Source organism: Chiloscyllium plagiosum, unplaced genomic scaffold (genome assembly GCF_037043375.1).
Source record: "Chiloscyllium plagiosum isolate Xiang-an unplaced genomic scaffold, Cpla_swu_hap1 HiC_scaffold_6, whole genome shotgun sequence".
In the NCBI taxonomy this organism is placed as follows: Eukaryota; Metazoa; Chordata; class Chondrichthyes; order Orectolobiformes; family Hemiscylliidae; genus Chiloscyllium; species Chiloscyllium plagiosum.
In genome coordinates, this window is record NW_028270144.1 from 1,711,944 (window position 1) to 1,938,028 (window position 226,085).

General features: G+C 42.9%; 2 protein-coding genes across 5 annotated transcripts; one reads left to right on the forward strand and one right to left on the reverse strand.

Moving 5' to 3' along the window:
- Nucleotides 1-576: 576 nt before the first annotated feature.
- Nucleotides 577-133,356, reverse strand: LOC122551024 (phospholipid scramblase 1-like). Of its 4 annotated transcripts, none has more exons than XM_087987824.1 (11): nucleotides 133,105-133,356; nucleotides 120,055-120,200; nucleotides 72,109-72,162; nucleotides 70,183-70,302; nucleotides 48,733-48,890; nucleotides 42,760-42,802; nucleotides 39,813-40,033; nucleotides 36,581-36,742; nucleotides 22,449-22,610; nucleotides 8,445-8,545; nucleotides 577-2,094 (listed from the first exon to the last, which is right to left on the reverse strand). In XM_087987824.1, the coding sequence occupies exons 3-10, from the start codon at nucleotides 72,119-72,121 to the stop codon at nucleotides 8,480-8,482; spliced, it is 945 nt and encodes a 314-aa protein (XP_087843950.1). In that variant the 5' UTR covers nucleotides 72,122-72,162; nucleotides 120,055-120,200; nucleotides 133,105-133,356; the 3' UTR covers nucleotides 577-2,094; nucleotides 8,445-8,479. The 4 variants fall into 4 exon arrangements, with proteins under 4 accessions (XP_087843950.1, XP_087843953.1, XP_087843951.1 ...); XM_087987827.1 differs by having other exon boundaries at nucleotides 70,146-70,302; nucleotides 133,105-133,354; XM_087987825.1 differs by lacking the exon at nucleotides 133,105-133,356 and adding an exon at nucleotides 120,966-121,058.
- A 68,753-nt stretch (nucleotides 133,357-202,109) lies between these two features.
- LOC122550412 (neurite extension and migration factor-like) lies at nucleotides 202,110-220,957 on the forward strand. The gene is given in 3 exon segments (XM_043691105.2): nucleotides 202,110-203,118; nucleotides 208,814-212,407; nucleotides 212,409-220,957. Coding segments are annotated over 2 exon segments (3,504 nt in total). The 5' UTR covers nucleotides 202,110-203,118; nucleotides 208,814-208,978; the 3' UTR covers nucleotides 212,484-220,957.
- The last annotated feature ends 5,128 nt before the right edge of the window (nucleotides 220,958-226,085 follow it).

Genomic DNA, 226,085 nt, shown 5'->3' on the forward strand with positions numbered 1-226,085 from the left:
GGACATACCTGGGCAATTTTCCACATTGTCAGGCAGATTCCAAACTTGTAGCTGAACTAGAACAGCTTGGCCAGCTTTAGTTGTCCAGAAGACCGTTCAGAGTGAAGCGTGGGTCGGGAGTCAAACATAGGCCAGACCAGGTGAGGATGGCAGATATCCTTCCCTGAAGGGCATTAGGGAGCCAGCTGAGTTTTTTTACAACAGGTGACAATGGTTACATGGTTGCCAATAGGCCAGCTTTTTAAACTCCAGATTTTACTAAATTCAAATTTCACAATTTGCCTTGGTAGGATTAGAATCCATTTCTAAAGCATATTAACTTGGGTTTCTATAGTGGTCAGTAGTCCTCAGACACTTTAACCTTTCTAGTTTCCAGTGCATTCAGCTGTTTCTTGACATCTTGTGGAGTTAATCACCCTGGATGAAGTTAAAAATCACACAACACCAGGTTACAGTGCAATAGGTTTAATTGGAAGCACTAGCTTTCAGGGCACTGCTCCTGCACGGTCCCTGGGTCAAAACTTGGAATTCCCTCCCTAACAGCTTTGTGGATTTTTTTTTAACAACCCAAGGACTGCAGCAGTTTAAGAATACCAGTTACTATCACCCTCTCTGGTCAAATTAGAGATGGGTAATAAATGCTGGCCTAGCTAGTGACACCCACATCCTGTGAATGTAAGAAAATCATTCAAAAAGGAATTAGATAACCATTTGTCAAAAAACTTCATACCTTCTGTTAGTTTAATGCACAAGATATCAACAAATTCTGATAAAAGCCTTGTAGATAGATGTGTGCAAATCTTCCATCAGTGCAGAGATTGAAAACCTTCAGACAGAACATCACAATCACACTTTACTGGAGGGAAGAAGCTTTAATTATTGTAGTTTTAGTACTACAGACTGTGAATGACAATTGTAACTCACTAACTTTAAATTATATCCATTTCACAATCACTCTGAAACCTTTTTATATTTTCCCTATTTCTCTTTTCCTGATAGTATTAAAAATGGTTAAACATAAAGCATTTTCCTCATGCCATGACATTTTTCCCTGTGTCGGCCACGTGGATAAATATTGGACAATTAAATCATCTTCCTTCCTCAAAAATTATAACCCATCTCCTAAACAATAACTGAAATTGTAACAATTAGAAATTTCTTTGTTATCAAATAGATTTCTCCAGATGTAAGTATACTGTTCAAATGTATGGCATATATTGCAATCATTTTTTATTATGGGATTATGTGTTTCAAAAACAAAAATGTTTCTTATATAGTGTATTATTAAAATTTAAATCTTTGCTAAAAATTTGTAACAATGATAGTAACATCTGAAAACCATGGACACTATTTTCTAACATTGATTACACACTGAGGGCTACAATGCAGTACGAGTGTTGGGCAGAACAAATGGCAATTACCTTTGAAACAGTCCTATTCCATTGCCGTGACTTGAAAGTCATAAAATCAATGTGGCACACATGCAGGCCATCTACCCCATCAAATCCATCCAAACTTTCCAAAAGCACATCAGCTAGTGCCACTCCCCATTCTATCACTGTAATACTGAAAATTTATTTCATTCAAACACATACCCACTTTTCTTGTTCTTTTTAAGACCTCTCCCTCCACCACCCTGGTAGTAGGAGTTCCAAGTCATCAGCACTCTCAAAAAACATTCTTCCTCGTTAGCCCTGCCTTGTCTGTCAGAAATCCCACTGACGTGTACATGGATTCTCCTTAGCACTTCTGGTGAAGTTACAGTGGCAGCATCAGCACAGTTCCAAGGAAATTCCCAACTTATTATTCCAGTTTAATATGATAACAATATAGATATTCGATACTTCAACAGACAATACCAGATATACTGGTAAACCACCAACTTCAGTGATATTAAATAAATGTTAAAAATAAATGAAGTTTTTTGGATTTTCAAAATAATAAATGAAACCATTATGACAGTGTAAATAAACAGCTCAAAGAATTCCGATGAATTACTTCTGATTCTATTAATTCCAAGTTGAAATTAAGTTAGGCACATTATTGGATATCTGTCATGTCGTCCAGTTTATCTCTTTGCACTTCATGAAACATCTGAATGAAAAAAGAAAAATAACTTTAAAGACTTTACCTTTCAAAAAGACAAATAATTCAGATCTAATAAATGTCAATGACACATACTAAACTTTGTTTGCATTTAAATCCTAAATGTTATTAACTATGAAGAAATTCAAATGGTATATCTTCAGTACAATAACAAATTCAATTGCATAAAAACATGTGCTGAACTAGGTTTCCTCAATTAAAAATCACGCAACACCAGGTTGCTTCCAATTAAACCTGTTGGACTATAACCTGGTGTTGTGTGATTTTTAACTTTGTACACCCCAGTCCAACACCGGCATCTCCGAATCGTTTCCTCAATTGAACACAATTGTTAAGAGAAATAAGGGTATAGTTGAATGACTTGAGTTATGGTGTAGGTGGGAAGATTTCCAATACATGGGCATTAGAACCAATCCTAGGATAAAATACATCTTTCAAAATGAACAGTTGGCACCTCAGTAGGATGGGGATCTCATAGCAACGTTCTCTAGTTTGTTTGGGAGGTCCTAAACTAACATAAAATGGGTGTATCCTGTATGTCCTAACATACAGGACATACAAACAAACATACAGATTAGGAGCAGAATTAGGCCTTACAAGCACTGAGCTTGTTCCACCAATTAATAAGATCATGGCTGATCTGATAGTGGCATCAACCCCAAATTCCTACCTATCTCAAATAATTATCAACTCTCCTGTTAGTTATGAATCTCTCTACTTCTGCCTTAGAGAAATATTCAGTGACTGCCTCCACCACTCCCTGCAAAGACAGAGACTCCTAGCTTTCTAAGAGATAAAAATTTTTCTTGTTTCCATCCGAAATAGGAAACTCCTTGTTTTTAAACTGTATCCCCCAATTCTGGCTTCCTTTACAAAGCAAAACCACCTTTAAACATCCAGAGGTGTTTGTCATTAGGGCAGCATGGTAGCTCAGCGGTTAGCACTGCTGTTTCACAGCGTGATGGACCCCAATTCGATTCCAGCCTCGGGTGACTTTCTGTGTGAAGATTGCACATTCTCCCTGTGTCTGTGTGGGTATCCTCCGGGTGCTCTGGTTTCCTCCCACAATCCAAAGATGTGCAGGTTAGGTGAATTGGCTGTGCTAAACTGCCTGTAGTGTTCAGGTATGTATAACTTGGTGCATAGTCAGGGGTCAATATAGGGTAGAGGGAAAAGGTTTAGGTGGGTTATTCTTTGGAGGGTCGATGTGGACTTGTTGGGCCAAAGGGCCTGTTCCCACATTGTAGGGATTCTTTGATTCTACATATAAAGGTGAATACTTCAAATGAAAACTAGGCCAAATATAATTAGTTTTCGAATTCAATAAAATCTGGAAGAACTGACTTAATTCCAACCATGTAGCCACTGTCAATTATTGTAAAATCCTATCAGGTTCACTATTGTTCTTCAGGGAAGGTATTCTGCCACCCTGATGAAGGGCTTATGCCCGAAACATCTCTCCTGCTCCTCGAATGCTGCCTGAACTGTGCTTTTCCAGCGCCACACTTTTTGATCCTGCCATCCTTACACAGTCTGACCTACGTGTGACTCCAATGTGGGTAGCTCTCACCATCTGGGCAAATAGGGAAGACCGATTAATGCTGGCCTAGCTGAAAATGCCTACCTCATGAATGAATGATAAAAGGATTACAAACGGAGAACAAATGAGTATTCTGCATTGGTGATCACTAAGGAAGAGAATGTTGAATTCTAATGATAAAATATAGCAGAAGCAGACAGTGTGTAGCTAATGGATGGTTTGAACATTCTAGTGCAAAATAAATTGAAAAGGCTGGTAATGCTCAGAGTGGGCAAGTCTCCTGGTCCAGATTGCTGTATTCTAGAACGTTTAAGGGAGTGGGGATTGGGAAAACCAAAATCTTCTAACATTCACTCGATGTCAGGGAAGAGTGAGAGGATTGGAGAATGGCAAATGTGACATTCTTATTCTAGGAGGACTGCAAGGACACATTTAGAAATGACAGTGTAATATTACTGGCAATGTTTTAGAAACCATGATAGGATGAAAAAAAACGTGGAGACACTTGATTTCATTAAATGAGAACCAGCACAGCTTGGTAAAAGGCTTGAATAATCTAACTCTTGTATGTTGCCTATACAGATTTTAAAAATGTTTTGATAAGGTAACAATATCTGAAAGGCTGGTTAACAAAACTGAGGCTCTCAGAATAGGAGGGTCAGCCTCAGCCTGGAGTTTTAAAAAAAATGGCTCAAGAACAGAGACTAGCAAGTGGTAAATTGTTAATTTTTAGACTGAGGGATGATAGGATGTGGTCTTCCTGAATGCTCAGTGCTAAGATCATTGCTCTTCTGATTTATATAAATGATTTGGATATTGGAATTGCAACAGGATTCTTGGTTTGTAGAGCTTGATTTGAGAAATATGAAGGTGCCTGATTGTGGGGCTGACAAGAAAGCAGAGTCACCATGTATACACAGGGATTAAAACTGTTGTTAAAACCACAGGATGAAACCTCCTCATTTTTGGACAGCGAGGAAAGAAAATTTGGCTGGTGTTAGGCTTCATTGAGAGGAAGACTTTGACCCAGCCTCAGAAGATGCAAATGGGAAACTAATGATCTGTTGTGTGGCATGCAACAAGACTCAGGTGATCAGATTTTGAGATGAGAGGGGTTCAGATGCAATTGAGAAAAGTTGAGTACAAAGGCTGGATCTGGCAAAGGAGCTGGAGTTTTACTGAGGAAATTCAGAGTTTTGAGGGATGAAATTACTGCCATACCTGTTGAATGAGACACTTGAGAAAACTTGAAAAATCTTTCTTTGTTGCATCAACTATTTAAATGTTTAATTTATTATTTATATTGTACACAAAATACCTGTGATTTCATGTTTAATTAACATTAATTATGGTTTGATTGTTAAAGACTAGATGCTACAGAAGTGAAATATTGTTGCTTAGCTGTCAATCTGACATTTGATACTTTTCATTAGCTGTTCTCCATAAGGATCATAACAGAATATAATTTCAAAGTTTGTCAATGATGCCAAACTGAGAGGTGTGGTAAACAACAGCAACAGAATGGGGATACATTTGGCAGATGCAATTTAAGATAAAGTAATACATTTGGGAGAAAAATGAGGGAGAGACAATATAAATTTAAAGAGACATCGGACCCAAAACATTAACTCCGATTTCTCTTCACGGATGCTGCCAGACCTGCTGAGCTTTTCCAGCAACTTCTGTTTTTGTTTGTGATAGATTTAAAGGGACTATTCTAAAGACTCAGCAGGGATATAGGTATCTGGGTGCACATGCACTGACATTTGAAACTGGATGACATATTGAACTGAATGTTCTGGAGCTTGTGAAAGTGGGATATGAGGCAGAAGAGCCATTACATGTGGAGGATTGGCAGAGTGGTGGACTGTTTGTCACTTTCTCACCCCCACAGCACTCTGCCAGCAGCTGAGAAACTGAAAGGATGGACCTCCAGCCTAGAGGCTAATTGTAGTATTGGGGGGTCAATTAAGGGTCTCTTGCAGTATTTTACTAGCAGTATGTGAGCTCTTGTCACATGGGGAGATCACCTGGCAAATCCTGGCAGATTCCCTGCAGATTCACAGCCAACCTGACAGGATCTGCCCGATTGACCCCAGTGACCCTGACCTCAAATACCATGCAGCGAGGGCAGTGCCATTATACATCCTGTTTGCTGGATACCAACCCAGTTATAGGCACCACTTCCAATGCCACAGCTGGGGTCTGAAGTACTACTGGCACTTTCTGATTCCTTTTCATTCCAGAAAGGATAAAAAGGTCCTGGACTTGCCAACATATTAGCTATTTCAGAGCCTGAAATGTGGCTGAGTTGGACCATCATTTGGGCCAGCACTACCCTGTACTCCAAACAATCCACCTAAATGAGAGAGAAATTAACAAAGCCTATGAGAACTTGAGCATCATAAATAGAGATATTGTATGCAAGAACAGTTAAGTGATTCTACATGTGTTTTATTCACTCGTAGGCACAGCTAACTGGGACAGTATTTATCACCTATCCCTAATTGCCCTTGAGAAGATGGTGGTAACCTATCTTCTTGAATTGCTGCTGTCCATTTGATTTAGGTAGACTCGCAATGCCATTAGGGAGGGAATTCCAGAATTTTGACCCAGTTACATTGAAGGAACAGCGATATATTTCCAAGTCAGGATGGTGAGTGGCTTGGAAGAGAGCTTACAGGAGGTGGTACCCCCATTATCTGCTGCTCTTGTCCTTCTAGATGGAGGTGGTCATGGATTTGGAAGGTGTTGTCTGAGGATCTTTGGTGATTTTCTGCAGTACATCTTATACATAGCATGCACTGCTGCTAATGAGTGTCTTGATAGAGGGAGTGAATGTTTGTAGTTCTGGTGCCAATCTACCAGGTTGCTTTGTCCTGGATGGTGTCAAGCTTCTTGAGTGTTGTTGGAGCTGCACCCATCCAGACAGGTAGGGAGTATTCTATCAGACTCCTGACTTGTCCCTTTAGATGGTGAATAGGTTTTAGGCATTTAGGAATTGAGTTACTCACTGCGGTATTCTTAGCTTCTGACCTGTGTTCTGAAGAAAGGTCACTGGACCCAAAACTTTTACTCTGCTTTCTCTGCACAGATGGTGCCAGACCTGCTGTGTTTATGATTTGTTTTCAGATTTCCAGCATTTTTTATTTATTCCTACTGTTTTCTGGTCACTAACCAATTTTCTATCCATCTCAATATACTATACTCAATCCTATGCACTTTAATCTTACACATTAATCTTTTATGTGGAGACTTTATGAAAGCCTTCTGAAAATTCAAGTAAACCACGTCCACTGGCTCCCTTTCATCAACTCTACTAGTTCCAGCCTCACAGACTTCCAGTAGATTTCCCTTTCATAATCCATGCTGCCTCTGTCTGATCCTGGTCTTGCTATTTCTGCTCTATTATCTTTCATAATGGGCTTAAGTATTTTCCCCATTACTGACATTAGAATGATTGGTATATACTTTCTGGTATTCTCTCCAACTCCTTTTTTAAATAGCAGAGCTAGATTACAATCTGTAGGAAACATTCCAGAGCCTATAGAACCTTGGAAGTGACCATCACTATTACTAGGGCCAATGTCTTAGGTACTCTGGGATATAGATTATCAGGCCATGAAGATTTATGGCCTTTAATCCCATCAATTTCCGTAACATCATTTTCGATAAAAACTGATGTCCTTCAGTTCCTTTCTTTCTCTCAAACCTGTGTCCCCAGCATTTCTGGTATTGGCACTGGTACTTGTATTTAACAGCCATACAAAAAAAACCAACGGTAGATCATGGAAGATCAGCTTCCTACATGGTGTGGGCCTGCCTCACCATGAGTAATAAACTGGCTAAGGAGGATAAGGCCCTCAAGTTAAGAGTCCAAGGGAGTACCAACCATACCATTCCTGCCCCACCTCTTAGAATTTCAGAAATGTCAGGGGTGGGCAGGTATGCAACAGAGAAGCTACCTGGTGATTTTATGTGCCTGCTCTGCCCTCAAACCTGCTGACAGAAGAGCATATGGACCAGTTCCTGACTTCACATTGTGACAACATATTTAATGGACCAGTAAAGGTGGATCTCTAATCTAGGCTGAGCTGCCTGTTGTCAATAATTGCAAACAATAAGAGTTTTAATTATTCGTTTTTCTCTACAAAATGGAAAATAAATCAAATCATGATGGCTTCACCAACTCATATCAGCTGCAATATTCTTCAAAGTGATAATTAATTTTGGACTGGGATTATTTTCAAGATTTCCCATTTGTGCTATCAAGCTGACTAGCCATAGTCACTGGATTTATATCTTTTTTTTTGAACAACGGTGCAATATTTGTAATCCTCTAGTCTTCCAAACCACTTCATACCAAAAGGAGATTTGGAAGATTCTGGTTAGAAGATGCATTATTTGCACGTTTCTCCCCTCAACAATCTAGACTGGATAGTTTTCTAGTGTGAACATTGCCAAACAGTACAGTTCTTCCTCTTTATCTATTTTTACCAGACTCCGTTTCACTACTAATTCCTCCTTGACTGTAAAATTGGCAGAATCCTTTACTTTAGTGATGACAGATGCAAAGTACTGTTTATGTCCCTCAACCATGATCTCTTTCTCCATAAAATCTCTTTATTCTTAAATAAGGATCTCCTTAAGATCCTTAAATAGCCCAATTGGTTTCTCCAATTTCTTCTAAACTTAGAAGCTACCAGATTAGTTTGAAAAGACATCTGTAATGTTAGTAATTATTTTATCTTTAATAAACTGTAAAAAAAAAGTCAATACAGAGAGCCTGAAATCTTACCATAATGCTTCTGACAAAGTTGTGCAATTTTGTCACTAAAGCATCCGCCAAGCTCCACCATGTTGCACACCTCCAGAATTTTGCTCAAAGTACATGAAATCCTGTGGTAAAGAAATATCAGAAAAAAATGTTTGCAACATATTATAAAGATCTCAGTCACTAACATCAAAATTAAATCTCCCAGATGACTTGAAAGGAAAGATTTGTATGAATTCGGAAGATCTGGACTTGAGTATACACAACATAATTTCTAAAGGCAAATTGGAATGTTGGATTTAAAAACAAAGGAAATGGACACATGTGCAAGAAGGGCTGAAGAAGGGCTTATGCCCGAAACGTCGATTCTCCTGCTCCTTGGATGCTGCCTGACCTGCTGCGCTTTTCCAGCAACACATTTTTCAGCACATGTGCAAGGAAGCTGAACTTCATCTTTATGAAATAATTTATGTTAGGTTCTTGTTGGATTATTGTGACCGTTTCTGAGTATCATACATTTGAAATGTGACAATCCTGTAGACAGCATAGACAGAATATTAACCAGAAAGGAACCAAGGGCACAGAACTTCTTTGTGGAAAGAACAATGTATCTGGAATTGTTCTCTTTAGAGCAAAATAAACTTTAGGGAAAGACCTTTTAAATCATAAATGGTTGTGATAGTTTCACCCACTTCCTCACAATATTTTCACTGGCAGAATAGTTGGTAACCAGAGGGCTGTGGTAATTTGCTCTTTTCCCACAGGCGGCATGAGGAAAAACAATTTAAATAAAAGGTATTATGATGATCTCCAGAATACTGCCTGAGTGGATGGGAAATGCAGATTCAAACTTAACTTTCAAAAGGCAGGCAGAATATTTGAAGGAGAAAAGGTTTTAGGGCTATGGAAGAAAAGCAAGAGAGCAGGACTAACCAGATTACACTTTCAAGGACCGACCACTGACATGACGGGCCGAATGGCCTCCATTTTGTGTTGTTTAATTCTTTGATTCTACAAGGCTCTCTGCAGCTCCTGCTGAAATTGGCAGAAGGTGGGTCAGCAGTGGAATCCACTGGTATCAACGACTGAGAGCAAGTCAATTCATTCTAGACAAACTGACAATTATTGCATAAATAATGTACAACATTTGGAGATTTCAGTACAGCAGGCATTAAGTGTACTGACATTACAAACTAAAATGGAGCCATCTGCCATAACACTAGACAACCCCACTGGCATCAAAATCCTGCATTGCAATTTATATTTGTTGTTTAAATTCATGACTCCATGACTGCAAAAATGCTTCCAATGTTGCTACCTACCAGCGTCTGACTGGTCAGCCACTTTCTGGATTAGTGGTGCTGGAAGAGCACAGCAGTTCAGGCAGCATCTGAGGAGCAGTAAAATCAACATTTCGGGCAAAAGCTCTTAATCAGGAATAACTTTTATTCCTGATGAAGGGCTTTTGCCCGAAACGTCGATTTTACTGCTCCTCAGATGCTGCCTGAACTGCTGTGCTTTTCCAGCACCACTAATCCAGAATCTGGTTTCCAGCATCTGCAGTCATTGTTTTTACCTGGTCAGCCACTTTACTTACCTACCATGCGTAGAACAAATTCTCAGGAGAAACTAATTGTAATCATTTCAAGAGGCCTAGTCCAGTTGTCATTTCAGCATTCTAGTTACTTTTCAGGACTTGTTACTATCTATTTTTGAGGCTGTAACTGTAGTGATTGTAACAAGGTCAGCCAGGAAGACCTCTTAGAATAAGAGTTCCCCAATTGTGGCTGACAGATATAAACAGGAGTTTCAGGGGTTCTCTTCACTCAGAGCTGGTTCTGAGGGACCCAGACTAGTGTCAAGGAATCTCCATTTGGAAATATGAAAGGCATGGTGATGGGATACCAGCCTCCGTGGAGTTATTTCAGTGATGATGAGAGAAAGAAAATACACTCCTGAAGAAATTTGCTTGTGACAGTCATTTTGGAACTGGGGTAAGTATTTCTGGCATCATGCCATTAGTTGGGAAACTTGACTCGGTTGAACCTGCTGTTGAGGACTGGGCTCAGAATGTGGAAACTATGCATTTTTTTTCTGGGCAAATGACATTGGGGCAGATGAAAACCAATGAGTAATTCTCCTGATAGCTCGTGGACCTACAGCTTTTTCAGTTATTAGGATCCTGAAAAGTTTCCTGAGGCACCAGATACTAAAACCTTTCAAGAGTTAATGGATTTAGTTCAGGAACATTACAATTCCAAGCCTCCTCTAATTCTGAGATGCTATTGCATTTATTCGGTATTTGAGAACCAGAGGAACCATGTCAGGATTTTTTAAGGCAATAGAGGCATGTGACTGCTTTAATTCATGAGATGCCAAGAGACTGTTGGTGTGTAGGATTAATTATGTAACTATGCAGAAGCACCTACCAGCTGAAGCCCCAACTGGACTTCAAACAGGCACTACAATTGGCTTTGTCATTAGAAAATGCAGCAAGTGGAGCATAGGAGTTATAGAGTATGGAAGTAGACACCATTGGCAACCCAACTGAGCTTGAAGAACAACTCGAGTGAAGATAATTGCATTGCCTCAGTCAGGGCATATCCTGAACAGAGGGACTCTAGGTCAGCCACCAGCAAAACCCCAAAATAAAGTCAAGTCTCGGCCAAACAGTTAACATTTTCTTTAGGATCCAGGCCAGCAAATCATTGTAGTTGCTGCCGGTCTACTAAAGAAATCCTATGAGTCCTAAACTGAGTTAGAGAACTCGTAGGCTAGTATTCAGGAGATGCACACTAAATCTGGTTTGGAACAGTTAGATTGTTTTGCAACATCCAAATCAAAACCAATCAAAATAAATATCTAGTTAAATGGTCACCTGGTTCTAGTGGAGGTTGACACTGGCGTGGCTGTATCAGTGATCACAGAAACAGTCTTTAACAAAATTCACTCTGAACTCCATCCTTTTAAGTTTACCTAAGATCTTGGTTAGATTGAGAACCTGTAACAGGGAACTTTTACAGATTAAGGGTACAACCTTGGTTCCAGTCTCATGTGAAAAGCAGCAGGTTTGGTTACCATTGATTGTAGTAAAAGGCCCACACCCAAGTTTGATTAGATTAGATTCCCTACAGTGTGGAAACAGAACTTTCGGCCCAACCAGACCATACCGGCCCTCTGAAGAATAGCCCACCCAGACCCATTTCCCTTTGACTGATGCACGGGCAATTTAGCATGGCCAATTCACCTGATGTGCACATCTTTGGACTGTGGGAGGAAACCGGAGCACCCGGAGGAAACCCACGCAGACAAGGGGAGAATGTGCAAACTCCACACAGACAGTTGGCCCGAGGCTGGAATCGAAACTGGAACCCTGGTGCTGTGAGGCAGCAGTGCTAACCACTGAGCCACTGTGCTACCCTTGATGGGGTGAAATTGGTAGAGAAAGATTTATCTTGATTAGATCAAATTTTTTGATTAGAAAATAGCTACCTGAGTGACGTCCCAATTAAATACCCAGAAGCCTTTCAGGAAGGTCTAAGGACTATGAAAAGACCAAGGCCACCATGCATATTGCCCAGGACGCAATTCCATGCTTCTGCAAAGCTCGCCCAGTGCCATTTGCCTCATATACAAGAGCAGAGGCAGAAACCAGGAGGCTGGAAAGCAAAGGATTCATCAAACCAGTACAGTTTATAGAATGGTCACGAAATTCCCCAGGTTGGTTTGCCTTTGTGGGAATTTTAAACAAATGGTAAACTGCTTTATGCAGCTGGATAAATACACAATCCCTTGAATAGAGGATTGACATGCAAAGCAGGCTGGGGGTTTGTCCTTCATGGAGCTTATCTACAATTGCAGTTAGACAAAGATTCCCAGAAGTATGCTATAATCAATACCCATAAAGGCTTGTACCAATATATGAGACTGTCATTTCCGTACCATCAGCTGGTGTCATTTTCCAGCGGACAATGGTGACCATTTTACGAGGTCTACCCCAGGTCATCACTTATCTGGATGATGTTGTATTAATTGTGAAGATTAATTAAGAGCATTTGCAGAATTTGGATATGTTGCTTAAATATTTCTCCAAAGTGGGCATCTGCCTTAGATGGGAAAAATATGAATTCCAGGCACCCTATATGACCTACTTGGGCTGCAGAGTCAACAAGACCAAATTACACCCGTTGGAAGATAAAATGAGGGAATCAAAGATGCCACGGCTCCCTCGTCTATACCAGAGCTTAGATTTTTCCTTAGATTGATTAATTATTACGGAAGGTTCGTACGTAACCTGGCCTCCATTTGCTATTGGAAAAGGGTCAGTCTTGGAAGGGTCTCATAGCTAAGGCATAGCTTTTAGGGAAGTGAAGAAGTAGCTATCACCATCTAAGGTGTTGGCCCACTATGATTCCACGCGAGATCCGGTGCTGATGTGTGATGCCTCCCTGTATGGTATTGGCATACTGTAGGGTCACAGGTTGATCCCTTTGGAGAGGAACACTCGATAATGTATGCTGATTTTAGCTGATGCAGAGCACAAATACACCCAGATAAAGAAAGAAAGTTTGTTGTGAGAAAGTTCCATCAATACTTTGACAGATATAAATGTGTAATAGTAATGGACCATAAACCCCTGCTAGGGATACTCAAAGAGGACAAGGCTGCACCACCCATAGCTTCTGGTTGAAATTAGCAGTGTGCTCTCATTCTAAGTAAGTACAATTACAATTTGGAACACCATCTGGGATGCCAAGTAGCAAATATGGATGCCTTGAGCCACCTCCCCCCAGAGGTGCCGCCATTAGAACAGCTCATTCTGCTTTTAAATTTTCAGGATACTCTTCTAGTCAGTGCTGACAATATCGGATTGTGGACACAAAAAGATTCTATCCAGGAAAAACTGAAACATCTGGTGGTGATGAGGAAAACAAAAGGGCCATCACAACCAGAATTGAATTTTTTCTGGACCCAGTGAGACCAGATAACTGAAGAGGACGGCATTTTAGTTTGGGTAGCAAGAGTAATTTTCTCGAGCAAAGGTCACCACCAAGTACTGGCTGAACTCCACCAGGGTCCACGCCCCCCCCCCCCTACAACCCACCCTCCCGTCCTGGCACCTTCCCCTGTCACCACGGGAACTGCAAAACCTGCGCCCACACCTCTTCCCTCACCTCCATCCAAGGTCCCAAAGGAGCCTTCCACATCCATCAAAGTTTGACCTGCACATCCACCAATATTATTTATTGTATCCGTTGATCCCGATGTGGTCTCCTTTACATTGGGGAGACAGGACGCCTCTTAGCAGAGCGCTTTAGGGAACATCTCTGGGACACCTGCACCAATCAACCACACCGCCTTGTGGCCCAACATTTCAACTCCCCCTCCCACTCTGCCGAGGACATGGAGGCCCTGGGCCTCGTTCACCGCCGCTCTCTCACCACCAGACGCCTGGAGGAAGAACGCCTCATCTTCCGCCTCGGAATACTTCAACCCCAGGGCATTAATCTGGATTTCACCAGTTTCCTCATTTCCCTTTCCCCCACCTCACCCCAACTCCAAACTTCTAGCACAGCACTGTCCCCATGATCTGTCCTACCTGCCTATCTTCCTTCCCATCTATCCATTCCACCCTCCTCTCTGACCTATCACCTTCATCCCCATCCCCACTCACCTATTTGTACTCTACGCTACTTTCTCCCCACCCCCACCCTCCTCTCATTTATCTCTTCACCCTGCAGGCACTCTGCCTCTATTCCTGATACAGGGCTTTTGCCCGAAACGTCAATTTTCCTGTTCCTCGGATGCTGCCTGACCTGCTGTGCTTTTCCAGCACCACTCTAATCTAGACTCTGGTTTCCAGCATCAGCAGCCCTTGTTTTTACCTAGGGGTTTCCAAAATGAAGACGTTGGCAAGCAGTTATATCTGGTGTCCAGGATTGGATGCAAACATAGCCACATTGATGAGGCAGTGTCCAAAGTGCGTGCAACCCAAAAATTACCACCAGCAACTCCCTCACACTCGTGGGAATGGCTGAACAAACCCTGTACTCAGTTACCTGCCGACCCTGTGGACCCTTTTGTTGGCTCAACATTCTTAGTGATTGTGCACACAGAAATTATCTCCTCATCTCTGTCTTAAAAGGAAGACCTCTTATTTTTAAACTAAGTCCCTTCATTTTAGTTTCCCCACAATTACCTTCTGTTTTCAAGCTACTAAGTTCACTCAGGATCTTATATGTTTCAATAAAATCACCTCTCAACTTTTAAACACCAAAGGCCACATGCTTAACCTGTGAAGTTAAAAATCACACAACACCAGGCTATAGTCCAACAGGTTTAATTGGAAGCACACTAGCTTTCGGAGCGACGCTCCTTAATCAGGTGATTGTGGAGGGCTCGATCGTAACACAGAATTTATAGCAAAAAGTTACAGTGTGATGTAACTGAAATTATACATTGAAAAATTGATTATCTGTTAATCCTTTCATCTGTTAGAATACTATAATAGTTTCACTTCTTTCATGTGTAAACCACAAAACCTTTTTTTAAAAAGTTGCATTCTCGGGTTAGCTGTTAACAATGGTGATAGCTAGACAATATGTTGAAGGTGTTGGCCCCCTGTGTTCTCTGTCTATGACCTGATGTTTAGATTGATTATAATCTAAAAAGTGAGATAACGGAGTTTTACATGAAAGCATGCAGTTTTTGAGCAAAGTACGATGTAACCCTGCAAGAACAAATTCACCCCACTAAATATACATGTGCATGTGGGTCTTTGTGGGTTGGGGAGTGTGAGAAAGTGTATGTGTGTGTGTGTAGTGAGTGCAGAGTGTCTTAAGTCTGTGAGGGGGTGCATGTGTGAGTGTGGAAGTGTTGTGTCTGTAAGGGTGTGTGTGGGTGTCTGTATGCGCCCGTGTGTATGTATGTGTGTATAGAAGTGTGTGTGTGTGTGTGTGTGTGTAGGAGTATCTGTGTGGGTGTATAGTGCAATGGTGGTCACATGGCGTAGTTTTTCAGCTCCTGGAAAATACTGAACAACGAAGGGTACCCTGTCGGTTGCAGCACGTGTCTGTCTCCTGAGGAGGTCATTACGGTTCCTTGCTGTGGCACGTTTGAACTGCAGTCGATGAGTTGTGCATCGTATCCTGTTCTTGTGAGGGCATCCCTGAGTATTTCCAGGTGTCTGTCACGTTCCTCCTCATCTGAGCAGATCCGGTGTATGCGCAGGGCTTGTCCACAGGGGATGGCTGTTTTAATGTGTTTTGGGTGGAAGTTGGAGAAGTGTAGCATTGTGAGGTTGTCTGTGGGTTTGTGGTAGAGTGCGGTGCTGAGGTGTCCATCCTTGATGGAGGTGCATGTTCCAAGAATGAGACAAATAGTCGAGAGTATTCCATGGTGAGTTTGATGGCGGGATCAAACTGTACCTGTGGAAGGCAGTAGAAGTCGCCTACATGAGAATTACTTGTGATGAGGGCGCGTAGGGAACTCTGAAGGACTGGATCCAAAGTTCTGATCAGTGTGTTAATTCTCGGGTGTGTTCTTTGGTCAGATCAGCTGGTAGTTGCCTGTAGTGTTCCTCTTGTTCAGTTGTCGGTACACTTCCTTGCAGTAATTTGTTCTATTCTGAATGACAATGACTCCTCCTTTATCTGCTGGTTTGATGACAATGTTGTGATTGGTTTTGAGAGCCTGGATGGCATTGCGTTGGGAACGGGTGATGCTTTGCTCTACCTTGTGAGTATGGCTGATGAATCTGGCATTTATATATTTCCTGACGGTTTGAGCATACATGTCAAGCCCAGGGCAGCGGCCCTCCGGTGGGCTCCAAGTTGACACGTTCTTTGCTGGCTCCTCTAGAGATCCGTGATGACTGTTCCAGATCATCACAACCAGGAACACTACAGGCAACTACCAGCTGATCCAACCAAAGAACACACCCGTGAATTAAACACACTGATCAGAACTTTGGATCCAGTCCTTCAGAGTTCCCGACGCGCCCTCATCACAAGTAATTCTCGTGTAGGCGACTTCTACTGCCTTCCAAAGGTACACAAAGCCAACACACCGGGACGTCCCATCGTATCGGGCAATGGGACCCCACGTGAGAATCTCTCTGGCTATGTGGAAGGCATCTTGAAACCTATTGTACAGGGGATCCCCAGCTTCTGTCATGACACTACGGGTTTCTTACAGAAACTCAGCACCCACGGACCAGTCGAACCGGGAACATTCCTCGTCACAATGGATGGTTCCACACTCTACACCAGCATCCCCCACAATGATGGCATCACGGCAACAGCCTCAGTACTCAACACCAACAACTGCCAGTCTCCAAACACCATCCTACAACTCATCCGCTTTATCCTTGATCACAATGTCTTCACCTTTGACAACCAGTTCTTCATCCAGACACACAGAACAGCCATGGGGACCAAATTTGCACCCCAATATGCCAACATTTTTATGCACAGATTCGAACAAGACTTCTTCTCTATGCAGGATCTCCAACCAACATTATACACCAGGTACATTGACAACATTTTCTTCCTCTGAACCCATGGCGAGGAGTAACTGATAAAACTACACAGTGACATCAACAAGTTTCATCCCACCATCAAACTCACCTTGGACTACTCTCGACTATCCGTCACATTCTTGGACACGTGCGTCTCCATCAAGGATGGACACCTCAGCACCACACTCTACTACAAACCCACAGACAACCTCAGAATGCTACACTTCTCCAGCTTCCACCCAAAACATATTAAAACAGCCATTCCCTATGGACAAGCCCTGCGCATACACCGGATCTGCTCAGATGAGGAGGAACGTGACAGACACCTGGAAGTACTCAGGGATGCCCTCACAAGAATGGGGTACAATGCCTAACTCATCGATTGCCAGTTCCATCGTGCCACAGCAAGGAACCGTAATGACCTCCTCAGGAGACAGACACGTGCTGCAACCGACAGGGTACCCTTCGTTGTTCAGTATTTCCCAGGAGCTGAAACATTACGCCATGTTCTTTGTGACCTGCAACACATTATCAATGAGGATGAGCACCTCACCAAGACCTTCCCCACACCTCCATTACTTGCCTTTAAACAACCGCCAAATCTCAAACAGATCATTGTTCGTAGCAAGCTGCCTGGCTCTCAGGACAACTCCATACAACCCTGTCACGGTAGATGCTGCAAGATGTGTCAGAGTGTGGACATAGATACCACCATTATGTGTGGGCACACCTCCCACCTTGTATATGGCAGGTACTCATGTGACTCAGCCAACGTTGTCTACCTTATACGTTGCAGGCAAGGATGCCCGGAGGCATGGTACATTGGGGAAACCGAGCAAAGGCTAAGACAACGGATGAATGGACACCGCACAACAATCAACAGACAGGAGGGTTCCCTCCCAGTTGGGGAACACTTCAGTGGTCCAGGACACTCAGCCTCGGACCTTCGGGTGACCATCCTCCAATGCGGACTTCGGGACAGGCAGCAGAGAAATGTGGCCGAGCAGAGGCTGATAGCTAAGGTCGGTACCCATAGGGAGGGCCTCAACAGGGACCTTGGGTTCATGTCACATTACAGGTGACCACCATTGCACTATATACACACACAGATACTCCTACACACACAAGCACTCCTATACACACATACACATGAGCTCAAAAACTGCATGAATTTATGTAAAACTCCATTATCTCACTTTTTAAATTAGAATCAATCTAAACATCATGGCATAGACAGAGAACACAGGGGGCCAACACCTTCAACATATTGTCTAGCTATCACCACTGTTAACAGCTAACCCGAGAATGCAACTTTTTAAAAAAAAAAGGTTTTGTGATTTACACATGAAAGAAGTGAAACTATCACTGTATTCTAACAGATGAAAGATTTAACAGACAATCAATTTGTCAATGTATAATTTCAGTTACATCACACTGCAAATTTTTGCTAGAAATTCTGTGTGTCAGGATTGAGTCCTCCACTACCACCTGATGAAGGAGCGTCGCTCCGAAAGCTAGTGTGCTTCCAATTAAACCTGTTGGACTATAACCTGGTGTTGTGTGATTTGTGTGGGTTGGTACCTGGGATTTCGATGTTGTGGCTATTACGGAGACATGGGTAGAACAGGGACAGGATTGGCTGTTGCAGGTTCCAGGGTTTAAATGTTTCAGTTGGGTCAGAGGTGGGGATAAAAGAGAGGGAGGTGTGGCATTGCTTGTCAAAGATCGTATTACAGCTGTGGAAAGGACGATGGATGAAGACTCGCCATCTGAGGTAGTTTGGGCTAAGGTTAGGAATAGGAAAGATGAGGTCACCCTGTTAGGAGTTTTCTACAGGCCTCCTAATAGTCCTAGAGATGTAGAAGAAAGGATTGCGAGGATTATTCAGGAGAAGAGTGAAAGTAATAGGGTGGTTGTTATGGGGGACTTTAACTTTCCAGATATTGACTGGGAAAGCTATAGCTCTAGTTCGTTAGATGGGTCGGTGTTTGTCCAATGTGTGCAGGAGGGTTTCCTGACACAATATGCAGACAGGCCAACAAGAGGTGAGGCCATACTGGATTTGGTTCTGGGTAACGAACCAGGCCAGGTGTTAGAATTAGAGGTAGGTGAGCACTTTGGGGACAGTGACCACAATTCGGTGACTCTAGTGATGGAGAGGGATAAGTGTGCATTGCAGGGCAAGAGTTATAGCTGGGGGCAGGGAAATTATGATGCGGTGAGGCACGACCTAGGATGCGTGGCTTGGAAAAGTAGGCTTCAAGGCATGGGCACAATTGATATGTGGAGCTTGTTCAAGGAGCAACTATTGAGTGTCATTGATAAGTATGTACCTGTCAGGCAGGGAGGAAAGGGTCGTGTGAGGGAGCCGTGTTTTAATAAAGAATTGGAATCCCTTGTTAAATGGAAGAGGGTGGCCTATGTAAAGATGAGGTTCAATTGGGATGATTGAGAGTTATAAGGTAGCCATGAAGGATCTGAAGAGAGAGCTAAGAGCAGCAAGGAGGGGACATGAAAAGTCCTTAGTTGGTAGGATTAGGGAAAACCCTAAGGCTTTCTATAGGTATGTCAGGAATAAAAGAATGACTAGGGTAGGAATAGGTTCAGTCAAGGATAGTAGTGGGAAGTTGCGTGTGGAGGCTGAAGAGATTGGGGAGACACTGAATGAATACTTTTCATCAGTATTCACTCAGGAACAGGACATTGTTGCCAATGTGAATATTGAGTTACAATTAATTAGAATGGACGGATTTGAGGTATGTAGGGAAGAGGTGTTGGAAATTCTGGAAAGGGTGAAAATAGATAAGTCCCCTGGGCCTGATAGCATTTATCCTAGGATTCTCTGGGAAGCAAGGGAGGAGATTGCAGAGCCATTGGCCTTGATTTTTATGTTCTCGTTGTCTACAGGAATAGTGCCAGATGACTGGAGGATAGCAAATGTGGTTCCCTTGTTCAAGAAGGGGAGTAGGGATAACCCTAGTAACTATAGGCCGGTGAGTCTCACTTCTGTTGTGGGCAAAGTCTTAGAGAGAATTGTAAGGGATAGGATTTATGAACATCTGGATAGGAATAATGTGATCAAGGATAGTCAGCATGGTTTTGTGAAGGGCAGGTCATGCCTCACAAACCTTATTGAATTCTTTGAGAAGGTGACTAAGGAGGTAGACAAGGGTAAAGCGGTAGATGTGGTGTATATGGATTTTAGTAAGGCGTTTGATAAGGTTCCCCATGGTAGGCTACTGCAAAAAATACGGAGGTATGGCATTGAGGGTAAGTTGGAGGTTTGGATTAAGAATTGGCTGGCTGGAAGAAGACAGAGGGTAGTAGTTGATGGTAAAGGTTCATCTTGGAGTGCAGTTACTAGCGGTGTTCCGCAAGGATCTGTTTTGGGACCATTGTTGTTTGTCATTTTTATAAATGACCTGGAGGAGGGGCTAGAAGGTTGGGTGAGCAAGTTTGCAGATGATACGAAAGTCGGTGGAGTTGTTGACAGTGAGGAAGGATGTGTCAGGTTACAGCGGGATATAGATAAGTTGCAGAGCTGGGCAGAAAGGTGGCAAATGGAGTTCAATGTAGGTAAGTGTGAGGTGATTCACTTTGGTAAGAGTAACAAAAAGATGGGGTACTGGGCTAATGGTCGGATACTTGGTAGTGTGGATGAGCAGAGGGATCTTGGTGTCCATGTACACAGATCTCTGAAAGTTGCCACCCAGGTAAATAGTGCGGTAATGAAAGCATATGGCGTACTGGCTTTTATTGGTAGAGGAATTAAGTTCCGGAGCCCTGAGGTCATGTTGCAGTTGTATAAGACTCTGGTGCGGCCGCATCTGGAGTATTGTGTGCAGTTTTGGTCGCTATACTATAGGAAGGATGTGGAGACACTGGAACGGGTGCAGAGGAGGTTTACCAGGATGTTGCCTGGTATGGTAGGAAGATCGTATGAGGAAAGGCTGAGGCACTTGGGGCTGTTTTCATTGGAGAAAAGAAGGTTTAGGGGTGACTTGATAGTGGTGTACAAGATGATTAGGGGTTTAGATAGGGTTAACCATGAGAACCTTTTTCCACGTATGGAGTCAGCTATTACGAGGGGGCATAGCTTTAAATTAAGGGGTGGTAAGTATAGGACAGATGTTAGGGGTAGATTCTTTACTCAGCGAGTCGTGAGTTCATGGAATGCCCTGCCAGTAGCAGTGGTGGACTCTCCCTCTTTATGGGCATTTAAACGGGCATTGGATAGGCATATGGAGGATAGTGGGCTAGTGTAGGTTGAGTGGGCTTGGATCGGCGCAACATCGAGGGCCAGAGGGCCTGTACTGTGCTGTATTTTTCTATGTTCTATGTTAACTTTGTACACCCCAGTCCAACACCGGCATCTCCAAATCTTAATCTGTGAAGGAATTGATTTATTTCAAGTTTCTTAAAGGTCAATGAAAGGACATATTGCAACGTTTTATTAAACAAGGCATTTCTTGGAATCAACATGGTTTCAGCTAATTTTTATATTTGTTTGCTAGACTTGCCTGACTCAGCTTTATGATTATTTACAGACTATTAGAGGCTTTGTTTTTTTAAACTGAGGGAGAACTACACATGAATATACTGCTGAGCCTGTCTCCCCTGCTTCTGAAGTATCTTTGTTGTGAATCCAATTTGAAATTGAACTATTCCTTTGAAAAGTGACAAGAGGATTTCTCAATGTTGTGCTTCCTGAGTAAGTTGTATCTGTCAAGACCCCAGAAATAAGTGTCATGTCTAGTGACCTGTGTACATGTGCTAAAGTGCAAGATTGACAGCTCTTTCTCCACTTTCTTTTCTTTCATAACTAAACGTTTTTGGCCAATAGCACTTCCTCCTTCAAAGTGAGTCTATGCAGAAAGAAATCTTTTAATTTCCCCTTTACCTGGTATTTGTGCATATTTGATCATTTAAAGAGATAATCATTTATATTTTTATATTACAAACTGTGTGTGTTAACTAAATCAAAATCTTCATGGAATAAGTTTTGCCTTATAATAAATCAATACCTTTATGTTTATTAAATAAACCTGATTGATGGGGTTTTTTTTGGTTTATGTGTTGAATACAGAGAAAGCATACAATTGGTCATATCAAGAATTGGATGAAATAATACAATTTACATCATGACCTATAGAAAAACACATTGCACTATTCTCATTTTAGACATAATATCATAAATTTAGTCCTGGTGATATAATTGCATACTAAAACTGTGAACTATATAGGTCAGTGACCAAAGGCTGACCAATTGTCGCCCATCTTGAAACTTACTGCAATATATAATGTAACACCTTTAGGTTTGGTTCACCAACTGGATTTCATGCCTGACCAAACTCCTGTGGACACATTAATTTCGGCTATGTCCCATCCCAAGAATTTGCAAGTCTTAACTTTTGAACATTGGAGTTTTAAATTAAGCATCTGTTTGGAATGTGTTGATTACCATTTTTCCTTCCCAACAGTGCCAACTATAATGTCACTTCATTACTTACCACCAGTAAGCATGCTCCAAGAAGGACAGCTTTAATCTTAACATCTAAATCCATCGGAAACTGAATTCCAAAATTATCAGTATCTGTGAGGTATTCTCGAATAAGACCTGACCACTGCTTTGATATCCTTCCAACAACACTGGTTTCATCCAGACTTACAACCTATTAAAAAAATTCAAAACAGAAAATATCTTATTTTGATCCGAATTTTTTTTAAAATTACTCATATTATAGAAATCTCATGGCTAGTTTTCAACTTCCAATTTTTGTTTCAACCTCACCCCCCGCTCCCCCCCCCCCCCCCCCGACACGCAATCAACCTCACCCCCCGACACGCAATCAACCTCACCCCCCGACACGCAATCAACCTCACCCCCCCGACGTTCAATCAACCTCACCCCCCGACGTTCAATCAACCTCACCCCCCCGACGTTCAATCAACCTCACCCCCCCGACGTTCAATCAACCTCACCCCCCGACGTTCAATCAACCTCACCCCCTGACGTTCAATCAACCTCACCCCCCCGACGTTCAATCAACCTCACCCCCCGACGTTCAATCAACCTCACCCCCCGACGTTCAATCAAGCTCACCCCCCCGACGTTCAATCAACCTCACCCCCCCGACGTTCAATCAACCTCACCCCCCGACGTTCAATCAACCTCACCCCCCCGACGTTCAATCAACCTCACCCCCCCGACACGCAATCAACCTCACCCCCCGACACGCAATCAACCTCACCCCCCGACACGCAATCAACCTCACCCCCCCGACGTTCAATCAACCTCACCCCCCGACACGCAATCAACCTCACCCCCCGACACGCAATCAACCTCACCCCCCCGACGTTCAATCAACCTCACCCCCCGACGTTCAATCAACCTCACCCCCCCGACGTTCAATCAACCTCACCCCCCGACGTTCAATCAACCTCACCCCCCGACGTTCAATCAACCTCACCCCCCCGACGTTCAATCAACCTCACCCCCCGACGTTCAATCAACCTCACCCCCTGACGTTCAATCAACCTCACCCCCCCGACGTTCAATCAACCTCACCCCCCCGACGTTCAATCAACCTCACCCCCCCGACGTTCAATCAACCTCACCCCCCGACGTTCAATCAACCTCACCCCCCCGACGTTCAATCAACCTCACCCCCCCGACGTTCAATCAACCTCACCCCCCGACGTTCAATCAACCTCACCCCCCGACACGCAATCAACCCCACCCCCCGACACGCAATCAACCCCACCCACCGACGTTCAATCAACCTCACACCCCGTGACACACAATCAACCTCACCCCCCCGACACGCAATAAACCTCACCCCCCCGACACGCAATAAACCTCACCCCCCCGACACGCAATCAACCTCACCCCCCGACACGCAATCAACCCCACCCCCCGACACGCAATCAACCCCACCCCCCGACACGCGATCAGCCCCACCCCCCCGACACGCAATTAACCTCAGCCCCCGACACGCAATCAACCTCAGCCCCCGACACACAACCAACCCCACCCCCCCGACACGCAATCAACCCCACCCCCCCGACACGCAATTAACCTCACCCCCCCGTGACACGCAATTAACCTCACCCCCCCGACACGCAATCAGCCTCACCCCCCCGACACGCAATCAACCTCACTCCCCAGACACGCAATTAACCTCACCCCCCGTGACACGCAATTAACCTCACCCCCCCGACACGCAATCAACCTCACCCCCCCGACACGCAATTAACCTCACCCCCCCGACACGCAATCAACCTCACCCCCCCGACACGCAATTAACCTCACCCCCCGTGACACGCAATCAACCTCACCCCCCCGACACGCAATTAACCTCACTCCCCCGACACGCAATTAACCTCAGCCGCCCATGACATGCAATCAACCCAACGCCCGACACACAATCAACCTCACCCCCCCGACACGCAATCAACCCAACGCCCGACACGCAATCAACCTCACCCCCCCGACACGCAATCAACCTCACCCCCCCGACATGCAATCAACCTCACCCCCCCGACACGCAATCAACCTCACCCCCCCGACACGCAATCAACCCCACCCCCGACACGCAATCAACCTCACCCCCCCGACACGCAATCAACCCCACCCCCGACACGCAATCAACCCCACCCCCCGACATGCAATCAACCCAACGCCCGACACGCAATCAACCTCACCCCCCCGACACGCAATCAACCCAACGCCCGACACACAATCAACCTCACCCCCCCGACACGCAATCAACCCAACGCCCGACACGCAATCAACCTCACCCCCCCGACACGCAATCAACCTCACCCCCCCGACATGCAATCAACCTCACCCCCCCGACACGCAATCAACCTCACCCCCCCGACACGCAATCAACCCCACCCCCGACACGCAATCAACCTCACCCCCCCGACACGCAATCAACCCCACCCCCGACACGCAATCAACCCCACCCCCCGACATGCAATCAACCCAACGCCCGACACGCAATCAACCTCACCCCCCCGACACGCAATCAACCCAACGCCCGACACACAATCAACCTCACCCCCCCGACACGCAATCAACCCCACCCCCGACACGCAATCAACCTCACCCCCCCGACACGCAATCAACCCAACGCCCGACACGCAATCAACCCCACCCCCCCGACACGCAATCAACCCCACCCCCGACACGCAATCAACCTCACCCCCCCGACACGCAATCAACCCAACGCCCGACACGCATTCAACCCCACCCCCCCGACACGCAATCAACCCCACCCCCCGACACGCAATCAACCTCACCCCCCCGACACGCAATTAACCCCACCCCCCGACACGCAATCAACCCCACCCCCCGACACGCAATCAACCTCACCCCCGACACGCAATCAACCTCACCCCCCCGACACGCAATTAACCCCACCCCCCGACACGCAATCAACCTCACCCCCCCGACACGCAATTAACCCCATCTCCCGACACGCAATCAACCTCACCCCCCCGACACGCAATCAACCCAACGCCTGACACGCAATCAACCCCACCCCCCCCGACACGCAATCAACCTCACCCCCCCGACACGCAATCAACCCCACCCCCCCGACACGCAATCAACCCCACCCCCCCGTGACACGCAATCAACCTCACTTGCCCTGACACGCAATCAACCTCACCCCCCCGACACGCAATCAACCTCACCCCCCCGACACGCAATCAACCCCACCCCCCCGACACGCAATCAACCCCACCCCGACACGCAATCAACCTCACCCCCCCGACACGCAATCAACCTCACCCCCCGACACGCAATCAACCTCACCCCCCGACACGCAATCAACTCCACCCCCCCGACACGCAATCAACCCCACCCCCCGACACGCAATCAACCCCACCCCCCTGACACGCAATCAACCTCACCCCGTGACACGCAATCAACCCCACCCCGACACGCAATCAACCTCACCCCCCCGACACGCAATCAACCCCACCCCCCCGACACGCAATCAACCCCACCCCCCCGACACGCAATCAACCCCACCCCCCTGACACGCAATCAACCTCACCCCCCCGACACGCAATCAACCTCACCCCCCCGACACGCAATCAACTCCACCCCCCCGACACGCAATCAACCCCACCCCCCGACACGCAATCAACCTCACCCCCCCGACACGCAATCAACCCCACCCCCCGACACGCAATCAACCTCACCCCCCCGACACGCAATCAACCCCACCCCGACACGCAATCAACCTCACTCCCCCGACACGCAATCAACCTCACCCCCCCGACACGCAATCAACCCCACCCCGACACGCAATCAACCTCATCCCCCGACACGCAATCAACTCCACCCCCCCGACACGCAATCAACCCCACCCCCCGACACGCAATCAACCTCACCCCCCTGACACGCAATCAACCTCACCCCGTGACACGCAATCAACCCCACCCCGACACGCAATCAACCTCACCCCCCCGACACGCAATCAACCCCACCCCCTCGACACGCAATCAACCTCACCCCCCTGACACGCAATCAACCCCACCCCGACACGCAATCAACCTCACCCCCCCGACACGCAATCAACCCCACCCCCCCGACACGCAATCAACACCACCCCCCGACACGCAATCAACCTCACCCCCCCGACACGCAATCAACCCCACCCCCCCGACACGCAATCAACCCCACCCCCCCGACACGCAATCAACCCCACCCCCCGACACGCAATCAATCTCACCCCCCCGACACGCAATCAACCCCACCCCGACACGCAATCAACACCACCTCCCCGACACGCAATCAACCGCACCCCCCCGACACGCAATCAACCCCACCCCGACACGCAATCAACCCCACCCCGACACGCAATCAACCTCACTCCCCCGACACGCAATCAACCTCACCCCCCTGACACGCAATCAACCTCACCCCCCCGACACGCAATCAACCTCACCCCCCGACACGCAATCAACCTCACCCCCCGACACGCAATCAACTCCACCCCCCCAACACGCAATCAACCCCACCCCCCGACACGCAATCAACCTCACCCCCCTGACACGCAATCAACCTCACCCCGTGACACGCAATCAACCTCACCCCCCCGACACGCAATCAACCTCACCCCCCTGACACGCAATCAACCTCACCCCCCCGACACGCAATCAACCTCACCACCCCGACACGCAATCAACCTCATCCCCCGACACGCAATCAACCTCACCCCCCCGACACGCAATCAACCCCACCCCCCGACACGCAATCAACCCCACCCCCTGACACGCAATCAACCTCACCCCCCTGACACGCAATCAACCTCACCCCCCGACACGCAATCAACCCCACCCCCCCGACACGCAATCAACCCCACCCCCCTGACACGCAATCAACCTCACCCCCCTGACACGCAATCAACCTCACCCCCCGACACGCAATCAACCCCACCCCCCCGACACGCAATCAACCCCACCCCCCTGACACGCAATCAACCTCACCCCCCTGACACGCAATCAACCTCACCCCCCCGACACGCAATCAACCTCACCACCCCGACACGCAATCAACCTCATCCCCCGACACGCAATCAACTCCACCCCCCCGACACGCAATCAACCCCACCCCCCGACACGCAATCAACCTCACCCCCCTGACACGCAATCAACCTCACCCCGTGACACGCAATCAACCCCACCCCGACACGCAATCAACCTCACCTCCCTGACACGCAATCAACCTCACCCCCCCGACACGCAATCAACTCCACCCCCCCGACACGCAATCAACCCCACCCCCCGACACGCAATCAACCTCACCCCCCTGACATGCAATCAACCTCACCCCGTGACACGCAATCAACCCCACCCCGACACGCAATCAACCTCACCCCCCTAACACGCAATCAACCTCACCCCCCCGACACGCAATCAACCTCACCCCCCTGACATGCAATCAACCCCACCTCCCCGACACGCAATCAACCCCACACCCCCGACACGCAATCAACCTCACCCCCCCCGACACGCAATCAACCCCACCCCCCCGACACGCAATCAACCTCACTACCGTGACACACAATCAACCCCACCCCCCGACACGCAATCAACCTCACGCCCCCGACACGCAATCAATCTCACCCTCCGACACGCAATCAACCCCACCCCCCGACACGCAATCAACCTCACCCCCCCCGACACGCAATCAACCTCACCCCCCCGACACGCAATCAATCTTACCACCCGACACGGAATCAACCTCACCCCCCCGACACGCAATCAACCTCACCCCCCCGACACGCAATCAACCTCACCCCCCAACACGCAATCAATCTCACCCTCCGACACGCAATCAACCCCACCCCCCGACACGCAATCAACCTCACCCCCCCGACACGCAATCAACCTCACCCCCCCGACACGCAATCAATCTTACCACCCGACACGCAATCAACCCCACACCCCCGACACGCAATCAACCCTACCCCCGTGACACACAATCAACCTCACTCCCCCCGACACGCAATCAACCTCACCCCCCCGACACGCAATCAACCTCATCCCCGTGACATGCAATCAACCCCAACCCCGTGACACGCAATCAACCCCACACCCCCGACACGCAATCAACCTCACCCCCCGACATGCAATCAACCTCACCCCCCCGACACGCAATCAACCTCAGCCCCCGACACGCAATCAACCTCAGCCCCCGACACGCAATCAACCTCACCCCCCCGACACGCAATCAACCTCACCCCCCCGACACGCAATCAACCTCACTCCCCCGACACGCAATCAACCCCACCCCCCGACACGCAATCAACCCCACCCCCCGACACGCAATCAACCTCACCCCCCTGACACGCAATCAACCTCACCCCCCGACACGCAATCAACCCCACCCCCCGTCACGCAATCAACCTCACCCCCCGACACGCAATCAACCTCACCCCCCGACACGCAATCAACCCCACCCCCCGACACGCAATCAACCCCACCCCCCGACACGCAATCAACCTCAACCCCCTGACACGCAATCAACCTCACCCCCCGACACGCAATCAACCTCACTCCCCCCGACACGCAATCACCCTCACTCCCCCGACACGCAATCACCCTCACTCCCCCGACACGCAATCACCTCACCCCCCCGACACGCAATCAATCCCACCCCCCCGACATGCAATCAACCTCACCCCCCCCACACGCAATCAACCCCAGCCCGTGACACACAATCAATCCCACCTCCCCGTGACACGCAATCACCCTCACTCCCCCAACACGCAATCACCCTCACTCCCCCGACCCGCAATCACCCTCACCCCCCCGACACGCAATCAATCCCACCCCCCCGACACGCAATCAACCCCACCCCCCCGACACGCAATCAACCTCACCCCCCCGACACGCAATCAACCTCACCCCCCCGACACGCAATCAACCCCACCCCCGTGACACACAATCAACCCCACCCCCCGACACGCAATCAACCCCACACCCCCCCGACACGCAATCAACCTCAACCCCCCGACACGCAATCAACCTCAACCCCCCGACACGCAATCAACCTCACCCCCCGACACGCAATCAACCTCACCCCCCGACACGCAATCAACCTCACCCCTGTGACACGCAATCAACCTCACCCCCCGACACGCAATCAACCTCACCCCTGTGACACGCAATCAACCCCACACCCGTGACACGCAATCAACCCCACCCCCGTGACACGCAATCAACCCCACCCCGTGACACGCAATTAACCTCACCCCCCGACACGCAATCAACCTCACCCCCGTGACACACAATCAACCCCACCCCCGTGACACGCAATCAACCCCACCCCCCGACACGCAATCAACCCCACCCCCCCGACACGCAATCAACCTCACTCCCCCGACACGCAATCAACCTCACCCCCCCGACACGCAATCAACCTCACCCCCCCGACACGCAATCAACCTCACCCCCCCGACACGCAATCAATCTCACCCCCCCGACACGCAATCAACCTCACCCCCCCGACACGCAATCAACCTCACCCCCCCGACACGCAATCAACCTCACCCCCCGACACGCAATCAACCTCACTCCCCCCGACACGCAATCAACCTCACCCCCCCGACACGCAATCAACCCCACCCCCCGACACGCAATCAACCCCACCCCCGACACGCAATCAACCCCACCCCCCCGACACGCAATCAATCCCATCCCCCCGACACGCAATCAACCTCACTCCCCCGACACGCAATCAACCTCACCCCCCGACACGCAATCAACCTCACCCCCCCGACACGCAATCAACCTCACCCCACGACACGCAATCAACCTCACCCCCCCCCGACACGCAATCAACCTCACCCCACGCTGACACGCAATCAACCTCATCCCCGTGACACGCAATCAACCCCAACCCCGTGACACGCAATCAACCCCACCCCCCGACACGGAATCAACCTCACCCCCCCGACACGCAATCAACCCCACCCCCCGACACGCAATCAACCTCACCCCCCGACACGCAATCAACCTCAGCCCCCGACACGCAATCAACCTCACCCCCCGGACACGCAATCAACCTCACCCCCCCCGACACGCAATCAACCCCACCCCCCCGACACGCAATCAACCTCACCCCCCCGACACGCAATCAACCTCACCCCCCCGACACGCAATCACCCTCACTCCCCCCGACACGCAATCACCCTCACTCCCCCGACACGCAATCACCCTCACTCCCCCGACACGCAATCAATCCCACCCCCCCCACACGCAATCAACCCCAGCCCGTGACACACAATCAATCCCACCTCCCCGTGACACGCAATCACCCTCACTCCCCCAACACGCAATCACCCTCACTCCCCCGACATGCAATCAACCTCACCCCCCTCACACGCAATCAACCCCAGCCCGTGACACACAATCAATCCCACCTCCCCGTGACACGCAATCACCCTCACTCCCCCAACACGCAATCACCCTCACTCCCCCGACACGCAATCAGCCTCACCCCCCCGACACGCAATCAATCCCACCCCCCCGACAAGCAATCAACCTCACCCCCCCGACACGCAATCAACCTCACCCCACGCTGACACGCAATCAACCTCACCCCCCCCACACGCAATTAACCCCAGCCCCCCGACACGCAATCAACCTCACTCCCGCCGACACGCAATCAACCTCACCCCCCGTGACATGCAATCAACCTCACCCCCACACCCCGATGACACACAACCTCACCCCCCACCCCATGACACACAATCAATCCCACCCCCCGACACGCAATCAACCCCACCCCCCGACACGCAATCAACCCCACCCCCCGACACGCAATCAACCTCAGCCCCCGACACGCAATCAACCTCACCCCCCGACACGCAATCAACCCCACCTCCCAACACGCAATCAACCTCACCCCCCGACACGCAATCAACCTCACTCCCCCGACACGCAATCAACCTCACCCCCCGACACGCAATCAACCCCACCCCCCAACACGCAATCAACCCCACCCCCCGACACGCAATCAACCCCACCCCCCGACACGCAATCTACCCCACTACCCCGACACGCAATCACCCTCACTCCCCCCGACACGCAATCAACCTCACCCCCCGACACGCAATCAACCTCACCCCCCGACACGCAATCAACCCCACTCCCCCGACACGCAATCAACCTCACTCCCCCGACACGCAATCAACCTCACTCCCCCCACACGCCATCAACCTCACCCCCCCGACACGCAATCAACCTCACCCCCCCGACACGCAATCAACCTCACCCCCCCACACGCAATTAACCCCAGCCCCTGACACGCAATCAACCCCACCCCGACACGCAATCAACCTCAACCCCCCGACACGCAATCAACCCCACCCCCCCGACACGCAATCAACCCCACCCCCCCGACACGCAATCAACCCCACCCCCCCGACACGCAATCAACCTCACTCCCGCCGACACGCAATCAACCTCACCCCCCGTGACATGCAATCAACCTCACCCCCCCGATGACACACAATCAACCTCACCCCATCCCCACCCCGTGACACACAATCAATCCCACCCCCCGACACGCAATCAACCCCACCCCCCGACACGCAATCAACCCCACCCCCCGACACGCAATCAACCCCACCCCCCGACACGCAATCAACCCCACCCCCCCGACACGCAATCAACCCCACCCCCGACACGCAATCAACCTCACCCCCCGACACGCAATCAACCCCACCCCCCGACACGCAATCAACCCCACCCCCCCGACACGCAATCAACCCCACCCCCCTGACACGCAATCAACCCCACCCCCCCGACACGCAATCAACCTCACTCCCCCGACACGCAATCAACCTCACTCCCCCCGACACGCAATCAACCCCACCCCCCGTGACACGCAATCAACCCCACCCCCCCGACACGCAATCAACCTCACCCCCCTGACACGCAATCAGCCCCACCCCCCCGACACGCAATCAACCTCACTCCCCCGACACGCAATCAACCTAACCCCCCTGACACGCAATCAACCCCACCCCCCGACACGCAATCAACCTCACCCCCCCGACACGCAATCAACCCCACCCCCCCGACACGCAATCAACCTCACTCCCCCGACACGCAATCAACCTCACCCCCCTGACACGCAATCAACCCCACCCCCCGACACGCAATCAACCTCACCCCCCGACACGCAATCAACCCCACTCCCCCGACACGCAATCACCCTCACTCCCCCCGACACGCAATCAACCCCACTCCCCCAACACGCAATCAACCTCACTCCCCCAACACGCAATCAACCTCACTCCCCCCGACACGCAATCAACCTCACCCCCGTGACATGCAATCAACCTCGCCCCCTGACACGCAATCAACCCAACTCCCCGTGACACACAATCAACCTCACCCCCCCGACACGCAATCAATCCCACCCCCCCGACACGCAATCAACCTCACTCCCGACACGCAATCAACCTCACCCCCCCCGACACGCAATCAACCTCACCCCCCCGACACGCAATCAACCTCACCCCCTCCGACACGCAATCAACCTCACTCCCCATGACACACAATCAACCTCACCCCCCCCACCCCGTGACACACAATCAACCTCACCCCCCCGACACGCAATCAACCTCACTCCCGACACGCAATCAACCTCACTCCCGACACGCAATCAACCTCACCCCCCCCGACACGCAATCAAACTCACTCCCCCGACACACAATCAACCTCACCCCCCCGACACACAATCAATCCCACCCCCCCAACACGCAATCAATCCCACACCCCCAACACGCAATCAATCCCACCCCCCCGGCACGCAATCAACCTCACCCCCCCGACACGCAATCAACCTCACCCCCCCCACCCCATGACACACAATCAACCTCACCCCCAGGTGGAAATTGGATTGGATTCCCAAGATCTGCCACAATGACCATGAAAGGCAGAGCAGGCTCAGCAGCTTACCTGGTGCAAGCCTGCTCTTACTTTTTAGGACCAGGAATTTACAAGAACTCTTGACTGGGATTTTAAATCCCCCTCATCGATCAATCTTTCGTCAACCAGTAATACCTTCTTAACAGTTCAATGCTGATTTTTGATTCCACAATGATGAAGCAGTTTGGAATATTGGCACAGATTAAAAGTGCTACACAAATTCTGTTTCCCTACTTTGCATCAGCAATTACACTTCAAAAGCTCTTAATTAGCTATGCAATGCTGTAGCACATACTGAGTTTAAGATAGAAACTGCACAAACGTATGTTCTCTGTTACTTAACTCATTTAAAATATCTAAATACATATCCCAGATATTGGAGGTCATATTGCGACTATACAGGTCATTGGTGAGGCCACTTTTGGAATATTGAGTGCAATTCTGGTCTCTTTCCTAATGGAAGGATGTTGTGAAACTTGAAAGGGTTCAGAAAAGATTTACAAGGATGTTGACAGGGTTGGAGGATTTGAGCTACAGGGAGAGGCTAATAGGCTGGGACGTTTTGCCCTGGAGCTTCAGAGGTTGAGGGGTAATCTTAGAGAGATTTATACAATCATGAGAGGCATGAATCAGATGAATAGACAAGGTCTTTTTCCTGGGGTGGGAGGAGTCTAGAACGAGAGGGCATAGGTTTAGGGTGAGAGGGGAAAGATATAAAAGGGACCTAAGGGGCAACCTTTTCACAGAGGGTAGTGCGTGCATGGAATGAGCTGCCAGAGGAAGTGGTGAAGGCTGGTACAATTACAGTATTTAAAAGGCATCTATGAATAGGAAGCATTTGGAGGGATATGAGCCAAGTGTTAGCAAACGGGACTAGATTAGGTTAGGATATCTGTTGGGCATGACGAGTTGGACTGTAAGGTCTGTTTCCATGCTGTAAATCTCTATGACTATACTGCATTTTGGTACAACAAATAAGGAAGTGGCTCAGTGGTTAGCACTGCTGCTTCACAGCATGAGGGACTAGGATTCAATTCCTGCCTCAGGCGACTGTTTGTGTGGAGTTTGCACATTTTCCCAGTGTCTGCGTGGGTTTCCTCCAGATGCTCTGGTTTCTGCCAATAGACCAAAGATGTGCAGTTTAGGTGAATTGGCCATGCTAAATCACCCATAGTATTTATTAATGGACGCGTAAGTTAGGATCATTAGTCAGGGGTAAATATAGAGTAGTAGGGGGATGGGTTACTCTTCGGAGAGTCGTTGTGGACTTGTTGGGCCAAATGGCCTGTTTCCACACTGTAGGGATTTTATAAAGGGTAGGGCTTGTACAGTTAACGGTAGGGCCTTGAGTAGTGTTGCAGAACAGAGGGACCTACACGTGCAGGTACACAATTCTTTGAAGTTTGCATCACATACAGACAGAGAGGTTCAAAAGGCAGTTGGCACACTTGTCTTCATTTGCTTTAAGTATACGAGTTCAGAATGTCATGCTAAGGTTGTACAAAACATTGTGGAGGCCTCTTCTAGAATACTGTGCGCAGTTCTGGTCACCCAGTTAGAGGAGGGATATTATTAAGCTATAGAGGGTTCAGAAGAGATTCACCAGGATGTTGCCGGTTATGGAAGGTTGGAGTTATAAAGAAAGGCTGGATAGGCTGGGACTTTGATCATTGGAGTGTAGAAGGGTGAGAGGTGACCTGATAAAAGTTTATAAAATCATGAGGTATTAATAGAGTTAATGGTAGTTGTTGTTTTCCTAGGATGGGTTTTCAAAACTAGGGGGCATATTTTTAAGATAAGAGGAGAGAGATTAAAAAAAAACACACATGGGGGAAATATTTGGACTGAAATGGGCCAGGAGCAGGCAGGTGGAACTAGTTTAGTTTGGGAATATGTTTGACAGGTTAGACCGGAGGGTCTTTTTCCATGCTGCATGACTTAATGACAAATTTTCATCAGCTACTTATTCAGTTAGCTTTAAGATATATATCTACAAATCTCCGATAGTCACCTGAAGGTGGTACTAGCTGACATTTAAGTGTGTAATAATTTACCCAATTATATGAAGAACAACCTATTAATGGTAACAAGATTAATGAAAACTTTACAGATGATTCAATTTACTAAATGATACCTCCCATAACTATACAGCACAAAATCAGAAAGAAGTCTAGGGGTGGGAGAAAGGTGGAGGGTAGTGCATAAAAGTGTTGCGCTGGAAAAGTACATTAGGTCAGGCAGCATCCGGAGGAGCAGGAAAGTCAATGTTTTGAGCATAAGGTCTTCATCAGGAAGAAGTCTTCACATTCCTGATGAAGAGCATATGCTTGCAATGTCAATTCTCCTGCTCCTTGGATGCTGCCTGACCGGCTGTGCTTTTCCAGCGCAACACTTTTTGACTCTGCTCTCCAGCATCTGCAGTCCTCACTTCCTCCTGGAGGGTAATGCATGTTTACAGTCATAAAATCAAAAATGTCATGCAAGCTTTTTACCATAAATTAAGATGCTAACCAACTGCCGCGCAGGGAGGCCAGGGATAGAAAGTAGAGCGAGCAATTTTCAACAATGAACTCCACAGTAATCAAGAAATTTTGGAGCTAGTGGAACTAGAAATGTTTGGAGGGAAGCAACAACAAGGAGGGAGGCAATAAGAGATCCTGTCACAGGGTTTGCTTGAGAGATTGAATTGAGGAGAGCCCATCTGCTGCTCCTAGTCCTCAAACAGTGTTGCAAAATCATTTACTGCTGGCTATGGCAGCTCCTACCTTTAGCTGCTGAGTTTCTCTTGCCTCGGGTAACTTGGTGCAGTCTTTACATTTAAATGACTCCCAAAATCGGAGGAAATAAGTCCCAAAGCATAGGTATTATGGGCCTATTCAGACATTTCAAACCCACCATAGTTACACTGCAAGTAGATTCATCAGGAACAAATTTGTGCAGATTGCACATTTTTAAAAACAAAGCTAACTCTGCTCCCTCATCCCTGCCTCAACCTCTCCTGCCCATTGTGAAGGGTTAAAATTCCCCTCCCCTCCAAATCTTCAGTTACACCAGTAGAACTTCATTAGAGAAACAAAGAAGTGAATGTCAGAATGAAGCAATAGCTGTAGTTTATCTGCTTTTGTGTAAGTTGTTATTGAAGGTCACGGAAAGATCGGAGTTATCCTGTTGTACTTACATCAAAGTTTACATCTCCCAGACAACTGAATGCCAAACAGGGACCTTTCACTTTCAATACTGTGTCATGTTTTTCATTCTGGATGCTGAATTTAGGTATAAAGGGATGCCATTCCTGTACAACGTAACCAATAGCCTTTCCAGGTGGTGCCTGAACTTCCATCTGCAAAGCAAATGAAACAAATATACGAAACTGCTGACACATTCCTGAATGTTAAAATAAATTGAAAGAATAAACAGGGATAATATTTCAAAATTATAAAATGAGTTAGAAAACAAAACGGCAAAAAAAAGTGCTCAGGACCCATCTTTAGCTGTATTTATGTTCCCATCAATGAAACACCAACTAAACAAGGTTCCTTTTGCACACCCCTGGCTTCTATTTGTACTTTGCTCCAATTACAATCTGATTCATAAAATTAATTCAATTGATATCATAATTTATTATTGAACTTCTCCCTCTATTTATTTCTATGCTTCAAATGTGCTATCTTCTTCCAGGGTAATGCTATTGATGCAAGACATCATAATCTCCTACTCTAGCTCATTCTTTGCCAGCGACCACAAACTAAAGGAATCCTTAACTTCCCCTCAGCGCATTCTGTCATGAGCAAAATACAGCCAATATATTCTTGAATTATTCTATTTTTATACATATTTGGCTATCTTTCATAGCGTCCTGTGCTGGAGGGGTTATCCCTTCACACTGGATTTTCTAAAGAATTCAGAAACAAAATTCTATGCATTTTGTAAGAAGTGGGTGATAAGTTAAATATCAATTGAAAACCAGCAAAAGTGCACAGATTTACATTTTTACATTCAATGTTTGAGTAAGTTCTGTACTGATCAATGCTCTATACATTTATAACAAGCAAGGTTACAACTTCACTAATCTCAAGTGTTGTTTGAAAAACATTTTTAATTCAGTATTTCAAGAATGATATGGAAAGAATGAAGATCTGATCAATGTTATCAAGAGATCCTCAGGACAACAATTAATCTTTTCAGAAAATCCAGATTTTGAGCATTCACCAAGAACAAACTTTGAAACCTCTGGATGAAACATTGTTCAATACAACTTTATGAAAAACATTTGAAATAAGTGCAATTATTTCCATGTACAGTAATGTGTTAAGGCATTTTATTAAAACTACAGCAAGTTCCAGTGTTGAAAGCTGTGGCAAAACCTTGTGCTGAACACAAAGTTGAATACATCCTTCTGAATAAGTATGGTAAGTACACAATGCGCTTCATCATGTTAATTTCCTTAATATTTTTAGAATGTTTGCAGTTAATCTCAAAATAATTGCATAAAGGCACAAGTAGGCAGTTTGCTGGGATGCTCTGCACTTGCCTGAATGACTTCAGCTCATCAACACCAAAATTTCAGTTACCTCTAGGAGAAAGCAAGCTGCTTGATTAGCACTGCACCCACCATTTCAATCATTCACTTCTTCCACCACTGTTGCACAATGATCACAGAATGTGATATATATGAGATGCTTATATTCCCAGAGGAACTTGCATAGCCTCTTTCAACAGCACCTTCCAAACTCACATTGGGGCTCAGAAGATTAGAGGTATCTTATAGGATTCTGATTGGGTTTGAATGGGTACATCCTGAGAAGCTGTTTTCCCTCAAAGGAAACTAGAACTAGGAGACACATTTTTAAAATAAGAATTCTTCCATAGAAGACAAAGACAGAAAGAACATCATCTCTCATATAGACATGGGTTTTTGGAATTCTCTTTTGCAGAGGGTAGTTGAGGTCGGCTTATTGAAGGGTCATTGTCTAACTGGCCTTGTATATATTCAAAGGAAGTTATCAGTTATGAGGGGCAGGGCACAGTTAGGCTGAAACATTGAATGATGGTGCAGGTTTATCATGCTAAATGTTTTACAGCTGCTCCTTTTATTAAGATTTTATGATCTAATGATCTTTATCATCTAGAAGGCCATAAGCAGAATTGCATAGGAATACCACCATATTGAAGTGAATTGGATTTATTGTCGCATGTACTCACATGCTTACAGTGAAAAAGCTTACAAGTCACCACTTATGCACCATTTTAGGTACAAAGGTAACAAGATACAAAATCTACACATGGACGCTTCCCTCCAAGCCAAAACCCATTCTGACTTGGAACTATATCACTGTTCCTTCAATGATAAATGAGTTGAAGTCCTGGAATTTCTTCCTTGACATTACTAGGTGTGTACCTACATCATATGGATTGCGGCAGTTCAAAGGAGAGATTCACCTTCAATACTATGCCTTTGTAATAACGTTTTTCTGTGGTCCAGTATTCACTGAAGTCCTCTGCTGTGTAACTAATATGTCAGCTCTGTTGACTTCAACAAATAGAAAATGTTCCCCGTGATTCCATTGACTTAAATTTTGTTAGAGCTACTGCAATTTTGTGGGTTACCTTTCTTACATTATCTTTTGAATTCTGCTGCTTTTATTCATGTTTGTACTATGGCTGTAATGAGGTCAGAAGTCAAGTGATCCTGGTGGAATCCAAACTTAGCATCAGTAAGAAAGTTATTGCTAAGCAAGTGCTGCTTAATGGCACTGTCAGTGACACCTTCCATCACTTGGTTCATAATTGAGAGTGGACTGAGGGGACAATAATTGGCAAGACTGGATTTGTTCTGCTTTTCCTGGAAAGGAAATAGATGGACAATGTTCCAGTGTTTTAGGTAGAAGCTATTTAGACCAATAGCTTGGAAAATGTCTTATTTATAAATGGTCTGACCATTTACACTAGCTTGGCTAGTTTGTCACAATTCCAAAGACAATGTTAAACAAGTTAAACTATTTAGTGTCAGTTTCCCATTCATACAATGTAGAAGAAGCACTTTCTTTATGGGTCCAGTTAATAAATTGCATCAACATTAAAGCTGTTTCAGGCAACAATAATACAATTAGGGAGAAGTGACAAGGCAAAGGTGTTCTACATGATGGCATATTATCGCATAATGCTCTGGGTATTATTAAAAATGCACACTATAACATATGTACATTTTTTGGGACAATGGGGTTTGAAACCCAAATTTGATACAAACTCTCAAAATCTAGTAAACAGCTATGTTTAACATTTCATCATTTTCATGTAAATGTGGTGGATCACAAAAACTGCAAATAGCTTTCAAAAAGATTGTAATGTTAAGGGTGTACGAACAGAAACAGATTCAGATACAAAAAACAGTTCAATTGGTATTCACTCACCTGGTGGAGACAACAAGGACAGCAACATGAACCACATCCCAAAGGACGAACAAGGTGCATGATGGTGTGCCCAACATTATCCAAAATCTTTATAATAAATGCTCGATTAGACCCACAACATATTCGGTTACAGAATTCACTGTCTTCAACTGCATAGTAAACTCTCTGGCCCAAACTATTCTTTAGCTCATACTTGTTTTTGGTCTCAAATCCTGTTAAAGCTGAAAAATAAAACACTACCATACATTAATATCCAGCATTCTGAAAACAAAAGTACTTACTGCTATTTACCGACATTGGGAATAAACAACATACCAGGCCTGAAGTTAGATATCATGAAACATTTCTAATACATATCTGCAAATGAATTGGTAAACAGTTAATGTAGTTCAGGACTGAAAAAGAAACTCAGACCTCTGAAATCTGACACACTGTTACAGTTTAGACTAACTTCCAATCTTGGTTTTAAAACGTGCCAGCCTTCAAATGGTGTTGAATATACACATCTCAAATACCCCTGGTAGTTCATCCAATCACCCACTTGTAACAAAAGACGGTCACTGCAAAGTGGAAAAACGTCACCATTTCTTTGGATTGTTGTCAGAGGTTGGAGGAATCCCTGAAGAAATTCTACCCAGCGCTCAGAAAAAATGGGATTAAATTTGCAGGTGTAGTGTATAAATACATGTGTATTTATCTGTACTAAAATTAATGTTTTATACATTCAGTACACCCAACATGACTCCAACATCTCAGCAGAGTGAATTCAGGTACTAAAAAAGATAGATTTTACTAAATGATGCTTCAAAGCAAGGTACATTTTTAGCTACTATCTGCAGGAATCGCAACCCTGGCTTGGTGCTAGGTTATGCAGTGGTTGTTGATTATGGAAGAATTATTATTTTTTGGGAAGGCAGTCCACAATCAGAGTTTAGGACTAACAACACAGCAAGAGGTACACCTCATGTTTTAACTCCCATGGAGAAGACAGTGCTAGCCATTGGTAGAGCTGTAGTCATCACTACTTAATGTATGTGCATAACATTGAAATGCATTTTTTTTATTCATTCACAGCATGAGGATGCTGTTGGCGAGGCCAGTATTTATTGGCCATCCCTAATATCCCAGAGGGCAGTTAAGAGTCAACCACATTGCTGTGGGTCTGGAGTCACATATAGGCCTGATGAGAAAAGGATGGCAGTTTCCTTCCTCAAAGTGAAAAAAAATAATTTTTTGACAATCAACAACAGTTTATTAATTACAGATTCAGTACCCACCATCTGCCTAGAAGTGATTTGAACCCAGATCATCAGAACATTGCCTGGGTATCCGGATTAATAGTTTTGCTGGACATCTTAAAACACAAAGATGGATAAATTTCCAGGACCAGATCAGGTGTACCCTGGAATTCTGTGGGAAACTAGGGATCTTGGAGTGCAGTTCTTGAAAGTGGAGTCATAGGTAGATAGGTTAGTGAAGAAACCATTTGGTACGCTTGGCTTTATTGGTGAGTGCATTGAATAGAGGAGTTGTGGCGGCGGGGGGGGGTCATGTTGTGGCTGTACAGGATATTGGTTAGGTCACTTTTGGAATAGTGTGTTGAATTCTGGTCTCTCTCCTATAGAAAAGATGTTGTAAAACTTGAAAAGGGTTCAGAAAAGATTTACAAGGATGTTGCCAAAGTTAGAAAGTTTGAGCTATAAGAAAAACATTGAACAGGCTGGGGATATTTTCCCTGGAGCATCAGAGGCTGAAGGTTACCTTATGGATGTTTATAAAAGCAGATGGGCATGGATTGGGTAAATAGACAATGTCTTTTCCCTGTGGTGGGGGAGTCCAAAACTCAAGGGCATAGGTTTAAGGTGAGAGGGAAAAGATTAAAAAGGGACCTTAAGGGGCAACTGTTTCATGCAGAGGATGGTACATGTATGGAATGAGCTGCCAGAGGAAGTTGTGGATGCTGGTACAATTGCAACATGAAAAGGCATCTGAATAGGTATATGAATAGGAAGGGTTTAAAAGAATATGGGCCAAATGGGACTAGATTCATTTAGGATATCTGGTCGGCATGGATGAGTTGGACTGAAGGATCTGTTTCCATGCTGTACAGCTCTGTGACTGTATTTGGCAATAAAGCCATTAAGCCATCACCTCCTCATAAAGGGCTCCCGAATGCTGCTGTCAGGAACCTCGACTGACTTAAAATTGCAAGCTCTCCTTCTTCTTCTCCCACCAAATCAAAACATCCAAGACTCTTCTAGAATTTAAGGATTTTTAGAATATTACTACCAGTGCATCTCTTATCTCTGTAGCTACTTCCTTTGACATCCTAGGATGCAACCAATCAGATTCAGGGACTTATTAGTCTTTAGCAACATGAGTTTCTCTAGTACTTTATCTCTGGTGATAGTGATTGTATTAATTTCTCCTCCTTTTTCCTTTTGATTATTTTGTAGCTTTAGAATTCTATTAGTGTTTCCTAACATGAAGACTGATGCCTATTCCTGGTTCCCCATTATTATTTCCTAATTCTCTAAGGGGTCCATGTTCACAGTGGTCTCTCTCTCTCTCTTTATTTTAAAATATTTAAAGAAGACTTGCTATCCGTTTTGATGTTCCTTGCCATTCAGTTTGGCTAGCAGCACTCAAGGGTAATACCTCTTCATTCCTGAAGAAGGGCTTATGCCCGAAACGTCGATTCTCCTATTCCCTGGATGCTGCCTGACCTGCTGCGCTCTTCCAGCAACACATTTTCAGCTAATACCTCCTTTCCCCGAAGGATGGAAGTCCCACATTCAGCATGGTAAGTTTTCCACAAAACATCATCACATTCTGTTTTAAGGTCAGTCAGTTTGCAAATATCCTTTATTTCCTGGGGATGGAGAGGTAGGGAGCTCATAAAATGGAGCCTTTGTTTTAAGTTACCTGCTATCAAAATTACACTCACCTTCAACAAGTTCGACAACTTGATGAACAAGTATTTGGTCAATCTGTGAAAGAAAAAATGATTGCAATTCAGCAATAGACCCTTGACTTTATTTCAATTAAAGTCCAATTTTAATGTGTGCACAGAGAAATAACCAATTGTCCACATACAGTTACTATCTCCTTTCAGTAAAGTTTCCACTTAATTTTTAATGTCTATTGTCATGCAATGGAACATGATAATTTTGGCATAACATAATGCAACCATGAGTTTACATAATTTCTTGATCTATTGGCAATCACATAGCACATCCAGGAACAAAATTTCAATTATTAAATGCATTTAACTACATTATTAAGTGCTCTAAATAATTAATGTAAAAGAATAACTACAGTTTTGTTAGAATCTACTCGAGAAATGCATTATTTTGCCTCCAGCAAAAGCATACTGTACTTGGAACACTCTGCATGGATTGCCATTTCTGAGGCCTTCGTCAAAGGAAACTGGCTGAGGGGAAGCAAGTAGTGATTTGGTTCAGGAAATTATTAAACAAAAAGCAAAGAACTGCAGATGCTGGAAATCAGAAACAAAACCAGAAATTGCTGAGAAAACCAGCAATTAACGAAACCTGGGTGCAAAATACACACAGCCTGCATGCAGGTACAACAAGTAATTAGGAAAGCAAATGGAATGTTGGTCTTTTATTACAAGGGGATTGGAGTATAGGAATAAAGAAAATTTGTCACAATTGTACAGGATCTTAGTGAGTTCAAAATCTGTGCAGGTTTGATTTCCACATTTAAGAAAAGACAGAGACAGTACAGCAAAGTTACACTAAATTAGTCCTTGGGACGAAGGTAATTTCCTGTGATAAGATGCTGAGCAAATTGGATCTATTTGGTATTTTAAAGGATGAGAGCAGATCTAATTGAAGTATACAAGATGCTGAAAGGACCTGATAGAGTAGATGCTGACAGCTTGTTTCCAATAGTCAGGGAATTATTGGAGTCTGCGGGCACTGCTGTTCAGAAGGGTTGGAAAAATACTCAGTGCCACAGTCTTGGAGAATCTATTGTGAGGGGAGTAGATAGGCGTTTCTGTGGCTGAAAACGGGACTCTCCGATGGTATGTTGCCTCCCAAGTGCTCGGTCAGGAATGTCACCAATCGGCTGCAGAGCATTCTAAAAGGGGAGGGTGAACAGCCAGTTGTCTTGGTGCATATAGGCACCAATGATATAAGTAGGAAATGAGATGAGATCCTGAAAGAAGAATTCAGGGAGCTAGGAGAGAAGTTAAAGAGGAGGACTTCAAAGGTAGTGATCTCGGGATTACTACCAGTGTCACGTGCTAGCCAGCGTAGAAATGAAAAAATAGGCAGGATGAACACGTGGCTTGGGAGCTGGTGTAGGAGGGAGGGGTTCAGATTTGTTGGACATTGGGACCGGTTCTGGGGAAGGTGGGACTAGTACAAAATGGACGGTCTACATCTGAACCAGACTGAAATCAACGTCCTTGGAGCAGTTTTTGCTACTGCTGTTGGGGAGGTTGTAAACTAATGTGGCAGGGGACTGGGAACCAGAAGAGAAAACAAGTAGACAGCGAGGTGGAGACTGGAGACTGTAAGAATCATGAAGATACCATTAATAAAGGAAAGAGTAGGCAGAGAGCAAATGAGCACAAAAAACACTATGGCCTGAAATGCATCTACTTTAATACAAGGAGTATAGTGTGTAAGGCAGATAAACTTAGGGCTTAGATTGGTTGCTGGGAGTATGACGTTATTGCAATCACAAAGACTTGATTGAAGGAAGGGCATGATGATTGGCAATTAAATGTTCCAGAATATAAACACTTCAGACAGGACAGGGAGGGAAGTTAAAAGGGGGTGGAGTTGCATTGCTGGTCAAGGACGATATCACGGCTCTGCTAAAGGAGCACACTATGGAGGGCTTGAGTAGTGAGGCATTATGGGTGGAGCTAAGAAATAAGAAGGGTGCAGTTACATTGTTGGGGCTGTATTGCAGGCCTCTCAACAGTGAGTGTGAGGTAGAAGAACAAATAGGTAAACAGATTATGGAAAGATGTAGAAGCAATAGGGTTGTGGTGATGAGCGATTTTAATTTTCTCAACATTGACTGGGATACACTTAACGCCAGAGGTCTGGATGGAGTAGAATTTGTAAGAAGCGTCCAGGAGAGTTTTCTAAAGCAGTATGTCAATAGACTGACGAGGGAAGGGGCCATATTGGACCTGGTACTGGGGAAAGAGCCAGGTCAGGTGGTAGAGGTTGCTGTGGGGGATTTCTTTGGGAACAGTAACCACAATTCTGTAAGTTTTAGATACTTGTAGACAAAGAAGAGAGCAGTCCTAAGGGAAGAGTACTAAACTGGGCCAAGGCCAATTATATCAAAATTAGGCAGGAGCTGGGAAATTGGATTAGACACAGCTATTTGAAGGGAAGTCCACATTTGATATGTGGGAGGCTTTCAAAGATAGGTTAAAGATAGTGCAGGATAGGCATGTCCTGTTGAAGGCAATGGACAGGAAGGGCAAGATTCATTAGCCGGGAATGACAGGAGAAATTGTACGACTAGCCAAGAAGAAAAGGGAAGCATACATAAGGTCCAGGCAGCTAAGAACAGAACAGGCCCTGGAAGAATAATCGGAAGAGTAGGACGTCTTTAACGATGAATCAAGTGTGCTAAAAGAGGTTGTGAAATAGCTTTAGCGAGCAGAATTAAGGAGAATCCCAAAGCATTTTATTCTTATATAAGAATTAAGCAGGTAACTAGAGAAAGGATTGGTCCACTAAAGGATAACGAAGGAAGGCTGTGTGTTGAACCTGAGAGAATGGGTGAGATTCTGAATGATTACTTTGCATCAATGTTCACTGAGGAGAGGGACATGATGAATGCTGAGATTAGAGATAGAAGTTTGATTAGTTTGGATCATGGTGACATAAGTGGGGAAGATGTGTTGGATAGGCTAGAGGTTATTAAGGTGGACAAATCCCGGACCAGATGGGATCTATCCCAGGTGACTGAGGGAGGTGAGAGAGGAAATAGCTGGGGCCCTGACAGATATCTTTGTGGCATCCTTAAATACAGTGAGGTGCTGGAGGACTGGAGGGTTGCTCATGTCGTCCCCCTGTACAAGGGTAGTAGGATATTCCGGGTAACTACAGACCATTGAGCCTGACATCAGTGGTGGGAAAGTTGCTGGAGAAGGTACTGAGAGATAGGATCTATTTATATTTAGAAAAGAATGGGTTCATCAGTTATAGGCAACATGGCTTTGTGTGGGGGAGATCAACTTAATAGAGTTCTTCGAGGAAGTGACCAAGGTGAGAGATGAAGGAAGGGCTATTGATGTCATATACATAGACTTTAGTAAGGCGTTTGATAAGGTTCCCCATGGTAAACTATTCGAGAAAGTGAAGTCACATGGTGTGCAGGGTTTTCTAGCTAGGTGGATAAAGAATTGGTTGAGCAACAGGAGACAGAGAGTAGTAGTTAAAAGGAGTTTCTCAAAATGGAGAAAGGTGACCACAGTAGTCAGTATTGGGGCCACTGTTGTTTGTAATATACATAAATGATCTGGAAGAGGACACTGTTGTATGATAAGCAAGTTTGCAGATGACACGAAGACTGGTGGAGTAGCAGAAATCATAAGGGACTGTCAGAGAATACAGGAGGATATAGATAGACTGGAGAGTTGGGCGGAAAAGTGGCAGATGGCTTTCAATCCAGACAAATGTGAGGTGATGCATTTAGGCAAGACTAATTCTAGAGTGAATTATACAATGAACGGAAGAGCCTTGGGAAAAGTTGATGGGCAGAGAGATCTGGGAGTGCACGTCCATTGTACCCTGAAGGTTGCTGCACAGGTGGATAGAGTGGTCAAGAAGGCATATAGTATGCTTGCCTTCATTGGACGGGATATTGAGTACAAGAGCTGGCAAGTAATGTTAAAATTGTACAAGACATTGGTTCGGCTGCATTTAGAATACTGTGTACAGTTCTGGTCGCCACATTACCAAAAGGATGTGGACGCTTTGGAGAGGGTGCAGAGAAGGTTTACGAGGATGTTGCCTGGTGTGGAAGGTGCTAGCTATGGAGAAAAGTTGAGTAGGTTAGGTTTATTTTCATTAGAAAAAAGGAGATTGAGGGGGGGACCTGATTGAGGTTTACAAAATCATGAAGGGTATAGACAGGGTGGATAGAGACAAGCTTTTTCCCAGGGTGAAGGATTCAATAACGGGAGGTCACGCTTTCAAGGTGAGCGGTGGAAACTTTAAGGCGGATACACGCGACAAGTACTTTACACAGAGGGCGGTGGGCGTCTGGAACGCGTTGCCAGCAGAGGTGGTAGAGGCAGGCACGGTAGATTCATTTAAGATGCGTCTGGACAAATGCACGAGTAGGTGGGGAGCAGAGGGATACAGATGCTTAGGAATTGACCGGCAGGTTTAGACAGTACATTTGGATCGGCTCAGGCTAGGAGGGCCCATGGGCCTGTTCCTGGGCTGTAAACTTTCTTTGTTCTTTGGATCAATGTTGGGACCACAATTATTCACAATTTACATTGATGATTTAGAGTTGGGTCCACGTGTAGTATGTCAAAGTTTGCGGAAGACACGAAGATGAGTGGTAGAGCAAAGTGTGCAGAGGACTGTGAAACTTTGCAAACGGACATAGATAGTTTAAGTGAGTGGGCAAAGTCTGGCAGATGGAGTACAATGTTAATAATAGTAAAAAGGACTATTACTTGAATGGTAAAATGTTGCAGCATACTGCTGTGCAAAGTGACCTGGGCGTCCTAGTGCATGAATCACAGAGGGTTGGTCTGCAGGTGCAACAGGTAATTAAGAAGGCAAATGGAATTTTGCCCTTCATTGCAAAAGGGATTGAGTTTAAAATCAGAGAGTTTATGTTGTAGCTGTACAAGGTGCTGGTGAGGCCACACCTGGAGTACTGCGTACAATTTTGGTCTCCTTACTTGAGGAAGAATATACTGGCACTAGAGGGGGTGCACAGGAGGCTCACTAGGTTGATTCCGGAGTTGAGGGAATTTGCTTATGAAGAGAGACTGGGATTAAATTCATTGGAAGTTAGAAAAAATGAAGGGGGATCTTACAGAAACAAATAAAATTATGAAGGGAATAGATAAGACAGAAGTAGAGAAGATATTTCCACTGACAGATGAAACTAGGACAAGAGGGCAAAGCCTCAAAGTTATGGGGAGCAGATTTAGGATTGAATTGAAAAGGAACGTCTTCGCCCAGAGGGCTGTTAATCTATGGAATTTCCTGCGCAATGAAGTGGTTGAGACTTCCTCAGTAAATGTTTTTAAAAGTTAAGATAAATAATTTTTTGAACAGTAAATGAATTAAGGGTTATGTGAGAGGGCGCGTAAGTGGAGCTGAGGCCACGAAAACATCAGCCATGTTCTTACTGAATGGCGGAACAGGCTTGAAGGGCCAGATGACCTACTCATGCTCCTAGTTCTTACGTTCTTATGAGAAATCTTGGTCACCTTGCTTAATGAAAATCAATGAAATATTTAGAATGATAATTACCACCTGTGATGGCTCACCCAATTATTAACAATCACATTGTGTACATGGATATGGAAAAATAATTATTTGCAGAGGAAAAGAATCAGACAGGAAACAATCACCAACAGACTTGTATTTACCAGGATACACTACTGATCCATTTGGATCTGCTCAGGCCTGTTAGGATTAAAAAAAACACACTTTGCGTATCGTGCACAGACCTTAAAGCAAAGTTTTGTTTCTCTAGAAGACTTGAGCTCAGCATGTCTACGGGTTCACTTTTGAAAAGACCTTCAGTTTTTTGTTTAGGTCTCAGCTTTTTTAGGTTTTAGCTTTTTCAGAAACCCAACCTATATATCAATAAAAAGTGATGGCTGTAATGTAATATAATAGCCAGGGCTGCGCACGAATTGATACCATAAATATCACTTGCTTACCGTTGTAAGGTACTCTAATCCAGGTGGACAATTAGGAATAGGAGCTGGGGTTTGCATCCACTGCACTTGAGGCTGAGATGGTCCACCTGCTTGATGAGTTAGCATAGGCGCACTGGATGGAGGATAGACAGCATAACCTGGCTGAGGTACAAAAGGGCCTGCTCTCACACACACACACAAACAGAGAAACAAAGAAACAATCAGTGCAATTTGCAATTTTCTGCTGCAGTTTGTGTGCTGTTATGCACCAGACCAAACCTCCTCCAAATTTCTCAAGGAGATAGCCTAGACCTTAACTCTTTCTTATTTAAAGATAAGCATTAGTGTTGCATTCTAGACTGATTGCTCTACTTGGCTTTTGGCAAACACATTTTATTCTTACACAACAGTTAAAATGCAAACAAAAGAAAAAAAAATTGGTCTGACTTTAACACTATTGGAAAAGTTAACAGAATAATAGATTATGTAACTACTAAACAGCAACTGTTTCAATACAGTAACATCCCACAAACACACCCTTGGCAAAGGCAAGATCAGTAAAATAGATTGTCTCATATGCAATGTACTTCCAGTGCATGATTTGATTTGACTTATTTATTGTCACTTGTATTTTGTTACAAAGTACAGTGAAAACTGTTGTATAGTGTTGCCACTCTCCTGCGCCATCTTAAAACACAGAAAAATAAACCAAAACATAGAATATAAAAGGCAGAAAAATGAAATCAAGAAAGAATGTGCAATTTACAGTCCTTCTTGTTAAGTGCTCATCATGGACAATGGGACTGATGGCCAGGCACAGGTCTCCTTTGCTGTGCCACCGCCACTGGAACAAACATCGCCACGCTTCAATGCCATCTCACTTCCACCAAGACCCTCACCACTAGGAGTCCTTGATGGACCTTGCCAATGCATTGCAGCAGCCCAAACTCGCCGTAACAGCCTTGAATCTTAACTGGACGCAGCCACTACAGAAGCAGCCGTGAGTCGGCGCTTGGATCACCTCGATGATGCAGAAGCTGCTGGGAACCCAACAGCCGCATCGGGGATGGGGCTGTTACAAGTCCACGCTGCTGGACCTACTCACTGCTGCCAATGCTGTCACCAAAATGCAAGTAAAATAAAATAAGAGAGAAAACAATTAGATAAGAGAGAGGGGAAAAAAAGAACAGAACAAAAGAAAAGCAGATGAGCCCCAGGCTGAGAAGCTCTAGTCCACCACCATCTTACCGGACATAGCAGAGGAAAGAATATCCAGAGAAAATTCCAGCAGAGAGTAAACTCAGGCATTTTGTTGCAGAAGGGAGCGATGTATGGCAGCTTCAAAATCCCAACAATTTATGGAAATTAAACTGAAACCCTAGTTCTGTAAGAGCCTGACTCCACCAATTCAGGCTGCTTCTATTGTTTCAACTTTGAAAAAAAACCCAAAAGGCCTCACAAACTGTTAATTTTATTGGCTTAGAACAGACAGGTTTTCATCTCTGTCTCAACCTCTCGATTAATAAAATGGCAAAATGTACACCTTGAAAGCCATAATATCGTCATACCCACCCTGCCCTAAAAAAATGATTCATCAAATTCAAAAATGGATTTTTTTAAAAATCCCTTTTGTCTTATGCTTTAGCATATTACAATACATATACATTACTTTGAATCTAAGCATTTAAACATTCAATAAAGTCCATTTCAGTCTGTTTCTTCCACCACCGAACACCTTCATGCCTTCAAAGCCGTGACAAAGTGTGAGATTGGCAATTATGTTCCCCATCCTGCCATGTCTATAATTTTCAAATTAAATGACTGCGGCAAACTCCATTTAAACAGTCTGGTATTTTTATCTTTAAATTTTTCCAAAATGTTAACAGGTTATGATCAGTGCATACAAATGTCATAGTATGGAAACAGACCCTTCGTCCAACTTGTCCATGCCGACCAAATATCCCAACCCAATCTAATCCCACCTGCCAGCACCCGGCCCATATCCCTCAAAACCCTTCCTATCCATATGCCCATCCACATGCCTTTTAAATGTTGCAATTGTAACCAGCCTTCACCACTTCCTCTGGCAGCTCATTCCATACACGTACCAACCTCTGCGTGAAAACGTTGCCCCGTAGGTCTCTTATATCTTTCTGAAGAAAGATTCCTGAAGAAGGGCCTGTGCCCGAAACGTCGAATCTCCTGTTCCCTGGATGCTGCCTGACCTGCTGTGCTGTTCCAGCAATAAAGTTTCAACTTTGATCTCCAGCATCTGCAGACCTCACTTTCTCCTCTTATATCTTTCCCCTCTCACCCTAAACCTATGCCCTCTAGTTCTGGACTCCCCAACCCCAGGGAGTCCTAGCCATGCCCCTCAATGTTGTAAACCTCTATAAGGTCACCCCTCAGCCTCGAACGCTCCAGGGAAAACAGCCCCAGCCTGTTCAGCCTCTCCCTTAGCTCAAATCCTCCAACCCTGGCAACATCCTTGTAAATCTTTTCTGAACCCTTTCAAGTTTCACAACATTTTTCCGATAGGAAGGAGACCAGAATCGCGCGCAATATTCCAACAGTGGCCTAACCAATGTCCTGTACAGCCACAACTGTACTTCCCAACTCCTGTACTCAATACTCTGACCAATAAAGGAAAGCATACCACATGCCTTCTTCACTATCCTACCTATCGGTGACTCTACTTTCAAGATGCTATGAACCTGCAGTCCAAGGTCTCTTTGTTCAGCAACAGTCCCTAGGAACTTACCATTAAGTGTATAAGTCTTGCTAAGATTTGCTTTCCCAAAATGCAGCACCTCGCATTTATCTGAATTAAACTCCATCTGCCACTTCTCAGCCCATTGGCCCATCTGATCAAGATCCTGTTGTAATCTGAGGTAACCTTCTTCGCTGTCCACTACACCTGTAATTTTGGTGTCATCTGCAAACTTACTAACTGTACCTCTTATGCTCGCATTCAAATGACAAAAAGTATAGGACCCAGCACCGATCCTTATGACAGTCCACCGGTCACGGGCCTCCACAACCCTCTACCACCACCCCCTTTCTTCTACCTTTGAGCCAGTTCTGTATCCAAATGGCTAGTTCTCCCTGTATTCCGTGAGATCTAATCTTGCTAACCAGTCTCTCATGGGGAACCTTGTCGAACGCCTTACTGAAGTCCATATAGATCACATCTACCGCTCTGGCCTCATCAATCCTCTTTGTTACTTCTTCAAAAAACCTCAATCAAGTTTGTGAGACATGATTTCCCACGCACAAAGCCATGTTGACTATCCCTAATCAGTCCTTGCCTTTCCAAATGCATGTATATTCTGTCCCTCAGGATTCCCTCCAACAATTTGCCCACCACCGAGGTCAGGCTCACCGGTCTATAGTTCCCTGGCTTGTCCTTACCGCCCTTCTTAAACAGTGGCACCACGTTAGCCAACCTCCAGTCTTCCAGCACCTCACCTGTGACAATCAATGATACAAATATCTCAGCAAGAGGCCCGGCAATCACTTCTCTAGCTTCCCACAGAGTTCTAGGATACACCTGATCAGGTCCTGGGGATTTATCCATCTTTATGCATTTCAAGACATCCAGTACTTCCTCCTCTGTAATATGAACATTTTGCAGTAGAATATTTCTGTTGATGAACATTCAACTTTCTGGAAAAGTACCCAATAGACCTTTCTATCTTCTTGTTGTCATCTTATAACAGTACAGTACCGACATCCACTTCACTTGCATCGATAACCACCTTGAATTGCTTTGCATAATTCAGTGTAGCTAATACTGGAGCATTGGTTAACAAAGCTTTCAAGCTGTCAAATGTCTTGTTGGCCGTCCACTGAAAATGTCTGTACTACTTCAACAAGTCAGTCAGTGGAACAACAACACTGCTAAAACTTGGTATGAATTTTCAATAAAAACCACTCAATCCCAGGATTTGTCGTACTTCTCTCTTCATTGATGGCATGGGAAACTCCCCAATAATCTTTGTTTTCACATCCTGTGGGGCCATGTCCAATGATATGGCGTAGGAACATGACTTGAGTTTTTGTGAACTCATTCTTAGCCAGGTCACTAAGTTCACCTTCTGAAGTCAATCAAATAATTCTGATAGATGCTCCAAATGTCCCTGGCACATGTGACTAAAAATCACCAAATTGTCTATGTACACCACACAAATGAGTAATCCTATCATGACTTTCAGTTACTCTTTGAAATGTGGCTGGTGCATTTTTCATACCAAATGGCATAACCTTTAATTGGTAAAGTCAACTGGTGTCATGAAATCCAGAATATCCTTCATTGGGATAAAGGTACCTGCCAGTATCCTTTGAGTAAAGTCCAGCTTCAAAATGTAAATTTCTTGTCCTACCTTCTCAATATCATCTTCCCAGCACATGAATCAGATTTTGTAACTGCATCAACTCTGTGGTAATCAATTTGTAAACGTTGGATTCCATCTGGTTTTGACACCATCACAATGGGTGAGCTCCATCCGTTGCAAGTCATTTCAATTAAATCATCTTTGATCATGCTTTCAAACTCTTTTTAAACCTGTGCCAATTTTAGAGGGTTAAATCTATAAGGATGTTGCTTAATTAGAACAACATTTCCTAAATCTACATCATGCGTAATCATGTTAGTACTTCCCAGCTTACTCCCACATATCTCTCAATGTGATTGTAATAATTCTTTTAGGTCATTTCAATTTTCCTATGGATTTTTTGAGAACGTTCTCATTATTCAAATTAATTTGAGGAATATCAAATTCAAATTTATCTGCATTTGGTTCATCACTCCAATTTATAAACAGGACCATTTTCTCCTTCTGCTTTTCTTCCCTATCAAAATACCTTTTGAGCATATTCACATCACACACTTTGTGAATTTTCCTTCTGTCTGGTAAGCTTAGCAAATAATTCACCTCAATTTCCTTTTGATTTCATAATGCCCACTAAACCTTGCTTTTAAAGGGTGACCTACCACAGGTAGTAATACAAACACTTCATCTCCTCTAACAAGACTATGAATTTTTGATTTCTTATGTGTTTCCTGTTCCATCACATGCGTGCTCTTTTCAAATGCTGTCTAACTAACTCGCCCACTCTATTTAATCTTTCCTTAATATTTGACACATAATCCAAATATGAAGTCTCTGAACTCTTACTTACTGATTTCTCTTTAATTTCAGTGGGCCTCTCACCTTATGTCCGAAAACTAATTGAAATGGACAAATTTAGTTGATTCATTAGATACATCCCTAATTGCAAGAAGTCCTTTATCCCAATCCTCCAGATGGTCATGACAGTAAGGCCTAAACTTGGTCTTTAACATTTGATGCCACCATTCTAATGCTCCTTGCGATTCTGAATGGGACGCAGTTGATTTAAATTGTTTTATTCCCAAGCTATCCATAACCTCCTTGAATAACTTTGGCATAAAATTTGACCCTAGCTTTGTGAGAGGCCATAACTAGTAAACAATTTGAGTAACTCTTCGATAGTCCTTTTATACACTATATTGCATAATGGAATTGCCACCAAAAAACACATTATGGTCCACAAATATTGATTCCCTCTGTCTGTTATAGGAAGTTGTCATTAACTCTTGAAAAAGATTCCTCAAATGCTGGAATGGGTATTAACAGTTCTGGTTTTATCACTGCCTGCGTTTTTCCTATTACCTGGCATGTCCAGCAAAATTCAAACACATCTCTATGCATTCCAGGCAAATAAAAATGTTTTTGCATTTTGGCTCGAGTTTTCCTTACTCTCAAATGACCTCCTACTAACTCAGATACCACCTGCAACAGCTCCTTTCTATAACTCACTGGTAATATAACTTGATGAACTTCTGCCCATTTGTCATCGTCTGAATATGAAACAGTCTCCATTTCTTCATCAAGACATTTTTAAGATAGTAATATTCTGAAATGAATCTTCTTCAGTGTATGATTTTTGATACAACTGGATTATTTTTTCTTTTTTTTTGTTGTAATTCAACTAGCCTCTCTGAACTAAAAATATCCACATTGTCCTCCACCTGTTCTTGTTTTCCTTTTCCAAACATTTGGTCAAACATAGTTTCTGATCATTGAACTACAACTTCCTTATCTTTATTCTCTTCCTGCTTCAACCTGTGGTTTTGTGACCTGCTATCTTAGTCAGGAAAAATCCCAGGATATACTTCCTGTAACATCTCAGTTGTCTAATTTTCCACTGGCTTTTCATCCACACTAGGAATCACTCCAACCTGCAATCCAGTTATATCATTCCTGAAGATAAACTATATTCCTGGAATGGAGAATTTCTCCATTATTCCTAACACCACTTTCCACTAACTCTCCGACCTCACCTTATATGATGGAATGCTGCTCTTCTCACAATGAATGCCACATAATACCATCCTTTCTGGCAATATTCCTTCCACAGTACATACCTCCTCATTTCTCACTAAAGATTGACTTGCTCCTCTATCTCTTAAAGAAATTAAAAAATTTTACTTTTCCTGGATAGAAGGATATGGGTGAAGTACAAGGAAGTGGGGTTAGCGTGGATGGACATTTTAGTCAGTATGGACTTGTTTGGGCCAAATGGCCTGTCTCTGTGCTGTAGGACTCTATGAACTCCTGGTACATATGAGTAAACCTTACTCACATGTAAATTATTGATAGGGATCTAGTACAGTCTTATTAACCAACCCCTGACTAGGCTGTACATTCTTTTGCAGCTCTTTAGCTTCCTCGCTGATCTCCTTTACCACTAAGCTCTTATCTTGTTTTCCCACATCCATTTTCCCAGAGTTTTCTTCTACCACCAACACTGCGACTTCATGTGTCATACAGTAATACATAGAAACAGACCCTTCAGTCTAACCAGCCCATGCCAAACATCATCCCAAACTAATCTAGTCCAACTTGCCCATATCCCTCCAAACCTTCCCTATTCACAAACTTATCCAAATGTCGGAATTGTACCCGCTTCCTCCAGAAGTTCATTCCACACATGAATAACCCTCAGTGTCAAAAGTTTACCCCTCAACTCATTTTTAAATCTCTCTCCTCTCACCTAAAAAATATATCCCTGGTCTTGAAATCCCCCACTTTAGGGAAAACACAACTACCATTAATTCTATTTATACCGCTCATTATTTTATAAACTTCTATCAGTTCGCCTTGCAAACGCTTACACTCCAGTGGAAAAATTCCCAGCCTTTCTTTATAACTCCAATCTTCCATACTCAGCAATATCCTGCTAAATCTCTTCTGAACCCTCTCTGCCTTGATAATATCCTTCCTATAACCTGGCAACTTACTTTTTTACAGTGAAAACACCTGAATTTTTTTTTATTTCTGTTCCCCCCTCTTCAACTGAATGTACATTTGTATGTTCTTTGGCAAGTGACAAGCAAACTCCCGGAAGTAATATGTATGATCCAAGTTTATTAGTGCAACAAATTAGCTGATTGAACCAATTTGGAGACTATTGGCACACAGCATATAAACCATACCATTATTCATAAGCCCTTCTTCAGGATTTTCCTGTTCCCTGGATGCTGCCTGACCTGCTGCGCTTTTCCAGCAACACATTTCCAGCTCTGATCTCCAGCATCTGCAGACCTCACTTTCTCCTCATACCATTATTCATGTTTCATTAGGCATCCTGATGGGAGCGATGACACAAAAATTGGCCGGGTGATTGGCAGTGAGGAAGAAAATCTTAGATTACAGGAGAATAGAAATGGATTGGTCAAATGGGCAAATCAGTGGCAGATGGAATTTAACCCTAAAGAATGTCAGGTGAAGCACTTTGGAAGAAGTAATAAGACGAGGGAGTAAACAATGAATGGCAGAACACTAGGAAGTTCTAAGGAACACAGGGATCTGGGGAAGCTTTTCCACAGATCCCTAAAGGTGATAGGGCAAGTTAATAGCTGAATTAGCAAGGCATACAGGACACATGCCTTTATCAGTCATGCAGAGATTATAAAAACAGGGAGGAGCTGTACAAAACTTTGATTAGGCCACAGCTGGAATACTGTGTGCAGGTCTGGTCCCCACACTATAGGAAGGATGTGACTGCACCGGCCGGAGTGCAGAGGAGATTCACCAGGATGCTGCATGGGATGGAACATTTCAACGATGAAGGAAGCTGCAGGAGCTTGGGCTGTTTTCTTTGGAGCAGAGAAGGTTGAGGGGGAGACCTGATTATGAGGGGCATGGACTGGGTGAATAGAAAGCAGCTGTTCCGCTTCATTGAAGGGTAAACAACAAAAGGGCAAAAATTCCTAGTGTTCTGCCATTCATTTTAAAGTGAAAGACAGAGGTTTAGAAGAGATTTGAGGGAGAAAAAAAAAACCAAGAGGGTGATGGGAATCTGGAATGTACTGCCTGGGAAACCTCAAAACCACTTGAAGGGTCATAACATTCATGGACCAAATTCTGGAAGTGGAACTACATTGAGCAAAGTTTTTGTTGGTGCAGACCCGATGGGCTGAAGGGCCTCTCCTGTACTGTCTGATTCTATGATAAGCTAGCTAGGAATTGTACGGTAGTTAACGATTAATAAGTGGGTGATTTAACACCACCATAAAGCCAAAAAAAACAGAGTGAGCATGAATGTACCAAGAACTACCTGCAGGAGTGTTCTTCAGATGTTTTTCATGTTAAGAGTTGCAGTTTGTCACCAGTACAGCATCCAGTTTGTCCAGAATCTTATGTAAAGAATCAAGAAGGCTAAGATTGCTGATGATAAAACCAACAACAGAAACTCCTGACATTGAGATAAATAGTTTTTTGAACCTGAACACATATGACCTGTACATTCAGCAAGTGGAGAATTTTTCCAACCATTCTTCCGGCAGTCCACTGTAAATGTTCACAATAATTATGAATTCTGTTTGTCGCATCTTGAGAAGTTTAACAACATGTGAACACAGATATTACTCCTTGGAATTTTAAAATCCAGGGAATAGAATGTTATGAGCATATTCATTTTGTTTAATTGTATCCAGATGGTTGTCTTTAACTGGGAATTTGTTTATTCCCCCTAAACTAGGAACAAACTGCTTTTTTTAAAAAAAAGTTCAAAGTTCATGTTTATCACTTGTATTTGTATAAATAGATATCTTTAAAATGTCTCACAGTTGGCTTCATTTCAGTCCCTCACCGCCCAGGTTTCTGGAATATCATGAGAACCCTAATTATGTCATGCAATTCCTATCCCAGCAGGAATCCTGGGCATCTGACATACAGAATTGTAGGAGAGGCCCTGCATCAGTTTATCTGGTAGTGAGAGCATTCCCCACCCTCCTCTCCCCAATTAAGTCCAGAGGACAAAAGATGCTGATGTGGGATTCCTGGCCACTGAGTGTCAATTAGGCTCCTCACTGGGCCAATTGATACTCATTATCCCTCAGCCTACCACAATTTAGTGGCTCAGGGATTAAATGGAGATCAGTTTGATTTAATCCCTACCCTCCCCATCACTATTTTGATCACACAGCACTGCCCTTTGATGTGAAGGGCAGTGTTTGTCACTGGCCACCCGGGTGTTTCCTATCTTCCTGGCTGTGGAAACTGAATAAAAGATTGGTGCACTTTGTGTCTTTCACTGTGTCTCACACCTGCACACACACACCATGGGTGCTGGGGATAAAATAAGCACTACCGCACTTAGGCGGTAGTGTGGGGGTTTAAAAAAAAAAAAAAAAAAAAAAAAATAATAAATGGAGATCAGTTTGATTTAATCCCTACCCTCCCCATCACTATTTTGATCACACAGCACTGCCCTTTGATGTGAAGGGCAGTGTTTGTCACTGGCCACCCGGGTGTTTCCTATCTTCCTGGCTGTGGAAACTGAATAAGGATTCGTGCACCTTGTGTCTCTCACTGTGTCTCACACCTGCACACACACAACATGGGTGCTGGGGAAAAAATAAGCACTACCGCGGTTAGGCGGTAGCGTGGGGGTTTAAAAAAAAACAAAAAAAGGAAAAAAAAATTTTTTAAAAAGGAGTGTCAGATATCCTATTCACTCAGAGTTGGCTCTGAGGGAGCTGGATCAGCATCACCCTTTTCACGTGTGAATAAAGGGTGACTTGGTGACGGAATACCAGCCTCTGAGTTATTTCAGAAACAAACACCAAAATAAACTAAATCTTGAAGATACCTTAAAGAATAAAAAGCACACTGCACTGCATGTGCAACAAAATTTTTGACTTTTTAAAAATGTTTTCATTGTACATAAGATACAAAGCACTAGTCTGTTTCACAAAAAAAATTATTACAATAGACAATAGGTGCAGGAGTAGGCCATTCTGCCCTTTGAGCCTGCACCACCATTCATTATGATCATGGCTGATCATCCTCAATCAGTATCCTGTTCCTGCCTTATCCCCATAACCCTTGATTCCACTATCCTTGAGAGCTCTATCCAACTCTTTCTTAAACGAATCCAGAGACTGGGCCTCCACTGCCCTCTGGGGCAGAGCATTCCACACACCCACGACACTTTGGGTGAAGAAGTTTCTCCCCTTATTTTTAAGCTGTGTCCTCTGGTTCGGGTCTCACCCATCAGCAGAAACATGTTTCCTGCCTCCAGAGTGTCCAATCCTTTAATAATCTTATATGTCTCAATCAGATCCTCTCTCAGTCTTCTAAACTCAAGGGTATACAAGCCCAGTCACTCCAATCTTTCAACATAAGATAGTCCAGCCATTCCAGGAATTGACCTCGTGAACCTACGCTGCACTCCCTCAATAGCCAGAATGTCTTTCCTCAAATTTGGAGACCAGAACTGCACACAATATTCCAGGTGCAGTCTCACCAGGGCCCTGTACACCTGCAGAAGAACCTCTTTGCTTCTATACTCAATCCCTCTTGTTATGAAGGCCAGCATGCTATTAGCTTTCTTCACTACCTGCTCTACCTGCATGCTTGCCTTCATTGACTGGTGTACAAGAACACCCAGATCTCTTTGTACTGCCCCTTTACCTAACTTGACTCCATTTAGGTAGTAATCTGCCTTCCTATTCTTGTCACCAAAGTGGATAACCATACAGTTATCCACATTAAACTGCATCTGCCATGCATCTGTCCATTCACCTAACCTGTCCAGGTCACCCTGTAATCTCCTAACATCCTCCTCACATTTCACACTGCCACCCAGCTTAGTATCATCAGCAAATTTGCTATTGCTACTATTAATACCATCTTCTATATCATTAATATATATTGTAAAAAGCTGAGGTCCCAGCACTGATCCCTGCGGTACCCCACTGGTTACCATTCTGAAAGGGAGCTGTTTATCACTGCTCTTTGTTTCCTGTCAGCCAACCAATTTTCAATCCAAGTCAGTACTTTGTCCCCAATACCATGTGCCCTAATTTTGCTCACTAACCTCCTATGTGGGACTTTATCAAAGGCTTTCTGAAAGTCCAGGTACACTACATCCACTGGATCTCCCTTGTCCATCTTCAAAGTTACATCCTCTAAAAATTCCAGAAGGTTAGTCAAGCATGATTTCCCCTTCATAAATCCATGCTGACTCTGACCTATCCTGTTACTGCTATCCAGATGTGTCGTAATTTCATCCTTTATAATTGACTCCAGCATCTTTCCTACCAGAGGTCAGACTAACTGGTCTGTAATTTCCTGCTTTCTCTCTCGCTCCTTTCTTAAAAAGTGGTACAACATTAGCCACCCGCCAATCCGCAGGAACTGATCCTAAATCTATCGAACGCTGGAAAATAATCACCAACGCATCCACGATTTCTAGAGACACCTCTTTGAGTACTCTGGGATGTAGACCATCAGGCCCCGGGGACTTATCAACCTTCAGACCTAACAGTCTCTCCAACACCAATTCCTGCCAAAATGAATTCTCTTCAGTTCAGGTCCTTCAGCCACTGTTACCTCAGGGAGATTGCTTGTGTCTTCCCCAGTGAACACAGATCTGAAGTACCAATTCAACTCTTCTGCCATTTCTTAGTTCCCCGTAATATATTCTCCTGTTTCTGTCTTCAAGGGCCCAATTTTAGTCTTAACCAGTTTTTTCCCTTTCACATACCTAAAAAAGCTTTTACTATCCTCTTTTATATTTTTGGCCAGTTTACCATCATACCTCATTTTTTCTCTGCATATTTCCTTCTTAGTAATCCTCTGTTGAGGACTACAATTTGATTTGATACAAAAGTGGTTAGTTCTTTTTTTCTGAGTTTAGATTTAAGAGTTCAGAGTTTAAAAGACAGAAGGGCATTTGGTCGATCATTTCTTTGCGGGCTCTGTGAAACTTTTATCCAAGTTAATTCCACACTTTGCCTTTGATAGAAAAAAGATAAATGGAGATCAGTTTGATTTAGTCCCTGCCCTCCCTTCACTGTTTGATCACACAGCATTGCCCTTTGATGTGAAGGGCACTGTTTGTCACTGGCCACTCAGGTGTTTCTTTTCTTCCTGGTGGTGGAAATTGATTTAAGATTTGTGCACCTTGTGTCTTTCACTGTGTCTCACACCTGCACACCATGGGTGCTGGGGGAAAAAATAAGCACTACCGCAGTTAGGCAATAGTGTGGGGATAAAAAAAATTAAAAAGAGACAAAAAAATGAAGACAAAAAAATTAAAATCGAGATCAGGGCTCATTCGCACCTTTGAAGACCACCAAGCAAGTAGCAGTTAGCTGGGAGTGATCTCTCATTATCAAGCATCTGATGAGGAGGCTGACATTGGGAAAAGAACTGAAAGCCACCCCTGTGCTGTTGCCTAATACCTTTATGTTGCTCTCTCCTACATGTTTCTGGGCCTCTGGTTGGTGCAGTGCTGCAATGGTCCACAGCCACAGGAAAGGTGTGGCAAAGTTTACTTATGTGCTTGAATAGCTTAATTTCATCAGACTTCCTCCACATAAATAATGGGATTCCTACTGGCCCCCAGTAGCTGATCATCAAGATCCCCAACAGCCCCATAAACGCCCATTTATTTACAGCACACGAGTTCATGTCAGTGTCCTGTGGCCCAATCTAATCAGCTTCACTCCCTCATTGGATCCTTGCAATCCGAAAGTTTATTTTCACCAAGTCTCCAAACTATTTCCTTTTGAAATCATTCATTTTTTCCACTTTCACCACCTCATGTGCAGTGAGCTCCAGATATTTCCCACTCACATTAAACAAATTCTTCCTCATTCATTCCCCTGATAACTCTTGCCTAAAATATCAAACCTTTTTCCACTAGAGCTGTACCATCATCTCATGGGAAGAGTTTTTTTCCTTTTCTACCATTCTCAAGGATGTCACAATCTGGTTCCATGACAACGGAATCTCTCTTCAATCTGTTTTGCTCAGAGGACAGCCCTCGCCTTTTCAACCTCACCTTGTAGTGCAAACTCAATCTGTAGAACCACTCTGGTAAATCTTTTTTAACATCCTCTTATGGAACATCACACCTTCTCTGAAGTGAGGTGACCAGAATTGGGTATAAAACTCTAGTTGGACCCTAGCCAGAATTTCAAACTTCTCTGCTTTTGTACTCAATAGCTCTATGGATAAAAGTTAAGGTCTCATGTGGTTTACTAACCACTTTCTCAAGAGGTCCTGCCATCTTCAAAGATGGATGCAGATGTAATTCCCAGTCCCTTTGTTCCTGAACATTTTACAGTCATGCTATTATTTTATATAGCCTGTCTCTATTCTTTGTACCTAACTGCATTTCTTCACACTTCTCTGTACTCAATTCTAACCATATATTTGCTCATTCTGTCAGCCTTTCTATGTTTTTTGCAGATAATTCACATCATCCTCTCCATTTACCACTCCATCATTTCTGGCTTCATTAGCAAGTTTTGAAATTTTACCCCACATTCCATAATCCAAGTCATTTAAGTAGAGCAAACAAAAGAAAATGGTCCTTGCACTGATCTTTGGGTAACACCACTGAACAATATTCAATCTTGGGGTGATAAGTGGCAAGTAACATTCACACCACCTGAGTGCAGGGCAACAACCATTTTCTACAAAGGAGTAGCTAAAAGATGTGGCTGGTTAAGCCAGTATTTATTGCCCATCGTTAATCGCCAAGAGGGCAGTTAAAGCCAACCACATTGCTGTGGGGCTGGTATCACATATGTAGGTTAGACCAGGTAAGGATGACAATTTCCTTCCATAAAGACAGATAGGTTTTCTAACAAATAACAATGGTTAATGATTATCATTAGACCTATAATTCTAGATTCTTTATTGAATTCAAATTCCAGCATCTGCCATGATTTGAATTCAACTCTCCTGAACATTAGCTGAGTTTCTGGATTAATATTCCAGCGATAATATCACTAGGCTCTGTGCCATAGTCATTCCTGGTGCCTTGGTTGACGTTGGTCAGTCTGTCAGGCTTATCAGGCTTTGTCTTGGTTAGAAACAACTGAGTGGCTTCTAAGGCACTTCAGAGGGCATTTAAAAATCATTGCTATGGATCTGGAGTCACATGTCGGCCAGAGCAGGATAGCAACTTTTTCCTATCTCTGAAGGACACCAAAGAACCAGATGGTTTTTTTACATCAGCCAACAATCGTTTCCATGGGAGTACACTCTAATTCCAAATTTCTTTTCACTAAATGTACACAGGTTTCACCACCCTCCATTGCAGGATTCACAGTTATGCCCTTAAAGTATTTGCTGGATCCCTGGTTTAATAATCCAGTGACAGTACTACTACACCACCACCTTCCCTTCCGCTTGAAATCTGCAGAATTAACTTATCAGCCTGAACTGAATTTTCTTCAGAACAGCTCGAAGTATTAACTCTGTTTCATTCTCTACAGATGTTTCCACAATTGCCGGGTTTCTCTAACATTTTCTACTATTATTTCAGTTCCCCAGCAACCACAGCACTTTGCATTTACCTGGTGTCACTGGCCTGCAGTTGCATGCATGACCTTCAAAACTTCCCTAAATAAGGGTGTCACATTTGCTTTTCACTAATCCTTTGAAACTTTGCCTTTCTCTGGGAAGTGTAAGATTACAATACCTTTACTTTTTCCATTCTCATTTTCTTTAGCAAGCTGGTGTGAAATACATTTGGATGTGTGGTTTATCCAATCTAAGCACAGCCAGCCTTTTAGATACTTCCTAGTTTTCATTTTCTGCACAATTCATGACCTCCACATGTCAGATTTATTTGCCTTTAATGAACTCATTATTCGAGTCTTATCCTACACCTCCAAGTCTATATTGCACTCATAGTTCCTGATAGGACTCACCTCATTTCTTACTACCAGCTTACAATTTTCATGGTAATAGAAGACTTTTGGTTATCTTAATTTAAATGCTATTCTATTTTCAACTCTCGAGTTTCCAATCTTATTTTCTGCTTTAATTCCCCTCTCAACCTATTGCATTTAACCTAGTTGCCAATTCAATAATTCACCTGACTTGCATCATTCATCCAACTCTTTTGCTTCATCTCTAGCTCCCATGTCACTAAAGTTATAGCTTCCTTGCATTTTCATCCTTTGGGAATATAGCCAGCCTCTCTTTGAAACATCTCCTCCATAAAGATCACCCATGTCATGGTTGCCATCGGTTTTCAGTTCTGCTTTACCCCACATAGGTCCCTTCTCATAACAATGAACTTAGTCCTCTCCCAATTTAAAAGTTCTACAGTACATTATTCTGCAATGTTGTTCTTAACAACATGAAAAGCTTAAAAATATATTTGAATTAGAATGCTAGAATGGATGAGATTTGCTATGATGAAAGATGGGAAGTAAAACCAGCAGGAATAAAATGAATTTTTGGGTTGATAATTGGGAAACACAAACTGATATAAACTGACCTTGTAACCCTAACAGACCTATGAGTTTGGGGATAACAGTTGAGCCTTATAAAGCTGCCAGAAGAAAGCAAAATATGAGACAGAAGGAAACATTCCATGTACCTTGTGTTGATAAGGTATGCATAACATTATATTTCAATACTTTTTTAGGAAAATTACAACAGCAAGTCTTTTTCTCATTTTAGAGGAAGGTTTTACAAATGCAAATTGTTAAAAGAGAGTTATGTTATAAGCTACCTCGCTTCACCTTGAATTATGAGACAGTGAAGATATCATTCGATCTGTTCCAATTTTTTCCCAATGACATAACTATGTGACTTGTTTACCATGTAGATTGATACTCAGGATTAAGTATATTGAAATGCATAGGCTGTGTAACATTTAAACAGAAAGAAAGAGGCAGATGTTTTGTTATTGTGATGTATTGTATGAGAGACTTGGAATAGACAGAAAGGGAGCAGAAGCTCTTGCAAGTAGCAGGAGGACAAAATATATCTTTTGCAAGTCACTGGACTAGTGAAATATTAGTGAAATGCTATTCCTTTGGAAGAAGAGAAGGAATGTACAGGGATTGAAAGTGTCTGGAAGATCCACTATAGCAAGACTACAGCAGGAATCACAACAGTGAGCTGTGCTGTTGCAGCAAAAACAGAAATTGCTGGATAATCTCAGCAGGTCTGACAGTATCTGTGGAGAGAAATCAGACTTTACATTTCTGGTTCAGTGACCCTTCTTCAGAACAATGCTGTTGTAAAATGGTTTGTCAATTCTCAAGTCATTAAAGGGAAATTAATTTTGACAGTCACTGGACATACAACTCACCAAAATAGGGAGCAATTAAACCACTGGTAACAGATTTGGATTATTTCCAGTAAAGATTAAAAAAACTCTTCAGCACTGTCTGTATGCAGTGTGAGGTATTAGTCACTTAAGCCATAATAAGGGTTATCTTTTCTGCAGTTAGAGTATTAGTTATATTCATTTCCAAATTTGCTGACGACACCACTGCAGTGGGTCGGATCTCAAACAATGAAAATACAGAGTACAGGAAGGAGATAGACATAGTGGCATGGTGTAAAGACAAAAAGCTCTCCCTCAATGTCAGCAAAACAAAGGAGCTGGTCATCCATTTCAGGAAACAGAATGGAGGACATACCCCTGACTTTATCAATGGTGCTAATGTGGAGGTGATCGAGAGCTTCAAGTTCTATGCTGTATGTTCTAATATCACCAACATTTACATTGATGCTACAGTCAAGAAAGCCTCTACTTTCTCAGAAGGCTAAGGAAATTCAACATGTCCACAATAACTTTTACTATTTTTTTTACAGATGCATCATCAAAAGCATCCTATCTGAATGCATGACAGCTTGGTATGGTAACTGTACTGCCCAAGACCGCAAGGAATTACAGAGTTGTGAACACAGCCCAGTCCATTATGAAAACCTGCCTTCCTTCCATTGACTCAGTCGATACTTCCTGCTGCCTTGGGAAAGCAGTCATCGTAATCAAAGACCCTTCCTATCTTGAATACACTCTCTCCCACCTTCTTTCATTGGGCCGAAAATACAAAGGTTTGGAAACACGTACCAACAGATTTAAGAACAGCTTCTTCCCCATTGTTATTAGACTTTTGAATGAACCTCCCATACATTACATTCGATCTTTCCCTGCACCTTCTCTGTAGTTGTAATGCTATATAGAACATAGAACATTACAGCGCAGGACAGGCCCTTCGGCCCTCGATGTTGCGCCGACCTGTCATACCAATCTGAAGGCCATCTAACCTACACCATTCCATGTACGTGCATATGCTTGTCCAATGACAACTTAAATGTACTTAAAGTTGGTGAATCTACTCCCATTACAGGCAAAGCATTCCATGCCCTTACTACTCTGAGTAAAGAAACTACCTCTGACATATGTCCTATATCTATCACCCCTCAATTTAAAGCTATGCCCCCTTGTGCTTGCCATCACCATTCTTGGAAAAAGGCTCTCCCTGTCCATCCTATCTAACCCTCTGATTATCTTATATGTCTCTATTAAGTCACCTCTCAACCTTCTTCTTTCTAACGAAAACAGCCTCAAGTCCCTCAGCCTTTCCTTGTAAGACCTTCTCTCCATACCAGGCAACATCCTACTAAATCTCCTCTGCACCCTTTCCAAATCTTCCACGTCCTTCTCATAATGCAGTGATCAGAACTGTACACAATACTCCAAATGCGGCCGCACTAGAGTTTTGTACAGCTGCAGATTACCTCATGGTTCCGGAACTCGATCCCTCTATTAATAAAAGCTAAAACACTGTATGCCTTCTTAACAACCCTGTCAACCTGGATGGCAACTTTCAAGGATCTGTGTACCTGGACACCGAGATCTCTCTGCTCATCTACACTACCAAGAATATTACCATTAACCCAGTACTTTGCATTGTGGTTACTCCGACCAAAGTGAATCACCTCACACTTGTCCACATTAAACTCCATTTGCCACCTCTCAGCCCAGCTCTGCAGCTTAATTAGATTATTAGATTACTTACAGTGTGGAAACAGGCCCTTCGGCCCAACAAGTCCACACCGACTCACCGAAGTGTAACCCACCCAGACCCATTCCCCTACATTTACCCCTTCACCTAATGGGCAATTTAGCATGGCCAAATCACCTAACCTGCACATTTTTTTGGACTGTGGGAGGAAACCAGAGCACCCGGAGGAAACCCACGCAGACACGGCGAGAATGTGCAATCTCCACACAGAGTCACCTGAGGCGGGAATTAAACCCGGGTCTCTGGCGCAACAGTGAGGCAACAGTGCTAACCACTGTGCCACCGTGCTGTCCACCTTATCTAGGTCTCTCTGTAACCTACAACATCCTTCGTCACTATCCACAACTCCACCAACCTTAGTGTCGTCTGCAAATTTACTAACCCACCCTTCTACGCCCTCATCCAGGTCATTTATAAAAATGGCAAACAGCAGTGGACCCAACACCACCCCTTGCAGTACACCAATGGTAACTGGACTCCAGGATGAACATTTCCCATTAACCACCACCCTCAGTCTTCTTTCAGCAAGCCAATTACTGATCCAAACTGCTATAACTCCCACAATCCCATTCTTCCTCATTTTGTACAATAGTCTACTGTGGGGAACCTTATCAAACACCTTGCTGAAATCCATATACACCACATCAACCGGTTTACTCTCATCTACCTGTTTGGTCACCTTCTCAAAGAATTCAATAAGCTTTGTGCAGCACAACCTACCCTTTACAAACCGTGCTGACTATCCCTAATCAAATTATTCTTTTCGAGATGATTATAAATCCTATCTCTTATAACCTTTTCCAATACTTTACCAACAACTGAAGTAAGGCTATATTCTGCATTCTCTTCTATTACCCTAATGTGTTTATGTAGATATGATTTGTCTGGATAGCAGGCAAAACAATAATTTTCACTGTATTTCGGTACATGTAACAATAATAAAATCAAACCAAACTATGTAATGCTGGGGGGGGGATGGTGTTATTACAGAAAAAGTTGTAAAATTTGAAATCATCCCTTGAATTCCTTGAGCTTGGTCAATGGGAATTCAAATATATTTCTAACAGTTATCAATCTCTACAGGGATTGTTGTGGTTCTGTTCGCCGAGCTGAAAATTTTTGTTGCAAACGTTTCGTCCCCTGTCTAGGTGACATCCTCAGTGCTTGGGAGACTCCTGTGAAGCGCTTCTGTGGTGTTTCCTCCGGCATTTATAGTGGCCTGTCCCTGCTGCTTCCGGTTGTCAGTTTCAGCTGTCCGCTGTAGTGGCCGGTATATTGGGTCCAGGTCGATGTGTTTGTTGATGGAGTTTATGGATGAGTGCCATGCTTCTAGGAATTCCCTGGCTGTTCTTTGTTTGGCTTGCGCTATAATGGTAGTGTTGTCCCAGTCGAATTCATGCTGCTTGTCGTCTGCGTGTGTGGCTACTAAGGATAGCTGGTCGTGGCGTTTCGTGGCTAGTTGATGTTCATGGACGCGGATCGTTAGCTGTCTTCCTGTTTGTCCTATATAGTGTTTTGTGCAGTCCTTGCATGGGATTTTGTACACTACATTACTTTTGCTCATGCTGGGTATCGGGTCCTTCGTTCTGGTGAGTTGTTGTCTGAGGGTGGCTGTTGGTTTGTGTGCTGTTATAAGTCCTAGTGGTCGCAGTAGTCTGGCTGTCATTTCTGAAATGTTCCTGATGTATGGTAGTGTGGCTAGTCCTTTGGGTTGCGGCATGTCCTCGTTCTGTTGTCTTTCTCTTAGGCATCTGTTGATGAAATTGCGCTGGTATCCATTTTTGGCGAATACCTTGTATAGGTGTTCCTCTTTCTCTTTTTGCAGTTCTGGTGTGCTGCAGTGTGTTGTGGCTCTTTTGAATAGTGTCTTGATGCAACTTCGTTTGCGTGTGTTGGGGTGGTTGCTTTCATAGTTTATGACTTGGTCTGTGTGTGTGGCTTTCCTGTATACCTTTGTGGGAGATTCACGAGAGAAGAAGAAAAGAATAACCAACTCCCATTCCTAGACGTGATGGTACAGAGAACACCAAACGGAGAATTCACCACAAAGGTACACAGGAAAGCCACACACACAGACCAAGTCATAAACTATGAAAGCAACCACCCCAACACACACAAACGAAGTTGCATCAAGACACTATTCAAAAGGGCCACAACACACTGCAGCACACCAGAACTGCAAAAAGAGGAAGAGGAACACCTGTATAAGGTATTCGCCAAAAACAGATACCCACGCAATTTCATCAACAGATGCCTAAGAGAAAGACAACGGAACGAGGACATGCCGCAACCCAAAGGACTAGCCACACTACCATACATCAGGAGCATTTCAGAACTGACAGCCAGACTACTGCGGCCACTAGGACTTATAACAGCACACAAACCAACAGCCACCCTCAGACAACAACTCACCAGAACGAAGGACCCGATACCCAGCATGAGCAAAAGCAATGTAGTGTACAAAGTCGCATGCAAGGACTGCACAAAACACTATATAGGACAAACAGGAAGACAGCTAATGATCCGCATCCATGAACATCAACTAGCCACGAAACGCCACGACCAGCTATCCTTAGTAGCCACACACGCAGACGACAAGCAACATGAATTCGATTGGGACAACACCACCATTATAGGGCAAGCCAAACAAAGAACAGCCAGGGAATTCCTAGAAGCATGGCACTCATCCACAAACTCCATCAACAAACACATCGACCTGGACCCAATATACCGGCCACTACAGCGGACAGCTGAAACTGACAACCAGAAGCGGCAGGACAAGGCCACTATAAATGCCGGAGGAAACACCACAGAAGCGCTTCACAGGAGGCTCCCAAGCACTGAGGATGTCACCTAGACAGGGGACAAAACGTCTGCAACACAAATTCCCAGCTCGGCGAACAGAACCACAACAACGAGCACCCGAGCTACAAATCTTCACCCAAACCTTCTACAGGGATTGTAACAGCTTAGTTATTTTGAGATTATTAAAACATTTATCAAAATTAGACTGTATAATCAAATGAATAATGGCTAGGTTGAAAATTACTTAATTTCAATAAGACAAGTTCTGGAAAAGTTGTTACCAACAGAGCCAGCTGGAGGAACACCATACTGATTCAGAGGTGGTGGGTATGGGTCATGTGGACGATGGACTGGAAGATATGGAGGTGCTGTGGGTCCATATGCAGGGTAAGAATAAGGACCTGGAGGGGGGAAAAGTGCAAGAAATTTTCAAAACTAAAGTTACTGAATATGAATCTAATTTTAGATCTTTTCTCATAAAAGAGTTTACTATGATGCTTCTAAATTAAAAGTGTAAAATAACTTATTACCACACAGATGGTAAATGTATCATTTCAAATATGACAGAATACTTCTAGTTTGCATGAGCAGGAAAGGGCTGAAAATGTGTTGCTGGAACAGCGCAGCAGGTCAGACAGCATCCAGGGAACAGAAGAATCGACGTTTCGGGCATAAGCACTTATGCCCGAAACGTCGATTCTCCTGTTCCCTGGATGCTGTCTGACCTGCTGCGCTGTTCCAGCAACACATTTTCAGCTCTGATCTCCAGCATCTGCAGACTTCACTTTCTCCTGAGCAGGAAAGGGTCAATCTTTCTTCATCTTAGTTGGAAGAGAAACTTATGCCTTCTGGTTACACAAGGAAATCATTTTGGAAGCTAACCTGGACAGATCTCTGCCAGGAATTGATCTTCTTCCCATTATCTTCGCATGTTTGAAAGCTTAAAGCGGCTTCCTTGCCCAGCTAATGGGCTTGGATGTCTAGTTATAGCTACCATTATTTTCAATTCCATTTTTAACCTGAATCACTGTTACTGACTGTACTATTACATCACTATCACACTACTCAAATTATGATGTACCTTATGAACAAAAAGACTATAATATTAACAAACCCAACCCAAGAATGAAGGCCCAATGGATCTCCGGACCAGGTGAGTAAGAGGCATTGTGCAGGGAACAAAAGCAAATTACTGCTGGAATCTGAAACCAAAAGAGAAAATGCTGGAAAATCTCAGCAGGTCTGGCAGCTTTGACAAAGGGTCAGTTAGACTCGAAACGTCAGCTCTTTTCTCTCCTTACAGGTGCTGCCAGACCTGCTGAGATTTTCCAGCATTTTCTCTTTTGTGCAGGGAACATTTGGCGATCTTGGAGAGGTGAGGGGGTGAATGGTGGGTTTTAATGTCCATGCAGGACGGAATGAAGAATGCTACTATTTTCTGTGAGATGTCCCAGTGCAAAAAGGGCACCCCACAAGTCAGAACCCACTTGCTTCCTGCACTTCTGAAATATTTTTTAAAACATTGCGTGCCCACTCCCATCCACTTGCCTATTCTAACTACTTGCCCATGCTACTACAGTGGTTGTGGGTGGCACAGTGGCACAGTGGTTAGCACTGCTGCCTCACAGCGCCAGAGACCCGGGTTCAATTCCAGACTCAGGCGACTGACTGTGTGGAGTTTGCACATTCTCCCCGTGTCTGCGTGGGTTTCCTCCGGGTGCTCCGGTTTCCTCCCACAGTCCAAAGATGTGCAGGTCAGGTGAATTGGCCATTCTAAATTGTCAATAGTGTTAGGTAAGGGGTAAATGTAGGGGTATGGGTGGGTTGTGCTTCGGCGGGTCGGTGTGGACTTGTTGGGCCGAAGGGCCTGTTTCCACACTGTAAGTAATCTAATCTACTACATACCACTCCCAGAGCAGGTGGGATTGAACCTACATCTCCTGGCTCACAGGTAGGGACACTAGCACTGTGCCACAAGAACCCTCCAGGCAGGGTGGCATTAGAGTTGATTGAACTTTTAACAAACTCTACTGATGTATAATGAGTTATTTGCATTTTACCGAAAATATACTTGTGGTGGCATATAACATCCAGTCCTTTGTGTTTTTTAACTAATGACTTTTCTCTCCTAACACCCCCCCCCCCCCCCCCCACCCCCATAAACATATTTCAGCCCCTCTCCTTATGAATATACAAGTTGAACTGACCTTGAGCAGCCATTAATCGAGCTCCTTTTGCCACTTAGTATGTATGAAAGGTAACTAAAGAAAAGGAAAGAATACAAATTAGACTGGCAAGTTATAATTTGATGAACAAAACTAATCATTATGAATTTCCAAGTGCCGTTGGGAGCAGTGATGAAAGGAAAGACGGTATTGGGCAGAAAACAATGGAATGGTTCGCTAAGTTACCATCTGTACAAAGCAAGTGTAGTCATTATCCCTAAGAAGATAAGAAAAGAGACGATGAATGTATCCATGCAAGCAATCTTGGGACTGAATCTAGTCTGAGGATGTCTAAGAAATTAAGGAACACATCAGCCAATGCAGTGCTTGTGATAAATACCTAACTGAGCAACTAAGGAAGCTGTTTATGACACATGAAATCTCTTGATTACCTGCAAAGACTTGTCATTCAGCCTGTCAAGACTCTACTCACACTATTTGTACACTCTTAATTACCCAAAATTATCTTGTCATTATCTCTCCACCTATACATGCTATGCCTATGCTACATTCTCCACTTCACCCAATGAAGGAGGAGCACTCTGAAATCTTGTGATTTTAAATTAATCTGTTGGACTATAATCTGGTGTCATATAACTTCTGATTTTGACCACCCCAAACACTGGCACCTTCACATCATGATATCCCAGACAGATCATGGTTGAAGATGGAATAGATCTTCTACTTCTTGAGTTAACTGATTATCTTGCCATCATTAACTACCTTGAACCAGAAAGAGACCAGTTTACGTCGACAGCTACCAATGAAATGATAGAATGCTTGAAAGAACATTTTAAATCGCTTCAAGTGACAACTGTTCTCAACTCACAAATTAAGGATTAGAATTAGGCTTTATTGTCATGTGTGGGGGCTCAAGTACAAAGTTATATGAGCCCAGTGAAAAGTTCACATCATCGCCATTCACACAGTGTCATCTTAAGTACAAAGTAGAAAAGTAAAGAAATCAAGTTAGAAAGTTCAGCATTACGGTCCTTCTTTAGCAATGGGCCAGCAGGTGCTCTGCGCTGGGCTTTCCTCATGAGGGCTCAATCTCTCCCTCACACTGCACATGTTTTCCACCATGTTGCTGTTTTGCTACCAGCTATCAAAGTCCTATCCAGGCTCACCAGCCGCCTTGCTGCTTACTGCACCAGATCTCAACAATGCCACAGAGCCACCAACCGCTAGAGTTCAACCTGGCTCACCAGCCGTCTTATAGCCAACAGCCAAAATCCCCCAGGTGCTGCCATGCTCCAGACCCTGATGCCAGCTACTTCATAAAAGATTTGGAAATCCAACACCATACATCATCTGCACTCTATCCCCATTAAATGGCAATTCTGAGGTAAGAGTGAAAATTGCAAAAAGGGTTAATAAAAATATCCTGCAAGATTTGTACAAAGCAATTCCAGACTGGAGATACAGTATTCACTAATTGAAGCCTTTGAAAATAGTTCAGACCAAAGATTAATCTCACCCCAAGCCGAAACTGCTCTTCCAACTGCATAAAAGCTCCTGAAGCCAGAATCAGTAAAAGATGACTGACAAAATCAGGGTAAAAGGACCCCAAAGTTGCTAAAGCTGAGCACTGGAGAACCAGTCAGTGGGCAAATGGTCAATGCTCTCAGCAAGAATCAGCCCACATGGCAGTTTCAGACCAATTTTTGAGCAGTTATCACCTCAATTGTATGCAGCGAATGACCAGATATATACAATAAACTACAGAAGCTGTGTGATTCAGAATAAAGTGATCTCATTATGGTTGTGAAGAATGCCTGAGCAGCCATAAAACGAGTGAGCAGATACCAGAGGAACAGCCAACAATAATGTACATGCATACCATTAGGAGACAAACACTATTTAAAAATTGGTAGTTATTTGGTGCAGACAACTTGAGTATTACTGAAAAATTGACTCATTTTGGTGAAATGTTTTATCTTGTTTACATCAGGGCAGTTCACAAAACCACCAATTTTAGGGAAAAACCAATAGTTTTTCTGGTTGAGGAGAGTGTAAATTGGTTGGCAATTGGATTGATAAGAGACATTTCCATTGAGAATGCACCATTAAATGATGATTTCAAGATGGAAACATATGTCCCCAGTTTTTCAGCAATTTTAAAGATTGTGTTGTGATGAAAGTAAAACCACCTGGAGTTTAACAAAATGTGTAATGAATGATAATTTACTCTGCCAACTATGAAAATTTGGTAATTTCCATACATATAATTGCAAAGCATTTTTTTGTATTATTTTGAATGAAACATTCTGGAGATACACAATCAGACTTAGTGTGCTAGCTTACTTGTAATGATCATGTGACCTCTACCTCTGCTGCATATGCCTTTTACTGTGCAGTCTGTAGTAGACATGGAACACACATCACTTGTAGCAGCACATCTCAGAGAACAACGTTCAAAATATCACAACATCAGTCCTTTTCAGATCTTTGGTTTCCCAATAGTCAATGTTTTGACAATTAGTATCCACTTTATGGCAATTAGTAAACAACAATAGTTGTTTGAAGATATTCTGAAATTATTTTCTGCATTTAGGCAACTAGGTGTGGGATTTCTTTTTGTTTATTCACATGTGGGACATGGACATTGCTTGCTAGCCAGCATTTTTATTGTCCATCCCGAGTTGCCCTTGAGAAGGTGATGGTGAAGTGATGCTTTCTTAAACTGCAGAAGTCATCATGTTGTAGGTTGACCCACTCTGCTCTTAGGAAAGGAATTCCAGGATTTTGACCCAGGGACAGTGAAGGAACAGTGATATATTTCTAAGTCAGGTTGGTGAATGGCTTGGAGGGGAACTTGCAGTTGATGGTGTTCCCAGGTAACTGCTGCCTTTGTCCTTCTAAATGGAAGTGGTTATGGGATCTAAGGATCTTTGGTGGATTTCTGCTGTGTCTTTTGTAGATAGTACACATGGCTGCAATGAGCATCAGTGGTGGAGAGATTAGATACTCGAGGATGTGGTGCCAATCAAGGCTGCTTTGTCCTGGATGGTGTCAAGCTTCTTTACTGTTGTTGGAGCTGCACCCAACCCAAATGGGGTGCATTCCATCACACTCCTGATTTATGCCTTATAGCCAATGGACAGGCTTTGGGGAGACAGGAGGTGAGTTATTCATCAATGTATTCCTAGCCTCCAACCTACTCTAGTTTGAGAGACAAATTCAATTCTGGTCAATGGTAACCCCAAGACTGTTGATTATGGCAGATTCAGTGATGGTAACACCATTAAATCTCAAGGGGCAGTGATTAAATTGTCTCCAGTGAAAAGGAACGACTGTAAGAAATGGGTGACTAAGAAAATAGGGGAGGTTATCAAATTGAAAGAGAAGGCAAACAAATGGCCAAAAACAGCAGGAAACTAAAAGATTGGGAAAACTTTAAAGGTCAACAGAAAGGCCACAAAAAGAGCTATTAAAAAATTAAGATAGAACATGCGAAAAAGTTCACACAGAATATAAAGACAGATAGCAAACGTTTCTATAAATAAAACAAAAAAAAAGAGTAGATAAAGGATTTAGAGGATGAGAAGAGGCATTTAGTTATTGGATTTAATGAAATGGCAAAGACTTTGAACAGGCATTTTGTGTCAGTCTTCTCAGTGCAGGACATTAATAACATGCCAGTAATTGTCAAAGGAATGAAGGTAGGTGAGGACCTGGAAACAATCATTATTACGAAAGAGATAGTGTTGGGCAAGCTAATGGAGCCAAATACAGACAAGTCTCATGGCCCTGATGGAATGCATCCTAGGGTATAGAGTCATAGAGATGTACAGCATGGAAACAGATCCTTCGGTCCAACTTGTCCATACCGACTAGATATCCCAACCCAATCTAGTCCCACCTGCCAGCACCCGGCCCATATCCCTCCAAACCCTTCCTATTCATATATCCATCCAAATGCCTCTTAAATGTTGCAATTGTACCAGCTAAAAGAGATGACAGGAGAAATAGCAAGTGCACTTATGATAATTTTCCAAAACTCGCTGGACTCTGGGGCAGTTCCAGCCGACTGGAAAACAGCAAATGTGACTGCCACTGTCACTGTTTAAAAAGGGAGGTAGACAAAAGTATAGACTGGTTAGCTTAACCTCTGTAGTGGGGAGATGCTTGAGTTTATTATCAAGGATGGAATAGCAAGGCATCTCGATATAAATTGTCCCATTGGGCAGATGCAGCATGGGTTCATGAAGGCAGGTCATGCTTAACAAATCTTTTTGAAATCTACGAAGACATTACGAACAAGGTGGAAAATGGGCACCCTATGGATGTGATGTACCTAGATTTCCGAAAGGCCTTCGATAAGGTGCCGCGCAAGAGGCTGCTGCATAAGATAAGGGTGCATGGTGTTAAGGGAAAAATATTAGCATGGACAGAGAATTGGGTTGACTAACAGGAAGCAAAGAGTGGGAATAAATGAGTGCTATTCTGGTTGGCAATCAGTAACTAGTGGTGTGCCTCAGGAATCAGTGTTGGGACCACAATTATTCACAATCTACATAGACAATTTTGAGTTGTGGACCACATGTCAAAGTTGCAGATGACACGAAGATGAGTGACAGAGCAAAGTGTGTAGAGGACTGTGAAACTTTGCAGAAGGACATCAATACATTAAGAGAGTGGGCAAAGGTCTGGTAAATGGAATACAATGTTTTTAAACGTGAAGGCATCCATTTTGGTAGGAGTAACAGTAAAAAGTATTATTACTTGAATGGTAAAAAGTTGCAGTATGCTACTGTGCAGAGGGACCTGGGTGTCCTTGTGCATGAATCACTGAGGGTTGGTCTGCAGGCACAACAAGTAATTAGGAAGGCAAATGAAATTTTGTCCTTCATTGCTAAAGGGGTTGAGTTTATGTTGCAACTGTACATGGTGCTGGTGAGGCCACACCTGGAATACTGCGTGCATTTATAGTTTTCTTACTTGAGAAAGGAGGTACTGGCACTAGAGAGGGTGCAGAAGAGGTTCACTAGGTTGATTACGGAGTTGAGGGGATTGGCTTATGAGGAGAGACTGAGTAGACTGGGATTATATTCACTGGAATTCAGAAGAATGAGGGGGGGGATTTTATAGAAACATTTAAACTTATGAAGGGGATAGATAAGATAGAAGTAGAGAGGATGGTTTCACTAGCAGGTGAAACTAGGACAAGAGGGCACAGCCTCAAGATGAGAGGGAGCAGACTTAGGACTAAATTGAGAAGGAACTTCTTCACCCAGAGGGTTGTGAATCTATGGAATTCCTTATCCAGTGAGTAGTTGATACTACTTCAGTAAACGTTTTTAAAGCTAAGGTAATTTTTTTTTAAACAACAAAGGAATTAAGGGATACAATGAGTGGGTGGGTAAGTGGACTTGAGTCCACAAAAAGATCAGCCATGATCTTATTGAATGACGGAGCAGGCTCGAAGGGCCAGATGGTCTACTCCAGCTCCTCGTTCTTACGTTCTATGTATGTTCTTATTGGAGATTATCATTGCCTGGCACTTTTGTGGCCTGAATGTTACTTGAAACTGGTCACTCCAAGCCTGGGTATTGTCCAGATCTTGTTGCAGTTGAACATGAACTGCTTCAGTATCTGAGGCTCCATCCTCCATACCAAGTCTAGGTAGATTTCAGTCATCAGGGAGCAATATCTGCCAATGCTCAAGTCCTCTTTTATTATTTCCAAGTTAAATAACTTTTGACTTTCATGGGCAGGTCACAGTACAGTGGAGAACAGAACAAAAATTGTCATGCTTTAAAATGTCCTGTTGGGCATGTTGTGGGAGCCTAATAAATCAATACAAATAAATTTAGCAATTTTAAAGTTCATACCTCTTGAAGAAATTCTTGTACTAAGTCTTTTTTCCACAAATACAATGATGAATGTTTCCCATGCAGAATGTTAAACCCTCAACTCAATGTTATTGCATTGCAAGAACTAATTTTTCAATTCTGTATATTTCAACATTTGAAAACAGGATTTATATCTGACTGGTCACAAGATTTTAAACAAAATCTTAAACTTTTAGTATTTTCTTAACCAAAAAGGGATTCTGAGTTGCAGAGAAAACATTAAAAGTTAGTTAAGTAAGATTAGAATTGGGCTTATTCAGTCTCAGTGAAACACTGGATTTAATTACAGACCAACATTTAAGCTGAGTTGAGTAGCCTGTTTTTAAATTACAATCTTTTCTTAAACCTACATCAATTTTGAAGTTGGGTTCTACATTTAAATCACCATTGATCTTTCATCCATGAACATCTGCAGCAGATTTAAGGTAGTAATTCAACTTCAGAATTCTGTTTGTGTATTTATAATAAGAATATAAACCTGAATTACACAAAACTGCTTCTCTGTAATTGTATCTGTGTTGCCAATTTAATTTTCTGAAATAAGACCCTCTGCACCATTTCTGTGTTTTCCTACTTTAGCAACTTAAAGTGACTTTTTACAAATTCCATCCACTTAGCAGAGTTCATTTTTCTCCATTTTCAAATATGAGAGAAACAATTTACATGAGTATAAAGCAGGGATTTTTCACATGCATCAGCAGAGGCAAAGGTATCCCAATGTTACAGTGGATATTTTAGTTCCAGAGTACCTTTAGGATTTTCTTCTTGGTAAAATTCTAATTGTGACGTACACTTGGCAAACCACAAGAGCTTACAGGAGAAAATAAAGATTATCCTTTTAAACAGAAAATAGAAAAAACTGAAATCTCAATATTCTTTGATAACTATCAGACAACATCTGTTTCTATTAAACAGCAATACAGGGTAAAACCATCACAATAAGTAAAGTCACACAAACTATACTTTGGCGTCTGACCAATATTTGTTTAATTGTTAATTTTGATATTTTCAAATTTTAGATTGTAAAATAAGTTACCATTATACCAAAGTATGATTCAGTGACTTTAATTTACTGACTCATCCATTAGGAGAAAGTGAGGACTGCAGATGCTGGAGATCAGACCTGAAAAATGTGTTGCTGGAAAAGTGCAGCAGGTCAGGCAGCATCCAAGGAGCAGGAGAATCGACATTTCGGGCATAGAATTTCTGAAGAAGGGCTCATGCCCAAAACGTTGATTCTCCTGCTCCTTGGATGCTGCCTGACCTGCTATGCTTTTCCAGCAACACATTTTTCAGTTTTGACTCATCCATTGCATTGTGATGTAAAGATTATACAGAGTTTTAACATATTAGACTGAAATCATACAGTATACAAATATTAAACAAAGCAACAAAAATGTGTAAATTACTCTGATTTATCTCAATGAATAGGTTGGTGGAGTTGAACTGAGGAAAGGAAGAGAAAGTAGCATCTGCTGGAACATAGTACTGGCAAAAAACTGTCTTCTATTTTCTTTCCTCTCAAAGCAGTGTATTGCTTTCTAAATTAAACCAACAACTTGCTCATGAGGTGTAATAGCCTTTGCATTTTATTATTTTTCTACTCACATTCAACATATGTAATGTCAGGAATAATAATTGGTCTTATTTGACGCAATGGTATTAGAAATAAAATGATAAAAGGGGGAAATTATCTTCTGGAATGAAGGCTAAAATGACAACAAAATGTTGAATAAATTTGATAAAAATATAAGAACATTAGAATAATACAATGTGTAATTATATATAGGAGCATCCATATCATAATTAATTTGAAGTTTGAGCTCCAGTTTAAAAATAGTAACATGCAAAACATGATACAATTGCTGACACTGACTGTTTGTCTGCAAAAGTGCCATTAATAGAATTTGGAAAAACAGGAAATCTGACCATCCCATTAAAAAGGTGAAACAAAATGTAGAAGTTTTCATTGTTTCAAATTCCCAAAAAAGAAGCTGTAAATATAAAAACAATATACTCTTGTCTGTTCATAATTATCTGCAGTTAAAAACCAGGACCTCGGTGGTTATCTCCAGATTACTTTCACTGCCACGTGCTAGCGAGGGTAAAATCAGGAGGATATGGCAGATGAATGTCTGGCTAAAGAATTGTGCAGGGGGCAGGGAATCAGATGTTTCGATCATTGGGATCTTTTCTGGGGCAGAAGTGACCTGTTCAAGAGGAACACGTTGCATCTGAACTGCAGGGGGACCAATATTTTGGCAGCCAGGCTTGCTAGTGGTACAACGAAGGGTTTAAACTAGATTGGCAGAGGGTGGGATCCTCAACAGCAGGGAGGCAAGTGGAAGGATATACAGTAATCAGAAATAGTAAAGTGAAGAAACAGGTCAGGCTGGAACACAACAGGAAGCAAAGAATGCTGTTGGATTAAATTGCACCTACTTCACTGCAAGAAGACTGACATATAAGGCCAATGAACCCATGGCCATTGGATAGGTACATGGGACTGGGATATTATAGTCATTACAGAAACATGGCTAGGGAGGGATAGGATTGGTAGCTTAATGTGCCAAGGTACAGCTGTTTGAGGCAGACAAAGGTAGTGGAAAGAGGGGAGAGCAAGTTGCATTTTTGATTAAGGCAATTATCACAAAAGTAGTCAGAAATGAAATAACTGAAGGATAATCCAGTCAGTCCTTGTGGGTGGAGCTAAGAAATAAGAAGGGAATTGTGATGTTATTGGGGTTGTATAATAGGCCCCAAAATAGTCAACGGGAATTAGAGGAATAAACATGCATAAAGACTGGGGAGACTTGCAGGAGAAATAGGCTGGTCATAGTAGAGGATTTTAATCTTCCTAACACAAACTGGGACTGCCATAGCAATAAGGGCTTAGATGAGGTGGAATTTGTGAAGTGAGTTCAGGAAAGCTTCCTCAAGCAGTATATAGAGGGTTCTACTTAGGAAGGGACAAAACTCAATACTCTTGGTAAATAGGACAGTACAGGTGACAGTGGGGGAGCACTTTGGGACCAGTGACCATAGTTCTATTAATTTTAAACTAGTTACGGAGGTGGACAAAACTGGTCCATAGGTTCAAGTTCTAAATTGGGGCAAGGCAACTTTTGATGGAATTAGAAAAAAGCTTGCAAGGGTTGATTGGAGTAGATTCTTTGCAGGCAAAGGGACCTCTGGCAAGTGGGAGGTCTTTAAAAGTGAGGTGGCTAGTGCTCAAGGTCAATGTGTTCCTGTGAGAGTGCGAGTCAAGGTTGACACGAATAGGGAACCCTAGATGACAAGAGATATTGAGGCTTTCACAGAAAACAAAAAGGAGATATGGCTCAGGTGCAGGCAGCTGGGATCAAGGGAATCCCTAGAGGTATATAAAACATACAGGAGTTTACTGAAGAAGGAAACCAGGAGGGTGAAAAGGGAGCACGAGATAGCCTTGGCTGAGAAGATTAAGGTGAATCCAAAGACAATCTCTAAGTATTTTAAAGAAAAACAATAAATAGAGACAGAATAGGACCCCTCGAGGACCAAGTAAACATGAATCTGTAGCACCACAGGAGAAAGGCAATGTCCTCAATAAATATTTCTCCTCTGTGTTTACCATAGAGAAAGACAAAATGACTTGGGAACTTGGGGAAGTTAATGGTTGAATCTTGGGGGCAGCCCATATCACAGTAGAGGAGGTATTGGATACATTAGAATGTATGAAGGTGGATAAATCTCCTGGACCTGACCACATATACCGAGAACACTGCAAAAGGTTAGAGACGAAATTGCACATATTCTTGGCTGATATTCTTGCATCATCATTAGCTATAGGTGAGATCCCGGAAAACTGGAGCGTAGCAAATGCTTGGCCCTTACTCAAGCAGGACTGCAAAGAAAAGCCTGGGAACTATGGGCCAGTAAGCCAGACATATGTGGTAGGTCAGTTACTTGAGAAGATTCTGAGAGATAAGATATATATGCATTTGGAAAGACAGGGTTTAATTAGGAATAGACAGCATAACTTTGTGCGTGGGAGGTCGTGCCTCACAAATTTGTTAGACTTCTTTGATGAAGTGACCAGAAATGATGGCAGGGCAGTAGACATAGTCTGTATGGATTTCAGGAAGGCCTTTGATAAGGTTCCACATGGTAGGCTGCTTTGAAAGTTTAGATCCCATGGAATCCAGGGGGAGCTGGCAAATTGGATGCACAATTGGCTTGATGGTAAGAAGCAGACGGTAATAGTGGAAGGATGATTGTCGGAATGGAGGCTAGTAGGGTGTCTTAGGGGTCGGTGCTGGGCCCAGTGCTGTTTGTTGTCTATATCAATGACTTGGATGAGCATGTATAAGATATGATTAGTAAGTTTGCAGATGACACTAAAATAGGTGGTATCATGGACAGCAGGGAAGGTTCTCAGAAATTGCAGCAGGACCTCGATAGGGTGAAGAAGTGGGCCGAGAAATAACAAATAGAGTTTAATATAGATAAATGCAAGGTTTTACATTTTAGAAAGTCAAATCAAGGTAGGAGTTTCATGGTGAATGGGAAGGCCTTAAAGGAGTGTAGTGGAACAGAGGGACCAGTACCACTCTAATGTAGACTCTGATTTCCAGCATCTGCAGTCCTCACTTTTGCCTATGTTCAGTTTTGGTCACTTTGTTAAGTGCAGAATAAATTTACAAGGATGTTTCCAAGACTGTGCATTATAGAGAGGGGTTGGACAAACTAGGACGTTTTTTCTTTACAGCATATGAGACTGAGTGGGGATCTTATAGACATGGATAGGGTGAATGCACTCAGTCTTTATCTCAGGGTTGTGAATCGAGGACTAGAAGGTATCAATTTAAGGTGAGAGGGGAAAAAATAAAAAGGGAACCTGAAGGGCAACTTTTTTTTACACAGAGACTGGTATGCATATGGAATACCAGTAGAAGTATTTGAGGCAGGTACACTAACATTTAAAAGGCATTTGGACAAATACAAGGATAGGGAAGGTTTAGAAGGATATGGGCTAAGTGCAGGAAAATGGGGTTAGCGTGGATAGATATTTTAGTTGGCATAGATCAGGTTGGACCAAACAGCCTGTCTCCGTACTGTAGGCCTCTATGACTCTGTTAAGTTTTATTTCTACAATGCAAACTTATTTTAAATATGCCCAGTAAAAGGTCTTCATTAGCAACTTGCTTCTGAAGCAGAAAATTCAGCATGGGCCAAGATTCCAAACATCCCAAACTGTAGACAGCAGTTTTGTCCCTGAATTTTGGCACTGACTTTAAAGGGAGATACTGACACCTACTGAGTGTGGTGAGCCCATCCGAATCATTCTTGATGGAGGTCAGTCATAAATGGCTCCATCAGCTACAGCTAGCCACCTCATTAGCTGGCATAAAGGTAGTTACAAACAGAAAAGGAGTATTGACATCCGTTAGGTTTTGAGAAAACATAGAGACTGTATCATATTAAATTATGGGGTGATTTTCCTGGATCACTTTGAGCACCCAACTAACGGATTGCATCGGTCTTCTATAATAGAATGCTGGGTTAGAGGAACGGGCAAATACTTCAATTCACTTTCATTTCCAGCAACTAGGAGAAAGTGAGGACTGCAGATGCTGGAGAGTCAGAGTTGAAGATTGTGGTGCTGAGAAAAGCACGGCAGATCAGGCAGCATCCAAAGAGCAAGAGAGACGAAGTTTCGGGTATAAGCCCTTCATCACGCATGTGGAGGGGGAAGAGGTCTGAGAGATAGAGAGGGTTGGGAGAAGGTAGGTGAGAAGGCTATAAGTGGATGCAAGTGGGGGTAATTGCTACAGGTCAGTGGTGTATGGAGTGGACAGCTGGGAAGGAAATTGCAGGATAGGTCAGGTCAAGAGGGCAGTGCTCAGTCACAGGGTTGGATTTGGGATAATGTGGAAGGAGGGGGGATTTGGAAAGTAGCGAAGTCGATGTTGATGTCATGTGGTTGAAGGGTCCCAAGGCAGAAGACGAGGCGTTCTTCCCTCAGTAGCCAAATGGCTTTGATTTGGAGGAGATCATATAAAGAACAATGGGTGCAGTCGATGGGGTGGGAGGATGTGCAGAAAAATCCCTGCCGGATGTGAAATGATCCTTTGGGACCGTGGACGGAGGTGAGGGGGGAGGGGTGGGTGCAGATCGTACACCTCTTGCGGCAGGAAGGGAAGGTGCCGGGACTGGATTGGTGGGAGGCATGGACCTAACGAGGGAATTGTGGAGGAAATGGTCTCTGTGGAACACCATTAAAGGTGGGGAGGGAAATACATCTTTGGTAGTGGGTCTGACTGTAAGTTGCGGAAATGGTAGAGGATAATGCTCTGTGTCTGGAGTTTCATGGAGTGGAAGATGAGGACAGAGGGATTCAATCCTTTTTGTAGTTGGGGGGTGGGGTTCAAGGGCGGAGGAGGTGGGATGGAGGGCATTGTTGATCACATGACAGGGGAAACTGTGGGCCTTGAAATAAGAAGATATCTGGAATGTCCTGCAGTGGAATTGTTCCTCCTGAGAGCAGGTCAACCATATTTGCAAAGGCTGTGTATACATAATACATGTAATATGCAGCCAGGAGGTGTGCGTCTATAAATTAAAGAAGTAGCAGCACTACCATTAGCAGTAAGGCCCAAAGCTGTGCAAAAAGATACTTAAATATACTTGGTCTTGTGCCCTGTATATGACCACAAACTGTTCCCTGATCAATTACAGAGCTATATGAACGCTTTCTTTTTAAAAATGTGAACAGCACTAGAACGGAAAGTTTATAAATATTCCCCATCAATGTCTGAATCAGACAACGAAACACAGATTTCCTCTGATGAATTCCGTGTATTTTTACAGATAGACCCAATCCTGACCTGCAACCCTTGCACCCAATCAGAGAGATGACAGCTAGAATGACTGACATCATTTGATTGCAGTATAAGAGAGTATAAAAAGTGGCTTGAATACGAACACCAGCTTCAAACATGAATATGCCCAATGAAATAACGTCAAGCTAAAAAGGAAGAAACTATAGCGACAGGCTCAAAAGATATAGAACCAGGATTCCAAATTAGCATTCTTATCATCCTTTGCAAGTTGAAAGAAATACGCCAAACGTTCAGCCTATAACCCAAGAAAATTGTTCCTTATTCCTATCATACTATCTATTAGAATATAACATATCGGGGATCCAAGATGGCGGTGACCCAGCAAGTCTGAGTCTATAGTGCTCCTCCCAAGACTTGGGCAAAGTGGGCCACCCGCCTCCACCATACTCACCAAATCATTCAAAATAGTTTTTACTTAATGTAATTAGTTGCTCAGTACTGAATTTAAACAATTTAATCTCCAGTAAAAATGACTAAAGGAAAGGGAGCCTACAGTTCTCAGCAAGCAGGAACCCTTCCCCCACCCTCTCCAGCTTCAGCAGAGGCGTCCGCAGCCGCCCCGAGGGACTTACCAATGGTGGCGAGCCTCGTGGAAATAATCTCTAAAGTCGATGCGAAAATCGACGCCTTCATCGAAGAGTCCCAGAGCCGATGGGACTCAATCTTGGCCATGCTACAAAAGAACGACCGAGACATCAAGGATATTGAGTGCCGAGTCGGAGGGGCGGAGCTAAAAGCCACGACCTCCGAGACTACAGCAGAATCGGCCGTGGATCAGGTCCGGACTCTCGAACAGCGAGTCCGGACCTTAGAGAATCACATTAACTACCTCGAGAATCGAGGTCGATGAAAAAAATATTTGTTTGCTGGGCCTTCCCGAACGGGAAGAGGCAGGCCAGCTTACAGCGTTTCTCGAACAGTGGCTTCCACAGCTTTTAAATCTGGAGGCTGGATCAGGCCAGGTAAGGGTGGAATGGGCCTACCGGGTTGCAATATGCGGCCTGGCTCAAACCAGCGCCCCCACCCGGTCCTGTTCCGGCTGCAGAGCTATAAGGAGGCAGATGCTCTTAGAAGCTTCCAGAAATCTTGGGAAAGATCCCCAAACCATGATTTATAAAGGATCCAAGATTATGCTATTCCAGGACTTTTCTCCAGCTCTGTTCCAAAAGAGGAAGGCATTTGATGAAGCGAAGAAGTGTTTAAGGGACTTAAAATATTCAGTACTCCTTGCGCTACCCAGCAATGCTACGTTTTAACCATGAAGGGTCCGTGTATAACTTCGGATCGCCGGAAAAGGCCAAGGAATTTTTGGACTCTCTTAGATAAATTGTAAGAGTTAATTGATGATGTTTTGCTCTCCCTCCAATCCGGTTTACATCCCCTTTTTTTAACCTTACTGTTTAATATTATCTTCGGGGGGGGAGAAACAGGGATTTATTTATTTGTTCTCTACTTAGCAATTTTCTCCCCCCCCCCACTCCCTTTTTTTAATATATATAGGCCGGGGGGGTCTAGTTAATGTTGATGGGGGGAGGTAGTTACCTTATCCTATTTTATTTCTGTCTTTAGGAGCAGGGTTGTTTTCCCCTGTTATTTTGTATTATTATATTTAATTATTACTTGTGAGGATGTAATTTTATAGTTATATATGTTTATACATGGTATTAACATTACCAAATATATCCAGGTGTTAGTGTGGGAGGGGGGGTAGGGTGTGCGCTGTTAACTCTAGCTCTGTAGTATATTTGAATTATCTTCATCCTATCGAGGGGCGCCTGGATCAAGGGTGGGGCAGTGGTTGGGAGAGGATACAATGGACTGTTGGAAAGGAAGTGATACTCCCTGGGAACAAGGGGGAAAATCTCCATTTAAATATGTTTCTTTTTTTATTTATAAATTTTTTTATTATATTGATGTGAGTGTATTAAAGAGCCTTTATTTTTGTGAATTTTATATGCTCTATGCTCGGGATGTTCTGGATAGGGTTTCCCTTCCCGAGGGGTCTCGGACTTGTCCGGACGATTATGGTTGATCAGTCGGTTAAATGGTGCACCTGGAATGTCAAGGGGAGTAATTCACCAATCAGAAGGAAGAAAATATTAACAAACCTCAAGAAAGAAAGGGTTGATATAGCGCTCCTACAAGAGATACACTTATTGCAAGAACACTTGAAATTACGGCAGGGTGGATTTGATCAGGCCTTTTTTTCTTCTTTCAGCTAAAAAAGCAGGGGAGCTGTTATTCTTATTCGGAAGAATTTCCCTTTTAAAATTCTAAATCAGATAAAATATGAATCTAGACGATATATTAGGATTAAAGCCCTTAAAAATGGAGAGGAATATGGGATCTTAAATTTGTATTGCCCCCCCCGGCACATCCTTTTAAATTTATAACGGAGCCTTCTCAAAATTGATGGCTCTCGGTGCTCGTCATACAATTATAGGGGCAGATTTTAATTGTATTATGGATCCGGAAATAGATAGGATTCCCAAGAATACTGCAATTGGTGGATTTGAACAAAGAATTAGGATTAGTAGATGTATGGAGATGCCTTCACCCACAGGGCAGAGATTTTTCTTTTTACTCCAATCCACATAAATGTCATACCAGAATTGATATGTTTTTTGCCCCCTCGATTTTTTAAAATTCCATATTATCCTGTAAAATAGGCAGTATAGCAATTTCCGATCACGCTGCTGTATATATGGAAATCAAGGCGACGAACAATGAGACATCCCCCTGGCACTGGCGTATGGACCTCTTCCTGATGATAGAGAGTAAATTTGTAAAGTACTTCTCTCAAGAATTTAAAACTTTTTTAGAAATTCAGGTACGGCTAGCAACCCATCAATGATGTGGGAGACCAAAGTTTACGCGCGGGGTTTGATCATCTCATACTCAGCGACCCAGAAGAAATTAAAGGGAGAACAACAGCGTCTGCTCGAAGTTCGCTTAAAAGCAGCTGAAACAGCATACGCTGACAGACCTTCTATTATCAAATTACAAAGGATTACAGCCCTTAGGACAGCTCTAAACACCACGTTTACCCAAACGGCTAAGAGAGAAATATTATTTGCAAAACAAGGGTTATATGAATTTGGTGATAAACCTGGTAGATACTTAGCATTTCTTGCAAAGAGAAAAAAGGCCCCTCAAACTAACACGTCTATCAAGGAAAGTGCGGGTATTCTGACTCATCATAAAAGGATTAACGCAATCTTTAGAAAATTTTATTCTGATTTATATAAATCGCAGGATTGCAAAGACAGGACTAGGAGGATGCAGTCATTTTTTAAAAACCTGACCTTTCCGGATCTAACTCCGGAACAGGTATCGGTCCTGAATGTTCCCCTAACAAGCCAAGAAATACTTGACATAATCAGGCAACTTCAGAGCGGTAAGGCACCTGGCCCAGATGGCTTTCAAGCTGAATTCCATAAAGAATTTACAGGAATACTGGCTGGCCCACTTATGGACATGTATAACTACTCATACAGTCAGGGCTGTCTCCCGCCTTCACTGAAAGAGGCAAATATCTCTCTTATTCTCAAAAAAGGAAAGGACCCAGAAGACTGTGCATCATACAGACCAATATCCTTGTTAAATGTAGATTTTAAAATGCTCTCTAAAATGTTAACATTGAGGCTAGAAAGGGTATTGCCACATATCATAAAGGAGGATCAGGCGGGGTTTATTAAGGGCCGTAGATCATCCAATAATGTCAGAAGGGTTTTGAATGTGATTCAAGCCTGCCATCAGGGAAAGATACCAGCCTGCATTCTGGGGAAGGTGGGACCTGTACAAACAGGACGGGTTGCACCTGAACCAGAAGGGCACCAATATCCTGGGGGGTAGGTTTGCTAGCACTCTTCGGGGGGGTTTAAACTAATTTGGCAGGGGGATGGGATCCGGACTTGTAGTCCAGCAAGTAAGCTAGCTGTGTGTCAGGATGCCCAAGACTGTAGGGAGGCTGTGGAGAAGGTAGCACTGACAGGGACTACTTGCGGACACAGAGATGGGCTCAAGTGCGTATACTTCAACGCAAGGAGTATCAGAAATAAGGTGGGTGAACTTAAGGCGTGGATCGGTACCTGGGACTACGATGTTGTGGCCATCACGGAAACGTGGATAGATGAGGGACAGGAATGGCTGTTGGAGGTTCCTGGTTACAGGTGTTTCAGTAAGATTAGGGAGGGTGGGAAAAAAGGAGGGGGGGTGGCATTGCTAATTAGAAATGGTATAACGGCTGCAGAAAGGAAATTTGAGGGGGATCTGCCTCTGGAGGTAGTATGGGCTGAAGTCAGAAATAGGAAAGGTGCAGTCACCTTGTTGGGTGTTTACTATAGGCCCCCCAATAGCAACAGAGATGTGGAGAAACAGATTGGGAAATAGATTTTGGAAAGGTGCAGAAGCCACAGGGTCGTAGTCATGGGCGACTTCAACTTCCCAAATATTGATTGGAAGCTCTTTAGATCAAGTAGATTGGATGGGGCGGTGTTTGTGCAGTGTGTCCAGGAAGCTTTTCTAACGCAGTATGTAGATTGTCCAACCAGAGGGGAGGCCATATTGGATTTGGTACTCGGTAATGAACCGGGACAAGTGGTGGGCTTGTTAGTGGGTGAACATTTTGGTGATGGTGACCACAATTCTGTGACTTTCACCTTGGTCATGGAGAGAGATAGGTGCGCACAACAAGGTAGATTTTATAACTGGGGGAAGGGAAATTACGATGCTGTAAGGCAGGATTTGAGGAGCATACGTTGGGAGCATAGGCTGTCAGGGAAGGATGTGGTGGAAAGGTGGAACTTTTTCAAAGAGCAGATACGACGTGTCCATGATATGTATGTACCTATCAGGCAGGAAAGAAATGGTCGTGTGAGGGAGCCTTGGTTGACGAGAGAGGTTGAATGTCTGGTAAAGAGGAAGAAGGAGGCTTACATAAGGTTGAGGAAACAGGATTCAGACAGAGCAGTGGAGGGATACAGGATAGCCAGAAGGGACCTGAAGAAAGGGATTAGGAGAGCTAAGAGAGGGCATGAAAAATCGTTGGCGGATAGGATCAAGGATAACCCCAAGGCATTTTATGCGTATGTGAGAAACCTGAGAATGACGAGAACGAGGGTAGGTCCGATCAAGGACAGTAGTGGGAGACTGTGTATTGAGTCGGAAGAGATAGGAGAGGTCTTGAACAAGTACTTCTCTTCAGTATTTACGAACGAGAGGGACCGTATTGTAGAAGAGGAGAGTGTGAAATGGACTGGTAAGCTAGAAGAGATACCTGTTAGGAAGGAAGATGTGTTGGACATTTTGAACAACTTGAGGATAGACAAGTCCCCCGGGCCTGACGGGATATATCCTAGGATTATGTGGGAAGCAAGAGAGGAAATTGCAGTACCGTTGGCAATGATCTTCTCGTCTTCACTGGCAACAGTGGTGGTACCAGGGGACTGGAGAGTAGCGAATGTTGTGCCCCTGTTCAAAAAAGGGAATAGGGATAACCCCGGGAATTACAGGCCTGTTAGTCTTACTTCTGTGGTAGGCAAAGTAATGGAAAGGGTACTGAGGGATAGGATTTATGAGTATCTGGAAAGACACTGCTTGATTAGGGACAGCCAGCACGGATTTGTGAAGGGTAGGTCTTGCCTTACAAGTCTAATTGAATTCTTCGAGGAGGTGACCAAGCATGTGGATGAGGGTAGAGCAGTGGATGTAGTGTACATGGATTTTAGTAAGGCATTTGATAAGGTTCCCCATGGTAGGCTTATGCGGAAAGTCAGGAGGCATGGGATAGAGGGAAATTTGGCCAATTGGATAGAAAACTGGCTAACCGGTCGAAGGCAGAGAGTGGTGGTAGATGGTAAATATTCAGCCTGGAGCCCAGTTACAAGTGGAGTTCCGCAGGGATCAGTTCTGGGTCCTCTGCTGTTTGTAATTTTTATTAATGACTTAGATGAGGGAGTCGAAGGGTGGGTCAGTAAATTTGCAGATGATACGAAGATAGGTGGAGTTGTGGACAGTGAGGAGGGCTGTTGTCTGCTGCAGAGGGACTTAGATATGATGCAGAGCTGGGCTGAGGAGTGGCAGATGGAGTTCAACCCTGCCAAGTGTGAGGTTGTCCATTTTGGAAGAACAAATAAGAATGCGGAATACAGGGTTAATGGTAGGGTTCTTAGTCAGGTGGAGGAACAGAGGGATCTTGGGGTCTATGTACATAGATCTTTGAAGGTTGCCACTCAGGTGGATAGAGTTTGTAAGAAGGCCTATGGAGTATTATCGTTCATTAGCAGAGGGATTGAATTCAAGAGTCGTGAAGTGATGTTGCAGCTGTACAGGACTTTGGTTAGGCCACAGTTGGAGTACTGTGTGCAGTTCTGGTCGCCTCACTTTAGGAAAGATGTGGAAGCTTTGGAGAGGGTGCAGAGAAGATTTACCAGGATGTTGCCTGGAATGGAGAGGAAGTCGTACGAGGATAGGTTGAGAGTTCTCGGCCTTTTCTCGTTGGAACGGCGAAGGATGAGGGGTGACTTGATAGAAGTTTATAAGATGATCAGAGGAATAGATAGAGTAGACAGTCAGAAACTTTTTCTCCGGGTACAACAGAGTGTTACAAGGGGACATAAATTTAAGGTGAAGGGTGGAAGGTATAGGGGAGATGTCAGGGGTGGGTTCTTTACCCAGAGAGTGGTGGGGGCATGGAATGCGCTGCCCGTGGGAGTGGTAGAGTCGGAATCATTGGCGACCTTTAAGCGGCATTTGGATAGGTACATGGATGGGTACTTAATCTAGGTTAGAAGTTCGGCACAACATCGTGAGCCGAAGGGCCTGTTCTGTGCTGTATTGTTCTATGTTCTATGTTCTAGTAGTAGTCTCATTAGATGTGGAAATGGCATTCGACAAGGTTGAATGGTCATATTTGTTTTACACATTGGAAAGGTTTGGCGTTGGAAAGGTGTTTACCAAATGGGTCTCAACACTGTATAATGATCCCAAAGCAGTTGTGATTACCAATGGATTAGGCTTCAGTGTGGGTAGGGGCTGCCGAGAGGGATGTACTCTCTCACCATTGCTATTCACGCTAATAATCGAGCCACTAGCAGAAGCTATACGGGCTGACCCTAATATAACGGCCCCAAGGATTGGTACAGGTAAACATAAAATTACCCTTTATGCAGATGATGTTCTTCTATTTCTCAGTCATCCCCTGATGTCCGTGCTTTGCTTAATCCAAGTTATTAATATATTTAGTGTATTTTTAGGCTACAAAATTAATTTCTCAAAATCGGAGGCTATGCCAATGGGCAGCCTTGCTAGTATATGCCACCTATTAGACGGATCCCACTTTCCCTTTCGGTGGTCCCTGGAGGGTCTCTTACATTTAGGCATTTTTATTACCTCAGTATTTTGGTCAGTTATACAAGGCTAACTTTGTGCCCTTTACTAGAGAGAATGGGGAGACCTTCCAATTTCCTGGTTAGGTGGAATAGCACTAATTAAAATGAATGTTCTGCACCGTCTCCTATACCCTATGAGAATGCTTCCAGTGATGCTGCCGAGGCTGGCACTACGTAAATTGTATGGCTGGCTGGATTCCTTTATCTGGAATCATAGACGGCCCCTCATTAAGCTGAAGGAGCTACAGCTTCCACAGGCAAGTGGAGGATTGGATTTTCCAGATTTTAGGAAATATCAGTTAAGTTCCCTATTGTTGATTGGGTCTTGTCTGACCCGCAATCAATCTGGCTGGACAGCGAGGCTTCTCAAGTAAAATGCCCACTTATTAACCTCTTATTTTCAGACAAGAGGAAAATCATCACGGATCACTGTAAAAACCCTATAATACTAAACACAATTAAAGCTTGGAATATAATGCGGCAAAATGAGGGCAATTCACATAAAACATCCCCCTATGCTCAGATAGTGGGAGCATGGGGATTTCAATCTGGGTTTACAGATGCCACTTTCAAACTCTGGAGATCCAGGGGTATCTTCTGTTTAGGGGATCTGTTTAAAGAAGGGGTCCTGATGTCTTGAACAGCTGCGTCAGAAATTTGGATTACCTAATGGAGACCTCTTTCGATACTTCCAAATTCGAGATTACATACAGAAGAAGACTACGTTATTAGATAGTCTTTATAAATCAGATAGAGAACGTAGAGTACGGTGGCCATTGGGGGTATCTTCCGTCAGCACTATTTACCATTTATTACATGATGAAGTATCAGGAGATATGGATAATCTGCTGAAAACATGGGATTAGGATTTGGGACTGGAAATCTCTATAGAAATATGGAATGACATTTGGGAAAACGCCAGAAGAATCACCATCTGCAACAGAACTCAGGCCATTCAGTTGAAGATACTTCATAGGACCCATATAGCACCGGACTGATTGGAGATGCTCCTGCCTTAAATTTTGCCAGTGTCCCAAATGTAAAATAGAGGTGGGCACTCTTGTACATTAGATTAGATTTTTTTAGATTATTAGATTACATTACAGTGTGGAAACAGGCCCTTCGGCCCAACAAGTCCACACCGACCTGCCGAAGCGTAACCCACCCATACCCCTACATTTACCCCTTACCTAACACTACGGACAATTTAGCATGACCAATTCACCTTACCTGCACATCTTTGGACTGTGGGAGGAAACCGGAGCACCCGGAGGAAACCCACGCAGACACGGGGAGAATGTTCAAACTCCACACAGTCAGTCGCCTGAGGCGGGAATTGAACCCGGATCTCAGGCACTGTGAGGCAGCAGTGCTAACCACTGTGCACCGTGCCGCCCACTTGCTTATGGACCTGTCATAAGATCCGTAGATATTGGACGAAAGTAGCAAGTGCTCTGACAGAAATCTTAGGAACGGAAATTAGAGTGGATCCTGTATCTCTCTTTTTGGGCTTTTCGAACTTACCCTCCCTGGATGTGCACGGGAAGAGATTATTTTCTATTCTCTCTTTCTGTGCAAGGAAAAATATTTTGGTAAATTGAGTGGCTGACGGCCCCTCCGGACTTTCAAATCGGTACAGATTAATCATGGAATATATTCTCATTGACTTCCTTACAAATATGATGCACCAAAAGACCGAATTATTCCATAAAATAAGGCAGTCCTTCTTGAATTACATAAATACAAATATTTCGGCCATCCTAACAAGGGCTTTTATTTAATTGAGATGGTGGACCTGGTTGGCCTGGGGCCCCTTGGGAGAGGAATCCTACACGAATATGGGTTTTGTTACGATTTGATGTTAATACGTTCCGAGCATATATCTCGCTACTCAATTTCTGTGTTATCCGTCGTTTTTTTTCTCTTCTTTGAATAATGTAAGAGATTTAGTTATACACTCTGGTTAGTTGTAGGTTAGATTAGTAGTTAGAGATGGAAATGTGTTGCTGGAAAAGCGCAGCAGGTCAGGCAGCATCTAGGGAACAGGAGAATCGACGTTTCAGGCATTAGCCCTTAGATTAGTAGTTAGTTGAGTTTTGTTTTTTTTCTCTTTTTTTTGTTTGATAAAATTTTGGTTATTATTTATTTAAATTTAATTGTATATCAATGTTTATACTTGGGGTTTTTTTTTATTTGTAAACTTGTAAAAATGTTAAATTTTCAATAAAAATATCTATAAAAAAATATAACTAATCTAGTACAAACTTGCAGTTCCCTCCTATCTCTTCACCCACATTACAAATAAATGGCTATTATGCACTATTTTGTAATGTTATTTTCAAGAAAGAATAGAAATGTGATTGCAGGTCATTGCAGTGTTGAGAGCACAATATAATTGAAAACAGGTTACTTAGTTTAAACTTCTAGTGCAGAGTGTGTTCACAAAACTAATGAGCTTCAGAAAGGGATGATTAGAGGTAATTTTACTTCCCACACAATACGAGATATGAGAAATTATTTCCCAAATAAAAGCTATTTCTGTGTTTTAACTCCCTAAACAAATGTGTCATTCTTCAAAGCAGTGACACGACCATACATAAGCATTGAATTAAATTCCAACATTAATATCTCAAACACAAAACATGTGCTTAATGGGACCACACCTGACATCACAGAATATCCTGCTCATGAGAGAAAACATCCAACATTCTGAAGCAATTATGTTACAAATTGAACTATTTTCAGTTCATGAACAAATCTTTCATTGCATTGTGTATGACTGAGTGCATTCTTAAATTAATACAGAAGTCGGAATATGTAATCATTTACTAGTTCAGTTTATTTCTTACACTTTTAAAAATAAATTATGTGAAGGCATTGATTAGACCTCTTCAAGCTTCAACATTTAAGGGAATGTAAACTACCCTCACTTAACCCATCAAGTTCCAGTATCATTCATATGAATCTTCTCCAAACGACTTCCTCCAAATACAGTCTGAGATATTGTACAAAATGAAATATGGACGAAGTCTGAACAATACTCTGTATAAATTAAACGTTGTTTCCTCAATTTTGTTACCCAAACCAGAGACAGAATTGAACATGTTATTAGCCTTTTTGAATATACATATCCCTGTGCACTAACATTTAATATTTGACTTACATGGATGTCATAACTTTCTGGAATGCAGAAAGTAACAGCATGAGGTTACATAGAAGTTGTACAGAGACAGAGAGACAGGTCTGCCTTCACACTGGTGAACAGGAGCCCTTAATTAGTTACATCCACCACATACTGAGATAGGTTGGAGAGAACATTTCTAGTGCCATGCTACCTCAGTCCTATATTCAAGAGAGTCTGGATATAGACAGATAGGACTGTTGACATATATTATAATGAAACTTAACCATTTTCCTAAAGTGACAAAACTTTCCATTAAGATAACTTTTCAAAATAAACAAGAAAGAATGATCAAAAAGGCCTTAAAATGGGCACCACAGAAGTTGAATTTAGGACTAGTGCTGTAATGAGCATCAAAATTTAATATATCTATTTTATAAACTTTAGATTATGGAAACAAAGTTGAAACAAAATCTGAAAAGGTAACCCAGACACTGATACACTAGTTATTGTTAAAATACAACACCACAGTGAATAACATCAGAACAGGCTGATTATGTTACTGGGCTAGAATCACCCACTGTTCAAATCCACCACATCAGTAGGTAAATTTAATTCTAATTAACATTAACCTGGAATGAAGCGGATATGAACAATGGTCACAATGTAACTATTGGACTATCAGAAAAAAGAAGTGACATCCAAGAATGAAATCCACTTTTTTTTATATGAGCTGATCTGTATGTGCAGCAATGTGATTGACACCTAACTGCTCTCTCGAATGGTCAAGCAAACAGTCAATAGATTATCAAGCATGTAGCTCACCAGCAGCTCCTCAAGGGCAGCTATGCTAGTCTTCTTAACGTTGAAAATTGGAGTCCCTTTTAAATCTGTGTTCTCCATATTTATTATTTTCGGTGTAGCATGAGACCTCACGTTAATTGTGTTACCACAGTAACTAGTGTTCTACAAGCATAAAGTGAAGATCTACTGGGTGCCACATCACTCTATTATAAGTGTAGTGTTTTTGAAAACAAACAGTTTTTGTTCTTGGAAGGAATGAAAACTAACATTCATATGGAAGTGAACAGGGGGATAATGGTCACCCAATATCATGAGTAGCTACCCTATTGGCATTGACCAAAAGGATTTAGACAAATGACTGACACCATGTAGTCTACTAGTCAACAAGTACACATGAGCAGAGGACAGTCCTTGTCAGACACCCTTGTAAGCAACAGTCCCTGTCGGACAGCAATCTTTTCTTGAAGGACTAGGGGAACAGGAGGAAGACCTAGGAAAGAGTTCCCCAACACCTCAGATAGAGAGCATGATGCTACCTTCACAACTTCAAATAAGATCAAAACATTCTGCACCTACGGTTTGTTTGTCCTCTAATGTCAATGAACCATCCCCAATTGTCACAGTTGTATACTTTTTGTCTAATTAACTGCTGCTTAATAAACTCAAGCTATCAGAAAATTGCTAAAAATTGTTGACTGCCTATATTAGCAGTGATCACAAACCAACAGCAACACCAGTAATGACCACATCCTATGACTTTTTTTAAAAGTCTTGTATGTGATACAGTGATGAAATACTTGAATCAAAACTGATGTTCTTCAAAACCGAACTTCTCTCGTAGAAGCTTACCTATATATGGGTCCAGCAAACAAGATGGATATTTGTATTTCATTGCACATGACCAGAAAAACACAGGCAACAAAAGATGAAGATTGCTGTCCATCCCAAACCCTACACCTTCCATTACAACAAAATTAATTACCTATAGCCACAGCATATCCAAGAGAATGACTGCTGCAACGTTGAGTTTAACTTATCACAAGTTAAAGGAAATCTTGCCAAATCAACTCTGCAGCTTTAATTGGGTGGAGGTCTCTAATGTGAAAGATGATGTGCATATATGTCTCCTAAATATAGATCTTCACTGCTTCTAATGTTTGGGTTACTTTTGAAACACAGTGCACAGTCTGCTAGTTCTGTGTAACATTTCAATGGCATATTGAGACACAAGGCAAGAATTCAAACCAAGGATACTCTGCAGTTATTGTCTACTCCTATACACTTATTATTAAGATGTATAATTTGCTCTTTAACATAGTGCTTTCATACAACACAACATTTCAATAAAACTGCAAAAGAGTAAATTATTTAGGTTAAAAATATATATTCACTGGACTGCATTGTTATTTTAAATAAAATTAAAGAGTTTGACACTGACAGGAAAAAGGACTGTCTGATATATTGCATTCAGGAAATTTTCTTTAATTAAACAATTTTTCAGAAAATTATAGTCCTCCAGTTTACATTTCAGTTAGATGGAATGTGGTGGAGAAATAATGAAGGTTAATGCAATTCAGATTTATACTTGCCTCAGTCTCTACTTCAGTTAAAAACCCTTTTTATTGTGTCCTTCCTTTCCACTTTTCATTGCTGATTTTATCCTGCAGACAGAATCCCCCACTGGACTCATGCTAAATGCCATACATACACATTTTCTTATGCCTGCTTAGAATGGGTCAAACTATTCAAAACAGCAAAGTCTAATACAATCTCTTCTCTCAGCATCACATGAGAAAGCAATAAATGAAAATACACTGCAATCAATTCAAGGCAGCTTTTGGAAATTCTTAAAAATTACAACTTCTTCTAGCCCATCCGAACTCAGTTCATACCTTGACTTTATATTTTCTCCCTTTGTCCACACTCTTCCAGTCAATATCTTTTCAAACATTTCAAGTTCCCTGACCTATCTTCCTCCTTTCCATTGACATCCAATCCCACTGCAGTTCCATCCCCTTGCAGGACCACTTAAGGGGTCAAGGACTCACCACTCAAACAGAAGTTGAACAATTTCCTTTCACTATCACCCTCCTCCACCTGGCTAAATATTAATTGAGAGAACACAATGTTTCCTTTACTTTGTCCCAGTTCTTCCAAGTAAAAGGATAAGTGTACCCACATTGCCTTAGTTATCCTTATCTTTTTGTGGGGAGTGTGGAATGTTGCTTGTTCTAGTCATACTCAGACCCCCTCCATCAACTCTTTTTCAGTGAAGTCAATAACTATGTCAGTGTTATTTCGTGCTCTCATTCTGAACTGGAAAAATTGATTTATTTTTTCCTTCCAATTTCTACCCTTCTCTCACCTTAAATGATCCATTTCTGACATTTCACTTCCTTTCCTCAATCTCCATTTCTGGGACTAGATTGTCTACTAATACCCATTTCAAACACACTGACTCCCATCAATACCTCATTTGCACTTCCTCACATCCTATTCCTGTAAGGACTCTATTCCATTCCCCAGTTCTCAGCATCTATTACCTTCCACAAATGCACTTATGACATGATCTCCTTTTTGCTCAAATGATGATTCCTCCAGATGTGGTTCCTCTAGCTTTTAACTGTGTCCAGCCCATTTCTTGCACATTTTCCTTTGCTCTTTCACAGATCCACAATATAGTTTTCCCTTGTCCTCACTTTCCACTTCACCAACCCTCACATTCAAAGGATAATCTTCCTCCATTTCCATCACCTCCAGTGTGATGCCACCACCAAATACTTCTTTCTTTTCTTTCCTAGAATCCAAAGGGACTGGTCCCTCTGTGATATCCTGGTCTACTGCTCAAACAACACCAGTGTCTCATCTATTTCCAACTCATGCAATACTGATCCCTTTACCTCCTCTCTCCTCACTGTCTAAGCTCCCTTACACAACTACCAGATGAAGTGGCTTTTTGATTCTACTACTGTCGATCTCATTGACTGTATTCATTACTGTCAACATCGTTTCTTCTGCACTGGAGAAATAAAGTGTAGGCTGCTTTGTAGAATAACTCCACATAATCCACAAGCATGACACTGACCTTCCATTTGCTTGCTATTTTAGTTCACTACCTTACTCTAATGTTCAAATTTCTGGTCTTGGCCTGCTGCAGTGTTCCAATGAATGCCAACACAAGTTGGAGAAACAGTATCTTCCAAGTATACACTTTACAGCCTTCTGGACTCAGCAATTTCAGATATGAATTCTCTCCTCCAATTAGATTTTTATATTTCCTACCCACCCTCCTTCCCAACTGCCAGTCTGGTTAATGTTTTCAGGATTTTGCTTTCTGATATAATTTATATTGTTCTTTTATTAACATCTAGTCAACCAGCTCAGCAAACAGACCAGCAACGAATCCAACCAACTCCCAACGTACAGATCTTCACAAAAACTTTAAACACCTCCTCAACACCTACTCTACTTATCTACCCTTGTCCAGTCCTTTTCCACTTGCATCCATTGTTCTTCTGGACACCATCAGTTTCAGAAACTCCAGTTCATGGGCTCCAGCTGCCTCCTCTTTACCATGGCCATGCAATCCCTTTACACATCCATCCCCCATCAGAACAGTTTCAGGGGTCTCCACTTCTTCCTGGATAAGAGGCCTGAACTGTCCCCATCAGACACTAGCTGAAAATGTGTTGCTGGTAAAGCGAAGCAGGTCAGGCAGCATCCAAGGAACAGGAGAATCAACGTTTCGGGCATAAGCCCTTCTTCAGGAATGCGCTTTTCCAGCAACACATTTTCAGCTCTGATCTCCAGCATCTGCAGTCCTCACTTTTTCCCCTCAAACACTACCCTTCTCCACCTGATCAAACTTATCCTCAGCCTGAACAACTTTTCCTTTAACTCCTCTCACTTTTTTCAGGTCAGAGGGGTGGCCATGAATACTAAATTGGCCCAGTTATGCCTGTCTCTCTGTGGGGCTGTTGAACATTCCTTGTTCCAGTCCTACTCCTTTCCCCACCCACAATGCTTTCTCTGATATATCAATGATGTCATTGGTGCTGCTTCCCTCTCTAGTCTGGAATTGGAAAAGTTTATTGATTTCACTTCCAATTTCCAACTTCAACTGATCTACCGCTAACTCATCCCAACCCTTCCTTGACATCACTTTTTCCATTTCTGAGGTTAGGCTGGACCCTAATATCCATTACATAGCCACCTACTCTCAAAGTTACCTCAATTCTACATCCTCACACCCTGCTTCCATTCTCCCAGTTCCTCCATCTTCATTGTATCTGTTCTGATGATGCAACTTCAATAAGGGGCTTCAGAAATGTCCATCTTCTTCCTCAACTAAGAATTTCCCAGCATCAGTGTTTGACAGGCCCCTCAGCCAGGTACAACCCATCTCCCACACTTCAGCCTTCACCCCCTCTATTCCCTCCCAACAGCAATAGAGTCCCCTTTGTCCTCACCCATCATTCTACGAGCAACCACATCCAGAGGCATACCAGGTGCCATTTTCGCCAGTTCTAGTAGGATACCATTACCAGACACACATTCTCCTCCCTTCTCTTGTCAACTTTCTGCAGGGACCATTCCATCCGGGTCTCACTGGTCCACTCTTCCTTCATTCCCAACACATCCCCACAGCCTCACGATACCTTCCACTGCAATCACTGAAGGTGTTACTCCTACCTGGTTATTTCCTCCCTCCTCAATATCCACGGCCTCAAGCACACCTTCCAGGTGCAGCAGCACTTTACCTGACATCTCATAATCTAGTCTATTGCATTCGCTGCTCACAATGTGGTCTCCTCTACATTGGGAAAGCAAAGTGCAAACTGGATAACTGCTTTGCCAAATTTCTGTTCTATCCGCAAAAAAGACCCTAGGCTTCCAGTTGCCTGCCATTTCGACACGTCACCATGTTCTTTGGCCAACACCTCTGACTTAGCCTTATTGCAGTGCTCAAGTGAAGCTCAGCATAAGCTGGAAGAACAGCACCTCATTTTCTGCTTGAGAACCCAGCAGTCTTTGGACTTAATATTGAATTCAACAATTTTAGAGCTTAAGCACATTTCCCCATGCTTTCCAACACCCCCACACACTAGGTTTTGCCATTACATGAGCTGCTACCATACACTACCCATTGCCAGATACTGTAAGTCCCCATTAGCAGCTATTCATTCCCCAGGCTGACCCTTATCCATTTCTTTGCCTGTCCAATTATGTTTTCTCTCTTTCTCTGGGTTCTTTCCCTCCCTATCACTTACTCTCCCCACTTACCCCATCCCACCTTCTGTATCAAAACCATCCTTTTCCCAGCTCCTTGCTAGGTCACGGGTCTCACAGGTAAAGCAAAGTAAGGGAGTACACAATGAATAAAAGGCTCCTACAAAGTACTGAAGATCAGGGAGACCATGGTGTGCATATTCACAGTACCCTGAAGGTAACAGATAAGGTGGTTAAAAAAGGCAAATGGGGACTTGCCTTTATTAGTTAGGTCATAGAACTGCAAAGAGGTTTTGCTGGAGCCTGGAAATGCTGGTTGGGCTACAACTGGAGTGTTTTGTGCAGTTCTGGAATTCACATTCTAAGAAGGATGCACTAGAGGAGGTGCACAGAAGGTTTCCAGGGTGTGGTCTGGGATGAAGGGTCTGAGCTAGAAAGAAAGATCAGATATGGTTGGGTTGTTTTCCTTGAAGCAGCAACATTTGAGAAGGGACCTGAGAGAGGTGTGAGAGTACAAGTAGCATAGATAGGATGGACATTAAAGCACTTTTTCCATAAGTAGAGGATCAATACCAAGGGAGCATTGACTTATGGCGAGAGATAGAATGCTAAGAGGAGAATTCTTTTTCACTCCAAGCATGCTGAGAGTCTAGAATCTATTGCCCGAAAAGATGGTTGTGTTAGAAACTCTCATAACAGTTAAACAGTATTTAGATATTTACTTGGTGGAAGCAGATCTTTGTTGACTGGCACAGACATCTTGGGCTAAATGACCTCCTTCTGTGCTGTAAACATCTATACAAGTCCACAAATCTCGCTCTGACCTGCCTTTATTATCTACATAACTCACCCTCTCTAAGGCTTAACCATCAGTCCTTCGTAAAGGCCTCAGTTACATCCCCTTAAACTTGAAATTCTCACAGTAAGAGCGCAATATGATGCTGAACTCTCTCTCCATCATCTTCAGGCCAAATTCTTAGTACAAGAAGGGTCTGCTAGAAAAACTATTTCTCCTATTTCCAGAATTCCTATTCAGTTTTGACCTTTCTTGACCTTTTATTAGAAACTGCCAGCTTCAGCATCACATTAGCCACACAAATTTCTTTATTCCTCCCTCACTCTATTCCTCATTCCTCTGAACTTGCAGCTTTTGTATTGATGTAGAGAGCTGTTGTTTTTCACTTTAAAAACATGTTCTAAGCAGATCTGTTGAGATCTTTAAAATGCATAAGAATTCAAATTCACAATCATCTGGCAAATCTCCTCTGCACCAGCTCAAGGACATTCACATCCTTACTGTTGGGTGGTGGCCAGAACAGAACATAATCCACTAGTTGAGACCTAAACAGAACTTTATAAAGTTGCAGTATAATTTCCTTGTTCCTGGAACAGACAGAAAGGAGAAGAGAGAAAAAAAAAGTTTAAAAATCCAACAGAGAGAAACTTTGTCAAATCTGGTGCAAGCTGTGGGTGAATAAAAAAAAAAGACAAGCTTCAACTGGAAACTTTAATTAACACAAGAGTGGAGTACATCCTTTGGGTAACTTCTATATTTGTGATTTAAATACATTTACAATGAAAGGTCAAAGAATGTGCTCAACTAACTTCTAAGCGCCAAAATCTTGAAGAATGTTGCCCTTTATAGAAGGTAATAGAACATAGAAACGTACAGCACAGAACAGGCCCTTTGGCCCACGATGTTGTACCGAGATTTAATCCTAATATAAAATATAGTAACAACCTACACACCCCTCAACTCACTGCTATCCATGTGCAGTGAGGATTTGCCGAGAGGTGCGAGGGAGCAGCGAAGGACTTCTGGGAAGGTTTTTAAGTGGGTGAGATCTACGGATCATCCAGGAGGCTGAGGGGGAAGTTGAGAGGATATATGGAGAGGTGGTCACTCCCCAGACACAGGATAAGGACGACTGAGTTACTGTTAGGGGGAAGAAAAGGGAACCAACGGCCAGAGCAGGGATCCCCATTTGGATACTGCTGGTGGAGACAGCCTACCAGGGGAAAGCCATAGTTGTCAGGTCTCTGGCACTGAGCCTGGTACTGTGGCTCAGAAGGGAAAGGGGAGGGAGAATAGAAAAGCGCTAGTGGTAGGGGACTCAATAGTTAGACAGATTGACAGGAGATTTTGTGATCAGGAACGGGACACCCGGAAGGTATGTTGTCTCCCTGGTGCCAGGGTCCGGGATGTCGCCGATCAGGTTTACAAGATTCTGAAGGGGGAGGGTGAGCAGCCAGAAATCGTGGTACATATTGGCACTAGTGATATAGTCAGGAAAGGGATTGAGGATCTGAAAAGTGACTGCAGAGAGTTAGGTTGGAAGCTGAAGAGCAGGACCAATAGAGTAGTGATTTCAGGTTTGCTACCGGTGCCACGAGATAGTGAGGCGATGAACAGTCAGCAAATGCAGCTTAACACGTGGCTGCGAGGCTGGTGCAGGAGGGAGGGCTTCAGATACCTAGACCATTGGGATACCTTCTGGGGAAGGTGGAACCTGTACATGAAGGATGGGTTGCACCTGAACTGGAGGGGTACAAATGTCCTGGGAGGGAGATTTGCTCGTGTGATTTGGGAGGGTTTAAACTAATTTGGCAGGGGGATGGGAATCAGAGTCACATGTCTGAGAGGGGGTCAGTTGCAGACGTGACAGAGACAGGATATATTGAATTTAAAAGGAAGGTTTCTCACGCAATGAAACAAAGGGATCAGTTAAAGTAAATTGTGGGTTTTTCCAATTAGAAAGATTAATGGTTATTACGACCGCCTGGATTTTGACTTCGTTACCTGAGGCAGGCACAGAGAAATTTCCCAGAGTTGTAACTAACTTATTCTCAGATATCAGTGTCAAAACGTGTGGTGCTGCAAAAGCACAGCCAGTCAGGCAGCAACTGAGGAACAGGAGAGTCGATGCTTTGAATATAAGCTCTTCATCAGGAAAGAGGGGGGAGAGGGAGGGTGTGTGTGTATGTAAGGGGGCTGAGAGATAAATGGGAAGGGGTGGGGCTGGGGGGGGGATGTAGCTGGGAATGTGATAGGTAGATTAAGATGGGGGGTGATGGTGATAGGTCAGAGACCTATGTTACCTCTAGATTTTCCATGATTAGGGAAGGATCTGGGATGTGGAGGCTGGAGGACGCAGATTACTACGATCAGAAGAACACAAGATGTAGGATCAGAAGCAGATCATTCAAGCTATCAAGTCTGCTCTGCTAATCAATGAGATTATGAATAATCCAATAATCCTAAACTCCGCTTTCCTACCTTTTCCCTATAACTCTCAGTTCCCTTATTGATTAAAAATCTCTCACACAACCTTGAATGTACTCAGTGACTCAGCATCAACAGCCCTATGTTGTAAAGAATTCCATATTCACTACCCTCAGAGAAGACGTTACTCCTCATTTCTGTCTTAAATATGTGATCCCTTATTCTGAGATTTTGTCCTCTGGTCTTAGATTCTCCCACAAGGGAGACAATCTTTATGCATCCATCCCGTCAAGGCCCCAAGATTGCCTCTCATTGTTTGACATTCTGATGAGTCAAGGCTGTGGTGCATCGATTAAGTAAGTACCCAAATGAGCAAACCTGATAGAAAAATTTTACTGAATCTCTCACATTCTCGCGTATAAACTTGCCCTTTTATTGCAACTAGGTAGTGACAAAGAGAGCTCTTTACTTAAAGCAAAATATATAATTTATGTCCTGTAAGTTAAGACAGTTTGCTAATGTGTCATTTCAGAAACTGGGGGCGGGGGGGGAAGAACATGATTAAGCTGCTGGACGCCTGGACAACCATTTGGTTACTTTTAGATTACTTAGTGTGGAAACAGGCCCTTCGGCCCAACAAGTCCACACCGACCCTCTGAAGAGCAACCCACCCAGACCCATTCCCCTACATTTACCCCTTCATCTAACACTACAGGCAATTTAGCACGGCCAATTCACCTGACCTGCACTTTTTTGGACTGTGGGAGGAAACCGGAGCACCCGGAGGAAACCCACGCAAACACGGGGAGAATGTGCAAACTCCACACAACAATTGTCTGAGACAGGAATTGAACCAGGTCTCTGGCGCTGTGAGGCAGCAATGCTAACCACTGTGCCACCGTGCCAACCACTTTAGATTAGATTCCGTACAGTGTGGAAACAGGCCCTCCAGCCCAACAAGTCCACACCGACCCTCCGAAGAGCAACCCACCCAGACCCATTTCCCTCTGACTAAGGCACCTAACACTGGGCAATTTAGCACAGCCAATTCACCTGCCCTGCATATCTTTGGAATGTTGGAGGAAACCGGAGCACCTGGAAGAAACCCATGCAGACACGGGGAGAATGTTCAATCTACACACAGGCAGTCGCCTAAGGTTGGAATTGAACCTGGGACCCTGGTGCTGTGACACAGCAGCGCTAACCACTGAACCACCAGGCCACCACTTGGCTTGGTTTTAGATTCAAACAGACTTTAAGAAGGAGAATTCAATGTTATAAAGATCCCTGGATCTTTGTGAGCACTTTCTTCAAGGTAAATGGAGAATAGTGTAACTTTGCCACTTACCATGAAATCTGTACAAGTTTTTAAAATAATCCCCTTCTGTTTTATCGCATAGATGAGGATTCCGTATGCGTTTTCATTGTTGTTAGGTACCAAAATAACCTGAACTGCTGCCTGAACAACCTGGTTATTGAAAACGTGACTGTGTTCCCATAGAAATGTTCATAACTGGGGTAAAATGAACTCCTTTTAAATGGAGATGAAACTGTAAAGTCCAACGTCTAGGCAACAAGTTCTCAAATCTTTTCAAAATATATATTTATTGGAAAGCAAAAGATAGGCTGCATGTTGCATAGGATGAAGTAATTATTTTGGAGAACTTGTTATTTGATATATTTTGGGTTTGAATGCACATTACATCAATCATATCTAATTTCCATAAGTTGCTGAGAGGAACCTAAGGAGAAGACCATTCAGCATTTGCCCAGAACCATGAACGACCAGCTGCTAAAGTCCAAACATTAAGACAACTGAGGAAATCAAAAAGTATAAGAACATCTGTTCAGATATAGTATTGCTTAAGAGTGAAATCTTGAAATGGTTAGAATTTTGACATTTATATATTAAAAGGAACAACTCATCATACTTTCAAATGGTAAAGGCAAAAAAAGGACACATGGTTCCAAGTGTGAGGTGATTCATTTTGGTCGGAGTAACCGGAATGCAAAGTACTGGGCTAATGGTAAGATTCTTGGTAGTGTAGATGAGCAAGGAGATCTTGGTGTCCAGGTACACAGATCCTTGAAAGTTGCCACCCAGGTTGACAGGGTTGTTAAGAAGGCAAACAGTGTTTTAGCTTTTATTAACAGAGGGATCAAGTTCCAGAACCATGAGGTTATGCTGCAGCTGTACAAAACTCTGGTGCGGCCGCACTTGGAGTATTGTGTACAGTTCTGATCACCGCATTATAAGAAGGATGTGGAAGATTTGGAAAGGGTGCAGAGGAGAATTAGTAGGATGTTGCCTGGTATGGAGAGAAGGTCTTACGAGGGAAGGCTGAGGGAGTTGAGACTGTTTTCATTAGAGAGAAGAAGGTTGAGAGGTGACTTAATAGAGACATATAAGATAATCGGAGGGTTAGATAGGGTGGACAGGGAGAGCCTTTTTCCAAGAATGGTAATGACGAGCACGAGGGGAGCATAGCTTTAAATTGAGGGGTGATAGATATAGGACGGATGTCAGAGGTAGTTTCTTTACTCAGAGAGTAGTAAGGGTATGGAATGCTTTGCCTGCAACGGTAGTAAATTCGCCAACTTTAAGTACATTTAAGTCGTCATTAGACAAGCATATGCACGTACATGGAATGGTGTAGGTTAGATGGCCTTCAGATTGGTATGACAGTTCGGTGCAACATCGAGGGCCGAAGGGCCTGTACTGCGTTGTAATGTTCTATGTTCTATGTTCCACCAGTAATCATCAGTCTAATAGACTTCTGCTATAGTTGATTTGAATACATTAGGGCAGAGTTTTATAGAGTCATAGAGATGTACAGCATGGAAACAGAACCTTTGGTCCAACCCGTCCATGCTGACCAGATATTTTTCTATTTTCATTTGAAATGTTTGGTCAATGAGATTCATGGCAGCCAGTCAACTGTGCTTCAGAGCAATTTTTCTCGCTCAATTTTCTGCACTTCACCTTATTAATTATGTAATCAGATTCTTGGAGGCAAGTTGGCTCAGTGATTAGCACTGCTGCCTCACAGTGCCAGGGACCTGGGTTCGATTCCAGCCTCAGACGACTGTCTGTGTGCAGTTTGCACATTCTCCCCATGTCTGCGGGAGTTTCCTTCAGGTGCTCTGGTTTCTTCCCACAGTCCAAAGGTGTGCAGGTTAGGTGAATGGCCATGCTAAATTGCCAAATGTTCAGTGCATTAGGCAGGGTTAAATATAGGGTGGGGGAATGGGTCTGGGTGGGTTACTCCGGAGGGTCGGCGTGGACTTGTTGGGCCGAAGGGCCTGTTTCCATACTGTAGGGAATCTAATCTAATTCTTGGGGATTTTGAAGAGCTGGAAGCTGGGATATTCCAGTGTTCATGCCTTGGCACATCTTCATTACCCAGCTGCACACCACTTCAGATGCTGCAAGCCAGGAATGACCCCTCATCGTCTGATGCTCAAGCGTCAACATTCAAGACATGGCCAAGAGGAAAGCTCCCTCCCTGCTTTGTGGGCAGGGACATGAAGGTGTTGGGGGATGGGATATTGGAGAGGAATGTCACCCTTTTTCTCACCAACTTACACAGGAGGCCATGGCACCAAACACAGCCAGCTCTGGATTCAAGCTGAATCCTGAGTCAGTATTGTTCTCTGAGTTAATGGGGGATCCAGCAGTGCAGAAAGAAGATCAAAGGTAGGTGTCACCATCTTCTCTCTGGGACCTCACACTCACGGCTCCACAACTCCACGACTCAGGCGACTGACTGTGCAAACTCCGCACATTCTTCCAGTGTCTGCGTGGGTTTTCTCCGGTTGCTCCGGTTTCCTCCCACAGTCCAAAGATGTGCAAGTCAGGTGAATTGGCCATGCTAAATTGCCCATAGTGCTATGTAAAGGGGTAAATGTAGGGGAATTGGTGGGTTGCGCTTCGGCGGGTCGGTGTGGACTTGTTGGGCCGAAGGGCCTGTTTCCACACTAAGTAATCTAATCTAATCAATTGAACTCTATCACTACCACCTCATACACCTCTCATAAGGCTCATGGACTACTATGTTCAAGATTACATGCATCATCAGTGAAAAATGCTTACCTACCTAATCTTTTACAAATTATCAATTCCTTCTGACCTTTGTGCTTCCTTCTCAGTTACTGGGAACACCTCACCATCTCTCCTACTAATGCAACACATTGGAACATAGGTCCCTTCTTCCCCAGTACTGGTGTCAGTTTCGATTAGATGGCCTTCAGCTGAACTGCACTGGGACCAGAGTCTTAACAAATTGCATAACTAGGGCAGGAGACAGAACTTTAAACTATTTGGGTGAGGGGGAGAGTTCAGTTGTAGGGAAAGTTAGAAAACTTGAATTAAATGGGGAGGTAATAGTGCAGAAAAAATAAGTTCTTAGTCTCCAGCACAGACACAAATAGGAAAAAGTGCATGGAAAGAGTTAGCAATAAAACTTCAAGTACACTGGACAAATGACAATGAGAAGAGGGACGGTTAATACAGGACTGAAGGTGTTATATCTGAATCTTTGCAGTATAACGAATAAGGTAAATGAGCTTGTGGCACAGATTGAAATTGGCAGGTATGACATTGTGGACATCACTGAGACAAGGCTGCAACATGATCAGAACTGGGAGCAGAATATTTAAGCATATACATCCTGTTGAAAAGATAGGCAGGTGGATAGAGGGTTTGGTATTGCCTTGTTAGTAAGAAGTGAAATTAAATCAATAGAAACGATGTTGGGTCAGATGATATAGCATATAGAATATTACAGTGCTGTACAGGCCCTTCTGCCCTTGATGTTGCACCAACCTGTGAAACCAATCTAGAGCCCACCTAACCTACACTATCCTATTATCATCCACATGTTCATCCAATGACCATTTCAATGCTCTTAATGTTAGCGAGTCTGTGTAGACTCTAATGTACAGAATCCGTATGGGTAGAATTGAGAAACCACAAAGGTTAAGAAAAATTCATAGTTACGTACAAACCTCCAAACAGTAGTCAGGAGTTGGGGCACAAAGTACTGGAAGATATAAGAGTTGAAGTCCTAAATTGGAGAAAGGCCAATTTTGACAGTATTAGGCAAGAACTTTTGAAAACTGATTGGGGGGCAGATGTTCACAGATAAAGGGACAGCTGGAAAATGGGAAGCCTTCAGAAATGAGATAACAAGAGTCCAGAGAAAGTATATTTCTGTTACGGTGAAAAGAAAAGCTGGTAGGTATAGGAAGTGCTGGAGGACTAAAGAAATTGAGGGTTTGGTTACAAAAAAGATGGAAGCATATGTAAGGTATAGACAGGATAGATTGCGTGAATCCTTAGAAGAGTATAAAGGCAGTAGGAGTATACTTAAGAGGGAAATCAGGAGGGCAAAAAGGGGACATGAGATAGCTTTGGCAAAAAGAATTAAGGAGAATCCAAAGGGTCTTTACAAATATATTAAGGACGAAAGGGTAACTCGGGAGAAAATAGGGCCCCTCAAAGATCAGCAAGGCGGCTGTTGTACGGAGCCACAGAAAATGGGGGAAGATACTAAATGAGTATTTTGCATCAGTATTTACTGTAGAAAAGGATATGGAAGATATAGACTGTAGGGAAATAGATGGTGACATCTTGAAAAATGTCCAGATTACAGAGAAGGAAGTGCTGGATGTCTTGGAATGCATAAAGGTGGATAAATCCCCAGGACCTGATCAGGTCTACCCTCGAACTCTGTGGGAAGCTAGAGACGTGATTGCTGGGCCTCTTGCTGAGATATCTGTATCATTGATTATCACAGGTGAGGTGCTGGAAGACTGAAGGTTGGCAAACGTGATGCCATTGTTTAAGAAGGGTGGTAAGGACAAACCAGGGAATTATATACCAGTGAGCCTGACCTCGGTAGCGGGCAAGTTGTTGGAGGGAATCCTGAGGGACAGGATGTACATGTATTTGGAAAGGCAAGGACTGATTAGGGATTATCAACAAGGCTTTGTGTGTGGGAAATCATGTCTCACAAATTTGATTGAGTTTTTTGAGGAAATAACAAAGAGGATTGAGGAGGGCAGAGCCGTAGATGTGATCTATATGGACTTCAGTAAGTCTTTCGACAAGGTTCCCCATGGGAGACTGATTAGCAAGTTTAGATCTCATGGAATACAGGGAGAACTAGTCATTTGGATACAGAACTGGCTCAAAGATAGAAGACAGAGGGTGATGGTGGAGGGTTGTTTTTCAGACTGGAGACCTGTGACCAGTGGAGTGCCACAAGGATCGGTGCTGGGTCCACTACTTTTTGTCATTTATATAAATGATTTGGATGCGAGCATAAGAGGTACAGTTAGTAAGTTTGCAGAGAACACCAAAATTGGAGGTGTAGTGGATAGCGAAGAGGGTTACCTTAGATTACAACAGGATCTTGACCAGATGGGCCAATGGACTGAGAAGTGGCAGATAGAGTTTAATTCAGATAAATGCGAGGTGCTGCATTTTGGGAAAGCAAATCTTAGCAGGACTTATACACTTAATGGTAAGGTCCTAGGGACTGTTGCCGAACAAAGAGACCTTGGAGTGCAGGTTCATAGCCCCTTGAAAGTGGAGTCGCAGGTAGATAGGATAGTGAAGAAGGCGTTTGGTATGCTTTACTTTATTGGTCAGAGTATTGAGTACAGGAGTTGGGAGGTCATGTTGCAGCTGTAAGGACATTGGTTAGTCCACTGTTGGAATATTGCGTGCAATTCTGGTCTCCGTCCTATTGGAAAGATGTTGTGAAACTCGAAAGGGTTCAGAAAAGATTTACAAGAATATTGCCAGGGTTGGAGGATCTGAGCTATAGGGAGAGGCTGAACAGGCTGGGGCTGTTTTCCCTGGAGCATCGGAGGCTGAGGGGTGACCTTATAGAGGTTTACAAAATTATGAGGGGCATGGATCGGGTTTATAGGCAAAGTCTTTTCCCTGGGGTCAAGGAGTCCAGAACTAGAGGGCGTAGGTTTAGGGTGAAATGGGAAAGATATAAAAGAGACCTAAGGGGCAACTTTTTCACACAGAAGGTGGTACGTGTATGGAACAAGCTGCCAGAGGAAGTGGTGGAGGCTGGTACCATTGCAACATTTAAGAGGCATTTAGATGGGTATATGAATAGGAAGGGTTTGGAGGGATATGGGCCGGGTGCTGGCAGGTGGGACTAGATTGGGTTGGGATATCTGGTCGGCATGGACGGGTTGGACCGAAGGGTCTGTTCCATGCTGTACATCTCTATGACTCTATATGTAGGAAAGGTAAGGTTACAATGATTATGGGGGATTTCAAGGTGCAGGTGGACTAGGAAAATCAGGTTGATAGTGGATTGCAACAAAAGGAATTTATGGAATGTCTATCAGATGGCAACTTGTGGTAGAGTCCAGTAGGGGACTGGTAATACTGGATTTAGTGTTGTGCAATGGGCAGACTTGATAAAGGAGCTTAAGGTGAAGGAACCCTTAGGAGGCAGTGATCGTAATATGATTGATTTTACTTTGCAATTTGAGAGGGAGAAGATAGAATCAGAGGTAATGGTATTACAGCTGAATAAAGGCAATTACAGTGGCATGAGGGAGGAGCTGGGTAGAATTGACTGGGAGAGGAGTGTAGCAGAAAAAAAAACAGTGGAACAGCAATGGCAGGAGTTTCTGGGAATAATTCAGGAGACACAGCAGAGATTCATCCTGATGAAAAGGAAGCATGGTACAGGGAGGGTGAGGCAACCGTGGCTGACTACGGAAATCAGGGATAGCATAAAAGCAAAAGAGAAAGCATATAACATAGGACAGGGCAGTGGGAAACCAGAGGATTGGGAAGTTTACTAAGACCAACAGAGGGCAACAAAAAAAAAATAAGGAGGGAGAAGATTAAATATGAGGATAAGCTAGCTGGTAATATAAAGAAAAACTGTAAGAGTTTCTTTAGATATATAAAGGGCAAAAGACAGGCAAAAATTGACATTGGGCCACTGGGAAATGACACTGGAGAGATAGCAGTGGGGAACAAGGAAATGGCTAAAGAATTGATCAATTATTTCACATCAGATTTCATGGTGGCAGACATGAGTAATATCCCAAAAGTTCAAAAGCATGTGGGGGCAGAGCTGAATATGGTGGCCATCACCAAGGAGAAGGTGTTAGTAAACTTGAATGGCCTGAAGGTGGATAAATCACCTGAAACAGATGGACTATATCCTAGAGTTCTATGGGAGATAGTTGAAGAGATTGCAGAGGCGTTAGTGGTGATCTTTCAGGAATTGCTAGCATCAGGGAGTGTCCTAGAGGACTGGAAAGTCACTAACATGAAACTCCCTGTTTAACAAAGGGAGAAAGGCAGAAGGATTTGGACAGGTTAGGAGAATTGGCAAAGAAGTGGCAGATGGGGTACAATGTGGGAAAATGTGATATCGCACACTTTGGTTGGAAGAATAGAGGCATGGACTATTGTCTAAATGGGGAGAAAGTTCAGAAATCTGAAATGTAAAGAGACTGGAGAGTTCTAGCCCAGGATTCTCTCAAGGTAAACTTGCAGGTTGAGTCAGTAAGTGCAATGATGGCATTTATTTTGAGAGGACTTGAATATAAAAGCAGAGATGTACTTCTGAGATTCTAAAAGGTTCTGGTCAGACCTCATTTCAAATATTATGTGCAGTTTTGGGCTCCATATCTCAGGAAGGATGTACTAGTCCCAGGAAAGAAAAGCTGAACACATGAGGACTCAATGGAGTCAGAGTCATAGAGCCCTATAGCACAGAGACAGGCCCTTTGGTCCAAACTAGAGCATCCTGACCGACATGTCCATCTACACGAACACCATTTCCTGCACTTGGCCCATATGTTTCTAATCATTTCCAATCCATGCATTTGTCCAAATGTCTTTTCAATGGTTAGATTAGATTACTTACAGTGTGGAAACAGGCCCTTCGGCCCAACAAGTCCACACCGACCCTCCGAACAGCAACCCACCCAGACCCATTCCCCTACATTTACCCCTTCACCTAACTCTACAGGCAATTTAGCATGGCCAATTCACCTAACCTGCACATTACTGGACTGTGGGAGGAAACGGGAGCACCCGGAGGAAATCCATGCAGACACAGGGAGAATGTGCAAACTCCACACAGACAGTTGCCTGAGGCGGGAATTGAACCCGGGTCTCTGGCGCTGTGATGCAGCAGTGCTAACCACTGTGCCACTCACATGTTGTTAATGTGCCTATTAGGAGGTCAGAAGGATGAGGGGCGATCTAATTGAATTGACCTAATCTATCCATTAGGAGTTTAGATGGACATGGGGTGGATCTAATTATAACATACAGAATACTGAATGGCCTGGACAGAGTGGATGTAGGGAAGTTGTTTCCATTGATAGAAGAGACTAGGACCCAAGGGCACAGCCTTAAGAATAAAGGGAAGACCTTTTAGAACGGAGATAAAGAGAAACTTCTTCAGCCAGAGACTAGTGAATCGATGAAATTCATTGTCACAGTAGACTGTGGAGGCCAGGTCATTGAGTACATTTAAGACTGAGATTGACAGGTTCTTGAGTATCAAGGGGACGGAGGGTTATGGGGAGAAAGTCAGAGAATGGGATTGAGAAACTTATCGGCCATGGTTGAATAGCAGAGCAGAATCAATGGGCTGAGTGGCCTAATTTCTACTCCTATGTCTTATGGTCTTAATTAACCGTTCATCCATTCATCATATTCAGTCTCTCCCTTTATCACACTGCAGGATAAACTGGTTCACCCATGGGGAGAAAGTGAGGTCTGCAGATGCTGGAGATCAGAGCTGAAAATGTGTTGCTGGAAAAGCGCAGCAGGTCAGGCAGCATCCAGGGAACAGGAGAATCGACCTTTCGGGCATAAGCCCTTCTTCAGGAATGAGGAAGGTTTGTCCAGCAAGCTAAGATAAAAGGTAGGGAGGTTCACCCATGGGACTAACGTCTCAATAACGTGACCTGCAGGACTCGCAAGGAGCCCAATCGCTGGACCCTCCACCCTCCAAACAAGTGGAGGGCTGTCTTGATGATGATGGGGGGGGGGGGGGGGGGAGGAGGGGGATGTCTCCTCGATCAAGCAGATGCGGCAGATGTGGAGGAATTGGGAGAACGGGATGGAGTTATTGCAGGATACTGGGTGGGAGGAGGTGTAGTCCAGATAGTCATTTTATGGTCAAGCCAATTTTGTATCCAACTGGCCAACTCACCATGTATTTCATGAAATTTGATCTTCTGAACCAGCCTACCATGTGGGACCTTGTCAAATGCTTTAGTAAAGTTCATGTAGACAACTTACCCTTTTCAATCATCTTCGTCACTTCTTCAAAATACTCAATCAAGTTTGTGACATAAGACATCCCTGCATAAAACTTCACTGACTATCCCTAATTAGTCCATTCTTCTCTAAATGCAAGTGAAATCCTGTCATTAAGAATCTTCTCCAATAATTTCCCTACCACTGATATAAGATTCACCTGGATGCTTTAGAGTTATAGAGTTATACAGCATGGAAACAGTCTATTCAGTCCAACTTGTCCATGCTGACCATATTCCCGAACTAAATTAGTCCCACCTGCCTGTGCTTAGCCCATATCCCTCCAAACCTTTTCAATTCATAAACTTATCCAAATGTCTTTTAAAAGTTGCGACTACTTTCTCTGGCAGCTCTTTCCACATATGAACCACTTGGTGTAAAACAGTTGTCCCTCATGTCCTTTTTAAATCTTTCTCCTCTCACCTTAAAAATATGCCCCCGAGTTTTGAACTCCCTCACCCTTGGGAAGAGACCCTTGTCATTCACCTTATCTGTGCCTCTCATGATTTCATAAACCTCAATAAAAGGTCACACCTCAACCTCCTACCCTACAGTGAAAGAAGTTTCCAGTCTCTCCCATCTATTTTTATATCTGAAACCCTCCATTCCCAGCTATAAGCTGATAAATCTTTTCTGAACCCTCTCTGGTTTAAAGAGTCATAGAGATATACAGCAGGAAAACAGAGGCTTCACTTTGGTCCAACTCAATCATGCAGACCAAATATCCTAAATAAATCTAGCCCATTTGCCAGCATTTGCCCCATATCCCTCCAAACCCTTTCTATTCATATACCCATCCAGACACCTTTTAAATGCTGTAATTGCACCAGCCTTCACAATTTCTCTGGCAGCTCATTCCATACATGCACCATCCTCTGCAAGAAAAAGTTGCCCCTTGGTCCCTTTTAAGTCTTTTCCCCTCTCACCTTAAACTTATACCCTCTAGTTTTGGACCCCCCCCCCCCACCCCCCACCCTGGGGAAAACAGTGGTGGACTCTCCTTCATTATGGGCATTTAAACGTGCATTGGATAGGCATATGGAGGATAGTGGGCTAGTGTAGGTTAGGTGGGCTTGGATTGGCGCAACATCGAGGGCCAAAGGGCCTGTACTGCGCTGTATTCTTCTATGTTCTATGTTCTAACATCTTGCCTATTTACCCTAATCATGTCCCTCTTGATTTTTTAAATCTCCATAAGGTCAGCCCTCAGCCTCCAATGCTGCAGGGAAAATAGCCTCAGTCTATTCAGCCTGTCCTTATAACTCAAACCCTCCAATATCCTTGGCAGCACCCTTATAATCTTATTTGAGTCCTGTCAAGTTTAATATCATCCTTCCATCAGCAGAATTGCACACAGTATTCCAATAGTGGCCTAGCCAATGAGCTGTACAGCCATATCATGACTTCCCAACTCTTATACTCAATGCTGTGACCAATATCGGCAAGCATACCTCTTGACTATCTTATCTACCTGTGACTCCACTTTCAGGGAACTATGAACTTGCACTCCAAAGTCTCACTGTTCAGCAACACTCTCCAGGACCCGACCATTAAGCATAGAATTCTTGCCCTGATTGGCCTTTCCAAAATGCAGCACCTCACATTTATCTAAGTTAAACTATCTGCTACTCCTCACCCTATTGACCCAACTGATCAAGATCTAATATCCTTCTCTGGCAGCTCATTCCATACATGCACCATCCTCTGCAAGAAAAAGTTGCCCCTTGGTCCAGAACCAGACACAGCACTCCAGAACAGGCCTCACCAACGTACTGTACAACCTCAACATGACGTCTCAATTCCTATAGGCAAAAGGTCTGAGCAATGAAGGCAATGTACTAAATGCCTTCTTAACCTCCCGGTCTACCTGAAAAAGGATCAACATTGGCTATTCTCTAGTCTGCCGTGGCCTCAGCTATAGCTGAGAAATATACAAAGATTTCTGTTAAGGACTCAGCAATCTCCTCCTTAGCCTCATCATGTCCCAAAATAGCAGGTCCTCTCGACTTACCTACATTGATATTTCTAAAGAGACCTTCTTAATAGCAACATGCCCTACAATGCCCTTCCCTAAACGTACCATCATCCATGTCTTTTTCTTTGGTGAATATCGATGCGATGTAAAAAAGGACCTCATCCAACTTCCTTTGGTGCTCCACACATAAATTGTCTCTTTTGACCTTGAGTGGACCTACCCTTTCTCTAGTTACCCTCTTGCTCCTAATGTACATGTAAAAAATCTTGGCATTCTCATTAATCCTACTTGCCAAAGATATTTCATGTCCCCTTTTAGCCATTTTTTTTAAAAAGTTATTTTCTGTTTCCTTCATACATCTCAAGGGCCTTGTTTGACTTTGTTTCCTAAATCATAAATACACTTCCTTTTTCCTTTTAACTAAACTTTCAATATCTCTCATCATCCAAGGTTCCTGAATCTTGCCATCATCTTTCTTCCTCATAGGAACTTGCTGGTCCTGAATTCTGGTCAACTGGCTTTTAAAAGATATGATCCCACACCCCCATGTCACACTAGTTTAAACCAAGCGGCACTAGCAAACCTCCATTCCAGGATATTGTGCCTCTCCAGTTTAGGTGCAACTGTCCTTCTTGTACAGATCCTATCTGCCCTGGAGGAGATCCTAATGATCCAGATATCTAAATCCCTCCTTTCTACACCAGCTCTTTAGCCCATGTTCAACTGTATTATCTTCATATTTCTGGCCTCACCAGCACCTGGGACAGGAAGTAATCCTCAGATTACAATCCTAGAGGTCCTGCTTTTGGACTTCCTAACTAACTCCCCAAACTCCCTCTGCAGCATCTGTCTTTCTGCCTATGTTGTTAGTACTAATGTGGATCAAGACCAATGTACATTCAGAGACATTCTTGACCCTGGCACCAGAGAGGCAACACACCAACTGGCCTATTGCTCACAGCCACAGAAAAGCGTCTTTGTGCCCCTGGCTATTGATCCCCTGTCACCACTGCTTACCTACACTTTGACCCTTCCTGCTGTACAAACGTGCCAATTGTGGTGCCACTGATCTGGCTGCTGCTGCTTTCCCCTGAGAGGCCATCCCCTAACAGTATCCAAAACAGTATATCTAGGTCACTTTTTCAGTCATGATATCACCTCTAGAGCTCTGCCTCTAGATTCAGCTCCACTCCCACTGCCGTGATTGTCCTCAGTCCTACCCTGACTGACCCCATTTTTCAGATATTTATGCAGTAGCTCCAGCCGCTGTTCATTTCCTAGTTCACTCTGCTGTGCTGCGCTATGCTACGCAGCTGTTTCTTAAGGGAGGAACGGAGAGTTGAAAATGCCACATTAAAAAGTGAGTTGGGGCTATGAAGTGATGTAAAATGTAAGGAAATAAGGTAGCCACCACTCAAAAGCGAGATTCTGAAATCACCATTTAAGATTCTGATTAGAAAAATTTCTCTCAACCTTGAGAAGCTGTTCTTTTTCCCCATATTTTCCCCCTCTTCCTTGTCATTGTTCACTTCACAGAGAAGGGAAATTTCCATCCAATTAATGTTTGTCCTGGTCTGTAGCTCTGCCATCTCTAACTGAATGTATTCTGGGAGATGTCATCAATGATCTCCTACTTTCAACTGTCCCTGCTGCAGACTCCTGCCACGTGCATCATCACAGAGCTCCACCTTCCCAAGGACTGAACTTTTAAAAATCTGACCATCCTACATTAATAGGAGCATAATCACTCTGCTTTGTCTAAAGAAGAACTCAGAACAAAATAAGAATGCCTATCTTACTCCTCCTGAGGAAAGATCTTCACCCTCACCATCAACACTTAATTCCACTTTGTAGCAAACAACCTCCCTCCCCTCCTTGATGGGTAACTGGTTATATCACACAAACATTTGCAATATTGACAGAATTTGACAGAGTGGATAGTGAAAGAACATTTCCTCTTAAAAGGAGAGACTAGAATTAAGAAACAGTTTCAAAAGCAGGGTTCCACCATTTATCATTGAAATGAGGAGAAATGTTTCTCTCAGAAGGTCTTTACTCCAATTAATTCTCTTCCCATGAAAGCAGTGGTCACTGGATATTTTTAAGGCTTATCTAACTAAGTTCTTGATTGATGAGGGAGTTAAATGGTATGGGGCAGAAAGAAAAGTATTGACCACATTACAATTAGCCATGAACTTATAAAATAGTAAAATTAGGGCCAAATGCCTGAGTCCATCTCCTAATTCATATGTTGATATTTACATGCATATTGCAGAAACTCTTACCTATTATACATATTGTCTGCCACTTCCTCCTGCCACATTCGATAGTGAGCTGGCTCCTTCTGGGAGAGTAACACTGAAGGAACAACGGTATATTTCCAAGTCAGGATGGGGAGTTGCTTTGAGGGGAATTTGCAGTGGTGCTGTTCCCATATACCTGCTGCCCTTATCTTTCTAGATGGAGGTGGTCTGGATTTGGAAGATGCTGTCTAAGGGTCTTTAATGAATTTCTGAAGTACATCTTGTTGACAGTACACACTGCTGCTACTGAGCATTGGAGGTGGAGGGAGTGGATGCTTGTGGGTGTGGTGCCAGTCAAGCAGGCTGTTGTCTCCTGGATACACTTTCTCTGGCAGTTCATTTGTCTCACATCAACTTAAGCACAACAGAATTTAATTTCTGCGCATTTAAAATCTTGCATCCAATGCATGTTCACGGTATCCATAACTTTGTCCATTCATGTACAAAGAAAAAATGGTGATTGCATAAAAGACCTATTAATTATTAATTGAACCATGCAAATTGAATTCATGAAAATATTCCACTGACAATGCAAACTAGTTTAAAACAAAATTTGATTTACTGATAGACAAAACTGGCTACCAACTAAGTTAGCATGTACCCACAAAGCTTTGAGCTTTTAAAATTTAACCTAACAAATCTGAGTCAATGACTACCGTATATTAAAATGTTCAAATAATTGTTAAACTGCATTCAGCTATACTCAAGTCATTACATGACAAACACATCAAAAAATATCTGACAAAAGAAACAATTATTCCATGAAGATTAATCATTTAAATGTTAGAAATGTCAACAAAATGCACCATTTACCTTTCCAGCTCTAGTACCTAAAGCTCACGTTCTGTCCCAGGATTAGAAATTTTACTGAGGCTTATGAACATTTAAAAGAATTCAACTCCTGTTCATAATGTGCGAAACATAAATGCATTATCAGTCCTGAAGTTTTTAATTCAGCCCTGTGGAAATACAATATCCAAAATATATAATGACAACCAGGAAAAAACATGCAAAAATTGCAAGCAATAAAAAAAATATTTTTAGTGTGATTCAAAAATTTTAAAGTGAATGTAATATTTGAGATCCATCAAATTATTTACCCTTCCCTTAGTTTTATCAGTTTTTAGGCCTGGTAATTTGTAGTCAGAGTAATTTGTGTGCTAACTTTTATTAATGTTTTGTGGTGATGTTTTGCATTTATGTACTCAATTACAAATAGTTCTTGACAATCCTTCATGCAGAGATAAATGAAAAGGTGTTTGAACAATAGTAAACTACATGCAAAAAAATGTAATATTGACAGTTTTGTGATTGCTGGAGAAAGATTCAAAATATCCAAAATTTTCTGTCTAGGCCCGAGAAGATAGGAACTAAGACCTTTTAAGTCTTAGAAGGAAAAAACAGTAAAGGCAAGTGTACATGGAAGTCAACGTACTGATCGTACAGGAGGCAAATTTTCTTAAGTCATTTTTTTTCTGAAAAAGAAGGCCTTAGATGACAAGTGCTGAAGTTGTTTTTTATGATTGAAAATTTAACTTTTATGAACCTTGCAAAAACTGCCTCAAGGCTGGAGAAAAGCAAAAAAGATGAATAAAATGGCCTGGCAATAATCCGAATGAGACTGGACAGGGTAAATACATATACCATCTGTTGTATTATTGCATGGGTTCCAGAAAGGCAGTTATTTGATATCATGACATGTGAGAATCCAGTTCTTGTCTCACCTTTGGTAATTACAGTGCAGAGTTAGTGCAATTTGCCAATCACTCATCCATGTACTGTGTTACAGTCATGTAATGTAGCCACAACTTCAGTACACATGGAATCCTGACAATCTAAAGTTGGGGATATTATAACATTGAAAATAGTTAGGGTTACCATGATGAGAGGCATGTCATACATACTTTAAAAAAATCATTTTTAGGAGTTTAGATTTTAAATTAGTGGCACATTTTATTTGAAGTACTTTTAAAATAAATTAGGCCAGTCTTTCAAGAATCATGAATTAAACTAGCATATGTCAGAGTTCAGGTGACTGCAGTGCTTCCTGAAGTCTTAATGCAGGTTTGTTTCTATTGTGGAGGTTTACAACAAAGGAGAGAAAACATTAGCCATCAGCTATGATAAAACCTAGGATACACCCCAGTGGAGACTGGCAGTCAGACACACCTTTGTTCTGCCAATTGTCACATTCCAATCACTTAATCTGAACTATCAACATCTTTTCTCTCCCAGTACTCTGTATCCCAACCCCCTGCCCCCACCAACTATAGCGTAAATGCTGCCACTCCATAGTTCTCTTCAGATGAAGAATCATCTAGACTTGACATGTTACTTGCTGTCTCTGCACGGATACTGCCTGGCCTGCTGTGATCTCCAACATTTGTTGTTTTTGGACAGATTCCAGCAACTGCAGTAACTTGCTCATATGATGCACAAGGTTCATTTGTAATTTATTACAAAAGCTTTTGAATTGGAGTCAGGTGCAAATATGGTCTCTCCTAAAAAACGGAGACCGTTAGGAATACTCCAGTTAAGGAAACAAGCTCTCTCGGTGAAAAAGTGCAGTTTGTCAAATTTCCAGACCAGGAGTGCTTGGTTAGAGCTCTGCAGGTAATGACAGGTTGAGAAAGTCCATGCTTTCAACTGTGTGAGTATTCTAGGGAAAATAAGAACTTCACAGCTCACAGGCCAAGAATTGAGAAAAAGCAATTAAACTTCCACAGTGGACATGAAAGGAATCTTTCTCAGATTCTGATAAGCTATAAATGTGATGGAATAGATGGGATTTTGTTTTGCTGCACATTTTGAAAATTTTCAAACGGTGTCATATTTAGATCGCTTGGCTTGGTTTCTTTTGTTGGTGTAATAAAACTTTTGTATCTAAAATCAATTCTGCAGCATTGTGCGCTTATATTTCTGTGAAAGGCCATCATTTTTCATTCTCTTAATTTAATGTGATCAATCACACCAGATTTTAGAATCTGACTTGGCCAGTAGTAAAACTAGCTGGGATCATAAAGTTGTTGAGAAACTTCAAGACATAAGTCACATCAAGAATCAATTTTGGTGTTACAAGTTACAAGGGTGAACATATAGAACATAGAACATAGAAGAATACAGCGCAGTACAGGCCCTTTGGCCCTCGATGTTGCGCCGATCCAAGCCCACCTAACCTATACTAACCCACTATCCTCCATATACCTATCCAATGCCCGCTTAAATGCCCATAAAGAGGGAGAGTCCACCACTGCTACTGGCAGGGCATTCCATGAACTTACAACTCGCTGAATAAAGAACCTACCCCTAACTTCAGTCCTATATCTACCCCCCCTTAATTTAAAGCTATGCCCCCTTGTAATACCCGACTCCATACGCGGGAAAAGGTTCACACTGTCAACCCTATCTAACCCCCTAATCATCTTGTACACCTCAATCAAGTCACCCCTAAACCTTCTTTTCTCTAATGAAAACAGCCCCAAGTGTCTCAGTCTTTCCTCATACGATCTTCCTTCCATACCAGGCAACATCCTGGTAAACCTCCTCTGCACCCTTTCCAGTGCCTCCACGTCCTTCCTATAGTATGGCGACCAAAACTGTACACAATATTCCAGATGCGGCCGCACCAGAGTCTTATACAACTGCATCATGACCTCAGGACTCCGGAACTCAATTCCTCTACCAATAAAAGCCAGTACGCCATATGCCTTCCTCACCGCACTATTTACCTGGGTGGCAACTTTCAGAGATCTGTGTACATGGACACCAAGATCCCTCTGCTCATCCACACTACCAAGTATCCGACCATTAGCCCAGTACCCCATCTTTTTGTTATTCTTCCCAAAGTGAATCACCTCACACTTAACTACGTTGAATTCCATTTGCCACCTTTCTGCCCAGCTCTGCAGCTTCTCTATATCCTGCTGTAACCTGCCACATCCTTCCTCACTGTCAACAACTCCTCCGACTTTCGTATCATCCGCAAACTTGCTCACCCAACCTTCTAACCCCTCTTCCAGGTCATTTATAAAAATGACAAACAGCAATGGTCCCAAAACAGATCCTTGCGGAACACCGCTAGTGACGGCACTCCATGAAGAAACTTTGCCATCAACTACTACCCTCTGTCTTCTTCCATCCAGCCAATTCCTAATCCAAACCTCCAACTCACCCTCAATGCCATATCTCCGTATTTTCTGCAGTAGCCTACCATGGGGAACCTTATCAAATGCCTTACTAAAATCCATATATACCACATCTACCGCTTTCCCCTCATCAACCTCCTTCGTCACCTTTTCAAAGAATTCAATAAGGTTTGTGAGGCACGACCTGCCCTTCACAAAACCATGCTGACTATCCTTGATCACATTATTCCTATCCAGATATGCATAAATCCTATCCCTTACAATTCTCTCTAAGACTTTGCCCACAACAGAAGTGAGACTCACCGGCCTATAGTTACTAGAGTTATCCCTACTCCCCTTTTTGAACAAGGGAACCACATTTGCTATCCTCCAGTCTTCTGGCACTACTCCTGTAGACAAAGAGGACATAAAAATCAAGGCCAATGGCTCTGCAATCTCCTCCCTTGCTTCCCAGAGAATCCTAGGATAAATGCCATCAGGCCCAGGGGACTTATCTATGTTCACCTTTTCCAGGATTTCCAACACCTCTTCTCTACATACCTCAAAGCCATCCATTCTACTTATTTGTGACTCAGTATTCGCATCGACGACAATGCCCTGTTCCTGAGTAAATACTGAAGAAAAGTATTCATTCAGTGTCTCCCCAATCTCTTCCGCCTCCACACGCAACTTCCCACTACTATCCTTGACTGGACCTATTCCTACCCTAGTCATTCTTTTATTCCTAACATACCTATAGAAATACCTATATGGGGAACCACTCAGACAATATCACACTGACAATGGTGTTTGACACAAGGCAGCCAGTTGCTGCTCTGGTATACATATGGTGGAGACCAATGATAGTCAAGAATAACGATTTATTAAACAACATACTTGTTCTGCATAGCTGTGTAGCCAGAGTAAATCTAGAACCTGGATACGGTAGTCAAGGCAATGGGTGGGGCTCTACAATGTTCACAAAGCACTTTTATCTTCAACATCACAACTAGAGTCAGTCAAATGATAACAGAGGATCTAGGGTAACAGGCTAAATTGAATTTCAATTTGTATTGTCGGAGTATAAATAATAGCAACTGATCAATTGTCTAAATATTGAAGAAACCAGTTTGACATTCTGTTGGGAAGTCCTTTGTTTCTTGTTTGGATGCGAATAGCAAGGGATGCAAAACAACAAAAGAGACCTGAATGTCAAAACCAGAAAAGGTTCTGAAATTGGATGCAAGTGCCATCAGGTTTATTCAACAAAAGCAATGACGCAAAGAGGATAGGAGTAATGAAGGATAGTTGAAAGCCACCCCATTTAAGTAATAATTTGGAGGTGCCAGTGTTGGACTGGGGTGTACAAAGTTAAAAATCATACAACACCAGGTTATAGTCCAACATGTTTATTTGGAAGCATTAGCTTTCAAAGCACTGCTCCCTCATGCCGCAGGTGGGGTAGGAGGAGGCACACGCAAACACACAGAGAAAAGAGGGAGAGGGAGATGGAGAGATTTCTGTTTTTGTTTCAGATTTTCCAGAATGTTCAGTTTTTTGTTTTATTTTACGAAGAGACAAATTACTATTTTTTTAAAAAAGATCTTAAGACTCCAAGAAATAATAAACTAAAAATCTTTTGCCTCTATGCAGCCTCTTTCCCTCTATTCCTTGCCTACTCATATATCTGTCAAGATGCCTCTTAAACGTTGCTATTATATTTGTCTCCTCCAGCATCTCCTCTGGCAGCACATTCCAGATGTGCATCATCCACTATAGAGAAAACGTGCTTCTCATGTCTCCTTTAAACTAACCACCCTTTACTTTAAAGCTGTGTCCCCTTGTAATTGACATTTCTATCCTGGGAGAAAGACTCCGACTATCCATTCCATCCACACCTCTCAATTTTATAAACTTCTATTAAGCGACCCTGATCCTTCAACATTCAAGTAAAAGCCTTTTATGTGCCAATTTATCAACTTCCTTCTAGAAATCCAAATACACTGTACACAATATCTAAAGGAAACCTCTTTATCTACTCTGCTTGTTGTATCTTCAGAGAACTATAGCAAACTTTCTACAGCTACTCTCTTTTTATATATTCATAATATGGCTCTTGCTGTTTATTTTTATATTTCTTGCCAGTTTACATTCATAATCACTTTGTTCCTTTTTTATTAGCATTTTAGCAATCTGCTACTGGTTTCTTAAAAACGTCTAATCCTCTAGCCTGCCAGTAATTTTCATCAATTTATATGCCTTAGATTCTGATTTGTTGCTCTTATTGACCGTTTTTGTTAACCATAAGTGTTTGTTATTTCTCAACGGTGTATTTTTACCTGAAATAAATTTGTGCTATTAGGAAATAATCTGATTAAATGTCTGCAGATGTTCACCCATTGACATCCCCCTTAGTCTATTTTTCAAGCATGCTTTAGGCAACTCTTTCTTTATGTCTGTCATTGCCTTTACTTAAGCTGAAGAGATTGATTTGAGATCCAAATTGCTCTCCTCAAGTTATATTTGAAATTCCACCATGTTATAATTCTCTAGGGTAGCAACCATAACTATAGGATTTCTAATTAATCTCAACCTCATTACACATTGCTAGATCTAAAGTAGCCTGTTCCTGGATAGAGTCAGCAATTACTGCCTTAAGAAACAATCCCTGTCTCCAAGTTCATCTTCTATGTTATCCTTGGCCATCTAATTTGTCCAGTCAATATGTAGATTAAAATGAACGAAAACAATTGTAGTGCTCTTCTTACGCGGTTCCATTATTTCCCAATTTATACTTTGTCCTATCAGTAGGCAACCTTTTGGGGCCTATAGACAACACTGACTTGTGCTATTCCTTACTTCCATCCATTACCTATACCACAATTCATCATTTCACCAAAACCTTTCAAAGTGGCTATTAATGAGGCAATTTGTATCTAATTTCTCAAAATATCACAGTGTTTTGACATCCAAATATCTATTTATTTGATAGGGTTTGGGTTGCTGGGGAAAGAATTGGTTTCTTTTCTGTTATTTCATGTACTGTTGTGCCTTACATTTTTCCCCAAACATTTGATGAGTTTAATAGAGAACAAAAACATGGAGGATAAAGCAAAATAAACTGTGATTTTCACCATGATTCTGCTCATTGTTTAAAGTTGGAAAACAAAGCTTATGAAGGCTGTTCTTTATGTAGGAACATTTTCTCATCCCATCCCATTTCATATGTCTGCATGAAAGTCGTCTTCTTCTTGGTGTGACATACTTGAGTACCCACATTTGACTGTACAAATTTCAACCTCGTTCAAACAGTTTATATTTCTCTAGTTGGAATTCTACATTTTAAAAATGTTATGGAGGACATCCTGCTTAAGGGCATTCATTCTTTTATATCTTGATAATCAAACATGATTATTACAGAGCAGACTGAATTATGAATCAGATTACTGCTCCATACCAATCTGAGTAACATTTGCATAAAAATGTACCATATAATTGGTTTCTTTTTACTGTTAATTACAGACATCCAGTAATTACAGTTTCCACTGTCTTCAGTAATGGTAACAAGCTGGGGACAGTCAGAGGAGATAGTTTATTCTTTTATGGAAAAGTCTATCATGTGATGTGCTAAATTTAAGAACTACATTAAATCTAAATGACATGAATTTTGTAATTATATTTAACATGGTCTCAAACTATACTATAAAGCAATAACACAACCCAGAAGTTGAGATAATAAACAGAAATCATGAGAGTCGGTTATCAATATCACATTATTCACATTGTTGTTACTATCTTGAAACTGATTCTAGTTTATAAATAAATATTATGTGCACATAAATTTTAGCATTTCATACAATTTTCAGCTAACAGAGAAGACAAAAGTTATCAAAACGGCAGGCATTAAACAATGTGATTTGACAGACACAATACTGTTTGACATGACTAGCAAGGAGAATTATCAACACTTATTTTATAAATGAAGTCAAAGCTTTGATTTCATGTCTCATTTTAGCAATGTTTAAGTTCTATACTACTAAGCAATTATATACATTATTACTGTTTTAGAAGGAAGTTGCTGGCACTGGTAATACTTTAGCTATTTATTTGGATTATGTGTTCCTAAGGCAGGCAGCTATTCATGGTGGCCATCAAGAACTAACTACACATATGCAGTTTTATGTCCATGTGCAAAAGTCCCTGCGACATTGACAGAAATCTCAATTGTGCCAGTATGTCTCTGCTTATATGCAGAGTAAATCCAGCACAGACGTGAACATGAAATTGTCGCAGCATTAGATTGTGGACTTTAGACTTCTCAATGTTGTTGGTGGATTTTTAATATTCCTACGAGTCCTTAAAACAGTATGAAAAGTTTCAGAGCTCCAACCACACACACTGCATGTAACCTGAGTGGTGCAATACTCCATTTCTGCACATGTGCACCCATTGTCCCACCCAGCAGTGGTATTGTCCATGAATGCAGCTTTGTTTAAACAGTGCCTTCTGCTCAACTCGAACCTCTGTATACTTACCAGAACAGTAAAGTGCAAGTTTCATTAAGAAAGCATCAGTTCACCTTGAAAGAGAGGAGGGGTTGTGAGCCAAAGGGTGCTACAATATGCCAGAAATCACCATAATTAGCAAATGTTTCAATTCATGTTCAATTAGAGTTGGGATGTAAGGTGAGAACAAGATTCATTTTAGTTCTGATGGTATACTGATTGAAAGGTACATCAACAATTACTGTCTGGATACTCACATGAAGATTTCAGTCATGGTGCTAAAGGATTCTGACACACTATGAATCACTTTCTTAGTAATGTGTGCAGAGAAAAAAGCACTGGAATAACAAACTGAATTAGGTAAAGTTACTTAGAAAACAAAGTAGGGTTCCCATAGTTCTGAAGGATGTTGCATTAGTGGGATATCATTTTTGTACATATATGATCTTCACAAATCTTGGCACAAACTTGAAACCTCTGATTCTAACTTACAAAGACAAGCATCAGCGCATCTAGAGAAAGCTATACTATCACTCCCTGTGCATGGTACATCTACCAGTAAGAGCCTACTGATGAACATTCACACCCAGTTCTTTTAATTACAAATTTTAATCCTTCAATCTGCTCTTCAAAACCTTTTGTGTTCTCACAAGAACTTATTTCTGCAAATTTCTTCAAACACTATTCCTAAATCATTCCTTTAGAGTATCTTTCCTGCTCTCTTCATTCCACAACTGGAGACAAAGTCTCAAGCTACTTGGCCAGATTTTCTTCATTTAACTCCCTAAATTCTTGCCAGCCACTTCCTTTCCTTTACCCTTCTTAAAACCAATCGTTTCAACAAAGCCTTTTATCAGACTTCCTAATCTAGTGTCCTGGTTTAGGATCCATTTTCCTTTTATGAAATAATGAGGGGCATGGATAAGGTGAATAGCCAAGGTCGTTTTCCCAGGTAGTGAGTGCTAAACCAGAGGGCATAGGTTTAAGGTGAGAGGGGAAAGATCTAAAAGGTACCTAAGGGGTCAATTTTTCATAGAAGGTGGTGTGTATATGGAATGAGCTGCCAGAGAATGTGGTGGAGGCTGGTTTACAACATATTACAATATTTAAAAGGCATCTGGATGGGTATATGAATAAGAAGGATTTGGATGGATATGGGCCAAATGATGGCAAATGGGACTAGATTTATTTAGGATGTTTGGTTGGCATGGACAAGTTGGACTGAAGTGTCTGTTTCCTTGCTGTATATCTCTAGGAGTCTAATGTCAGTTTAAAAATCCATCTGGTTCAGTGAAGGATTCTGCCAGACCCTCAATGATTCTTACTTAGCCTCTGAAATGACCTAGCAAGCCACTCACAGGTAAAGGCAATTGAGAATGGGCAACAAACATTGGCTTTGCCAGGAATGTCTACATGCTGCCAAAAATGTTTAAAAATTGATATTTATTGATATATTGTCATTTCTTTGAAACCCTTAAATACTCATCTACATGTTATTTATGGATGACATGCAATATACTCCAATTCAACAGTGAGAAGACCAAAGTTATTGTTCATCTCCCTGCCATAAAATCCTTGCCCATTTTTCCATGCAAACCCCAGACATGACGTATAGTCTAGTTCAATGCAACAATCTCAGCTTCTTCATGGGCAAAAATCCAACAACGAAACCATCAACATTCATCTCTACAACACAGGTTGAGGCCAGGGAGGTAGGCAATCTGTTGTTGAAACTCTCACCTATGTTTTAATCAATTCTATATTCATATTACTAGTTCATTATTTTTGCAGCTATCTTACAAATGTCTATGCTCTAAAATATCAGGTCATTCTGCTGCACTAAGTTTCATTCATCCATGTCCTTTCCGACTTAAATTGGCGAACCAGGAACCAGAGTAAAATTTGTTTTCATGTACCTTCACAATCTTTGTAAACTCTTCCAGTTTTACATTCCTCTCCCCTCAGTTCACCAGACTTTGCCTCTCGTGCACCCCACCCTTCAGCCTGTGATCACAACCATGTGTTTGCTGCTTTAGCCCATGCCTAAAATTCCCACCCAAAACCACATACTCCTTTTCCTTGGTAAGATCTTTTTCAATTCCATCACTGTGATAAAAGCTCCCGTCCTCCTAGCTTTTTCTTTGACAGATATCCAGTTTTAATATATGGTTATTCTTTTTTGAATGCCTTGGCAAGTTTTTATTTCTGCTAACAGCACTATAATAACATGATGCAGTAAATGTTCAGAATTAGTAAGTTTGCAGATGATACAAAATCAGGAGGTGCCATTGCTAGCAAGGAAGGTTATCAAAAATTACAGAGGGATTTTGATCAGATGGGGAAGTGGCCTTAAGATTGGCAAATGCAATTCAATACAGATAAGTGTGAAAGGTCACACTTTGAAAGTCAAACCAAGGTAGGACTTATACAGTAAATGGTAAGGTCCTGAGGAGTGCTGTGGAACAGGGGGACGAAGGAATATAAGTACATGGTTCTTTGAAAGCAGTGTCACAAGTGGGTAGGGTGGTGATGGCATTAAGCATGCTGCCCTTCATCGGTCAAGGCATTGAGTATAGAACATAGAACAGTACAGCCCTTCAGCCCTTGATGTTGTGCCAATCTTTTATCCTACTCTAAGATCAAACTAACCTACATACCCTTCAGTTTACTATCATCCATGTGCCTATGGAAGAAATGTCCCCAATATATATGACACTACTGAGTATAGAAGTTGGGACATTATGTTCCAGTTGTAAAAGTCATTGGTGAGGCCACACTTGGAGAATTGTATACAGTTTTGGTCACCCTGTTGTAGAAAAGACATGTTTAAACTGGAAAGCGTACAAAGAAGATTTACAAGGATGTAGCCAGGATTAGTAGGCCTAATCTAGAGGGAGAGGTTGGCCAGGATAGAACTTTATTCCTTGGAATGTAGGAAAATGAGGGTGACCTTATTTGAGGTGTACAAAATCATGAGGGATATGGATAGGATGCATGAATATAGACTTTGTTCCAGGGATGAGGAAGTGAAAACTAGAGGGCATAGGTTTAAAGGTAAAGGGAAAGATTTAAGAAGGACCTGACTGGCAACCTCTTCACACAGAGATGTATATGGAGTGGGCTGCCAGAGAAGGTTGAGGCAGGTACAATAGTAACATTTAAAAAAAACATTTGGATAGGTACAGAGATGGGAAGGGTTTAAGTGGGATATGGACAAAATGTAAGAAATTGAAACTAGCTGAGTAGGCACCATGGTCAGCATGGACAGTTTGGGCCAAAGGGCCTCTTTCCATACTGTTTTACTCTATGACTCCATGATTGCCCATGAGCTGATTCAGTGGGACATCTCTCAGCAGCTATCCTTCTATTTTCGTTTCCTCTTTACTCGCCACATGAAATGATTGTGCTGCAAATGGCTATAAATACAAGTCAAATTGAATAACCTATCTCAGACATCAATACAATTTAAGGCTAGAGTAATAAACTAAGTAAGGACAGAGAAAGAATTAGGATAAATTACAGTCAAGTTGGTTACAAAAAAACAAAAGGAAATGATAAAAGGGCAAGAAGGATTCGATTGGGAGAGAGAGAGAGAAAACAGGAAAGGTTGGCTATTTGTAAAATAGCTTTCTCCTTTCAGGAGAGGAGGGATTGCAGGAACATGAAACTCCTTATTTAAAAAGGTTATTTGTTGCATCAGCTTTGAATTTTGCAGCGAATATAATACACATTAACAATGTAAATACAATGTTGGAATAACAATAACAACGTTTGGCATTCTCAGGGGAGATTGATGAGCCCTCATTTTTGCAAGGAAACAGGACCAGCATACATCATCCAAAAACTTAGGCAATTCACAACTCAGGGAGATTTCTTTTTCACCACAACTTACTGCATCACTTATATACAAGTAACAACATCTATGTTACATTTTGTCAGTGTGCTCTGGCCCCAAGGGAAATATCTGAGTAAGCTGAAAGTAGAAGATATTAAGAGTATTCAAAATACACCAATTTGAAAACTGATGAAAGAAGTAATTAATCCTCTTTGTTTTAGTACTGTATCAGTTGTTAGCTTCTGATAATTGTTTAGGCTATTTAATTTCTAATTATTTTGGATGAACTTGTTCCAATGAATCATGACTCATCTCGGTCAACTGGGGCTTCAACCTGAACCATCTGGCATAGAGGCAGGTACACTGTCATTATATGCTTCGAGACTCTACTTGTGCTTATTACCATTAGTGCAACACTCAACCATTGAGCTCTTTACAAAGTGCATAGCTATCAATGAGGAGAAAGTGAGGTCTGCAGATGCTGGAGATCAGAGCTGAAAATGTGTTGCTGGAAAAGCGCAGCAGGTCAGGCAACAAACAGGAGAATCGACGTTGAAGAAGGGCTTATGCCCGAAACGTCGATTCTCCTGTTCCCTGGATGCTGCCTGACCTGCTGCGCTTTTCCAGCAACACATTTTCAGCATAGCTATCAATCACCATCGTGATTTTACAACCCTCAAACTGAATTTCAGACAATATGAGATGGCAGAGGAAGGCAAACAGTTTTCAGGAAACACTATAATCACCATGAGAACCAGGACAGGAGGACAAACTGACCAAGAAACATTGTATTGACCATAAGAACCAGAACAGGAGGGAAAACGCGCATCAAAAAAAACTAACATGAGAGTTAACATGTGCACCTGTACAGGATGGAAATCTCAATAAACATTACAGTCACCAGGTGAGCCTGTACAGATGTAGATCTAAGTATTTCCTAACACCTGCGGCATAACAAATAAATGAACGCTTTTTTTTAAAGATTGTATTTCTCCTACTTTGAGGATGTGCCTCTAAAGTTCAACTTTACTTTTTTTTCGCCGCAACCCTTTATCTCTTTAAGGAAAAACGTCAATGATCAGGGAAACCGTTACCTCCTGAGAAATGAACAGCAACGCAAGCACATCAGCTCATGTAGAATTATTGGAATAAAATATCATTATACACAGAGGCCATGTGTTGAAAATGCAAGTGCCTACAAGAAGAGTGAAGATTTTGTTGTAGCGAGAAGCTAATGAGATCCAGCGGCAGCCATAAGCAGGAACATGAAACATCAGACTTCCGCATTGGAGTCTTCTACTCTCCCCTTCTACTTTATTCATAATATTAGCAAGGTACGTGACAAAACATTTCAAATTGAATATTACATGGACAGCAATAAAATATAAAAAGCACTCACGCAGAAAAGACAACGCAGTATGTGTTTCACCCTGGCAGCACTGTACAAAGACTGGCAAACACCCACTAACACCACAGCTTCTCCCAGCTTGACGTCAACTGTTCCTATCTTTGGCTTCACCTAACAAGGAGGAGGTTTAATTTGTTTATCGTTTACTATCAAATCAGAAAACATGAACATATAATTTATATTTTTACTACTATGTTCAGAATATGCATTGTAATTTGTGCCATATTGTTAGAAGATGAAATAAAAGGTTGAAATAAAAAGTACTGCAATGAAATCGTGTGCACAGTTTAATTGCGTGCTGCAATGGAAACCACCCCACGTAAGAAAAATTGCCTCTTCTATGCGCTGGCTTTGCAACAATTAGCCGTTTTTCTTAAAGTGTGACATTAAGAAGAAAGACTCTTCAAATATTAATATAAAACAAAAATGAATATGCCAGAGGCAGATACAATTCTTGCTCGCTTTCGACTTGTGAAGTCAGGATTGACAGAACTGTCATCCAATTAACCAACACCAAAGCTGAAAATAGTAACCAATCACAAAAGATGCCCAACAAAATCAAAAATTGCTGGAGAAACTCAGCAGGTATCTGGTATCTCCACACGAGCAGTGAAAGTCCTTGCCAACCAGAGACAGAATCCTTTCCTCATAAGGGGTGAGGAGACAAATGTGGGATACCTCACCTTGACTCTCTCTGACCTGTTGTAGGCTGTTTTCGCCTGCAATGGGACGAAGGGAACAACCGTTGGTGCTGGTACAGGTGGGGAAAAGATACCCCAAGTAAGTAGGTAGTGCAGAGACCATGCAAGGTAGTAGGCTGGAGGTTTGGCAGGGTTAGAGTAAGTGAGGAGAGATGTTGTACATGTAAAAACTGTAATTTTTAAAAATTTCTATATTTTTGACTGTGGACTGAAATGTGGAAAAGGATTGATTTAAAACCCTGGGATTTTAGAAAGATTTGGTACAATTTTAAAAAGTAAGTTACTAAGTCATGTTTACATTGCTGCTTGTTCAAGCAGCAGGGAAGGGTGCTTGTTGATAGACTAGCACCTGGAGTGTGCACAAATGGAGAATTGGCCAGCAACTGGTTGAAAATGCCAAAGCCATCAGCCTGCTCCTGGGTAGGTGAACAGCTTGTGGGATTGAAAACACTTGCAGAAGGCTTCAGACCGCTGCTAGGGCTGATAGTGCATCTTTCTCTCCAGTGAAATAAACCTGAACAGCGCCTAATGTGAGGATGCGAAAAGATCCTGTAGAAAAGAGATTTTGAAGAACATAAAATCGTGATTGTGGGTATGTTCACCGAGCTGGGAAGTCGATTTGCAGACGTTTCCTTCCCTGTCTGGGTGACATCTTCAGTGCTTTGGGGCCTCCTGTAAAGAGCTGCTGTACTGTGTCTTCTGGAATTTATCTGGTTCCGTTCCTGCTACTTCCCACTGCTGGTTCCAGTGTTTGTTGGAGTGGCCAGTATATTAGGTCCAGGTCAATTTGCTTGTCCGTGGATGACTGTCATGCTTCTAGGACTAAATATACCGGCCACTACAACAAACAACTGGAACTGGCAACTGGAACCAGCACCTAAGCTACAAATCTTTACACAAACCTTGAAGAACACAAAATTCTTGGCAAGCAAAGGGATCATTGCAGTGAACCTTGTGGACTTGGGCCATTGAACTGCTTCCTTTTTTTTCCTCTCAATCTATAATATCAACTTTTTCTGTCTGTCTATGTGTTCAGTGAGGGATGAGATTGAAGGTTAGAAGGGTTTAGAGTGTTCACTGGTAGAGATGTACATTGCTAAGTCATAGTTGTTTACCTATGCTTAGAATCTATTCATGAGTAGTGGTTCTTTTTTATTTCTTATTCAGTACAGAAACCTGGTCCATGTTTTCTGTTAGCCTGGGTCTGTTTGGAGAATTTGTATACTTTGATTACATTCGTAACTTCTGTGACAACTCCAGGAATAGCAGGGTTTGATTTCCAGTATGCTACTCCAGTGAGGCACAACACATGTCAGTGAGAGTGATTAGTCATGAGCCTTAGTGGGAGATAGAGTCATAGAGGCATAGAGATGTACTGCACGGAAACAGACCCTTTGGTCCAACCCGTCCATGCCGACCAGATAACCCAACCCAATCTAATTCCAACTGCCAGTACTCGGCCCATATCCTTCCAAACCCTTCCTATTCATATACCCATCCAAATTACTTTTAAATGTTGCAATTGTACTAGCCTCCACCACTTCCTCTAGCAGCTCATTCCATACATGTACCACCCTTTGCGTGAAAAAGTTGCCCCTTAGGTATCTTTTATATCTTTCCCCTCTCACACTAAAACTATGCCCTAAACCTAAACCATCCCCACACCAGGGAAAAGACTTTGTCTATTTATGCTATCCATGCCCCTCATGATTTTGGTAAACCTGTACAAGGTCACCCCTCAGCCTCCGACGCTCCAGGGAAAACAGCCCCAGCCTGTTCAGCCTCTCCCTATAGCTCAAATCCTCCAACCCTGGTAACGTCCTTGTAAATCTTTTCAAGTTTTGCAACATCTTTCTGATAGGAAGGAGACCAGAATTGCATGCAATATTCCAATAGTGGCCTAACCAATGTCCTGTACAACTGCAACATGACTTCTGAACTCCTGTACTCAATACTCTGACCAATAAAGGAAAGCATACCAAATGCCTACTTCGCTATCCTATCTACCTGCGACTCTCCTTTTAAGGAGCTATGAACCTGTACTCCAAGGTCTCTTTGTTCAGCAACACTCCATAGGACCTTACCATTAAGTGTGTAAGTCTTACTAAGATTTGCTTTCTCAAAATTCAGCACCTCACATTTATCTGAATTAACTCCATCTGCCACTTCTCAGCCCATTGGCCCATCTGGTCAAGATCCTGTTGTAATTTGACGTAACCTTCTTTGCTGACCATTACACCTCCAATTTTGATGTCATCTACAAACTTACTGACTATACTTCTAATGCTCACATCCAAATCATTTAGATAAATGACGAAAAGTAGTGAACCCAGCACCGATCCTTGTGGCAATCCACTGGTCACAGGCCTCCAATCTGAAAAACAACCCTCCACCATCACTCTCTGTCTTCTATCTTTGAGCCAGTTCTGTATCCAAATGGTTAGTTCTCCCTGTATTTCGTGAGATCTAATCTTGCGAACTAGTCTCCCATGGGGAACCTTGTCGAACGCCTTACTGATACACGCACAGTGAGTATGAGGATGCAGAAAGAAGACTTTGGCACTTAAATGCATGTTTGGAGAAGATCATTGACCTTTCAGCATTGTTAACTTTCCACTGCACCACCCTGTTCACCTGAACGACCAGATCCAATTTCCCTTTGTCCATCATGTTTGAACCAATCAACATGAACTGTGCAGGATTCCAGACTGCCAGCACTTGACTTGGTGCACAAATATGTTTTTAAAACAAATATGGGGCCAGCACCAGGAATCCTGAGAAGTCCCAGTCTGCAATGGTGAGAGGGATGACATGACAAGCAGGGTGCCATTGAAACATGTTGTATGGGTAATGAAGCAAGTTTGGGAAAGGTTAAAATCTCACTGGTCTCACAAACCTTCCATGAAACTTGCCAAAATTAGCACTAAGGAGAATTTGGATAAAATTCAGCCATAAGATCACAGTTCAAGTTCACTAAAAAAAACCCCACCCATTTTGTCCCAATTTCCAAGAGGCTTATGGTGATCCAAATATAAACCAACATGCTTCAAAACTATGGTGCAGTGTATCAGGTACTAATAGTAATGTTTGAAAGAGAAGAGTGGAATCAATGAAGCTCACTCAGTCTATTGTGCCTGTGCCAGTTCTTTGAAATAGTTCTTTACTTAACCTCCCTGCTTTTCCCTGCAACCAGTAATTTCTCATTTTGTTTTTTGACTTTTATAAAATCATAGAAATTATGAAAATTTATAGCGCAGAAGGAGGTCACGTAATCCATTGTTTTCTTGTTGGTTGATTGAGTTTCCCTCCAGCCTAATCCCACTTTACAGCTTTTAGTCCACAGCTTTGTAGTTTTTAGAACTTCAAGTACATATCCAAAACTTTGTTAATGTTATAAGGGTTCATGGCTCTATCATACTTTCAGGCAATGAGTTTCAGATTCCCTGTAGCCTTTAGTTTGTCTCAAATCACCCCTAAATCTCTACCTCTTCCCATAATTCTATGCTCACTAATTATGGACTCCTCAGCCAAGGAAAATAAGGTCTTCTTATCCAATGACCCCAAATAAATTTATGCATTTAGTAGGTCTCCCTAAGCTTCTCTTTCTCAAGCAAAACAGCTGTAGTGGATCCAATTTTCTCTCATATCTAAATTCTCGTGTCCATGCAACCCTTTCGTAAATGTCTGTACATGCTTGTGCAATTGCATTTTCCTCATAGAATTATATATATTTTTAGAATCTTTATACTGTGGAAACAAACCATTCAGCCCAACAAGTCCACACCAACCCTCCAAAGAGTAACCAACCCAAACCCATTCCCCTATCACTCTGCATTTCTCCTGATTAATACACCTAATCTACATATCCCTGAACACGATGGGCAAATCAGCATGACCATTTCACCTAACCTGCACATTTTTGGACTGTGGAAGGAAACCGGAGCACCCAGAGAAAACCCACATGGGAGTATTGCAAACTGCACACAACAGTCGCCTGAGGTTGGAATCGAACCCAGCTTCCTGGCATTGTGAGGCAGCAGCGCTAACCACTGAGCCATCATGCTGCCCTAAACTGCAGTATTCCAGTTGTGGCCGAATTAGTATTGCTTTCTAAATAGCTTGAGCATATCTTCCAACTGCTGCATTCTATACCTTGGCTAATAAAGACATGCATCCTCTCTGCCATCTTGACCATCTTATCTAACAGTCCACTTCATTCATAGCTCTGTCGGTGTGTACATCCTTTATATCCTGATCTTCCTTTATACTTCTCAATAGTCCAATGTAATGTCGCTGAAATCATAATATTAGAGATGTTTAGTAAACTGTTCAATAAAAAAACATTTTCTAAATCTTGGACTGAGTTTAAAGATGTTATCAATATGGAGTGTGGGAGTCACCTGATCTTCTCCTGTGGAGCTGACTGGAACTACATCTGAAAAGACAAAGAGAAGACTTTTTCAGACCTATATATTTTTTAAAATGAAATTCAATGAGCATTCCATAAGTGCAAACAAGTTTCTCAGTTTTAATTTAGGCAGAAAAACCTTGATGATAAAGACTTTATGCCGTGAAAAGTCTAGGCCTCGTTGAATAATGGTCAAAAAAAAGACGTAAGTATGAAATGGGATTTACTACTTATGTGAAACATGATTCACAGTTTGTCCAGATCACAGGATCCAGTGGCCCTTCATGCTTTAATGCCAAGAACATAGAAAAGGCAAGGCAGACTGCCAAAAAGCAGCTAATCTTTGGGAAGGATTTCAATTCTGAGAATCATCCAGAATCAGCAATTTGTCAGCTTTCTTCACTTGGACAGCAGGAAATGCCTCACCTGCAGAACTAAAAAAGCAAAAGCTTTAGTCTCCTTTATTCCACTTGTAAGATTTTTGATTCAGGGTTGCAGTTACCTAAGAAAGACTGTCAATTATGTGTGAGTAGTTTTCAAATTGTTTAAGATTATTAAGAAGCAACAGTTTAGAAAGTATACAATAGTTAGATAGAAACGGAATGCAAGAAAAGGACAAGGACAGCTGAGAGGAGTTCACTGATACCAGTGGGCAAACTGATGGTTCAGTACAAGTATATTGATCACATTCTGGCAATATTCTGCTCTTAGCTGAAGTGTTAGGGAATTATTCCCTGGGACCTCCTCCATCTATCCTGGTCCATTCCATCTGAAGAAGTCACTGCCATCTGACAAAAACTGTCCCTTGTCTCTGAACATTTGTTAATACGCTAAATTTTCAGTAGTTTTCTGATAATTTGGTATTTCTTTAGCATTTCTGGTAGCTTACTGAAAACAACAAATGCTGGAGATCACAGAGGGCCAGACAATATCCGTGGAGAGAGAGAGCAAGCTAGCGATCTGTGCAAAGATTGACTCTTCATCAGAGCTGAAGTGAAGTGTGGAGGGGATAGCATTTTGCTATAGTTGGTGGTGGGGGGGACATGGTGGTAGAGGGTGTAGGATGTGCTGGTGGATGTTGATACTTAGGATAAAGTGATTGGAATGTGAGAATGGCAGAACAAATAGTGTGTCTTCTACCAGACTTGGAAGGACAATATCTCGGATGGGGAGAGGGGAGGACATGATGACAATCTAAAAGAAAGTAAATAAATGGTTCACAAGTTAAAAGTGTTGAAGACAATACTAAGTCCAGAAGGTTGTAAAGTGCCCAGACTGAAAATGAGATATTGATCTTCCAGTTTGCGTGATTCACTGTAACACTGCAGCATTCTGAGGACAGACATGCAGGTGTGCAAGCAGGACACTGTGATAAAATGATCAGCTACAGGAAGGTCAGGTCCTGCTTGTACACAGACCAGAGGTGTTCTGCAAAGCAGTCACACAGTCTGAGGTTGATGTTTCCAATGTAGAGTAGGCCACATTGGGTGCAGTGAATACAACACACAAGATTGGAGGAGGTACAGGTGAAATGCTGCTTCACCTGAAAAGACTGTTTAGGGCCTTGGATGGTGACCAGGGGAGAAATGAAGGGTCAGGCGTTGCATCTTCTGCAGTTATATGGGAAGGTGCCTTGGTAGGTGGATAGGGGGTAGTGTTGGTAGTTGTGGAATGGACTAGAGTGTCCTGGAGGGAACAATCGCTGCAATATGCAGACAGTGGGAGTGAGGGGAAGATGTGTTTGGTGGTGACATTCTGTTGGAGTTGTCTGAATTAATGGAGGATGATCTTTTGAATACAGCTCAAAATCCACAAAATCCAGACTGCCCAGTAGATCCATCATATTAGACTGTTCCTGCCCCACCCCAAGGTCATTTCCTCCAACCTTGACTCCATTCTCTCTCCCTTTGTCTAGACCTGTCCATCTACATCCGCAATTTCTCTGATGCCCTCCACAAGTTCCAGTTCCCTGGCGCTAACTGCCTTCTTTTCACTATGGATGTATACCTCCATACTTCTCAGGGTGGTCTTCTTTGACTGGAGGCTTGAACAAGCCCTATCCACCATCGTTCTCCTGCACCTGGCTGAACTTGTTCTCTCACTGAACAATTTCTCCTTTAATTCCTCTCATTTCTGCCAAGTCAAAGGAATGGTTATGCCTGCCTCTTTATGGGATATGTGGAACAATCCTTGTTCCGATCTTACACTGGCCCCCTCTGTTCTCGGTACATCAACAACTTCTTTGGTGCCGCTTCATACCCCTGTCAGAACATAGAACAGTACAGCACAGAACAGGCCTTCAGCCCATGATGTTGTGCCGACCACTGATCCTCATGTACGCAACCTCAAATTTCTGTGACCATATGCATGTCCAGCAGTCTCTTAAATGTCCCCAATGACCTTGCTTCCACAACTGCTGCTGGCAACGCATTTCATGCTCCCACAACTCTCTGTGTAAAGAACCCGCCTCTGACATCCCCTCTATACTTTCCTCCAACCAGCTTAAAACTATGACCCCTCGTGTTAGCCATTTCTGCTCTGGGAAAAAGTCTCTGGCCATTGACTCTATCTATGCCTCTCATTATCTTGTATACCTCAATTAGGTCCCCTATCCTCCTTCTTTTCTCCAATGAAAAAAGTCCGAGCTCAGTCAATCGCTCTTCATAAGATAAGCCCTCCAGTCCATGCAGCATCCTGGTAAACCTCCTCTGAACCCGCTCCAAAGCATCCACATCTTTCCTATAATAGGGTGACCAGAACTGGAACCTTATCAAATGCCTTTGAAAACTTCATTCATTTTACCTCCAATTTCCACCCTCTGTAACTCTTACATCATCCATTTCCAACACTTCCCTTCTTTTCCTTGACCGCTCTGTCTCCATTTCGGGGAACAGGCTGTCACTGCTGTCCACTACCAAGCCACTGACTCCCATAGCTATTTGTACTATCCTCATCATACCCCACATCCTGCAAGGACCTCACCCATTCTCCCAGTCCCTATGCCTACGTCTATGTGGATGATGCCTCCTTCCAAAACAGCACTGCTCGCATGGCTGGCTTCTTCCATAACTGTGGTTTCCTGCCTACTGGGTTGACAGGGCCCTCAACCACATCCAACCTATCAGCCACACCTCTGCCCTTGCCTCTTCCAATTGCACGTATCATGATTGGGTTCCCCTTGTCCTCACTTTTCACCAGTTTACCTTGTCAATCGCTCATTTGAATCCTAGGACAGGATAGGTAGCCAACATGACAAAATAATATTCTCTTTCCTTGATAACCCTCAGATTAGAGTCAATTTACATTATCCCAGGAATTTTTGAGGCTCTTCCTAATAGTTACATATTTAACAGGGTACACAACACCAACTTGGAATAGGCAAAAGTGAGTACTGCGGATGCTGGAGATTAGAGTCGAGAGTGTGGTGCTGGAAAAGGGATGGCTGATGAAGGGCTTTTGTTCGAAATGTCAATTTTCCTGTTTTTCAGATGCTGCCTGACCTGCTGTGCTTGTCCAGCACTACACTCTCGACCAACTTGGAATGTCAACTTGGAAGGCTGCCTCAAATAACCTCAATGCTTCTAGAGACTGTTTTAGAATTGTTTACTCTTTTGCAGAGAAAGAAAATCAATATGGTATTGGCTAATTTTGACTCAATTGTATTCATCCTTTGGTGGACACTGTATCTTATACGCAAGTGACGATGATCACAGATTATTCCAACCTGTACTGTGAAACTTCCTGATGAATACAATTGCCCATTGAAAAGTCTCACATCACTCATAACTAGAGCTCACATGATCAAACAAATTTAAAACATTTATTCCATCCACTCCCAGTGTGGTCACATTTATTTTCCATTTCTAGTGTGCATTTATAGTTTCCATGAGTATTGAAGGTAATGCAGATGACATGGTGAGTCACAGGCTCAGCCAGATAATCAAGCTCCCCCATCTCCACCTCCACTCCATTCCACCCTTGAATAAGAATTATATTGGACATAAAACATTCACCCTATTTCTCCCTCCACAGATGCTGCCAGACCTGCTGAGTGTCGCCACTAATTTTTATTCCACAAAGTCACTAACTGGGCTCTGGAGATATTCCTGTTTCCCTGTCACCATACAAACAATTCAGGTCTCCCCTAGTCAGCTCCACTGTCTGCTGTACAATGATAGTGAAGAGTTTCACAGCCCATTACCAGTCTTAGCCCTCTCAGTGCAGTCACTAGTGAGCGTGAGAAGGAGTGAGTGTGATGTCAGTGGGTAAGGACATTTTATCAGCATGGATAGTTATGCCAGATTGTGAGCTTAACCCATTTGAGTAGGAAGTCACAGTGCCTGGAAAGGTCAGTACATTGAGATTTTGAAGGTGCTGTGATCCCTTCAGTGCACATTACAAACATGATGCTGAAGCTTGCACTGCGTAAGATGCCTCTGCGGTGGTACACTTAGATTGATTGTTAGCTTATACTCATAGGGGTATCAGAGATTGGATAGCGCCACTTACACTTGCAGAGGACAGGAGATCATTCCATTCTTTTCCTACACTGGGTCCGGGTTTGCTCATGAGATCCAATGAGGAAAGGCTGAGGCACTTGGGGTTGTTTTCATTGGAGAAAAGAAGGTTTAGGGGTGACTTGATAGAGGTGTACAAGATGATTAGGGGTTTAGATAGGGTCGACAGTGAGAATCTTTTTCCACGTATGGAGTCAGCTATTACAAGGGGGCATAGCTTTAAATTAAGGGGGGGGTAGGTATAGGACAGATGTTAGGGGTAGGTTCTTTACTCAGCGAGTCGTGAGTTCATGGAATGCCCTGCCAGTAGCAGTGGTGGACTCTCCCTCATTATGGGCATTTAAGCGGGCATTGGATAGGCATATGGAGGATAGTGGGCTAGTGTAGGTTAGGTGGGCTTGGATCGGCGCAACATCGAGGGCCGAAGGGCCTGTACTGCGCTGTATTCTTTTATGTTCTATGTTCTATGCCATTGACTTGTGCAATGACCATAGCCCAGGTTGGACGTTTTTGAAGAGAGGGCTTCATAGTCTACCCTTTGGAAAGGGAACCTCCCTTCTTTCCAGGAAGCATCTAAAGAACCTTGAAGGAAGCATCATTGAATTGTGGGGGAAGCTTGAACTTACTTTGGCACTTCAAGTGATTATTGGGGGTGATCAACACAGGTTTCACTGATGTTCCTGGATTGCAGTGAGTTAAGTATTCTCCAATTGGCCTTTAAATATGGCACCAAAAGACTATTAGTACCCAATGCAGCTGGAGGAAGAAATGGAAGAGGAATTGAAAGCATGCAGGCCCAATTCAAACAGACATTACATTGTTATTTTACTGATCTAATTTCTAAACTATTCACAGAATAGCTAAGGCAAAGGTTTGTAACCTCCTGTGAGATGCCCCTTGGTTCACAGTTGCATTCTTGGGAACACCCATGGGGCAATGAGGAAATAAAAGCAGCAAGAGAATTCCACCATTCCTAATGAAGCAGATCTGGTAGAGATGAATGAGAAAATTAGAAGCTGGAGTGCAGTCAGGAGGAACTAGGTGAAGGTGGGAAAAAGTCCAATGATCTTCTACACTTTAAGCTAAAAATCACACAACACCAGGTTTTAGTCCAACGGGTTTATTTGGAAGTACAAGCTTTCAGGGCATTGCTCAGTCGTCACATAGCTCCAAAGGCTTGTACTTCCAAATAAACCTGTTGGACTATAACCTGGTGCTGTGTGATTTCTAACTTTGCCCACCCCAGTCCAACACTGGCACCTCTACATTACTTCTGTGCTTTGGCATAGTGTGTAATGTCAGACTCTCATGATGGGTCTCTGGGTATTCAAATTCCCAAAGGCACACCGATCAACGAGCCTAAGAGTGCTTGATGGTCCTGAAGATGGGAAAGATATGTGTCCAGGGCTGCGTAAGGCTTATAGATCCACCTCTACTGAGGACCTGCTAGCATTGCAATATGTCTGAAAACAACAAGTGAAAATGAGGAACTGAATGAAGTCAATATTCATAAAAAGTGAGAAATTCCTTCACCTACAGCCTTATGAATCTTTGGAATTCTCGACCACTATGGGCTGTGTAAGCTTAGTCATTGAGTATGTTCACGTCAAAGATCAATTGACTGCTAGGTACTAATTATCACACCTCATACTGGGTAAAGCAAAGTGATAAGTGTATGTATTGTGGTTCACAAACATTTTCCGTGGTGAGTGAAGGTTGTGCTGGTGAACTGAGAAAACTCTGAGACCTGACATGCAGTAATAAAGATTTAGTGCTGTTTGTAGTTGTGTACACACAGCTTGGCCACTTGTATGAGGTTTTTACATTGACCACAAAAGCTACCTGTTCCCGTTGTCTTCATAGTCTGTGTCTTAACAGCTCTTTGACCCTGTGGATAAATTGGGTGAATCTTACTTTTGTTTTGCCAAGTGCCAGTTTCACTAAGTATTTTGGAAGGTTTTTCTCTGTGAGGCCTAGTGAGATCTCTTGCCATATTCTATCAAATTCACCTCATTAACTACCTACTGCACCCTATGGGCGCCACTCTCACTCAGTTTAGCCCCATCCCATCACTCGTCATTTCTGAAACAACTCCCAACTCACAGGATACTCACTGAAAAAACAGCACCCCTGCTCAATGTGCTACCTATAAAAATGATTTAGATATACCGGTGTTGGACTGGGGTGTACAAAGTTAAAAATCACACAACACCAGATTATAGTCTAACAGGTTTAATTGGAAGCATACTAGCTTTTGGAGCATCGCTCCTTCATCAGGTGATAGTGGAGGGCTCAATCCAAACACACAGAATTTATAGCAAAAATTTACAGTGTGATGTAACTGAAATTATACATTGAAAAATTGATTGTCTGTTAAGCCTTTCATCTGTTAGAATACTATGATAGTTTCACTTCTTTCATGTGTAAATCACAAAACCTTTTTTTAAAACGTTGCATTCTCAGGTTAGCTGTTAACAATGGTGATAGCTAGACGATATGTTGAAGGTGTTAGCCCTCTGTGTTCTCTGCCTATGCCATGATGTTTAGATTGATTCTAATCTAAAAAGTGAGATAACGGAGTTTTACATGAATTCATGCAGTTTTTGAGCTCAGAGTTCTACATGAATGCATGCAGTTTTTGAGCAAAGTACAATGTAACCCTGCAAGTACAAATTCACCCCACAAAATATATGTGTGCATGTGGGTCTTTGTCTGTCTGTGTGTCTGTCTGGGTTGGGGGTTGTGAGTGTGAGAAAGTGGATGTGTGTGTGTGTGTGTAGTGAGTGTAGAGTGTCTTAAGTCTGTGGGGGGGGTACATGTGTGAGTGTGGGAGTGTGTGTATGTCTGTAAGGGTGTGTGTGGGTGTCTGTGTACGTGTCTGTGTATATGTGTGTCCATGTGTATAGGAGTGCCTGTGTGTGTGAGAGTGTGTGTGTATAGTGCAATGATGGTCACCTGTAATGTGACATGAACCCAAGGTCCCGGTTGAGGCCCTCCCTATGGGTACCGAACTTAGCTATCAGCCTCTGCTCGGCCACTTTTCTCTGCTGCCTGTCCCGAAGGTCCAAGGTTGAATGTCCTGGACCACTGAAGTGTTCCCCAACTGGGAGGGAACCCTCCTGTCTGTTGATTGTTGTGCGGGGCCCATTCATCCGTTGTCATAGCCTTTGCTCGGTTTCCCCAATGTACCATGCCTTCGGGCATCCTTGCCTGCAACATATAAGATAGACAACGTTATCTGAGTCACATGAGTACCTGCCATGTACAAGGTCAGAAGTGTCCCCACACGTAATAGTGGTGTCTATGTCCACGCTCTGACATGTCTTGCAGCGCCTACCATGATAGGATTGTATGGAGTTGTCCTGAGAGCCAGGCAGCTTGCTACAATCAATGATCTGTTTGAGGTTTGGTGGTTGTTTAAAGGCAAGTAGTGGAGGTGTGGGGAAAGTCTTGGTGAGGTGCTCATCCTCATTGACAATGTGTTGCAGGTCACGAAGAACATGGCGTAGTTTTTCAGCTCCTGCGAAATACTGAACAACGAAGGGTACCCTGTCGGTTGCAGCAAGTGTCTGTCTCGTGACAAGGTCATTACAGTTCCTTGCTGTGGCACGTCGGAACTGGCGGTCGATGAGTTGGGCATCGTACCCCGTTCTTGTGAGGGCATCCCTGAGTACATCCAGGTGTCCGTCACTTTCCTCCTCATTTGAGCAGATCCGGTGTACGCGTGGTGCTTGTCCATAGGGGATGGCTGTTTTAATATGTTTTGGATGGAAGCTGGAGAGGTGTAGCATTGTGAGGTTGTCTGTGGGTTTGCGGTAGAGTGCAGTGCTGAGGTGTCCATTCCTTGATGGAGATGCATGTGTCCAAGAATGAGACAGATAGTCGAGAGAAAAGTGGCCGAGCAGAGGCTGATAGCTAAGTTCGGTACCCATAGGGAGGTCCTCAACCGGGACCTTGGGGTCATGTCACAGTACAGGTGACCACCATTGCACTACACACACACACAGATACTCCTACACACACACACACACTGTCACACACACACAGGCACTCCTATACACACATACACACGGATACACATATACACAGACGCGCACACAGACACCCACACACACCCTCACAGACATACACTCTCCCACACTCACACATGCACCCCCCACAGACTTAAGACACTCTATACTCACTACACACACACACATACACTTTCTCACACTCACAACCCCCAACCCAGACAGACACACACAGACAGACAAAGACCCACATGCACACATATATTTTGTGGGGTGAATTTGTACTTGCAGGGTTACATTGTACTTTGCTCAAAAACTGCATGCATTCATGTAGAACTCTGAGCTCAAAAACTGCATGAATTCATGTAAAACTCCGTTATCTCACTTTTTAGATTAGAATCAATCTAAACATCATGGCATAGACAGGGAACACAGGGGGCTAACACCTTCAACATATTGTCTAGCTATCACCATTGTTAACAGCTAACCTGAGAATGCAACTTTTTAAAAAAAGGTTTTGTGATTTACACATGAAAGAAGTGAAACTATCATAGTATTCTAACAGATGAAAGGCTTAACAGACAATCAATTTTTCAATGTATAATTTCAGTTACATCACACTGTAACTTTTTGCTATAAATTCTGTGTGTTTGGATTGAGCTCTTCACTATCACCTGATGAAGGAGCGATGCTCCGAAAGCTAGTATGCTTCCAATTAAACCTGTTGGACTATTACCTGGTGTTGTGTGATTTTTAACTTTATCGTTAAAAAGCTACTGTGTGCACAAACAAGCATTAGCAAGCTAGCATTGCCCCTCACTGGCAATGTAATGCTATTGCAATCACAAAGACGTACTGTTCACAGCCCATAGTCAGAGACAAAAAAAATTTCAGATGCTGGAATCCAAAGTAGACAAGCAGGAGGCTTGAAGAACCCAGCAAGCCCGACAGTATCAGGAAGTGGAGAAATCAATGTTTCTGGTATAACCCTTCTTCAGGAATGGAGGTGGAAGTAGAGCAAGCTGCAGATAAAGAGGGTGGAGAGTTTTGGGTGAAGATAGGGGCAGAATGGTGAGGTAATGATAGATGAAGATAATCAGCATTGCTGACATTGCCTTGCACATACTTGCCCATTTTCCCATCAAATGTATTGTTTAACCACCAGACCACACAGTTTCCCTGTCCTAGTTACATTCCATCTCTACACTGTTTCTAGATTACCACTAGTCTGTCCACAATGTTCACTGTAAACCTGCATTTTGTCATTGTCCAGTTGGGAAACATCACTTACAAGCAAGCTATTGGACAACACCAAAGATGAGCTTTCATTTACAGTCAACAAAAAAAACACATTAAACAAACAAGAAGAGGTTGCAGTCCTGAAACTCCCTCCCTAAAAACATTGTGGGTCAATCTACAGCACGTGGAATGCAATGGTTTAAGAAGGCAGCTCACCATTACCTTCTCAAGGGCAATAAGAGATGGGCAATTAGAGATGGATGATAATTCCTGAGCCAGTCAGTGATGTCCCCATCAGTGCCACTATGCAGACCAAAGGCTGACATGATGACAAATGACTATTTTATATTTCATAATGGTCTGCTGCTCCCAACTCTCATCTATTAGAACTAGGTGTCAATTAGGTCCTGTCTGGCTTATAGGATCCAATGCAGCTGAGCTCTATCATGGACAAGGAGAGTTTTCTCCTCCCCAATATTCTCATTCTTTTCCTCCTTTTCCTGATGCCCCAGTTCATCAGCCTCTGTCATATTGCATGGTTGCCTGTTCCAACTGCAGAGCTTAGCATGTCTGGATGATGTGGCACATTCTGTTCAGTCTATGATGGAGGGCCTCCCCTGACCAGTGCAAGCAGCAGAATCGCAGCTTCAACAGCTCTATTTTCTGCTTCACCATAGCCCTGGTCCAAGCTTGAGAAGCATTGTATCTACTTTCTGCATCTGACAGGGGGCTCTGCAATGTATCATGAGCCACACTCACAGTGGGTAGCCCTTGTCCCACACTGGCCTTGTAAGATACCTGGATCCTCAAATGCACCAGGTACATGAGAGTGCTCCAGTTACAAGATGTAGGAGTCATGGTAGCTGCCAGGGTAACAGAAAGTGACAACAGTAATTACAGATCACCTGAACATTAATTAAATGGAACCTTTTCAAGTTGCTGAATTATGCAGCATTGCAATATGGTCCTGTCAGTACTATGTGTACAGTTCATGCGGAAAGCCAGCTATGTTTCCAAATCCTGCATTGGGTTTATTTCATACATCGTAAAATAGTGGGCGGCACGGTGGCACAGTGGTTAGCACTGCTGCCTCACATCGCCAGAGACCCGCCTCAGGCGACTGACTGTTTGGAGTTTGCACATTCTCTTGTGGACTTGTTGGGCTGAAGGGCCTGTTTCCACACTGTAATGTAATCTAATCTAATCACTGATTAGAGATCTTGGAGCAGAAGGTCTTTTGCTACTGAGGAGTTAGTCAGAAGTTGATGGGCAACAAAGCTTACAGCAGGCTTTGACCTTGGCTTGTTGAGGTAGATTTTAATGAGGAAAGGGATCAAAGTGGGAGTGCCAATGCCAGAGCCTGTGCCTGCACAAAATGCTTCTGGCCCTGCCTTTCCCAATTTCAACTTTTCATTATAGAAAATTCCGACTGAAGAATTTCTATTTTTCTATCTTCAGTACATGGATCAGACTTTTACTTGAGTGCTTTACTTATTGTTGATTCTTGATCTAACAAAGAAAGCATGAAACTATTCATTCACAATTGTCAGTGCAGCTTTCCTTCAATTTTTTTTACCCCAGGGAAAGATCTCATAGTTGGTCAACTGTTTTACAACAACTCACAAAACAGAATCAGTTAAAAATAAATTAACAAATTATGAGACAGAAGAATGTGACAATGCATTCTCTTTGGGAAGGGATTTAATTCCATTGAATTGTGAAGACTGTACGCCTCCTCGCAGAGCGCTTTAGGGAACACCACCGGGACACCTGCACCAATCAACCCCACCGGCCCGTGGCCGTACATTTCAACTCTCCCTCCCACTCTGCTGAGGACATGTAGGTCCTGGGCCTCCTCCACCACCACTCCCTCACTGCCCGACACCTGGAGGAAGAACGCCTCATCTTCCGCCTCTGAACACTTCAACCCCAGGGCATCGATGTGGACTTCACCAGTTTCCTCATTTCCCTTCCCCCCACCTTACCCAGTTCCAACCCTCCAGCTCAGCACCATCCTCATGACCTGTCCTACCTGCCAAACTTCCTTCCCACTATCCGCTCCACCCTCCTCTCCGACCTATCACCTCCATCCACCTATTGCACTCTTAGCTACCTTCTCCGCAGCCCCACCCCCCTTCCATTTATCTCTCCACCCCGGAGGCTCCCAGCCTCATTCCTGATGAAGGGCTCCTGCCCGAAGCATTAATATTTCTGCTCCTAGGATGCTGCCTGACCTGCTGTGCTTTTCCAGCACCATTCTAATCTTGTCTCTGAACTCCAACATTAGTAGTCCCCACTTTCGCCTAATAATCAATAGCTGTACAATTGTAATTAGTCTTCCAAAAGATAAATCAAGAATTCTCAAAAGGTTTTCACTTTCAAGATATTTTTAATTGACTTTGATAATTGGCAGTATTGTTCATTGTGCATGACAGAGTGCTATTGTGTCAGAACAAGGAACCATTTTTATATGGTTATTTTAACAGTGGAAATGACTTATAACATTAGTGGGAGAGAGTGAAGACTGCAGATGCTCAAGATCAGAGTTGAGAGTGGGGTGCTGGAAAAGCACAGCAGGTCAGGCAGCATCCAAGGAGCAGGAGAGTCGACGTTTCGGGGAATAGCCCTTCATTAGGACTTCCTGATTCTCCTCAGGTGCTGCTTGACCTGCTGTGCTTTTCCAGCACCCCACTCTTGACTTATAATATTGGTACTCTTCTTCACCTTGCTATTTCACTATACTTTTGTTGGTTCCAATGTTAAGACTATGTTAAAATGAGGATTTTATAAAAACAAATACAAATTTGTCTAAGTGTATGTTATTTTTCTGCTTATATTACCATTATTACACTTCAAGCTTAGAGACTAAGATTTGTGTGTGCTCTGAAAGTAAATAATAATAAGACATTTTCTGTAATCAAGCTAAAAGGATGTAGGAATGTAAGAGATAGGAACAGGAATAGAATATTCACCTCTTCAAGTTTATTCCACTAATCACTGCTTTCTTGACTGAGCTCTACACCTCAACTCATTTTCAACACATTTTTCTGCACAATTTCAATATATCTTTTTGTTTTGAGAATCCATTGCTCTGGGGCATACAATTCCAAAGATTCATAAACCTTGACGCAAGAAACTTCATCTCAGTTCAGTTCAGTCCTATATTGTAGGTTGCTTAATTTGAGATTATACTTCGTAGTACTAAATTTCACAGCCAGAATGACGTCTTTCTGGGAACATGTAAAACACTTAAGGATTTTCTAATTACAATGGTATTACCACTCATTCTTTATTTCTAGGGGATATAGTCTTACTCTATTCAACCTTATAGGACATTCACTTCATCCAAGGAACCAGTCCAGCATACCAGCCAGGGCAACTATATTCTTCAATCAGGTTTAGATTAGATTACAGTGTGGAAACAGGCCCTTCGGCCCAACAAGTCCACACTGACCCGCCGAAGCGCAAACCACCCATACCCCTACATTTACCCCTTACCTAACACTACGGGCAATTTAGCATGGCCAATTCACCTGACCTGCACATCTTTGGACTGTGGAAGGAAACCGGAGCACCCGGAGGAAACCCACACAGACACGGGGAGAACGTGCAAACTCCACACAGTCAGTCGCCTGAGGCGGGAATTGAACCCGGATCTCCGGCGCTGTGAGGCAGCAGTGCTAACCACTGTGCCACCGTGCCGCCCACCAGTGCAGAACTGCATCGAGTGAAAACCAAAAGGTGAGTTAGCTGTGCATTGGTAAGATCTGAGGATAGAGGCACTGGCTACCCTCTTATGTGGCCCATTGTTCAGTGATAGCTTTCTGCAAATTCTCCTCCGGTTACATGGACAAGGTAGAATGCCGTTTTCCTTATTGTCAGAAATAAGAAACCACCCAACTAGCCAAATGAATTGGGACAGAGATTGTGCAGCTGGTCAACAGTCACAACCTTCTCCATTCTAAAAATGGTGAGTTCAACTCACTGGCTCAAAATTTAGGTGCATGTGAGGGAGTAGAGAGACTTCACTGGCAGTGGATTGAGAAGAACAAATGGATCTGCCAAAGAATTCAGGCTGACCCTTACAGTGACCCTTACAGTGGCCATAAAGTCAACAGCTAGGGATTGTGTCTGTTCTTATGACTAACACTTTTCTTCCCAGGAAAAGATAGTCCACAGTGCAATGAAAAGTGGTCCTACTTTTAACCAAATATCCTGAATATGATGAATAAGGAGATTCTTAAACTGGCAGGCAGCATGGAAGCAGCTCCATCATACACAGTGAGGCATGAAGCAATGAGACAATGAGAATTAGTAGCCTCAAGACAATACACCAGAGATTATTAGCCAAGCATTAAGATTGTGTTTCTGTGTCATCCATTATGAACACTAATGAATTCGGAAGATTCATGTTTGAGTCTTTCTATTCTCTCTGACAGGTCAACCATACAGATAGTTGTCTTTGCTGGGGAATATTTACCCACCTCTTAGGAGGAAGAGGAAGAGATCTCAGCAGCACTACTTCATTCCCCCATACCACTCACCATCACTTAAACTTCCACATTGATGAGTGTGTTTTCAAGCTCAAAACCCAGAGAGAGCACCAATGCATCTGACCAGCCATGAGAAGATTCCAGAGATGCCAGAACATGACCAGTGGAGGAATAGATCCAGGTCATGAAGGCTAAAATTTCCCTATCACCTGTACATGTAGTTTCCTCATCAAGAGATTGATTACCCTCATGGAGCTGGATCCAACAGGTCATTCAGAGGATACAAGTGATACATGTACACCTATGTCTATCACCTTGACCATCAACTCTATCCGGCAACAGCACAGCAAAAGGTCATGAAGAACCGGGAGTTTCCTCTGCTCATTGTCTGTCGTAGGTTAGCAGGGAGGTCCAAGAGTGTCAGAAGAAGGAGGAAGAGCAGCTGTCTTCTGCAGCTAAAGACTTTGCTCAGGATATTCCAACTATCAGCAACTCTCCTCAGCCCCTACACCAGTGACACTAATACTGAAATTACTTTAACAACGAAAGAGATTCCTACACTTGGGTAACAGCCCTTCAGCATGTCAGGACATTCAACCAACTAATACAGCTGCCAAGGTCATTCTGCTTGGGCCATGGGGAGGCAGCAGACATCCACCATTTTACAGTGAAAAGGGAATACCATGCAGAAACACAGAAAAAGAATGAAGTAAAGGTATTAGCTGCACTTAAGCATTACATGTGAATAGATAACTGAGGTTGTTACTGTTTATGTCTGAATGATTGGGAGTCTTCAATTTGCAACAGATGATAGGAATGTAGCCAGAATGCAACTTTGTAGGTCAGATGAAATCATTTGCTACACTTCTTTTGAACAGTTCAAGAAATTATCCTTTGCCAATTCTGGGGATGAGCTTTCCTGACACTTTGGTTGCTAGAGTCAGCTTTGGAGCCACTTGTTAACTTGATGACAAATTCCCATCAGAGTTTGCATCAAGCACAGTTGGACTGCTTGAAGCCAAGGGCTGCAGTGTCTTTTTTGACAGTATCTTTGAATTGAAACTTTGAGAATGCTGCTGATTTCTTGGCATGGGCTACCTTCCCATATAACATTTTCTTGGGGATGCAAACATCTTCCATTCTGTGTCCATGTTTAAACCAGAAAAGCCTGCTTTATTTGATTTATTATGTTGCTTCAGACTATAATTTTAAACTATGATAAATTAAGGGGGTTATACCATGAGTTCCGCAGTCTTGTCAAATAGTAAACCTGGATGGTTTGGTTGTTATAGATCAAAAGAAGATTTGGATTAAGAAGAAGATAATCTGATATTTAATCTTGCAGACAACAGCAGCACTGCCAGTATGAATGAACCCAAAGTCCCAGAAAGATGTTTCTAGGTATCATGTGAGAAACAGTTGCAATATAAATTATCCACTTACTTTGACGATAAAAGGAAATTGAGATCAAAAATAATTAGTTAGCATTTCTATTTAGATACAAGGCAATATTTTGTGTTGCCTAGATAAAACCATTTTGAAGAGCATATTACAGGTAAATTTAGGAATGCACATTAATGTTCAAAAGATAATGCTCAGAACATATGAATAGAAATTTCAGTTAATACTGCAGACCTGTCAACACTTATCATGGCTCACACCAGTCTTCTCCCCCTTACGTAAACGTAGGTCTTATTCTTGTTAAAATAAATTAGTTAAAAGCAATCTTAAAATGTCTTGGAAACTATTTAGTGTGAATTTGTTAATTCACATGGAGTTGTGCATGGAGCACAACTTCTATTCTACATTGCAATCCCTGACAACACTGCAAAAATTTGTTATTTGTAAAGCATTTTGGTGCAGCATCAGGTTGTGAAAGGTGCAAGTCTTTCTCTTTGTTACACACTTCTGTTTAATGCCTAAATAAAAACATTTAGTTAAAACTAAAACAGTTTTTGTATGACTACAAATGCCTGTAATTCCTTCTTAATTCATTTGGATTTTTCCTTCAAGGTGGCAAAATAATTATTATTGAATCATAGTAAAATTCATGGCATTAACATGACTGACTGCCTTTCCCTTTTATGCAATTGCCATATTCTCTGTTACATTCTCTGTAGAGGGTTATGGATACATTAATAAGCATTGGATTTTCCACCTGTTTGTTATGAATGGGCAGTACACATTTAAAAAGGCTGCAGAAAATGTGAACAATCTTTACAGTTTAAAGTCTGTTTATTATTTAATAAATTATTGACATGGCATGTTAAACAAGGCATTAATTTTTTTTCTATTTCAAGTTACAAATTGCTCACAATTTTGCCTTGGGCAGAAAAAAACATTTTCTTGGTAAAAAGCCATGATGCAAACATGCTTTCGCATTCATTGTTGCCAAGTTATTTGTATGCCTGTTTCAATTTAAGTACAAGACTACTTTATTTTCAAAGGAATACAATAGTGTCTAAGAACCCATAACTTTTGTAATTTTGGCACAACAGACATTGTTTTCATTTTTAAATTAAATTCTCAAAAAGTGGAAGCACAACGTATTTTGTGAACCCATTCTACACTTAATTGTTCATTCACATTCATTAAGGGATGTGCCACAGAAAGCATGAAGATACACTGTCAAATGCACAAACCAACATCAGATATTATATATACACTGGCCCATACATTGGTGTCACACCTTTCATCATTCAATCACAGATTATGATTTACTGGCTGGGCGGATGACTGTCAGCAGGATAGCTTCCTACATTTTTTGGTCAAGTCACTGCGATCAGTGATTCCGGATAATATTCCAGGAGATCACTGTAGTTTTCCAAGATCAAGCTTGTGACAGCTGTTTGGATCTACGAAAATGCTCTGCACCAGTTTTAGAAGAAACAATCAATTTATGAACGGCAACATATAACAAATAGCAAATAATCAGACAAACCATTTTTTAACCATTCATGGAATGAGGCCATCATTGGCTCAGCCATGATTTATTTTATACATTTGTTTATTTGATTTATTAATTGTCTCATGTATCTTACTACAAAATACAGTGAAAGGTGTTGTATAGTGTCACCACTGTCTGGCGCCATCTTAAAATACAGGAAAATAAACAAAACCATAGAACATGAAGGCAGAAAATCAAAGAAATAAAGAAAGTGTTCAATTTTACAGTCCTTCTTGTTAAATGCACTGTAATGGGCTGGTGACCAGGCACGAGTCCCCTTTGCCACACTGCCACCACTGGAACAAAAGTTGCCACACTTCAGCGCCATCTCACCTCCATCGATACCCTTAGCACTATGAGTCCCTGCTGGACCTCACCAATGCAGATGCCACTCTTGCTGGGTACTGAAATGGCCCAAACACGACTCTGCTACTGCTGTGAGTCTACGTTGGGCACACCTCATCGATGCAGCCACTGTGATTCTGCCAGGTCTCATACTGAGCCCAAACCCGCCTCCACTGCCATGAATCTGTACTGGAAGCAGATTCTGCCAGGAACCCAAACACACCTCTGCTGCAACAGCCAAGGGGCAGCGCTAGGACCACCTCAATGATGGGGGTCCTAGGAACCCAAACCCGCTTCCAATGTCACTGCTACAAGTCTGTGTTGCTGGGCATACTTGAGCCTGGGCTGCTGGGCTCACTCACTGTCACCGACACTGTCACCATGATCAGGCTCTTCACTAAAAGGTAGGTAAAATAGAATAGAGAAAAAAAAAGAGGGAAAAAAAGTGGAAAAAAAAGCAGACAGAGCAAATAAACACCAGGCTCAGAAGCCCTACTCCACCGCCATCTTACTGGGAGATGTCCATCCTAGATGGTGGTAACTTGCCTTCTTAAACCACTGCAACTCTTTTGCTGTAGGTTGACCCACAATGCCACTGGGAGGGAGTTTGAATTTTCACCTGGCAACATGGTGGGAACAGCACTATTTTTGCCAAGTTAAGATGATGTATAGCTTGCTGGTCATTGGGATCCCATGTATCTCTTGCGCCGATCCTGCTAGATGGTAGTGGTGGTGCATTTGGAAGGCACTACCTAAATAGCCTTGGTGAATTTCCTGCAGAGCATATTACAAGGGTACGTACAACGTCTACTGAACATTGGTGATGAAGGGAGTGAATATTTGTGGCCATGGTACCAATCAAGAGAGTAGCTTTGTCCTGAATGGTGTCAAGTTTCTTGAAGGCGCACTCATCCAAGCAAGTGGGAAGTATTCTAATACATGCCTGTCTTATTTCTTACAGCTGATGGACAAGCTTTGGGAGACAGGCAGTGAGTCACTTGCTGTAAGATTCCTACTTTCTGACCTGCTATTGCATCTACAGTATTTAAATGGCTAGTTTGATTCAGTTTCTGTTATGGTAATCCCCAGGATGTAGCCAGTGGGGTATTCATTGATGATATTGTGTATTAATGTCAAGGGGTCATGATTAGATTTTCTCTTTGATGAAACAGCTGAAGATGGTTGGGCCTAAGACACTACCCTGAGGAACTTGTGTAGAGATGACCTGAAGCTGAGATGACTGATCTCCAACCATCACAACCATCTTCCTTTTGACCATAAGACCATAATACGTAGGAGTGGAAGTAAGGCCAAGCCCATCAAGTTGACTCCACCATTTAATCATGGCTGATAGGCATTTCAACTCCACTTACCCACAATATCCCCAGAGCCCTTAATTCCTTATGAGATCAAGACTTTATCAATCTCTGCCTTAAAGACATTTAATGTCCCAGCCTCCACTGCGCTCCGTGGCAATGAATTCCACAGGCCCACCACTCTCTTGCTGAAGAAATGTCTCCTCAATTCCGTTGTAAATTGACCCTACTAATTCTAAGTCTGTGTCCACAGGTCCTAGTCTCCCCGTCTAATGAAAACAACTTCCCAGCATCCACCCTTTCTAAGCCATGCATTATCTTGTAAGTTTCTATTAAATCTCCCCTCAACCTTTTATACTCTAATGAATACAATGCCAGGATCCTCAGCCGTTCATCGTGGATAGATGTGGGACAGGAATGGCTGTTGGAGGTTCCTGGTTACAGGTGTTTCAGTAAGATTAGGGAGGGTGGGAAAAAAGGAGGGGGGGTGGCATTGCTAATTAGAAATGGTATAACGGCTGCAGAAAGGAAGTTTGAGGGGGATCTGCCTCTGGAGGTAGCATGGGCTGAAGTCAGAAATAGGAAAGGTGCAGTAACCTTGTTGGGTGTTTACTATAGGCCCCCCAATAGCAGCAGAGATGTGGAGAAACAGATTGGGAAACAGATTTTGGAAAGGTGCAGAAGCCACAGGGTCGTAGTCATGGGCGACTTCAACTTCCCAAATATTGATTGGAAGCTCTTTAGATCAAGTAGATTGGATGGGGCGGTGTTTGTGCAGTGTGTCCAGGAAGCTTTTCTAACGCAGTATGTAGATTGTCCAACCAGAGGGGAGGCCATATTGGATTTGGTATTCGGTAATGAACCGGGACAAGTGGTGGGCTTGTTAGTGTGTGAACATTTTGGTGATGGTGACCACAATTCTGTGACTTTCACCTTGGTTATGGAGAGAGATAGGTGCGCACAACAAGGTAGATTTTATAATTGGGGGAAGGGAAATTACGATGCTGTAAGGCAGGATTTGAGGAGCATACGTTGGGAGCATAGGCTGTCAGGAAAGGATGTGGTGGAAATGTGGAACTTTTTCAAAGAGCAGATACGACGTGTCCATGATATGTATGTACCTATCAGGCAGGAAAGAAATGGTCGTGTGAGGGAGCCTTGGTTGACGAGAGAGGTTGAATGTCTGGTAAAGAGGAAGAAGGAGGCTTACATAAGGTTGAGGAAACAGGATTCAGACAGAGCAGTGGAGGGATACACGATAGCCAGAAGGGACCTGAAGAAATGGATTAGGAGAGCTAAGAGAGGGCATGAAAAACCGTTGGCGGATAGGATCAAGGATAACCCCAAGGCATTTTATGCGTATGTGAGAAACCTGAGAATGACGAGAACGAGGGTAGGTCCGATCAAGGACAGTAGTGGGAGACTGTGTATTGAGTTGGAAGAGATAGGAGAGGTCTTGAACAAGTACTTCTCTTCAGTATTTACGAACGAGAGGGACCGTATTGTAGAAGAGGAGAGTGTGAAATGGACTGGTAAGCTAGAAGAGATACCTGTTAGGAAGGAAGATGTGTTGGACATTTTGAACAACTTGAGGATAGACAAGTCCCCCGGGCCTGACGGGATATATCCTAGGATTATGTGGGAAGCAAGAGAGGAAATTGCAGTACCGTTGGCAATGATCTTCTCGTCTTCACTGGCAACGGGGGTGGTACCAGGGGACTGGAGAGTAGCGAATGTTGTGCCCCTGTTCAAAAAAGGGAATAGGGATAACCCCGGGAATTACAGGCCTGTTAGTCTTACTTCTGTGGTAGGCAAAGTAATGGAAAGGGTACTGAGGGATAGGATTTATGAGTATCTGGAAAGTCACTGCTTGATTAGGGACAGCCAGCACGGATTTGTGAAGAGTAGGTCTTGCCTTACAAGTCTTATTGAATTCTTCGAGGAGGTGACCAAGCATGTGGATGAGGGTAGAGCAATGGATGTAGTGTACATGGATTTTAGTAAGGCATTTGATAAGGTTCCCCATGGTAGGCTTATGCGGAAAGTCAGGAGGCATGGGATAGAGGGAAACTTGGCCAATTGGATAGAAAACTGGCTAACCGGTCGAAGGCAGAGAGTGGTGGTAGATGGTAAATATTCAGCCTGGAGCCCAGTTACAAGTGGAGTTCCGCAGGGATCAGTTCTGGGTCCTCTGCTGTTTGTAATTGTTATTAATGACTTAGATGAGGGAGTCGAAGGGTGGGTTAGTAAATTTGCAGATGATACGAAGATAGGTGGAGTTGTGGACAGTGAGGAGGGCTGTTGTCGGCTGCAGAGGGACTTAGATATGATGCAGAGCTGGGCTGAGGAGTGGCAGATGGAGTTCAACCCTGCCAAGTGTGAGGTTGTCCATTTTGGAAGAACAAATAAGAATGCGGAATACAGGGTTAATGGTAGGGTTCTAAGTCAGGTGGAGGAACAGAGGGATCTTGGGGTCTATGTACATAGATCTTTGAAGGTTGCCACTCAGGTGGATAGAGTTTGTAAGAAGGCCTATGGAGTATTATCGTTCATTAGCAGAGGGATTGAATTCAAGAGTCGTGAAGTGATGTTGCAGCTGTACAGGACTTTGGTTAGGCCACAGTTGGAGTACTGTGTGCAGTTCTGGTCGCCTCACTTTAGGAAAGATGTGGAAGCTTTGGAGAGGGTGCAGAGAAGATTTACCAGGATGTTGCCTGGAATGGAGAGGAAGTCGTACGAGGATAGGTTGAGAGTTCTCGGCCTTTTCTCGTTGGAACGGCGAAGGATGAGGGGTGACTTGATAGAGGTTTATAAGATGATCAGAGGAATAGATAGAGTAGACAGTCAGAAACTTTTTCCCCGGGTACAACAGAGTGTTACAAGGGGACATAAATTTAAGGTGAAGGGTGGAAGGTATAGGGGAAATGTCAGGGGTGGGTTCTTTACCCAGAGAGTGGTGGGGGCATGGAATGCGCTGCCCGTGGGAGTGGTAGAGTCGGAATCATTGGCGACCTTTAAGCGGCATTTGGATAGGTACATGGATGGGTACTTCATCTAGGTTAGAAGTTCGGCACAACATCGTGGGCCGAAGGGCCTGTTCTGTGCTGTATTGTTCTATGTTCTATGTTCTATGTTCTATATGTTAGGCCTACCATTCCATGGATCATCCATGTGAATCTCCGCTGGACAAGCTCCAGTGCCAGTATGTCCTTCCTGAGGTGTGGGGCCCAAATTTGGACACAGTATTCTAAATGGGGCCTAACTAGAGTGTTGTAAAGTCTCAGAAGCACATCGCTGCTTTTATATTCCAACCCTCTTGAAATAAATGACAACATTACATTTGCTTTCATAATCACAGACTCAACCTGCAAGTTAACCTTTAGAGAATCCTGGACTAGCACTCCCAGATCCCTTTATGCTTCGACTTTGAAAATGTTCTCACCCTTTAGAAAATACTCCACGCCTGAATTCTTTTTTTCCAAAATGCAAGACCTCACATTTGCTCATGTTGAATTTCATCAGCTATTTTCTGGACCACTCTCCTAAACTGTCTAAATCTTTCTGCAGCCTCTCCACCTCCTCAGTACTACCTGCCTGTCCACCTAACTTTTTAATCATTGACAAACTTCACAAGAATGCCCCCAGTCTCTTCATCCAGATCATTTATATATAAATTGAACAGCTGCTGCCCCAACACAACCCTGCGGGATACCACACTTGGACTGCCATTCTGAAAAAGAACCTTTTATCCCAAATCTCTGCATTCTGTCAGACAGCCAATTCTCAATCCATGCTAGTCGCTCACCTCAAACATCATGGACCCTCACATTACTCAGCAGCCTCCCGTGAGGGATCTTATCCAAGGCCTTTTGGAAGTCTAGATAGATAACTTCCACTGGGTTGCCCTGGTTTAACCTACTTTTTACCTCTCCAAAGAATTCTAACAAGCTTGTCAGGCACGGCCTCGTCTTACTAAATCCATGCTGACTTGTTTTAATCCAACAATGCATTTCCAAGAATTTAAAAATCTCATCCTTAACAATGGATTCTAGAATTTTACCAACAACCAAGGTTAGGCTAATTGGCCTATAATTTTCCATCTTTTGTCTTGATCCTTTCTTGAACAAGTGGGTTACAACAGTGATTTTCCAGGGACTTTCTCTGACTCCAGTGATTTTTTAAAAGATCACACCCAATGCCTCCACTATTTCCTCAGCCACCTCCCTCAGAACTCTAGGATGTAGCCCATTGGGGCCAGGAGATTTATCAATTTTTGGACCTTTTAGCTTTTCTAGCACTTTCCCTTTTGTAATGGCTACCATACTCAACTCTGCTCCCTGACTCTCCTTAATTGTTGGGATATTACTCATGTCTTCTACTGTGAGGACTGATGCAAAGTACTTATTAAGTTCTTCAGCTATTCCCTTATCTCCCATCACTAGCCTTTCAGCATCAATTTGGAGCGGCCCAATGTTTACTTTTACCTCTCATTTGTCTCTTATGTATTAAAATAAACTTTTTACTATCATTTCTAATATTAGCTACCTTCATATTTGATTAAAAATCACACAACACCAGGTTATAGTCCAATAGGTTTAATTGGGAACACATTAGCTTTCGGAACGATGCTCCTTCATCAGGTGATGGTTACTATCACCTGATGAAGGAGCATCGCTCTGAAAGCTAGTGTGCTCCCAATTAAACCTGTTGGACTATAACCTGGCGTTGTGTGATTTTTAACTTTGTACACCCCAGTCCAACACCGGCATCTCCAAATCATTCATATTTGATCCTCACCTTCTTTATTTCTCTCTTTGTTATCCCCTGTTTGTTTTTGTAGCCTTCCCAATCTTCCGATTTCCCAGTGCTCGTGGCCATTTTCTTGGCTCTCTCTTTTTCTTAGATACATTTCCTTACTATCTTTGTCAACCATGGCTGTCTAATTCCCCACCGCCAGATAATCTTTCTTTTCTTTGGGATGTACCTCTGTACTGTGTCCTCAATTACACGCAGAAACTCCTGACATTGTTGCTCTACTGTCTTCCCCATTAGGCTCTGCTTCCAGTCAATTTTTGTCAGTTCCTCTCTCATGCCCCTGTAATTACCTTTATTTAACTGTAACACCATAATATCCGATTTTGCTTTCTCTCTTCAAACTGCAGACTGAACTCTACCATATTATGACCGCTGCCTCCTAAGTGTTCCCTTACACTTAGGTCAAAATTATAGGCCAGATTTTTTATAAAGTCTGCTCATTACATAGCACTAATTCCAGAATAGCCTGCTCCCTGGTGGGCTCCATCATAAGCTGTTCCAAAAAGCCATCCTGTAAGCATTCCATGAATTCCGTTTCTTTGGATCCACCGGCAACATTATTCACCCAGTCCATTTGCATATTGAAGTCCCTCAGATCACTGTGACCTTGCCTTCCTGACATGCCCTATCTCTTTCCCAGTACATCTTGTCCCCCTGGTCCTGACCACTGTTAGGAAGTCTGGACATGACTCCCATTATGGGTTTTTTGCCTTTGTGGTTTCTTAACTGCACCCACACAAACTCCACATCATCTGACCCTATGTCATTCAGTGTCATAAATTTAATTTCATTCTTAACAAGGCAACCCCGCCCCCTCTGCCCACTTCCCTGGCTTTTCAATTAGTTGTAAATTGTTAGATGTTTAACTGCCAGTCCTGAAACTCCTCCAACCATGTTTCTGTGGTGACTACCACATCATAATCCCCAAACAGGTCATCCACCCTAGCTTTGCCTATGTTGTCAGTCCCAACATGACCACAACAACTGGATCCTCCCCCTCCCACTCCAATATCCTTTCCAACTGGTCACAGATGTCCTGCATCCTGGCACCGGGCAGGCAACACACCATGCGGGACTCCCGATCTGGCTTGCATAGAGTACTATCTGACCCCCTAATTATAGAATCCCATATAACAACTGCTTGTCTTTTTGCTCCCCCCTCTTGAATGGCCTTCTGCACCAAGGTGCCATTTGGATAGGTACATGGATGGGTACTTCATCTAGGTTAGAAGTTCGGCACAACATCGTGGGCCGAAGGGCCTGTTCTGTGCTGTATTGTTCTATGTTCTATGTTCTATGTTCTATATGTTAGGCCTACCATTCCATGGATCATCCATGTGAATCTCCGCTGGACAAGCTCCAGTGCCAGTATGTCCTTCCTGAGGTGTGGGGCCCAAATTTGGACACAGTATTCTAAATGGGGCCTAACTAGAGTGTTGTAAAGTCTCAGAAGCACATCGCTGCTTTTATATTCCAACCCTCTTGAAATAAATGACAACATTACATTTGCTTTCATAATCACAGACTCAACCTGCAAGTTAACCTTTAGAGAATCCTGGACTAGCACTCCCAGATCCCTTTATGCTTCGACTTTGAAAATGTTCTCACCCTTTAGAAAATACTCCACGCCTGAATTCTTTTTTTCCAAAATGCAAGACCTCACATTTGCTCATGTTGAATTTCATCAGCTATTTTCTGGACCACTCTCCTAAACTGTCTAAATCTTTCTGCAGCCTCTCCACCTCCTCAGTACTACCTGCCTGTCCACCTAACTTTTTAATCATTGACAAACTTCACAAGAATGCCCCCAGTCTCTTCATCCAGATCATTTATATATAAATTGAACAGCTGCTGCCCCAACACAACCCTGCGGGATACCACACTTGGACTGCCATTCTGAAAAAGAACCTTTTATCCCAAATCTCTGCATTCTGTCAGACAGCCAATTCTCAATCCATGCTAGTCGCTCACCTCAAACATCATGGACCCTCACATTACTCAGCAGCCTCCCGTGAGGGATCTTATCCAAGGCCTTTTGGAAGTCTAGATAGATAACTTCCACTGGGTTGCCCTGGTTTAACCTACTTTTTACCTCTCCAAAGAATTCTAACAAGCTTGTCAGGCACGGCCTCGTCTTACTAAATCCATGCTGACTTGTTTTAATCCAACAATGCATTTCCAAGAATTTAAAAATCTCATCCTTAACAATGGATTCTAGAATTTTACCAACAACCAAGGTTAGGCTAATTGGCCTATAATTTTCCATCTTTTGTCTTGATCCTTTCTTGAACAAGTGGGTTACAACAGTGATTTTCCAGGGACTTTCTCTGACTCCAGTGATTTTTTAAAAGATCACACCCAATGCCTCCACTATTTCCTCAGCCACCTCCCTCAGAACTCTAGGATGTAGCCCATTGGGGCCAGGAGATTTATCAATTTTTGGACCTTTTAGCTTTTCTAGCACTTTCCCTTTTGTAATGGCTACCATACTCAACTCTGCTCCCTGACTCTCCTTAATTGTTGGGATATTACTCATGTCTTCTACTGTGAGGACTGATGCAAAGTACTTATTAAGTTCTTCAGCTATTCCCTTATCTCCCATCACTAGCCTTTCAGCATCAATTTGGAGCGGCCCAATGTTTACTTTTACCTCTCATTTGTCTCTTATGTATTAAAATAAACTTTTTACTATCATTTCTAATATTAGCTACCTTCATATTTGATTAAAAATCACACAACACCAGGTTATAGTCCAATAGGTTTAATTGGGAACACATTAGCTTTCGGAACGATGCTCCTTCATCAGGTGATGGTTACTATCACCTGATGAAGGAGCATCGCTCTGAAAGCTAGTGTGCTCCCAATTAAACCTGTTGGACTATAACCTGGCGTTGTGTGATTTTTAACTTTGTACACCCCAGTCCAACACCGGCATCTCCAAATCATTCATATTTGATCCTCACCTTCTTTATTTCTCTCTTTGTTATCCCCTGTTTGTTTTTGTAGCCTTCCCAATCTTCCGATTTCCCAGTGCTCGTGGCCATTTTCTTGGCTCTCTCTTTTTCTTAGATACATTTCCTTACTATCTTTGTCAACCATGGCTGTCTAATTCCCCACCGCCAGATAATCTTTCTTTTCTTTGGGATGTACCTCTGTACTGTGTCCTCAATTACACGCAGAAACTCCTGACATTGTTGCTCTACTGTCTTCCCCATTAGGCTCTGCTTCCAGTCAATTTTTGTCAGTTCCTCTCTCATGCCCCTGTAATTACCTTTATTTAACTGTAACACCATAATATCCGATTTTGCTTTCTCTCTTCAAACTGCAGACTGAACTCTACCATATTATGACCGCTGCCTCCTAAGTGTTCCCTTACACTTAGGTCAAAATTATAGGCCAGATTTTTTATAAAGTCTGCTCATTACATAGCACTAATTCCAGAATAGCCTGCTCCCTGGTGGGCTCCATCATAAGCTGTTCCAAAAAGCCATCCTGTAAGCATTCCATGAATTCCGTTTCTTTGGATCCACCGGCAACATTATTCACCCAGTCCATTTGCATATTGAAGTCCCTCAGATCACTGTGACCTTGCCTTCCTGACATGCCCTATCTCTTTCCCAGTACATCTTGTCCCCCTGGTCCTGACCACTGTTAGGAAGTCTGGACATGACTCCCATTATGGGTTTTTTGCCTTTGTGGTTTCTTAACTGCACCCACACAAACTCCACATCATCTGACCCTATGTCATTCAGTGTCATAAATTTAATTTCATTCTTAACAAGGCAACCCCGCCCCCTCTGCCCACTTCCCTGGCTTTTCAATTAGTTGTAAATTGTTAGATGTTTAACTGCCAGTCCTGAAACTCCTCCAACCATGTTTCTGTGGTGACTACCACATCATAATCCCCAAACAGGTCATCCACCCTAGCTTTGCCTATGTTGTCAGTCCCAACATGACCACAACAACTGGATCCTCCCCCTCCCACTCCAATATCCTTTCCAACTGGTCACAGATGTCCTGCATCCTGGCACCGGGCAGGCAACACACCATGCGGGACTCCCGATCTGGCTTGCATAGAGTACTATCTGACCCCCTAATTATAGAATCCCATATAACAACTGCTTGTCTTTTTGCTCCCCCCTCTTGAATGGCCTTCTGCACCAAGGTGCCATTTGGATAGGTACATGGATGGGTACTTCATCTAGGTTAGAAGTTCGGCACAACATCGTGGGCCGAAGGGCCTGTTCTGTGCTGTATTGTTCTATGTTCTATGTTCTATGTTCTATATGTTAGGCCTACCATTCCATGGATCATCCATGTGAATCTCCGCTGGACAAGCTCCAGTGCCAGTATGTCCTTCCTGAGGTGTGGGGCCCAAATTTGGACACAGTATTCTAAATGGGGCCTAACTAGAGTGTTGTAAAGTCTCAGAAGCACATCGCTGCTTTTATATTCCAACCCTCTTGAAATAAATGACAACATTACATTTGCTTTCATAATCACAGACTCAACCTGCAAGTTAACCTTTAGAGAATCCTGGACTAGCACTCCCAGATCCCTTTATGCTTCGACTTTGAAAATGTTCTCACCCTTTAGAAAATACTCCACGCCTGAATTCTTTTTTTCCAAAATGCAAGACCTCACATTTGCTCATGTTGAATTTCATCAGCTATTTTCTGGACCACTCTCCTAAACTGTCTAAATCTTTCTGCAGCCTCTCCACCTCCTCAGTACTACCTGCCTGTCCACCTAACTTTTTAATCATTGACAAACTTCACAAGAATGCCCCCAGTCTCTTCATCCAGATCATTTATATATAAATTGAACAGCTGCTGCCCCAACACAACCCTGCGGGATACCACACTTGGACTGCCATTCTGAAAAAGAACCTTTTATCCCAAATCTCTGCATTCTGTCAGACAGCCAATTCTCAATCCATGCTAGTCGCTCACCTCAAACATCATGGACCCTCACATTACTCAGCAGCCTCCCGTGAGGGATCTTATCCAAGGCCTTTTGGAAGTCTAGATAGATAACTTCCACTGGGTTGCCCTGGTTTAACCTACTTTTTACCTCTCCAAAGAATTCTAACAAGCTTGTCAGGCACGGCCTCGTCTTACTAAATCCATGCTGACTTGTTTTAATCCAACAATGCATTTCCAAGAATTTAAAAATCTCATCCTTAACAATGGATTCTAGAATTTTACCAACAACCAAGGTTAGGCTAATTGGCCTATAATTTTCCATCTTTTGTCTTGATCCTTTCTTGAACAAGTGGGTTACAACAGTGATTTTCCAGGGACTTTCTCTGACTCCAGTGATTTTTTAAAAGATCACACCCAATGCCTCCACTATTTCCTCAGCCACCTCCCTCAGAACTCTAGGATGTAGCCCATTGGGGCCAGGAGATTTATCAATTTTTGGACCTTTTAGCTTTTCTAGCACTTTCCCTTTTGTAATGGCTACCATACTCAACTCTGCTCCCTGACTCTCCTTAATTGTTGGGATATTACTCATGTCTTCTACTGTGAGGACTGATGCAAAGTACTTATTAAGTTCTTCAGCTATTCCCTTATCTCCCATCACTAGCCTTTCAGCATCAATTTGGAGCGGCCCAATGTTTACTTTTACCTCTCATTTGTCTCTTATGTATTAAAATAAACTTTTTACTATCATTTCTAATATTAGCTACCTTCATATTTGATTAAAAATCACACAACACCAGGTTATAGTCCAATAGGTTTAATTGGGAACACATTAGCTTTCGGAACGATGCTCCTTCATCAGGTGATGGTTACTATCACCTGATGAAGGAGCATCGCTCTGAAAGCTAGTGTGCTCCCAATTAAACCTGTTGGACTATAACCTGGCGTTGTGTGATTTTTAACTTTGTACACCCCAGTCCAACACCGGCATCTCCAAATCATTCATATTTGATCCTCACCTTCTTTATTTCTCTCTTTGTTATCCCCTGTTTGTTTTTGTAGCCTTCCCAATCTTCCGATTTCCCAGTGCTCGTGGCCATTTTCTTGGCTCTCTCTTTTTCTTAGATACATTTCCTTACTATCTTTGTCAACCATGGCTGTCTAATTCCCCACCGCCAGATAATCTTTCTTTTCTTTGGGATGTACCTCTGTACTGTGTCCTCAATTACACGCAGAAACTCCTGACATTGTTGCTCTACTGTCTTCCCCATTAGGCTCTGCTTCCAGTCAATTTTTGTCAGTTCCTCTCTCATGCCCCTGTAATTACCTTTATTTAACTGTAACACCATAATATCCGATTTTGCTTTCTCTCTTCAAACTGCAGACTGAACTCTACCATATTATGACCGCTGCCTCCTAAGTGTTCCCTTACACTTAGGTCAAAATTATAGGCCAGATTTTTTATAAAGTCTGCTCATTACATAGCACTAATTCCAGAATAGCCTGCTCCCTGGTGGGCTCCATCATAAGCTGTTCCAAAAAGCCATCCTGTAAGCATTCCATGAATTCCGTTTCTTTGGATCCACCGGCAACATTATTCACCCAGTCCATTTGCATATTGAAGTCCCTCAGATCACTGTGACCTTGCCTTCCTGACATGCCCTATCTCTTTCCCAGTACATCTTGTCCCCCTGGTCCTGACCACTGTTAGGAAGTCTGGACATGACTCCCATTATGGGTTTTTTGCCTTTGTGGTTTCTTAACTGCACCCACACAAACTCCACATCATCTGACCCTATGTCATTCAGTGTCATAAATTTAATTTCATTCTTAACAAGGCAACCCCGCCCCCTCTGCCCACTTCCCTGGCTTTTCAATTAGTTGTAAATTGTTAGATGTTTAACTGCCAGTCCTGAAACTCCTCCAACCATGTTTCTGTGGTGACTACCACATCATAATCCCCAAACAGGTCATCCACCCTAGCTTTGCCTATGTTGTCAGTCCCAACATGACCACAACAACTGGATCCTCCCCCTCCCACTCCAATATCCTTTCCAACTGGTCACAGATGTCCTGCATCCTGGCACCGGGCAGGCAACACACCATGCGGGACTCCCGATCTGGCTTGCATAGAGTACTATCTGACCCCCTAATTATAGAATCCCATATAACAACTGCTTGTCTTTTTGCTCCCCCCTCTTGAATGGCCTTCTGCACCAAGGTGCCGTGTTCAGCAGGCTCATCCTGTCCACAGCCCTTTCCCTCATCTGTACAGGGAGCAAGAATCTCATACCAGTTGGACAAGGTCAAGGGCTGAGGCTCCTGCACTCCTGAACTCAAAATCCCCCTTACCTGCCTCACATACAGTCACACCCTGTTGACCCTGAACACTTACTGAATTTGAATTACTTAATCTATTGGGTGTGATTGCCTCCTGAAACAAAGTAACCAAGTAACTCGCCCCCTCCCAGATGTGCCACAGAGTTTGAAGCTCAGATTCCAAATCATCAATTCTGATCCAGAGCTCTTCCAGCAACCAACACTTGCTGCAGATGTGGTCACTGCTGTTCACAATGGGATCAGCCAGCTTAATGTCAAGAGCAGTCATTCTCATCTCATCTCTAGAGTTCAGCTTTTCTGTCCATGTTTGAATCAAGAATGTAACAAGGACAGAAGCTGAATGCAAACTGAGCATTAACGATTAAGTTATTGATAAGTAAATGCTGCTTGATAACATTGTTAAAGACATATTCCATCACTTTACTTGTGATAACAACAAAATAATCAGGCAGCTATTGGCCAGGTTCAATTTGTCATGCTTTTGAGTACAGGACATACCCGTTATCCTACGCCTTGAAAACTGAGCCAGCTAAGATTAGAAATATGAAACACATTACATATGAGGCATCCAGCTTTATTAGTATATTTAAATGGATAACCTGCTGCCTGGGAGCAATTTGATTGTCCACCCCAATCCTGAGATCATTAAATAGAGAAGCAATGGGCGATGGTCATGTTGGATTTGAATTTGGTATTTTGAGAATGTTATGATTCCTTCCAATCCTATCCCACCTATTATTGTGAATTAATATTCACCCTCAAATTTCTTCATAGAACTGGAGGAACAGCAAGTAGACTGGGTCACCATTCTTGAAGATTCATTCATTGTAGGTACCATGATCTATTTTTTCTTCCTTGGGGATCTTGGACAAAGCCATTCCTTAGACAACAACCAATTGTTCAGTTGTGCTCTGCTTTCATTTTCTGGTGGAAAGCTGTCAGCCACGTCAGAGCTACATCACCTTTCATTTCTTGTTTAAGAGTTGGGTAAAGGTGTGATGACATTACACAGAAAGTATCCTCCACTTCTTATGATTTTTCACATATTGATATAATTCATAAATCCTCACAACTAAGGGTTAAATTTACAAAGCATTCATGTGATGCATTCAACATCTTATGATTGTTCCTTTCTTTGAAGTACTACCTAAGTAAAGTATTGTAAATTTTACTTTCTCTTTAGTTTTGGTGATCTTGGCTGAACCTTAGAGCAGCTCTCAGCCTGAAAACACCTATGGTGTAATCATTACTAAAGCATGTTTCACAATAGTTTAGCAGTGGCATGGCTCTTAATATATTAGTGATTTGCTATTGTGTAAAAGTCAATTTTTGTGTTTGTTCATGGATAAAAAGATAAATCTGGCCTCTCAACAGTAACCCATGCAATATTGTAAGTACTTTGGACTGTATCATTGGCTTTGGAAAGAACACAGCATAGATTTACTGGAATGATGCTAAACTCCACATGGGAAAATATGGAGATTAAACAACCTAGGTTAATATTGCCTACAAATTCAATGGTTAAGAGAGTATTTAATTAAAGTTTCCAAGATGATAAGGAACACAGATAAAACACAATCGGAGATCTATTCCCATCAGTGGAGGGGTCAAAGACTAGGTGGGATTGTTTAAAAACTGCAGTAAAAATGTCAATGGCTTGTAGCCTGCAAAGGCCCTCGACACTATCTACAATACCACCAACCTATATGTCATCGGCAAACGTACTAACCCACTCTTCCATTTTTTCATCCAAGTTATTTATAAAATCTACAAAGGGCAGACACCCAAGGACAGATCCCTGAGGGACATCACTGGTCACTGACCTCCAGGCAGAATACTTTCCATCCACTACCACTCACTATCTACTTTCAGCCAGCTAATTCGATCTCCAGACAGCCAAATTTCCCTGTATCCCATAACTCCTAACTTTCTGAATGAGCCTCCTATGGAGAACCTTATCAAATGCCTTACTAAAATCCATATACACCATATCCACTGCTCGGCCTTTGTCAACTTGTTTCATCACATTCTCAAAGGACTCAATAAGGCTTGTGAGGCATGACCTGCCCTTCACAAAGCCATGCTGACTATCTTTAAGCAAACTACATTTTTCCAAATAGTCATAAATCCTATCTCTCAGAAATCGTTTCAGTACCTTGTTTACCACAGACATAAGACTGACTGGTCTGTAATTCCCAGGGATTTCCCTATTCCTTTTCTTGAACAAAGGAACAACATTCGTTTCCCTCTAATCAGCCGGTACTACTCCTGTGGAGTATGAAGGTGCAAAGATCAGCGCCAGAGGTGCAGCAATCCCATTCCTCACTTCCCTTAGTGACCTTGGATATATCTGGTCTGGCCCTGGGGACTTATCTCATAGAGTCATAGAGATGTCATAGAGTCAGAGAGTCATAGAGATGTACAGCATGGAAACAGACCCTTCGGTCCAACCCGTCCATGCCAACCAGCTATCCCAACCTAATCTAGTCCCATCTGCCTGCACCCGGCCCATATCCCTCCAAACCCTTCCTATTCATATACCCATCCAAATGCCTCTTAAATGTTGCAATTGTACTAGCCTCCACCACTTCCTCTGGCAGCTCCACCCTCTGCGTGAAAAATCCATATATACCATACTGCCCCAGAGGTCTTTTTTATATGTTACCCCTCTCACCCTAAACCTATGCCCTCTAGTTCAGGACACCCCAATCCCAGGGAAAAGACTTTGTCTATTTACAATATCCATGCCCTTCATGATTTGGTAAATTTCTGTACGGTTACCCCTCAGCCTCTGACGCTCCAGGGAAAACAGCCCCAGCCTGTTCAGCCTCTCCCTATAGTTCAAATCCTCCAACCCTGGCAATATCCTTGCAAACCTTTATGAACCCTTTCAAGTTTCACAACATCTTTCCGATAGGAAGGAGACCAGAATTGCATGCAATATTCCAACAGTGGCCTAACCAATGTTCTGTACAACTGCAACATGATCTCCCAACTCCTGTACTCAATATTCTGACCAATAAAAGAAAGCATACCAAACGCCTTCTTCACTATCCTATCAACCTGTGATTCCACCTTCAAGGAGTTATGAACCTGCACTCCAAGGTCTCTTTGTTCAGCAATACACCCCAGGACCTCACCATTAAGTGTATGAGTCCTGCTAAGATTTGCTTTCCCAAAATGCAGCACCTCACATTTATCTAAATTAAACTCCATCTGCCACTTCTCAGCCCATTGGCCCAGCTGATCAAGATCCTGTTGTAATCTGAGGTAACCATCTTCACTGTCCACTACACCTTCAATTTTGGTGTCATCTGCAAACTTACTAACGTTACCTCTTATTAAATTAGATTAGATTCCGTACAGCGTGGAAACTGGCCCTTCGGCCCAACAAGTCCACACCGACCCTCCAAAGAGTAACCCACCCAGACCCATTTCCCTCTGACTAATGCAGCTAACATTATGGGCAATTTAGCACGGCCAATTCACCTGGCCTGCACATCGTTGGACTGTGGGAGGAAACCGGAGCACCCAGAGTAAACCCACGCAGACACGGGGAGAATGTGCAAACTCCACACAGACAGTCGTCCGAGTCTGAAATCGAATCTTGGATCCTGATGCTGTGAGGCAGCACTGCTAACCACTGAGCCACCGTGCTCGCATCCAAATCATTGATGTAAATGACAAAAAGTAGAGGACCCAGCACCGATCCTTGTGGCACTCCACTGGTCACAAGCCATAGTCTGAAAAACAACTCTCCACCACCAGCCTCTGTCTTCTACCTTTGAGTCAGTTCTGTATCCAAATGGCTAGTCTCCCTGTATTCCTTGAGATCTAACCTCGCTAATCAGTCTCCCATGGGGAACCTTGTCGAACGCCTTACTGAAGTCCATATAGATCACATCTACTGCTCTGCCCTCATCAATCCTCTTTGTTACTTCTTCAAAAATCTCAAGTTTGTGAGACGTGATTTCCCCCGCACAAAGCCATGTTGACTATCCCTAATCAGTCCTTGCCTTTCCAAATACATCTACATCCTGTCCCTCAGGATTCCCTCCAACAACTTGCCCACAACTGACATCAGGCTCACTGGTCTATAGTTCCCTGGCTTGTCCTTACCACCCTTCTTAAACAGTGGCACCACGTTTGCCAACCTTAGTCTTCCGGCACCTCACCTGTGACTATCGATGATACAAATATCTCAGCAAGAGGCCCAGCAATCACGTCTCTAGCTTCCCACAGAGTTCTAGGGTACACCTGATCAGGTCCTGGGGACTTATCCACTTTTATGCATTCCAAGACATCCAGCACTTCCTCCTCTGTAATATGGACATTTTGCAAGGTGTCACCATCTATTTCCCTACAGTCTATATCTTCCATAGCCTTTTCCACAGTAAATACTGATCTATCTTGATGCTTCCAGGAATTTCCAGCACATCCATTTCCTTCATATCAATCTGTTCCAAGCCTATTCATCTGGTCCACCGTATTCCCACTATCAACAAGATCCCTCTCTCTAGTGAATACTGAAGCAAAACACTCATTTAGGACCTCCCCTACCACTTCAGACTCCAGGCTCAAGTTCCCTCCACTATCCCTGATTGGCTCTACCCTCTCTCTAATCATTCTCTTATTCCTCAGGTAAGTGTATAACACCTTTGGATTTTCCCTAATCTTTCCTGCCAAGGCTTTTTTATGCCCCCTCCTAACTCTTTTTTTTAGTTCTTTCCTATCTACCCCGGAATTCTCTAAAGCTGTGCCAGATCCTTGCTTCCTCAACCTGAAGTAAGTTTCCTTCTTCTTCTTGATGAGAAGCTCCTCTTCTCTTCTCTTCAATGCTTCTTCACCTTACCATTCCTTGCCTGTCTCAGTTGGACACGGTTAACCAGCACTCGCAACAAGTGCTCCTTAAACAGCCTTCACATTTCTGTTGTGCATTTCCCGTGGAACAATTGTTCCCAATTTATACTCCACAGCTCCTGTCTAATAGTAGTATAATTTCCCCTCCCCAAATAAAAACCTTCCCATACTGTCTGTTCTTATCCCTCTCCATGGCTATGGTAAAGGTGAGGCAGTTGTTGTCACTGTTACTGAAATGCTCTCCCTCCGAGAGATCTGACACCAGACCTAACTTGTTGCCTAGCACCAAATCCAATATGCCTCCCTTCTAGTCAGCCTGTCTACATATTGAGTCAGGAATCCTTCTTGGACGCACCTGACAAAATCAACTCCGTCCCAACCATCTTCACTAAGGAGGTTCCAATCAATATTGGGGAAGTTGAAGTCACAAATAACAACTCTGTTACATCTGCACCTTTCCAAGGTCTGCTGTCCAATCTGTTCTTCTATCTCTCTGCTGCTATTGGGTGGCCTATGGAAAACACCCAATAAAGTGACTGCTCCTTTCCTGTTACTGACTTCCATCCCTACTGACTCAGTAGACAAACCCTCCTCAACCCTTCTTTTCTGCACTGTGATGCACTCTCCAATTAACAATGCTACCCCCTGTCCTCTTTTATCCCTCCCCTTCTCTGTTCCTTTTAAAAGATCAAAAACATCCAGCAACCATTTCTATTCTTGTGATATCCATGTCTCTATTATGGCCACAAGACCATAGTTCCGAGTACTGATCCATGCTCTAAGTTCATCACTCTTATTCCTGACACTCCTTACATTGAAACAGACATACCTTAACCCATCTCTTTACTGTATCAAAGAGATCCTTCCCGACAGACTCTCTGCATTCTATTTCTGAGTCGAAGAGTGTGGTGCTGGAAAAGCACAGCAAGTCAGACAGCATCCAAGGAGCAGGAGAATCGACATTTCCGGCATAAGCCCTTCATCAGAAATGAGGCTTGTGGACCAAAGGGGCTAAGAGATAAATGGGTGGGGAGTGGGGCTGAGGGGAAGTTAGCTGGAATGCAATATGTACATAAAGATGGGGTGAAGGTGATAGGTCGGAGAGGAGGGTGGAGCAGATAGGTGGGAAGGAAGATGGATTGGTAGGACTGTTCAAGAGGGCAGTGCCAAGTTGGAAGATTGGGACTGGGATAAGGTGGGGGAAGGGGAAATGGGGAAACTGGTGAAATCCACATTGATCCCGTATAGTTGTAGGGTCCAAGACGGAAGATGAGGCATTCTTCCTCCAGAGATCGGGTGGTCAGGTGACAAATCTGCATGTCCGTGGCAGAGTGGAAGGGAGAGTTAAAGTGTTCAGCTGCAGGGCAGCAGGATTGGTTAATGTGGGTGTCCCAGAGGTATTCTCTGAAATGATCCACAAGTTGGTGTCCTGTCTCCCCAATGTAAAGGAGACCACATTGGGTGCAATGGATACAGTAGATGATGTGTGTGGAAGTACAGGTGAATTTCTGTCGGATGTGGAAGGATACTTTGGGGCCTTGGACAGAGATGAGGGGGGAGGTGTGGATGCAGGTTTTGCACTTCTTGTGGTGGCAGGGAAAGGTGCCAAGAGGAGAGGGTGGGTTGGTGGAGGCATGGACCTGACAAGGGAGTCCTGGAGGGAATGGTCTTTCTGAAAGGCAGATTGATGGGGAGAGAAATATATCTCAGGTGGTGGGGTCTGTTTATAGGTGGTGGAAATGGAGGAGGATGATGCGATGTATTCATATGTTGATGGAGTGATAGGTGGGGACCAGAGGGGTTCTATTTCTGCCCTTTCAACAACTACCCTCCCTTCTGATCTGTAGCTCTGGTTCCCACCCCCCTGCCAAACTAGTTTAAACCCTCCTGAAGTATCTAGCAAATCTCACATCCAGGACATTGGTGCCCCTCAGTTTAAGTTCAACCCGTCCTTCATGTACAGGTCTCACCTCCCCCAGAAGGTACCCCAATGACCTACATATCTAATGCTCTCCCTCCTGCACCAGCCCTGTAGCCATATGAGATGACATTTGTGATTGGAGATTGTCTATTAAAAATAGATATCCTTTCTCATTCATGTTTGCTTTCCAGAGTTTGTGTGTCCTTTCCACAGAAATGTGATAAAGTTGTCAAATAATATATCTATTGTATCCAGATATAAAATGCAGACTAACTGCCAGATGCTAGCTGGGGTACTGTTACTGTTAATGTCATGTGATATAGAGCTGAATCTTAGAGGCTTGTCAATGATGTGGACTACAGTGAGAAATCTGGGATAATTATGTGAGAAATCAAGCAAGACATATCTTGACATTAGGAGCAATTAGTTTCATTTTCCAAAAGAATTCCAGGTATCTCACTGAGATTCTTGCTAGGCAGCTGCAAAAGGCCTATCAATTGTGATTATTGCATGTTATGAATCTTATTAAATGCAAATCTCATCTCATTAATATGCAACTTCCTATTCTACCATGGAACAGATTAAAATATGATATAGAGAATTCCTGATATGAAAGTCAGAGTGGGTACCTGGTGACTCAAGCTCATTGCTTGCTCCTCAGGATTGCCATTTAGGACATGCAGCACCAATGTTTCAAAGTACAATCCAGGACTTCAGCTACATATACCCAACACTCACAGGCACACGCATCCAAAACCTGCCAGCCTCTCTGTAACATCCAATCCTTTTCTGGTAACTTTCCATACCCCAGTGCTGCACTCTGGAGCTCATCAGCATCATTGTGATTGCATTGGAATGCTTTTGCAAAGAGCCTTTAGTCATAAGGACAAGTAACCCAGCTTATAGACTGAACCAGCTGCATCTCAGGTGCTGCTCACACCCTCTTTTAGGGCTCACATACCTAGTTTTTACTAAGATGCTCACATCTTTCCTTTCTTGGCTGTGTTTTTAATTTTGAGCCCAGTATTACTATATTTCCTTGTTGTTCAGTGCAGACATAATGCTAGGCAGCTTAACATACTGGTCAGCGGTCATCAGTCAAAGGGGTGGGCAGCTTGATGTATGGCATATCACTGCTTCAATCTTGGTCCTGTACTGTATGCCAACAGCTTACATGGCAAACATGGTGTGTATTACAAGCAAACGGCTATGTCTCAAAGTCTGAGGCCAGTGGTCCTTGCTGAAATCTAGGAAGAGACCATTCAGTCAGGGGGTCCCAGCAGAGTAACTCAAGGTCAGCCTGTGATATCCCAGGTGCTTAGACATGGTCATTCAGTCACTCTGTTTGGTCAGATCAGGAACCTCTCCATACAGAGGGAGGAGCTGAATGTCAGCTCCATTTGTTTTGACTCTTTCTGCCCTGTTGTTGGCTGGTTTCTCCTGGAATGAAAGAAAGGGAAGAGATAAAAGTGGGTGGTCTGGCTGTTTGTGTGGATGCAGGTTGAGAAGCAAGCAGTGAAATATCCTGAATGATTAAATGAGCAACACAGAAGCATGCCAGGTACATTGTGGGGGCATGTGAGGGAAGATTTTGCAAGCAATCCTGAGAATGGCAGAGTGTGATCCTTTGTGGAAGGTGGGTGCAGTGACAGAGTGTGTAAAGTAATAGAGAGAAGATGGTGACACTTACTGTGGAGTGGAAAAGGTCACTGAACCTCTTCCTACACCGCTGGACGTTCGTCTAGATAACTGAAAACGCACTGGAGGATGTGGACATCCCTCCTCTGCACCAGCCCATTCCCCAGGACTCCCAAGTCCCAGTCTACAAAGCACACCTCCAACTTCGCTTTGTCAGCTTTGTCGAAAGCACTCAGAGTTCCTAGCTGGGCACACAGTAGCCTTTTAAAGCCAGCCAGCACCGGTTAGCAAGGTGTATTATGAGATATCTTGGCAGTGGCAAGTACTTCTAAGTGTAACAATAGAAAACTCAGGCTGGTACAGGACAAACAAAGAGACCTTGGAGTGCAGGTTCATAGCTCCTTGAAAGTAGAGTGGCAGGTAGATAGGATAGTGAAGAAAGAACAATGTGTAAAATTAGTGATAATTATAACTTATCTACAGTGCAGGAAATCATTCAGACAGAACAATATAAAAGCTATATTTACTTCTGGGTCAAATAAACCTTCAACTAAATTCATTTGTTACATAATTCTGGCCAAATAGCTGCTGGATACTTCTAAATGAAACAGAGCTCAGCATCAGAGTGATACATTCTTATGTATTACACTGATTGTTAGCTTGATGTAGTACACTTGTGCTTAAATGAATTGGGCTTGATTATTAATTTTTAATATCTTTGTGACCACTTCTGTATTAATTATCAATGTATTTTTTATTTGTTTGTGAGACATAAGTGTCACTTATTACCCAGTCCTAAATTGCCCAGGAGAAGGTTATAGTGGACTGTCTTCTTGCAACGTTTCAGTCCTTGGGGTATCGGCACTCCTCGCAATGCTGTTCGGAATAAAGTTCCAGGGTTTTGATCTTGTGACAAGGAAGAAACAGAGATATAGTTGTATGTGTATTATTTATAAATACGCTTGTTAATAGTACCTAATTTTATTTGTGCCTTTGTTTTAATTCATTTTTGAGTAATTGAACAGTGCATTCTCCAAGGTGGTGCAAATGCAATTTACATGCAACTTTATTATTTATGAATATATTTATATTGTTGTCTTTTTAAAAATTACTTGTGTGCATCTATGTTTTGGTTTTGAATGTTTCTCAACTTGTTCAAATCCACACCCACTCGTACTGATTGTTGTGATATGTGCAGGACAAAAGAAGTTGGTGCTTGCACATGTCTTTACCTCATTCAAACACTCGAGTAAACTGGCTTAATCTGGTTGTGGTTAGTAGACATAGATCCACACGTGGCCACAAGAGGGTACTATTGCTCACCTTCCTCCTCAATGAAAATGTTCCACAAAAATGTAAATTCTATACTTCTTACATGCACTTAACATTTTTCATTTGTTGCAAATTCTCCTTTCTTAACACTTCACATTCAGAATTTGGGGAAGAACCATAACCCACCTTGAATGGAGTTGAGAGGCAGTTTTCTCCAACAAAGACTGATTTTGTCCCTAACCTACAATCAAATTTTCCAATTTATTCGACATTTCTGTCTGATTTTGAGTTGGATCTAAACTGGTTTTAAGTATAGCATGTCTTGGAGTAACAATGAAGTTCTATACAAGAAACTGAAAGAACTGTAGAAACTGGAAATCAGAAATAAAAACAGAAATTGCTGGAAAAATACAGCAGAACTAGCAGTATCAGTGGAGAAATCAGAGTTAACATTTTTCCTGAAGGGTCACTGGATCCGAAACATTAACTCTGATTTCTGTCCACAGATGCTGCCAGATCTGCTGAGATTTTTCAGCAATTTCTGTTTTCATTTATGGAGTATTATACTTATATCCCTAATATTCAAATCATCAGACAAATTTGATTTTGCCAAATCTCCTCCTTCTTCTTGAATCTCCAAAGCTCAATATGTACAATCCTAACCTTTCCATTGCCAAATATCTTGACCAAAAATGTGCACGGCAGATTTTCACAAGTCTTCTGGCACAGAATACATCATACCTTTTGGTCTCTAGGTCAAGTGGGGATGATAATCTGGACAATGTGATGGGTATGCAATCATCTCCCGATCAACTACACAATGTTAAACTTTAAGCAGATAAATCAACATTTATATCTGCAGTTAACGAGGGCACTTCAATCACTTATCGTGTTCTTTCATTTTAATCATTTGGTTCAATCTCAAACTTCTTGCCCTCACTGAACCTGGGTTCAATTCCCGCCTCAGGCAAATGTCTGTGTGGAGTTTGCACATTCTCCCTGTGTCTGCGTGGGTTTCCTCCAGGTGCACCAGTTTCCTCCCACAGTCCAAAAATGTGCAGGTTAGGTGAATTGGCCATGCTAAATTGCCCATAGTGTTAGGTGAAGGGGTAAATGTCGGAGAATGGGTCTGAGTGGGTTGCTCTTCGGAGGGTCGGTGTGGACTTGTTAGGCCAAAGGGCCTGTTTCGACACTGTAAGTAATCTAATCTAATCTGTGTTAAGGATAGCACACATAAGAGGATAAAGATGACTTTGAACCCTACCGCAACTTTCTTTTTTCCTTCTACTGACATTCTAAATGTAACTTTAGTAATGTAAACCTTGATCAAGGCTGTCTTCAGTGAAACAATTTAATTGGCTTTCTGTTGGTGGTCCTGTGATGTGCTAGAGTAAATAAAGAAATAAGTTCCAGGTTGTGATTCAATGTCAACATGCGGCTCTTTAATTTTGTATTGAGCATTTCCTTAAGAAGGGCACATGTAACAATTTGTACCGTGCACTCTGCTGCTTCATTTAAAGCAAAATTATCGAGTAAAATTCTTCTCAACTCACTTTGAATGGCTATCTATCACAATGAAACACTGTTTCCCTTCAAATTCTGCAAGTTTTATGTGCAGCTTCCCTTCTACTGCTTGACATATTCTGCACTGTTTCATTTAGTCTTCTATGTGCTTATGTAATGCAGGTCACCAAAGCTAACTTCTTTCTAGACACTTTGTCAAACTCAGCTCTAAGAACCCATTATTAAAATTATGAACCAACTGTGATCTGTACCTTTCAAGATTGTAAGTCTGGTTCCCTTTTTGATATATCCTTAATCAATTGATAATTTATTCTTAGTCATAAAATTGGCCTGCTGGCTATATCCACTATCTAAGTTGACTACCTATTTGTAATTTTATCATATATCCTTGCCAATGCAGGGCTTTGACAAATTGATCTACTAATATCCTCCACTGTGATTGGCAACTCATCTACATTTGACACAGAATACATCATATTGTCTGGCCTCTAGCTCAGGTGGGAATGATAATCTGGACAATGTGATGGTATGCAATCACCTCCCGATCAACTACAATTAATGTTAAACTTTAAGCAGATAAATCAACATTCACGTCTGCATTTGGACTGCAGTTAAAGAGGGCACTGGAGACTTTGGATACAAAATAGCATCAGTGGCTTATGATCAGGCATGGGGGTGGGATGGAATAGGAGGTGAGATTTTGTGGTCAAGCAACCAAGGGCTCGAAGTTGGGCATCCTCAATTGACCCACTACCAGAGAAATCAGGCTGACAGAAAATTAGCCAAATTAAATTAGCCAAAAGGTAACTAGGGAGAGAATATGGCCCCTCAAAGATCAGCAAGGTGGCCTTCGTGTGGAGCCGCAGAAAATGGGGGAGATACTAAACAAATATCAGTATTTACTGTGGAAAAGGATATGGAAGATAGAGAATGTAGGGAAATAGATAGTGACATCTTGAAAAATATCCATATTACAGAGGAGGAAGTGCTGGATGTCTTGAAATGCATAAAATTGGATAAATTCCCAGGACCTGATCAGGTGTGCCCTAGAACTCCAAGGAAAGCCAGGGAAGTGATTGCTGGGCCTCTTACTGAGATATTTGTATCATTGATAGTCACAGGTGAGGTGCCTGAAGACTGGAGATTGGCTAACGTGGTGCCACTGTTTAAGAAAGGTGGTAAGGACAAGCCAGGGAACTATAGACCAGTGAGCCTGACATCGGTGGTGGGCAAGTTGTTGGAGGGCCAGGATGTACATGTGTTTGGAAAGGCAAGGACTTATTAAGGATAGTCAACTTGGTCTTGTGCATGGGAAATTATATCTCACAAACTTAATTGAGTTTTTTGAAGAAGTAACAGATTGATGAGGGCAGAGCAGTAGATGTGATCTATATGGACTTCAGTAAGGCGTTTGACAAGGTTCCCCATGGGAAACTAGTTAGCAAGGTTAGATCTCATGGAATACAGGGAGAACTAGCCAATTGGATACAGAACTGGCTCAAAGGTAGAAGACAGAGGGTGGTGGTGGAGGGTTGTTTTTCAGACTGGAGGCCTGTGACCAATGAGTGCCACAAGGATCGGTGCTGGGTCCACTACCTTTAATTATTTATATAAATGATTTGGTTGTGAGCATAAGAGGTATAATTAGTAAGTTTGCAGATGACACCAAACTTGGAGGTGTAGTGGATAGCGAAGAAGGTTACCTCAGATTACAACAGGATCTTTATCAGATGGGCTAATTGGCTGACAAGTTGCAGATGGAGTTTAATTCAGATAAATTGGAGGTGTTTCATTTTGGCAAAGCATATCTTAGAAGGACTTATACACTTCATGGTAAGGCCCTGAGGCTGTTGCTGAACAAAGAGACCTTGGAGTGCAGGTTCATAGCTCCTTGAAAGTGGAGTCGCAGGTAGATAGGATAGTGAAGAAGGCATTTGGTATGCTTTCCTTTATTGGTCAGAGTATTGAGTACAGGAGTTGGGAGGTCATGTTGCGATTATATAGGACATTGGTTAGACCACTGTTGGAATATTGCGTGCAATTCTGGTCTCCTTCCTATTGGAAAGATGTTGTGAAACTTGAAATGGTTCAGAAAAGATTTACAAGGATGTTGCCAGGGTTGGAGGATTTGATCTATAGGGAGAGGCTGAACAGGCTGGGGCTGTTTTCCCTGGAGCGTCGGAGGCTGAGGGGTGACCTTATAGAGGTTTATAAAATCATGAGGGGCATGGATAGGATAAATAAACAAAGTCTTTTCCCTGGGATGGGGGAGTCCAGAACTAGAGGGCATAGGTTTAGGGTGAGAGGGGAAAGATATAAAAGAGACCTAAGGGGCAACTTTTTCATGCAGAGGGTTTTACGTGTATGGAATGAGCTGCCAGAGAATGTGGTGGAGGCTAGTACAAGTGACACATTTAAAAGGCATTTGGATAGGTATATGAATAGGAAGGGTTTGGAGGGATATGGGCCAGGTGCTGGCAGGTGACTCTAGATTGGGTTGGGATACCTGGTCAGCATGGACGGGTTGGACCAAAGGCTCTGTCTCCGTGCTAATCTAGATTAGATTAGGTTAGATTACCAACAGTGTGGAAACAGGCCCTTCGGCCCAACAAATCCACACCGACCCTCCGAAGAGTAACCCACCCCCCCCCCCGACTAATGCACCAAACAACTATGGACAATTTAGCATGGCCAATCTCCTGACCGGCACATCTTTGGAATGTGGGAGAAAATCAGGACACCTGGAGGAAATCCATGCAGGCACAGGGAGAATGTGCAAACTCCACACAGTTGACTCTTTACAATTAGGGATAGGCAATTAATGCCGGCCTAGCCAGTGATGTTCACATCCTGTGAATGAATATAAGAAAAATCACTTTGGTTTGGCAAGTATTCTGTCAGGCCTGATTTCTCTGGTTGTGGGTCAATTTAGAATGTGTTTTCATACATAAACTGGTGAAAGTGTCCATAGCACAGACAATACCTTTAAACAGCATTGAAAGTTGAGCCCTGTGATGGAGAATTAAGGAGGACTTCCTAGCTAGCCTGTTTCTGCAGCCACATTTTCCTGACTCACTTACATTTTGCAAACTGCACTGCAAATACAAACCCTAAAAATCAAAATTCCCAAAGAGGTCACATATGGATCAAGTAGATGATTTAGGAGCCACAAAAGTGCACTAGTCATGTCGTTCCAAAGCTACCTTAAAACCTGGGCTCACATCAAATTATTTGTATTGATTTTGAATTATGTTCGAAAATTGATGGTGGAGCGGACAATGAAGGAGGTTACCTCAGAGTACATTGGAACCTCAATCAGGTGGGTCAATGGGCTGAGGAGTGGCAGATGGAAAATAATCTAGATAATTGTGAGGTGCTACATTTTAGAGTCAGAGAGTCATAGAGATGTACAACATAGAAACAGACTCTTCAGTCCAACTCATCCATGCCAACCAGATATCCTAAATTAATCCTAAATTAATCCCATTTGCCATAACTTGGCCCACATCCCTCTAAACCCTTTCTATTCAGATACCCATCCAGATGCCTTTTAAAGGTTGTGCCAGCCTCCACCACTTCTTCTGGCAGCTCATTCCATACATGCACCACCCTCTGCCCGAACAAATGGCCCCTTAGGTCCCTTTTAAATCTTTCCCCTCTCACCTTAAACCTATGCCCTCTAGTACTGGACTCCCCCATCCCAGGGAAAAGATCATGGCCCGCATGATTTTATAAACCTCTATAAGGTCACCCCTCAGCCTCCGACATTTCAGGGAAAACAGCCCCAGCTTATTCAACCTTTTTTGGTAGGGCAAGTCAGGGCAGGACTTATAAACTTAATGGTAAGGTTCTGGCAAGTATTGCCAATCAAAGAATATAGTTTCATAGTTCCTTGAAAGTGGAGTTGTAGGCAGTCAGGGTAGTGAAGGAGGTGTTTGGTATGCTTGCCTTTATTGGTCAGTGCACTGAGTATATGAGTTGGGATATCATGTTGTGGCTGTACTGGAGATTAATTAGGCATGGATGAGTTGGACCAAAGGTTCTGTTTCCATGATGTGCATCTCTATGACTCTATGAGTCCATGTGTCATCAATTCATCTGCACATATACAACATGAGTTTATTATTTTCTCAACAGCAAATGCTGGCTTTGCCAACAATGAACACCTCCTATGAATTTTATTTTCAATTTCAAAGATGTCAGCTGAAGAGCCTTAAATTCTACTATTTGCCATTTCCCAACTCTGACCAAATTTACTGGTGTGCTCTCATGTTTGTACAATCTGTTCCTTCTGATGACATTGTTGTTATGATAATATATATCAATTCTTTATATACATTTTCTTCTAAAATCAGATTCAACCAATAAGCAAGGGCATGAAAGCAAGTTCCAATCCACCTTAAATGGAGCAGGGATCAAATCCCCATGTAACATACCATGTACTGTTAATACGATAAGATCCATCCTAAATATCCAACGAACTGGGCACTCAAGGAATGGCTTGTTGTTGCAACATGCACCTTTACATGCATATTGTAGCGTGCAGCAATGAATGATGATATGTGATTAAGACTGACAATATATTTTTATTGAAAAATGTTTTGCAGGAAAAGCGCAGCAGGTCAGGCTGCATCCAAGGAGCAGGAGAATCGGCGTTTCAGGCATAAGCCCTTCTTCAGGAATCCTGAAGAAGGGCTTATGCCCGAAACGTCAATTCTCCTGCTCGTTGGATGCTGCCTGACCTGCTGCGCTTTTCCAGCAACACATTTTTCAGCTCTGATCTCCAGCATCTGCAGTCCTCACTTTCTCCTAATATATTTTTATTATTTAGGAACTTGGGTTCTAAATTGGAGAAAAAATGAAGTTTCGTTGTCAGTTCTGTGATGGTCTAACTTGTTCATGTTTAAAGACCATATCCATTTGAGAAGTGAGTTCAAAAACAGCATTTCCAACAAATCATATGACTTTAACTAAATGACCAAAAAACAAAGAACATTTATAGTTCAGGAACAGGCCCCTCCAAGCCTGAGCCAATCCAAATCCACTGTCTAAACCTGTTGCCCAATTCCTAAGCATCTGTATCCCTCTGCTCCCCAACTACTCATGCATCTGTCCAGACGCATCTTAAATGAATCTACCATGCCTGCCTCTACCACCTCTGCTGGCAATGCGTTCCAGATGCCCGCCACCCTTTGGGTGAAGTACTTGCCGCGTGTATCCCACTTTTCACCTCTCACCTTGAAAGCGTGACCTCTCGTTATTGAATCCTTCACCCTGGGAAAAAGCTTGTCTCTATCCACTCTGTCTATACTCTTGATGATTTTGTAAACCGCAATCAGATCCCCCCTCAATCTCCTTTATTCTAATGAAAACAAATCTAACCTACTCACCCTCTCTTCATAGCAAGCACCTTCCATACCAGGCAACATCCTCATGGATCTTCTCTGCACCCTCTCCAAAGCATCCACATCCTTTTGGTTATATGGCGACCAGAACTGTACACAGTATTCTAAATGCAGCCGAACCAATGTCTTGTACAATTTTGACATGACTTTCCAGCTCTTATACTCAATACCCCATCCAATGAAGGAAAGCATACTATATGCCTTCTTGACCACTCTATTCATCTCTGCAGCAACCTTCAGGGTACAATGGACCTACACTCCCAGATCTCTCTGCCCATCAACTTTTCCCAAGGCTCTTCCATTCATTGTATAATTCGCTCTAGAATTAGTCTTGCCTAAATGCATCACCTCATATTTGTCTGGATTGAAATCCATCTGCCACTTTTCCGCCCAACTCTCCAGTCTAACTATATTCTCCTGTATTCTCTGACAGTCCCTTATGATTTCTGCTACTCCACAAATCTTCGTGTCATCTGCAAACTTGCTGATCGTACCAACAGTTCCCTCTTCAAGATCATTTATGTATATCACAAACAACAGTGACCCCAACACTGACCTCAGTGGAACACCACTGGTCACCTTTCTCCATCTTGAGAAACTCCCTTCAGCTACTACTCTCTGTCTCCTGTTGCTCAACCAATTCTTTATCCACCGAGCTAGAACACCCTGCACACCATGTGACTTCACTTTCTCTATTAGTTTACCATAGGAACCTTATCAAACGCCTTACTAAAGTCCATGTATATGACATCAACAGCCCTCCTTCAGTTATCAACTTGGTCACTAGCAAATCACCCAGAAATATAGTTAATTAGGTGTTTGTTGACCTGGGTTTTAAAATCCAGACAGAGAAACGGAAGTATGTTATTTCAAATGAAGAGGCCCATAACAGCAGAAGTGCTATTATTAGCAGTTTCCAATCAGTCAGGACTGGAGAGAAATCCTAAGTTACTTAGAAAGAAATGGGAAGAAATCTCCAAAAGCAGAAGGCTGGAGGTTGTTAGGAATGAAGACATCCTACAAAGATTTTGAAGGCACAAGTTTAAGGAATCGTGTCAGACCACGTTTGGAGTATTGTGCGCAGTGGTCTTGGAGTGTGCTCAGAGGAAGTTCATGAGAATGGTCCCAAAAATGAAAAGCTAAACATATGAGGAATGTTTGAGGACTCTGGGTCTATAATCGGTGAAGTTTAGAAGGATGAAGGGGGTTCTATTTGGAACATACAGAATACTGAATGGCCTGGACAGCGTATATGTTGGGAAGATGTTTCCATTGATAGGAGAGATTAGGAGAGATTAGAGTAAAGGGTAGACCTTTTAGAACGGAGGTAAGGAGAAATGTCTTCAGCCAGAGATGAGTGAGTCGATGGAATTCATTGCCACAGAAGGCTGTGGAGGTCAAGTCCTTGAGTATATTTAAAACTGAGACAGATAGGTTCTTGCGTATCAAGGGGATCAAGAGTTAAGGGGAGAAAGCAGGAGAATGGGGTTGAGAAACTTATTAGCCATGATTGAATGGTGGTGCAGACTCGATGGGCTGATTGGCCTAATTTCTGCTCCTATGTCCTAGGTCTTAAATAATGTGAGCTGTGTTAGTAGTCTAATTTAAGGGTCTAAGGGAGAGATATTAACTGAAGAAAATAGTGTGGAGTGAATACATAGCAGAAATTTGCCAAAAGAAATCATGCATAAAGGATTAGCTAGCTGGCAGAAAATAGAGGGTATGCAGAAATGAAGGTCTATACGGAACAGGCAGAAACGTGGGGTTGAGGATTATCAGATCAGCTATGATCTCAATGAATGACAGAGCAGACTTGATGGGTTTACTTCTGTTCCTATGTCTTATGGTCTTAATGGATTTTTTTGGTTGGCAGTATTTGACAAGTTTTTAATTTTTTTAAAAATTACATCAATGACTTAGATGAGGAAAGCAAACACATCATATCTAAATTTGCAGACAACACAAACATAAATACAAAGTTTGTTATAAAGAAGATAGGGAATTGACAGATGGATATAAATAGTTTGAGTGAGTGATCAACAATCTGACAGATGGAGTATAATGTAGGAAAATATAAACTTCTTCACTGGCAAGAAGAACAAAAAAGAGAACAACACGGGGGCAGGGTTGATAGTTGATGATGCATGTTTGATAAGATACAATGAGAAATCCTGCTGGGTCTCACAATGAAAATCCCTTCAAAGACCTTGATGTAACTTAAATTAGTGGCACAAATTGTGGTGTCAATTAGACATTTAACAAGGTAGCAACGATCATTTTTCCAATTTCCTTGAAAGAATGTGCCCTCTGTCCTGGCAGCTGCCATGACTCCTATATCATTGAGAAATCTCATGCATCTGCAGCTTTTGAGGATCCAGTTGCCAGAAAAAATGTTAGATTCAGCTGACTGACTGTAAGTTATCCTCAGATGGCACTGATTCTCTCTCCATTTGAATTGTAAGTATAACGCAAGACTTGCGAGGAAGAAAGCCATGAATAAGGTCTCAGATGACTGGAGGGTAGTGAATATTGTGCCATTATTCAAGAAGAGCTGTAAAAAAAAGCCTGGAAAAAGCCGTGGGCAGCACGGTGGCACAGTGGTTAGCACTGCTGCCTCACAGCGCCAGAGACCCGGGTTCAATTCCCGCCTCAGGCGACTGCCTGTGTGGAGGTTGCACAGTCTCCCCGTGTCTGTGTAGGTTTCCTCCGGGTGCTCCGGTTTCCTCCCACAGTCCAAAGATATGCAGGTTAGGTGAATTGGCCATGCTAAATTGCCCGTAGTATTAGGTGAAGGGGTAAGTGTAGGGAAATGGGTCTGGGTGGGTTACTCTCCGAAGGGCCTGTTTCCACACTGTAAATAATCTAATATAGACTACTATGCCTAACATCAGTGGTAGGTAAGTTACTTGGGAAGTTTCTGAGGGACAAGATATACATGTATTTGAAAAGACAGGGATTGATTAGGAGTAGTCAGTATTGCTTTGTGAGTGGGAGACCATGCCTCACATATTTGTTAGAGTTCTTTGGTGAAGTGACCAGGAAGGTTGATGAGGTAGATGTTCTCTATGTGGATTTCAGTGAGACCTTTGATTCCACATGGCAGGCTGCTCTGGAAGGTTAGAACGCATGGAATCTAGGGTGAGCTGGCAAATTGGTTACACAGTTGGTTTGATGGTAGGAAGCAGAGGGTAATAGGGGAAGGATGCTTGTCGGACTGGAGGCCTGTGGTGTACCTCAGGGGTCGGTGTTGGGCCCAGTGCTGTTTGTTATCTATATCAATGATTTGGATGAGAATGTATGGTGAATGGTAGGACCATTATGGTGAATGGTAAGACCTTAATGAATATAGTGGAACAGAGGGATCTTGAAATTCAGGTTCACAGCTCACTGAAAGTGGAGTCATAGGTAGACAGGGCAGTGAAGAAGGCTTTTGGGCCTTCAAAGTATTACATATAGAAGTTGGGAAGTTATGTTGCAGTTATACAAAACGTTGATGAGGCTGCACTTGGAGTATTATGTTCCATTTTGGTCACCTTCTTATAAGGATAACGTTATTAAACCAGAAAGAGTGCAGAAGAAATTTACAAGGACTCACGGGTCTGAGTTATAGAGAAAGATTGGACAAGCTAGGACTTTTTTTCTTTAGAGCGTAGGAGACTTGGGGGTGGAGGGGTGAGGGGAATCTTATAGAGGTATATAAGATCATGAGAGGCATGGATAGGGTGAATGCACGCAGTCTTTTTTCCCAGGGTTGGGGAATCAATGACTAAATGGGTATCAGTTCAAGGGGAAAGAATAAAAAGGAATTTGAGGGGCAACCTTTTTACACAGAGGGTGGTACACATATGGAAATGAGCTACAAGCGGAAGTGGTTGAGGTGGGTACATTAACAACATTCAAAGGGCATTTGGGCAAATACATGGATAGGAAAGTTTAGAAGGATACGGGCCAAGTGGAGGGAACTGTAGTTACCATGGACAGACATTTTGGTCGGCATGGATCAGTTTGGACCAAAGGGCCTGTCTCCGTGCTGTAGAACTCTATCACTCTTGGACTATGAGAAGGATTCTGGAGGGCTTACACAGTACTCCTAATTATTTGTCACATGACTGGTATATATCTCTAAGAAATAAGTGCCTATTTCAAAGTGCCAACCTGACGTCAATACATGCTCTGCCCTTTTGGATTGCTCCCATGTCTAGAGGAACACATTAAGCTGTTATTTGCAAGACATGTGGCTAATGACTGTTTTCATTTCTAAGAACCAGTTATGTTCCTTAAGTTGCCATTAGAGGTTCATTGAAAATGAGTTTGATGGACCCAGCATGGCAGGAATGGTTGTCACTGTTGCTGCCGTGCAACAAAAGTGCAAGGGGTCGAAGAGCAACAAATGTGTTATCAAACCAAGGGCAAGCAGAAATCTGGTGAGGAGGCCAAATAGTCTTTGTGATAAAAAGAGTTAGCAACTGAAGGGCCCTTCAGTGTGCACTGACACACAGGAGAGTCAGTCTTTCATCCTCAATGCTATTTCCTCCAGGTGAGTGAAGTGCAGGTTGAGAATGTTCCAGGACACTCACAAAAGATGCCAGTTATTGTACTGGGACCTGCAACCTGTTAAAGTGGGTAACGATCAAGGTGATAGCTATCATGAACCTTTATGGGACTTACTCCATCCTCAGGGAATGTCGAAGGGACCTGTGTGGGATTTCTTAATCAGTCACCTCCAAGTGTCTTAAGATTGTAATTGTTGCTACTTGTGCCAGATCACACCAGTTTGCTCTTGATGATTTCAATGTTGCAACCTGAGCAGTAGGAATTGGCAACATGGCTGATTTCCCTGGGTGTAGGGCACCACTGATCATGCTGAAACGACCATAATGTAATGTAGCTAAGTTCATCAATAGAAAGGGATTCCATCAACTTGCATGTGATCCATGATAACTGATTTTGTTTCTTAGAAGTTTGCACTTGGTACCCTGGGAGCTGCCACAACTTCTACATTCCTTAGAACTCTTGTTCCTGCTGCATTTGAGGGCCCAGATGTTTTTTCAGGCTGGTTTCTAGGGAGATGGGCTACTCACTGTGACCAACGTCAGTGACTTGGTTATGTAATCTATTGACTGAGGTGGAGGGCAGCTACAGTGCAGTCTGTACTTCAACCACGGCCAGCATGAAGCAGACCATAGGTGTGCTGAAGATGAGGTTCTTCTGCTTGGACCAGATATAGGGACCTAGGTGGGTCCATATTTTATTCTCTGGACAGAGTCACATAGTCCTAGCATGCAGTGCTATGCGTAACAGGAGCAGGTAACAAAACTATGTGGTAAATAAAAACCAAAAGGATTGTGGATGCTGTAAAACAAAGACAAAAATAGAAATTGCTGGAAAAACTCAGCAGGTCTGGCAGCATCTGTGGAGAGAAACCAGAGTTAACGCTTCGGGGTCAAGTAACCTGAGAACAAAGATAAGGGAGAAACTTTTTCAGCTAGACAGTGGTGAACCTATGGAATTCACGGCCACAGAAGGTTGTAGAGGCCAAGTCATAGAGTCTATTTAAGACTGAGTTAGAAAGGTTCTTGATTGTTAAGGGGATCAAGGGTTATGGGGAGGAAGCTGAAGAATGAGGCTGAGCAACGTATCAACCATGATTGAATGGCAGAGCACAAACAATGGGCCAATTGGCCTAATTTCTGCTCTGTCTTATTGTATTATGGACCTTTTGTAACTTCTGAGGAAGGGTCACTTGACCTGAAAGGTTAAAGCTGATTTCTCTCCATAGATGAAGCCAGACCTGCTGAGTTTTTCCAGCAATTTCTATTTTTGTCCAAGCTATGTGGTGCATCATGAGAACTAGATGAATAGGGGGCAGTCTTCCAGGACGGTGCAAAGCCATTGAGCAGAGGGAACGTCACCTTCTGCACAACAGGGTATGGCTGGCAATTCGGGTAAATGAGAGTTGAGGGCAGTGACTATAAAACACTTCATGCTCAACATGCAACCAGTTTCTTTTTTAAATTCCAGGAGAGAAATGCTATCTATGGATTTGATTTCTGTTCACATTTGGTGTTTGTCAATAAAATGTTACGTTTTGAATCATTTGAAAGCTTCCTTGTATGTGATGGCCTCATATTGAATGATGGGTAACAGTGGACATTGGGGAAGAAGTACCATAGACATTGAGAGAGCTGTGAGACCAAATGAGATTATGGATTGGTAAATTGTGCAGCCCACCGCTTAAGCAAAGTGTCAGAACTTGCAGTTTTTTGTGCAAGAAACTATCATCCACACCGTCCATGTGCTGTGAGAAGTGTTATTTAGTTTTGGCTGCTGTGCCAATACATTATGGCAACTTCAGACTGCTAACACATGACTCAGTGCATGGCTAAGATTCAAGCTAGCACCGGCACCAGTGATAACATTCCATTCCAGGCTGAGCCAGTGGCAGCATCGGTTAAGAGGGGTGCCATAGAGCTAGGGCAAGTAGTTAACGAGAAGCATCTTGGATGATTGCGTGAGAAGATTCACTAGATCTCGCAGATAGAAACTTCCATGAAACTCAACAAAATTATACTTTGCCAAAATGTGGTAAGAATCAGCGATATTCTATTGAGCAAAAGTGAGGACTGCAGATGCAGGATGTCAGAGTCAAGATTAGAGTGGTGCTGGAAAAGCACCGCAGGTCAGGCAGCATCCGAGGAGCAGGAAAATCGACGTTTCGGGCAAAAGTGAGTGTCCTGGACATGTTCCCTAAAGCACTCTGTGAGAAGGTGTCCCTAAAGCCCAAGTCCCTACCACCAGGGGATATATTTCCCTCCCCACCCCTATCCGCTTTCCGCAAAGTCCATTCCCTCCGTGTCTACCTCATCAGGTCCATGCCCCCCAACAACTCTGTAGGAAGCTAGAGAAGTGATTGCTGGGCCTCTTGCTGAGATATTTGTATCATCAATAGTCACAGGTGAGGTGCCGAAAGACTGGAGGCTGGCAAACGTGGTGCCACTGTTTAAGAAGGGTGGTAAAGACAAGCCAGGAAACTATAGACCGATGAGTCTGACCTCAGTGGTGGGCAAGCTGTTGGAGGGATATGGGCCGGGTGCTGGCAGGTGGGACTAGATTGGGATGGGATATCTGGTCGGCGTGGACAGGTTGGACCGAAGGGTCTGTTTTCATGCTGTACATCTCTATGACTCTATAACCCACCCTCCCCACCTGGCACCTTCCCCTGCCACCACAGGAATTGCAAAACCTGCGCTCACATCACCCCCCTCACCTCCATCCAAGGCCCCAAAAGAGCCTTCCACATCCATCAAAGTTTCATCTGCACATCCACAAATGCCATTTATTGTATCTGTTGCTCCCGACACAGTCTCCTTTACGCTGGGGAGACTGGACGTCTTCTCGCAGAGTGCTTTAAGGAACATCCCCGCACCAATCAACACCACCGCCCCGTGGCCGAACATTTCAACTTCTCCTCCTACTCTGCCGAGGACATGCAAGTCCTGGGCCTCCTCCACCGCTACTCCCTCACCAACAGATACCCGGAGGAAAAACACCTCATCTTCTGCCTCAGAACACTTCAGCATCAATGTGGACTTCACCAGTTTCCTCATTTCCCTTCCCCCCACCTTACCCCAGTTCCAACCTGCCAGCTCAGCACCATCCTCATGACCTGTCCAACATGCCAATCTTCCTTCCCACCTGTCCACTCCACCCTCCTCTCCGACCTATCACCTCCATCCCCACCTCCATCCACCTATTGCACTCTTAGCTACCTTCTCCCCAGCCCCACCCCCCTCCCATTTATCTCTCCACCCGGAGGCTCCCAGCCTCATTCCTGATGAAGGGCTGTTGCCCGAAACACGATTTTCCTGCTCCTCAGATGCTGCCTGACCTGCTGCGCTTTTCCAGCACCACTCTAATCCTGACCCATATTCTACTGAGTTAAAAATGTGTTGCTGGAAAAGCGCAGCAGGTCAGGCAGCATCCAAGGAGCAGGAGAATCGACGTTTCAGGCATGAGCCCTTCTTCAGGAATGAAGAAGGGCTCATGCCCAAAACGTTGATTCTCCTGCTCCTTGGTAGCTGCCTGACCTGCTACGCTTTTACAGCAACATATTTTCAGCTCTGATCTCCAGCATCTGCAGTCCTCACTTTCTCCATATTCTATTGAGCCAGGTTTCATTATGGGATCCTTTCATTCTGGTATTACCGTCAGTTGGGGTTATAACGAATGGTAGAGTATTCATTTTTTTCCATAACAGGCTGGCCAGGAATGTCTCCTGCTGTTACCACCTGCCATTTGCATACATTACAAAGAATGTACAAGTTCACATACCTACTTGGCATTTGACGAACCTGCCCTCTTCGGTCATGAGTCCCAGAATGTGACTTGAACCCAGAACTTCCAGTTTAGGTACAACATGCAATCACTTTGGCACAAGACTGCCTACAATTTATCACTACGCTAAATATTTGCCTTGGCTTTTATCTTTCGAATTGTTTTCCCTTACCAGATCCCTGCCCCACCTTACTATTTAGTTTAAAATACTCTATAGCCCTAAGTATTTGATAAAACAGGATACAGATCCCTATGTGATCCATTTGGAAGGTACCCAAATAGAACAGCTCTTTGTTTAACCAGTACAGGTACCATGAACTGAAACTCATTTCTCCCACTCCAATGAATCAAGAATCCAATTCTTTCCTTTCATTCACTATATGCCAATTTGGTCACTGCTGACTGGGAGTGCCATCGTGTTAAGGGTTTAGATGGACAGGAATTTGTCAAGTGTGTTCAAGAAAATTTTCTGATTCTATATGTGGATGTACCTACTGGACCTACTCTTGCGAAAAACTTGACCTACTCTTGCGAAATAAGGCAGGGCAGTGTCAGTCAGGGAGCACTTTGGGGCCAGCGACCATAATTCTGTTAGATTTAAATTAGTGATGGAAAAGAATAGACCAAATCTATAAGTTGAAGTTCTAAATTGGAGAAAGGCCAATTTTGATGGTATTAGGCAAGAACTTTCAAAGCTAATTGGGGGTAGATGTTCGCAGGTAAAGGGACGGCTGGAAAATGGGAAGCCTTCAGAAATGAGATAACGAGAGTTCAGAGGCAGTATATTCCTATTAGGGTGAAAGGAAAGGCTGGTCAGTATAGGGAACTTTGGATGACTAGAGAAATTGAGGGTTTGGTGAAGAAAAAGAAGGAAGCATGTGTCAGGTATATACAAAATAGATCAAGTGAATCCTTAGAGTATTAAGGCAGTTGGAATATACTTAAGAGGGAAATCAGGAGGACAAAAAGGGGACACGAGATAGCTTTGGCAAATAGAGTTAAGGAGAATCCAAAGGGTTTTTACAAATACATTCAGGACAAAAGGGTAACTAAGGAGAGAATAGGGCACCTTAAAGATCAGCAATGTGGCCTTTATGTGGAGCCGCAGGAGATGTGGGAGATATTAATCAAGTATTTTGCATCAGTGTCTACTGTGGAGAATGACATGGAAGATATAGAATATAAGGAAATATTTGGTGACATCTTGAAAAATGCCCATATTACAGAGGAGGAAGTACTAGATGTCTTGAAACGCATAAAGATGGATAAATCCCCAGGATCTGATCAGGTGTACCCTAGAGCTCTGTGAAAAACTAGGGAAGTGATTGTTGAGCCCTTTGCTGGGATATTTGTACCATTGATAGTTACATGTGAGGTGCCAGAAGACTGGAGGTTCGCTAATTAGATTAGATTACATGAGATTACATTACAGTGTGGAAACAGGCCCTTCGGCCCAACAAGTCCACACCGACCCGCCGAAGCGCAACCCACCCATACCCCTATATTTACCCCTTATTACCTAACACTACGGGCAATTTAGCATGGCCAATTCACCTGACCTGCACATCTTTGGACTGTGGGAGGAAACCGGAGCACCCGGAGGAAACCCACGCAGACACGGGGAGAATGTGCAAACTCCACACAGTCAGTCGCCTGAGTCGGGAATTGAACCCGGGTCTCTGGCGCTGTGAGGCAGCAGTGCTAACCACTGTGCCACCGTGCCACCCTAATGTGATATCACTTTTAAGAAAGGTGGTAAGGACAAGCCAGGGAACTATAGACCAGTGAGCCTGACGTCGGTGGTGGGCAAGTTGTTGGAGAGAATCCTAAGGGGACAGGATTTACACTTATTTGGAAAGGCAAGGAGTGATTAGAGATAGTCAACATGGCTTTGTGCATGGGAAATCATGTCTCATGAACTTGATTGAGTTTTTTGAAGAATTAACAAAGAGGATTGATGAAGGCAGAGCAGTGGAAGTGATTTTTATGGACTTGAGTAAGGAGTTCGACAAGGTTCCCCATGGGAGACTGGTTAGTCAGGTTAGATCTCATGGAATACAGGGAGAACTAGCCATTTGGATACAGAAGTGGCTTGAAGGTAGAAGACAGAGGGTAATGGTGGAGGGTTGTTTTTCAGACTGGAGACCTGTGACCAGTGGAGTGTCACAATGAATGGATGCTGGGTCCATTACTTTTAATCATTTATATAAATGATTTGGATGTGAACCTAGGGGGTAGTTAGTAAGTTTGCAGATGATACCAAATTTGGACAGCGAAGAAGGTTACCTCAGATTACAACAGGATCTTGATCAGATTGGACAATGGGCTAAGGAGTGGCAGATAAAGTTTAATTTAGATAAATGTGCGGTGTTATATTTTGGGAAAACAAATCTTAGCAGGATGATACACATAATAGTAAGGTCCTAAGGAAGTGTTGCTGAACAAAGAGACCTTGGAGTGCAGGTCCATAGCTCCTTGAAAGTACAGTCACAGGTAGGTAGGATAGTGAAGCAGGCGTTTGGTATGCTTTCCTTTATCAGTCAGAGTATTGAGTACAGGAGTTGGGAGGTTATGTTATGGCTGTACAGGCCATTGGTTCAGCCACCTTTGGAATATTGCATGCAATTCTGGTCTCCTTCCTATTGGAAGGATGTTATGAAACTTGAAAGGGTTCAGAAAAGATTCAGAAAAGCCGGTGTGGCCTCCTCTATATTGGGGAGACAGGCCGCCTACTTGCGGAGCGATTCAGAGAGCACCTCTGGGCCACCCGGACGAACCAACCCAACCAACCTGTAGCACAGCATTTCAACTCCCCCTCCCACTCCACCGAGGATATGCAGGTCATTGGACTCATCCACCGCCAAACCACAACAACCCGACGGTCGGAGGAGGAGCGTCTTATCTTCCGACTGGGAACCCTCCAACCGCAGGGGATGAACTTGGACTTCACCAGTTTCTTCATCCCCCCTCCCCCCACCTTGTCTCAGCCGGATCCCTCCAGCCCGGCACCGCCTTCCTGACCTGCAGTCTTCTTCTTGACCTCTCCGCCTCCATCCTACTCCGACCTATCACCCTCACCTTGACCTCTTTCCACCTATCACATTTCCAACGCCCCTCCTCCAAGTCCCTCCTCCCTACCTTTTATCTTCTCCTACTGAACACTCTCTGCTCATTCCTGAAGAAGGGCCTGTGCCCGAAACGTCGAATCTCCTGTTCCCTGGATGCTGCCTGACCTGCTGTGCTGTTCCAGCAATAAAGTTTCAACTTTGATCTCCAGCATCTGCAGACCTCACTTTCTCCTCAGAAAAGATTTACAAGGATGTTACCAGGGTTGGAGGATTTGAGCTACAGGGAGAGGTTGAATAGGCTAGGGCTGTTTTCTTTGGAGCATGGGAGGTTGAGGGGTGACTTTATAGAGGTTTATAAAATCATGAAGGGCATGGATAGAGTAAATAAATAAGGTCTTTTTCCTGGGGAGGGGGAGTCCAGAAATAAAGCGAATAGGTTTAGGGTGAGGGGGCAATTTTTTTCTCACATAGAGTGGTGCATGTGTGGAATGGGCTGCCAGAGGAAGTGGTGGAGGCTGGTACGATTGCAACATTTAAGAGGCATCTGGATGGGTATATGAATAGGAAGGGTTTGGAGGGATATGGGCCGGGTGCTGGCAGGTGGGACTAGATTGGGTTGGGATATTTGGTCGGCATGGACGGGTTGGACTGAAGGGTCTGTTTCCATGCTGTACATCTCTATGACTCTATGCTCAGGTAGCAATTTAGGGATTATAACTTTTGGATTTTGAATTTTAATTTCTTAGTCTTATCTATTTTATTGGTACCCGTATGAACTACAATCACTGGATTCTTCGCTTCCCACTCCAAGTTCCTCTCCAGCCCGAGGAAACATTAACCCTGGCACAGGGCAGGCCAACGCAGCCTCTGGGATTCATGCTCTTGGCTGCAGAGCACAGTATCTGTTCCAAACACTGCAGTGGAGCCTTGTGCTCAAGTTTCAAACACAGAAATCGATCACCGTCTCACCGGGACGAACTGTTTGGAGCCCTGGAGAACGTGGAGAGGTAAAATCGGAAAGTTAAAAGTAAAGTGAAAATGGTGTTGCACCTCTGTGAACAAGTGCCTTGGGATGGAGACCTTTCATCACTAACTTTCGCATTTGTGCTTTCTTTTTCCCTTCCTTCCGGCGTATGATTTTATGGAACTTCCAGCCAATGTTCCATGACTTTAAAAAAAAATTCCAGTAGTGTGCATTTGTTTTATGAGATCTTCAAAGTGCAGAGAAGGTGAAGGCACTGACGGGTGAAGGAAAGATAACAAAACCATTGTAAACATGTTGAAGGTACGCGATCATTGTACAGTTGCCAGCCAGCCATCGTTTGAGCTGGAAGGGAAAGCAGAAATCGCTGGAGGAACTCAGTGGGTCTGGCAGCATCTCTGGAGCGAAAGCAGAGTGGTCGTTTCGGATCGAGTGGCCCTCCCTCAGAAACACTACCTCTGCTCTCTGCTCAAAGATGCTGCCAGACCTGCGGAGCTTTCTCAGCTATTTCTGTTTTCGTCTCTCCTTCAGAACTGAATAGTTTGAGCAGACTCTTTAAACTAAAGCACAATGGGACTTGCTAAATGGCTGCCTCCTTACCGCACACCCTGTGGGATTTGTAGTCCCGCAACAAAACAGCGCGGATACAAGCCTGGACCAGAGCAACTGCAGCTTCCGAAATGCAAAGCGTCTTCATCCCGTCCTTCGCCAAACAAGCCCCGGCCCCCGGCCCCCGGCCCGGCCCCGCCCCCCAGTCCCTCCCCTCCTCCCGCCCTCTCGGTGCCCCCTGGCCCGCGAGCCGCAGCGCGAGCTCACTTTGAAGAGAGCGGTGGTTGGTGCGCGAGCCGAGGTTGAGGTGAGCCCGCGAGCGGCGGCGGTTACACAGGGACGGGGCGGGGTTGGGGGGAGTGAGTGGGGGAGGGGACGAGACGGCGGCGCGAGGCTCCAGCTCTTTGTGTGGAACGGCGGAATGTCGCCGTCGCCGCCGCAGCTCAGGCTCCGCAGTGAGGAGGAGGAGGAGGAGGAGGAGGAGGAGTGCAGCGGGAACCATAGCCCCCCTCTCCTCTCCTCTGCTGCCCCCATTATCCCCGCCACCGAGCCGTCTAAACACTGGCAAAGCCTGTGGCACTTGAAGAAACTCTTCACAAGGCAAGCTCGGTGCACAATGAAGTTTAAAACTGTGCCGGATGCACTGGGGGTTGGGGGTGTGTGTGGGGAGGGGGATCGGAGCCTTTACAATGGCTGTTTGTCGCCCTGTAGGGAATTCGCTAGTTTTAACAAACTGTGATGAGTTTTATTATTGTTGTTAAAGGACCGCAACTCATTCTGCTTATGTGCTTTCTTTTTGCACATTCTTACAAGCATTTCATTTGATTTTGATCGTTGGTGCTAACGTGACCACATTTGGATAGTTAAAACTAGGTTGCTGGAAGTTTTGACGCACTCGTTACTTTGAGACGGAGAGTAATACACATTTTCACAAAAATAGATATTTTAAGACCATGCGATTCTGCTGATGGATTTATGATTTTACGGTCTTGTAGAACATTACCCGACAGTAACAAGCGGATCCATATGTGTCAGTAGTATTGAACCTTTTTTGAGGATATCGGCTCTTAGCAACACATTCTTTCCGTTCTTCCACATTGACCAATAACTCAAACCCTCACAATAGTTTTTAAGTGGTACCCAAATGAGAGATGCAGAACGACCTCTGGAAATTTCACAATGCAGTTCGAATTGCAAAGTTCTTTGTTTTAAAAAAAGCGCATTCAATGTGGATGGTAGCAATTACTTTTATTGAATTATATTTATAGAAATATAAATATTTATATGAATTAGGATGACTATCCATTTTGTATGAAATAATAAAGCTATTAAAGTAATCTAAAGTAGAGCATTTGTTTAACAATATTAGTTTACCTAAACTAAATAATATTTAGCAGTGTTATGTTTCCACTGAAATTAGATTTTCAATTTCAACATTCTCCAAAGCTATATTAATTACTTCAACAGTTTTTTATTCAGTGATGAACCATTGCTTTAAAAAGTTTAAGAAAAATATATAATAAAAATAAATAATACTGTAAATACTCAACAGAGCTGCATCTGTGGAGAAACAGTTCCTCAGTGGTACTTTGAGTGGTGAGCCATTCCAGATGACAGTGGGAAACGGGCAGTGTAAAGGACGCCTGCTGCTGGCACATGGTTATACTCATATCATCTTTAGGTAGATTTGTTGCCACCAACCTTTGTGCTACTCGTCGAATGGGAAATACTAATATTAAAGTAGTGGAGGATTAACCCCTGAAGGGGCAAGTATTTGAGTAACAAGAAGTAGTTTACTAAAGTAGTAGAATGACAGGTTAAATTAGTTTAAACCCGTGGTATCGGAACTGACCAACTACAAACTGGAAATGACTTAGATCCACAGTTTAGAACTGATTAGGTCCTCCATTGAGACAGTCATTTATGTAGCAATGGGCAGAGCATCTCCAAGGTGTTCAATTTAACCCATTTTAGATCACCTGCATTGTACAACAGGTGGCACTTCTGCTCCTATGTTGGGAGACAGCTCACAGGTTATTCTAATTGAAATGTAGTGTTGCTGGGACATGAGAAATGCATGTAGTCATGTGGTAGGGAAATTTCATAGCTTAAATCTGCTGTCAACTGATAGTGACGCATATTAGTGAGCTATTAGAAACTAAACTAAAACAAAACTGCAGATGCTAGAGATCTGAAACAAAAAAGGAAATTGCTGGCAAAACTCAGCAGATCTGCGGGAAGAAAACAGAATTAATGTTTTGACTGCAGTGACACTTCATTAGAACTCAAGAGTCACTGAACTCTAAATGTTACCCCTGCAATCTCTCCGAAGATGCTGCCAGATCTGAGTTTTGCCAGCAATTTCAGTTTTATTTCTATTAAAGAAACTTCTGGACAAACATAGTAACTCTGCATCACAGCCATAACCATAAGACATAAGAGCAGAAGTTAGGCCATTCAGCCCTTCGAATCTGTTCAGCCAATCAATCACAGCTGATAAGTTTCTCAACCACATTCTCATGCTTTTTCCCCATAACCCTTGATCCCCTTGACAATCAAAAATATTCCAATGAAGGGCTCCGGCCTGAAACGTCAATTCTTCTGCTCAGATGCTGCCTGACCTGCTGTGCTTTTCCAGCAATACACTCTCGACTCTGATCTCCAGCATCTGCAGACCTCACTTTCTCCTAATCAAAGACTTATCTCCGTCTTAAATATACACAATGACCGGCCTCTTTAGCCTTCTGTGGCAATGAACTTTGCTGCTTAACTCTATTGCTTTGGTAATTTTTCAATGCAACAAATCACGATCCTCATGGCCTCCCCACCCCTCATTCAAGCTTCTCGCCCCATTGCTGTCTACCTTTATTAAGATTGCTTGGCATTCAACCCTCCTCATCATATCCAAGTCCTCTCGTGCCTGAGGCAAAACAGAGACTGGCACAATTGTTCAGTGATGCTTCTCTGTAGGCTCTCCTTCAGGTGTCAGGCCATAGCTAGCAACTAAAGACCTTCATGTCTGACAAAAGTGGCCTGAGCTGAGGCCACAGGAAGTGAACGACTGTAGGATCCATACAAGTACTTAACTTCAATGGAGGACCTGCTCTTATCTCCATTGTAAGTGACAGGGTTGCATCTTATCTTAGGGTCTTCTGTGAGGTCATTAATCAATATGTAGTTGCGCATAGGCAGTTATAAGGGATGAGTGAAGTCATAGTTAGCCTCAGTGCCACAGGCAATTGAGAACCAAATTGTGAAAGCTGAGCTTATGTGCTATAATGTCAATTGTACCTGGCAGGCCAGCATATGTATAATGAGGAAATGTGCAAACAAGGAAGTTGTGTGTCACTCACAGGATACTAACTCTGCACATTGTCATGCAGAACAAGCAGATCCACAATACGAAGAGGGGTCAAGGACAGCAGGTTGAGTTGCAGACATTAAGTTTCTCACCCAAGCAAAAGAAAAGGCTTTAGAATTCGCAGGAGAGGAGGAACTTTGGACCGTGCAGCTGGAATGGCAAGGCCAAATGATAAGTGTTTATCCAACTCAGTGCTGGTGTATAGCAATCAGGCAGCACATGAAGAATTATGTCATGCTCATGCTGTGATGACCCTCAAAGTGGTTCCTTTTGCTCTCCACTGCAGTTCCCTGCTATCTAGGACCAAACAAACCTGAAGATTCCACTTGTGGGGTCAAAGGGACCGCTGTTCCAGAGAATGCATCATCACTTGCCTTTCTCCAAATTCGATCAGCGCAGTTATATCCAAGTGGATTGCATATAGCAATTAGATTACAATTTGTTGATCACAGAACAAACACATCTGAGTATCTGAGGGTGAATAAGACAAACAGGTTAAACTCCCCCAAACATTTGGAGGACCTCTGGGGACAAGATCTCTGCTGAGCCCCATTATGATAACTGGCCTCTGTTCGCAACCATAAGAAGACTGCTGGAGGTATTGCATAAGATGGCAGAGTGTATCATGGAGATGGAACTTCCAAGGCTGATGAAGGAATCCATTAGGCCATGGGTTCTGCCATATCTCAGACATGAGTGCACAGATTCTTCAAATAGAGAGGGTGACAATCGCCATGGAGAGCAACTCAAACCTACAACCTATGCACTCCCTGATCTCCACTGCTTGAGCCACAGGCTTAGTATATTAGTGGGTAGTAAGGCGCACCCCTTCTACAAGGAGACAGATGCCATATACACACAGATTGAGCAGCCAAGTGCCAGCAACCCTGGACTTCTTCTAAGAGCGCCCTCATGTGACCAGTCACTCCTGTCTGCCATTGGCATTAGAAAAGGCCAAGGAAAATGGCCCAGCTCCGGTCCAAGATACCCCATTTAATTGGAACCCTTCAGAGGACACCCATCACAGTCAAACAGGTTAATGCACTAAGCAGACTTCCTCCAATTTGCTACAGGTGTCTGTCAGGCTTACACAAAACATGGTGAAGTTAGAATCCCTACAGTGTGGAAACAGGCCCTTTGGCCCAACAAGTCCACACCGACCCTCTGAAGAGCAACCCAGACCCGTTCCCCGACCCTATATTTACCCCTCATTAATGCGCCTAACCTACACATTCCAGAACACTATGGGCAATTTAGCTTGGCTAATTCACCTAACCAGCACATCTTTGGATTGTGGGAGGAAACCCAGGTAGACAAAGATTAGATTAGATTAGATTACTTACAGTGTGGAAACAGGCCCTTCGGCCCAACAAGTCCACACCGACCCGCCGAAGCGTAACCCACCCATACCCCTACATTTACCCCTTTACCTAACACTACGGGCAATTTAGCATGGCCAATTCACCTGACTTGCACATCTTTGGACTGTGGGAGGAAACCGGAGCCCCCGGAGGAAACCCACGCAGACACGGGGAGAACGTGCAAACTCCACACAGTCAGTCGCCTGAGTCGGGAATTGAACCCGGGTCTCTGGCGCTGCGAGGCAGCAGTGCTAACCACTGTGCCACCGTGCCGCCCAAAGGGAGAATGTGCAAACTCCACACAAACAATCACCTGAGATTGAAATTGAACCCGGGTCCCTGGCGCTGTGAGGCAGCAGTACTAGCTGCTGCACCACCGTGCTTTGGCTGTAAGCACAATCTTAAGACTTATGAAGAACATCAAGTTGGCAGCATTCTTCAACTTAGATGTCATTTTTAAATATTGCACATTACTTGGATATTTATGTGTGCATCATCATTTGTCAAGGCTACCTTCCAGGCCTAAATATAATTGACATGCCTCATGATTAGCACACATTGATAGTTAAAGGGGAATTAGGGACACTTTATTGATTGTGGAAGAAACAATGTGTGTTTGCATTAACTCTTTATTGAATATTCAGCTTAGTTTTTCGTTTTGTATTTGCTCGACTGTGGACAGTGTCTCAAAGTATAATCTTACTGGCCCTTCCTTCTATGTATTGTGAGGAAATTTTCTAAGATCATTCTAAACTGGTAATGCTGTATGTGTTTTCCAGGTCCTGTAAAAATGGTGTATGACTTCATTTATCAGTCATGATAGGCTAATTGAGGTACATCCAGGTGTGACACAAATGTCATGAGTACCAGTATTCTCTGCCAGACATGTGGCAAAACTCCACACCCCTTGTTCTTCTATGTAGCAGAAGTCGCAGTTTCAAATTTAGATTGACCAAGGTGAGATTGGTCTATGTCCCAAACAGGCAAAGGAAGGGCATGGTTGTGTCGGTGTGTCACTCTTCAGTGAATCTGTTGTTTATTATATTGGTTCTGGTATCACATGAACCTCTGGATCAGTCATCTAGTAAAAGCTCATGTATATTTATAGTGTCCCAGAGCACAATGTGCAACTCGTGGCCTGACATATCCCCCTCTCTGCCGTTATGCTGTGATGCACCTTGGTTCAATTAAAAGTGCAGGAGACCATATCAGGAGCAGCACTAGACATAACTGAAAATTAAGTGGCAACCTGGTGAAGTTATAGAACAGGACTACTGGGATATAAAGGAACGTAAGCAACATCTGATAAAACTAAGTGATCCCACAACCAACTGATCAGATCTGATCACTACAGCCCTGCCACATCCAGTTATAAACAGTGGTGTACAATTAAACAATTAGCAGGAGGAAACTCCTCAAATATTGCAATGATAAAGGAGCCCATTACATCAGTATAAAAGACAAAGGACTGCATCCATTTTCAACCAAAAGCATCAAGTGGATTATTTATCTTGGCTTTCTCCAGAGCTCGAGAGTGTGGTGCTGGAAAAGCACAGGAGGCAACATTCAAAGAACAGGAGAATCAATGTTTCAGGCATAAGCCCTTCATCAGGAATGACGCTTATGCCCAAAATGTCGATACTCCTGCTCCTCTGATGCTGCCTAACCTGCTGTGCTTTTCCAACACCACACTCTTGACTCTGATCTGCTGCATCTGCAGTTCTCACTTTCTCCTTCTCCAGAGATCCACAAAATCATAGATACCAGACTTAAGTGTGTCAATTCATGGTTGAAAACACTGGGTACTGCAAAGATAATGGGTCCTGACAACATTTCAATAATTGTACTGAAGATTTGTACTCTAGCATTAGCCACGCTATTAGTCAAGCTGTTCCAGAACAGTTACAACATTAGCATTTACTCGACAATGCTCAGGTTTGTTGTGGGACTTGGCCAACCAAGTCAATTACCAGCCTATCAGCATATCTCTCAATCATCAGTAAAGTGATGGAAAAGGTCATCAACAATGTTATCAAGCAATATATTTGTAAATAACTAATCTGCTCAGTTTTGGTTCTGTCAAGCCCACTCTGTTCCTGAACTTATTCGAACTTCCATTTAAACGTGGACAAAAAAGCTGAATTCTGGGGGTCAGTTGAGAGTGACTGCCATTAACATTAGAGAACATTTCACTGAGTATGACAGCAAGGAGTCCGAGCAAAATTGGTTTCAATGGGAATCATTGGCAGCAATGTTTACTGTATATGAGATGAGAGTTGAGAGTGTGGTGCTGGAAAAGTAGAGCAAGTCAGGCAGCATCCGAGGAGCAGGAGAATCGACGTTTTGGGCATAAGCCCTTCATCAGGAATTAGGAGTCCTCACTTTTGCCCTTTTTTGTGAGATTCATTGCAGTAACTCACCAACATTCTTTCAATAGCATATTCTAGCCTTGTGACCTCTATGATCTGTAAGGGTAAGGGCAGCAGATACACTACGTGCAAGTTCCTCTTCAAGTCACAAAGTCATGACTTTAAACTATACCACCGTTCCATCTTTGTTGATAAGTCAAAAACCTGGAATTTTCTTCCAAACAGCGCTTTGTGTGACTATACACCCCGAGCACTGCAGTAGTTCTAGAAGGCATCTCACCATCAACTTCTCCAGGATGATTGTGGATAGGTAATAAATATTTGTCTGGCCATCAACATTCTATGTACAAATAAAAGAAAATGCAGTAGTTCTGATATGGATCAATGCCATTTGGAGATGGATAGAGACTGCTCATAATTATCCTCAAATGACTTTCTGGAGAAGAGAATTAACAATTAACAATTGAGGAGAAACTTCTTCACCCAGAGAGTGGTGGATATATGGAATGCTCTGCCCCAGAAGGCTGTGGAGGCCAAGTCTCTGGATACTTTAAAGAAAGAGTTGGATAGAGCTCTTAAGGATAATGGAATCAAGGGTTATGGGGATAAGGCAGGAACAGGATACTGATTGAGGATGATCAGCCATGATCATAATGAATGGTGGTGCTGGCTCGAAGGGCAGAATGGCCTACTCCTGCTCCTATTGTCTATTGTGTATAATCTTTCTGGGCAAGACAAAGTAGTGGCAGTCAAAGTGAAAGAAACAAGTTCCCCAAGCCAAATTATTGTGTAGTTATTCATTTTTCATTGTTTAAACAACCCACATAATTTCACTTATGAAGCAAACATGTGAGCATGAATTCACCCAAAACAATATCAAAATTTACACCAGGCCTTTGTTATACAATTGCAGTGACTGTTCAGTTTTGGAAAAGGATCATGATGAGAGAAACTGATTTTAAAGTGCCTCCACACAGCTGCCTAGGCAAGAGAAGTCAAATACTAGATAGAGAATATAAATCCTTCTGTCATAACATGGTTTACTGAGATTGGATGGTTCCATGTTGATCAAGTAGGTTTGAAATCTATTCTTTATGCTCCAACCAGTTTGGAATGGAAACATATTGGAAGTACAATCATGAACAGTAAATAGTTACAGCACAGAAGCCATTCGGTCCATCAAGTTTCGTGCAGCTCTCTGTAAGACCAATTTTATCTTTCTTACTCCCCTGCCCTTATCCCTTAGCCCTGCAATTTCTTTCTCTGTGGGTGCTCATCCACCTCCATTCTAAATCTCTATTGTCTGGTCTTGATCTTGCTCCCAAGCCACTTTGTCCAAATCCATCATGAATTGGAATACATTTCCTGTCAATTTCTTATAAGGGAAGTAACTCCAGATTCTCCAGTCTACTCATGTGATTGATATCCCTCATTCCTTGAACCACTCTCAGAATACTTTTCTCGGATCTAGGACATTTTCCTTTAAGTGATAGCTTGACCATATAAGAAGAGAGGAGAAAGTGAGGTCTGCAGATGCTGGAGATCAAAGTTGAAACTTTATTGCTGGAACAACACAGCAGGTCAGGCAGCATCCAGGGAACAGGAGATTCGACGTTTCGGGCACAGGCCCTTCTTCAGGAATGAGCAGAGAGTGTTCAGCAGGAGAAGATAAAAGGTAGGGAGGAGGGACTTGGAGGAGGGGCGTTGGAAATGTGATAGGTGGAAAGAGGTCAAGGTGAGGGTGATAGGTCGGAGTAGGATGGAGGCGGAGAGGTCAAGAAGAAGACTGCAGGTCAGGAAGGCGGTGCCGGGCTGGAGGGATTCGGCTGAGACAAGGTGGGGGGAGGGGGGATGAAGAAACTGGTGAAGTCCAAGTTCATCCCCTATGGTTGGAGGGTTCCCAGTCGGAAGATAAGACGCTCTTCCTCCGACCGTCGCGTTGTTGTGGTTTGGCGGTGGATGAGTCCAATGACCTGCATATCCTCGGTGGAGTGGGAGGGGGAGTTGAAATGCTGTGCTACAGGGTGGTTGGGTTGGTTCGTCCGGGTGACGAACTTCCGACTGGGAACCCTCCAACCACAGGGGATGAACTTGGACTTCACCAGTTTCTTCATCCCCCCTCCCCCCACCTTGTCTCAGCCGAATCCCTCCAGCCCGGCACCGCCTTCCTGACCTGCAGTCGTCTTCTTGACCTCTCCGCCTCCATCCTACTCCGACCTATCACCCTCACCTTGACCTCTTTCCACAATCACATTTCCAACGCCCTCCTCCAAGTCCCTCCTCCCTCCCTTTTATCTTCTCCTGCTGAACACTCTCTGCTCATTCCTGAAGAAGGGCCTGTGCACGAAACGTCGAATCTCCTGTTCCCTGGATGCTGCCTGACCTGCTGTGCTGTTCCAGCAATAAAGTTTCAATATATAAGAAGAGAGGTTTTCTTTCAGCAAGAAATAGAACTATAAAATTAAGATTCACTTTTTTCAAAAATAAATCTTTTTCTCCTTTTTTATTAAATACTATATTTCCATCCTTTTTAAGATTAAATTAAGCAAGAAAACTTAAGTATTGCACAAGAACATATAATGCAAATTTGCTGCTTGCACATTTTTTTTGCTCTACAGTAAGTTTTCTAGTAGGAACAAATTAACTTTGGCATGGAAACACCAAAGAAGGATCTCCCTGCAGAACTTGAAACTGCACCAAAGAGTTTTGCAAAAGGTTCACCCAAAAATGCTGACTAAATACAGATATCATAATGACCATCTTATACTAGAGAACTATGGATCTTAACAATACTTACAAATGTGCTTGCAACTGTCACCAAGAATGATTTTAAAGTACTTTATTTATAAAGCTTTAATAAAGTGTAGTTCATTTTCTTTTTTTTGTGTTTTAATTAAAAGGTTTTGTTCCAAAACCTGCAGAAACATATTGTATTCAAGTTGGGTAACCTGGATGCATTTTTGGGATCTAAGTTTTTGACTTTGCTTTTCTTTTTTTTAGAAGGCTACACAACTCAAAGGCTGGACAACTACTGTATGGTATGACATACAGCATAATCAGCAAATTTGCTATGACCAACAGCTGAAGGAAATTAATTTTTTTTGAAACTGTTGCTACCTTATCAAAATTCTTCCTTTTTTCAATCAGTGTAACATTTCTCTTCATATGTCTCTACATGTAGCAAAATATTTTGGAGAAATTACAATGGAAGCTAAGGACTATTCTTGGATTCAAGAAAAGTACTGTGAATCTCCTCTAACAGCTGAAGGTATTTCTGAGACAAATGAAATTGATTGTTGTGAGCTTGGAGCCAAATGGAGACTATGCAAAAATAAATTGAGCAAGGAAAATACTATGTCTTCAGAAACACATTTCTCAGTTTTTCAGACTGAAGATACTATTTCTGACCAAATGCTAAATTTTTCTTTAAATGGAATAACATGTGAAAACAAATTTGGTGATGCACAGGTTGTTGAATCAGATACCACTGCCAATGCACATGAAAGTTTGTTCATGGAAAAATATAATGGGGATGACGCATTACTCCCAATCCCAAGCCAGAACTGGAGTTACTTTGAGTCTTTCATAAATGAAAACAAAGATGAATTTTTAGACCTTTGTGCAACAAGTGACTTTTCAGCTAACTTAATTAGTGAAGAAGACAGTGACAGCTTTTTGTTTGATGATGAATCAACACTAAGTAATGATGTATGTTCACTGAAGATAAAGTATGAATCTTTTCAAGACAATATAAGAGAGAAAACTAATGCTTTTCAAGATGATGCTCAAGTGCATGTTTTTCCCAACATGCAATGTAATGGAACCAAAAAAGATGACAAAAGTCCCATAAAAACTAATTCTTCTGTTCAAGAAAAGCAAGGGGAACATGACAGTCTAGAGCACTGCACCTTGTATGAATTAGAAAATAACAAATGTGTTCTCTCTGGTGTTTTTATGGACAGTTGGAAAGACCGTGAGAATCCAGTAGATTCAGTCTGTTTATCTTCAATTCTAAATGAAGATAGAGAAAATTGGGAGCTATTAAGGAAAAGTACGAAAAGATATTCAAATCAAACCAATTATACCTTGAGGGCAAAACGGCAGATACGGTACAGCGATGATTATTTGTATGATATTGATTCTTTAGAGACCATGAAATCTTTGGGCAAAAAGGATCATCTGGTAGATGCTCCACAGGAAGATGATGATGACTGGTACCCTCAAAAAAGGAAAAAACCTGGGAAAAAGGAACCACCTGTTATTATCAAATATATCATTGTTAATCGGTTTAAGGGCCACAAAAACATGCATGTAAAAATCTGTAGATTAGATTGCACAGAGAGACAAGTATTACTGACTGATGAAATGGTAAAAAAATATAAAAAGCTTTCACCACTCAAGGAATTTTGGTCTCCAATTCCTAATAATTGTAATGTGTGTCATAACCAAGAAAAACTTGATAAAAAACTGAAAGTCTGTTCTGGTGCTGGAATGTCTTATATGTTCTTTTCTTCTAAAAATAAAAAACAAACACTTGCCAATGGGATGTCATCAATTAAAATAGGATGCACTTTGAGTCACCAAAAAGACAATGTCATTGAAACAGATGCTACAAATACAGAAGTACCCAAGAAAGTACAAAAATATGATAAGTCAGTTTATGAATTTACAGATGAAATAGAACTAAAGCGCATCACCATTCGGACTGTGAGTAAGACCAATCAGTTAAGAGTCATGCATGAAGACTCTTCCTTAGAAAAGCTACAGAAGAAACACAACATACCTTCAAAGAAAAGAAGAGCAAATGGTCTGGTTGGTAAAAATACCTGTGACAGAAATTCTTTACAAATTGCAAATGAAAAGTCTCAAGTTCCAAATGTAGACATGCCCAAAATTCCAGGTCAGTTGAATTCTGCTTCTTCTTTACTTCACTTTAACAATACTAGCTTACATTCCCCAGCATTCAGTGATAAATTAGAAGCTCATAATGGTTTACTTTCTCCAGTTCTAGCTACAAGTTTCCCAGACTATTCTGCTTCTAATACACGCCTGGCTCCAGAAGTCCTTGGAGAATATTTCCGATCTCTGCTGCATGGGGAAGATTCCTCAGTTAATGAAAACATCCAAGATTGCTCTCAACCTCCCAATGCCAAAGGGCAGAACAATGAAGGTGTAACAGAAAATACATATTTTCCTTCATTACAAAAACAAACTGATGAAGCCTCCACAGGGAGCAACTATAGTGAATCAAATACGCTTTATTTGGCAGAAAAGCCAAACATCCAGGAAGCTTGGGATGTAGACACAGTGCAGAATGTACATCCACAGAGTGTAATGGGAAAAGATCAAATTTCTTTGTGCACAGTTAACTCTCAGAATGAGAGGCTGCAGTTTGGAGTTGAGAATAGAACAATTGTAAACAGTAACATAAATCAATATGGCTTGAAGATGTCCAGTAATCAAAATGAAATAAATTCCAACTTCAGTCAAAAGGCATCAAAAGAAGAAACAAAGCAACTGGTTCCTTCAAAAGACTCTCCATGCATTTTAGACATTTCAAACTTTACACCAGCAAAAGTAAAGCAAGGTTCTTTTAAATTTTCACAGGAATATACACCAAAAATAGTCTCCACAACAGACAAATCTGATATTAAATCTTTGGAGCAGTGCAACCAAACTCACCTTCCCAGTAAGACTACATCACCAAATTTGTATATATATCAATGTCAGATATGTAGTGAACTATCCCATACAGATATCCACACTTACTACACCAATAGTGACCCAACATGTGTTTCCCTTTCACAACCTGTACAATCTTCCATTCATCCACAAGCTTCTGATAATGTAAATTCAAGTAATTACAATTATTCAAAAATTAATAAAGCAATAAATTCCACAAGAAAAAGATTTACAAAATCAAATGAAGGCTTTTGGGAGAAAACTGCTGTTCAGAAGAAGCAGAAATGCAATGATGAGGTGAAAACCATTAAAATTGAGAGTTTTGAAAAGGACAGTGTATCACCAGAGGATTATAAAGCCATTTTAGTTCAAGGGAACTCTTCGGATACATTATATGCAAATCAACTCTGCCAACATGAAAAAAAATATAAATCTGTAAAGGGATTTACTAATAAAGATTCAGAAGTTTGTACAGAGCTTGTGCAGAAGGAGCTGATGAATTCAAAAACTAAACTTGCTATAAAAGAACCAAAACTACATCAAAAAGGTAAATACTCAATGGCGTCTGAAGAGTCCTATGATGGTGTATCTCACAACATTACTAGAGAAAGCAGACTGTTAAATGGTGGTCAGAGAGAGTTTGAAGAACCTGGTAATATACTTTCCAACATTGTTTCTGGAATGGCAGCAGTTAATCAGTTTATGATGGCTTCAGTGGAACCAGTCATGAATCAAATGGCAGCAGTTAATCAGCCTTTGGAAGTGCAAAATCATTCCAAATGGAAACCAAAGCCAATGCACATATTGCACATTGGTACAAAAGATCCGAAAAGTAAGCCAATGCATATTTCTGAATGTAATGCAAACAATGTGGGTGTTAATAGTTACCCTGTAAATCACACTGCCTCCTGCTATACTCAACAGTGTTTGTCGTTCCAGTACACAAAAAGCTAATTGCAACTGTGCAAGCAATACACTTTGCGAATGAAATAGGAAAGATATATAAAATGAACTAAATATCTTTATGTTACCTTGGTGCATAGCAATGATGATGTTTCTCACTTGTATACTTGGAATCCCAGCTTTTACCCAGCATAGGTTCCTATAAGTAATGTTCACTGTACCAAGTATTTTGCAATCTTGCCAAACCAAAATGTACACTGTCTTAAGCAGACGTGGCCCAAGAACTGCAGATAGTTTTGTACATATTGCTCTTTGAAATTTCTGCCTTTTGCAATAAATGAGGGAATACCATACCATGAAGAAATTTAAGACATGTTTTTAAAGGTATTATCAATTAGATTTGCAATCAGCTTAACACTAATACGTCCTGTTTAATATATGTGTAACTAGAGGATATATATTTTACTGTGGTTGTCATTGAATGTATGTATTTAGAATGATTATTTTGAAATAGAACACCTTTTTAATAGTCAAGCTGTCACTGGCGAGCTTTACTGTAAATGAAATTAATTACCCGTCTATCCATCTTCCCTATTTTTGATTTATTCCTTTCGTCCAATCTGTCTTTCTATGCATCTTTTAAGAATGAAGTCATAGTTGGTCTTTTGTTGTCAAACCAAATTAAATATTTCACTTTCAGCAGAAATATTTGGCCAAAATATTAATTTTAGAAGGAAAACAACAGTAAAAATGAAAATGCTTTAAGAACTTTAATTATGAAAACACTATGCAATATGTTTTTGCTCTCAAATAATTTTTGTGCTAACCACCCATAGATAGGTAAGTGATCTATTCGTTTTGATTAATTTTATAAAACAAACTGGCAAAGATTTGCTTGTCTATTGTGAATTACAGTTTTATGCTAACCATCACAAAAAATTCCTCTTTTCTTTAGCACTACAAAAACATATTTTAATAAAACAAATACTAAATAGGTAGAGTTTATGGGATTTTCACTACTGACCATAGGTTGTGAATGTATGTAGACAAAGAGTTTAAAGAGTTTGCCAGAAACTCAAATTGCTGGAGGAAATAGTTTTCATTAAAAAATAACTTTTCCATAATCACAGTAAATCATTCAATTTTTCTTAAAGTGCAGAATAGTGGGCGGCACGGTTGCACAGTGGTTAGCACTGTTGTCTCACAGCACCAGAGACGCGGGTTCAATTCCCGCCTCAGGCGACTGACTGTGTGGAGTTTGCACGTTCTCCCCGTGTCTGCGTGGGTTTCCTCCGGGTGCTCCGGTTTCCTCCCACAGTCCAAAGATGTGCAGGTCAGGTGAATTGGCCATGCTAAATTGCCTGTAGTGTTAGGTAAGGGGTGAATGTAGGGGTATGGGTGGGTTGTGCTTCGGCGGGTCGGTGTGGACTTGTTGGGCTGAAGGGCCTGTTTCCACACTGTAATCTAATCTAATCTAATATATTGCATCTAGCAGCATTTCATGCAATTTAAAATTAATTTCACTTTGAGACTTAACTGAAAAAGAAGATATTTCATCCCCAAGTTTTCTTTCGCTCAATTTTGTTTTTACAAAGCAACTTAATAATTTCTTCATTAATTGTTTCATATTCTCCACTGAAAACATAATTTAATCCAGTGAGTGATATAATAACTCACTGATGGTTTGTTTGAGTTCTAGCAAGTACAATGTTGATAAATAATTATTTTTGTGCACTCTGTCTAGCCTGTACTAAAATTCTAATAATCAGACACAAATCGATTTTAATGTTTAAATCCATTGCTAAGCAGAGTGCAGATCCATTGCAAAGGCATTCCATTGAAATATACATTTTCCTAGTGTCCCTCATTTGTATCATTCCCAATGAAAAATTGCAATATTGACCTGGATTTTTCAATGATGGTGAGACAATCAGTACTTACCATTTTTTTAACAGTAAAGCAAACAGCAACACCTAATAGCCACATGTGCACAATTAAGGATGAACCTTTCCGATAGTGGGACACATCAAACATATGAAAGACTTGACGCTTTAGTACAGGTATTTGACTAAATACCCATTGCTGAACCAGAAATGGCCATTCAAGCATAAGAGAATATTTTTCTTTAATTCATAATAAAAGCCTCACAACATCTCTGATGCTGAAAATTAACTTTTATATGTATGTTATCTCATTCGAGTTCTCATCATTCTTATAGATTTTTGAAAAAATAATTTAATGTTCTGCCTCTTTTATCTCTTTCAATTATCTCTCTCTTAATGTCACCTTTCTTTCCTACTCCATTTCATTTTCTAGATTTGATTTATGTATTCTAACTTCCACTTCCTTGTTCAGATTTTGCTGACCTTTAAGGATTTTTCAGTTTGTTTCATTAAATGATATAATGTTGCTTGCACTGTTTACACAAGTTTTGGATTCTTTGTTTTGATTTAATTACCATACCTCCACTGCAAAAACTATTGGACTGGTATAAGTGAAATGAATAGCTAGTGCGATTCATTTCCTGCTGACTACAAAATTTGGATCAATATTCTGTCTTCTGGAATGTACGTTCTGTCATGCATGTGTAATCAATTACAACCAAGCATTTGTGTCTGCATGAGAGTACATAATCTAATGGAATATCAGTAAACATCAAATTTCAAAGTGTTGTGGCACTTCCATTCTAATGGGAAATTGCAGTTGACAATTTGCAAGGATGTGGTTTTTCAGTTTGCATGAATAAAGTTTCTAGGAATTATATTCTCTCAAAGTCATACAGCACATTTTTCTCCTTGAAAGAGCTATTGAACTAAAACCACTCCTTTGCTCTTTTCCCACAGCCCTGCAAATATTCACTTTCAAGTACATTTCCAGTCTCTGAAATTGTTACAATTGAATCTTCCTCTAATACCCTTTCAGACAAGTTTTCAAGATGTTCATAACTCCGAGTTTGAAAATAAATTCTCACCCCACTGTAGGTCTGTTTACCAGTTATCAAAAATGTGGCTACAGTATTTTGATCTACCCAGCAGTGGAAACAGTATCCTTATTTACTCAAAATTTTAACTGAATAAAATTTCCTCTTAATTTTCTTTGCTTTAATAGAAATGTTACCAGTTTTAATTTTCCACGTAACTGAATATTACCACCTCTAGTTGTGTTTCTAAAAAGTTTCTTTTATACTCTACAGCCTGGAGGCCCTTCCTAAAAAAGGTTTTTCCCTGAATTAACCGCTACTCCAACTGAAGCTGAACCAGTGATTTTTTTAGCATTTTTGGCTTTAGTATCCATGCTTTTATTTACAAAGCAAAGGATCTTGCCTTGTAAAGAAAATTTTTTTTATAACAGTTTCCTTTCAGTAGGACAGGACCAATGCTGCAGTGGACCATTAAAACTGATTTTTTTTTTCTCTCAGGTTGATAAAGGTTCCTAGAGAATAGTGTTTTTATATTTATGGTTTCAGAGGAGGAAAAGTCTAAGAAGTGGAAGTATGAAGATATTAGAAATAATCCACCGTATGAATGTTTCTTACACCTATGCTTTAAATACTCACCATTGTATTTTGTGGATCCAAAGTTAATAGTTTTCCAGAAGTTTAGTTTATTCAGAAAGATCTGATGTGATGGTCTTCACAAAACATGAGAGCATGACTTTAACTTTTTATTTGTCAAAAAAATAAGCTATTTATTTGAGGAACTTCCCCTCCCTTCCATTGAGTAATAGATCTGTGGATCAAACTTCACAAGTCTGTTAAAGCCATGTGCTTCAAAGTAGCTGTGTAACTTTTGATTGAGAAGATTTAATATTGCCTAGGGAAAATTATAATCTGCTGTAATTAGATCATGCATGGTGGACAAGAAGAGGACAAGTATGGTCTATGGACAGCAGCAGTCCCACATTCCAAAGGAAATATAACGTAAAATTCTTGGATTAAAATTGGGGATTAATATTCACAAATAATTGCACAGAATTTTACTTCTAGAGATTAATGTAGGCAGTGGGGGCATCAAAACCATATGAATGACATTAGTTTGATGAGCTGAATTATTTTTCTTTGAATTTTTGTGATCGTAATATTGTACCATTGGGTTTCTAACACTGCATAACATTTGAGGGTGAACATAACCCTAGTCTTCCTATGCATTTTTTTAAAATAGGAAAGGTTTTCTCAGTATTTTTCTGTCATCTCTACTGTCCACGTTTGTATATTTGATGGCACATTTCTATTCCCATACTTCTTACATCACTAATTTTTAAATGACTAACATTTATTAAACTGGTTTGCATTGCTGAGGTCAGTAATCTGCAATTTTTAAAATATTTAATTTTTAATAATCATACTTGCCTTTTTATTTGTTCACTGGAGCAACAAATTGCTCATTTCTTCAGTGATGGCACTCTGATTTCACTGAATACAGTTGAATTTTCCTTGAGGTTGCATTATCAGGAACTGCTGTCAGGCTGATGATTGCAGTGTAACTCAGAATAAAACTAATATCAAGCTTTTTGCTGACCAAAGTTGGAGTTTATTAGTTCATTTGTCGACATAGTATTTTCTCTCTAAAATTAAGTACCTTTGTCGTAGAGTCATAGATGGCGCAGAGCATAATTTCCTGTCTCCATTCAGGCATGCCTGCCTGTGGACTACTACCAGAGTAGAGACTAATTTACTGCTGTTCCTTTTACTTCCTTGTGTTTTCTGCAATATATAGGGAAATGTCCAGTGAGAAACTTAATATGTGAGGCCCACATCCCACTGTTCAGCAGCGTAGTGGAGTTTTGACAGTGGCCTTTAACAGCAAGAACATGCCCTAAAATAAGGTAACTTTGTAACCCTTTTTAAAAAAGAAAATTTGCTTTGTTCATTCAGAATTTAATTTATCTGATCATAATTTGTCAAATCTAAGTTTAAAGTCATAACAGTTTAAACATTGCATTATAAGGTAATGTTTCTATTAAAGGCTACTCAAGTTATTTGGTGCTGCACATAATCAGGGAATCTTTGAAACATTTATCAATCTAAGCACAATTTTAATGGTCCATCTTAGCATGTGCCTTATCCTGTATTCCAGCAGTAGTGTTTTGAAATATTTTGTAAATTTCTGCACGTACACAGCTGAAAGGTAAGAATTTAAAATGACTACACTTTCAATAAAGTTAGAGATCAGTACAATCTTCTTCCGTCCTCCAAAAAAATGTTGTCTTCTAGGTCAATGTTTTATTGCCTTATTAATCTATTTTAACTAACTTTTGCAAGCAATTTTGGACTGATAACACTTCTCAGACTTTATTATTAGCTTGGTTTATCTTCTTTACTGTTTAGTTCTGTCCAACCAGATTATACCACCTGTTTTCTTATGCAGTTTTATCACCTCAAAGATCAGTAGTAATAAATTCTGTCCTGTTTAAAGGGTATGCCATTCTCACAGATCTATATATTTCCTATCCAACAAAGCAAAAATACATTCAGGAAACTGGTGTATTTTGGACAGGTTATCTAATGCTAATTTGCTCTTCAATCCTTCCATCAACTCAGTCATTCTTGTTACTTTCTTCTGTATCCTTTCAATAGAAGCAATTTTTTTGTCCAGAATTATGCAATGTTCGAATGCCAGTTGCACCAATGATTTATAAACCAGCAGGATAACATCACTATGTCAGCATAATGCTATCATTTTAATACAATCCAGATTTGATTGTTTTGCTCACTACCACAATATTTTGTTCTGTCAACTTCAACTTATTGTCAGTCAGAAGTTCCAAATTATCATTTTCTATCCATATTATTTTATTTGCCTTTAATTGTCACTTTGTGCTTTTCTCCCAAGTCTTTCATTTTGCAATTTTTGCATTGAATTTTATCTGTCTCCTGTCTGCCCAATTTCCAAGTATTTTTAAATCTTTCAGTAACTTTGCATGCTTAGCATAACTGAACAACACAAACAGAACATCACTTTCAGTTCTGTGACTGGAGTGGTTTTGAAGAAATAATACTTAAAAATTTGGGGTTCTGCTGAAATATTGTATACCATTTGAATTTTCTTTGTGGTAACTTTTTTGACAAATGTAAAATTTATTATGGACAAAAATACTCCTTTCATTTGATATTAACTCGAGACTTTGGATTTGCCACCAAGTAAATTTCTGTACCAAGACTCATTTACTTGATTCCTTGAAAATGAATCTTCAGATTAATTATCATTCACTTGCTGTATCTATTTGGACTTCTCAAGCTCACCTTATTGAGAGAAAACTTTGGAATGGTGAAGAAAATAATTTGTTATATATGTGTTGTAAAGTTCAAAGCTTTACATAATTTTACCTAAACCTAAAATGTATTACCAAAGAGACTAAATAAATGAACACAAGCAGGAAAAACTCAAATATTACTTGACACACGTATATATAAAAAGGGAATCTAAACTTCATTGTCACTTTCATTGGTACTAGTCCATCATTCACATATTCTCTTGCATTAGTAAAGTTATGGAGGTCTTTGTTGATTGTAACATTGATACTTAATTTCATTTAGTATATATTCTGATATCTTCAGCAATGTTTGGATAACTGGGATTCCTAATTATGTCCTGTGCATGTAAGCAAATGTGTGGTCTATGTATTAAAAACAGTTTCCACATAGAACACATCACCCAAATTTCTGAGTACCGAACAGTGGAGTGCTTTTGTGTTTCATTTGGCAGAATTTTTAAAAAGACATTTAAAACAATGAAACCAAATCAGTAGCAAGCGCACAGAAAAATAATGTAAATTTTACCCAGAATTAAACTGATTTGAAGTGTTAGTTTGAATCCGTTAGTGGTGACATTCTTGATACTGAGAGAAAAGTTATACAGTAGGCCCAAGTCTTGTTCCATAGATAACCAGACAATGTAGGTGACTGTTTCAGTGTGGTGCTACATTGTCTTCTGAATGTTACAGTAAATCAAGATTATGTTTACTCAGGTGGATGAAAAAGCTCCCAAGACACTCCCAAGAATGTGGGAGTTCTGAATCTGCATTTTCTTCTTTTAGCAATACAATCTAAAAGAAAATAATTGCCTAATCATTTATTCTCTTGCTGTTTTTGTGCAAATTAGCTGGAGGGTTTGCACGCCTCGTTTTAACTGCACTTCAAAAATTGGTTATAAATGACCTTGGTAGGTCCTGAGGCTGTGGCATACCATTATATAATTGTAAATTGTTTGTAACACTGATTAGATTCTTTTCTGTAAAGAATGCCTTTAAATCTGTTGTACATCTTCATTAAGGACATTGAACATGTATTTTTCCAAAGCCAATATATTTAAAATTATATGATTTCAGGTCAACTGTATTTTCTTATGACTATTAATGTGCGTTTTTTGCATATTATGTTAGTTACATTTTTTAAGGATACGAACTGATAACCATTTCACCTTATAAAAAACATTTCAATATTTTATTTTAGTTGGAATTGTAAATTTACTACAGACACTAACTTCTCCAGAGGTTGCAGGACCATTCATCTTTTGTTTTCTTTTAAACAATTAACAATTACAGCAAAAGTACAAATACTAATGGACAATAACATTTTATTTTAATGTATATTTTGACTGAAAATGGTAACATGAGTAGACCAGCTTAGTTTAGTCAGAGATTTGCAAACAGAAAATGCTGGAAATACATAGCAGCTCTGGCATCAGAAAATCAGTTAATTATAATGAGGAAGTTCACAAACCTGAAATGTTAAAGTTTTCTCTCTCCACAGAGAATGACAGGCATGCTGATTCTATCCAGCATTTTCTGTTTCTTTTCAGATTTCCAGCATCCATAATATTATGTTTTTGTATAAATTATTTTGATAGCCTCAAGTTTTGGCACTTCTAGGCCTTTTAAGCCTAATTTATTTCTGTATTTTAAATCAAACTACTGACCAAGAGAGATGCATTTTCTGTATACTTTTATAGGCACTTTTGTACTCCATCGAATCTATCTACGCACATCTGTTTTTTGGGGGGGGATTCTAACAAGTATCAACATTATCATCATACTGCTAATAGACTAATCTGTTAAATCTGCTTTTTCTGGTTGGTTAATAAAGTGCATCCATTCATAAGTAAATCATAGAATCCATATTATATATTTCAATTAAAAGATGTAATCTTTGCAAAAATTGTTTCAGACATATTAACATGGCCTTCAAACGATGTGATACTGTGAAATTTGCATTGTGCAGGTTTTTGAATATAAAAGCATTTTGCTTTCAGACTTGTGAGCTGCCTCTTCTACTCAGGGTTGTATTTTGTTTAGAAGGCTGAACAACTTCTGAATTGAACATAGGTACTGGGGTACAGAAGCCACATTCCATATTTTATCCTTAACTGTGCTTGCACTGCTGAGAAAGGACACTGGCAGTTTAACCTTGCATAGTGATTTTGTCCTTTATTCATAGTTTATAATCAGTTTTAATGTTATTTGACACGTAGCATGACTGTTAATTTTTTTATAAATTCTACTTTATTTGTTACATGATTTGTTTTGATTATTAAAGCCTTATCAAATAAAGTATGGCTTGTATCTGGTGTGTGAACCATGCATTTTAATAGCGATTCTGATGGATTTCTATTGCCAAAGTATAGCAGTGTCGTAGTTATAGTTACTAATCAATAATGATCTGTATGAATAGGAAAGGTTTGGATGGATATGGGCCGGGTGCTGGCAGGTGGGATTAGATTGGGTTGGGATCTCTGGTCGGCATGGACGGGTTGGACTGAAGGGTTGGACTGAAGGGTCTGTTTCCATGCTGTACATTTCTATGACTCTATGGAGACATGAGATTAAGTCTCACCACAGTAACTGAGGAATTTAAATTCAACTAATTGAGTTAAAAATAATGATTAAAAAGCTAGTAGTGTGATGTTAACCACTACTGGACTGTCATAAAAACCCATTACTACATTAATGTTGTTCAGTGAAGGAAATCTGATGTGATTATACTATTTTGTAAATGTATGATTCTGTTGTGGGTCTACCTACTGCAGGTGAACTACAGTAGTTCAAGAATGCTGCTCACCGCCATTTCTGAAGAGTAATTAGGGGTGGGCAATAAATACTGCCCATCCAACGATGCCCACGTCCCACAAGTATCAGTCAATGAAAGCAAGCATGCAGGCACAGCAGGCAGTGAAGAAAGCTGGCCTTCATAACAAGAGGAATTGTGTATAGAAGCTAAGAGGTCCTTCTGCAGCTGTACAGGGCCCTGGTGAGACCGCACCTGGAATACTGTGCACAGTTTGGTCTCCAAATTTGGGGAAAGACATTTTGGCTATTGAGGGAGTGCAGCGTAGGTTCATGACGTCAATTCCCAGAATGGCGGGACTATATTATGTTGAAAGATCGGAGCGACTGGGCTTGTATACGCTTGAGTTTAGAAGACTGAGAGGGGATCTGATTGAGACATATAAGATTATTAAAGGATTGGACACTCTGGAGGCAGGAAGCATGTTTCCGCTGATGGGTGAGGCCACTTAGAACAGAGTTGACGAGAAACCTCTTCACCCAGAGAGTGGGGAGTGTGTGGAATGCTCTGCCCCAGAAGGCTGTGGAGGCCAAGTCTCTGGATACTTTCAAGAAAGAGTTGGATAGAGCTCTTAAGGATAGTGGAATCAAGGGTTATGGGGATAAGGCAGGAACAGGATACTGATTGAGGATGATCAGCCATGATCATAATGAATGGTGGTGCAGGCTCAAAGGACAGAATGGCCTACTCCTGCACCTATTGCCTGTTGCCTTAGTGAATAAAAAATTTACAACAATGAAGTTGATTATTAATTGCCCTCTGAAATGGTCTCGTAACCAAAAACAGAAATTGATGTGAAAACTCAGCAGGTATGGCAGCATCTGTGGAAAGAAAGCAGAGTTAATATTTCAGTCCAGTGACCCCATTCTTCAGAACAGTTCTGAAGATCCCAGTGTTCATACTGGGTCTGTAGTGGATTTGTTCACAAGTATCGCAACTTGCATAGTGTCATGCATCAGGCAAAGAATGGTGACAAGTTTCTGTTGCAACCAAATTTTAGGAGGCTGCTCCATAATCCCCTATGGTTGACAAATTCAAGGGTTTTTGTGAAGTTGAAGAAGGTCATGTATAAAGATGTTTGCTGCTCTATATATTTACTCCCCAGCCTCCACAAAATTACACAGCTGAACATAATTGCACTTTTCTTCTTTTAGATAACAAATATCAAGTTGCAGTTTTTGGTTAGGAGCAAATTATTGCAAATGCTCGAATCTACTGAAAACAAATGCTGGTAATCACAGCAGTTCAGACAGCATCCATGGAGAAGGAGCAAACTAACATTTTGAATCTTCTTCAGTGCTGAAGTGAAGTGTAGAGGGGACAGCATTTACCTAAGTTTTGGTGGATAAAAAAATTTTGATAGTTCAGATTAAGTCATTGGAAAGTAAGAATGGCAGAACAACGATGTGTCTAACTGCCAGACTTGAAAGGTGCAGGTAATCCCCTGGTGTGGGGGTGAGGAGAGAGGACACGTTGACAGAGGATGTAACAAGTAAAGTTGAAAGAAAGGGAAGAAATGGGAGTTGGTTCACAATTCGTAAGTGTTGAACTCAATATTAAGTCCAGAATATTGTAAAGCATCTGGTTTGAAGATGAGATATTGTTCTTAAGATTTGTGCTGTGATTCACTGGAACATTGCATTCAGCATGTCGAGAACAGACATGGACTTACGAGCAGGATGCTGTGTTAAAAAGACTGGCTACGGGAAGGTCAGGGTATTGCTTATGCACAAACCACAGGTGTTCCACAAAGTGGTCACCCAGTCTGCATTTGGTTTATCCAATGTAGAGTAGGCCACACTGGGTGCACAAGATTGGAGGAGGTACAGGTGAAATGCTGCTTCAGCTGAAAAGACTGTTTAGGTCCTTGGTTGGTGAGCAGGGAGAAGGTGAAGGGCCAGGCGTTTCACCTTCTGTGGTTACATGGGAAGGTGGTGGTGGTGGTGTTGATTGTGGAATGGATTAGGATGTCTCGGAGGGAACAATCCCTGCAAAATGAGTTGGGGGAGTGAGAGGAAGATGGTGTTTGGTGGTGATGTGCTGGAGTTGTCTGAAATGGTGGAGAATGATCCTTTGAATGCAGCTGGCTCTCTTTCCCCCTCTCCCTCTCTCCCACTCCCCACCCTCTCCCCTCTCCATCCTCCCTCTCCCCTCTCTCCCTCCCTCTCCACACCTCTCCCTCCCTCCATCCCTCCCTCTCCACACCTCTCCATCCCTCCCTCTCCACACCTCTCCCCCTCTCCATCCCACCTCTCCACATCTTTCCCCCTCTCTCTTCCTCTCTCTCCCCTTCCCCCCTCTCCCCTCCCCCCCTCTCCCCTCCCTCCCTCTCCTCCCTCTCTTCCTCTCCTCCTCCCCTTCCCCCCCTCTCCCCTCCCTCCCTCTCCCCCTTCTCTTCCTCTCTCTCCCTCTCCCCCCTCCCCCTCCATCCCTCTCCCCCCTGCCCCCTCACCCTCCATCCTCCTCCCCCTCCATGCCCCTTCACCCCTCCATCCCCCTCCCCCTCCATGCCCCTCCCCCCTCACCCTCCATGCCCCTCCCACCTCCCTCGCTCTCTCCCCTCTCCCCTCTCCCCCCCCTCTCTCCCCTCTCCCCCCTCTCTCCCTTCCCTCTCCCCCCTCTCCCCCCTCTCTCCCTTCCCTCTCCCCCCCTCTCTTCCCGCTCTCACTCTCCCTGCTTCTCTCCCCCCTCCCTTTCTTTCTCCCCTCTCCCTCCCTTTCTCCCCTCTCCCTCCCACCCTATCTCCCCTCTCCCACCTCCGTCCCTCCCTCTCTCCCCCCTCCGTCCATCCCTCATTCCCCCCTCCTCCCTCCCCCTCCCTCCCCCTTCCCTCCCCCCTCCCTCCCTCACTCCCCCCTCCCCTCCCTCAATCCTCCCTCAATCCTCCCTCACTCCTCACTCCCCCCTCCCCCCCTCTCCCCCCCTCTCCCCTCCCTCACTCCCCCCTCTCTCACCCCTCCCTCACCCCTCCCCTCCCCCCACCCCCACTCACACCTCTCACTCCCCCCTCTCTCTCCCCTCCCCCACCCCCTCTCTCTCCCCTCCCCCACCCCCTCTCCCTCCCCTCCCCCACCCCCTCTCCCTCCCCCCCCTCCCCTCTCTCTCCCTCCCCCTCCCTCTCCCTCCCCCTCCCCCCTCTCTCCCTCCCCCTCCCCTCTCTCTCCCTCCCCCTCTCTCTCCCTCCCCCCTCCCCCATTTCTCTCCCTCCCCCTCCCACTTCTCTCTCCCTCCCCCTCCCACTCTCTCTCTCCCTCCCCCTCCCCCTCTCTCTCCCCCCCCCTCTCCCCTCCCCCTCTCCCCTCCCCTCCCCCTCCCCTCCCCCTCCCCCTCTCTCTCCCTCCCCCTCCCCCTCTCTCTCCCTCCCCCTCCCCCTCTCTCTCCCTCCCCCTCCCCCCTCTCTCTCCCTCCCCCTCCCTCTCCCTCCCCCTCCCCCTCTCTCTCTCCCTCCCCCTCCCCCCTCTCTCTCCCTCCCCCTCCCCCCTCTCTCCCTCCCCCCTCTCTCTCTCCCTCCCCCTCCCCCCTCTCTCTCCCTCCCCCTCCCCCCTCTCTCCCTCCCCCCTTTCTTTCCCTCCCCCTCCCCCCTCTCTCTCCCTCTCCCTCCCCCTCTCTCTCCCTCCCCCCTCTCTCTCCCTCCCCCCCCTCCCCCTCCCCCCTCTCCCTCCCCCTCTCCCCTCTCTCTCCCTCCCTCTCCCCTGACCCTCCCTCTCCCCTCTCTCCCTCCCCCCTCTCCCTCCCCCCTCTCTCCCCCTCCCCCCTCTCTCCCCCTCCCCCTCCTCTCTCTCTCTCCCCCTCCTCTCTCTCTCTCTCTCTCTCTCCCTCCCCCCTCTCTCTCCCCCACTCCCCCCCTCTCTCTCTCTCCCCCTCCTCCCCTCCCCCCTCTCTCTCCCCCCCTCTCTCTTCCCCTCCCCCTCCCCCTCTCTCTCTCTCCCCCTCCCCCTCTCTCCCCCTCTCTCTCTCTCCCCCTCCTCCCCTCTCCCCTCACCCTCCCCCCTCTCTCTTCCCCTCCCCCTCCCCTCTCTCTCTCCCCCTCTCTCTCTCCGCCTCCCCCTCTCTCTCTCCCTCTCCCCCTCTCTCTCTCCCTCTCCCCCCTCTCTCTCTCTCCTTCTCCCCCCTCTCTCTCTCTCTACTTCTCCCCCCCCTCTCTCTCCTTCTCCCCCCTCTCTCTCTCTCCTTCTCCCCCCTCTCTCTCTCTCTCCTTCTCCCCCTCCCCCCTCTCGCCCTCCCCCTCTCTCTCCCCCTCTCGCTCTCTCTCCCCTCCCCCCTCGCTCTCCCCCTCCCCCCCTCTCTCTCTCCCCCCTCCCCCCTCTCTCTCTCCCCCCCTCCCCCCTCTCTCTCTCCCCCTCCCCCCCCTCTCTCTCCTCTCCCCACCTCTCTCTCTCCCCTCCCCACCTCTCTCTCTCCCCCTCCCCACCTCTCTCTCTCCCCCTCCCCCCTCTCTCTCTCCCCCTCCCCCCTCTCTCTCTCCCCCTCCCCCCCTCTCTCTCCTCCCCCTCCCCACCTCTCTCTCTCCCCCTCCCCCCCTCTCTCTCTCCCCCTCCCCCCCTCTCTCTCTCCCCCTCCCCCCTCTCTCTCTCCCCCTCCCCACCTCTCTCTCTCCCCCTCCCCCCCTCTCTCTCTCCCCCTCCC

Excerpts from the sequence above, each read along its gene's own strand:
- LOC122551024 (XM_087987826.1), bottom strand. Across the intron at positions 36,743-39,812 it reads GTCCTTGTTGTCTCCACCAG|ATGGAAGTTCAGGCACCACC; the intron begins GTGAGTGAATAC and ends TTTGCTTTGCAG. Across the intron at positions 22,611-36,580 it reads TGGGAGATGTAAACTTTGAT|GTTGTAAGTCTGGATGAAAC; the intron begins GTAAGTACAACA and ends TTTTTTTAATAG.